The sequence below is a fragment of the Pseudochaenichthys georgianus genome, chromosome 24 (genome assembly GCF_902827115.2).
Source record: "Pseudochaenichthys georgianus chromosome 24, fPseGeo1.2, whole genome shotgun sequence".
Taxonomy (NCBI): Eukaryota; Metazoa; Chordata; class Actinopteri; order Perciformes; family Channichthyidae; genus Pseudochaenichthys; species Pseudochaenichthys georgianus.
This window is the reverse complement of record NC_047526.1, coordinates 26,958,867-27,247,224: the sequence shown is the minus strand read 5'-3', so window position 1 is coordinate 27,247,224 and position 288,358 is coordinate 26,958,867. Positions and strand designations below refer to the sequence as shown.

At 40.9% G+C, this 288,358-nt stretch overlaps 7 protein-coding genes and 5 long non-coding RNA genes across 13 annotated transcripts; 5 read left to right on the top strand and 7 right to left on the bottom strand.

The window, feature by feature from the left end:
• Positions 1-15,752: 15,752 nt before the first annotated feature.
• LOC139433077 (uncharacterized) lies at positions 15,753-19,836 on the bottom strand. Its single transcript, XR_011642634.1, has 3 exons — positions 19,632-19,836; positions 19,173-19,333; positions 15,753-17,188 (listed from the first exon to the last, which is right to left on the bottom strand). It is a non-coding gene; the product is annotated as an uncharacterized lncRNA (long non-coding RNA).
• Positions 19,837-22,622: 2,786 nt separating this feature from the next.
• LOC139433076 (THAP domain-containing protein 3-like) lies at positions 22,623-24,324 on the bottom strand. The gene is made up of 4 exons (XM_071201968.1): positions 24,246-24,324; positions 23,806-23,891; positions 23,233-23,425; positions 22,623-23,064 (listed from the first exon to the last, which is right to left on the bottom strand). The coding sequence occupies exons 2-4, from the start codon at positions 23,877-23,879 to the stop codon at positions 22,807-22,809; spliced, it is 525 nt and encodes a 174-aa protein (XP_071058069.1). The 5' UTR covers positions 23,880-23,891; positions 24,246-24,324; the 3' UTR covers positions 22,623-22,806.
• A 20,339-nt stretch (positions 24,325-44,663) lies between these two features.
• Positions 44,664-45,587, top strand: LOC139433130 (uncharacterized). The gene is made up of 3 exons (XR_011642709.1): positions 44,664-44,728; positions 44,973-45,137; positions 45,503-45,587. It is a non-coding gene; the product is annotated as an uncharacterized lncRNA (long non-coding RNA).
• A 17,905-nt stretch (positions 45,588-63,492) lies between these two features.
• Positions 63,493-64,487, bottom strand: LOC117440295 (uncharacterized). The gene is made up of 3 exons (XR_004551240.2): positions 64,400-64,487; positions 63,698-63,802; positions 63,493-63,529 (listed from the first exon to the last, which is right to left on the bottom strand). It is a non-coding gene; the product is annotated as an uncharacterized lncRNA (long non-coding RNA).
• Positions 64,488-74,329: 9,842 nt separating this feature from the next.
• Positions 74,330-75,616, top strand: LOC139433101 (uncharacterized). The gene is made up of 3 exons (XR_011642665.1): positions 74,330-74,604; positions 74,862-75,026; positions 75,400-75,616. It is a non-coding gene; the product is annotated as an uncharacterized lncRNA (long non-coding RNA).
• Positions 75,617-89,603: 13,987 nt separating this feature from the next.
• kcnk3a (potassium channel, subfamily K, member 3a) lies at positions 89,604-141,255 on the bottom strand. Its single transcript, XM_034076222.2, has 2 exons — positions 140,882-141,255; positions 89,604-91,974 (listed from the first exon to the last, which is right to left on the bottom strand). The coding sequence occupies exons 1-2, from the start codon at positions 141,162-141,164 to the stop codon at positions 91,058-91,060; spliced, it is 1,200 nt and encodes a 399-aa protein (XP_033932113.1). The 5' UTR covers positions 141,165-141,255; the 3' UTR covers positions 89,604-91,057.
• Positions 141,256-156,863: 15,608 nt separating this feature from the next.
• enpp1 (ectonucleotide pyrophosphatase/phosphodiesterase 1) lies at positions 156,864-188,822 on the top strand. Its single transcript, XM_034076042.2, has 23 exons — positions 156,864-157,118; positions 161,031-161,103; positions 164,415-164,481; positions 166,301-166,398; positions 166,472-166,551; positions 168,044-168,163; positions 170,407-170,516; positions 170,749-170,814; positions 170,900-170,972; positions 171,736-171,844; positions 173,293-173,424; positions 173,542-173,573; positions 173,711-173,838; positions 175,744-175,813; positions 178,469-178,556; positions 179,823-180,004; positions 180,575-180,614; positions 180,698-180,858; positions 182,872-183,007; positions 183,812-183,886; positions 185,850-185,982; positions 186,441-186,585; positions 187,204-188,822. The coding sequence occupies exons 1-23, from the start codon at positions 156,954-156,956 to the stop codon at positions 187,354-187,356; spliced, it is 2,436 nt and encodes an 811-aa protein (XP_033931933.1). The 5' UTR covers positions 156,864-156,953; the 3' UTR covers positions 187,357-188,822.
• Positions 188,823-188,984: 162 nt separating this feature from the next.
• On the top strand, positions 188,985-203,268 carry sytl3 (synaptotagmin-like 3). Of its 2 annotated transcripts, XM_034075371.1 has the most exons (13): positions 188,985-189,073; positions 196,210-196,475; positions 197,147-197,356; positions 198,030-198,097; positions 198,216-198,267; positions 198,383-198,455; positions 198,545-198,617; positions 199,518-199,639; positions 200,342-200,464; positions 201,153-201,325; positions 201,897-201,993; positions 202,083-202,253; positions 203,063-203,268. In XM_034075371.1, the coding sequence occupies exons 2-13, from the start codon at positions 196,351-196,353 to the stop codon at positions 203,132-203,134; spliced, it is 1,359 nt and encodes a 452-aa protein (XP_033931262.1). In that variant the 5' UTR covers positions 188,985-189,073; positions 196,210-196,350; the 3' UTR covers positions 203,135-203,268. The 2 variants fall into 2 exon arrangements, with proteins under 2 accessions (XP_033931262.1, XP_033931261.1); XM_034075370.2 differs by lacking the exon at positions 188,985-189,073 and having other exon boundaries at positions 193,939-196,475.
• A 2,475-nt stretch (positions 203,269-205,743) lies between these two features.
• Positions 205,744-242,539, bottom strand: ezrb (ezrin b). Its single transcript, XM_034075752.2, is given in 13 exon segments — positions 205,744-207,184; positions 208,500-208,754; positions 211,226-211,318; positions 213,272-213,432; positions 216,022-216,152; positions 217,851-218,014; positions 218,546-218,642; positions 222,672-222,814; positions 222,897-222,984; positions 224,034-224,308; positions 226,985-227,080; positions 234,189-234,272; positions 242,513-242,539. Coding segments are annotated over 13 exon segments (1,764 nt in total). The 5' UTR covers positions 242,525-242,539; the 3' UTR covers positions 205,744-207,019.
• On the top strand, positions 229,782-233,984 carry LOC117439733 (uncharacterized). The gene is made up of 2 exons (XR_004551183.1): positions 229,782-229,939; positions 230,745-233,984. It is a non-coding gene; the product is annotated as an uncharacterized lncRNA (long non-coding RNA).
• Positions 242,540-247,666: 5,127 nt separating the features above from the next.
• On the bottom strand, positions 247,667-256,069 carry rsph3 (radial spoke head 3). Its single transcript, XM_034076341.2, has 8 exons — positions 255,879-256,069; positions 254,679-254,760; positions 254,449-254,590; positions 254,209-254,354; positions 250,591-250,794; positions 248,873-249,035; positions 248,595-248,681; positions 247,667-247,963 (listed from the first exon to the last, which is right to left on the bottom strand). The coding sequence occupies exons 1-8, from the start codon at positions 255,986-255,988 to the stop codon at positions 247,908-247,910; spliced, it is 990 nt and encodes a 329-aa protein (XP_033932232.1). The 5' UTR covers positions 255,989-256,069; the 3' UTR covers positions 247,667-247,907.
• Positions 256,070-259,346: 3,277 nt separating this feature from the next.
• tagapb (T cell activation RhoGTPase activating protein b) lies at positions 259,347-286,259 on the bottom strand. The gene is made up of 14 exons (XM_034076083.2): positions 286,156-286,259; positions 280,077-280,162; positions 271,329-271,502; positions 268,469-268,633; positions 265,982-266,023; positions 265,240-265,318; positions 265,079-265,132; positions 264,639-264,702; positions 264,258-264,409; positions 263,704-263,865; positions 262,730-262,839; positions 262,247-262,433; positions 261,943-262,024; positions 259,347-261,192 (listed from the first exon to the last, which is right to left on the bottom strand). The coding sequence occupies exons 1-14, from the start codon at positions 286,231-286,233 to the stop codon at positions 260,093-260,095; spliced, it is 2,535 nt and encodes an 844-aa protein (XP_033931974.1). The 5' UTR covers positions 286,234-286,259; the 3' UTR covers positions 259,347-260,092.
• Between the last annotated feature and the right edge of the window lie 2,099 nt (positions 286,260-288,358).

Sequence of the window (288,358 nt, the reverse complement as noted above, 5' to 3'; positions counted from 1 at the left end):
CAGGCAGTGTCTAAGTGCATTTTATTATGAAGGGCCAAATGTGCATTCAACTGGAGTACAAGTTCTCATACCACAAGAAGCACCTGTAATGCAAGTGTTTGGTTATTACTAGGTAGTGAGTTGTACTTTAAAAGTATTTATGTTATAATCCAAGACACTGTATTTATTTAACTGGGAACTAAGCATTATGATAATCTTAGAAATATGTTTCAGTATAATCATGTTTTCACTACCATCTACAGCACAGTAAATCAAATTATTGCAATTCAAAAAAGCCAAACTTCTGCTTTAAAGACTAACTGATGTGAATTTGCATTCATGAAACACTATGTATTACTACATTCCACAGAAAAGGTACACAAATATGCATATCTATTTAGATGAAAATACAATTAATTTATTCATTTTCATTTTGAAAATGACGTGATCAAGTACATTTTAAACTTTGTGTGAACATGACTTAAAATGTCTTCCATCAGCCACATGTCTCCAATATTTTACTGCATGCTTAAGTAATACAACTGCACAATAAATACAATAAAATGAATTTAAACAAAACAAATATTCTAATGCAGAATTGGAAATACTATGTAACTGGTTTGCAGTTAATAAATTATCCCTTAATGTGGCCAAAACAAATTACATGTTATTCAATACAAAGTCTGTGAGTAGAAATGACTGTATTATACGGATTTGCAATACTGAGATAGAGAAAGTTGGTGCATGTACATTTTTAGGACTCATTGTTGATGAAAAACTCAACTGGAAGCATCATATAAATTATGTACAAACTAAACTGTCAAAAATAATAGGTATTTTGTATCGTACTAAGAACATTCTCGAGGAAAAAATACTCAGAACTCTTTATAACAGTCTATTTCTCCCTTACCTTTATTACTGCTCCGAAATATGGGGAAACACGTACGCAACAAATCTACAAAAAATAATAACATCCCAAAAAAAAGTATTACGAATAGTCTGTGGTGTTGGTAAATATGAACACACAACTCCCATATTCAAAAAACTCAATCTATTCAAATTTGTTGATATAGTAAAACTTAAAACAGTACTGATTATGCACAACATTTACCATAACAAAATGCCTACTAACATTCAAAAGCAGTTCCAAACCACAGTTAGGAAATACCCAACCAGGCATCCTAACTGGTTGTATAGCAAGCCCTGTAGAACAATCATCAAATCACACAGCTTATCCATAATCGGAGTTAGAACGTGGAATGGACTTCACTCAGACCTTTCAAGTATTACTAGTCATCAACAATTCAAAACTAAAGTAAAAACAATTATATTTGCAGATTACTCCAGCTAACAAGTATTTGATATTCCCAGTGTTGCTTATATATGCATTTACTTTTTTCTTGCCCTAACTGTTATTTTATTTTTTTTCCAGTTTTCGTTAGTTTTCTTTATTTTTTTGTACTCCTTAATTTCTATACGTTTTTGACGAAATATGTGCCATTACTATATTGATGCTAATGGTGATGCACGGGAGGGCTACTCCCCATAAGCTATGCTTCAGCCCTCCCGCTTCTACTAATTTTGTTCATTTGTGTGTATGAATTATACGTTTTTGTTTTTGTATGATTTTAGTAGAATAAATTAAAAAAAATAAATAAATAAATAATAATAACCAGGCATTTGTGAGATAACACACCTTGTCGTATTCTGCCATGATATTCCTTATTTTCTGCCCAGCGGCACCCCCTTTTTTCTGGAAAATCCTTAACAGCTTGGAGGAGTGGTGATCCAGCTGCTGCATGAACTTCGATCTCAGTGGGACAGTGGTGATGCGAGCAAACTCGGCTTCCACCTACAAACATTTAAGACAAACACAGATCAAATCATAAAATCAACACATTTTCTCGTTGGCTGCAGCACCACAGTAAAAGTTAATGGAATAATTCAGCCATGACTTTTTTTTTTAACTTCCTGATGATTTTTTGTCAAAGCATTGTAAGAATGATAAAATAATGAAAATATAGAATAATTATTTTTCTCAAAGCTATCATTTAACATGAAAGTTAGGTTACTTTCTTAGTATGATTCTGTAGTCAGGTTCCAATGACAAACATAAGTGCATGTGGCCAGACTTTGGACGCATTTGCCCTAATTTTTTCTGGCAAACTGCATCACATGTACAAGGATTCAAATTGATTTATGATAAACAATATTCACTATTGGTAAAATGTTTTTTTAAATTGAACCCCCTTGTCAAATATAATAATTAAGTTATCAACAAAATATATGACTGACCTCACGCTCAGAAAAGAGAGCCGGCCACCTTCTTTTGAATTCGGCAATGAATGGCTTGTCTTCAATCACCTCATGACGCCTATAGGCAAATGTCCTCTCCATTTTATCCTTCACCACCTGTTGGTTATTGTTCTTATGTGCCTCGGACAGTAGTGCCAGCCTCTCTTCCTCTAGGCTCTGTTTGGTTTGTCCTGTTGGATAGTCTGGATAGTAGTTAACCTCCGCTCTTTTAGGTTTCTTCACTTGATTGCGAGATGTGCGTTGATCATCCTGTTGACGCTTTAAAGAATTGACAGTCAGCTCTGAACATCCAATGTTGCACAGCTTAGTGCGGTAGTTTCCCATCTTGAATTTCAAACTGATCTTCCAACCATAAAAGCCAGTAACAGAGCCTTGCTCCCTTAAACATGGGTGCTTTTTCACAAGTGCTTCAGCTACCGAATCAAATTCAGCACTTGAGGGATATGCTTTATATTTCACAATCTGTGATGCCAAAGTTTCAAGAATATCTGACTTCATTCTTGGATTAGGACTGAAGAGGGTACCATTACTTTGAAAGTCACTATTGGCACGCTGGAGTTGGATCTCAACATCATAGACAAACTCCGGCACAGGAAAGGCGTTTGGCCATGGCGCACTTCTGAGGGATGATGTTGACGAAGAATCAGAAGATGAGGGAAGATCAGTGTCCACAGATGAGATTGAATTGATCTCATCCTGGCAGGATGTCCGTGCAGAGAAGCCAGGACTGCTTGTAGATAAAGCACTTGGGGGGTACATTACTTTGATTTTCCCCTTGTTTTGAATGTCTGAGGTGGAGGTAAGGTTTATAAACTCATCAAAATCAAGGTCCTTGTATTGCAGTCTAAAGTCTCCAAACACCTCACATTGTCTCTTAATCTCACTTTGAAGTTCCTCAACAGAGCTTGGTATTCCCAAAGGCAGGGTTACTTTTGCAGAGTCATTTTCTCCTAGGATGATGCAAAGCACTGCAGAAGTGGCCATACTTGTCAACAGGTTACTCTAAAGAAAAGACAGAAGATATATTTTTTAAACAGCAGGTAATACAATTCGAGGCAGATCCAGTCATCATCAGTAGAGGTATCATAGGCATTGAAAGCACTGGGTTAGTGTGATGGAAGTATTCTTTAAACTTTAGTAACATATTTAATTATGTGTTGTGTAAATATTTATATTTTAATGATTCTTGCACGCGTGTAGTAATAAAGCCAAAGTAAACATTAAGGCAGCATTATCATTTTTGGTAGTTCAATTAAACTGCAGACTGATTTGAATTGTCGGCAGTTTCAAATGTATATTGCAAAGGTTACAAAATGCAACTTGACTTGATTAACTAGCATGCATAGATTTAGTTAGGGTACGCCAGCATCCGTGTAGAGTTGTGTTTTATTATTTCTGTAAACCTAACCTCACTTGTTTCTGACTCCAAACCCCAGATGTTTTTAATTGATATTCTGTGTCTTATTTTACCCACAATCCCATGAAGACATTCAGTCAAAGTCAAATAAAAATTAAAGGATAATTACCTGACATGTGTATGTATCTTTTAAGGGTGACCATTCAGAGGGTTCCACACTTGTAGTCACTCAGGGGATAGTTGTCAGTCAGTTCACTTAACTCTGCCAACACAATCTCTCTGGCTGAAGATGACTGGAGCTCAAATGCTCCGTAGTGCTCCCTGTACCATGAAGACAATTTTCTGCATATAAAGATCAATGTGTTTTTCAATATACACATTTGAAGTATTTCTGCAAATTCAGGCAGTCCACCTACTGATCCATGCACAAGAAGCATTCCAATTCTATATTCAATGCCATTGCTAGAGACAATGTGTGCTAGCGTGACTGTTGTGAGGTTAGTGTATTTCTGACTTAGTTGAAGTGCTATGTCTTCTTTCATGATATCTAATGGAATTGTTGAGACGTTTGACACGTCAAAGGCTGACCTCTCATTACTCCTTGTGTGCATGTGATAGCCAATCATCAGCTGGTGCTTATTTGCCAGAGACAGTGTAATGTTCTTGAAACACTTTGTGTGTCTTACAACCTGTTTGAAATAACTGTGCTTGGCCTCAAAACGCATAGTCCAAAACATCACAATGGGGCCGAACAGCTTAATCATTTCCGGGTAATGTTCCAAAAAGTGATGTTTTGGCAAGAGTCGCTGATCTGGAAATACTTCTTGGTATCTCTGTCTGTGCTCTGAGATTTTAAACTCTAAATATGCCACAGACTCCTCACAGTGGATAGGTGCAACAACAAGCTCTACAATATGTTTCAAGTCTAGAATCACTTTCCAAGCTGGTTCGTCTTCAGGGATCAACTGCCCAATCATAAACGGCAATAACCTCAATAAACACCAATTTTCGTGCGCGTTGCCACCAATTCTTTTGTTTCGGACAAAATTAACTGGGACCAAATGAGGTCGGTTTTTTTTGTCCCCCCACTTGTATGGAACGTTTTTGATGCTCTTGTTGAGGTTTTCAAGCGTAAACAACTTTTTGGAAATAAGCACACCAAGGCACAGTGCAAGCTCTACTGGGACTATGCCCTCAAAAAGATCATGGACAACATCAGGAGGATACCCTGATGTGACACTGAAATGGGCAAGTCTTTCTGTGAAAATACACGCTTTTTTTACACCAAAAAAAGCTACCTCCTTTTGCCTGTGCAGTATTAATATGGACTTGATGAAGCTCCTTGTTTCTTGGGGTAAATGCACCCGATTTCACTTCTTTAACCTGAGTTTCAGCTCGCTGAGCTGTACAAAACCTACAGGCATATGGGCCTGAGAAACTTTCCACAATTCCAGCTATACCATGTGCTGCAAGGTTGTCTGACACTACACACTGAAGTGTCCCTTTCACAAATGTACCCAGTTGTGAGACAAAAACACCCTGCCGCTCCAATGTAACAAAGTCTTGGAGTAATGGTTAAAATACTTTGCAATAGCCAAAGGTCTTCACGTCATCACTTCTACATAAAAGAGCCAGGTATATTGAGGTCAAAGAGGAATGGCTGCCAGGAGGCAAATTTCCCAAAATCCAATAGACAGCACAGAGTTTGTGTGTTTTACGTGAAGTACCGAGTGGGTTGCAGACTTCAAAGTCATCTACGTATAGACAGATCGAGATTCTCAGTTCCCCCCCTGACAGAAAATCATTGTTCTTGAAGTACTGGCCATCTTCAAAAGATTTATAGTGAAGGTGGTCACTCACTACCTGTTGCTCTCTTCTCTTTTCAACAACCTTGCTAAGCACATCATTTTGATTAAGTAGCTGATGTAAAACCTTTAGCAAAGGGACATACTGAAAACTTCTTTTAGTCTTTGCATCAAGTATGTACTGAACTGGATCAACAATATTGAAATGATCCTTGTAGTATTGCTTCCTCTTAAAAGCAGTGGCTAAAGGTCCTTCCTTTTGTAACGCTTTTGACAGAGGGTTGGACGTACAAAGTGTACAGCCCAACTCATTAATGAGCAATTGGTCAACTTGCAAGTTATGGTTACTGAAGAAATCAGCTAGAATGTTGTTGGATACTGGCACCAGAGAAGAACTAATCAAATAGTGCAACTCGTTTAGCAGCTCATCAATGGCAGAGCCTGGTACATGGAAACAATTTTCAAGTTTTAATAAAATAAATGCCAGTTTCTGTTCTATAACTTTATGCAAGTTCTCTGACGTTTGGACCAATGCACCAACCTCAAGTTCATCATCGTGAAGTATCTCATCACTCTCTGTCAAGCATGTATCTCCCAATGTACAACTCAATGAATCTGCCCTTCCATTTCCCACAATTCCAGCTTTGAAATTGTTCAGTGTATGTGTATTGTGCTTTCTGTTCTTGTGTGATTGGTATGTTCCGTAAATATTTGTTGAAAAGGAACAACTTTCAAACACACAACAGATGGTTTCGTGCCTCTTGAGATGGTTGTTAACATGAACGAAAAACTCTCAATGAGACAATGCCACTACAAGAACAATGATGGCAGGTAAATGTTGTTACATTTACAGATTTTTGTGATGTTTGATCAAAATGTGATCGGGATAGATGACTTCGAAGGGCATTCCAAGTTTTAAATGTGCATGGGCATTTAGAATATGTGCATGGATAAGGGTGTCTGCGGCCAAAGTGGCCATGTTTTAACCTGTAGTGCTTCAATAGCTGAAATCTTGAGGTTTCCTCTGCAGCACAGTCTTTACACTTCCACATGTAACTGAAAATGAAACAAACAAAAATATTAAACAAAAAATGACAATCAGAGTATAGATATACGAGTTACCAACTTTACTGTAACCACTTTAGTGTTAATCTAAGATAAACCTTGATCCTTTTTTTAAATGTTAAACACCCATGCATTAAATAGTAAGATGACCATTGTACTTACTGCTAATGAGGAGCCATATTATGTAGAACGTCCACCATTCAATCTTTGGAATGTTTCTTCATAAGGACACCTCCTGTAATTAAAAATGTATCAGACATGGTTAAATGATTTTTTTAACTAGAAAGTAGAACAAGCACTCTTTTTGTGTATATGAAATATGAACATGGATTATAATTCAATACATGCGAACATCTGGGTTTGGTACAGGTCTGGCTACTTTCACTCAAATATTTATTAAATGGTAAAACAGCATATAGTTTTTAAAAATGTGTTACCACCAGCACATGAATTGTCAGTCAGTCTTTGCAATATATTGTCATTCACAGGAGCTAGGGTGACCAGATGTACCGCTTTGCGAGGGACTGCACAGAATTTTTTCACGACTTTAGGTGCGTCCCGCATATTTCATTTTGATTGGCTAAAACGCTTTTCTAAAATTCAGAGATCGGCCGGCTCGGTTTGCTGACTGCCGGCACCGCCCTTTATTATTATGTTTTAAACAGCATCATGTAAGTTGCGCTGACAGGCGACAGAGGTCCACATTGTCCCCCCCCCCCCCATAATGTCATCTATTACTGTCTGTCATCAGACCTCTAGGGGGCGTGTTCCCCCGGGAAGATTTTTAATTAAATATTGAAGTTAAAAGCATCAATCTGGTGCACTTTGAGAGCAAAACGAAGAGATCTATGGATACATCTTTCAACACCCATATAAAACAGAACTGTAGGCAGATTTTTCTTTTTGGATATTTTACAAATCACTCCCCTTTTAAACTCTAATCTTGTTATTTTTAACAACTTTTTTGTTACCGTCATATAGTATTTTATACCTGTTTTTCATTTAGTCTCTAATGTCTCATTAATAACTATAATGATCATATCAAGGTGTGCCTTAACCTCACTGAGCTGAGGTTATTTGAGCCTCTCATAGAGAGCTCTCTTCCACCTGGTTGTAGAAAAGCTCTTTAAATTCGTTAGCATAGCTAGCTAACCAGATGCTAATAACAACAGATCGCCACTGTGCTTACAACTAAAGACACAGCCACGCAAACACTGCGGTGTGTACGGCTCCTTATGGGTACTGCAATATTTGAAGAGCCGGAGCGGCGTTCCGGTGCTCTCCGCCAGAACTCCTTTGAGACATATACCACGTGAAGACACGTTACGCACGTGTTGTGTTTAAGGAACCTATCATTGGCCAGGAAAAACAGGAACTCGCTGGTTTAATAATTTTGCGGTCTAGATTTGATTTCTTCTTCTTTTTTGAAGTGAGAAGTTGTCCGTCAGTCGGACTGACGGACTCCAACACCCCCCCCCCCCCCCCCACACGAAAACTCTTCGGTTCTCCACAAATTACACAAGTCACCCAAATCAGTGTTAAAAAATCGACTAATTTGCATCACTGAGCCCAGCTCCCTCTCTCACTCACCCAACCACTAGCTGCTTTACCGTTAGCAAGCTAGTTCTCACACTGTAACATTAGTGGTGCATAAAATAACTGCCATCACACAGTCTGTTCTTTATCTGCAAGCTTCTGTCTTCCCCCGCCACAGGCAGCTCAGTTGCCGCCGGTTAATAGCCGGTCCTGCTCACTGACAGTCAAACACATACCCCTAAACCCGACCAACAGCCATCTTCGCGCCACTTTCACAATATTAAATAAAAATGTCACAACACACAAGTCTGAACCACTTGGGTATTCACTTCAGTCAAAACGTACTTATTTCAGTCAGTCATTTCTAATTCAATTTACAACTGTTTGGTTGCTACTGTGATCCATTCCTGCTGGCTAGCATTAAGTTAGTTAGCTAGCTTTCCAGCTAGCCAACCTTAGCTGCCATATGCTAAAATATTGCAGATATTTCTGGGAGTTACAACACTCTCAATTCCACATTCTAACCGTATGTTTATAAACCAACTTAAAATGTTGCATAGGAAAAACATACTCACTCATATTCATTTGGATGTCGCTGAGGTCTCTGCAATTGCTTCTTCAGCTTCTCCTGTCCTTCCTCCTCAACACATCCTCACTCCCAGGTCGGCCTATGTTGACGTTATGTCAAGTCCCCTGCCGGCTTTTTCCAACGCAAGGGGGGGGGGCCTTAGCGTCCATTTTCAACGCAAGGGGGGGGGGGGGCCCTTAGCATCCATTTTCAGCTTTCCGGGATGTCCATGTGCTTCTATGGACGCTCATGGAAACACGGCATTTGTTTGTGTCGACTGCCCTTAAAGGCAATGTGAGCGTCCATTCTCATTGGATAGCGGAGAATTGTACACCCGGAAGTAAATATTCCCCTTACTGACGATTGATTTTACAGTGATATCTGCACTACTCATCGACTAAAAAACACCAGATTATCCTTGTTAATTACACAACATTGATTGGTTTAAATTGTGTGCAATGCTTTTGTATTTTTCCCCTTCGATTCGGAGAAACAAATCTTTTTTCGGAGTAAAGGATGGCAGAAGACACTACACTACCCAGAATCCCCAGCTATCATTTCTCCCTGCAGAAAAAGAAAACATGGCCGAACTTCGTTTTATTCTGGGTGTAAAATGCCTATTTTAAAGTTAGTTTGGCCATTAAAATGCGTTTTGATGTCATTTGATGCGAGAAATATGAGTTGTTATTTCAGATTATGTGTGCAGTGGATGTACATGATCTTTAGTTTGCTAGTTATTACGAAGATTACTTCAGGAAATTGCGTCCAACGTTTTCATTGTTACCAAGGTGGTTGCTAGGGACGCTGCTATCGATATTATTTCTGTTATGGTGTGTAACTGTTTAATTGTGTTATCTTTATTGCTACCCCCTTCCCCGTCAATGTATAGTGTTGGTCCACAGCGCAAACATATTAGTTTAACAAAATCCGCATCTAAAGATACGTTATTTCCCCCTGTGCAATTCCAGTCTCACATCTCACAGCACATCGTCATTAACAAATACCGGAAACAGACCGAAAACATTTAAAACAAATAAAATAATACCTTATTCCGAGTGTTCTTGCTTTTCTCTTTGAAAGTCATCACATAACGGCATTGTAATACACGGTTCGGCTGCATTAAATATTACATATCTGCCGTAGTTCTGTATTTATAGAGCCCTGATGAGAAGACAAACATGAGGAACTGAAAACGTGACGTGGATCATAAATATATCAGCCATTAAACAACATCTTACATTTCTTTTCACACAATGCGTCTCCTTGCCGTATCAACACTAATTCGGCTCACTTTTATATTTGATCCAATTGGTAGATAGGCTGTATTTACACCATAAAGGTGCACAGATGATATAAAGAGACACCTGGTGGTTAAAGCATGTTATTGAATTTCATTATTTTTATTATTAGATATTAATAGGATCCCTATAAAGTATATTCATTACTCGTTATTCTCTACTAATAGTTAATTAAAGACTGTATGTAATGACTATTTTGCACATCCCGTTCAAGATTTCAAGATGTTCTAAGGTTTATTGACATATCATATAGGCCTACACAACTGTGGTGTAGTTCTGCACTGAATGAAAAACTTGGGTCGCAGGTTCCTCAACAGTGCATTACAAGACATCTATCAATATGTGTGCATACCTCCAGCAATGTTAACTATGTTGAAGCACTTATTTTAACTGATATTATACATAATGTATTATACTCTTATGATGTATGCAGATATTTCATCTCCGGCCTTGTCAGGTATTGAACAATCAATAAATAAAGAACACAGAATTGTTAAATATAAAACACAGAATTTGTGTGATTATACTAAATGATTTTCAAATAAACACCACTGCATATTTAACTGTTACACATGCTGATGTAACGCAAATGTTCCAACTTGGGATCAATAAAGTATATCTTATCTTAAGCTGATCGATGGCTACTGCCATATTTGCAAAATGTGCCTCTGAACCTTGACAAGTGCATGTTTCAGGCTTATCAATTAATGTAATGTAATGTTATCAATTAACAACAGGAGGGGTCACAAACATAAGACCAGCTGTTAAATAAAGCTCTTCTGACCTTAGCTGGCATGTGGGTATATATATTAATACTGCCCATTATGGGCACCAGCAATTTTCACCCATTTATTAATTATATGTTTTAAATGTGAGTGTTTCCTTTCCCCTAAACCTCCAGGGATGTACACAGTTTAATACTGGCAACTTCTTATTATGGGAAATACGAAAACGTCTTTTAAAACTACAACTCCCAGTAGAGACGTGCCATAGAGAACATGTTGCGAAACAGAATAGCTGTTCGAGGCTCGGTAACCCTCGGAGCACACTCTCCAATCACAGAGCTTGAGGACTATCACCAGCTATCGTTTGGACTACACCATGTGCTCGACAAACAGAGCACATGGTGTAGTCCAAACGATAGCTGGGGATTCTGGGTAGTGTAGTGTCTTCATTGCCTTTAAGGGCAGTTGACACAAACGAATGCCGTGCTTCCATGAGCGTCCATAGAAGCACATGGACATCCCGGAAAGCTGAAAATGGACGCTAAGGGCCCCCCCCTTGCGTTGAAAATGGACGCTAAGGCCCCCCCCCTTGCATTGAAAATGGACGCTAAGGCCCCCCCCCCTTGCGTTGGAAAAAGCCGGCAGGGGACTTGACATAACGTCAACATAGGCCGACCTGGGAGTGAGGATGTGTTGTCCTCCTCACCGCAAAAAAGCCCGCGCGACAATCATATATCCCTGAGGGGAGCCTCTGCGCATGCGCAGAGGCTCCCCGTGAGATGTACACAGCTGTGTTGCGTTGGAGATAATCAAGCTGCATATGTGGTTTCAACAGGTATCCATTTTAAGAAGACCATACTTAAATCAACTAGGTTTAAACAGCTAACTCAGATATATCAATTAAATTGGGTAAAGATGCATTCATTAGATTCAACAACTCACAGAGTTCACTTTTTTGAGTGTACAGACCGACGTTAACAGCAGCCCTGTCTGTGCACACGGAGACCGACTCTGTCGTCCGGTGATCTAACCGCCTTCTGGAAAAGCTTCACAAGTACGTCGGTACGCAAATGCGCTTTGTGACACAAGTGACGGTACGCATTTCAGATTACGCACATAACCTGCGTACCAGTTATGTGCACCCCTGTACCATAGCCATATTATTACTATTATATGGCTCTGCCCTGTACTACAGCAAGAGTATTCTGCGTCGGGACTTCCTGCAACAACACCACGCCGTTATCAAAGATGTTCTATTGAGAAGACGATCACTACGTGACAAAAGTTTTCAAAACCGTGGCTACTGAAATCAGTCTTACTAACTGCTGTCTGTGCAATTTACTCCGCGCGAGTTGGCAGACTTTATTTTGCTTACTTTAACATCATTTTTCATGGTGGAGCTAAGCCATTTCTTGGTATGGATGTAGCCTACCCCAGCCATACCCTGGCGCTGCCACTGGTGGCACGTATGGGGCGGGCCATTCTGCACATGCGTTAAATGCGTTAAATATTTTAACACAATTAATACAAAAAATTAATTACCGCCGTTAACGCGATAATTTTGACAGCACTAGTTTAAAGATAGGAACTTGCCATCCCACTGAAAAACAGTCCGTAGAGATTTCAATCAATCAATGTTTATTTATATAGCCCAATATCACAAATGTTACATTTGTCTCAGTGGTCTTCACAGTGTGTACAGAATATCAGTATGACAATACGACACCCTCTGTCCTTAGACCCTCACATCGTACAAGGAAAAACTTCCAGAGAAAACCCAGTTTAAAGGGAAAAATGGGAGAAACCTCAGGGAGAGCAACAGAGGAGGGATCCCTCTCCCAGGACGGACAGACGTGCAATAGATGCCGTGTGTAAATTGAAAAGATAATACATTTGCAACATAGGTAGTCCAAATGTTTGGAAATGCATGTGTGTATAATAGGAAGATGAATCCACAAGGATATCCATCCAGGACCTATGATCCAGGACCACAGCCACGACTCAAGATCCAGCGCTCGCGATCCAGGACACAGGACCGCAGGATCATCCATGACTCCGGATCCCAGCGTATATCGACACCAAAAAGAAAGACATTTGGGGAAGCTGGGTTAATCGGAACATGAGTGTACACGGGTATAGACAGAGAGAAGGAAGAAGTAAGATGTCCCCCGACAAACTAAGCCTATATCAGCAAAACTAGGGGCTGAATCTAATCAGCCCTAACTATAAGCTTTATCAAAAAGGAAGGTCTTAAGCGCACTCTTAAAAACGGATAGGGTGTCTGCCGCCCGAACACAAACTGGAAGCTGATTCCACAAATGTGGAGCTTGATAAGAAAAGGCTCTGGCTCCCATTGTACTTTTAGAGATTCTAGGAACAACCAACAACCCTGCACTCTTGGAACGCAATGCCCTAGTAGGACAGTAGGGTATAATGAGTTCTTTAAGGTAAGATGGCGCCTGCCCATTAAGGGCTTTGTAGGCGAGAAGAAGAATTTTAAATTCTATCCTGTGTTCTATAGGGAGCCAGTGTAAGGCAGCCAGAACAGGAGTAATGTGGTCCCTTTTCCTAACTCTGGTTAGTACACGAGCCGCAGCATTTTGAATCAGCTGAAGCGACTTGATTGACTTCTTGGTACTCCCTGATAATAAAGAGTTACAATAATCCAGCCTAGAAGTAACAAATGCATGGACTAGTTTCTCTGCATCGTTTTGAGGCAAGATATGCCTGATTTTTGCAATGTTACGTAGATGGAAGTAGGCGGTCCTTGAAATTGATTTTATGTGGGCGTTAAAGGATAAATCCTGATCAAATATAACACCAAGATTCCTTACAGTCTCACTGGAGGCCAAATTAATGCCATCCATAGTTAGTATGTCTTTAGATAATTTGTTTCGTAGATTCTTCGGGCCAAGTACAATAACTTCAGTTTTGGTCGTGTTTAACATCAAAAAGTTTAAGGTCATCCACGTTTTTAAGTCCTTAAGGCAGTCTTGAATTTTATTTAGATGATTAATTTCATCAGGCTTGATTGATAAATATAGTTGAGTATCATCCGCATAACAATGAAAGTTTACAGAATGATTCCTTATAATATTGCCTAACGGAAGCATATATAATGTGAACAAAATAGGTCCGAGCACTGAGCCCTGTGGCACTCCATGGCTAACTTTGGTTTGCGTGGAAGATTCATCGTTAACACGTACAAACTGAGAGCGTTCAGATAGATAGGACCTAAACCAGCCTAAAGCAGTTCGCTGTATGCCAACTAAGTGTTCTAGTCTTTGCAATAGGATATCATGGTCGATAGTATCAAATGCAGCACTGAGATCGAGCAAAACAAGAATAGAGACAAGTCCCTTGTCTGAGGCTATTAGAATATCATTTGTGACTTTAACCAGAGCTGTCTCTGTGCTATGATGTGTTCTAAAGCCAGACTGAAAATCTTCAAATAAATCATTGTTTTTTAAGTAATCACACAACTGTTTTGCGACCGCTTTCTCAAGAATTTTTGAGAGGAACGGAAGATTAGAAATAGGTCTATAGTTGGCTAAAACCTCTGGATCGAGGTTGTGCTTTTTAAGAAGCGGTTTTATCACTGCTACTTTGAATGATTGTGGAACATAGCCTGATAATAAAGACATATTCATAATATTTAATAAAGAAGTGCTAATTAATGGAAAAACTTCCTTCAACAGCTTAGTTGGAATTGGGTCTAACATGCACGTTGATGGTTTAGAAGAGAGAATCATTGAATGTAATTGTTCAAGGCTTATGGCTGAAAAGCATTCTAGTTTACTATCTAGTGTAATATTAGAACTTACGATTCCGGGAGCTGTTGATAACACTATACTGGTCGAAGGCAAGAGGTCATTAATTTTGTTTCTAAGAGTAACAATTTTATCGTTAAAAAAGCACATAAAATCATTACTACTGAGTGCTATGGGAATAGAAGGCTCAATGGAGCTGTGGCTCTCTGTCAGCCTGGCTACAGTGCTGAAAAGAAATCTTGCATTATTCTTATTCTCATCTATTAATGAAGAGTAGTAGGCTGCTCTCGCTTTACGCAATGCTTTCTTATATTCATTGAGAGTAATATGCCAAATTAAACGAGATTCTTCAAGTTTAGTGGAACGCCATATCCTTTCAAGTTGTCTAGACTTTTGCTTTATTTTGCGGGTTTCGGCATTATGCCATGGAGCTAATCTATGTTGTTTTATTTTCTTCTTTTTCAAAGGAGCAACAGAGTCTAATTTTATTCGCAGCGCATCTATAGCACTATCAACAACATGATCAATTTGGGGTGGTGTACATTTTGTATAAGTTTCCTCCCCTACATGCAGACATGCTATCGAGTTAAGTATTGGTGGAATCTCTTCCTTAAATGTGGCTATAGCACTAACAGATAGGTTTCTGCTGCAAGAGCTTTTGACTAATGCTTTGTAGTCTAGTAACAGTACTTCAAAAGTTACTAAGAAATGGTCGGATAAAGCAGGATTATGCGGTTCGACTAATAGTTGCTCAATTTCAATACCATAAGTCAGAACAAGGTCGAGAGTGTGATTATAGCAGTGTGTTGGTTTATTTACACTCTGACAGAAACCAACAGAATCTAATATAGAGTTAAATGCAACAGTAAGGCTATTTTTATCATCGTCAACATGAATATTAAAGTCACCTACGATAATTACTTTGTCTGTTTTAAGAACCAAAGTTGATAAAAACTCAGAGAATTCTGATAAGAATTCTGAATAAGGACCTGGTGCACGATACACTGTAACAAATAAGATTGGCTGCAAAGTTTTCCAGGTCGGATGCGTAAGCCTAAAAACGAGGCTTTCAAAAGAGGTATAATTACATTTTGGTTTAGTATTGATAAGTAAACTTGAGTCAAAGATTGCTGCAACTCCACCTCCTCGGCCCGTGCCTCGAGCAATATGAGTGTTGACATGGCTGGGTGGAGTGGCCTCATTTATGCTGACATATTCTTCATGTCTCAACCAAGTTTCAGTGAGACAGCATATATCAATATTATAATCTGATATTAAATCATTTACCAATATTGCTTTAGATGCTAGAGATCTTATGTTTAAGAGACCACATTTAATCTTCCTGTTTTGTTGCACTGTAGTAGTTGTTACATTTACTTTTATTAGGTTATTATGTATGACACCTCTATTAGGTTTTACCTTAAATTGTCCTTGGGCAGACACACACACCGCTAATATTGGGTATTTTATTGGGTTCGGGATTCCTATGGGTGACTGCCTAGGAGAGAGCGCAGAGAAGCGTGTAAGACTGCGACTCTGCCTCCTGGTCTCAACTCCAGTTTGTCATGGATTACGTCCACAGAGCCCTGAAATGTTTGCCGAAATGAGATCTGCACCTTTCAAAGTAGGGTGAATGCCGTCTCTCTTAATCAGACCAGGTTTTCCCCAGAAGGCTGTCCAATTATTTACGAAGCCCACATTGTTTGCTGGGCACCACCAAGACAACCAGCGCTGAAATGATGACATGCGGCTATACATGTCATCATTGATCAGATTGGGGAGGGGACCAGAGAAGATTACGGTGTCCGACATTGTTTTAGCATAACTACACACCGACTCCACATTAAGTTTGGTGCATTCTGATAAATGCGTAAACGAACATCATTACCACCGACGTGAATAACAATCCTACTGTATTTACGTTTATCTTTAGCCAGCAGTTTAAGATGCGCCTCAACGTCGCCCGCTCTGGCCCCCGGAATGCATGTGACTGTGGAGGCTTAGGTCTCTAAATTCACGTGTCTCATAATAGAGCTACCAATAACCAGAGTTGGCTTCTCAGCGGGTGTCTCGCTGAGTGGGGAATATCTGTTAGATACGTGAACGGGTTGGCGGGGACCTGCGGGTTTCGCGTTATGCCCCTTCTGAACAGTCACCCAGCCTCCCTGCTGCTCGGGAGTTGCCGGGGGACGGCTAAGAGGAGCTACCCTTTGCCGGTCCGCACATGCTAACATGGGCTTTACTTTAGCTGAGTTACTTTCTAAGATGCGGAGCCGGGCTTCTATGGCTATGATTCCCGCCTCCAACCTAACAACTATACTACATTTAACACATGTATCCTTACCAGTAAGGGAGGCCGGGAAGTAACCAAACATGAGACAGGAAGAGCAAGAAATAGCACCAGAAGGTGGGGAAAGAGCCATGGCTAGCTATCAAGCTAAAGTAGCTACCGTTAGCAAACCCGAAAAGAGTGTAGGCAACTGTGGAGTTACAGTCGCTAAGAGAAGGAGAGTTGTGAGTGCTTAAGCTGTAGTAACGTGTGATTACAACGTCAGGCAGTTGCCGTGATCAAGAGTTTTAAAACGATCGATTAAGTTTAAGTTAATAAGCTATCAGCAACAGAACAGGCACACGGGATACCCGGAGATAACAACAACAACCGGAAGTTACAACGTGCTCACCGCAATAGGTTCCTCCTTCCGCCAGATTTAAAGGCGTAGTTGTAGTTCAGTCCAACGTTTCATTTGGATTCATTTCTCCAACAGTCAACTATTTTCATAAAGAATATATATATTTTTCAAAGTCAAATTTATTGTCAATCTTACTCATTTTGTGTTTATAGACAGAGAGATCAAAAAGACGTTTCCAACAATCCCAAATACGAAAAATTAAATTATACAATTTACAGATATGTAATGTATACAAATATATATATCCTATATACACCATCATGTATAATGATGGTGTATGATGTAGAAGGAAGTGTGGTAGATAACAAGTAAATATACATACAGATCCATGTTACAGCAAAAGATGGAATAACTAAGAAGCACGCAGTATAATAATAATTACATGCAACAATTAAATAACTGCTCAGCGTCTCCACCACAATCCCAATCTGCTGTGTCCTGTTTTCCTCCCCTCTGCATAACACCCCATCACACATACGGAACACAACGCAGAGTCTGAGGGTGTTAAGAGTATGTTTATTTAAATGTCCTCCTCTCTACTGGCCAACACAGGGAGCATATGCTGGGTGTAGAATTGTTCCAGGAGGAGGAGATTTCCATGCCATGCAGGGTCTTTGGGGATGGGGATGATGATCGCCTCCTTCGTGGTCCACACAACAAAGTAGCAGAGACTTCGGTCTGTGATGTGCAGCTGCCCTTGGACTGGTGCCAGTATGGGTGATATATGACCCACCCTCCCAGGGGCGGACAGGCCATCGGGACGTTCGGGACGAATCCCGATGGGCCGGTACTGAAGTGGGCCGGTCAGACGATGTGGGCCGGTCGGTAACCGGCAGGGCTCGATATTAAATGGCCCGCTGGCCCGGAAGCACCATTTAGACACCCCGGGCCAGCATAACGTACTTTCCACTTGCCCGCTCGGGCCACTAACAATATTGCTTTAAACATTTTTTCCTGTGGTATTGGTATTTTGACTAGCAATTTAGTTAAATTGTTTCGTATATCAACGCTACAACATAGCGTTCCGTGAGTCAGTTGTCGTTGTTGGGTGAAAAGCAAACAGCTGTTTGCTGCGGAGTGCTGCGCGAGCAGGCTCCCGTGAGCGGCAGAGCGCTCTTTCACTATTTCGCCAAAACATTTTTTAATACCAGCGGTAACCGGCCAAGCGCCGGGCAAAAAACAATCTTCAAATAAAAGAAAGTCACCGGAGGAGTTAAAGGAGAGTGACAGGGATCATGAGAAGAAGAGGGAGAGAAAGTTTCAGCTTGATCGATGGAGTTGGCTTCTAGTGGTGCAGTGACGCGTCCTAAAACCCTTTTACAATCTATCGATTAGATTTATGATTCGAAAATTATAAAAGTAGGGTAGACATGTGGAGATTATCCGGCTGAACTAAACATGCATTTATCAAACAGGTTTGTTTTCCACAGACCTTATTTCCAGCTATTTTCCAAAACCCTTGTGGAGGGAACCAGCAGCTTACTTCCTGGTTTCAGGACGCGTCACTGGCTGCACATCTCAATATGATGCCAATATAAACAAGGTCTTCTGTCGGCTCTGTACATCAATGCCGACCTATGCTGACAAGTAAGTGAAGAGTAGACAATATAAAGGTATTGGCGAAATGTCCCACCAGTTTAGGATAATGAAGGTTCTAATCAAATCAATTACATATAGCCATTACATGTCTAACTCCTAATGACAGGAAGGTAGAAAGTGCATTATACAAATAATAATCTCATAATAATTGCAGACATCTTTTAACAATGACCACAATATCATTATTTGAATAAACCAAATATGAACAATTGAGGAAAATGAGGAAGAACTGATGATTCAAATGTTGTAGTACAAGTAGTAATGTAGTTAGTGCATAAATTACTATTGCAACAAATGTGTTAATTTTCTTCATTATTAATCGATTTGTTTTTGGACGAATGCTCCGGGCCAGTGGTTACAATGGTGGGGCCAGTTATAATACAAGTCCATTTTACCCTTAATGTCTACCTCTGCGGTAAGTCACTAGCACACCCCCCCGTCGACAATTTACTAGCGGTATTTACTTGCGGCACCGTGTGGGCCGGCGGTACCGAAGTGGGCCAGTCGAGAGTCCCGGGCTGATTTGAAGTCCCAGTCCGCCCCTGCACCCTCCTCACGGAGACAGAAGGATGGTAACTGGACTTCCTCCGCGATGGTCATGTTCATGTCACCAAAATCCTTGAATCTACACACAGCAAATAAACTCAAATGACACAACGAGATGTAAAAGGAGATCACACATACAGTATAGAATATCCAGTATAGTCGATATAAAACTGGCCGCTTCAATCTGAAGAGCAACTAAAACAAAACACGGGAGTGTACCTTGTTCTTGTGAACACTAATGTTATCCACAGCATACACAGAGACCACGAAGTTCTTAAGGAGAAAACTAGTTACTAAAACAAAACACGTTAGTGTACCTTGTTAGCTAATGTTAGCTAGCTGACATTAACGTTACACATTGCACTCATATTACTCACCAACATCTTGTAAAGCCGGTCCCGCTGCTCTTACAGAACCGACTAACTCCCCTTTCGTGTATGTCCAGCTCTCAACGTGTCCAGACTTGTAGTGATTTTCACCTCATTTTATACTTTTATTCTCATTCTGAAAGAAACAGGTGAAATTTGCTAACGTGACGGCCGTCTTTGTGATGGTGACGCATATTGTGCGAGACCAAGAGACCTGTAGTTCACTCAGCGGTTTCACACAAAAAAATGTGTAACTTCACAGTTTTACGACACATTTTTATTTTTTTGACTTGCAAAATATTCTTTTAAATTGACAAACATCATATGTGTCATTCGTGGCACAATTCAAACGGGATCAAAAGATAACTTTTCTCTCTCCATTGACTTCAATGTATAATTTTACGCTTCCGGGGTCCCATGGAGGCTCCCGGAAAGGGAGGGACTTCGCCTCTCTATTGGTGCTCCCTGCCTTGCTGTCCTCTGGCAGGTACTGGGAGTGTCGGCCTGTTTGTGCCAGCATAGATATATAAACACTAGATCAGGGGTCCCCAAACCCCGGGCCGCGGACCGGTACCGGTCCGTGGGTCATTTGGTACCGGGCCGCAGAGAAAAAATAAATAACTTACATTATTTCCGTTTTATTTATTATCTGAGTTTGAACAATGTTTTATTTTGAAAACTGACCGGATTCCCTCTGTTACATCCGTCAATGCCGCTAATCCGTTGCAGCTAAAATGAAACCCACAAGCTAGCAACATGAGTAAAAAACAAACATCTTTGGAAAGTTTCTTTGCGAAGGGAAAAAGGCCCAGTGAGGAGACAGAAGAAGATCCTACGACTTCCAAGAAAAAAAAGCTGCATTTAACAGACAATACCAGGAGTCCTACTTAAAATATGGATTTATCGCGACAGGTGATGCCCGCGCACCAAGCCCGCTCTGCATAATATGCGGCAACCGGCTCTCTAATGAGGCAATGAAGCCTTCAAAACTGCCACTTGGAGACCAAGCACCCTGCATTAAAAGACAAGCCTTCGGAGTATTTTGAAAGAAAAAAGCATGAACAAGAAGGACAGAAGCAATTCCTGAGGGCAATTCATTCTCCCAGATGATGATCACCTGTGTCACCTGTGTCTGCTTTTAAAAGAGTTCGAGCGCTACTTCCCAACCACAAAAGACCCACGAACTGCCAAGGAATGGATCCGCGACGCATTTGTCAACAAACCAGGTGAATCAAGCATGTCTACGCAAGAAGAAGATCAACTGCTGGAGATCGCAAATGACGGCGGCCTTAAAAGTATGTTCGAGACAACAACTCTGCCGGTGTTCTGGATTAAAGTCACGGCAGAATACCCTGAGATCGCCACAACAGCACTGAAAACCCTGTTGCCATTTCCGACGTCCTATTTGTGTGAAGCGGGATTTTCTGCAGTGACAGCAACCAAAACAAAATTACGGAGTAGACTGGACATAAGCAACACACGTCGGGTGTCATTGTCTCCCATTACCCCCAGATGGGACCGTCTCGTTGCAGAGAAACAAGCTCAGGGCTCCCACTGATTTAGCGTTATGGTGAGCTGTATTTTTCATGCACTTTATATTTGTTTTTGTGTTGTATCTTATTTTGAAGGCATGTTTAAACGTTACCATAGCGACAAGAGAGTGTTAGGAGGCAGAGAGGATGTTACTCATGTTATGTTGTTGGTGCGATGTTCCGAGGTCGCTGATAATAAAGTTGCATACGAGTACACAGTGGATTCACGTTTAATATTATATTTATGAAAATACCACAGTTTTTATGCTGGTTGTATCATTTTATTTTGTGTATTTATCCGCCACACCTTAAAGGCCGGTCCGTGAAAATATTGTCTGACATTAAAACGGTCCGTGGCGCAAAAAAGGTTGGGGACCGCTGCACTAGATGACTCGACGTTGCCACTTGGCCGCCATCTTGCTACAGGGAGTTCTCTCATTCATAACATTATGGTTTATTATTTAAATAACCATAGCTTGCTCAATTTTCAACCAATTTTCAAACGGTTTGGTTTTTTATAAACATCAAATATGTAGTTATGATACTGCATACTTATAATCATGGACTTTCATATGAAAATAACATTAATCAGATAAAGCAATAGCTATACACACACACAAGGTATTTATATTAAATATTTGCCGGTGTATATATTTCCATTTATTTTATTATATTGTTAATATTTAAAATAAATTATAAAATTAAAATACATTTATATATAAAAATCGGTCTCATGTTACCACTCTGTAAGCCAAGAGTTGTTAATTTAGCAATGCCTTAGCTTTAAGAACAGGGACACAACTAATGACAATAGCATATGTTGGTATATTATTTAGATATTCACACCTTTATCCGAAGAACCAAACCAACATAAAATGTGCTCACAGACAGGCCAGTTCTGTCTAATTTATCACAATTATTTTTGACATGAGATCTTCATATCATCCTAGTTTTCTATTTAGTTTCTAGATTTGTAAACAAATCCAGAACCTTTGAAATATGTTATTGAAAAAAGACCAAGAATAATATAAACTGTACCATGTGTCCTTTTGTGTCCTTCTGTAGTCCATTTGTGGTCTGTCTCACCCCGGCTGATATATCACAAAATCCACTGTTTAAATTGTTCCCTATATTGCCCCTATGCAATATAGGGAACAATTTAAACAAACTATCCTATGTGTCCTTGGGTGTTATGAAAGGCGGCCCCCCAAAATAAATTTATTATTATTATTAAGAAGAACAACTTGGTGTAGTGTGGAGGGGATGTAGGAAGCAGGAGCAGGTGGGAGAGAGATGGGACTTCAAGGTTATTTGTTTTAAATGTGTCTTGGAGATAAGGACCAGCTGCACACAATAAAATACAGTATAACACAAAACCAATAAGACACACGGTGACATATGGCACACCAACAATCAATCATCGTCCAGCCTCAGCTTTGGTATTCTTTCACAACCGTTATGGGTTTATTAGACTGAGCAAACATAAACATATGTGGGGAACATAGTGCTGCGTCTCATGGAACATGAAGATTTAATAAATACATAGTAGGTGGCGATATATGCTCCTAGTGGTAGCGATTCGCCATTAATATATAAATATCAAAATATACGAATATATAAATAATAGTAATATGGAAATTAATATCTTTCTTCTAATATCCCTTCTTGTGCACAGCGTCAGTGTTGATCCTCCAGTTCAGCCCATTGTCTAAGTGCACTCCCAGGTATTTGTAGTCCTCCACAACAGCCACATCCTCTCCCAGAATGCACAAGGGTAGAGGAGACGTCCTCACCCTCCTGAAATCAATGACCATCTCTCTGGTCTTGGCCACATTCAGAATACTCACAACATTAGGCTGAGGTTCATCTTCCGCTCTTCTTGAAGTGGTTGTGCTTCTTGTTGCTTCCGGCTAAAATAAACATTAAAGACATGTTGAGTGTTTAAAATGTGCTGTAATACACAACACATTATTTATTCCTAAACTTGCAGAAAGAAAAACTAAAGTGTGACATTTAATCACATATTTATATATCAATCTTATACACCTTGAATTGTTGTTGGCCAATGATACACATACCCTTTGAAGATGAGCTGGGAAGTTGAATATTGTTGGCACAACACCATCTTTAAGCCGGACAGTCTGCCCTGTCCGGTCAAATTCCTCACTCCTGAAGTGCTCACTGCAGAGCAGTGTCCTGTCACAGGAAACAAAACCGTCCCTTCTTAGGGCAAGTTCCCACTGCCTCCTCCTCTCTTTGGTTTTGGGAAACCTTAAAAACATGAGAAAGGTAGCCAGATATATAAATTATTGTCAACATGTTCCTCCCTTCTTTCCTTTAACATTAAGGGTAGGACAAAAATACACACCGAAATTATCATATTTTTGGTATGTATGCATGTATGTATAGCCTACTTTAAGAATAAGACAACCACACTAAGAGTAATAAAAAAGGTGTCCAATAGAAACATTAAATAATTGTGTAAAGAAATGGTAACAACATATTATAAAGAGGCTGGGTCAACAACAATCTTGCAATACTATTATCTCACATAGCCCCACTGATCCTGTGTAGCAGGACTTGTAATGTACATACATCCACTAAGTAATTAACGATTACCCTAATTTAGTCATAATATTGTCATATCTTACACGTGAAAGGTGATCCCACCGGTTCTTGTTTCCAGACTGCGGTGATTAGAGTAGGCTGCACAAAAGTCCGGCATAGTCAGGTACTTCTGTAAACACAAAGCCAGACAATTCCTGTATCATAATGCAAGATGTTTTTAACAAGCCAAACCACTTGGAAGAAATCATGTGTAACTTAAGTTGTGTTGAAAAGAAAGAGCAGTTCTGCCTCTCCCACTGGTGTAAAGTTGCTGGGTCAACTTTGTAATACTAGGTCTCACTGACAGCCTCTTGTTATTAGCCAGCTAATAAATACAACCACATACACAAAGAAATGCTGCAATTTCAACATGTCCAAGCATCCTGTATCATAGCCATGCTAATCATGTTTATAATAAACCAAACCGTTTGTAAATCAGTCAAGATTTCAGTGAGTTAAGAGTATTTTTGTGCAGATCACTCACCTTACAACAGCTACCATAACGCGAATCAGAGTAACTGTTAACTGTAGCAAGATGGCGGCCGGTCAGCAACGCTGGAAAATCTCCCATGAGCCATCTAGTGTTTATATATATCTCTGTGTGCCAGCCCATCTAGAGGCGGAGCCACAAGAAGGTATAAAGGTTGCCCAGCTGCAAGGATCACTCTCTGGTTCAGATCCTGGCATGCTGCAGCAACCTCAGCCTACTGCCTGTGTTAGGTTTGATGCACCCTCCAACATGCTACAACACCCTTCCATAGTGATGGCGAGATGAAGCCTTATGAAGCTTTCCAGCCAATTGGTTCGCAAAAGGGTTCATCTCATGAGGCTTCATCATGGGCTTCATTTGAACACAAACCCCCCTGTTGGTCAAAGTGTGTAAAACAGGCAGATTGGACATCTCAACAGTGTGCTCTATCTCATACCGAGTTCCCATTGAGTAAAGCCTTAGAATAACTCTAAACAACGAACATAAAATCATATGTCATATTTCATGTTAACAATATTGTATTTATTCCAGTCTAATGATTGTGATTGAAAATCCTAAGGAGGCTGGTAAACATTGCAAAGAGGGATTTGTATTCCTTAATAATATTCATAAACTTGTTGTAGCCTGAGAAAGGCTAAACCATATCAAAGAATACATTTATTAACTACATTATCTCATTTAGCTGTAGCTTTTATAAACAACAACAAATACGTATTGTTCAGTCGTTGAACCAGGGACCCTGCGGTCACGAGTCAACTGCTTTCAGGCTGAGCTACAGCACACACACTGAATCTCCTTGAAAACACTGTAAGATATGTATTCCTGTATTTATTGATGTTTTTATTCCTACATTTATTTATGCTTGTATCTATTTATAGCCTACTTATGACATGTTCCGACCTCTATATGAGTGAGGGTCTGAGCTCTCTTGATTCCATCGTGTCACCGGGCCCGGGTACAGGAGGGGTAATATGGTTCTTATTATACATCCATGGGTATTATGAGCGTTGTGGTTCAACGGTTCAACCGATCTGAAGCGCTTCCTGAAGCAGTCACGTGGTATCGACAGGCAGCGAGGCTTCGTTTGTCATCGGTGACGTCACTGGCCCAAAACGATACAAGCCTCGGTACATGCTTCACAAAAAGCTTCGGGGATTACTCGACACACGCTCCGAAGCCTCGGTGCAATACATAACATCACTACCCTTCCACACACCCACACACTGCTGACACTACTGACATTTTAATTTAAGTTAAGTATAGGGATATGTAGGTTAATAGCTTTAACCCTCCAATTGCAGTGCACACACCAAATAGAAGGCAAGTTAAGATTTGTATATGAGTTCTTCTCTTTGTTTCACTCTCCTCAGTCTCCTCTCTTCCAGACAGCAGATGAGATCAAGGAGACGCTCGCTCTGTATCTTTATGAAATGTCTCTCCTCTCAAGTAAAATCACTTAATACTTACCTTTCATAACTCTGTTCAAGTGCTGTTATGAATGCAGGAAACTGGGGCAGCCTAGTAAATTGTCTGCATGTGTGTCTCATAGAATAAGGACATATTTGTAATAAAGATACCTACATTACATTACATTACATTGCATTTAGCTGACGCTTTTATCCAAAGCGACTTACAATAAGTCCTAGAAAAACCTAGAAAGATAAAGTGCTGGATTATATAATTGCAGTAGAATATAGCAATCTTATTATTAGTTTTCATATTATTTGAGTAGATTTCAATCTGCTGGTGCTGCTCAATGAACTCCAGAGGACCTCCAAAGTCCCATCTTCAGCGGCCCATAAGGGTCCAAACAAAATGTTATGGAAATCTATTAAAACATCTAAAAAAGAAAGCAAAAGGTGTATCCTTTTGGGAACTTGAATGACTAATGGAAATGTTATGATAATGTTGACAAAGTTAACATTTTGTCCTGCAAGTGGGACAACAGAACCTAGAAAAAATGTGAAAAAAGTTTCATGTTTAAAATATACCAAAATACACACGCATTAGCTGCTTTATATTTGAAGAAAATGTATTATTTGGGGGTTTTGTCCATTACTACATACCATAGCAGATAGAAGTAAGGTATAAGGTCGAGTTTCTCCATGCCACAATGAACAAACGGCAGGTTATTTGCTAAACATCATCTTCAGTGAGCCTGTAATTCTTCAAATCCGCTCTTGAAATAGTCACAACATCTGTGGCAGCCATGAAAGAAATATGAGTGCCCAGGAGCTTCAGCATTTCACGCTGAATGGCCTGGAAATATTTGATTGACAGCCAACTTCCAGTGGTGTGAAGTTGGACCTGCGGGAGGGAAAGGTGACGGGACAGCATTTTCTGCGACACGCAGCTCATCCCAGAGCTCTGAACTGTCACATGCAGGGTCATCAGACTGAGGCGGGACACAGCTTGTTGAAAAGCTTCATGTGAGAGGTGACAACTTTTCTGACCGCAGAATTGTTCATGATCAGCGCTCAGCAATGCTCACCTGCATGCTTTAGATATCACTGATGACCCGCGTTACATAACCTGAACATCTGCAGTCTGCAGGGCAAACATTACCTGCAGACACTTCTGCCATAATCTAATTACCTTTTATTACTTCAGAGGATTGAAAGGCTTTATTTCTCAAATGCACAATAGCTACAGTTTATATTTGGCATTGCAAATCTATCAATGACAGTGGCGAGCCGTCAGGGCCCTCTAGGCCCTCTATGAGGGCCTAAGATATTCTAAAAACTAATTTTGATAACATAAAAAGAAAAATGTAGATATTATTTTTTATATTTTTTTGTTGTTACATTTTTCATTAGTTTTACCAAAATAACTTGATTTAATTGTATTTAAAATAATATTTCCAAAGAAATAAATCCTTCGAATCTGCCTGTTCAGTTTCTGTTGGAATGTGAAGGGTTAAATGCCATCTCTGCGAGTTAATAGGCTTGTTTGAGACGCGTTGCGACTCGCCTCGAAAGTAGACGAGAATAGCCGATCGCAGCCGGGGGAGGTCTCAAAAAGCTCGCCTGAAGTCGGACAGCCCGGGTTGCGTTCCAATAGTCCATTTAGCTTAGGAACCTTCCTAACCAAGTGAAATGACCCGGAAGTACGTCATTGGCAGCCATGTTAAGTGCCGTTCCAAGGCTGCTTCTCAGGTCGACTATTTTCATTTCCTCGCTCCTCGGTCCTCGGTCTCACCGGAAGTTGATTTGCCTGCGCCATCTTGAGTACCGTCCCATGGCTCTTATTTCTGCCGGAGGACCGAGGATCGAGGATCGAGGAGCGAGGAGCGATCATGGAGGAGCGATAACCGAGGAACCACCAGACCATCCTCCGATGAAATCCTCAGATACTCACCCCGCCCCCTTACTGTGTATCGCTCACTGATTGGACGAGGCAGTGCATGCACTGATCTGATGCTTCTTGACATGAGAGCAATACCCCAGCGGAGTGAAGAAAATACATGAACCTCACGTGACTCACTCCTCAGTTTATACCGTGTTTTGTTTCAATTAATGTATCATTTAGGGTACGGAGCTAGCTGATGCCAGACGAACAGCTGTGCAGCGTCATCACAAACGGACGTCGCTTCACGTGACGCTGCGGAGGAAAGGACGTCCCATTGCTCTTAAAACGACGCAAGTGAGGGAAGCAAGGATTTCATTTAATCGACCTGAGAAGCAGTCCAATTCTCCAAATGAAAGGAAAGGAGGTTTCAAACTTCCTTTATAACCTCCTTTAGCTTAGGAACCACTGGACCTCCCTTGACGAAAGGAGAGGAGAAAATGCTGCCCCACAATGCATTGCGGCCGCAGCATTTGCCGTCACTCAACAGTCGGCCGTTCACGGAAACAACCGATTATGACGGAGAAATTATATCATGAAAGTTACGGCGCTTATTAAGCATTTTAAAACGTATGTGGTAAGTTGCCAAAGTGCCTTGTTCTGAACGTTCATCAGTATTATAATCAAAAAAAGAAATATGAACGTTGGTTTTTACTGAAATGATCAAATAAAGTCAACATTTCAGTCTTTACTGAGCTGTGTGGGGTTTGTTCAACTTTTAAAAGATGTTTGAATGGTGATATACACAGTGATAGATGTTAAGGACTAACGTTTATAATAAATACATTTGTATTGATTTTAAGATATTTTCATAGTTCATACAATCATACGTATTGGGATCATTTGTATTAATGTGGACCGGAGGAAGAGGGTGATGAGCATAAGTTTCACTTTCCTTTTTTATTTCAATTCCAACTTTGGTCATGAAGAATATGTTTCTCTGTTGTCCACATTGTTAGAGATTTTGTGGGACAACTGGTCCGCATTCCAAATCTCTGCGCGTCCCTAACAAGCTGGTTATCATACAGGAAGGAATCCAGAGCATACAATTAACCGTTTAACAATAATCTACTTTAATGGTAATATGACAATGCAATACAATCAATACAGTACAAATTAAATACAGTTATCTTTGGGCTCCCACATTTACCTGATACTCACGTGAGCCAGCCAGAGGAAAGAGACTGAACACAGCCTGGTTCCTGTGTTATATCTCTCACAGGCTCCGCCCTCTACTGGACTCTATGGGTACTCTCTTACCCCGCAAGCATTCTCCCACTGAGACTTCTATAGACGTAGCCGGCCCTGTGCGGGCCTACCTGAATGCGCGCGCATCACACCCTATAAAAGGAGGCCTCGCCTCCTGACCATCATCCTTTTCTCTTCAGCAGCGGAAGTGATTCCACGAGAGACTGCAGACGTTTGAAAGAAGAAGAAAGAGTTATCATACCGCCACTGCTAGAGACCCGGGCCTGTCCTTCGTGCCCTGGTTGAAATAGCGGGCGCCGATCCCCACCACCTTGCTTCGAGTGGTTGGGGGACCAGGATATGGCTGAGGCGGTGCCATTCACGTTCGCCATTCCTTCCGGGTCTGGCGTCCATGGAAGTCCACCGCCCAGGGCTGTACTCTCCCTGGATGATGATCGTGGCGGCGGATGTGTGGGCTACTCACTTATTGCGAGAGATGCCCCCGCCTCACCAGGTCAGAGCAATTATTGGGCCGCAAGGCCGAATAAGCTTGGTCCACGGGCCTTGCCCCAGGCCCGGTTCCCCCAGGGACCGGTGCTCGGTGGCTTCACGTGATATAGGGTCGCCCCTACTTCATCACAGGCCGCCACCGCTGCCTGACGTGTGATGTCCCTGGGATATCACGCCGCGTGGCACTTTCCAAAGAGGATCGTGTTGATCTCCTGGGAGCCCCCGTGTTACGGAAGGGCTCTTTGCTCACGGGATGAGGATTAGTCGCAGCGTAGCTGCTTCTTGCCCATTCCCAGACGAAGAAACACTGTCCTACACTCCCCGCCCCTGCTGTAAACCCCAGTATAGGGAGCCAGCAGGTGGGCGTGTGCACGTGAGTGGAATAAACCGAGTGCTGTCAAAGCACTGTGCGGGTTCAAGAGACGCTATTGCCGGCGTGCTGTTGTCAGAAAACACACTTTGCCTAGTATAATGGCTCCGATTAATGCATTTCACCGTTGCAATGGGAAATACAGCGTTAATACCAAGCGGCAAACTCTGGGGAACAGCCGGGAAGCCAATACGGAAGTGCCACACACTGCAGTTCATATATTGGCCGATAGGCGATGGCTGCAGAAAGGAGCAATTTCCATAGACCCCCATGTTAAAATGCCCAACTTTACAGCAGAAAAAAACATGTTTCTGTCCCTGGCTCCATACATTTTTATTATCGATATAGTTAGATTCCACCTTCATGATTATGGATCTATGAGTGAATTGTTTTCTAACACGACCCTTTTATTTATATTAGGTCTTAAAGTTTGGGCATAAATTAGGGCGTGGTCACATTGAGTGACGGCTCTGTCAAGTGCCTGCCGCTGTTAGCTTCTTGTCTCTCTGCTAGCTGCTCCGTGAAGTTAGCTACAGGGACTCTGCCTGCTCAGCTCATCCAGGAAACACAACCTGTAGCCGGCCGTGGTTGTTTGTTCTTCATGCTTATATATCGGACTATTGTGACTCGCTCTGCGGTTAAAACAGACGGTACATGCATGCGGTTTTGCGGTAAGTAAAATTCGAGTGCTTTATTTATGTGTTAATGATTTTAATCAGCTACGTAATGAATGGTAAGGCTTGAGTTAGCATATAAGCTAGTGGTAGCTACATCGGTGCTAACGATGCTAATCGTAGCTTCCAAGTTAAAATCATAGACTGTATATATAAAGGTTAAAACGAAATAGACAAGTGTTAAGTGGGATAATACTGTTGAACAAACGGCTTCTGTTTGAGGTTATAAAATAAGGTTACATCCTTGTAACTTAGAGATATTTTATTATGTAGGAGGAACTGTATGCATCTAAGGTTAATTTAAATTGGCTATGCTCAAGTATGTAGACAAGCTAATGTCGAATTAGTGTATGTGAAATCAACCTCACAATAAGATGTGTGTATATTACAATTATTAATGTCATATTTCAAGATGATTACTTAGATATTACAATATGGTTGGTTGAGCTGGAGTTCATTATCGAGCTTACAAGTTAACGTCACAGTCATCTGAAGAACGAACCCAAACCTTGTTGTTTTTATTAATTGCATTACCAAATGGGTATTAAATAAACAGTAAGCATTGGTAACACAACTTCCAAAGTTACAGTAAAATAAAAAGGACCCTGACTCGGACAATACACTATCCAACATGTTCAACAGAAGAGAATCAGTTATATTGTTATTATTAAATAAAAGTATTGACTTGAATACATTGATATACATTCCAATAAACAATACTAAATACTAGATCACCTACACATCAGTTAAGTTGAGGGTTTATTCCATGCAAAAAGTCACATTTAGATATTTAGCAATATGACTTTGTCAGCTTTCTAATTTAATGTATTGAAGGCAAAGACATTTAACACATAGTGAGAATGCTACTATTTATCTCTCAATATTGTCTGTAGAAAACGTGGTAAAAGTTATTCTTTCAGTGAGACAACAGAGCAAGCTTCTACAGTTGCACTACGTTTTGATAACAGTTCAATATTATTTTGATAATAACATATATTTCAATGTTGATGAACTTCATACTGTTCATTCATAATCTGATTGTCTGTGTAGCTCACTGTTAAAATAAAATAAAAACATTACAATTACAAAATAATTATATCTACAGCCCCATAACACACAAACACACCGCTTTCATAAATAACACACTTGTTCTGCAATAATATGTTTTATGTTTCCTGTCATTTTTGTTAGGAAAGGACATGCCTGAAAGACACGACATGTTCTCCTTCTCTGAGGGTCAAGAAGAACATCCAAGAGGAACATTAAAAGCTGATGTTATGAGATTTTAAGACCAGTACAGGACATTCACTAAGAAACTACTTTTATTGTAAAAACAGTCAGCTGATCAAATGCAGCTATTTCCACATCTACACTCCATCCGCTGATTATTTCTATTTGCCTCACTTTCTGAGCTTCACATCACTTGTGCCTTGAACCGCAGAGTTTGCAACGTCACAAATAAATGGGGCCAATCTTCAGTCAGATGTGAATGTGTAATCTAACATTTTCAGTAAGAATAATGGACAAAAGGAAGTATTATGCTAAAAACTCAATAAATAATAAAATGCGACGGCAGCGTGCAGATGGGGAGCATGTTAGCTTAGCTTGGTAGCTTCAGCTAGCTCTGGAACTTCCAGCTATGTGGCAGCAGGTCCCGCCTCGGCTCCGCCTCTTTGCCCTTATTTGGAGCAGGCTGGAGAAGGCGGGAGTTGAACTCTGACGTCACTGTTGAGCCGTTAGTGGCCGACTCCGCCTACTAAGGGCTTCACGGCAACTCTGCAGAATCCTATGGGTGACGTCACGGACCCTACGTCCATTTATATATACAGTCTATGGTTAATACGTGGGCGCGCGGCCCTCGTGAGAGTGGCCGCGGTGCGTTCAGGAACCCCCGCAGGATAACGGTGGTTTACGTTTGTAAACTCTAGTTCTGGAGGGAGGTGTGTGTGTGTGTGGGAAAAATGCATTCAGTAAAGACTATTGCATTTATCCCAGAGTAAGAGTCATTTCTCTCCACAATTCCACTTTCCCCCATAATGTCCGGTTCAAAGAGACGGCATTGTGAAGGCGCGCGCGGCCCCCCTCCCCCGAGGGCGGGCCACGGTGCGTTCAAAGATCTCAGTAGAGAGGTGAGACGAAGGGAGAGGTGCAGGCACGGAGATCCCGTGCCCGCGGCGCCCTCCACCTCTTCGGCCCACCCCGTGGAACCGGCGTGCCGGCACTCACGGGGACGGGTTTTCCGTCTTTACGGATCTGGCTGGCGGGGGGAGAACATCTCTCCGCCCGGGACGAGGGGGCGAATCCCGCCTCCTCCCTGTATAATGCACAGATCACTACGTTTTCTAATAAGAATGAGGTTGATCTGTATCCAAATCTAAGTGTATTTTGTTTCCACAAAGGCTACACTTAGGCCTACACACAATGTTAACCGTACAAATTCCCCATTCGCTGCCCCAGCTGTAGCTCCTGTAAAGGAGGTGGCTAATGGGCGTGCGCAGAGAGGGATGAACCGCAGGGAGTGCTATCTAAAGGAGAGCGCTATGCGGGTACAGCAGTGGTGTAGTCTACTTTTTTGTAGTGGGTATACTCTAATAATTGTATTCATCCATCCTAGAGCGACGCATCGCGGAGCGACACCTGTCTCGAAACAACACCTCATGAACACCATCACACTCACTAATGCATAACTAGTCTTGAGACTGGTTATGTGTTATCAACATGTCAATGTATTATAAGCATTTGTATGTGACTTTTAACTGCCAGTGACATTAACAATAAAAAAATAAAATAATGAACAATGATGGAAAAAGCCCACTTATCTTCTAGGGTTGAACAATTAATCGACATTTTTATCAAAATCTCAATATGGCCTACTGCAATTTTCAAGTAATATACAATAAATATGGTCATGCTACAGATGTCCTGGCCCACACATCATATTCTACACTTAAAAAAACATCTTTGTTTCGCATAGATCTGCACAAATATCACACAATAATCATTTTAAACCTATTTTTCAATGCATTAATTTATTCAAACTTGTTCAGCGCTATTATCTTCCATAAATCATTGTCAAACTATGTACTGTATCAGCTTAAATGAACAAGCAAACATCCTTGAAGTGCTACAAGACAAATTAGCTTCAAACAAGAAACAAATTAACAAATAAGCTTCACCTCAATAAATGAGGGTTGAAAAAGCACTCAACATGTCCATACTGGGTTCACTGTGTTCGTCCACTCGCCCTGCAGATGTAGCCTCGTCAATGAGAACAGACAACTTGCTTGAAGATGTCACAATACTGTGAACAATTTTTTTCTGCATCTCTTTTGCTATGTGTTTTACAATTGTTGTGGAACTGTACCTTGAGTGCAGACTAGTGCCCATGTTGGCACCATTTTTTTCCTGAAGCTCAATGAGACTATCATGGTCAGTAAAAGGTCGGTTCATCTTCGCAAGATAGTATGCTGTTCTGAATACAGAATCTGTCTCTGCAAACACAGTCTCTGACACAGCTCTCACCAAATGTCCAACTAAATCCTGTCCACCCTTCTCCGTGAGCTCCTGGGCTATTATGTGTGCTCTGGAGTCTGGACGTCTCATGTCGTCTAATCTATTTACCTAACTTTCTGTCCCTCCACTCTAACCAAGGATGCCTGTTCTTAAATTCCATAGCCTGACTTTCAGTCCACAAGGCTGGCCAGGAGCTCTCATCTGTGTCCGAAACAAGGAGATAATATAAACATTGTGTTCTGACCGACCACACACACACACACACACACACACACACACACACACACACACACACACACACACACACACACACACACACACACACACACACACACACACACACACACACACACACACACACACACACACACACACACACACACACCACACACACACACACACACACACACACACACACACACACACACACACACACACACACACACACACACACACACTATCTCCCTCCCTTTCTCTTCCATTGATCCACCACACTAACGTTGATCAAGTTAGCTAGAAAGTTAGCTACAGTTACGTTAATGATATCACCTTTAGGACAGCCACCTGACATGGCTCTTCTTCTATAGTGGTAATAGGGGAAAACATTGAAATATTGTCGTCTGTTTTCGTTTCATGTTTGCTTCCTGTTTAGCGCTCCGCGAACTTGAATGGTGGACGGATCAAATTCTGATAACGTTAGAGAAACTTGGGGTTTGTCAGAGCCGTGTGTTGCTGTTGCTTAGCAACAGGCCACAGGCCACATGCGACGGAAGCTCCAGACGTCCAAAAGTATTAACGAAGAGGCGAAAGCGTGAAAGCGCAGTCACAAAATTAAGTTGTTACGTATCATCGCTCATTTTTAAGAGGGTATACGGAAATCACTGGCATTTTCTAGTGGGTATACGGCGTATACCCGCGTATCACGTAGACTACACCACTGGGGTACAGGGACATTATGGCCGGCGTATTGCTGTCAGAGAACACACTACGCCTAGAGCAAAGACTCCAATGCAGTTTACCCGTAGTGGTAAAGGCTGCATTATGGCGGAGTCCGCACTCACACAAGAGCGCGTGGCGGTGCGTTCAGGGACCTTAGTAAAACACACTACGCCTATAAAGACTCCGATTAATGCCATTTACCGTAGTGGTGAGAACAGCATTAGGGTGGAGCGCGCGCTCACACAAGAGCGCGCGGCGGTGCGTTCAGGGTCCTCAGTAAATAATCGGCCCTTTCTGTGTCAACCCTCCAGGGGAAAATCTTCCCTTCGCGGGGAGTTTTTTGCGGTGGAACGGGTCACCAGAGAGTATCACAGCTTCATAGCTGCTGCCCCACAGCTGAGGGCCTGTCCATTAACACAATGTTCTGGGGAATGGAAACTCAGCTGTGTGCTAACAAGGTGGAGGGACAGGAGGACGCAGCGTCCCACTGTACCACATATCTATACACTGTACCACTGCATCACATGGACCACTGTCTTGTGGGTGTCCCACACTCACCTCTTTTTATGGGCATGAAAGAGGTAAATGTGTACTATCAGGGTGGATGGACAGGACGCTGAAACGGGGCTATTCACTCCAGTTCTGCAGCGTCCCACCCCCTTTTGCGAGAGGTGAAGCTATCCTCTCGAGAGGGGATGAGTTTCCTCTCAGCAGAGATTCAGGCTCTGGTGCAGAAACAGGCTGTGTCTGTTGTGCACTCTCAGCACAGGGAAGAGGGTCTTTATTCCATATACTTCCTGGTTCCCAAGAAGACAGGGGAATTCAGACCTATTCTAGATCTCCGCGGCCTGAATGGCCACATTTCCCGCAGGAAATTCTGCATGCTAACTATGAAACAGTTACTGGGGCTGGTGCAGCCAGGCGATTGGTTCACCACCATCGACCTGAAAGACGCGTACTTTCATGTAGAAATTGCTCCAAAGCACAGCAAGTATCTGCGTTTTGCCTTCCAGGGAATAGCCTACGAGTACAACAGGCTGCCGTTCGGCTATTCCCTATCCCCACGCACATTCAGCAAATGTGTGGCCACAGCGCTTCAACCGCTGCGCGCACACGGCAAGAGAGTTTTCTTTTACATAGACGACCTCATAGTCATGGCTGGGTCACGGGAACAGGCAATGTTTTGCACAGCACAATTGATCACACACCTAACCAGATTAGGCTTCGCGATCGATTGGAAAAAGAGCACCCCCATACCTCACCAACGGGCGTTGTATTTGGGTGTGGTGCTCGATGCAGGCACGTTGCGCGCCACCCTGTCAGAGAGCAGACGTGCGTCCCTTCTTCAGGGGGTACGCAGACTGCGACAGGGGGCAACAGTGACAGCTTTTACTGTCATGCAGACGCTGGGTCTCATGGCGGCTGTTCACATGAGGGTCCCGTTAGGGTTACTACATATGCGCCGCCTGCAGAGGTGGTTCTCCAGCCTGCACTTGGATCCCAAGAGGCACAAGCGGCGGCTGGTGACCATACCCCCCTCAGTGAGGGGCAACCTCCGGTTTTGGGGGTCCCCGGATCACCTCCGGAGGGGGTCTCCACTGGGACGGGTGACCTCCTACATCACAGTGTTCACGGATGCATCCGGAACAGGCCCCTAATTCAAGGGAGGCATGTAATGGTCAGGAGCGACAACAGCACCACAGTGGCTTATATCAACAGGCAGAGCGGAGTCCGCTCCGCCGCCTTGTTGACCACAGCGGAGAGGCTGTGGTTATGGGCTTCAGAGGTGGTGTTATCTCTGAGAGCCCTCCATATCCCGGGACTGGAGAACGGGGGAGCCGACCTCATGTCGAGGGGCGGCCCCCTGCCAGGCGAGTGAGTGCTTCACCCGAAGGTGGTGAAGCAGATCTGGGCCCAGTTCGGGAGAGCGGAAGTGGATCTGTTCGCCAGCCGGCGAAACAGCCACTGTGCCCTGTGGTTCTCCGTGGCTCGGAGCGACGACCCACCCTTGGGGGTGGACGCGTTTGCACACGAGCCATGGCCAAGGAAGCTGCTATACGCCTTTCCACCGCTGCGTCTCATTCTCCCCCTCCTGAGGAGAGTGAGGCGAGAACGTCTGTCAGTCATCCTAGTGGCTCCGGATCGCGTTGGGGCGCCGTGGTACTCAGAGATGACACAGATGAAGGTGGGCCAGCCCTGGGCGGTTCCCCAGTTCTGGGGGGCGATGTCTCAAGAGGCAGGTGCAATCGGGGCGTTACCCACTCTCGGCCATCCTCTCCAGGTTTGGCTCCTGAGAGGGACAGGTTGAGACAGGGTGGATTGTCTGATAGTGTTATGCAGTCTATCCAGGCAGCTACAGCTGGATCCACCACAGCCTGTTACAGGCCAAAGTGGCTAGGATTCCAGCGATGGTGTGAGGAGCGGAGAATAGAGCCCCTATTTTGTGAGTTAGGCTCTATTTTATCCTTCTTACAGTTACTGGGGGACAGAGGGCTTGCGCATTCAACAGTGAAGCCATCTCGTCCTGCCATGAGGGATTTGCGGCAGGTCAGCCTTTAGTCAACCACTGATGTCGCGGTTTTTACAGGGGGTCAGGAGGCTGCGCCCAGTAGTGCACGCCTCCACCCCACAGTGGGACCTGCCCCTAGTGCTCGAGGCTCTGGCCTCGGGGCCTTTTGAGCCTCTGGAGCTCTCCTCTCTGAAAGCATTGTCGTGGAAAACAGCTTTGCTTCTTGCCTTAACGTCAGCCAAAAGAGTGTCCGAGTTAACTGCTCTGTCGGTGCACCCGAGCTGTTTACAGATTCGGGGTGACCGGAGCGGCGCGACACTCAGACCGAACCCCTCCTTTGTGCCCAAGAGCCTAAGGAGTGCGTTCAGGTCAAGGGCTATTCAGTTAGGGGGTTTTAGGCTTCCCCTCCAGGTGGGACCAGGGAAGCTAAACTGCACCTCCTCTGCCCGGTGCGTGCGCTAGCATGTTATGTAGAGCGCACGGCTGCCCTTAGACGCACCGAACAGCTGTTCGTGTGCTTCGGGGGCGGGGTGATCGGGAAAGCTCTGTCCAAGAAACGCCTGGCAGGCTGGCTCTGCGAGTGCATTGCACATGCCTACGGACAGGCAGGGAGAGCCTGCCCCACGAGGGTTCGTGCACACTCCACACGGGCTGTGGCTGCGTCAACAGCCTTATTCGACGGTGTGAGTGTGGAGTGTGGATATATGCACAGCGGCGTCTTGGTCGACGCCAGGCCCCTTCATAAGGTTTTATCTCTTGGACATGTCGGGCTCTTTCTCCTCGTCTGTACTTGCGGGGGCAACACAGGACTGGTAGGGGGGTTGTGGGTCAGTTGGCATCTGACCCCCTCCCCGGACGTAATGCGCCTTCGCTGTTCTCGGGCCCTCTGAGTGTCCCGGGATGGGCGAGGGGCGCGCTGGGCCCTTACAGGGCTGGAGGGCTGCTCTCCTCCGGCCGAGAGCAGGAGGGGGGGAGCCCTCCACACTTTAGTCCACACACTCGACACGGGGTCAGTGTTTGAGTGTGGGGCAGGGGCTCTGGCGCTCTCCCTGTTATCCTTAGGGATTCAGGGAGGCAGGCGTGTAGTTAGCCTTTTCGGGGCCGAGGGGGCTCTCCTCATTCAGGGTGGGGGGGTCCCCCGGCACTGTTTTTTGAGCACACTTTTTGCGAGGTAAGCGCAGCAGGGTGTGCTCTGTCAGCCACAGCCCAGATTTCTCCTTGGTTACAACCGGGTTAAGGGAGAAGGTGGGGCAGCAGCTGCTGACCATAATAGCCGGACAGGGGCAGTAGGGTGGAATATTGTTGGACGACAGTGCGCGTATATATCGTGGCTCCACCCACTGTACCCATAGAGTCCAGTAGAGGGCGGAGCCTGTGAGAGATATAACGTCGGGTTACGTAGTGTAACCCTTGGTATATTAGCACAGGCGGAGCCCTCTACTCGGGGCACTGTCAGTCCTATTCCGCTCGCTGAAGAGAAGTATAGGATGATGGTCAGGAGGCGAGGCCTCCTTTTATAGGGTGTGATGCGCGCGCATTCAGGTAGGCCCGCCCAGGGCCGGCTACGTCTATAGAAGTCTCAGTGGGAGAATGCTTGCGGGGTAAGAGAGTACCCATAGAGTCCAGTAGAGGGCTCCGCCTGTGCTAATATGACAAGGGTTACACTACGTAACCCGACGTTTTATACATTGCTAACAATGGGAGGAGTTATATGAGCCTCCCTTCCAGACCTCCGTGATTGGCTGCCCAAATATCACCAACACCTCACTTCTTAAGTTTCCCCAATCACAGTAGCTTAGCTTCATTATCTCCTAGATCTGAGTTCACTGTAAGTCAAACCCTCACCTTTGCTGCTCTCTTGTGGTGTAATCTGCCGTTGCTTACCCTAGCAACTCTTAGGTTAGCCTTCGGCGCGCTTTTGTTTACTTCCTTATTTGCTTTCACTCACTTCCTTATCTGGTTTCACTCACAAGACTGCCCTTGTGAACTGTTGCGCCTGCTTGGTGGGTGATTTAGTGTGAGATGTCCTCTGCATCACCCGATGGGGTCCAGAGAACCTGGGTCTCAGCCACTTGGGTCTGATTGCTTTCAGCCAGACGAACTCCGCAGTGTTCGCTTCGTGTTTCTCGGGTCCCCCTTTTGCCTCTGCAACCTGGGTGGAAAAATCTACCACCAAAATCCCTCAAGCCTACGCTCCGGGCTCTGGGGCCCTCAGCCGTTTGACCCACCACTGCGTAGGCAACTTGGAGCCTGTTGGTGGGGTGTCTTAAAACAACAGATGTCTGTGAACAGGTTTTCTAAATTACTGTGCAGCTTCAGAATCTTAATACTTGGACTGTGCCAACTAAATAAGAACCCCAACATCTTTAGGTAAACTAAATAACATATTTCAATAGCTCTGAATTTCTGACAAGCATCTGTGTTTATTTTTAAATGAAATCCCATTAAAAATCTAAATATGATTTGAACTGCTAATGTTTCTTGTAAAGAAACACACTAATGTTATGGATTCAAAAACAACCAAAATCACGATACTAACAAAGTGAATGGCTTCCTGGTGATACTGCTTCTACCCGTCAGTGCTTAGATATTATCCCGCTGAAAAAATAAATACAGAATTCCAACAAACTGTCCTCAAATGTCTTTCTATTATAAATTTAGATGAAATGTATATCCCCATAATGACCTAAACAATAAAGTCTATGGCTTTTACTTCTTTACCAGACTAGTTACATGATTGTTAAGAATGTCACGAGGCTCAGGACCCAAATGCACAACACCAGAAACAGATCAGAATTAACAAGGTCTTTTAATTAAGGTCAAACACAAAACGCTCACTTGGAGGATCAAAAACTCTAAACCAAAAAACATCTACATGACTATTAAAAATATACTTCACACGATCAAGGGATGACTGGCAGGCTTGACGAGACAAGACGAACTGACACAAGACAAAGGGAGACGCAGACTATATATACACACTAGGTAAGGGGACACAGGTGGCAACAATTAAGGGAGGGGCTGACAATCACACTGGTGGGAAAAACACACCAGGACAGGAATGCTCTGAAACGAGAGGGAAAGGTTACTACAAAATAAAACAGGAAATCACAAGACAAGGCAAAAGACAAAAGGACTGAACTAAATAAATTAACTTAACACAACTGTCTAGACACCACAGTACCCCCTCCTTTACGGACGGCTCCGGACGGCCCAGCGAGTTCAGGATGGCTTTTGTAAAAATCCTTTATCAGGTTCTGGTCCACGATGAAGCTAGACGGGATCCATTCCCGCTCTTCCGGTCCATAACCCTCCCAGTCCACTAAAAACTGCTGACCCCTTCCTCGTTTTCTGACCTTCAGCAGACGCTTGACAGTGTAGACTAGACCTCCATCAATGAGCCTGGGAGGAGGGGGGGGCTTGGAAGCGGGAACCATTTTGCTTTCCTTGACCGGCTTGAGTTTGCTTACGTGGAATGTTGGATGGACTCTGAGTGATCTAGGCAGGTGCAAACGAACAGACACAGGGTTAATACACTTTTCCACAGTGAATGGGCCTACAAATCTTGGTGCCAGCTTCCTAGAGACTACGTTCAGGGGCAAGTCTCTGTTGGATAGCCACACTTTCTGACCCGGTCTGTACACGGGTGCAGGACGGCGATGCCGATCAGCCGCTTTTTTCATGCGGGCCGAAGTCCTAAGGAGGACCCGACGTGCTGAAGCCCAAATGCCATGACAGCGCCTGACCAGTGCGTGTGCCGAGGGAACCATGACTTCTTTCTCTGTCTCTGAGAACATGGGAGGTTGGTAACCGTAGACGCACTGGAACGGGGTCAATCCGGTGGCAGAGGTAGGCAATGAGTTGTGGGCGTATTCTACCCACGTGAGGTGTTTACTCCAAGAAGCTGGGTTTTGGGACACCAGGCACCGGAGGCAGGTTTCCAGTTCTTGATTCAGTCTCTCCGTTTGTCCATTTGATTGGGGATGGTAGCCGGAAGAGAGGCTGACAGAGGCCCCGATGAGGCTGCAAAACTCCCTCCAGAAACGGGAGACAAACTGAGGACCCCGGTCTGACACGATGTCCCTGGGAAAACCGTGGAGACGACAAACATGGTGCAACAACACTTCAGCCGTTTCTTTGGCCGATGGCAGTTTAGGCAAAGCAATAAAATGTGTCATTTTAGAGAATCTATCCACCACCGTGAGGACGGTGGTGTTACCTTTGGATTCTGGCAGTCCGGTGACAAAATCCACTGAGATGTCGGACCAGGGCCGACTGGGGATAGGCAGCGGCCTGAGCAGACCCATCTGGGGCCTGGAAGAGGTCTTATTCCTGGCGCAGATGGTGCAGGCGGCCACATACTCCTTGACATCCTTCTCCATAGATGTCCACCAGAACCGTTGCTTGATGACGTACATGGTTTTTTTTACCCCAGGATGGCAGGTGAGCAGCGAGGTGTGAGCCCATTGAATGACCTTAGGACGCACAGTTTGAGGAACAAACAACCTATTTGGGGGGCAACCCCTAGGTGTCGGGCTCTCACCGTTAGCTCGTTTCACCTCTGTTTCTATTAGCCAAGTTACCGCTCCAACCACACAGTTTAGTGGAAGGATGAGCTTTGGTTCCTTTGCCGAGGGTTCAGGATCAAAAACACGAGAGAGTGCATCTGGCTTGACATTTTGTGAACCGGGTCTAAATGACAAGGAAAAGTTAAAACGAGTGAAGAACAAAGCCCATCTTGCCTGACGTGAGTTCAGTCTCTTAGCTTTTCGGATGTACTCAAGAATTTTATGATCCGTCCAGACTATGAATGGTTGCTCTGACCCCTCCAGAAAGTGTCTCCATTCCTCAAGCGCTGTTTTGACTGCCAAAAGTTCTCTGTTGCCTACATCATAGTTGCGTTCAGCAGGTGTTAACTTACGTGACAGAAAAGCACATGGGTGAAGTTTGCTGTCCTTGGCTGAACGTTGTGACAACACAGCCCCAACTCCATCATTGGAAGCATCCACCTCCACCACAAACTGCCGTAGTGAATCAGGAGTGATGAGAACAGGAGCAGAGGTAAACCGTCTTTTCAATTCCTGGAAAGCTTTGTCGGCCTGTAGAGTCCACAAAAACTGAACATGGGTTGAGGTGAGTGAGTGGAGAGGTGCAGCTATGGAGCTAAAATGTCTTATGAAACGTCTGTAGAAGTTAGCAAAACCAAGAAATTGCTGTACCTTCTTCCTGTTGGTGGGTGTGGGCCAATTTGCGACAGCACTGACCTTGCTTGGATCCATCTTGACCTGTTCCGGAGCAATGATGAAGCCCAGGAATGAGACAGTGGTCTTGTGAAATTCACATTTCTCCGCCTTCACGAATAGTTGGTTTTCCAGAAGGCCTTGGAGGACCTGGCGGACATGCTGAACATGGGACTCTTCATCAGGAGAGAATATCAATATATCATCCAGGTAGACAAACACAAAATGATTCAAATATTGTCTGAGCACGTCATTCACAAGAGCCTGAAATACAGCAGGAGCATTAGTTAGCCCAAATGGCATTACTAAGTATTCATAGTGGCCACTGGGGGTATTGAATCCAGTCTTCCATTCGTCCCCCTCCCTTATCCTGACCAAGTGATAGGCATTCCTCAAGTCAAGTTTAGTGAAGATCTTAGCTCCTTTTAACAGTTCAAAAGCAGTGGAAATGAGGGGGAGAGGGTACCTGTTTTTTACCGTTATATCATTCAGGGGAGAGTAGTCTATGCAGGGTCGGAGGGATCCGTCTTTTTTACCCACGAAGAAAAATCCGGCGCCAGCAGGAGATGACGATGGACGAATGAGGCCCGCCTTCAGAGATGAGTCAATGTAATCCGTCATAGATTGTCTTTCAGGACCAGAAATTGAGTATAGACGTCCCTTGGGAATGGGGGCACCTGGTAGTAAGTCAATTGCACAGTCATAAGGTCGATGAGGAAGCAACGTAGAGGCCCGAGTCTTACTGAAAACCTCCCTCAGGTTGTGGTAACAGGAGGGAACATTGGGCAGGTCTGGTAAGTCAGAGGCATGGTCATGAGTTACTTCCTTCGTCTCCACCTCACTACCTGAAGTAACCCTTCCTACAGACAGCCCTTCAACTTCTCCTGGTGAAACCAAACATGTATGATTACATTCTCTTCCCCACCCCTTCACCCTACCAGAACGCCAGTCAATGTGAGGGTTATGTCTTTTCAACCATGGGAAGCCTAAAATCATAGGGTGTTGTGCGGAGTCGAATAAATGGAATGTCATGAATTCTGTGTGGGTGTGATTTATGATAACCTGGACGGGTTCTGTGTGGTGAGTGACTTGAAACAATAATCTTCCATCAAGGGCGCTGGCATTTAAAGGTTGAGCTAAGGGCATGGTGACAATGTTCAAGCTTTTGGCAAAATTCCAGTCCATAAAACTTTCGTCTGCTCCTGAATCAATGAGAACCTTCTGTGTTAAGGTTTTCTTACCTAATTTTACTTGGATAGGAGTCAGCGTACGAGGAGAGTAGTCAGAAGTTAGTCGGCTCACCAGCGCCCTCCTCTTGCCTGGGGAGCCCCGTCTTTTAGTGAGCAAGCGGCCATCAGGTGTCCACGATGCCCGCAGTAGAAACACAGGCCCTGGCGGAGGCGCCGTTCCCGCTCCTCCAGTGAAAGTCTTGCTCGGCCAAGTTGCATGGGTTCCTCTGATGTGGTGGATGGCGTTGTCAAAGGAGGCTTGATCCAGACCCCTGGAAACTAATCCTCCCCCATCCGGATGCCACGAGGAGGCCCCCTGGAGCTTGGTGAACGAACTGTAGGATGTTCTCTTTCTTTTTGTCTATCCCAGAGTCTATTATCTATTCGTATAGCCAGAGCAATCACAGAGTCTAAATCTTCTGGAAGATCTAATGGGACTAATGGCGCATTTCCACTGCAGCGGGTAGCCCCGTTTAAGCGTCCTGGACCGTCCTCAAGCGGCCAGGCCAGTTTTTGGTGGCATTTCCATATAGCCTAGTAACGGCTAGCGGGTACTTTTTCTCTCTTTTTCCGGCCCCATAAAATCGTGGTTCTATCAGACCAGGCCAGGGCTGTGACGTCAACACTCGACTGCTGATTGGTCAGAGAGAATCGTCACAAGATCGCGCGCGAGATATTCCCTCGCGTCACATATATATCAAGAAGCAAGCTTGCAGCATTTTGTAAACGGAGGAGCTACAAAAATGGCAACGTCGAAGAAAAGCACACCGTGGTCGACCGAGGAGGTGACGACGTTCCTACATCTCATTGGGGATGATAAAATCCAGCGGGAGCTCGACGGAACAACGCGAAATGTGAAAGTGTTCCAGGATGTCTCTGCACAGATGTCCGAGCACGGATTTTCGAGGACTTTCCTGCGATGTAGGGAAAACGGAACGGCTTTACTGGAGTCCCTGCAAGGTACGCTCACTTCTAACAAAGAAGTCTATTTTATCCTTACATTAATGTTCGACAACCCATGCTTTTATGGAGCCTCGAAGAGCTACATAGCTAGCTAAGGCAGATAGCCTTAGCTAGAGCTATTGTTTGCTAACACCATATGTGCCATTGTTTACGTTCAGTTTTTCTTTTCTATAGTTGTTGTTGCTATTTAGTATTGTGCTGCAGTAGTTTGTGGAATTAACAAGTCATTTTGCTGTTCTAGATGATTACATTGGGACTCGTGAGGAGGAACATTCCCGAACAACGGGTGATGGCAGTGTTCCGTCCACATCGTCATCGAATCCAGAACGGACCCCAGCCGAAGAATCGACACCGACTCAACCACCAACACCGAGTGCCATCACGACACCGCAGCGTGTGGTTCTAGGTAAGAAATAGAAATGGCAAAACGACTGGAATTGTGTTTTTGTTTTTTTAAACCGTGGATCATCCATCGTCAGTAATTAAAATAAGCTATATCACTGTGTGGAAATGCTCTGTTACAAGTAAAGTCTTAGCTAGTAAGCAGCTAGTACAGTTGTGTGTGACATCCTATCATATACATATATTTATATTCATTATCAACAGGCTGGGCATAATGTAATTCACTTTCACAATCATTGTAAACATCTAGGGCCAGAACTTTCTTTAGTTCACCTTACTGTTGTTCTGTTTATACATGTTATTCTTATATCCTTGTGTGACCTGTACCTGTCCTGTGTGTTTTCCTTATTGCTAATTATTATCACCCAGGCAAGAGGAAACGAGGAGGAGAGGATCGGGCCCAGCAGGAACGGCACCATGACTGGGCAGCCGACGTGGCCCGTCTCCTCCCCGATACTTCAAAAAACCTTAATAGTTATTGTACATATTATATATCTAGTTAATTTTTAAATGCAACATTTGTACTTCCTTGTTTATTTATTTTCTTTAAAATGTTCATTTTATATTTACAATTCAATGTATATTTATGCTGGCTGCAATACAGTTTTACATTTTTTATTTGTATTGTTTAATGGCATGCCTTTTTGATACAACATTTGTATTTTTATACTGCCATCAATAAAGTACTTCTTTGACTTATCTTATCTCTTGTTGATAATGAATGGCACCCAACATAAAAAAATCATAAACATACATGAATTTATAAAGCAATAACAAACACCATCAGTTAGGAAAAAGCCCCTTACTTTTGAGTTTTCTAGCTTGAGGTCCTACTCTAAAACATTACATGTTTATTTTGTAAAGTATTAAGAATACATGATAAATACATAATACATGTAGAAATTGCTCAATTGTAATACCCTCGTTCTACTAGACTCAAACAACACATTCCTTATATATTTCAAAGACCAGAGAACAAAAGAAACCTATAACCCATTCAAGCAAGCTTTTAACATGTCTAGAAGAAAGATTGAGGTTATATTTAATATATTATTTTATGTTGTGGATACTTTAGTCTCCATCCATGTTTACAATTGTCCACACTATTTTACACTTGCATTTATGAATATAGTTTTGCTGTGTTTTACACTTTAGTATTTATGTTTATAGTTAGCTTTGATATTTGCTTAATTGATTAGAAAGATTTTCTTTTCATGATCTGATATTTCCTCAAATGTTATTATGGGGCAGTACTTACTGGTGCTTGAATTTCAAATATTCAATTCAGATAATATTTGTTTAAAACATTTGACAAACACATGTATATTGAAAAAAAAAAGGATTTATTTATGTTAAATACAATGAATACAATACAATGCTTGCTGTGATCACTTTCCTTCTTGCTGTGATAACAAGCCACACACCAAGAAACAAGTAAACGATCGCTTCCACATCCTCCATTGTTGTGTGTGTTTGTGAGTTGTGTCGCATTGAAGATGACGCCACTGCAGTTTTACCCAGCGTCGCTCCGACCAAAAAGCTGATCGCCCCGCCTACACTGCGTTGCTACCCCAGGTCCTAAACTGTAATGGAAATGCGCCCCGGCCTCGGCCGGCCAGCGAGGCAGCCCGAGGCCTGAGCGAGGACGCTTAGGGACGCTTAAACGGGGCTACCCCGTTGCAGTGGAAATGCGCCATAAGTGATCTTTGACAAGGCCTGAAAGTCCATTTACAAAGGCGTCCAGCAAGGCCAGATCATTCCAGCCACTGTCTGCTGCTATTGTCCTAAACTCTATGGCATAATCAGACACTCTTTGATTTCTTTGCTTGAGTTGGACTAGAGCTTTAGCCGCTTCTCTCCCTGGTGCTGTACGATCAAAAATCTTTTTAAAGGGAATCAGTAAACAGTCCAAGTGATCTGCAAAGGGGAGAGTCTCTAGCCCATTCTGCTGTAGCCCACGCTGCTGCTCTACCAGTCAAGTGTGTTATCATGAAGGCTATACTAGACTGGTCTGTTGGAAAAGCAGAAGGCTGATGTTGATAATGCAGGTCGCATTGGACTAAAAAAGGACGACAATCACCTGAGTCACCGGAGAATTTCTCTGGAGATGCGAGACGAGAGCATGAAGAAGGAGTAGGTCCTTGGATCACAGCCTCAGGCAGGGGTGCAGGGACACGAACAAGCTGATCTGCCAGGTGGTTTACTTGGCTGTTCACAGATGTTTGGAAGCTTTCTTGACGACCACTAAATTCTCTCACTCCCTGGTCAATTGATTTCAGCTGGTTGTCATGCTGAGACAAAAGCGTGCCTTGTGAGCGCAGAGCTGCTCTGAACCTGTCTGGGTCGGCTGGGTCCATTCTTTGGTCAGTTCGTACTGTTAAGAATGTCACGAGGCTCAGGACCCAAATGCACAACACCAGAAACAGATCAGAATTAACAAGGTCTTTTAATTAAGGTCAAACACAAAACGCTCACTTGGAGGATCAAAAACTCTAAACCAAAAAACATCTACATGACTATCAAAAATATACTTCACACGATCAAGGGATGACTGGCAGGCTTGACGAGACAAGATGAACTGACACAAGACAAAGGGAGACGCAGACTATATATACACACTAGGTAAGGGGACACAGGTGGCAACAATTAAGGGAGGGGCTGACAATCACACTGGTGGGAAAAACACACCAGGACAGGAATGCTCTGAAACGAGAGGGAAAGGTTACTACAAAATAAAACAGGAAATCACAAGACAAGGCAAAAGACAAAAGGACTGAACTAAATAAATTAACTTAACACAACTGTCTAGACACCACAATGATGTTGTTTAAATTACATTGTGTCTCATTACATTACTATGTTTTAGCTTTAACTGTAAATATGTTCTTTCTAAATTTCAAACCTCAGTTACTTTACTACCTGTTGAAACATTACTCACAGGTCAGCTTCTTCAGTATTCCATTCTGGACTTACATCTCTCCCAGCAGCCCCTTGGCCACTGATTCTTTATCTGTGTTACCTGTTATAACTCAATCAATATTAGAGACATGTCAACATTCATAAAACAGTATCTTATCCCCAGATATGGAGCAGGTCAATTCTAAAACTGTCAATCAATGGTCAGATTGAACATCCGAGTTGGGGCAGCAGGTTCCTTTCAGTCCCTAAATCAAAAATGTACATTGTGAAGTTTACACTCCCCCTTTTTTACACATTAACTCATGTGTAAACAAAATCCTGTATGGGAAGAAAACCTTCAGGTCATAATGGATTATAAGACAATACCAAACATTTTTCCCAAATGTACATCCATCATTTCCACAGTAAACACTTCAGTGAAATGAAGTGTTTCTCTCCATCTTTCAGTCCTAAAAGAAACAGAATCTTCATGTTTTAGTTTGAGTTTCACTTTCTGCAAACCGCCACCTCCTGTGGGAGTGAAATATCATCAAGCAGATTAGAAACGGGTCACATGTGGGCGGTTTCCCCTTTTGTGGAATGTTTAGGAAAACTCTCATTTCACACATTATTATCACACAAAAATAATGTGTTAGTCCAAAAACATGCTTGATTAGTCATCGTTTTAAATCATGCAGTTGCACTGATCAGATGCAGACATACACTCACTCACACTCACACTGTCAGGTTGTAAAGTTAAGTTTGGTCAGGTACACCTCAGAGTCAGTCATTGAGAGTGCCTTCCCAAGTTACCCTGTCGGTCAGGGTCAAAGGTCAGTTGGTCTCAGTCTTTTTGGCCATGTGTCGTGCTCTGCAGAGACTCCGATCTTCCAGCACAGGCCAGCATCCTCCGTCTATAAAAATCTGTATATATGGAGCGCCATCATTTATTAATTCACAATTACAACTATAATGTTAAAGATATCTCTAACTGTTCATTGGAATAGCGGTTTCCCAAATTCCCTGAAAAGTGTTAGCCAAAAAATGTCACTTCCTTATTGTACTACTACTATTACTGCAATTCATTTACACCTAATTAGTATTAAAATGACTAATAGATCTATTTCAGAAACTTGTGTACATCACTATTATCTTGTGTCAAAACATTACTAGGATCTGTAAAGCTCTGCTATGTATTCCATAACTCATTCTATCAATTTATCTTCAATTCTGGTGCACTTAAAGAACAATGTTACCCTCTTTAACAGTGCGTGGAACCCTGGGTGTCCGAACATGCAACAATTACTCCCTATTTCATCAAGGATTTAAAAACAGAAGTCATTTCGTATGTCCATCCGAAAGCCCTCCTATGGTAATAACTATGCCACAATGGTGAAACCAGTAAATCAAATTGAAATACTATATTTTGTTTAGAACCAGCCTTCAACATGACCTATATAAATAAATATTTGTCTGATCTTATAGAGCTGTTACTAAAACTCTCCCTTTGAACTGATCAATACTGTAACAAATTAAAACACTACCAAATTCACACATGAATAAAAAGTCGAGTGCATACTTCCTTCATGCCCCCCCCTTTCCTATCAGTGTGTTTTAGAATGATTTTTCACTTCACTTTAATAGTTCTCCTCTTTTCCGCTATTTTTTATTTACCAATTGACTAATTTATGGTCAATACATCTTCTTATCTTCACTTATTTATCAAGTCAATTCAAGTTCATTACAATACATTAGTAGATACCTTGTGAAGTATTCACAATAACTAATCCCCTCTAGGATATGAAATCCATTCATCTTTAAGCAGATACTATTTCCTTATTTATCTTTTGTTCATGATAACAATGGTATAACAACCACACGTTTTACCCATAGCTAGTTTCTATAACAAGATTATTATGTGTGACATAATAATCAGATGTCTTGTTTGCTAACCAAGAATATTAAACTTTAATCTTTTCAGCATTCCAGACCATCATATAAACAAGCAGCCTCCTATCTAAACACTAAGCATTAAGGTTTCTACACCACCCCCTGGGAAACTCTTGCACAATTATGCTGTAAAATCATTGCATTATTCCTCCAGAACAATCTGAGACAAGCATGTCTCAAGATCTTGTCATAATGAGCACAGTCAGTGATGCAGCTGTAGTCAGTGGCAGGGTCCCCAAAAAAGCTAGGACCGGCCCTGGTCAGTGGGCTCCAAGGAAACTCTCCCTGGCTTTGAGATGAGGGAAGGAATCACTTGGCAGACACACGTTGTCCTCTGTACGGCAGAAATCCCCCAAAACCGCAGTACCTCTTCACACCACTGTTGCCTTGACAACGAGGCACAAGCATAATGTCAATATCTCCTCAGAGATGCATTCTTTGCACACTTCTTCTGTTCGCAGTGAGCAACTCCTCACCAACACACTGATTCAGAGAACCCAAAAGGTGGTGCAGAACTATCCAATGCTGCTGTAATCACATTCAGCTACCGAAACTCAATTTAAATCCCTCTCCCAACGGGTTACAAAATAAAACGGCTGAGTGTCTATATGGTCAGGAATGCTGAAACATGTGAATGTTAAAACAAATCAATGGCAGTAGTCTACCCAAATTCTTTACTCCATTAAAAGTAGTAAAACCACATTTTAAAATCTCTTTTTGTCTAGTTGAAGTCCTGCTGACTTCATCTTTAAAATCTTCTTTAATTTGAAACCAAAAAAGGTCTTCCTTCTCCACCATGATCCTATCTCTACATCAAAGTCCATACAAACTGATGATTTATCTTTAGAAACCATGAGGAATGACAGTTCTCATAAAACACTATTCTTCCTTACTTCAGTTCTAAACCAAATGAGCCAAACAGGAAACCCCCTTTACCACTAGGCTACTACTTTTTTCATAAACTTACAAACACAATTAATGTCTACTAATGATATTACAAAAACACTATGTGGAATAATCCACTATTATGTTCAATTTGAATCAAACTTTAACCTGCTTCATATACTCAGCAAAAGCTATTATTACTTTCCCTCAACGATACTGTATGCAATAAATGCCTCTGAAATATAAGTAAACTTCTCAGTAAATGACAAATACCACGAAATTCACAATGCAATGTTTCTTATTTATTTAAATATCTACCACACATTGATCTATTAATCTTCAATGTTATTCCCTCCTTTTTCAGAGGAAAGCTGTGAAGTGGGGGCTTTCTCGAACCCACGCCTCCAGCCTGCCTCCAGCCTGACTTCGCATGTTTTTATCTGACTTTTCTCCCTTATCTTATTTAACGTGCTTCCCCCCCCCCCCCCCTTTCAGCCACTAGATGGCAGCAGCAGAGCACAAATGAGCTTCACTCTTCTGAGTGCATTGTCTGAGTTCCACAGACAATCGCTCACACAGGTATTTTAGGTAAAAATCACACAGATTTATTCCCCGTACAGTTTGTCCAGCTTGATAATGTGATGTGTATTTCAACAGACAAGCAAGACCGCGAATGATGAACCCAGGTCTTAGCGAGCCCTTTATCACACGTTAGCTTTTCAAATTAAGTTTACAGACAAAGGGAAATTGAGAGCCGGTCCCGTCACAATTTCGGTGAGGTTTGCGTTCTCTTTCCCCTCGATTCAACATATACCAGACCGCTGGCGCTTAGCTTTTAGCCTTGGTCTGCTATTTAACCCCAGTTTTAAACGGCGACCCGATCTAAAATATCGAGTTTCCAGGTTTTGTCGTGCAGGAATATAACCTCGCAACCCACAAACTGCACCGTTTCCACGCCACTCAGGAATAAGTATACCTGAGGTCCACGCCAAACTGCTCTACTTTTCGTTACGCCGGACTTTCTGTCTACCTTGCGATCAACGTTCACGTGTTTTATATAACTTTCCTAACATAGTAAAATATGCATTGTATATTCCATTTAAACTTCAAAAACACTGTGAAACGCCTACAGACAATCCTAAAGTTTTACCTTATTTGTAGTTGCAGGGCCCTGCTGATTGTCTGAGATGTCTAAAAGTGTTTGTTCCCGACCCATTCCGGTCGTCCGGATTCTTCCACAGCTCTGTTTATCAGGTACGTTGTGTCACCATTTGTTAGAGATTTTGTGGGACAACTGGTCCGCATTCCAAATCTCTGCGCGTCCCTAACAAGCTGGTTATCATACAGGAAGGAATCCAGAGCATACAATTAACCGTTTAACAATAATCTACTTTAATGGTAATATGACAATGCAATACAATCAATACAAATTAAATACAGTTATCTTTGGGATCCCACATTTACCTGATACTCACGTGAGCCAGCCAGAGGAAAGAGACTGAACACAGCCTGGTTCCTGTGTTTTATACATTGCTAACAATGGGAGGAGTTATCTGAGCCTCCCTTCCAGACCTCCGTGATTGGCTGCCCAATTATCACCAACACCTCACTTCTTAAGTTTCCCCAATCACAGTAGCTTAGCTTCATTATCTCCTAGATCTGAGTTCACTGTAAATCAAACCCTCACCTTTGCTGCTCTCTTGTGGTGTAATCTGCCGTTGCTTACCCTAGCAACTCTTAGGTTAGCCTTCGGCGCGCTTTTGTTTACTTCCTTATTTGCTTTCACTCACTTCCTTATCTGGTTTCACTCACAAGACTGCCCTTGTGAACTGTTGCGCCTGCTTGGTGGGTGATTTAGTGTGAGAACAATGAGTTCTGCAACCTTGTGGCTTATCAGTTTGGACATAACAGGATGCCTCTGTTCTTAATCTGGTTGACCCCGCGTATATTTCCACTGAGGCTCCTCAGCAGTTGGACTTTAACACCGTACTGTACTCAGACAGCTCAATGTCTTAGCTTTTCCATGATAGGCCCACTATATCTTATATTCACTGCCACATTTGCCTTATCTTTATCCTTCACCGTTCATAAAGCATAAAACAACAGCGTCAGAGCACGGTGCAGAGTCTCTAGATGAGTTTACAGTAGTCCCTCGTTCTTATTAAACATCCATGTTGTAGTCCGCTGTATAGAAAACTGTAGTTTCCATAGTTTCCCCACAGCAGCAGACGCACATTCATGACGTCCGCTGGCGCATCATAAACACGTACGATAGTGAAAGTGCATTCGGATTCTCTAAAGTACCGCAGTCTCTTCTCCTAAGTCCTTTTGAATTCTCCTATCCACTATCCCTTAACCCCCGTGACGTTTCACTCAGAGGTCAAGGAATAGGAGATAGGGTTAGAATTTAGGAGCTGATCGGTCATTTGGCGGATTGCAAACAACTTTAAGGTGCCCGGCACGTTCATGTTACGTGTCCCGACCAATCAGAGCACACTGTGCTGACAGGGAGGGTGGGGGCTGGAGCTATTGGAGCTATTGGAGCTACAACGAGCCGTTAAAGGCAGAGAGTGAAATTCAGTGAATACAATGCACGTAGTTTACAGAGATGCTGTTTGAGAAACCAATGTGAGTTGCGTTTATCTTTACCCATGGATGCACAATAAGAACGGACCCATATCGTCTTACTGCCATCCCACGGAGCTGTAATAATGGATATATTGCACATGTTTGCTATGATTCATTATCATACTACATGATGATTAAATCTTGTACCGTAAATGTTGTATTAAATAAAGTTAATATTACTTATTATTATAAGTATATATATATATATTAATGCTGTCAAAATTATCCCGTTAACGACGGTAATTCATTTTTTTAATTAATTGTGTTAAAAATATTTAACGCATTTAACGCATGTGCAGGCTGGGGTAGGCTACACCCATACCAAGAAATGGCTTAGCCCCACCATGAAAAATGATGTTAAAGTAAGCAAAATAAAGTCTGCCAACTCTCACCGAGAATTGCACAGACAGCAGTTAGTAAGATTGATTTCAGTAGCCACTTGTCTGGATATACCGAAGACCAGAAACGGTTTTGAAAACTTTTGTCACGTAGTGATCGTCTTCTCAATAGAACATCTTTGATAATGTCTTCTGGCCAATCAGAATCAAGATAACGGCGTGGTGTTGTTGCAGGAAGTCCCGACGGAGAATACTTTTGCTGTAGTACAGGGGTGCACATAACTGGTACGCAAGTTATGTGCGTAATCTGAAATGCGTACCGTCACTTGTGTCACAAAGCGCATTTGCCTACCAACGTACTTGTGAAGGTTTTCCAGAAGGCGGTTAGATCACCGGTCTCCGTGTGCACAGACAGGGCTGCTGTTAACGTCGGTCTGTACAACGGAATTGTGCCAAAATTACGCCAACCGGCTGCGGAGGGAGACTCCCGCTCTTCACTGGAGAACTGCGCTAAAACAGCTGATCACCAAATGCAGCTTCCGGTTTTGGCTACGCGTCACTCTCACTTAGGGCTGCACGGTATTGAAAATAACTGACATCGCGATTTCCCCCCCCCCTGCGGTATATATTGCGGGTTTTTTAACCTGTTAAACCCCAACGTCCCGGCGGGTAATTTACTTATTTTTTTTCACGACAGTGTCTCAGGGGATCGTAATATTTAAGAACCTATTAATGTGTTATACCAGATTAACGGAAATAATCTCAGCTAACTGACAAACCATTTTTACCAAAACAAAACACAAGTCTCATAAGAACCATCTAAATGACCCCTGAGCGAAAAATGCTAACGCACTTTGGCACAGAACTCAAGATAAAAGTACCCTTATTATTACTTATCGTAGCTGCACTTACAAGATATCCGATTAAAGCTGAGGTTCCACAGATTATTTAGGTATATAGTATCATCACTGAGTGATCTGAACTCGGACAGGGGAAGCAAACACAGGCATCACAACACGTACCTTTAAGTAGCTTCTAGGGGAGATGTCTCACCGTAGCTGTCAATCTGATCAAAAGACGTGTTCAATGGCATTAAAACGAGAAATAAAAAACGCGGCTGAATCGGTTAATCCATAGGTTTTTAACGTCTCTGTATAAAAAAATGATTTAATTTATAATCCATAATTCCATTTTTATGTAAATATCGCAGAGCAAAAATTAGCTGCTAATGGTAGCCACCAGAGTGGCTGCTGCTTCCGGTCTTGGCCATGCGGCAGTCCAGCGCAGTCTAACACACACACATTACCAAATAAGGAGTGAGAGTGACGCGTAGCTAGGGTTGGGTACCGAGAACCGGTTCCGGTTCGGAACCGGTTCCAACATTTCGATTCCAACGGTATCATTTAGAAATGTGAATTTCGGTTCCGCTTTTCGATTCCTGAGGAAATGTTTCTCGCCGCTCTCCGTAGCCTACTGCATGACTGCAGCGGGGCAGGAAATGTAGCGTTGTATCTACATTTCCTACAGTGTAACCTGAGACCAGGGCCGCCCTGTCGCACTGGCATTATAAATGTTCGCCTAGGGCGCCAGATCTGTGGAGGCGCTGCGCTGACAGCTCTGGGAGAAAAAATAAATGTTTTGACCGTTGGTGCTCATCCTAATTTTCGGCCTTGATGTAACAACATTCATAATTAAGTAAATGTAACACCCTTTTCATCCCGGTTACACTTTTCATTTGCCCTGTACGTTGGGCGCTGCAAGTGATGAAAATGGGGGATGTTGGCTTATCTGGCAACCGCAGCTCACGAGGGTGCACTGGAACCGGCGCTGTTGTTATTAGCATCTGGTGCTAGCTGCTCTTACGGAAGAAGAAGATGTTTCTACAATGATGTGGAGGGAGAGTCCTCTCCAGTCAGACTGAGAGGCTGATAACTTCAGCTCAGTGAGGTAAAGGACTCTCAGTGTTTAGATAGTTCACTTTAGTCTAAGTTATCCCAGTGGGTCTCAAACGTTTTGATCACAATTTATGTAAACACATATTTCCAAGGCACTCCTTTATAATTATTGGGATAAAACAGGTTTGAAATCATTCCAATGTATACTATAGGACAGTAAACCAGACATATCGTTTTAAACTGGAGAGATAAAAAAATATGCATAAATAAAATAGTAAAATAAGATATGAATGAACAACAAAAATAAAATGCATTACATGTAGGCTATTTGTTATTTAATTATTCAAATGTAAACCGATCTTTTTCATATGGGTGTTTGGAGTTGTACCCCCTAGATCTAGTCTCTAGTAATTCTGCGTGTGCACCAGATTGAAGCATTTTACTTCAAAATGTTCAAACATTTCTTCCCGGTATGCCTGAGAAGGCAGATATGCTTGTTTTTCTCAACAAGAACTGTTTTTAAAAATTGAACTGTTGTAGCTTCAGGGGTTCTCAGGTTAAAGTTACATAGCAGTGAATATAAACAGACTGATTAATGTGAATATTACTTTAAACTAACCTGTGTAAAAGTTTCTCGAATAAATGTAATGTTTTTGGTGGAAGAAGCATGTATCATTTTTTTACCCTGCCCCTCAAAGAATCGGAATCGAGAACCGTTAAGAACCGGAATCGAAAAGTAGAATCGGAATCGGAATCGTGGAAATTCAAACGATACCCAACCCTACGCGTAGCCAAAACCGGAAGCTGCATACACTCTGGTGGCTACCATTAGCAGCTAACTTTTGTGCTCCGATTTTTACATAAAAATGGAATTATGGATTATAAACAATTGCTTCAAAGCCACAGATACATTATCAACCTATGGATCAACCGATTCAGCCGCGTTTTTTCTTTCTCGTTTTAATGCCATTGAACACGTCTTTTGATCAGATTGACAGCTACGGTGAGACGATCTCCAGTAAAAGGTACGTAAAAGGTACATGTTGTGATGTCTGTGTTTGCTTCCCCTGTTGCGAGATCGGATCGCTTAGATACTATACTTAAATAATCTGTGGAGTCTCAGCTTTAATCGGATATATTGTATGTGAAGTTTCGATAAGTAATAAGGTTATCTTTATTTTGAATTCTGTGCTAAAGTGCGTTAGCATTTTTAAATTTTTTTAATAAAACCACACGTCCCTGCGGTGTGAATACCGCGCATGCGCATACCGCGGTTATCGCCATGACACGGTATATCGTTCAGCCCTACTGGGCATGGTCACTTACCTTTCCAGGTTCGCCCCGAAAATGTCAGAGGCAACAGCTCTACTCCGGTAACTGTTAAAGAAAAACAGTGAGTTTGTGTGGGACTCAAATCATGATGCAGCAGAGAAACCAGTCGCATACGCATCAAAGACACTGACTGAAACTGAAGAGAACTATGCTCAGATCGAAAAGGAGCTATATGCAGTGCTCTTTGGATGTAGGCGGTTTCACCAATACCTGTACGGACGACAGGTGATCGTCGAGTCAGATCATAAGCCACTTGAGTCAATCATCAGAAGAAAAAAAACATGGCCGAACTTCGTTTTATTCTCGGTGTAAAATGCCTATTTTAAAGTTAGTTTGGCCATTAAAATGCGTTTTGATGTCATTTGATGCGAGAAATATGAGTTGTTATTTCAGATTATGTGTGCAGTGAATGTACATGTTCTTTAGTTTGCTAGTTATTACGAAGATTACTTCAGGAAATTGTGTCGATACAACGTTTTCATTGTTACCGAGGTGGTTGCTAGGGACGCTGCTATCGATATTATTTCTGTTATGTTGTGTAACAGTTTAATGGTGTAATCTTTATTGCTACCCCCTTCCCCGTCAGTGTATAGTGTTGGTCCACAGCGCAAACGTATTAGTTTAACAAAATCCGCATCTAAAACTGTGGCATAGATACGTTATTTTCCCCTGTGCAATTCTCCATTTACTCAACAATAACACATAATTATCCTTGTGTTTATTTATTTGCTTGATTAATAAACACAAGTTGGAGTTCGTCAGAACCGAGGGTCGGAGCAGCTCATTTGCTTTACAGAATATTACACCCGGAAGTAAGTATTCTCTCCGCTTCGCTTGACAAACCCCGTGATAGTCCTTAAGCTCTGTGATTGGAGAGTGTGCCGAGCAGATTTTTACAAAAAAAGAACCTGAACGCATCATAATGTGTACTTTAAAGAGTCCTCTCCTGCTGATGTTCAGGTGTATATCAGTATGTAGTGTCTCTACTTTAAAGAGTCCTCTCCTGCTGATGTTCAGGTGTATATCAGTATGTAGTATCTCTACTTTAAAGAGTCCTCTCCCGCTGATGTTCAGGTGTATATCAGTTAGTGTCTCTACTTTAAAGAGTCCTCTCCTGCTGATGTTCAGGTGTATATCAGTATGTTGTGTCTCTACTTTAAACAGTCCTCTCCTGCTGATGTTCAGGTGTATATCAGTATGTAGTGTCTCTACTTTAAAGAGTCCTCTCCTGCTGATGTTTAGGTGTACATCAGTATGTTGTGTCTCTACTTTAAAGAGTCCTCTCCTGCTGATGTTCAGGTGTATATCAGTATGTAGTGTCTCTACTTTAAAGAGTCCTCTCCTGCTGATGTTCAGGTGTATATCAGTATGTAGTGTCTCTACTTTAAAGAGTCCTCTCCCGCTGATGTTCAGGTGTATATCAGTATGTAGTGTCTCTACTTTAAAGAGTCCTCTCCTGCTGATGTTCAGGTGTATATCAGTATGTAGTGTCTCTACTTTAAAGAGTCCTCTCCCGCTGATGTTCAGGTGTATATCAGTATGTTGTGCCTCTACTTTAAAGAGTCCTCTCCTGCATGAAGCCAGTGTAAAGACTTCAGAACAAAGTGATCCACTTTCTTAGTGTTAGTGAGGACTCGAGCAGCAGCGTTCTGAATCAGCTGCAGCTTTATAATATATTTTGTAGTGAGACCTGTGAAGACACCATTACAGTAGTCCAGTCTACTGAAGATAAAAGCATGGACAAGTCTTTCCAAATCCTGCTGTGACATTAGTCTTTTAATCCTAGATATGTTCTTTAGGTGATAGTAGGCTGATTTAGTAACTGTTTTAATGTGACTGTTGAAACTCAGGTCAGAGTCCATGACTACACCTAGATTTCTGGCTCTATCTGTTGTTTTGAACATTGCAGACTGAAGCTCAGCGCTAACTTTTATACGTTCTGCTTTGGCTCCAAAAACCATTACCTCAGTTTTATCTTTGTTTAATTGGAAAAAGTTCTGACACATCCAGTCAATGATTTGTTCAATGCACTTACTTACTCAGTGTTTGAATTGGAGCATAGTCTCCTGGTGAAATTGTTACGTAAATGTGTGTGTCATCTGCATAGCTATGGTAACTTATTTTGTTGTTCTTCATTATCTGAGCCAGTGGTAGCATGTTGACGTTAAAGAGAAGAGGCCCCAAGATGGAGCCTTGAGGTACCCCACATGTCATATTTGTCAACTCAGATGTGTATTTACCTATAGAAACAAAGTTGTTTCTGTCCTTTAAGTAGGATTCAAACCAATTAAGAACTTTTTCCGAAAGTCCCACCCAGTTTTCCAGTCGGTCTAGTAATATGTTGTGGTCAACAGTGTCAAACGCAGCACTGAGATCTAATAATACTAACACTGACGTTCTGCCACTGTCTGTGTTTAAGTGGATGTCATTGAAGACCTTTACAAGAGCAGTCTCAGTACACTGCGCCACACCGTCCATCTTCACGCCTCGAGGTCATCGAGGCGTTTTTACAAGTATACATTGGTATTATACATGTACTGTGGACAATACCCACAGGAGCAAATCCGGGTGAAGTGTCTTGCGGTCTTGCGGTGTCTGCTTCCAGTGCAACACATGGCCAACACGCAGGAGAACACACCGACGCAACAGCGTGAGCAGAGATAGACTGCGCAAAATATACAGATAGCAGGAGACAGAGGACAGCCACGGTCAGATAGGAAAACATTCAGGATCTGGATCAGTCTTATGCGACAATGGAAACTGAACTAAAGAGAACATTTGAAACTTTAGCAGTCTGCGTGATCTTCCTGCAGGGAGGGGCGGGCCGGCCCTGCGAGTAAAGTAACGAGTAAAGTAACGAGTAAAGTAACGAAGTAGTGTAATATATATATTTTTTTTAAGTAATATGTAATATGTAATATATTACTTTTTTTTAGTAACGTCCCCATCTCTGAGTAGAAATGGCCATGACATGGGACCTTTAAGATAAAAATACATAGTAATAGTGCAACACACATAATCGTGCAAGTAAGTTCCAGGAATAATAACATTGTATACATGAACTACAATGTAATAGATAGAATAACATACAACAGAATGTCAAATCTAATCGTTGATACTTAGAACTGATTTGAAGTCTAAAATATGTTAGATATTTTTTATTTATTGCTAAAGTGTCACATGTTTTCCGGAAAAAAGTCCTTCTCTATTTAGCAATTCAAAATAATTTCTAAACCCTAAATAGGCGATTTATAACACACTTGAATATTTAAAGGGAGGCAATCCTCATGACACGCATTTTTAAATAATTATCATCCGATTTTTTTTAATCCGATGACGTTATCAGTGATTTTAAGCTGATTCATTACAGAAATAACATCAACCCTGTGGGCGGCGCCATTTTGACGAGTCACATGACTTATTTTACGGAAGTGACGTGAACTATGCGTTTGATGTCGAGGACAAATTGACGTATGTGCTTTCTTCATGTTGTTTACTCTAGTTACTCTCACAATTCTATTGAAATATACCTCATTGTATCGCGAAACATTGCCACAATTCGGATAGGAACAATCCACGGAATGCTCGGTTCCATCTATTGCCAACGGGTAAGCATAGGAAGTACGTTCGGAGGCAGTGGCTAGCGAAATGTGCTCTGCCCGAACCGAAAGATCCACAGGCGCATGTATGCAGCGAACATTTCAAGTTTCCGGATGACTACTCTGAGAGTATGATGAAACATAAAATGGGATTTATTAATCAACCATTACTTAATGGGGATGCAGTGCACTGCCAATGCCAGCCAGCGTAAGCACATTACGCTGCAGACTTTGCTTATTGTTTACTACGTAAGGAAGCAGGAATTGCAGGACCCAGAGCGCACGGAGCACAGAGCGGACAGCAGATAACGGAATTGCAGTTTTATTGCTTATAGATTATCAGAACATTTCAAAGGGGACACAGTCACATTGGATATTAACCTATGGATTAACTACATCATCGTTTTTATCGTTGTAATGCAATTGAAGACCAGTTTAGACCAGGCAAAGACCAAGGTACACTCTTAAAACTACTGGGTTAAAAAATAACCCAATCATAACCCAGCTGCTGAGTCACTATAGGACAGAACACGCGCTGGGTTGTCTTAACCCATACGCTGGGCTGGATCATTTTAACCCATGTGCGGGGTTGTTTATTTGACCCAAGCTAGTGATTGAAATTAACTACATCACTGGGTTAAATAAATATAAACCATACATTGGGTTGTTCATTTGACCCAAGCTAGTGATTGAAATTAACTACATCACTGGGTTAAATAAATATAAACCATACATTGGGTTGTTCATTTGACCCAAGCTAGTGATTGAAATTAACTACATCACTGGGTTAAATTAATATAAACCATACATTGGGTTGTTTATTTGACCCAAGCTAGTGATTGAAATAAACTATATTGTTGGGCTAAATAGAATATAATAATAATGTATAATGAATTATCTCCAAACACACCGTATATATATAAAAATGCATTTATTGATAATTTGAACAGTTTTGGCAAATCGCCAACATTCCATTTCCACTACAAAAGAACACTGCACTTTAGCACAATACAAATTCAATATATTTAACTCTTAAATAAATAAAAAAAAACACCTTAAAAACAGTGCTAGGGACTTGAGAAATATCTGTGTGTATTTTAACCATCACTTATGAGTGAACACAATTTTCAGGAACAGTTCTGCGTATTAATTTAACACATGGACCATAAAGACCCAATACATATAAAAGTATAAAACAACATCTACGAACAGTCCTTCAACTTGAAGCTGAACCGTAACAAATCTGTCAATGAACACAACAGAACACAGATGTGTGAGTGAGATTGTTAAAGTGCAACTTTGTTGGGAGGATTAAACTGCCTAAAGCTTTTTCAGGCTCAACACCCTGGGCTTCAAGTTCCCCTCATCCAGGCCCATCAACACTTTCTGGGTGAAGTCGAAAGTGTTGACCAAGTCTTTTGGGTAGCTCAGATGCAGGGCAAAGGTCAGTGCAAAAAGCAGGATGAATGCGGCAGCCAGTGTGGGGAGTTGGATAACTCCGTTACCCTCAATGACAACAGCGATCCTCTCTGGGCAGAAGAGCGTGGTGTCTGTTGACCTTGCACCGATCATGAGAAGTCCGACCGCGATGTCCTCTGTGTCTGGATCATCAGGCTGCTCCACCTGATGACAAGAACAGATAAACGTTACCCAAATTGCCTCTCTCAGAAATGTGTTTTCTGAAAAATACATCAGCGACACATCACATCAAATAACCGTATGTTTGGTGCATAACGTGGGTTTAAGGAAACGCCTATTAGCATTGCACAACATAATGTTACAGCACCAGAAACGTCAGCCTCCAAAATAAGCAATCAGTTGACATAAATGCTTTCAACAAAAAAACATTTATAACCTTCATAAGGGTAGGATTCATTTTATCACTGTATTAGACTGTTACTATTAGCTAGTTGTACCTAATAAACTGGCAACTGAATATGTATTTACAGTATAATCTCTCCCTACTACACATACAAAAAAATATGGGGAACACTAGAAATTATTTTGTATTGAACACTGATGCTGCAGGAAAGAAATCCCTCATGATTGTGTATTTTATTAAATCACGTGAGCTAATTTTTTACACTGAAACCTAAAGAGCTTAATTTCAAATAAATCCTAAAGTAGAAATCATATTCAACATGTCCATTGTGTACCTTACAATAATTACAATTCTTATGGCAATATTCAAATCTTGGAACTAGACCCTGAACGGGATGTGAGCAACACAAGAGATAATGTTTGATTAACACCTCAGTGACAGAATCAAGCTTCGATGACACCAGGACAGTTCATACTTTTTCAAACTCAATCTATCATTTATTATAATTTTTTCACTATAAAAATTCAAATAATTGTCTTCCTGCGATAGAGCTCCTGAAACAATGTAACAAGATAAACTATATTTTTGGATGATCAGTCACATACATTGAATACAGTTATTATGCTGACTTACATGCCACAGCCTCAGAAACGTGGAGTCATCTTCATGCAGATATGCAGGCAGAGCACGGAGGACAGCAGCATGGACGTCACCTTGCTCCTTGAGTGTGAGAACATATCTTTGTTTTACTTTGGATGCTAAACAGTATAACCACACAACAATTGATATCACAAGAAAGCGTTCTTCCATGACTGCAGAGATTAACATTTTGACAAAGATAATCCACTCTAGTATGAGAATAAAACACCAAGAGGCATAACCGACTCACCTGGAGGTCATAGGAGGCAAATAGCTGATCCAGAACTTCAGTTTCCTTTCCTTGCTTCCCGCCTTCTTCCTGAACAGGCTCCTAAGATGGAGGACATGTCTATCCAACTCCGTATAGAAGTGGTTCTTCAGGTTGAGGTTTGTTATCCTGTGAAACTCTGCTAAAATATAAAATGACTATTTAATTCACAGTACAATGTATATGTGGACTGAAGGCAGCAGAGATAAACAGAAACATAACATGCTAAATCTGAGTAAACATGTCAAAGTTATCAGTGACAAAGGCACACAAAATAATTATATAGTTGTAATAAATAAAATATTTTCACCTGTGACTCCATTTTCAAGGCAGGCCAGCGTTCCAGGATCTCTCCAACAGGTAGCTCATCATTGATGATCTCATTGCGCCGCAGGGCAAAGGTAGTCTGCATTAACTTTTAAATCAAGGGAATAATAATGTTATAATGTTCAAGTAACTCTGCCCTTGTATCAAAGACAGCAGCACAAAGGTTGCATTTTTGTAACCATGTGGAATAAACATGGACGAGGGAAGGGGCTGCAGCACCCCCCAAACGCGGCGCACCTACAGTGTAACAGCCCCTACAAACCGGCGGGCATGTCTGAAGATAGACCAACAGCCAATCACATGAAAGCTATGCTTTGCTCCCACAATGCAGTTTGGCTAAGCGTGACCTCACCCCATTTAAAGTGAATGGGCAGAAGCGTCAACGCACGCCGCCGCTGTGTGTAGGGGCCGTAACTTCACTCCATTCACTTTGAATGGAGTGAAGTTACGCTATGCCAAACTGCATTGTGACAATCAAATCATATGTCAGTACAAGCTCTAGCCAATCAAACCGCATGCTTGTGTGTCCTGGGCGGGATATTCATGTGAGTGGTTGTTGGTCGAGCTTCAGACAAGCCCGCCGCCGTGTGTGTAGGGGCCGTAAGCATGGCATGTCACAGTTGCGCCGCTGCGAGGCTTCACTCGCACCCCCCCAGCGCGTCAGTTTCTTCATTGTGAGGCTTACCAGATTGAAGAAGCCATATATCTGCCAGTTGCTTCAGTTTCCTTAAGAGAAAAAACATTGAAGGTTAGCTGGGTTGCAAAGTTTTCACAAAATGATCTGAGAAACACTATTTTCGAACCTAAAATGCCGGCAGGCGGAGCGCTTTTCTTCTTTTTTGTTACAGCATGCATGTCTGTGCATGTTTTATTAACTTAGACTAGAGGCATAGCGGATTTACGTTCATTTTATCCACTAACGTTATACCATAACCGTGCGTTCTGCATGTTTGTAAAAGCAAGCTAACTTGAAACACTAGACTATTAATCTGTTAAATCCAGCAGCCGTCGGTACCGAGGGGTTCTTGTTCACGGAACTTTGTCTCAGGGCTTCTTAACATTTAAAAACCAAGATAAGATATCAGATTAAAGCTGAAATTCCACATATTATAGAATTATTAAAATCATTACTGTGCGATCGTTACCTTTGCTGAGTTACATGTATTTGAAAACGCTGGGGGGTATAAATTACCTTGTAAAATGAATAGTCTAGTGTTTCAAGTTAGCTTGCTTTTACAAACATGCAGAACGCACGGTTATGTTACATTGTATGTAGAGGATCAAATGAACGTAAGTCCTCTTAAGTTAATAAAACATGCGGTAACAAAAAGAAGAAAGAAAACGCGCCGCCTGCCGCCATTTTAGGTTCGACTTTTCCAGAAAACTATTGCAACACAAACGTTCCACTTTGAGATATAACTTAAAACAATATAAAAATACTGTCTTACACGTAAGTTAAATCATTTTTCAAGTGAGGCAGATATTAAATGTAGGCTAGCTAACAAGAACTCAAATCAAACTAACACACCATGCGACACAAAGTGCATTATATGCAGAAATGAATAACACATCATTTAAATACTGTGCAAAGGCAAGACGTAACTCACCAGAGTAGTGCGGCCTAACAAGGATCACGATTCCGGCAGTGAGAGCACGGTGGGCAAAGTATTCTTAAAAGTTTAAGCTACTTCAACAGAGGCGAAGAGTTAATGGGGCGGACTCTGGTGAAGCATGTGGTGAAGGATCTACGTCTCGGCACGTCGGGGGCGGAGCACATACGTGATGACGTCAGACCAGCGTCAGACAGATTCATTAAAAATGTTTGAGTACTATTACCAATATGTCCCAAAGTGGTTGAACACTGTACACAATAATAAATCAGTTCATAGTCATCAGAAAATTAGCGGTGAATTAACTTTTTGAAATGTTTGAGTTAAAACAATCAATTTGCTTTCAGAAGCTTGTAATGTTCGGTCTTACAGTGTGCAAGAACACTGGTGATTCTGTGAAATCACTGGCTGATTAGTGGTTTTGAAAAATCACTGTTGTGGTTGTAGTGGTTTTTCAAAATCACTTACTAGTGATTCAATAAGTTACAGAATTGTATAATTATATAAATATAGGTAAAATATAGTGATAAAATATAGGTTACATACCTTGTGTTGTGAGAAATGACAAAAAGATGGTTCCAGAATGATTCAGAAGTGGGAAAATGAATAAAGCAACCTCTGGGTTAAAAGTAACCCAGGCAGGTGTTCAACTGCAATTGAAGCCCTAATAACCCCTTTGACCCAGCATGAACAACCCACCAGTGTGTTTACAGTACCCAAATAACCCATAATTATGACCCAGCCAAATCAACCCAGCAATGTGTTTATAGAAATAACCCAGCATTTTTAAGAGTGTAAGCCATGTTAGCCTAGCGCATGTTAGTACCTAGCGCCACTTGTTTTGATGTACGTTTTTGTTGATAATGTCGCGAGTTTGTATCTTTCAGTGTTGAGGTGAGCACCGTTAGATTCTGTGTCTTTACGATCATAAACTATGTGTTGGATGTGCAGCTAGGATAAGTAATAAGGGAGCTAGGAGTGATTTTCGGTGCAGTAATAGGTTAGCATTTTTCGCTCGGGGCTAATTCAGAGGCTCACTGTTAGCATTGTGTGTTTTTTTTTAAGAAAAAAATGAAAAAGATCAGTTAAATTAGTTTTTTTCCGTTATATGGATATAAAATATTCATAGTTTATTAAATATTAAGGTTCCTTGGACGTTGTTTCCTGCAAATGACACGATTTCGGCCCCGAAACCGGGTCCGTGGGGCCTAAGAGGATAACAGTATGTTTTTAATTTTTTTTACAGTTGTATTTGGATGGAATGAATACCTATAGTGATAATTCAAAGTAATACAATGATTTTTACAGTGAAAAAGGTAAATGGAACTGATGGTTCCCAAATTACCCAGAGGTGAGTCCGCCTGGACTTTATTTTTCTAAACTTCTTCCTCGGCTGACGAGTCCGAACTCAAATATTTTAGATTTTATCGATCTGTGTGAATCTTTGCTCTACTGTTTCACGCTTACCCTGTTGCTGCTTTGTACAACTGAATTTCCCCTCGGGGATTAATAAAGGTTCATTTGATCTTATCTTATCTTACTCCGCCATGTTTTCGTCGAATGAGCTGTTCGTGTGTTTACAAAGTGAACGCATAGATGACGTCACGACCTAGTTTTTCGGATCATGTGACTACTGAAAATGGCCAAAATGGCAGCTGCCTGACGGAATATACAGGTTTTGATAAAAAAGAGCTATAAAATCATTATTTACAGGGGAATATCGCTGATTTCTTCAGGGTATGGTTTAAACATAATGTTTCACTAAATACTGAAGTTTTTCTTAACTATCTAATGACTGGAGTCTTCCTTTGAGGACTTTGATATTCATACAGATATATTACTACTGTATATGTTTGATTCCCCTCTGCATTCAACATGTTGAAGATACCACACCTTAGAGCAGTGGTTCCCAACCTTTTTCCCCAAGAGCCCCCCCAAATGACTCCTGTTGGAAGTTGCGCCCCCCCCCCTTGTGTGTGTGGGGGGGGGGGGGTCTAAATCTGATATTTGGCCTCAAATCATCTGAGGCCTGGCGCCCCCCCTGCGATCTTTGGCGCGCCCCCCAGGTTGGGAACCACTGCCTTAGAGGTTATTGAGTGTATGTAAATTGCTTAGTATTAGGGCTGCAAAATTCCGGGAATTTTCAAAGATGGAAACTTTCCATGGGAATTTACGGGAATAAACTTTCAAAATTGAAGGTTGGCTCTTCATAGGGAACTTAAATATAGTTGGGGAAAGTATATTTTAGCATAATCTTGACTAAAACAAACAAATGCCATTCAAGTACACTTGAATATCCATGCCATAGCACACTGCTTACTGCATGGCTATTGAGACCACACCCCCATACAGGCACTGTGCATTCCTCCATCACATGATGATTTCGAGAAGACTGGATCACACTTTTGAGCCCAAAGCACAAGACAAGTGAAGCCACATATTTTCATTTAACATTTTGAATGGGACTTTGTGGGGATTTTTGGATGGGGGGTGCATTTTTGTTCATTTTTTAATGAGTGGGGTTGGGGGGGATGAGTAACTCAACATTCCTGTTTTCGTTCTTCAATTAAACAAATAATTGTTCAATAAAAGAATTAAAGGTGACATGTCATGCTTTTCCGGTTATTACCCGTCCCCTTGTGTGTTATGAAGGTTTTTATGCATGTAAACGGTGTGCAGAGTCAAAACCCTCAAAGTACACCCTGTAGCGAGTAAAACTCTACCACAGAGAAGAGGCTTGTTTGAGACAAGCAAGACCTGCGCAGACCTGCGCAGTTGCGATCAACGTCTTGCTAGTGCGTTGCATGATGGTTAGTCATTTTGTCCGACTTGCTCTGGAGGCCCGCCCACATGAGACTTTGAAATATCGCGGGACAAAGACGCCCGCAGCCTTGAGAGCGAGGCGAGGCGAGTTGGCACAGTTGCTCTCCACGAGCTGCGGAAGCGAAATGCTTGATGGGAAACGGCTCGCTGGTATCTCGAGCTGAGCGCTCATTGGTGGTTTTTACCACGTGCTGCTGATGAAACTCTCCAATTGGCTGGCAAAAGTTTGTTGTTGTTTTGTGTCAGTTTTACGTCGCCACATCCATTCCCATTTTTCATCATTGTTCCACAATGTTTATCATCATGAAATTAATATCAATATATGTTATACTATACTGCTTACCGTTTTCATACTTTATATATCTTAGCATATTCATACACACTGTTCATACTGCTCACAGGCTGATATCTAGTGTATTCATACCCCACTGTTTATTCATCATTCAATTCATTCTATATGTTATTCTGTAGATTGTGTACATTACTTTTCACTTCACTGCTTGTTGCACCTGGTTAGAAGCTAAACTGCATTTCGTTCTCTCAGTACCTGTAATATGTGCAATAACAATAAAGTTTAATCTAATCTTGAGCAGGAACAAATGTATTTACTTAGTACATATCTGACATTAACGATTAAACACATTCTTTATAAATGCAAACCGAGTCAAGCCGACTCCGGAGGTGGCGGTATGCACCTTAAAGTTGTTTGCAATCCGCCAAAAAACCGAGAGAAGAAGAAGAAGAAGAGAAGAAGAAGAAGAAGAAGAAGAAGAAGAAGAAGAAGAAGAAGAAGAAGCCGACTCGGAGCTGTCCGACTTCAGGCGAGCTTTTTGACACCTCCCCCGGCTGCGATCGGCTACTCTCGTCTACTTTCGAGGCGAGCCGCAATGTGTCTCAAACAAGCCTAAGAACTCCCCAAAACGCCTCATCCATTTGATTCTTCCGGGTACATCAGGACGTCATGTTGTAACCGGAACGAAATGGACCAATCCGTGGAGCCGTTACGTTAAATCCGCGGAGCCGTTACGTTAAGCCCCCGCTGATTGGCCAATTCACGGACTTCCTCACACACACACGCAGCTGATGTCTCCTCCGGGCTGCTGCTGATAACAGACAGTTGGGATCGTGGCGAAATTCTCTCTGCAGACCCATTCATCTCACAGCGTTTATCAACCTTTTTCTTCTCAATATCAAGCCACACTTATTGTTTTTACTTCGGCTGAGACTGTGTGTGTGCTCAGGGTGAGTTTGGCTGTGTTTCGCTGTGTATCGCTAAACAAGGAAATCACACCTCCACGGAGCTCAGCGCGATTCACAACGTGAAACAATCGGACGTTGTGAATCACCCCGAGCACACACAAAGTCTCAGCCGAAGTAAAAACAATAAGTGTGGATTAATATTGAGAAGAAAAAGGTTGATAAACGCTGTGAGAATGGGTCTGCAGAGCGAATTTCGCCGCGATCGCAACTGTCTGTTATCAGCAGCAGCCCGGAGGAGACATCAGCTGAGCTGCGTGTGTGTGAGGAAGTCTGTGGATTGGTCAATCGGAGCGCACTGGGCTCACAGGGAGGGGGGCAAGAGCTCCAACGAGCCGTTTAGTGGAGAGAGTGAATACACGTAGTTTACAGAGATGCTGTATGCGAAACAATGTGAGTTTGGAAAATTGCACAGTATTTTTCTATTGTAATATCCCTCAACAATGGTATTATGATCAGTAGAAAGGACCATGACATGTGACCTTTAAAACTTGTTCTGTTCTACTTACAAAAAAAAGAAATCTGTTGAAATGTCATGTTTTTTGTTTAATTTTGCATCGAATATTTCCAAAATTCCCCAGCTTAACTTCCCATGGAAACTTTCCGGAAACTTTCTGCCCCTTTACAACCCTACTTAGGATAGTAGGAGTTAGCTTCATAATATGTAATAATGTAAATACCTAGTATTACATATGTGTACTCATAATGATACATAATCATACATTGAGTTAGGAGTGGATGTTGTTTATGGAAACATTCGTGAACATTTCAAATATCCTGATTATGGTTACAGCTCCAATATAGCATCACTTTTTAAGACTGCCACCACAACAAATCATTGTAAAATACACTTCTGAAATGTTTGCTAATGCGTTGTTGTTGTTGTTGTTGTTGTTGTTGTCATAGCTGTTGAACACATTACCGTCACCTTTATGGATTTATTGCCTCATCCCTAAACTTCTTACTGATGGCACAGTCCATAATAATTCTGTAGTGTCCCATTAGGAGGACGAGGATTGATTGACATTTTATGGGATTATTTCCATGAAAAGCCTCTTATGCCATTCAGGTAATCCATAAATAAACCCTTATGAATGAAGGCACAATCAGTTCAGTCTGTGAGGGTTTTCAGAAACCCCTTGAACTATGGAGATTTAAAACCCCTTTATATACATCAATCATTGCATTTTTAAATAGTACACCTGAAACTTCAAAGTGTAGTTACCTGTAATGTTGTTTGGTTCATTTACAGGTTTTGACACTTTGTTTTTACTTGAATGTTGTTGTTAAAATGTTAAGACTTAGTTAGATTCTTAGAGATTGTTTAACTGAAAGCAAGATGAGTTATTAAAAAGCCTTTATCATGCTAGTTAACTGTTTAATATGTTATATCTATCACCTGCAGAGTCAGTTTAATAGCTATAGCAGACTAAAACACTGCAAATAATGTCAATAAAAACAAAAGGTGACCAAAAATGCCTCTGAAATAGCTCACATGGACTTATGTTTCACAGTTCTCTCCTTGTTCATGGTGGAAATCCAGTTGTAAAGCGATGGTGGAAATGTGGATATACACAAGTTGGAATCGACGCAAACAATTTTTGAAATCAAACCACACACACACACACACACACACACACACACACACACACACACACACACACACACACACACACACACACACACACACACACACACACACACACACACACACACACACACACACACACTCATCACTCACATCCTGTGTGACGTACCTCAGGCAGGATTTGAACAAGCTGGATGGTGTTGCTCACCAGTGGACCATCTTTGGCACAATTTCCCCCTGCATATCCAAAGGTCAGATTGAAGCTGCAGAAACTTCCCCTTCATCAACTTGCAGAAGACAGACTTTAGACTGAACGACTGTGGACTTTAGACTGAACGATATTCAAATTGAAACATGTTCAACCTGACAATGTCTTACGTTTTTGTGTCTGTTATTCAAATGATTTAACAGTGCAGGGATTGGTGAGTTTAAATAGCTCAGCTGGTAAAGAGGGTGCTTCATAATTTGAGGTATCTGAGTTCAAATCCCTCCTGAACTCTTTGTGTTTTTCTCCTGTCAACCCTCGGAGGATTGTTTAATTAAGTTGACTCTTCAAGCCTTTCTTCAGTTACCCTCAAAACTCTGCCTACACACAGCTAAAGAAAGACTGAATTGACCAAAATGTCTCAGAGGGAACAAATCAGTCAAAATTGGACAAAAGGTCTAGAGGTGATATTTGCTTTTTCGTCTTTTATGATGAGGAGTAAAGCACTTTGTAAACTTTGACTCATGAAGTGACTCATATCTCAGCTGAACTGCAGAGGAGTTTAACCTGCCAGCAGCTGCCGATGATGGACTGACGTTTAGGGAAGACTTTATTTTTCAGATGTCAGAAAGATGCCTTACAAATTGGTTGGTTCAAATCCCACTGGAAGACTTCATTTCAATTCAACTATACATCAACACTCAGAGGGCCATTTTATTACGATGATTCCATTTCAAAAATAAAAAAATGAAATGCAGGTGTATGGTTGATTATTACCTTGTGACATTTTATTTTGACAGTTTAAAGATTGATAGTGGATAATTTGTGTACTGCAGGACATGATTGGAGCCTTTTACACTCAGTGATTGCACATGCCTGCTGCTGGTTGAAGAAATGAAGTGGCTGGAGGTAGCAATTAAAAAAAAAAAACGTTATAGGTAATTTTTATAATTGCAGACAATCAACACTTGGCAAAAAGTCCATAGAAAACATAAAAAACGCGTTGTGTTTTGATTTGTGCTGCTCTTAAACATCTCGATAATTTTACGGCAGCAATAAAACACATTAAAACATCACTGAATTTATCACACTGAAGAACCTGAAACTTTGACTTTAATTAAATGTAATATGTTAACAAATCTCACATAACTGTATTAAGTTGAACCTAATATTATTTCATATTATTGCTTTCAACTAACCTTATACAGTTATATAAACTATGTTGACATAAGACATTTAATTAAGGTCAATGTTTCAGTTTTTTCAGGGCATGTTGATTCTATGGTTGTTGTGTAACTTTGTAACTTTTTAATGCACATTAATGCTGGTGCAGAGGCCCAGGATAAATGTCAGATAATGGAAAATCATGCAAATCTTGTCATCTTTTAGAGCATGGGTGTCAAACTCAATTTCATCGCGGGCCACATTGGAATTATGGTGGCACTCAAAGGGCCGGTTGTAACTTTAAGACTATATACATGTTTAATGTATATAAAATTATGTATTATATTACATTATTGCCTCTGCATTGGATTATTATCGGATAGGGCAATAACTTCATAATTAACTACGTCTGAAAGCAGAACTCTACGGCAAATCAGTGCAAGTCTCTTCGGTGAGAATGTCACAAAATGATTCAAAAAGAAAAGCCAAATCCAGAAGAAAAATAGTGAAACGTTTTGAAAAACAAACATATTTTTGAAGAAGAAAATTGAAATCTGAGAAAAAGTCAAATTCTAAGAAAAAAAGGCATATTTTGAAGAAAAAAAGGCAAATTCTGAGAAAAAAAAGTAACATTTGAGATGCATTATGGGACATGTAGTTTATGGGCAATGTGCTTCTGTAAATCGGCATGTAACCGTATAATAAACATATTATATTCTTTGCAAACTCTTGTGGGCCACAGGCCCACAAGAGTCACAGGCCGGATTTGGCCCCCGGGCCTTGAGTTTGACACCCCTGTTTGAGAGGGTTAAATGAATAAAATATGTTGTGATGTAAGCTGTTCTCACATTTGAAAGACACATATGTAACATATTGTTGAAGAAATGGTTGAATCATGTTTTGATCTACAGAATATGTTGATTTTAGGAAGGATGTTTTGAGAAAAAATGACAATACAATTGTGTATTTAGTAACCTTTCCACCTTAGTACCCCACTGTTAAATAGTTCATTAGAATTAATAAGCATTTGCTTCCTCCTACTCCCTTTCGGACACATATGATTTTTTAAATTATTATTATTAATATGAAGATATTATTATTATTAATATATATATATTGTATCATGAATGTGGATAAATACTGTATTTTAACAATACGGTATTCTGTTTTTTCACATTTGTTATTTTGTATTTGTTATTTTTTTAATCTGTTCGAAATAAAGATTGAAATGAAATGAAATGAGAATGTGTACAAAGTCAAATCTGGAATTGTGTGTTTACATTCCTCCGGTGACTGCAGTATGGCCTCTCCTGTTGGAAAAAGCCACTCACCATTTCCGGCACTGTTTATATTTTGATTTACTGCATTGAAATATATTGCATACGTTTTTAATACGAGAATAAAATAAACAACAGCTACCATGAACTCTGCAGACACAAAGCAAGACTTCCAGGCAGAGCTTTTGTTTAAAGCATACTCTATGTTTAATTTTGGATCGTCTTACGTTCAACTGAAAGGTGAGACTAAGGAATGCAGGAATCAAATTAGGATTGCAAATATGTAGCCAAACCATTTATAGAAAACTCACATTTTTTAAGAAGTTTGAAACTCAAATAATTAAGATATTAATCACCATTGTTCCATGACGTAGCAGGGTCTGCAGCAACAGGAGTAAGATCAGACGTTTGAGTCCATATTTGGCCACAGTCACACAGGTCTGTCTTATGGCGCATTTCCACTGCAGCGGGTAGCCCCGTTTAAGCGTCCTGGACCGTCCTCAAGCGGCCAGGCCAGTTTTTGGTGGCATTTCCATATAGCCTAGTACCGGCTAGCGGGTACTTTTTCTCTCTTTTTCCGGCCCCATAAAATCGTGGTTCTATCAGACCAGGCCAGGGCTGTGACGTCAACACTCGACTGCTGATTGGTCAGAGAGAATCGTCACAAGATCGCGCGCGAGATCATCCCTCGCGTCACATATATATCAAGAAGCAAGCTTGCAGCATTTTGTAAACGGAGGAGCTACAAAAATGGCAACGTCGAAGAAAAGCACACCGTGGTCGACCGAGGAGGTGACGACGTTCCTACATCTCATTGGGGATGATAAAATCCAGCGGGAGCTCGACGGAACAACGCGAAATGTGAAAGTGTTCCAGGATGTCTCTGCACAGATGTCCGAGCGCGGATTTTCGAGGACTTTCCTGCGATGTAGGGAAAACGGAACGGCTTTACTGGAGTCCCTGAAGGTACGCCCACTTCTAACAAAGAAGTCTATTTTATCCTTACATTAATGTTCGACAACCCGTGCTTTTATGGAGCCCCAAAGAGCTACATAGCTAGCTAAGGCAGATAGCCTAGGCAGATAGCCTTAGCTAGAGCTATTGTTTGCTAACACCATATGTGCCATTGTTTACGTTCAGTTTTTCTTTTCTATAGTTGTTGTTGCTATTTAGTATTGTGCTGCAGTAGTTTGTGGAATTAACAAGTCATTTTGCTGTTCTAGATGATTACATTGGGACTCGTGAGGAGGAACATTCCCGAACAACGGGTGATGGCAGTGTTCCGTCCACATCGTCAGTGAATCCAGAACGGACCCCAGCCGAAGAATCGACACCGACTCAACCACCAACACCGAGTGCCATCACGACACCGCAGCGTGTGGTTCTAGGTAAGAAATAGAAAAGGCAAAACGACTGGAATTGTTTTTTTGTTTTTTTAAACCGTGGATCATCCATCGTCAGTAATTAAAATAAGCTATATCACTGTGTGGAAATGCGCTGTTACAAGTAAAGTCTTAGCTAGTAAGCAGCTAGTACAGTTGTGTGTGACATCCTATCATATACATATATTTATATTCATTATCAACAGGCTGGACATAATGTAATTCACTTTCACAATCATTGTAAACATCTAGGGCCAGAACTTTCTTTAGTTCACCTTACTGTTGTTCTGTTTATACATGTTATTCTTATATCCTTGTGTGACCTGTACCTGTACTGTGTGTTTTCCTTATTGCTAATTATTATCTTATTGTCACCCAGGCAAGAGGAAACGAGGAGGAGAGGATCGGGCCCAGCAGGAACGGCACCATGACTGGGCAGCGTCTCCTCCATGATACTTCAAAAAACCTTAATAGTTATTGTACATATTATATATTTTTTATCTAGTTAATTTTTAAATGCAACATTTGTACTTCCTTGTTTATTTATTTTCTTTAAAATGTTCATTTTATATTTACAATTCCATGTATATTTATGCTGGCTGCAATTAAGTTTTACATTTTTTATTTGTATTGTTTAATGGCATGCCTTTGATACAACATTTGTATTTTTATACTGCCATCAATAAAGTACTTCTTTGACTTATCTTATCTCTTGTTGATAATGAATGGCACCCAACATAAAAAAATCATAAACATACATGAATTTATAAAGCAATAACAAACACCATCAGTTAGGAAAAAGCCCCTTACTTTTAAGAGATTTAAAGCAAGAAATTGAGTTTGCTAGCTTGAGGTCCTCCTCTAAAACATTATTACATGTTTATTTTGTAATGGTATTAAGAATACATGATAAATACATAATACATGTAGAAATTGCTCAATTGTAATACCCTCGTTCTACTACACTCAAACACATTCCTTATATATTTTAAAGACCAAAATAAACCTATAACCCATTCAAGCAAGCTTTTAACATGTCTAGAAGAAAGATTGAGGTTATATTTAATATATTATTTTATGTTGTGGATACTTTAGTCTCCATCCATGTTTACAATTGTCCACACTATTTTACACTTGCATTTATGAATATAGTTTTGCTGTGTTTTACACTTTAGTATTTATGTTTATAGTCAGCTTTGATATTTGCTTAATTGATTAGAAAGATTTTCTTTCCATGATCTGATATTTCCTCAAATGTTATTATGGGGCAGTACTTACTGGTGCTTGAATTTCAAATATTCAATTCAGATAATATTTGTTTAAAACATTTGACAAACACATGTATATGAAAAAAAAAAAGGATTTATTTATGTTCAATACAATGAATACAATACAATGCTTGCTGTGATCACTTTCCTTCTTGCTGTGATAACAAGCCACACACCAAGAAACAAGTAAACGATCGCTTCCACATCCTCCATTGTTGTGTGTGTTTTGTGAGTTGTGTCGCATTGAAGATGACGCCACTGCAGTTTTACCCAGCGTCGCTCCGCCCAAAAAGCTGATCGCCCCGCCTACACTGCGTTGCTACCCCAGGTCCTAAAGTGTAATGGAAATGCGCCACGGCCTCGGACGGCCAGCGAGGCAGCCCGAGGCCTGAGCGAGGACGCTTAGGGACGCTTAAACGGGGCTACCCCGTTGCAGTGGAAATGCGCCATTAGTGTACTGTGAATCTGCCTGACTCCTAAAAAAACAGGTTAGATTTCAGTGGCATGGTCAAGACTCATGGTCTTTATTTAATAACAAACCTGAAAGAATAGTATATTCAATGTTGGATACAAAAATCGAATTTGTGAATGAGAATCATTTCAGGAATGGCATTTCAATCAGTTTAAAGCAAGAGAATTAATAAAATTCAGGTTTTTTTTACATAAACTGCAAGTTGAGGCCTTTTTTTCTCACATAACTTTACTGTTTGCTTTGCACAATGTTATCAAAACACACACATAATATGCTGCGTGTTATAAAATATGACGCAGACGTGCCTGACCTGCGACCCGCTGTCCCTCCTGTCCACTCGTCTCCTCTCTGAGCATTATTCCTGTATCAGCAACACACCAGCACATTTGTTCTGATTATGCATCAGACGCTGAGGGCTGTCTTTCGTTACACAATCGCTCTCTGGCGGTACTTAGTGTGCTGGTAGCAGGAACCTGGGCTCTCTGAAGAGGCCTTCAAACACACCGCGCTTTAGAGGAATTATTAAGCAGCTCGTCCCTTTGAGAGATTTCAGAAGAGCAGGCTTGAAAAGTAAAATATTCTTGAGACAGAAAAGAAAACACACCTGGGGATTCTAAGTCCGTTCTTTATTTTCAAATTTAAATAATGTAAAGACCCTAAAAGTGTATTCATACTGCATGTGATGAAGTTTGCATGAATCATATTATGATGGACATCATAATTCCTGATTATATACTGATTGTCACAATATGTGAGACAATAGCCTCACCCAGAGCCATTTAATAGAAGAGTTACGACATCTCCGTTCACTCCAATGGACCACTTTTTTACAGCAATGGCGGATCGTGGAGCCTCTCAATCGTTCCCCGGAAGTTAGCGCCAAGGCTAGCAGAGCTGTGGAGTTGCAGCATAATACACCGTTCGTGACGGACTTTTAAAGGTAAGAAGAAGTTTAAAGATTTATATTGCGGATATTATCAGTACATCTGATTCAAATGAACATGTGTATTAAAGGATGTCAGTGGATTATCCCTAAATTAGTAGATTTAGGGAACGTTTACAGATAACAGATTAAGCTAGCATACCGAAGCAAGTTAGCAACACACGTTGAACAGCCTTTCAATTGTAAATTCCGTTCTCTTAATGTCATTTCGTCCAACATGTTGAATTAGAGAAGAGGGGCTTCTAAACGGGATTGTATGCGGGGGTGGAGGGAGTTAAATATTAGATAAATATATCTTTGGTGCGTGTAAGAGTGAGTGTTTTTAGCAGAGCCATATTGTGTCCTTGTGATTCTGTTGATTATTACCTGTCTGTATAATGTTGCAGCCCAGCTCATTCTGGATTGATGGCAAAGGGAGAGGGACTTAAGTGAGAGTGAAAACACAAGGTACGTTTAATACTACTGTTTTATATAAGTAAACACGTTATCTCCCCAAGGCAATAGGTGTGCTATATAGGTGTGTATAACCCTTTCTCCTGTCTGTTACTCCCTCTCTCAGCACAAGAACCAGAGGGGGATTCAATGGAGCCTGAATACCTGCACTGAGACCCTCACCCTGCACCCTGAGTCTCAACTCTGTGTTTTTCAAGCCTTTCCCTGTTTTTTTGTATTAAACAAAACATGAAGCTTTCCCAATGGTGTGGTTTTCGTTTTGTGAAAAAGTGCAAATGCAGTGTTTGTATATAATTACATCACATATTTTGTTGCTGTTGGTCGGGAGGCAGCACAGCAAACCAGGACAACACGGAGGAAAAGGCACCGACAAACTGCATGATATGCTATTCAATGTTTATTGAATTCCATGTATTTGCAATGGATGTTCCTAAAACAACACATTTAACATCATCATCATCATCATGCTGCTGCTGCTAGTCCTTTGATAGTCACCTGTCGGTCTCCTGTCCTTTCTGAAAGCCATAAAGATGACATTAGTCATTTAGATAACTTGTGTCCTCAATTACCATGGGATTACTGAAACTACCATGAATTTAAGAAAATGGTAGAAATGAATCCAATCTGCATTTTAAAGCATTACTTTAGATCCCCTCCCTCTAAATGTATCAATAAACATTAGAAAGTGATGCTCCTGACTACCATACCAGTTTAAGAATATAATATTGGTTTGAATGAATTCAAAGCTATAAATAAACAGCAACAGGCTCTTTAACCAAGGCACTGTTAGCCTAACATGTAAACTAGTTGTTCACACTAATCCTAATATTATCACTTAATATCAGCAAATTCGATTTTATTTTTTAAAACATATTGATGTAAATACATACACATATCGATTTGTTGTATAAATATTGCAAATCCAAACCTTTATTCACTAATGATTACCAAAAATCGTAGTTCTATCTCCTGTTATCATTGTATTCACATTGCCCGCCATGAACTTCCGGGGAACGATCCTCGTCTACATGAACCACGTGACGATAACCGTTTTTGGCCTTCCGTTGTCGTAACTCTTCTATCTACAGTATATGGCGCTGGCCTCACCTACTGTATAAGAGCAAGACACACTGACTATAGTTTTTACCGGTGTTTTGTGTTGCTTAATCATCATTTTGTGTCTCTTTGTATCTGTTTTGAATCTCTTTGAAGTCGTTGTCTTACATTTCTTTGTGGTGTTTTGAGTCTCTGTCTAATTGATTTGTGTCTCTTCATGGTTATTTTGCCCCATGTCTTAGTTGTTGTTGAGTCTTTTCATATTTGGTACATGTCTCTTTTAGTGAAATGTAAAGGCCACCATGCCAAGTTTGTTAATTTTGCCTCATCCTCATGTTCTGTTGAATTTTTTAGTTACTAGGTGCATATTATATGTTTCATGTTTAGTTTAGAGTCTATGTTTAGATGTGCCTACTTGTTTAGTCATCTCTCGTTGTTCACGTGTAAAGTTACAGACACTTATGACCTTGTCTCGTCATGCACTGTCATTTCACGTCCGGTTTTATTTTGTACTTCCTGCCATTGTGTGTTTTCCCGCCAGTGAGATTGTCAGCCGCACCCTTGATTTCCATTATATCCCATATACATATCCTTTTCTCCTTTTGTCCAGTGCTAATCCGTCTTGCCTTGTCAATAGAGCCAGTGTTTTCCAAGCCAAGAACTTTAATTTATACCTAGAGCAACATTAATTTAGTCTTGTATTTGTTGCCTTTTCTTAGTTTTATCCTCTTGAAGATTGATTTTTTGAAGTACTTCATTTCTTAAAAAACAAGTTAAGATTTTTGTTTTACTTTTGTACCAAGTCGTTGCATTTGAATCGCAGTCTTTTCGCCACATTTCTGACAATTGTAAATTAATATTTAAAAACAAACTTGAGACCCTGACTGTCTGAATATGTCTTTAATATTTAATTATTGCTGAATAGATGTTTGTGATTTCGAGTGAAATCAAAAGAGGGTTATCAGTAGTGTTAATTTCATAATTAATACCTCTAAATTTCACTGTACAGAATGTCCTGTTGCCTGTTGCGTATGGATTTCACAACAATCACTTCAGGTCATATCTGGGCTGATTATCTAACCGTCGAGGAGCTTCGCGACTTTGCCGGGGTGTGCGGGGGTACTGAGGGAACTGGCAAATGTTCCTGCTGATCTACTTGGAGGACACCTAATCACAAGTGACACGGGAGCAGCGCTGCAGATTTGATGGTAATCCATGCTGAAGTCAGAAGGCATTTCCAAGGCTCTCAGCGGTTCTTTCTAGATAAAAGGGTACGATTGAAATTGTGCCATGAAGGCTGTGATGTGATACCTATTTCAATCATTCACACACACCTTCGGCTAGGAGTATAAGGAGTAAAATACTGGACTATAAGCATCCAAGAAATACACTGTGAAGCTTTAAGATCTGCACCAACACTCGGTGGCTTTTATCTGTTGATGTACTTGGCCTTGAATATATGCTTTTTCTCTTACTACATCAATGCACAATGTAAAGTGTTATGATGAATATTTGGTCTGTTTCCTTACCTTAATCTAGTAGTCCATATACACAATTTGAATTGTTATGAATGTGTTCAATGTATGTATGTATGCATGCAAGTGTGGTCCAAGTATGAATACAGTACAGTAAGCTATAGGTATACCATAAAAGCTAGACAAGTAGCAAAGATGTATAAAAGAAAAACAAAATTCAAGGTGGAAATATAAGAGCCTTCCTGAAGCTTTGCTTTGTTGCTTAAAAGACGTTGCTTTTTCCCTGTTTGAACTAAATCCACTCTCATGTTCAAGGAAGAAAAAGCCTCTAAATGAATAGGAAGAACATTAAATATGTTGGAGAGATGAAAAAAAAAAAGACATTTAATGATGTAAAAGATGAGGAACCACTTGAACTTTTTCTCAATAATGGAGATATTGAATTATTGTACGGCTTCTGAAGTCTGCTTTACTCTGAGATTGTGTTAGTGCAGGACGTGCGTGTTTTTGATGTCTGATGGCTTTCTTTTGATGGTCCCTCTGAGTGCAGCTCTATCAAATCAACCTGACAGACCTGCCCATTAGTCATGTATTACACCTCACAACACACTAATGATCTAACACCAGATACTCTAATGAGCAAAGGATTCACATGAAGACGTGTACCTTTATTTTTACACAGATTATGTATCCACCAGGCTGGGTCTGTTGAGACAGAGGATGATTTACTTGGCAGCACATTTACAGACATAGTTTATATAACGCCATGAATAAAATATTTTGAACAAGGAGAAAAAAGTATAGTAGCACGCGCTTATTCAACAGTTGAATTGGCTGTTCCCTCGTGTGTAAACATGTTTAGTCTTTTAAGATATGTGAATGATTTGCAGTTGCTGAATAACGGGGGGTAACCGATTACATGTAATATGACAAGGTAATCAGGATACAAAAGCAGGTAACTTTATTCCCTTACAGTTACATTAAAATGACTCTCAGGCTTACAATGTGATGAAAAGCGCATATCGTGGTCCTTGTAAAAGGATCGGATTTTCTGTAGATTAATACTTTAATTGTGAATCTACTACTGCCTGAATTTGTTTTATGGTTCTCACTTGCTATTAGCTTTTATTTTTAATGTGTTTCATTGTTGGTGTATACTGTAGGCTACTTCCTGAATATATAACCTGCTTGCTTTACTACGGAAAGTAATCAGGTTACATTTCTTTTAGGCCCCGGCCACACGAAGACGAAAACGGCAAAACGCATAGGATTAACGCAAACGCAATCACAAACAAGCTTCCGTCCACACGCAATATTCACCGGATAGTGTCTGTCCACACGAGACCGCTCCGTTTAGCTCCAACCGCTGGAGAAGCTGCAGTACATATGCAGGAGCCTGTACGTGGCGCTGTAACTTCCTCCACAAAAGCAGCGAAGAAGCATGGTTGTCATGGTTGCCCTTCTGTTTATTCTCCGCGGTGGGGGCCGAGGGAACCGGGCAGAGTTTTTCGCCAGTCAACGTGTATTAAAGTTTAAATCTTCCGGACAAAATTATAAAAGTGCCGGTCAAAGGTCTTCTTTGTTATTTATTGAGCTTTAAAACAAATGAATAACGACTCTATATAATATAATAATAAAATACACGGGGCCTCTCTTTTTCCTCCCTCTTTTTGGACAGCGCCAGTGTCTGTCTCATGCAGCAGCTGGTCCAGTAATGACTGAGTGACCCGGCCGACAGTAAAAATAAACATATTTATAACTAGTTTAGGTAGTTTGAGAGGTGTCTCCGTCCTGTCAGATTAGACTTCACTCGCGTTTAGGTCCATATCGAGAGAAAGATAAATAATCTGAATTCAGTGTGCAGTTTACTTTGACGCGGGGGTGAGCAGCAGAGGTGGGGAGAGGCGGGGCTATTGCCTCATCATTATCAGAAAATGATCGTATAGGGCGTACACACGGAGCCGTTTGACCCCCCAGAGCGTTGCGTATGCCGTTCTATCCACCTTGGGACCCGTTATCATTTCCGCAGTCGTTTAGTGCCGTATTCGGTCGTCCTCGTGTGGCCGAACGGTCTATATGACACTAAACAGTAACGCAAACGACCGTTTTCATCCTCGTGTGGCCGGGGGCTTAGATACTAAAATGTAATCTTGAAAGCCTGTACTTCTTCTTCGTATCAAACTCACTGTCACGTCAAATCAAGGCTCTGGATGCTAACTCAGTTTTCTTTGTCAATACAAGACGCACTGAGGAATTATTACGTCAATTATCGACTACATTGACCATCAACACTGATTGGACATCCACTTGACATTCTCCCTTTAAGACCAGTGCATGTCACAAATGTTTGTATCTTTAAAAAAAATACATGGGAAGGTCTCCTTTTGGGCCATTCTGTATATTCAGTAGAGAGTATATGAGATGCATTAGAGCAGTGGAAAAAAAACGTCTTAAACTTTGACCTTCAGCATGTTTATTGCTTGTTTTACTAACTCTATGTGTTACTAAAACTGTCTATGTTTCCATAGACATGTCCAGCCTTTGCTCACCTGTTCTGTTTAGTGTCCTTTATGAACCAATCCTTGTGTGTCTCTACTTAAGCGAGAGCCTGCCTACTCCAGCTGTGTCTTGTTTTTGTAATAGGTTCTCTGTATAATACACGGGTGAATTTCCATTCACTCTGCGTTTCCTGGTATTAACAATTGTCATGTTGGCTCCTTGTGTCATAAGGTTGCTATTTATTTTATCAGTTTCTTTTACAATCTTGTCGCTTTTTTGCATTTGGGTCCACCTGCCTGCATTCCTTTGATTACATTTGATTTAAAATAAAAAATAGTAATATAAAATGATCCTCTGTCAAAGGATTTTTTATTTATAAATTGAAGGTGGGGTAGGTAAGTTTGAGAAACCGGCTTGAGATACACTTTTTGTTATATTCCATGGAATGCTCTTAACATCCCGATAGCAATGAATATCTTAAATGCTTTGACAACAAATCCATAGAAAAACGTCATCTGTAGAAGCCGTGGTGCTGTAAAAAGCACAACCAATCATCTGAGCCGGCCCGGCTAAAATAACTGGATGGCCTACCTGCCTGTCAGCCTTCCTTCTGTGCACAAACTTATCTCGTGCCCTCATTGGTCATGTGCGCCTTCGTGTGTGTTGGAGGAGGGGCTCTGTAAGGAAGTGGCAGATTTTCTCCGGCTGTGTATTTTCAAATTCTAAAGTTACTGTATTTCTGCAGCACATGATGTGATTGCAGTGAAATCAGTACCATGGTCAGATTCGACTTCCCGCCTGATCTCGAGTCAGCTGACGGCATCAACGGATCAGAAGAACATCTCACCAAGTGCCAACAGCTTGTTTGGCCACAAAGATGGGTTCATATCTGAAGCCATGTGAGCAGAATGATCACAGAGGAGGAGGGGAGGAGGAGGGGGAGGAGGAGGGGCGGCTGCAGAGCCGGGGGTCACAGTTATGTAACACCACTAATGTCAGACCATCACATAAGATGAGAAACTCCCCAGCATCCCTGTTGCTGGATGCCATTTTCTCTCAACATCAGTTAAAATAATCACATTACAGCTGAAGCCAGGCGATTCAGACCCGGGTGTCCAGTTGATTCAGGTGTAAAATGAAGATGGAACAGGGTCAATGTGTTTTGACTTCTGAAGAAATGTTTTATTATTTTTATAGTCTGCCATTAGGTTATCTCTATCATCTCTGCAGCTCCTATATGTCTGATTCATTTGAACAGCTAACGCTTCTGTGACGGCTAAACAATGTAGAATAAACTGCTCAGAAACCGTTCAACATTGAGGAAAACGTGCCTATTCTTGCCCAGAGTTTGAACTCAATACCACTTGAACATATATACAATAAATATGAAGCAAGCTGCTGATTAGCTTATAACATAAATTGGGAGAAACAGCTAGCCTGGTTGTTATATATTGAACAGACGTGAAAGTAGCATCAAAATAAATTCCAAGGGGCCCTATTATGCTCATGTTCAGGTTTTGTATTTTGTGTCTCTAGTGTGAAATGTTTACATGCTTTAATGCTGCAGCACCTCTTTTAGCATAATATGTGTTGGAGCGCTAGCCAATAGAAGTTTGAAAAATGCAAAAGCAGAATAGGTCCCCTTTAATATGAAGCAAAATGCTGATTAGCTTAGCATAAAAACTAGGTGAAGCAGCTAGCCTGGTTGATATACTGGGTGTTTCTCAATCTTGAGTAAAGCTGCTCCAGAGCCACTATTTCAAGCATACTACGTCATCGAGTGCCGCCGAAGTACTGTTCCAATGTCCAGCATACTTGGAATTCTACCGAGCCCGGCGTACTTCATTTGGAGAAATTTCGAGGCTGCACATGTGTAGACTCCGCGGTCTTAAAATCCCCACAATGCTTTGCGCACGGACCAATTTCCCCAAATCTGTGGCGGAAAATGTAAGGCGGGGCCTCTCATATGACGCACACCTGCACACTTGCTAGCCTGTACCACTTTTTTTTTTCTAATGCCAGGAAGTATTGGTGCCTCGCTTCTGAAGCAAGACGCTCTGAAGACATGTGAGCAAGCGTACTCGAGATTGAGAAACACCCACTGTATATTGAACAGACAGACATGAAAGTAGCATCAAAATCAACTCAAACTCAATTATTGTATAACTTAACAACAAGGCTTAATTTCTGTTTGTGCTTCTCAAGTCCATCGCCTTTCTTCACAATGGAATCTCTCGGTTGTCATGGAGATCATAAGATCTATGACCTATGGTATTTTCTTTAAGCTGCTTTTTCGAAGGTCACAGGATGTATCTTCAAGCTAGATAAATAAATAAATAAACCTTCTTCCTTCTTGGAGCAGGGCCTGTGGTCGAAACATGTTCACAACGATATTTCAATACTGTACGTTGGCGCTCTAAAGGCATTGGCTGCTTTCATAGTGTGCCACTTTTTCTACTTTACAACTGATTCAAGCAACATCTGAAACATTGTTATAATGTTTATGTTGTAAATAAAAGAAAGGGCATTCATTCAACACCTTACCTCTGAAGTGAAATGATAAAAAGACAGAAGGACAGGGGGAGAGATGAACTCCCCTTTTACAGATTGGGATTGACGTTTCTTGACAGGGGACAGCTTGTGGATTTCTTTCTTTCATGAGTGGCAGAAATTAGTGTGTGACATTTACTTTAAGTGCTTTTTTGTTTGCTGTCAATCTCAAGAAAGCACTATGAGAAAGCATGCATTTGGCAGTTAGTAACTGCACTCACCATCTTGCTTGATCAGGAGAGAAGGTTTTCAGCACATAAAAAGGCATTTCCTCTCTAAATAATAACAGCAGAGAGCAGGGCAGGCCATTCATGTCTATCTTGGCTTTTTTTTCAGCTTTCAGTAGAAAGACGTGTTTGCTTAATGCAATGCAATGGAACTTGGGTGTGAGATAAACTGAATACTGGACATTCATAGGTGGAGGCTATGGAACAATTCAACCCATCACTCACTAAAAAACCCTCTTTTTCCACTCCAATTTTATTTCTTCCTGGGAATATGCTCTGCTGAAAAGTACTTGTCTCTATTCTTGTCTTGCTCGATCTCGGTGCTGCATTTGATACTATCGACCATGATATCCTATTGCAAAGACTAGATCACTTAGTTGGCATAAAGGGAACTGCTTTAAGTCCTATCTGCGATAGAACTATTAACAAAGCACTTATATACTAATAAAGGGCTGGCTTATCTAAAGCCAGTTGAGTAGCACTTGAAATGTTTTTGCTCTATGAAGCCTGATGTACTTATATGATTCTGTTTTCTTCAAGTTTGTATTTTGTTGGTTGAACGCACTTATTGTAAGTCGCTTTGGATAAAAGCGTCAGCTAAATGTAATGTAATATAATGTAATCTGTCTGAACGGTATCAGTTTGTGTTTGTCAACGATGAATCTTCCATGCAAACCAAAGTGAGCCATGGAGTACCACAGGGCTCAGTGCTTGGACCTATTTTGTTTGCATTATTATGCTTCCGTTAGGCAATATCATAAGGAATCATTGTGTACATTTCCATTGTTATGCGGATGATACTCAACTATATTTATCCATCAAGCCTGATGAATCCAATCATCTAAATAAAATGTAGTGTACTAACCAGAGTTCGGAAAAGGGACCACATTATTCCTGTTCTGGCTGCCTTACACTGGCTCCCTATAGAACACAGGATAGAATTTAAAATTATTCTTCTCGCCTACAAAGCCCTTAATGGGCAGGCACCATCTTACCTTAAATAACTCATTATACCCTACTGTCCTACTAGGGCATTGCGTTCCAAGAATGCAGTAGTTTCTTGGTCGTGGATAAACTTTTGAAGTGTGATTAGCAACCATACTGCGGCTGAGAGTGCTCCATATACTGTTGCTGTGTAATTACACTGGAAAACATTTAGTCTACATGAGGCCTTGCATATTATCTTTCCACTCAAATGTTACCTCTGAGAATCTTTATCTGAAGTCATGAAAAAAATGTACATGACGGGCATACACGTCTACAGATTTGTCATTAACCTTCTCTGGGGTTTTTGCACGTTTAAAGTGCAGCAGAACGTAAGCATCACTTCAGATTTTTCCCTCTGCTCATTTTGTAATGCTTGACCGTCCAAGCATGAAGAACTGTGGCCTGTCAGATGTCATTTGTGTCCTCAATCCATGTACTTTCTGTACTTTGCTCAGATACACACAGCTCTGAAGGAGTGCTCATCAGTGGCTTTTAACTATGACAGAGAGCAACATTTGGATGGCATTGCAATATATGAATAAATAGTTCAAAACCAAAGGACCAAATGCATTAGAGATCAAATAAACGGACCAAAACAGGCTTATTATCATGGCTGTCGATGCAGAGGACAGAATGTTCCCTGTAATGTGTCCAGAAAATGTGAGAAGGAGTAACTCACATTGAATTACACACAAACTACAACTTTGTCTGTTTACTTTCTTACTCCTTAAAACACTGCCCATTTATTTAGTGTATTAATGAGGATGGCCGGGTTTCATCGGAGGCTCCCTGCTCCTCGGCTGTCTGAAGGACCGAGGCCGTTTGGAGGTGTGGGACCCGGGCGACAGAGAGGCTCCTGTGCCACCCTTTTTTTTGGTACACACTGATTTCGACAGGTGATGTTAAGATAAAGAAGAGCGGAGGAGATCTGTCTCTATGTCACGCCTTGCAGGGTGAAGGATGAAAAGTAATGTCCTACTTTGAAAAGTGACAGATATATGATAAATATCATAAGAGAGATGAGTAAACCTAAAGTCACTTTGTCCTTACTTTGGTTATGTAACCGTGGAAAACTCAGCGAGCAGCCTCTTTCTGCTGAGGAGACTGAGGTCTTTCGGGGTACAGGGGGCACTCCTTCAGACATTTTTACGACTCTGTTGTGGCATCAGCCATTTTCTATGGTGTGGCCGGCTTGGGGCAGCAGCATCTCGGCTGCTGCCAGGAAGAGACTGAACAGACTGGTAAGGAAGGCCAGCTCTGTCCTGGGGAGTCCTCTGGACACTGTGGAGGTGGTGGGAGACAGGAGAATGGCAGCCAAGCTGTCCTCCCTGCTGGACAATGTGTCCCACCCCCTCCAGGACACCCTGTCCTCACTGTAAAGCTCCTTCAGCGATAGGCTGCTGCACCCCCGCTGTCTCACGGAGAGATACCGCAGGTCTTTCCTTCCTGCAGCGGTCAGACTATACAACCAGCACAGCCCCTAGTTGACCCCCCTCCCACCCACACACACACACACACACACACACACACACACACACACACACACACACACACACACACACACACACACACACACACACACACACACACACACACACACACACCACACACACACACACACACACAACACACACACACACACACACACACACACACACACACACACACACACACACACACCACAACACAGACTATATCACCCCTTGCTGCTAAATATCAACAAACTATGTGCAATGTGTGCAATATATATAGATGCTGTTAATAACTGTGTAATATATGGCTGCTAAATCCTAAGAACTGTTACAGGATGTGCATTTTTTTTAATTATGTAACTTTTTATTTTTTATTATATATTTTTTTAATTATATCATAACTTAGTACTTTTTTTTTTAATGTATGTCACATATTTAACATATGTAACATTAAGCTGTCTGTGGCTCTTTTCCCCTCCGTGGGACTAATAAAGGTATTCTGATTCTGATATGATGAAAGCGGTGGTGACACAGTCAGCAGGGATTTGCTGCAACAGCCCAGGCCACATGGAGGTAGGGTTTTACTTTACTTAACAAGACGGATTCCCCCCCAGACAAGCTTCATTTATAATGCATGTCATGTAAATAAAAAATAAACTATTTGTTGTGTTTTACAAAATGGTTTGAAAATAAGCAGGAGCAGAAATGTGTCTGGCTGAAAAAAAAGAAGATAGAGAAAAATATGAGAATAAAAAAAGTATGATGCAATTGATGCAAGTGATACAAAATACATTTCTATAAAGCAGTTCAGCAATTTAGCATCTGGGCATTGAAATGAAGACCATCTTTCTTTGGTCTGTGAAACGGGCTCCAGCTTTCAGTTGAATTCATGTTTGCTCTTTAATTGTTGAAGAAAGATCTCTATGCGTTTAATATTCATTCGCTGAAGGTCCAAATGGCTACAGATGTTCATTTCACCTGCATTGAGCGTCATAGTGATAGTAAGTAATACTAAACCACAGAGCAAAGACTAACAGGTCAAATGAAATGTATGAATATTTTACCAATAATAACAGCAACATGAGCAGACCATTGGACACTGAAATGAAATAAACTTTTGTTTTAAATTAAATCATACTTTATTATGATAGAAGAAAAAAAACATAGTATGTATAGCCACACAAAGCTCCAGTCCCTCTTTCAGTTCATGTGAGAGGCTAAACTACGTTAATAAGAATTTTCCAGTAGAAAAGATAAAAGTGAAAATGTGACTGAAATGAAAGTTATTTGTCTAAAAGATTTAGATATTTTTAAGTATAAAACAATGATTATGTAAGAAAAAAATAATAAAACAAGAACACAAATGAACACTGCACAAAGACCTCAGTTAATGGAGTTTGTTTATGTGGAGCGAAGACCCCCCAAAGGGCATGAGGTGCAAACTCAGATCTTCATAAGTGAGGTGGACTGCTATTATTCCCAACCATTAACAACGCAGAGTATCGAGTCAAACCTCTCGGACTGATAACAAATGAAACAATTAATTAGAGCGTGGCATTTACATAACAAAACATGAAGTGATTGGATTAAATAAAAAAATAAAATAGTGCACAGAATGCCCTAAAGTCTTCTTAGGTGCAGCAGTGAACAAGATATCATTCTATATATACTATGCACAATGTGAGCTTACACGGTCAAACTATCAGAATATAGTTGTGCTATATGAAAACATATGATGAGCAACAGGTACATCAAATAGTTTGATGTACAGGAAGAACTATGAACGATAGATTCATAGTGGTGAGGTCTGAAAGAGTCGGCAGGGAGGCCTTTAGTAGTCAGAGACAGAGCTACATGTGTCCCGTCTATTAACAAAACATTTAAAGCTGAACCTGCTCGATCATTCTCTATCGTCGTTTAAATTCTGTCGACATGGAAGGAAAAAACATGAAACAGACAGAAAAGCTTGGCTTGAACCTGAACTTCAGTAACAGACACACAGGAGAAGACACTGAGAACATTTTGGAAATCTTTCACTGAAAAAATAAGCTTTTCCTCCATAATACCTACAAGTGAAGTGCCCAAATATATACATATTTTCATTTCACTGCAGTTATTAGAATACCTACAACCAAAGATTCCCTTCTTGGAAAAAGTGGATTTAAAATATTTCTTCATAGCGGAGAATTATATATACAATCCCTCTTAAAAAGGTGCCTCACAGTGTACTTTGTCCCTTTTCATACTAGAAAAGTAAATTATGTCGCCTGAACAAAGAAAATAATGAATTCAATATTATTTTAATATAAGAATTCACGAGTGAAGAGAGCTGCACACGTTTCCCCCCTGTCTTCACGCAGCAACAGTTTCTGAGTGTGTGTGTTGAGAATGCTTCTTAAACAACCATTAGCATTATTTCTCCGTGACATCAACAATGATGTTAGTGCTCGATGGTTTGTGCTTAGCTAATGGAAGTCAGAAACATGGAGTCTGGAGGCTTCTCAGTGCCAGAAAGAAGCAAACATCAGGACTTCTGCGTCCATGGAGGACTGGAGTATTCCTCGGATGTCCTCGGCTAATGTTAGCAGTTTCCTCCTCAAGGACTTAACCTCAGAAAAACATAAAGTCCACGAGGTTAGATGGAGCTTCTGCGTTTATTGAGTCTTCTGTAAGTGTTGATGCTGTGCAGACCAGTGGAAACTGAGCTGATGCCTGAGTGGCGCTGCAGGCTGCACACACAGCCGTTAGAGTGCAGCGGGTTGGAGAACGCCTCGCCATGCTCCATGTAGGTGTCCGAGGTGGAGAGGTCACGCGGTATGATCATGGGCATGGAGTATTGAAGCTTCTCTCTGCTTTTGTACCAAAGGCAGGAGCACATGGATTGGAAGTGGAGCACTTCAGCGTAAACATTACGTAGACCCCGGCCCGCCGCCCCTCCACCACTTCCTCCAACCCCGCTCCCTCCACAGCCCGAGGGCGTGGAGGAGTCGGAGGCCTGGTCTACAGAGCAGTGTATGTGTCCGCCTGCCTGACCGTTATGAGCGAGGAGAGCCCTCTGCTCGGCATCCCTCTTCTCGTCCTCTGCGTTCATGGTCATGAAGCGCAGCACGGCTAAGTTGAGGAAGGCTCCGATCACAGCCAGGCCCGTCAGAATGTAGATGAAGCTGAAGGCTACGTACTCCGGCTTGGTCTGCAGCGCATGCTCGTTCTGCAGCGCCACGTAGTCCCCGAAGCCTATGGTGGTGAGCGTGATGAAGCAGTAGTAGAAAGCATGAAAGAAGCTCCATCCTTCAAAGTGCGAGAAGGCCAGCGCCCCCACACACAGAGTGCATGTGCAGGATATGAAGCCGATGGTCACCATGTTGACCATGGACACCTCGGTGTGCCTCATGCCGATGCACTTCTTCAGGCGGTGCAGCAGGAACCTGACGAAGGTGTTGATCCGTTCACCTACGCTCTGGAACATCACCAAGGTGAGAGGGATGCCCAGGAGGGCGTAGAGCATGCAGAACACCTTCCCTCCATCTGTGCTGGGGGCTGCATGTCCATATCCTGAGGGGGAGAAGGAGAAAGGAGCAGGGTTACTAGGGCAGAACTAATTACATCTACAGTGCAGAGGACAGGGGTCTGAGAAAAGAAGGCTGCAGGCTGGGAAAGATAGTCAAACCCAGAGAAGACACATATAAATGATTTGTATTCTTTACTTCTTATACATTCAAAGACTGTTCATCTCACAGCGGAAGAATGCAATTGAAGATGAGAATGCACAGCCATGCGGCGGGACCGTCCGAGCATTGATGTGAGAGACAGCCTGAATTATTCATTGACGATAGGTCTCTGTGAGTGACCCCAGCTAATGAATACATTCTCACATAATTAGTCCTCTACATTTTTCCAAATCAAATAAACTTGACAGAGCAGAATACGTGCACATATTAGTCCTTATTTGGTTTATGAAATCACTCTTTGTCCTGCAGTCCTTTTGAATGTTAGGATTACAAGAGCCCGGTAGCAGAATACAATACGTCGGCAGTGTGGGTTTGCGTGTGCTTCGTTGAGTCTTCTGAACAGTGACACAGCTGCCTCCTCCCAAAAAAGAACATAACTTTTCCACAGAGCAGCTTAATGGCACAGAACATGTAATGTCAACGTTTGAACAAGAAGCATTTTAGTAGCTTAGTTCCCATAAAACTGAGAAGAACCAATGAACCATTTACCACAGACAGATTAAAAATATATATGGAAATGAGGAAGAGGAATACGCAAATACTGGTATTGTTGTTATTGGTTTACTTTTTCGAGTTATTGCTTCTTTCGACTCCACCCACTCCCCCCTTCTTCGTCTTCTTCCTTTTTATTCATTGATATGTATTTGTATTTACTTTTCTTTATGGACTTTCATCGCTGGGAGGTTCAGAAGGGTTGCTGCTTGAAGTGGACATATAATGCTAATTTCCAGGTTCATATTAGTGTTTTCTGCCTCGTCTGCTTCATGTTTCCAGGTATTACTGTTCAAAGGGTCTTTATTTGTCTCATACTGCCTGTTCTGCAGCACCTTTTTTTTTTTAAATTACCTATCTCAATTAGTCACTAACCAGTGTAAAACTCCTGCCTGTGTTCATCTGTACAAACTCTATCATTCTACTATCCCTTTAAGAAATTATAAACCCATTCTAAATATTATTCTATGTGTCACCATGACATATATTTGTTTCTATTCAAATGATCTAAATAAAGTATATTCATTTCAGTATTGTATTGTCAAGGACTGAAATGGCTGTGTGGAGAATAGCAGCGAGCGCTCTCCAGCAGCCAATTGCATATGAGTATGACTCAGACTGACTCTGACTTGTTCTGTATTCATTCACACTGCGGAGCTCATGGGTTTGAGCCTCCTTCTGGCACATTTTAGGTTAAGCGCCAACCTTTTGTCACGTAACGTCATCCTCTCACTCCTATTGTACAGCGCAGGAAATGCAACATCATTACAGAGTGAGAGATGTTCCCCACATGTGGACCTGTTGCACACAGGAGCCGAGATGATGTCTCTGATAACAATGGGATCAGCAAATGGAAAAGATTGACCAACAGTTTGAATTTAATTACTCTGAGGGTTGATTTAATTCTCTGGGCTCTGGTGTTCTTGTCACACTGATCCGTATGGTTGATCCATCTGTCTGTCTAGTGCCAAATCTGTTTAAAGCTTTCCCAGTTGGGCGAGGGAAAATGAGAGCCATAACAAGTGATATATATATATATATCTTTGTGGAGGGAAAAACCTGAAGAACATATATATATTTTAACCTGGATTACATTTTTTTTTCAAAACAATTTATCTCAATTTTAACCATTTCTCCATAACTTTAAATAGCTTGAAATGTTTTCTTTAAGCTATTTTAACTTAATTCATAAGTACTGAAAAAAGAAAAATGGAAGCACAAGCGGAGGACGGTTATAGAGTTACATAATGAAAACTGACTGAAAAATGGAAAACCCAAGCTACCATACGCTACTGGTCATACCAGACTGAGTGAGGTCGCACGGTCAAAAACCCTGAGTGTATTAAACTGAGCATGAGTGAGTTGTGTTGCCTATGATTTGAACTTGCTAAAAGAAAGAGTGTGTTATTTCCAGGGCCGTCCCTCCCTACAGGCCGATCATCCAGACTGCGTGGGGCCTCACCTTGCGGAGGGGGCCTCACCTTGCGGAGGGGGCCTCACCTTGCGGAGGGGGCCTCACCTTGCGGAGGGGGACTCATCCTGCGGAGGGTGACTCAACTGAGCCGAAAATGAGACGCACCTATGCAGCACGGTTTCGCCGCTGCAAGGCTCCACTAGCGGTGCCCCCACCCACCCCCGTCGACGCTCGCGAAACAGAGGGCCTCATCAAAACTTTGCGTGGGGCCTCATATTGGCCAGTGACGGCCCTGGTTATTTCCTATTTAGAGGGGACTCTCTTTCAGTCTCATTCAAGGAAGTATATTCTGCTGGTAAGTAAATCCACTTAGTGGCCGTTGATCACAGAAAGAGCAGGGCAGTGTGTTCAGGTGAGCACAGTGTGAGCTGCAGGCCTGCCAGAATCTGTCAGCAGAGGATCGGGACACGGGGAGGACCGGAGTGACAGCGGTGCGTGTCAAAAGCAGACGCAGGAACTGGAGGCGACAAGGCCAGCAGACCCACCGTGAGAGAGAGAGAGAGAGAGAGAGAGAGAGAGAGAGAGAGAGAGACCCGCTCCTCCTTTCCCTGCTCCCCGACTAAAGTGACAAAGTTATCATAGACAGGACGTCTCCACGGCGTGTCCCGGCACGCAGAAAAAAGCCACCAGGGCCACTGCCTCTGTTTACATGAATAGCAGTCACTGCACAGGAAGAGGAACAAGTGCTGCCTCACCGCTCTGAAAGGTGAACAAAACAACGGTCCAAAGAGGTTTGAATGACATCTGAATAACCCCAGACCTTTGCACCAGCTGAAGCTTCAATACCGAACACTTGGCTGCAGCTATTTGCACATACTTCATGCATAGACTGGAAAAGTGAAAAGAGACATGTGGGAAATGACAGGCCATCAGGTCTTTCTGAAGGAAACAGTGATTCCCGCTCAAAGTAGCTCAGTTTCTCAATTTGTGTAATGATTGTTGCAACATATAAAAGGAAAATCAAAGACTTTGCTGCAACCCGGGGCCGATCGTCTCATAATCTAATTTCTGTAATTATCATGTGAAAGAAAATGTGAAAATTGCATAATGAGGAAATGCGATAAGAGCTTTTAAACGACTTGTTACGCAAAACTAACAAGCAGGGGAGGCTTGGGTTTATAAATGTCAACGGGGCACAGGTGCAGCATACTCTAAAGCTCATTCCCCCCTCGCTGCTGCCTCTCATTACTGAGGCGTAATTTACAGCCAATCATTTACGTTGAGACCTCTGGCAACAAGCTCATTTACATTCTTCAAAACAAATCATTTTTCAGAGAGGAGAATATTCCCTTATGATATCCTTGCCGTTCTAAAATACTGCTCGTACAATTTGGAGATTGAATGTAAAGCCGTGAAAAAATTCATATTCACAATTTCGAATCCAATTATTCATCCAATCAGATGGTCCCACGTCTTTATTCACTGCTATGCCATGTTACACCTTAATCATATTTTCTAATTTCATGGTTTCTTCCAATTGTAGTCATCTCTACCAATGCAAATAACATAATTGATTCTGGCTGCTGTTACACCTTTTGATTGTGAGTTTCCCTCCAAAGAGGACGGCTCAGCATGTACAGTTCTGTCCTGGTGGTATCTGTCTCTAAAACACAACACCACCCACTGCATCCAAAGCCTTCATTAGACTGATTCATTAGGCAGGGATATAAACAGGCTTTGAAAAAACATCAAAGAATGGCATAATGTGCCTGTTAGGGCTCCGCTTCTCTGTCAGTCAATTACATGTCCATTGATTACCAGGCATAATTTGTTCTCGCCAACCAGATGAGGAGCACCACCTATTCCTCAGGTCCGCAGCTCAGCTAATGGGGCGGGATGCTCACAGAGGCGGCACATTTATCAGGGGCTAATTTATCAGGAATTTGTAAAAAAGCGGAAGGAACCAATGTGTAAATAATATATATGCCCACAACATGCAAACAAAAGACCACAGTGGTGTAATTTCACATATAAAATGAAAGATATGTGCACACCAGTGGGACAGGCTTAACAAAGTGTGTAATGCAACATGCCATGGTTTACACACATACATAATGTGTTTCAAACAGAAGACAACGTCTCTGGAGAGGAGACTTCAGGATGTGTAACAGAAATGCTGCTGGCAGGCTCTCCGGGGTGACTGATAATGTGCTCAGACGTCTCTGCACCCAGGGCCACACTGTATAAAACACACATCAGTGTGTGTGTGTGTGTGTGTGTGTGTGTGTGTGTGTGTGTGTGTGTGTGTGTGTGTGTGTGTGTGTGTGTGTGTGTGTGTGTGTGTGTGCGTGCGTGCGTGTGTGTGTGTGCGTGCGTGCGTGCATGCGTGTGTGTGTGGGGCAGGGTTTCACTCCAGACCGAGAGGCAAAGGTGAAAACAGAAGACGGCTGGATCAATGTCTTTGCGTAAATGTGTAATGAAAGGAAGCTTCTCATGTGGTTAATTACTTTCGGAAGAATTCCAAATGAGGTTTAGTCGTTTATAAAAGCCTCTAAATAAATAGTTAAACTAAATCAATTAGTGTATGTGCATCGTTCTCATATAGATGATCTTTTAACAATTGTAAAAAAAAGTGTAAATTGTACTTTTATTCTTCTGCTTTTGATAACAATGTATTACATGTTCAGACTGAAACTGCATCTTCCAACGAAGCAGAAGGAGAAACTGTGCATTTCAAATAATATCAGATATTGAGATTAAATCGTTTGCTATGTTGTTGATTATTGTGAGTGCAGGCCGGGTGCTAAATGAAGGTGACTCAGACATTTTGATTAATTGTAAAAGCTTCTGTCATTTGGATTATGGCATGGTTATATACTGTGAGGATTGAGGAAACAGTTTAAAGAGGTTTAAGGGAGAAAATCAGGGGGGAGTTTGTGGGAGAGAAACTCCCTGTGGAGGGAACTTTGGGATGTTAGCTTTAGAAGACCATTTACATGAACAAAAACCACATTATAGGAAAGGGAAAACCCCTAAAAAGCATAAAAGGGCCCCTTTGGAAAAAAACACCGAAAATGTGAAAAAGACACACAAAAAAACATCTCCTTTAGAAGCCGTGAAACTGGAGTAGTTCTGATGATTTACAGCTCTACTAACAGCTGACTGTCCGTACGAGTATCTCTGCACTGGTCTGTAAACAAACTCTTTCTGCAAAGCTGACATGTGCTCCAAGGTGTTACACAGAATCCCAATATGTATCCGTATATGGCCGGCCTAATTCTTCACCATACAGGTGGCCCGAGCAGTCAGCTTCGAGGGACGTCACTCTTTTACACCATCCAGAAAAGACTGCGCAGATAGAGGAATGTTCTGAACAACCATGCAGATAAACAGCGACTATGTCATCTGTTTGGTACACACTGTATTTGAGCAGCAGCCCACTCTGCTTCCCAGCGTGCCTCCTTCTTTCATCTCCAGCTGCGTCTGGCCAAAGGTAAAGTGTAGCTCTTGTCCACTTGTAAGCATTTCCGCAGATATCACCCAACGATGATCTATCACAAAATGACATTGAGCAGCCGTATCCCACACATTATGTCCCATTTCTAACTTAAACTCACATCCGTACTCTGTCACAGACACCTCGAACTCCAGATGACCCCTGAGTGTTTATGCAGTCCCTCAAACACAAGCCCTGCTCCTCCCGCCCTCACTCCTTTACTTCGTCCGGCTTTTGACCCACAGGGCTTTGCTGACAGCTGCTGTGTAATGTCCCTGTGTGTGAAAGCCAAGAATTCTAGGAGTACATTTTATTGGAAGAAAAAACAATATCAATATTTAAAGTCAATGAGTTCAATCATGAATCTAAGAAGCATGGTTGCCTCATTCATTTCTAATGAGTAATGGATTAGAGGGAAAGCATATTTTGCTGTTTCAATCATTTCAGTGCAGTATTACTCATTAGGGCAGCAGAGGTGCAAAGCTGGATGCCAATATATTTTAGTGCCATCAGTTAATAAAGCTAAAAACTATGTCAGTGCCCCTATACTTCATTAAGCTTCATACAGTATACCCTATAACATCGGTTTTTAAGTATTTGAAGGGATGGCGAATCGATTTCCACTTGTCTATTGTCGTTTCAAATAAAGCTCGTCTTATCAGGCAGTCGAACCACTTGGTATTGGTGGAAAGTAACATTTACTCAAGTACTGTACTTAAGTACTATTTTGTTGTACTTTATTTGAGTATTTTCCATTTATTCTACTTTTTACTCCACTATCTTTATTTAACCATACTGTAGGTACCAGCATACTGTTTACATATAAAACGTAATTTAATGTACTTTAAAATGATATTTAGCTGACATTACTACATTTCTACTACTACTTTCTAATTGAGGACTTTCACTTGTAATGGAGTATTTTCTGACCGGATTATTTCTACTTTTACTTAAGGATCTAAGTACTTATTCCAACAAAATATTGAGGTTGTAGATCTGGGAGAACGAATCCTTTGACCTGACGTTTGAAAGTTAAAATGTGCACGTATTTGGAATTAAAACAATTTGTTTTACTGTTTTTCTTCAGCACTAAACGATATCCTGCTGCTTATGCCCTTGCTACTGACGAACATATTTCATCATCATTTCAGCAAACGTCCCCGTCGATTCTCACCATCAATCATGTTGGTTTCTATATAAAATGTTTCTATATGTTTGGCTTTTTGATTTTAATTGATAGAACAGCCACACAGTTAGGAGAGAGTGGATGACATGAAGAACACCAGTGCCCATCAGATTTTTATCTTGGTTTGGATTTGATCCTGGGTCACTTCGGAGACGAATAAGCCTCAGTATATGGGTCACCCAGTGCAGGTGAGCTATCCAGGTGCCCATACTAAGATGTTTTTTTAGCTAAAACCAAACCCAAGCCTCTCTGATGGAAAAACACATATATGTTTTATATATAGTTACTCTTGTACTTTGTGAATAATATTTATAATAAGTTATAAATCACAGAAATTGGAACATATTTTGTCCTGCAGGCTGGATTGCATTTAATGTCAAAATACATTTCCACAGTTAAAATTGAGATGGTATAATAAAGAATGTATGTAATGATGGGTTTGAGGGCTAGCCAAAGTCAGCAGGTATAAGGTCTTCTGCTAAGTGCAGCATTGGGGCTTAAATCTCTGTTTCGTCCTGTATGTAATGTGACAGTGTCCTTGAGGATGACACCAAACCCTGTTGCTTTAAAGTTGGACCTGTCCCAAAGCCAAGATACTTTAATCACTGGTCCATCCTTTAAATGCCAAGACACTTTTTGGCTCTTAATGTATGTTGGCTTTTCAACCTGGATCAGAATATTTGGAACAATGCTCTTTTTATTATTTAGTACTTGTAATGATGTCTGCTGTTTTGACTTTACTCTGTTGTTGCAGCAAGAATAATCTCTCCAATCAAACTTTCATTATAAGCTCCGGCAGGGAGCAGAAGACAGAGAGAGAGAAAGTGGTATACGGGATGTATTCATCACAAGCAATCATGCTGTAACGCCAGAGGAGACAGCACATTGGCAAAGTGTCTGTCTGGGTTCACTTTAACTCGGTTACCTCTCTGTGGGCTCCAAATCTGGCCTGGGAGCGTGTGCTCTCGTCCAGCACACAGCTGGGGCCCAAACAATAAAGGCATCACCAACCTGAATCTATCCCTGAATGTACCTGTGTTGTTGTGAATTCCTTTCATCATCTCACGCAATACAGCATTCACATGTTTTCTGTGCTTCCATCAAAAGCAGAAATCTGTGTATGTGTGTGTTCGACCGTCCTGGTTTTATGTTTGGCTTTCACTGTGAACAAAAAAATCCCTATCAGGGTCTATTTCCAAAAGGAGTCCTAAGGTTCCTTTTTAGGGGATATGAGAGGAAACCTTGGCAGGCCGTGGTTTTCCATGAGGTCAGTAAGCAAGGCATTCCAGGCAGAGTGTGAGATCTCAGGGAGGGTTTAGCTAATTAAATAAATCACGTGATTTATGTACCTGATATACAGTTGATATGGACTTGTTTTAAAACTCACAACACAGCTGGACTAAAATGGGGTTCAGATACACAGATACTGTACACAACGGTGAGGGAGGGCTGGAGAAGAGAGTAGGAGAGGACAGGAAATATAGTGGGATGAAAGGGTAAGAAATAAAGATGAAGGGAAACAGATTTTGAATACATAACTCATGATCTCACCTGTAGTAAATTTAAAAAAGACCCATTAAGGGAGTTACGTGTAAAGCTTTAAAACTTAATTCAGATGGTAGGAAGTCTTTAATTTGTAGTCATTGCTAATGTAGGATTTCTTTCCAGGCTCGAAGGAGGTCAACTCAAATAACAGAGGTATCCGTTTCAAGTGCTCCATTTGGGTTATCTGCTTTAAAAGTGTGTCTGTGTTGGCAGGAAGAGAGAAAGAGTGAAGAGAAAGTGAGAACATGGTGTGTAATATGATCCTGGAATTTGAAATAGTTTCTTTAGGGAATAGATGCTGAAATCCTGTGGTAACCAGCTGCCAAGAGCGCTAAACACTTTCCTTTTGCTGCCAAGAATGATAACAAATTAAGGGGAAAAGAAGATACTCAGAATGATGACGTAATTGCTCAGCCAACGTGCTCCATTTTCTGACCTCTTTCTCCGTCAACAGCTATGACAAGTAATTCCCAAACAGGGGTACGTGGAAAGATTGTGGAGATGCTCAAATATAAAAAAATAATATTAATATTATGATTGAAATTAAAATCCACATGTTGAAAACACATGATGCAAGAGAGAGGTTACTGGTAATGCATTTTGTATTGGTAAATTGACAGCTTAAAGCAACAGATACATAATTTAAATAAATAAGTAATAATAATAATAATAATAATAATTCCTTATATTTATTATAGCGCTTTTCCAGATGCTCAAAGCGCTTCACAAATACACATTACACATACATGCAATGGTCATGTACTGTGGACAATACCCACAGGAGCAAGTTCAGTAATGATACAACTTTGAAATAGCTGATCATTTGGTTAACTAAAAGTAATCGTGGCTTTTGGTGGCTAAAAAATATGACTACTTCCTACGACTAGCTACTTCCAGCTCGGAAGTAGTTTGTCAAAAGTATTGTATAAACAGTTGTTATATTTGTTAGCTAAAAATAATTGTAGCTATGGTCAAAATTACGTAAATTATTTAATAAGCATTTAAAATTAACCAATATAAACACGATTGAATGCAAACAGTGTGGTAAACATGCCTTTAGTTTAAGCTACTTTGTTTTTGATTGGTTGCCGTGGGTCTCAGTTTGTGACACCTGTGCAGGGCCGGCCCTGACCAATTTGCCACCCTAGGCAAGATTTTAGCTGGCGCGGCCGCTTACACAGTAAATTCCAATGTTAATAAAAGCACCGAAAAGCACACAGAAGCTGTGTACGTTTTTTGGGAGTTTGATTTATTTTAAATGAATACAAATACAAAATTAAAACCTATAATTGCATTCTAAAACCATTATTTCAAAAAAAGAACAATTTCACATAAACCTCTGGTTTTTACTGGGACTGGGGCAGTTCAACTTGATTTTGGGGGGGGGGGGGGGGGGGTGTGCCATAGTTTATGGGCGCTGTACGCAACATATACGTAGTTCTGTTAGTATAAGATAATAAGATGTACTTTGTTGATCCAAAATCGGGAAATTGTGTTGTTATGAAATAAAAATCTTTTTTTTTTTTTCTATTTCTAACTTCTTCTTTTTTTTTTTTTTGGCGCCCTCTATGGGTTGATGCGCCCTTAGCATTCGCCTATACTGCCTATGCCGAGGGCCGGCCCTGCACCTGTGGTAATTGTTCACATTTCAGAAAGAGGGCGGGAGAAAGTGAAGAGACAGTAGGCTTGTTTGAGACAAGCGAGACCTGCGCAGTTGCGATCAACGTCTTGCTAGTGCATTGCATGATGGTTAGTAATTTTGTCCGACTTGCTCTGGAGGCTCGCCCACATGAGACGTTGAAATCTCGCGGGACAAAGACGCCCGCAGCCTTGAGAGCGAGGCGCGGCGAGGCGGCGCAGTTCCTCTCCACGAGCTGCGGAAGCGAAATACTTGATGGGAAACGGCTCGCTGGTATCTCGAGCTGAGCGCTCATTGGTGGTTTTTACCACGTGCTGCTGACGAAACTCTCCAATTTGCTCGGCAAAAGTTTGTTGTTGTTTTGTGTCAGTTTTACGTCGCCACATCCATTCATATTTTTCATTATTGTTCCACAATGTTTATCATCATGAAATGAATATCTATATATTTTATACTATACTTGCACTGCTTACCGTTTTCATACTTTATATATCTTAGCATATTCATACACACTGTTCATACTGCTCACAGGCTGATATCTAGTGTATTCATACCCCACTGTTTATTCATCATTCAATTCATTCTATATGTTATTCTGTCTATTGTGTACATTACTTTTCACTTCACTGCTTGTTGCACCTGGTTAGAAGCTAAAGTGCATGTTGCTGTCTCAGTACCTGTAATATGTGCAATAACAATCAAGTTGAATCTAATCCTGAGCAGGAACAAATGTATTTACTTAGTACATATCTGACATTAACGATTAAACACATGTGCATTCTTTAGAAATGCAAACCGAGTCAAGCCGAGGGGGATATTTGTGTTACTTGTTATTGGATAATGTATTTCCACTTCATAGAGTAAAGGCTAATTGTACATTGTTACAAAACAGTCAGTCAACAATTGTTCAGTTTACTCCAACTCCTTGTTTTGGGTCAGATATTAAAAATAGAGCGTAGTAAACTGGATTAGGTCTGATGTTAAGTATGCCAATTTCCCTATTTAATTGTATGGTATTACCATTCGCCCTAGAGGTAGCTTTAGGCAGAGAGAAAACAAACTCAAACACCCCCTCATTCCAGTCAAATTAAATGGTATGGATGTGGCTAATAGTTATAGCTATCGCGAAACAGAAGAGAGGGGGGGGGGTGGAGCTCCAACAAGCCGTTTAGGACAGAGAGGGAATACCTGGTGAAACATACTATACAGAGATGCTGTGAGAAACCAATGTGAGTTTGGAAAATTGCACAATATAAATGTATTCTAGTAGACCTCAGCAATATAATTATGATCAGTATAAATGGCCATGACATGGGACCTTTAAGTGATGTTACAAATACTTATTTTAAGCTAAACCAAGGTGTTTTACTAAGTTACCATTTGTTTATGTTTCATTGTTGATTGTTGAAACGTTAACCACAACTTTAAAATGGCTATCATCCGAAAAACAAACGTTCTCTTGATTCTTTATCAAGAAGTTGTATTGGAAAATCATTTTCAGGAGGAAGGGTTGACAAATGAGCGATCAATAGTTTGATATCCACTTTTAATAATAGATAGTTGTAAATATAATTCAAAAAAGCAATGCAAAGAAAATAAATGACAGATATATTAACTTCAGTGTTGATGAAGGAGTTATGTGACAGGGCCGAGGGCACATCATGGACGGCGGCTGGGAAGAACTCGCCCAGACTACAGTTTGCATAATTAGTCACAGATGTCACAGCAGATGATGGGACTGAGGATGATGAAGATAATTGTTGGTGGAATATAAAAAGAGCAGTGACACACTTACATCTAGGCTAGGAATAGGGCCAAGTGTGAATCAGCAGACAATTGTTAAAAATGCACACACTATTAACTGCCTTTGATCCATCTGCACCCGAAACAAGTGTTTAGTCTCTGACGCATGTGACGTGCAGAGACAGCTGATACTGATGAGCGTAAACAATATTTCATGGTTGTTAGTCCTGACACACTGGAGGGGCTCCCTGCGGTCCAGCAAATTAAACATTGCATGAGAAAATAGTGCAGCTTGATGTCATTTAAAAACAAAACATACGTGACAAGCCAGTTCAAGTTTGACATGATTATTTTGCGCCTGCCTTGTGATTCTGGTCATTTGGAAGCAGCCGGATAATGTTTTATTCAGTTGGATGCTCTTTTTAAAAATAGCTTCTGCTTGTCTTGCTGACTTATTTTACCCTCCGACACATTTATTTTCATCCCTGTTTTTGACTTCCCACCCTCCTCTCAGTATATATTTCACCGCCCCGCCAGTGTCTAACTCAAAGAGGTGCATTTGCTCTCTATTTGCAGCCTCTGCAGCACAGTCACCTGTCTCTGTCACCTGATTCTTCTGATATACTCCAACACGCTCTGGCCTCAGTTCAGCTCGTTCAGCTGCTCTCAGAGAACAGATGCTGTCCTAAACTGACATGTGCTGGCAAAAAGAGGTGAAACGCACAACACAAACACAGCTCAATTTACACAGCAAAGCGAAAACAATATGGAAAAACTCTGGATGTAATGAGAAGAGCACACATACAGTAGGGACAATGACAAACATCAGTGCCGGGTTACACAAAAAGATTAATTGAAAAATGCAAAGTACATCCTGTACTGAACATATTGCCGAGTACTATCCTTTGTGTCTTTATGTTGTTGTAGTTGTGGTTTTTGTTGTACTACTTTTAACCAATGTTTGGGACTATACATCTTTTAGGACTAGAGTGTAATTTCGTATGGAAACAAGTAATCAAACAACAGCAATACAAAATAAAAGGTTCTTGGTTTGCTCACCAGACATCTTTATTATATAATATTATTTATTAGATACATAGCAGGGATCCTTTTAAGTTGTGATGTGTTCACATAAAAAAAATTGGTATAAATGTGGTTATATTTCTAAAAACAACAACTTCACTTTAAAGGAATTTTCATTTTGGGAAATTGGTTTGGAGTTACAGTAGATGACTTCATCAATACCACTTTTGTGTCATGTTTACGGTATTTGAATTATGTTTTAGCTTAGTAATGAGTGAGTTCAATTTTTTTAATAATAATTTTAAGTCACAGAGAAGAATGCTCCTAACTAGGTGCCCGAACCACCTCAACTGGCTCCTTTCGACGCGAAGGAGGAGCGGTTAAACTCCGAGCCCCTCCCGGATGACCGAACTTCTCACCTTATCCCTAAGGGAGACACCAGAAAACCCATCTCGGCCGCTTGTACCCGCGATCTCGTTCTTTCAGGCACCTAGTTAGGATGCCACCTGGGCGCCTAGGGAGGTGTTCCAGGCACGTCCAGCTGGGAAGAGACTAAGGGGTAGACCTAGGACCAGGTGGAGGGATTATATCTCTTCGCTGGCCTGGGAGCGCCTTGGGACCCCCCAGTCAGAGCTGGTTGATGTCGCCAGGGAAAGGACATTTTGGGGCTCTCTGCTGGAACTGCTACCCCCGCGACCCGACCACGGATAAGCGGGAGAAGATGGATGGATGGAGAGAAGAATGCTGATATTAAAGGCTAACTGACGACATGAATCACACACCCTAGCATGCATACAACACATATAAGACAACGTGTTTGAACACTCACAATGAGTGTGTGCGGTCCTTTGACAACAGCTTTCTACTGGAGACATGAGTCCCCAAACAGGTCCTTGCTGAGCCGTGTGCCTGGGCTCATCGCCACATTGTAAAGCTATCATATGTCATGTGATGAGTCTAATACTGGCACCTGGCTTAGCGAACAAATGCAATTAAATCAGGTAATGGATCTTATTAAGGTGTTATATGAACCCTCTGACTGTAATGTCTGCTTCTCCCGATCGTCCTCTGTGCTGAACAAAATATATGTGTGTTGTGTGTCATTGTGTTCATTTTTGTTGTGCTAAAAAAAAGAACTAGAAATAACAAACAACTGAATCTATTTGACATAAAAATGCCGATTGACATCATTTTACTGGTAACACTTTACGGTAAGGGTACATGAATCATCATGAATTCAGGCATGAAAAAGCATGAATTCATTCATGTAGTACTCATGAACTATCAGTCGTGTACAGGTATTAATAGTATCTCAAGCATGACTTAATGCAGGAACAATACCTTAATTAATGCATCAACATCAACTGTATCTCAATCATCATGACTTCTGAGTTATTAATGATGTTCATGTCTTCTTCAGATCTTCAATCTGGATAGCTGAAGTAACCTTGAAGCCTGCTTGCTGTTTATATTGCCTTTGAGCAAAAAACCGATACATTCCATGCAAACCTGTCTTTGTACGCATGACTAACTCCTAATTAAACTAATTATAGTCATAACTTCATCCAAACTTTGACTGAAGGAAAATCCAGTATTAACTTTGAGGTAAAACTTTCACCTTGGTGAGGTAACCTGCCTCGGGCTGCCCATATGGCGGGAGCAGACAGACATGGTAGCATCCGCTCCACCGCCCCTCAATCTGCAGATTCCTCATCAGACCTGGGTCACACAGTATATGCAAATGCACCCGTTATATTTGTTTTAACCTACTTGAAGAAGTGTATGGACGAGGTTTATTGCACCATCGACATTGTGATTTTGTTACATTTTGCTTGTGTTATTGTTAAGAAAATATCACTCGTCACCGGCTTGATCTTCAATATCAGGATACATGTATGTATTATCCTTGCAAGAATGGAAGTAGTCATCACATACAAAGCTGCATGGGACGAATAGTTCCCCCAATAGTGTCCTTCACATGCCTTAAATACAAGAGAGTGTTACAGACACAAGATACCGGTTCAAAGCAGTATTCAATGTTCAGATTAGCTAAGGCCTGCGTAAGCAATAAACATGACAGTCATATGTATATCTCCATAGAGGCTGAATCATCATGTTATTCATTGTCACATAGCTATCATATGCCTAAAACAGTCCTGATGTTCTTCTAGGTAATCATACATCCTGTTACGTACACAGCTACGTAGGGCCTTTGTTATCATGTGCTACTCTGATATTAGAAGAGTACATTCAGTATTTTCCCAACAGTTATTGTATGACATAATACCATTTATTATCCTGAATCTTGTCCATACAGTAGTGTCTGGAAAGTGTGTTTAATTGGCTTCTTTTGTCTCAAAGGTTGTCTTGACTTTCTCTTATTAGGTGGTATATCTTATGTGGCACACTCAGACAGTCTGGAGGATAAAGCGACTATAATAAGGACACGCAAATGTCACATCACTAAAGTTTATGTTCCCGCCTGATATTCATTAGGAGCCCGAACAGCCAGACGGCTCACTGATTCATTAGATCATGACACGGTCACATTGTGTCTTCTAATAATCCAACAAAAGATAGCGGTGGAACTCTTCTTGTGGCACACAGCAGTTATTTGCAGTTTTCCTTTTCTGTGAGGCAAAACCATGAGCACACGAGCAGATTAAATGTCCAAAGACAAGGCATTAGCAGCTTTTCTTTCTGAAACTAAAGTGTGTCAAAACAGTTTTGTTTTCTTTCTAAGGGCTGACACGGAGCACAGTAACCAAAGACCATAAATATCAATAGCCATTACTTTTTAATGCTGGAATAATAGCCGGTCGGTTGAGTGGCAAGCCAGTGTAAATGTATTTTTGTTCGAGGACCAAAGAATCAGTTCAAATGCCCCCTACTTTGTGTTTGGATCAATCCGAAGCGGGAGGTGTTGCCTTATTAGTGTCATGCCATGAAGACAAATACATAGGTTTGCTTAGAGGCTTTATCAATTGAATTTAACTGAAATTGTGCTTGGGGAAAAAAATATCCTTTGTTTGTTTGTTTGTAGCCTTTATTTAACCAGGTGAAGCCCCTTGAGATCAAAAGATCTCTTTTTCAAGGGTGACCTGCAGGACATTAGTTACACATGTAACATAAAAACAACAGAACAACAATAAGGATGACATACAACATAATGTACAGGGTACAGTTTACAAAACTCTATTTACAGTGACAGGTACCATGAGTATCAAACAGCATGTCACCCAGCCGAGTTTTAAAATGATGCAGGGGAACCAAAGTGCTCAGTTTTAAACAGGTTTGCAGACTGTTCCAAGTTAGTGGAGCTGCACATCTAAAAGCTTTCTTCCCTAAGACAGTCCTAGCACTTGGCACATTTAATAAAACAACATCATGAGATCTCAGGCAATACGTACTTTCAATTTGTCGAGAGATCAGAGAGCAGATATAAAAAGGTAGTTAACCCAACATGGCTTTATAAATGAACATGTACCAATGACTGAGCCTCCGTACAGTAAGTGAAAGCAGACCTGCCTTGGCATACAGGGTACAGTGATGAGTAAGTGCTTTACAGTTAGTAACAAATCTCAGAGCACTGTGATACGCAGCATCTAACTTTTCCAGGCAATGGGCAGGTGCATTCATATAGACCAGATCCCCATAGTCCAGCACAGGTAAAAAGGTCACAGTGACTAGCCTTTTCCTGGCTTCAAATGAGAAACAGGACTTGTTCCTGTAGAAGAAACCTAGCCTAACCTAAGCTTTTTAAGCAGATTAGTGACCTGAAGTTTAAAAGTAAGACAATCATCAAGCCAGATACCAAGGTATTTGTAACAGGCAACAACTTCAAGTTTTGTTCCTTGCGTAGTTACAATATCAAAAACAGGCTCTGGTGTCTTTTTTGCTTTTGAAAAGAGCATTACCTTGGTTTTATCCACATTTAAAAGAAGCTTTAATTCAGAGAGCTGAGTCTGAATAGTGTTAAAAACAGCCTGTAATTTAACAACAGCCTCTTTAATGGAGGCACCTGCACAATACATTACAGTATCATCCGCATACAAATGTAAAGTAGCTTCATCCACATTATCACCTAAACTGTTGATATATATGGAGAATAAAAGTGGTCCTAAAACAGAACCTTGTGGTACACCATTAGAAACTCTTATGATTGTTTTTTACAGTCAAATAAGTCCATTAAGTAGCTGCAGTTTACAGAAACAGACATAGTAAACAAATGCTGGTCAGAGATGAGACAACTTTCTGTACCCAAGAAAATAGAATTTAAAATAATAATTTCACTAATAATAATAATAATGGTCCCTCGCTGTTAGGTTACTTGAAACCCTATCACCAGAGAAGAACGTGGATATTAAGATGGCTCCGAACCCTGAATTATATTCAACAATTTGATGAACTAGACCTCTGCCAAGTTTCCATAAGTAAGAAAATGATCCGTATTTACCACATGATTCAGATCTGCTACAAGATCACATGGGGTTAGCCTCGGTTCATTCTACACCCTTTCTGGAAGTGTCGTAAAAATAGGGCTTTTTTTACGTTATCCTGCTGAAAAACTGACCAACAAACCGAATCGGAAACAAAAGCTTTTACAATTATGACAATGAATTGAACTTATAATAAAATGATTGCTATTCAGTCAAAAGAGAGACAATAACAAATAACTTTATAAAAGCTATTTTTTATTTAAAAATGTATTTCCTGCCATCGTGGTAGTCATCATTTAATAACCAGGAAACGTTATACAGGCACTTGTAATGTCATCATTGACAACATTGAAAATCACATATTTACCATTTTAAGTGAAGAAATAAAAGGAACCAAGGCAAGTCTTTCGCATCAAGTCACAAGTCTTTACTATTCTAGTTGAAGTCTCAAATCATTTATTTTCTGTTAAGTTGAAAATGTTTTTTTAAACAGTGCACACTAATTCTTTCATTGGCACCATATATTGCCTGAATTGAAAGGTCCAATGTAGACAACTTTGCAAAGTCTACATAGCAGCTATAGTGTCATAAATGGTCAACACAGTGATGTCATACTTCTAATGCATCTTTCACCAATCCAACTGCATCATTAGCCATTAGAGCTAATAGCCATACACAATAAGTACTCTATCACTGTTTCCACCAACACACAACCAGCATAATGACTGTTGTGATATGAGGATTATTCAACCGGAAACAGGTTAGCAGCCTGTTGGTTTAGCCCAAGGTGTCACAGGGTGCCGGTTTGTTTGTTTTTTGTGTATGGATATTAAACATGAACTCATAAGCTCTTACTCCCGTAGCAGTCCTCGGGGGTAAACACAACCCACCTATCATAGTTATTGTTATTATCATTAGGCCCCCCTGTGTGTGACAGTCCACTTCATCCAGGTGGCTTGTTGAGAGATAAAGCAGATGCTGGAAATAAATTGGAAAACAAATTCCCCTGGGAGAAGGTATATATGCCAGACGAGAGCCGGTCGCTTGGCGCTGTCTGACCGAATCATTGCAGCGCTCTGAGCCAGTAGAGTAGCGTAAAGCTAATGCAACACCTGGGCTACCAAAGCATTCAACACAAGGAGAACTTTTGGAGCTGTCAGCAGCCAGTGACTTCTGAGAAAATCACTTCAGGTTGTTATGATAAGGACGGCAATGAAAGCGCTCCGTTTTATTTGTGAACCGTAACATACAGTATTAGCTTCTCACTTCAGTGGCACATGTCTGTATCGAGGCAGAAAGGCTACTGAGGCTTCGCCACCAACTCTGGGCGCTGCATGGGGAGACAGCTCGTTGCTTTCGGCAAATAAGCAACCGGCGGTATAAACACCCTCGCATCTGAGGGAAATGTGTGTGAGAGCTTCGTTTCATGACATTGCGAGTTCCTCAGGAGAAGTTTCTCTGGTGCGGCTGTGTGACTAGCTGTGTATCAGCTTTTATAGCAGCAGAGTTTAGCTTTTTGTTCTCCAGCAATAAAGCTTCAACTGGTGTTTTTGATTACATTTTTAATTTGAAGCAGAAACAATATAATCATTTGTCAGGCGATCAATTTTCAGATCTTGATTCTCAAAACTTGGCTTTGGTACACCGAGCTGTTTGTGTGTGTCGTGCTGTGGGGTTATGTATACCACATCCCTACAGTGGCTCTGTGCTGATGCTTGACTGGTTGTTCAAGGGGCAGAAGGAGTTCAATTGCAGTAAAACATAGGACACACAGATACACAACGCATGCATTGTACACATAATGAGCTTGTCGGTTCAAATTACCCATCAGCATTAAGACATTTCTCGAAGAAATAAACACAGACAATTTGCCGCTCAGTGTGGGCTACAATGTCGTGTCTCTTAAGAATTGTCTAGGAGCATCTAAATGATTTTGTCGGAGCCATTACCAACATTTCTGCATTATTTGCCAAACGCAAAGCACATTCTTTCAGTCAGTTCACAAGATATGGCTTGCATTGATTGGCTTTTCTTTTTTATATTGCTTCCATAGCTTATCAAATGCAGCCGTGTGAATTAAATACGTTTCCTATCTGAAAGAATAAATATCTAGGGAGACATAATTTGAGTGTCATAAGTGTGAATTTGATTAGGGACTTGTCAGTATTGTGAGATTTCACTGAACAAATCCCAATCAGAGCCTCAAACACACCCAACTCTCAAAACAGTGTTTTTTCTTCAGGCCTGCAATCGGGTATAATGATATTTTGGTGAATTAACAAAAAGAATTGTCGTCGTGTTATTTGGAAGTGTTACTAGCACGATTGCTGTGGACACTTACATAAAGGAGTTTATTCAGACTTAATATCTCAAAATGAAATTAAAGAAAAGGGTGAGTGTCTGAAGAGAGTTTAATTACAGTAGTAAAAGGGCCAATCAAAAGAATGAAGCCTAATTTCATTGGCAGAAAACCTTCACAAAAGTATTCCAAATTATCAAAAGCAGCCAAATCAAATAAAACCTTTTACGTTTTGATGGAAAAAACGTCCACTTTTGAAACACGAACTGTAAAAACAGTTTTGTATTCTTGTTGAACTCTCCCTGTGAAGTCTTTCTCTCTGCGATGGACAAAAGTAGAGAACCACGACAGCCGCGACCTTGTTAGAAGTTTTGTTTCCAGGAATCACATCTTAGCTGAACTGTCTGAACACGTTTCCAATACCTTTCCTTTTCAGGTCAAGAGAGAAGAACCACAGTGACAGTCCTACTTAAGAGCAGTGTGGAAGAAGTATATAGTCAAAGTAGCAATACCTGACCGCAGACACACAAGTGAAAGACCTCAGCAAACATTCTAACCAGGGTAAAAGTATTCAAGTATTGGCATCAAAATAAACAAAATGTGCTTATGCAGAGTGGCCTGTTTTATAATATAACTATAATTAAATAGATTCATGGACACTACATAACATTGCAGCTTACATTGTGAAATTCATTTTAAAGAGGCAATACACAACAATCATTGATTCAGTCAAAGCCTGCACAAGAATGTCTTCATGGAGAAGGTTGAGCAGCTGGCAGTGCTCACAGCGGACAACATGCACAAACATGCATGCAAGTTAATAAAGTAGAAGTCTAAAACAACATACAATGGGGGAAAATGCTGAAGTAAAGTAAAAGTATCTCAAAATTGTACCTAAGTACAGTTATTGAGTAAATGTACTTACTTGTCAGCACTGCTCAAGAGACAGCACATGAGCCAATGTGCACACTGATGATCTTTGTTAATGATCAAATAAAAATTTAGATGGAGCTTATGGGTTTACAAACAATACTTAAAGCATAATGCACACAAAGATACCATATAGATACTCAAAAACATTCCAGCATGCAATATTATTAATCACAGGATCAGTTCAGTCAACGCTTTATCTTATTCTGTTCCAAGCACTATCACAATCATGTCAAATCTTCCTATAAACATGAACGCTGTTCTTTATTTGGAGTTAATACTAGATACACCATGCTGCTTCAGTAAATATTCACTTGAGAACCAAATGTGTGTTAATCTGCTGAAAATAGTCCCCAAACAAAAGCATGATTTCCTACAGTTAAAACACCACAGTGCGCAGCAGTTTGACACAGTCCTTAGCTTCTCTGATATCTACAGGAAGATAACTATGTTAGGTAGGGAAGTACCATTTTTAAATATAAACTGAGGCAGTATATTTGTTCTTTTTTCTTGATGGAATTGTAACACCTATTTATAGGCTTCAGTCGTGAGACACATCTCAGTTTATCTCAGATATCCAACAGAAAGATGTAATACATTAGCCGAGCAGCTGTGTGCAGCGCTCGCTAAAAGCTTTGGGTTGTAAAAAACCACATGATATAATATTCAAGGACATGAGGTTATTGGCATCTTCCATTCAGAGGAAAGAGAGTCTTGATTTCCAGTCAGACTAACCTCACCGGAGTCAGTTTGCCATGGTGTAGCAGAGAGCTAACGTCATGCAGTGTATGTTTACACTCTGGAACATAATCATAGGAAATTAAAGTGATAGAGCGTCAGATCTCACTACTGTGTACTATTTTATTTGGTTAAACTCCAGTTAGGCCCCGCTGGATTATGAAGTCTAATAATACAAAGTCGTGTTTTTTTTAGAGAGTCAGGCCAGCACTCAACTTTCCATCCAGGCAGCGGAGCATAAAGCAGACGTACAATAGGTAAACATTGGCTGGTCATGTGAACGGAGCAGCCGCAGCAATGAGAGTCACTTCTGTCAACTTTCTCAGACTTACTGCCTCAGATCCAGAACAGCAACAAGCTCTCTCAGCCAATGATAATGTTTCAACATTTCTCTCCATGTGCTCACTTTGTACCCACAGCTCAGGGAAATTAGGGCCTTTAAAGCTGAAATCTAATCATTATTTTGAAGTCGCTTTTAATTAAAGACTGAATGTTATTGGAAAAAGCATGAGAAATCCATGAAACCCTTTGAGAGGCAGGGACTGGTTTGCTTTGTGTCTAATTATGTATACAATTGCTGACTTGTACAGCTGTTGGTGTTTTACTTTCCTCGGTGGCTTTGTAATATTTACCCTCTTTAATAACTTCAGTTGAAAAATTACGATTACAAAACAAAGATCCCATTTAAATCCATGTTATTGTAGCACTGCAGTCTTCATTAAAGTTTGGAGAACTCTTGCACCTATGCCTCCTATTTGTGCATGTTATGTTCGGTTACATTTACTTTCACTGCGGTACATTTCGTAATTTCTCAGTAATCCTTTATCCAGGCCTGCCAGCATGTCAACTCACTCAGAGCTGTTTACAATTACTTGTGAAGAGGATCAATATCTGCCTCCCTGACCTCCTTCTCCAACAGCGGTCAGTGTTTCGTACTCCGCTGCTCACATATAGTTGTCTCTGTTTTGAAGTTGGCGATTTATTTTGTACCCTCAGTGACACAGACACTAAGAGGGCAAATCAAACAAAGAGTCAGTCAAACGTGAGTCATCCTTTCAGCTCTTTAACTTTTCAGTGATGGCCCTGAGCCGGCACTGACTCAAAGACTGTCCTATGTCCACTATGCTTTCTTAATTAACGCTTTTTATCTATCATGCACATATATGTTATGCTTGGTTTGTCCCATGACCTTTGGGAACATCAGACATGTTTAAGGTCTGTTGGGTAATATCAGAGATTACAATAGTCATACTTTCTTTCCTTTTCCCCCGTGCTAATTCAATTCTTTGCTAAAGGTGCTATGGTTTGTTACATCTGAGTGTGTCTGCGTGGTTAGCGAGGAAGGCAGCGGCTCAGTGAGGAGAATTGGGTTTTACAAGGTAACTTTAGAGCCTATTTATGCAAACACCAGGAACAGTTACAGTTACCTTATCTCCCAAATCACTAAAAACCCTGTTGCTTCACAGTAAGGCCAGGATCAACTCCCCAAGTGTAATTAAACTGAATCGGCTCTGGTTGATCATGCACCCCTTAATACTCATAGGCTGCGTGAAGCATTTAAAACCATTTCTGAGCAATTTAGATCTCGCAGAGGTGTCGTCAACACTGTCGATTTTTAAAGTAGTTCCATAAAAAAAAAGCTATCATTCAAAACCCTTTACAGTATTTCTTCAAATGAACATATTAATCCCATTTCGTAGCAAAGCTCCAGTCTTCATCATTTAGAGCAGGGGTGTCAAACTCAATTTCATCACGGGCCACATCAGCCATCAAAGGGCCGGTTGTAACTTCAAGACTATATAAATACATTATAAATATATAATATGTAAAATAATATATATATATACATGATTGCCTCTGCATTGGATTATTATCGGATAGGGTAATAACTTCATAATTAACTACGTCTGAAAGCAGAAGTCTAGGGCAAATAATTGCAAGTGTCTTCAGTGCGAATGTCACAAAATGATTTAAAAAGAAAAGCCCAATTCTGAAGAAAAAAGTCTAATTTGAGATGCATTGTGGGACATGTAGTTTATGGGCAATGTGCTTCTGTAAAGCGGCGTGTAACTGTATAATAAACATATGATATTCTTTGCAAGCTCTTGTGGGGCCGCATGAAATGAAGTCGCGTGCCGGACTTGAGTTTGACACCCCTGATTGAGAGCAACAAGTCAAGTAAACAAGAAAAAAGTCTGAAATTGTGTTAGTAAATATGTGGATGTATTCAGGTTCAGTGATAAGAGAATGTGTACCATTCCTATGTTATTTGCCAAATTATTAGGACAAAACCTAAAGGAAAATTGTTAACATTGGTTTTGCAGGTATTTAGCCATAAACAAAACTATTGGACAACTATTGGAGAGCTATGGATGACCCAAATTACATGGAAAACACATCTAGTTGAAGCATACATTTGATCCTGGCGATGGATAAAAAAATCTAACGGATACAGACTAACGGTCAGGAAGATTGATATCAAATAAAAGCCTTTGATGACTGTTTGGCTTCTTCATGCAGTAACCAAACAGAAGAAGCATCTGGTCTCACTACTAATGCCAAAAGATGACTGAGTGCAACACAACTGTTTATTTATTTGTATTGTCACCTTGCCGACGCTCCACAGCTCTCCTCTGAGAAACAGCTGAAGCATCCGTCTCCCTCCGTCTGTCGGCAGATGATAGGAGCCCGTGTGGAATAAGCTGGTAAGAGTTATATTCTCTGTGCACTCAACCACTTACTGCACTAACCTCTTAAGCAGACTGAATAATAATGATGATACTAATGTAAGTAATTACCATTAATATTTCAGCATCTGACCTCAAATTATGCAACGGCAGAAAATGGATGCACGCCTGGTGCCAAATCAAAGTCCACATCAGAGATGGAAATAGAAAGAATGATCAGATATTTTATTCATTGTGAGTCCACATATAGAAACATTAGATGCACTGACCCACACAGGATGCACTGCTCTTTCTCAGCGCCAGCCTGCTTTACATTCACACACTAATGTGCTTCCACACTTGGTAGCTTCCCAGTGCATCAACAACTGATGCACTGCTGGTCACGGAGCAACTAAACCAGAGCTGGAAGGGCTTCAGCTCTCTGATCCGAGCCACTTCTGATCTGAGGGATGAGTGTTGCCTGCAAACCAACCAGGCTTCAACACTGACTGGAGTATAGAAACGCGTTCAGATCGCATGCCCCGAATGCATTTGAATTTCTTCTCTCCAGACACAGATGAAAATCTAACACTGACCTCATGTCTACTGAATCTGTAGGAGGAGAACAGCCAAGTGATCAAAAAGCATTTTACAAGAGGTGATTCACAACAATAAACATCCAAAAGGAATGGTTTTCTAACTGAAACAATATGGGGACTTTAAAGGGTCCTTTTCAAAAAACTAGAAGTGTATTTATGAGCCAATAGGAATGTTAGTGACTTAAGAAAGTAGATATTAGCCAGAGGGTGAGATGTCAAGTTGTTTTCTTTTCTAATATTACATTCCCACAACTTAACCAGTTAAGCCCCGAGCCTGTTTTTCAGGCCTCAGGCTCCAAAATGACATTCCCAGAACAAATGACTATCTTCACTTCTTAAAGGGGTACATTCATAATCTTTTTTCTCAAAGCAATGATAAACCTGTGAGTAGGATGTAGAAAAGTCAGAATCAATATAGATTTTTTTTTATTTTAAAGTAAATTCAGATTAAAAATAGTAAGAAATGTAAATTATAGTGTCCGTCCAAAGAAAAAACCATTACTTATAGTGAAAACCACCTTTGAATGATGGGATCGGAGACTAAAAGCTTTAGGAATCCAAACTATAACATATAATAAGTACCCTGTATCAATTGATGCAAAACAAGTGACATTTGACCTTTTTAGGTTTAGCAAAATAAAACCACTTCTGGGGTCATTTGGGTGGATTTTCCATATCTCTGGCCCCCCTCGGTCGATTTTGATGATTGACATCTCCTTTTAACCGTTAGAGCCAATAGAATTGAGGGGAAGTTCCTAAAATCCATCTAAACATTACCCATTGGTGAATGAGTGATGCGTAGCCAGAATGCCCAAAACCAGTTGTGTCTACAGAAGGTCCAGTTGTGATAGACACGGTTCGCCACTGCGTTTTGCCCCCTGTACCGGGAGCATGGGGCTTAACTGGTGAGAACTAGGTCAGCTACTTCTTAAAGGGACAATTCAACCAAATTAAAAAATAAACGTTTTACTTACTCCTAGTTTCTAACTCGTCTAACCCAGGTTTGTGACATGTAACTCTGCATTTCTGGCTGCAACCCAATTTGAATATTAACGTGTTTCCCTAAACAGTTTCCTTATTAATCTGGAGAATCTACAGAATTCATTTAAGGGACTTAACATTTGAAATCAAAGATGCTGATTTACATACGTTTTGTGTGTGTGATTGGAATAATTCAGCTTGTGTAAATACACTGAAATAGCATATTGTGTGTTACACAAAGACTTCTGCCTGTCAACATGTGATTTAAAGAAACAAACAAGGCAGCTGCCGGAGAAGCACAGCACGACATGTTCCCGCCCCGATCATATGTCATGTAGCACGAACAATAACACGCAGAGGATATGAGCCGTGTCATATTTGTAAGACATTGTTTTCATGTTGTGTGTTTGTCCTCTACGCAGCCTGTGTGACCTTGAACTGCAGCCTGGACGCTGAGTGCTGCGGTCACATATACTGGCGTGGCACTGACAACATGTACATCCCTGGGGAGTGGGTGACTGTTTGTACCCATGAGAAGACCCCCCTCCTGAGGCCCAGCCTGTATCCACTCCCACCATCTTGAGAGCGCTTTCTCACTCAAAGCTAATTTATTTTCCCCTCGTTGTGTTTCTCACGTCGCCTCAGCCTTTCCCCCCACACTGGCTGAGTAAATGGACACCCCTGCCCTCTGCCTCCCCTGTCCTCAGTGGAAAGTAATGACTGATTACTGATTGTGGCCTCCCTTCTTCACTTATGTTAAATTAGTAGAGCATAGTCGGGCCAGATCTTGTCATGTGTGTTAGCCGGTTTCCACTGGCGGTTGTACAGTTTAAACGTATGAACATTGCTTATTTATTCATAGCTTCCCATAAAACATTGTGTTATCATATAATTGACGGCATATGTGTTATGGATTTTGAATTTCAAAACAGTCCTTAGCCTCTTTCCTCTGATTTTTCATCTGAATGTCCTCAGGCCTCCTCATTCCTAAATAGAATTTTTGACTTATTTAAACGAAAATGAAGGGAAGAATTAGGTCTTTCCTTATGCTGTCCTTTGGTCGGTAACATAAACAGACTTTTTTAATGAATTGCAGCTTTTGCTCAGATTTATTATATATATTTTAGCCGTGTATTGTGGCACAGCATTTGGACTGTCAGTTTAGCTGCATGTATAGTGTGTGCAGCAAAGTATCTACAACGTTACTGTTGTGTGCCAGGAGGCCAGTGGAACAGCGAGGGTCTGGTGTTGTCATTAATACTTTATGGCAGGCTGAAACGCCAATCACTGTGTTCATAGCAGCCGTGGGGCTCACATTTACAGAATGCTGTTACAGACACCCAGGGTTGGGTTAGTGTACAATTAGCCGGCTGCATCTGATAGGGTTACAAGTCAAAGGTCACTCCTGACAACTGCCAGAGTCACCAAACACAGGTGGAAGTTCAGAGAGGAGATGGCGATAAAGAAGGCCTCTTAAGAGGTGAATAGAAGACGTCAAAAACAACTCAGTGACTTTTACAAGAATAGAAAAGACGATCTCCCACTTACAAATGAAAGGTTGACATTTCTCAATTGAATGCACACTCAAGTGTTTTGGAACTACAGCCATGCTTGGTCCGGTGTGACCATTAGCTCATGGAGGCTAATGTTAGCTTAGGTTGTCAATTGTATACATAATGAGCAAAATAAATGAAAGCAAATTCAGTGTCACAGTGTTCGCTGCTATGCAAGAGTTACAAAGTGTTGCTTTAACCCTCATCGTAGATCGCATTAAACATACTATAAGACAACTGACCAAAAATATACAACTTTAAGAAACAACCTTCGAAGCAAAAATTAGCACCCATTAGGGCTCATTGCACACATGAACTTGGTAAACATTTATTAAAACTACTTAGGTTGGATCGGTTGTTTTTGAGTGGGGTCTCCCATTCAGGACACCTACTGTATACATTTTTTTTAAAGAACACAAATATTTATGTCATTAGAAACAAATTGATAAAGTCATGAAAACAGGAAAAATGTACTAAAGCACCTCTGAGATATGACAACAATGTGCTTTATAAATGTAATTCTAAGGTAAAAGTCTTAAAGGACCAGTGTGTAGGATTGAATGGCATCTAGTGGTCAGGCTTCAGATTGCAACCAACTGAACTGGCCATCAAGTATGAAAAAACATTAAAGATGCCTCTCTCGAGCCAGAGTTTGGTTTTTCAGTTATGAGCTACTGAAGAAGAAATGGACCCGATCCATATGTAAATTAAAAGGCACATTTTGGGCGAAAAACACAAAAATTCTCAAGCTGACTTTTGGCTCTGCACTGTCTTCGAAGACTAGCGGAAGCGTTACCATCAACGCCACGTACCATTAACTAAATTGTCGCCAAGGGCTGTGCTCACAGTTAAAATGGTTCAACTTTAATCTGGTTTGCTGCTGACCTTTTTGACGAGCAACCAATTAGATGTTAGCTGTGCTAAGCAGGCAAGCCAGCCGGGAAATAAGCATAGAAACCAAGTTTAACTGTTTTCATTGCAAGTCCGCGCCAACCTCACAATGATGGCGGTGGTGGTGAAGTCCATAGGGACTTGGCTTGGCAACTGGAAGGTCACCAGTTCAAGTCCCGGAAAGACCAAGTGCTACCGAGGTGTCCCTGAGCAAGGCACTGCTCCTAACACTAGATGGGTCAAATGCAGAGGAACCGTTTCGTTACATAGTACCTGTAATGACAATAAGTTGAATCTTCAATCTTCTCCAATGAGCAATTGCTTATTATGCAGGTGTCAGGTGATCATAGTCAAATCAAAGTTATGAATATTGCTCAATTTGGGCATGAATCCTAAATCCTGCACTGGCCCTCATACATTCTGAGACAAGGTAAACAAGCCATCCTTTTCTTTTCTTTTGATGTTTATTTTCCAATGTTTTAAGATGTCTGACTAAGTTTAGCTAGCAGTTGTGTTATGCAAAGAGCTGAGGAAGTTTAAATGAAAGAACAAACATGCTCATTCTGAAGACTGTTGTGTGATAAAGTGGGCAAAGAGCTTGAAGGCTTGTGTTGTTGCAGGGCCTTTTGGAGGAGGAATAATGTAAGAGCACCAGAGAAGAGGCAAATGAATGTCTCATAACCAACGTCTCCTGGAGCATCACCTCTAAAAACAACCTCTAGTTATGAGCACACGCTCATTGGTGGTTTTTACCACGTGCTGCTGACGAAACTCTCCAATTTGCTCGGCAAAAGTTTGTTGTTGTTTTGTGTCAGTTTTACGTCGCCACATCCATTCATATTTTTCATTATTGTTCCACAATGTTTATCATCATGAAATGAATATCTATATATTTTATACTACTTGCACTGCTTACCGTTTTCATACTTTATATATCTTAGCATATTCATACACACTGTTCATACTGCTCACAGGCTGATATCTAGTGTATTCATACCCCACTGTTTATTCATCATTCAATTCATTCTATATGTTATTCTGTCTATTGTGTACATTACTTTTCACTTCACTGCTTGTTGCACCTGGTTAGAAGCTAAAGTGCATGTTGCTGTCTCAGTACCTGTAATATGTGCAATAACAATCAAGTTGAATCTAATCCTGAGCAGGAACAAATGTATTTACTTAGTACATATCTGACATTAACGATTAAACACATGTGCATTCTTTAGAAATGCAAACCGAGTCAAGCCGAGGGGGATATTTGTGTTACTTGTTATTGGATAATGTATTTCCACTTCATAGAGTAAAGGCTAATTGTACATTGTTACAAAACAGTCAGTCAACAATTGTTCAGTTTACTCCAACTCCTTGTTTTGGGTCAGATATTAAAAATAGAGCGTAGTAAACTGGATTAGGTCTGATGTTAAGTATGCCAATTTCCCTATTTAATTGTATGGTATTACCATTCGCCCTAGAGGTAGCTTTAGGCAGAGAGAAAACAAACTCAAACACCCCTCATTCCAGTCAAATTAAATGGTATGGATGTGGCTAATAGTTATAGCTATCGCGAAACAGAAGAGAGGGGGGGGTGGAGCTCCAACAAGCCGTTTAGGACAGAGAGGGAATACCTGGTGAAACATACTATACAGAGATGCTGTGAGAAACCAATGTGAGTTTGGAAAATTGCACAATATAAATGTATTCTAGTAGACCTCAGCAATATAATTATGATCAGTATAAATGGCCATGACATGGGACCTTTAAGTGATGTTACAAATACTTATTTTAAGCTAAACCAAGGTGTTTTACTAAGTTACCATTTGTTTATGTTTCATTGTTGATTGTTGAAACGTTAACCACAACTTTAAAATGGCTATCATCCGAAAAACAAACGTTCTCTTGATTCTTTATCAAGAAGTTGTATTGGAAAATCATTTTCAGGAGGAAGGGTTGACAAATGAGCGATCAATAGTTTGATATCCACTTTTAATAATAGATAGTTGTAAATATAATTCAAAAAAGCAATGCAAAGAAAATAAATGACAGATATATTAACTTCAGTGTTGATGAAGGAGTTATGTGACAGGGCCGAGGGCACATCATGGACGGCGGCTGGGAAGAACTCGCCCAGACTACAGTTTGCATAATTAGTCACAGATGTCACAGCAGATGATGGGACTGAGGATGATGAAGATAATTGTTGGTGGAATATAAAAAGAGCAGTGACACACTTACATCTAGGCTAGGAATAGGGCCAAGTGTGAATCAGCAGACAATTGTTAAAAATGCACACACTATTAACTGCCTTTGATCCATCTGCACCCGAAACAAGTGTTTAGTCTCTGACGCATGTGACGTGCAGAGACAGCTGATACTGATGAGCGTAAACAATATTTCATGGTTGTTAGTCCTGACACACTGGAGGGGCTCCCTGCGGTCCAGCAAATTAAACATTGCATGAGAAAATAGTGCAGCTTGATGTCATTTAAAAACAAAACATACGTGACAAGCCAGTTCAAGTTTGACATGATTATTTTGCGCCTGCCTTGTGATTCTGGTCATTTGGAAGCAGCCGGATAATGTTTTATTCAGTTGGATGCTCTTTTTAAAAATAGCTTCTGCTTGTCTTGCTGACTTATTTTACCCTCCGACACATTTATTTTCATCCCTGTTTTTGACTTCCCACCCTCCTCTCAGTATATATTTCACCGCCCCGCCAGTGTCTAACTCAAAGAGGTGCATTTGCTCTCTATTTGCAGCCTCTGCAGCACAGTCACCTGTCTCTGTCACCTGATTCTTCTGATATACTCCAACACGCTCTGGCCTCAGTTCAGCTCGTTCAGCTGCTCTCAGAGAACAGATGCTGTCCTAAACTGACATGTGCTGGCAAAAAGAGGTGAAACGCACAACACAAACACAGCTCAATTTACACAGCAAAGCGAAAACAATATGGAAAACTCTGGATGTAATGAGAAGAGCACACATACAGTAGGGACAATGACAAACATCAGTGCCGGGTTACACAAAAAGATTAATTGAAAAATGCAAAGTACATCCTGTACTGAACATATTGCCGAGTACTATCCTTTGTGTCTTTATGTTGTTGTAGTTGTGGTTTTTGTTGTACTACTTTTAACCAATGTTTGGGACTATACATCTTTTAGGACTAGAGTGTAATTTCGTATGGAAACAAGTAATCAAACAACAGCAATACAAAATAAAAGGTTCTTGGTTTGCTCACCAGACATCTTTATTATATAATATTATTTATTAGATACATAGCAGGGATCCTTTTAAGTTGTGATGTGTTCACATAAAAAAAATTGGTATAAATGTGGTTATATTTCTAAAAACAACAACTTCACTTTAAAGGAATTTTCATTTTGGGAAATTGGTTTGGAGTTACAGTAGATGACTTCATCAATACCACTTTTGTGTCATGTTTACGGTATTTGAATTATGTTTTAGCTTAGTAATGAGTGAGTTCAATTTTTTTAATAATAATTTTAAGTCACAGAGAAGAATGCTCCTAACTAGGTGCCCGAACCACCTCAACTGGCTCCTTTCGACGCGAAGGAGGAGCGGTTAAACTCCGAGCCCCTCCCGGATGACCGAACTTCTCACCTTATCCCTAAGGGAGACACCAGAAAACCCATCTCGGCCGCTTGTACCCGCGATCTCGTTCTTTCAGGCACCTAGTTAGGATGCCACCTGGGCGCCTAGGGAGGTGTTCCAGGCACGTCCAGCTGGGAAGAGACTAAGGGGTAGACCTAGGACCAGGTGGAGGGATTATATCTCTTCGCTGGCCTGGGAGCGCCTTGGGACCCCCCAGTCAGAGCTGGTTGATGTCGCCAGGGAAAGGACATTTTGGGGCTCTCTGCTGGAACTGCTACCCCCGCGACCCGACCACGGATAAGCGGGAGAAGATGGATGGATGGAGAGAAGAATGCTGATATTAAAGGCTAACTGACGACATGAATCACACCCCTAGCATGCATACAACACATATAAGACAACGTGTTTGAACACTCACAATGAGTGTGTGCGGTCCTTTGACAACAGCTTTCTACTGGAGACATGAGTCCCCAAACAGGTCCTTGCTGAGCCGTGTGCCTGGGCTCATCGCCACATTGTAAAGCTATCATATGTCATGTGATGAGTCTAATACTGGCACCTGGCTTAGCGAACAAATGCAATTAAATCAGGTAATGGATCTTATTAAGGTGTTATATGAACCCTCTGACTGTAATGTCTGCTTCTCCCGATCGTCCTCTGTGCTGAACAAAATATGTGTGTTGTGTGTCATTGTGTTCATTTTTGTTGTGCTAAAAAAAAGAACTAGAAATAACAAACAACTGAATCTATTTGACATAAAAATGCCGATTGACATCATTTTACTGGTAACACTTTACGGTAAGGGTACATGAATCATCATGAATTCAGGCATGAAAAAGCATGAATTCATTCATGTAGTACTCATGAACTATCAGTCGTGTACAGGTATTAATAGTATCTCAAGCATGACTTAATGCAGGAACAATACCTTAATTAATGCATCAACATCAACTGTATCTCAATCATCATGACTTCTGAGTTATTAATGATGTTCATGTCTTCTTCAGATCTTCAATCTGGATAGCTGAAGTAACCTTGAAGCCTGCTTGCTGTTTATATTGCCTTTGAGCAAAAAACCGATACATTCCATGCAAACCTGTCTTTGTACGCATGACTAACTCCTAATTAAACTATTATGTCATAACTTCATCCAAAACTTTGACTGAAGGAAAATCCAGTATTAACTTTGAGGTAAAACTTCACCTTGGTGAGGGAACCTGCTCGGGCTGCCCATATGGCGGGAGCAGACGACCTGGTAGCATCCGCTCCACCTCCCCTCAATCTGCAGATTCCTCATCAGACCTGGGTCACACAGTATATGCAAATGCAACCGTTATATTTGTTTTAACCTACTTGAAGAAGTGTATGGACGAGGTTTATTGCACCATCGACATTTTGATTTGTTACATTTTTGCTTGTGTTATTGTTAAGAAAATATCACTCGTCACCGGCCTTGATCTTCAATATCAGGATACATGTATGTATTATCCTTGCAAGAATGGAAGTAGTCATCACATACAAAGCTGCATGGGACGAATAGTTCCCCCAATAGTGTCCTTCACATGCCTTAAATACAAGAGAGTGTTACAGACCAGATAACCGGTTTCAAAGCAGTATTCAATGTTCAGATTAGCTAAGGCCTGCGTAATCAATAAACATGGACAGTCATATGTATATCTCCATAGAGGCTGAATCATCATGTTATTCATTGTCACATAGCTATCATATGCCTAAAACAGTCCTGATGTTCTTCTAGGTAATCATACATCCTGTTACGTACACAGCTACGTAGGGCCTTTGTTATCATGTGCTACTCTGATATTAGAAGAGTACATTCAGTATTTTCCCAACAGTTATTGTATGACATAATACCATTTATTATCCTGAATCTTGTCCATACAGTAGTGTCTGGAAAGTGTGTTTAATTGGCTTCTTTTGTCTCAAAGGTTGTCTTGACTTTCTCTTATTAGGTGGTATATCTTATGTGGCACCACTCAGACAGTCTGGGGATAAAGCGACTATAATAAGGACACGCAAATGTCACCTCACTAAAGTTTATGTTTCCCGCCTGATATTCATTAGGAGCCCGAACAGCCAGACGGCTCACTGATTTCATTAGATCATGACACGGTCCACATTGTGTCTTCTAATATCCAACAAAAGATAGCGGTGGAACTCTTCTTGTGGCACACAGCAGTTATTTGCAGTTTTCCTTTTCTGTGAGGCAAAACCATGAGCACACGAGCAGATTAAATGTCCAAAGACAAGGCATTAGCAGCTTTTCTTTCTGAAACTAAAGTGTGTCAAAACAGTTTTGTTTTCTTTCTAAGGCTGACACGGAGCACAGTAACCAAAGACCATAAATATCAATAGCCATTACTTTTTATGCGGAATAATAGCCGGTCGGTTGAGTGGCAAGCCAGTGTAAATGTATTTTTGTTCGAGGACCAAAGAATCAGTTCAAATGCCCCCTACTTTGTGTTTGGATCAATCCGAAGCGGGAGGTGTTGCCTTATTAGTGTCATGCCATGAAGACAAATACATAGGTTTGCTTAGAGGCTTTATCAATTGAATTTAACTGAAATTGTGCTTGGGGAAAAAAATATCCTTTGTTTGTTTGTTTGTAGCCTTTATTTAACCAGGTGAAAGCCCGTGAGATCAAAAGATCTCTTTTTCAAGGGTGACCTGCAGGAACATTAGTTACACATGTAACATAAAAACAACAGAACAACAATAAGGATGACATACAACATAATGTACAGGGTACAGTTTACAAAACTCTATTACAGTGACAGGTACCATGAGTATCAAACAACGCATGTCACCCAGCCGAGTTTTAAAATGATGCAGGGGAACCAAAGTGCTCAGTTTTAAACAGGTTTGCAGACTGTTCCAAGTTAGTGGAGCTGCACATCTAAAAGCTTTCTTCCCTAAGACAGTCCTAGCACTTGGCACATTTAATAAAACAACATCATGAGATCTCAGGCAATACGTACTTTCAATTTGTCGAGAGATCAGAGAGCAGATATAAAAAGGTAGTTAACCCAACATGGCTTTATAAATGAACATGTACCAATGACTGAGCCTCCGTACAGTAAGTGAAAGCAGACCTGCCTTGGCATACAGGGTACAGTGATGAGTAAGTGCTTTACAGTTAGTAACAAATCTCAGAGCACTGTGATACGCAGCATCTAACTTTTCCAGGCAATGGGCAGGTGCATTCATATAGACCAGATCCCCATAGTCCAGCACAGGTAAAAAGGTCACAGTGACTAGCCTTTTCCTGGCTTCAAATGAGAAACAGGACTTGTTCCTGTAGAAGAAACCTAGCCTAACCTAAGCTTTTTAAGCAGATTAGTGACCTGAAGTTTAAAAGTAAGACAATCATCAAGCCAGATACCAAGGTATTTGTAACAGGCAACAACTTCAAGTTTTGTTCCTTGCGTAGTTACAATATCAAAAACAGGCTCTGGTGTCTTTTTTGCTTTTGAAAAGAGCATTACCTTGGTTTTATCCACATTTAAAAGAAGCTTTAATTCAGAGAGCTGAGTCTGAATAGTGTTAAAAACAGCCTGTAATTTAACAACAGCCTCTTTAATGGAGGCACCTGCACAATACATTACAGTATCATCCGCATACAAATGTAAAGTAGCTTCATCCACATTATCACCTAAACTGTTGATATATATGGAGAATAAAAGTGGTCCTAAAACAGAACCTTGTGGTACACCATTAGAAACTCTTATGATTGTTTTTTACAGTCAAATAAGTCCATTAAGTAGCTGCAGTTTACAGAAACAGACATAGTAAACAAATGCTGGTCAGAGATGAGACAACTTTCTGTACCCAAGAAAATAGAATTTAAAATAATAATTTCACTAATAATAATAATAATGGTCCCTCGCTGTTAGGTTACTTGAAACCCTATCACCAGAGAAGAACGTGGATATTAAGATGGCTCCGAACCCTGAATTATATTCAACAATTTGATGAACTAGACCTCTGCCAAGTTTCCATAAGTAAGAAAATGATCCGTATTTACCACATGATTCAGATCTGCTACAAGATCACATGGGGTTAGCCTCGGTTCATTCTACACCCTTTCTGGAAGTGTCGTAAAAATAGGGCTTTTTTTACGTTATCCTGCTGAAAAACTGACCAACAAACCGAATCGGAAACAAAAGCTTTTACAATTATGACAATGAATTGAACTTATAATAAAATGATTGCTATTCAGTCAAAAGAGAGACAATAACAAATAACTTTATAAAAGCTATTTTTTATTTAAAAAATGTATTTCCTGCCATCGTGGTAGTCATCATTTAATAACCAGGAAACGTTATACAGGCACTTGTAATGTCATCATTGACAACATTGAAAATCACATATTTACCATTTTAAGTGAAGAAATAAAAGGAACCAAGGCAAGTCTTTCGCATCAAGTCACAAGTCTTTACTATTCTAGTTGAAGTCTCAAATCATTTATTTTCTGTTAAGTTGAAAATGTTTTTTTAAACAGTGCACACTAATTCTTTCATTGGCACCATATATTGCCTGAATTGAAAGGTCCAATGTAGACAACTTTGCAAAGTCTACATAGCAGCTATAGTGTCATAAATGGTCAACACAGTGATGTCATACTTCTAATGCATCTTTCACCAATCCAACTGCATCATTAGCCATTAGAGCTAATAGCCATACACAATAAGTACTCTATCACTGTTTCCACCAACACACAACCAGCATAATGACTGTTGTGATATGAGGATTATTCAACCGGAAACAGGTTAGCAGCCTGTTGGTTTAGCCCAAGGTTGTCACAGGGTGCCGGTTTGTTTGTTTTTTGTGTATGGATATTAAACATGAACTCATAAGCTCTTACTCCCGTAGCAGTCCTCGGGGGTAAACACAACCCACCTATCATAGTTATTGTTATTATCATTAGGCCCCCCTGTGTGTGACAGTCCACTTCATCCAGGTTGGCTTGTTGAGAGATAAAGCAGATGCTGGAAATAAATTGGAAAACAAATTCCCCTGGGAGAAGGTATATATGCCAGACGAGAGCCGGTCGCTTGGCGCTGTCTGACCGAATCATTGCAGCGCTCTGAGCCAGTAGAGTAGCGTAAAGCTAATGCAACACCTGGGCTACCAAAGCATTCAACACAAGGAGAACTTTTGGAGCTGTCAGCAGCCAGTGACTTCTGAGAAAATCACTTCAGGTTGTTATGATAAGGACGGCAATGAAAGCGCTCCGTTTTATTTGTGAACCGTAAACATACAGTATTAGCTTCTCACTTCAGTGGCACATGTCTGTATCGAGGCAGAAAAGGCTACTGAGGCTTCGCCACCAACTCTGGGCGCTGCATGGGGAGACAGCTCGTTGCTTTCGGCAAATAAGCAACCGGCTGGTATAAACACCCTCGCATCTGAGGGAAATGTGTGTGAGAGCTTCGTTTCATGACATTGCGAGTTCCTCAGGGAGAGTTTCTCTGGTGCGGCTGTGTGACTAGCTGTGTATCAGCTTTTTATAGCAGCAGAGTTTAGCTTTTTGTTCTCCAGCAATAAAGCTTCAACTGGTGTTTTTGATTACATTTTTAATTTGAAGCAGAAACAATATAATCATTTGTCAGGCGATCAATTTTCAGATCTTGATTCTCAAAACTTGGCTTTGGTACACCGAGCTGTTTGTGTGTGTCGTGCTGTGGGGTTATGTATACCACATCCCTACAGTGGCTCTGTGCTGATGCTTGACTGGTTGTTCAAGGGGGCAGAAGGAGTTCAATTGCAGTAAAACATAGGACACACAGATACACAACGCATGCATTGTACACATAATGAGCTTGTCGGTTCAAATTACCCATCAGCATTAAGACATTTCTCGAAGAAATAAACACAGACAATTTGCCGCTCAGTGTGGGCTACAATGTCGTGTCTCTTAAGAATTGTCTAGGAGAACATCTAAATGATTTTGTCGGAGCCATTACCAACATTTCTGCATTATTTGCCAAACGCAAAGCACATTCTTTCAGTCAGTTCACAAGATATGGCTTGCATTGATTGGCTTTTCTTTTTTATATTGCTTCCATAGCTTATCAAATGCAGCCGTGTGAATTAAATACGTTTCCTATCTGAAAGAATAAATATCTAGGGAGACATAATTTGAGTGTCATAAGTGTGAATTTGATTAGGGACTTGTCAGGCAGTATTGTGAGATTTCACTGAACAAATCCCAATCAGAGCCTCAAACACACCCAACTCTCAAAACAGTGTTTTTTCTTCAGGCCTGCAATCGGGTATAATGATATTTTGGTGAATTAACAAATAAGAATTGTCGTCGTGTTATTTGGAAGTGTTACTAGCACGATTGCTGTGGACACTTACATAAAGGAGTTTATTCAGACTTAATATCTCAAAATGAAATTAAAGAAAAGGGTGAGTGTCTGAAGAGAGTTTAATTACAGTAGTAAAAGGGCCAATCAAAAGAATGAAGCCTAATTTCATTGGCAGAAAACCTTCACAAAAGTATTCCAAATTATCAAAAGCAGCCAAATCAAATAAAACCTTTTACGTTTTGATGGAAAAAACGTCCACTTTTGAAACACGAACTGTAAAAACAGTTTTGTATTCTTGTTGAACTCTCCCTGTGAAGTCTTTCTCTCTGCGATGGACAAAAGTAGAGAACCACGACAGCCGCGACCTTGTTAGAAGTTTTGTTTCCAGGAATCACATCTTAGCTGAACTGTCTGAACACGTTTCCAATACCTTTCCTTTTCAGGTCAAGAGAGAAGAACCACAGTGACAGTCCTACTTAAGAGCAGTGTGGAAGAAGTATATAGTCAAAGTAGCAATACCTGACCGCAGACACACAAGTGAAAGACCTCAGCAAACATTCTAACCAGGGTAAAAGTATTCAAGTATTGGCATCAAAATAAACAAAATGTGCTTATGCAGAGTGGCCTGTTTTATAATAACTATAATTATAAATAGATTCATGGACACTACATAACATTGCAGCTTACATTGTGAAATTCATTTTAAAGAGGCAATACACAACAATCATTGATTCAGTCAAAGCCTGCACAAGAATGTCTTCATGGAGAAGGTTGAGCAGCTGGCAGTGCTCACAGCGGACAACATGCACAAACATGCATGCAAGTTAATAAAGTAGAAGTCTAAAACAACATACAATGGGGGAAAATGCTGAAGTAAAGTAAAAGTATCTCAAAATTGTACCTAAGTACAGTTATTGAGTAAATGTACTTACTTGTCAGCACTGCTCAAGAGACAGCCACATGAGCCAATGTGCACACTGATGATCTTTGTTAATGATCAAATAAAAAGATTTAGATGGAGCTTATGGGTTTACAAACAATACTTAAAGCATAATGCACACAAAGATACCATATAGATACTCAAAAACATTCCAGCATGCAATATTATTAATCACAGGATCAGTTCAGTCAACGCTTTATCTTATTCTGTTCCAAGCACTATCACAATCATGTCAAATCTTCCTATAAACATGAACGCTGTTCTTTATTTGGAGTTAATACTAGATACACCATGCTGCTTCAGTAAATATTCACTTGAGAACCAAATGTGTGTTAATCTGCTGAAAATAGTCCCCAAACAAAAGCATGATTTCCTACAGTTAAAACACCACAGTGCGCAGCAGTTTGACACAGTCCTTAGCTTCTCTGATATCTACAGGAAGATAACTATGTTAGGTAGGGAAGTACCATTTTTAAATATAAACTGAGGCAGTATATTTGTTCTTTTTTCTTGATGGAATTGTAACACCTATTTATAGGCTTCAGTCGTGAGACACATCTCAGTTTATCTCAGATATCCAACAGAAAGATGTAATACATTAGCCGAGCAGCTGTGTGCAGCGCTCGCTAAAAGCTTTGGGTTGTAAAAAACCACATGATATAATATTCAAGGACATGAGGTTATTGGCATCTTCCATTCAGAGGAAAAGAGAGTCTTGATTTCCAGTCAGACTAACCTCACCGGAGTCAGTTTGCCATGGTGTAGCAGAGAGCTAACGTCATGCAGTGTATGTTTACACTCTGGAACATAATCATAGGAAATTAAAGTGATAGAGCGTCAGATCTCACTACTGTGTACTATTTTATTTGGTTAAACTCCAGTTAGGCCCCGCTGGATTATGAAGTCTAATAAATACAAAGTCGTGTTTTTTTTAGAGAGTCAGGCCAGCACTCAACTTTCCATCCAGGCAGCGGAGCATAAAGCAGACGTACAATAGGTAAACATTGGCTGGTCATGTGAACGGAGCAGCCGCAGCAATGAGAGTCACTTCTGTCAACTTTCTCAGACTTACTGCCTCAGATCCAGAACAGCAACAAGCTCTCTCAGCCAATGATAATGTTTCAACATTTCTCTCCATGTGCTCACTTTGTACCCACAGCTCAGGGAAATTAGGGCCTTTAAAGCTGAAATCTAATCATTATTTTGAAGTCGCTTTTAATTAAAGAGACTGAATGTTATTGGAAAAAGCATGAGAAATCCATGAAACCCTTTGAGAGGCAGGGACTGGTTTGCTTTGTGTCTAATTATGTATACAATTGCTGACTTGTACAGCTGTTGGTGTTTTACTTTCCTCGGTGGCTTTGTAATATTTACCCTCTTTAATAACTTCAGTTGAAAAATTACGATTACAAAACAAAGATCCCATTTAAATCCATGTTATTGTAGCACTGCAGTCTTCATTAAAGTTTGGAGAACTCTTGCACCTATGCCTCCTATTTGTGCATGTTATGTTCGGTTACATTTACTTTCACTGCGGTACATTTCGTAATTTCTCAGTAATCCTTTATCCAGGCCTGCCAGCATGTCAACTCACTCAGAGCTGTTTACAATTACTTGTGAAGAGGATCAATATCTGCCTCCCTGACCTCCTTCTCCAACAGCGGTCAGTGTTTCGTACTCCGCTGCTCACATATAGTTGTCTCTGTTTTGAAGTTGGCGATTTATTTTGTACCCTCAGTGACACAGACACTAAGAGGGCAAATCAAACAAAGAGTCAGTCAAACGTGAGTCATCCTTTCAGCTCTTTAACTTTTCAGTGATGGCCCTGAGCCGGCACTGACTCAAAGACTGTCCTATGTCCACTATGCTTTCTTAATTAACGCTTTTTATCTATCATGCACATATATGTTATGCTTGGTTTGTCCCATGACCTTTGGGAACATCAGACATGTTTAAGGTCTGTTGGGTAATATCAGAGATTACAATAGTCATACTTTCTTTCCTTTTCCCCCGTGCTAATTCAATTCTTTGCTAAAGGTGCTATGGTTTGTTACATCTGAGTGTGTCTGCGTGGTTAGCGAGGAAGGCAGCGGCTCAGTGAGGAGAATTGGGTTTTACAAGGTAACTTTAGAGCCTATTTATGCAAACACCAGGAACAGTTACAGTTACCTTATCTCCCAAATCACTAAAAACCCTGTTGCTTCACAGTAAGGCCAGGATCAACTCCCCAAGTGTAATTAAACTGAATCGGCTCTGGTTGATCATGCACCCCTTAATACTCATAGGCTGCGTGAAGCATTTAAAACCATTTCTGAGCAATTTAGATCTCGCAGAGGTGTCGTCAACACTGTCGATTTTTAAAGTAGTTCCATAAAAGAAAAAGCTATCATTCAAAACCCTTTACAGTATTTCTTCAAATGAACATATTAATCCCATTTCGTAGCAAAGCTCCAGTCTTCATCATTTAGAGCAGGGGTGTCAAACTCAATTTCATCACGGGCCACATCAGCCATCAAAGGGCCGGTTGTAACTTCAAGACTATATAAATACACATATATAAATATATAATATATGTAAAATAATGTATTATATACATGATTGCCTCTGCATTGGATTATTATCGGATAGGGTAATAACTTCATAATTAACTACGTCTGAAAGCAGAAGTCTAGGGCAAATAATTGCAAGTGTCTTCAGTGCGAATGTCACAAAATGATTTAAAAAGAAAAGCCCAATTCTGAAGAAAAAAGTCTAATTTGAGATGCATTGTGGGACATGTAGTTTATGGGCAATGTGCTTCTGTAAAGCGGCGTGTAACTGTATAATAAACATATGATATTCTTTGCAAGCTCTTGTGGGGCCGCATGAAATGAAGTCGCGTGCCGGATTTGGCCCCCGGGCCTTGAGTTTGACACCCCTGATTGAGAGCAACAAGTCAAGTAAACAAGAAAAAAGTCTGAAATTGTGTTAGTAAATATGTGGATGTATTCAGGTTCAGTGATAAGAGAATGTGTACCATTCCTATGTTATTTGCCAAATTATTAGGACAAAACCTAAAGGAAAATTGTTAACATTGGTTTTGCAGGTATTTAGCCATAAACAAAACTATTGGACAACTATTGGAGAGCTATGGATGACCCAAATTACATGGAAAACACATCTAGTTGAAGCATACATTTGATCCTGGCGATGGATAAAAAAATCTAACGGATACAGACTAACGGTCAGGAAGATTGATATCAAATAAAAGCCTTTGATGACTGTTTGGCTTCTTCATGCAGTAACCAAACAGAAGAAGCATCTGGTCTCACTACTAATGCCAAAAGATGACTGAGTGCAACACAACTGTTTATTTATTTGTATTGTCACCTTGCCGACGCTCCACAGCTCTCCTCTGAGAAACAGCTGAAGCATCCGTCTCCCTCCATCTGTCGGCAGATGATAGGAGCCCGTGTGGAATAAGCTGGTAAGAGTTATATTCTCTGTGCACTCAACCACTTACTGCACTAACCTCTTAAGCAGACTGAATAATAATGATGATACTAATGTAAGTAATTACCATTAATATTTCAGCATCTGACCTCAAATTATGCAACGGCAGAAAATGGATGCACGCCTGGTGCCAAATCAAAGTCCACATCAGAGATGGAAATAGAAAGAATGATCAGATATTTTATTCATTGTGAGTCCACATATAGAAACATTAGATGCACTGACCCACACAGGATGCACTGCTCTTTCTCAGCGCCAGCCTGCTTTACATTCACACACTAATGTGCTTCCACACTTGGTAGCTTCCCAGTGCATCAACAACTGATGCACTGCTGGTCACGGAGCAACTAAACCAGAGCTGGAAGGGCTTCAGCTCTCTGATCCGAGCCACTTCTGATCTGAGGGATGAGTGTTGCCTGCAAACCAACCAGGCTTCAACACTGACTGGAGTATAGAAACGCGTTCAGATCGCATGCCCCGAATGCATTTGAATTTCTTCTCTCCAGACACAGATGAAAATCTAACACTGACCTCATGTCTACTGAATCTGTAGGAGGAGAACAGCCAAGTGATCAAAAAGCATTTTACAAGAGGTGATTCACAACAATAAACATCCAAAAGGAATGGTTTTCTAACTGAAACAATATGGGGACTTTAAAGGGTCCTTTTCAAAAAACTAGAAGTGTATTTATGAGCCAATAGGAATGTTAGTGACTTAAGAAAGTAGATATTAGCCAGAGGGTGAGATGTCAAGTTGTTTTCTTTTCTAATATTACATTCCCACAACTTAACCAGTTAAGCCCCGAGCCTGTTTTTCAGGCCTCAGGCTCCAAAATGACATTCCCAGAACAAATGACTATCTTCACTTCTTAAAGGGGTACATTCATAATCTTTTTTCTCAAAGCAATGATAAACCTGTGAGTAGGATGTAGAAAAGTCAGAATCAATATAGATTTTTTTTATTTTAAAGTAAATTCAGATTAAAAATAGTAAGAAATGTAAATTATAGTGTCCGTCCAAAGAAAAAACCATTACTTATAGTGAAAACCACCTTTGAATGATGGGATCGGAGACTAAAAGCTTTAGGAATCCAAACTATAACATATAATAAGTACCCTGTATCAAGATTGATGCAAAACAAGTGACATTTGACCTTTTTAGGTTTAGCAAAATAAAACCACTTCTGGGGTCATTTGGGTGGATTTTCCATATCTCTGGCCCCCCTCGGTCGATTTTGATGATTGACATCTCCTTTTAACCGTTAGAGCCAATAGAATTGAGGGGAAGTTCCTAAAATCCATCTAAACATTACCCATTGGTGAATGAGTGATGCGTAGCCAGAATGCCCAAAACCAGTTGTGTCTACAGAAGGTCCAGTTGTGATAGACACGGTTCGCCACTGCGTTTTGCCCCCTGTACCGGGAGCATGGGGCTTAACTGGTGAGAACTAGGTCAGCTACTTCTTAAAGGGACAATTCAACCAAATTAAAAAAATAAACGTTTTACTTACTCCTAGTTTCTAACTCGTCTAACCCAGGTTTTGTGACATGTAACTCTGCATTTCTGGCTGCAACCCAATTTGAATATTAACGTGTTTCCCTAAACAGTTTCCTTATTAATCTGGAGAATCTACAGAATTCATTTAAGGGACTTAACATTTGAAATCAAAGATGCTGATTTACATACGTTTTGTGTGTGTGATTGGAATAATTCAGCTTGTGTAAATACACTGAAATAGCATATTGTGTGTTACACAAAGACTTCTGCCTGTCAACATGTGATTTAAAGAAAACAAACAAGGCAGCTGCCGGAGAAGCACAGCACGACATGTTCCCGCCCCGATCATATGTCATGTAGCACGAACAATAACACGCAGAGGATATGAGCCGTGTCATATTTGTAAGACATTGTTTTCATGTTGTGTGTTTGTCCTCTACGCAGCCTGTGTGACCTTGAACTGCAGCCTGGACGCTGAGTGCTGCGGTCACATATACTGGCGTGGCACTGACAACATGTACATCCCTGGGGAGTGGGTGACTGTTTGTACCCATGAGAAGACCCCCCTCCTGAGGCCCAGCCTGTATCCACTCCCACCATCTTGAGAGCGCTTTCTCACTCAAAGCTAATTTATTTTCCCCTCGTTGTGTTTCTCACGTCGCCTCAGCCTTTCCCCCCACACTGGCTGAGTAAATGGACACCCCTGCCCTCTGCCTCCCCTGTCCTCAGTGGAAAGTAATGACTGATTACTGATTGTGGCCTCCCTTCTTCACTTATGTTAAATTATTAGTAGAGCATAGTCGGGCCAGATCTTGTCATGTGTGTTAGCCGGTTTCCACTGGCGGTTGTACAGTTTAAACGTATGAACATTGCTTATTTATTCATAGCTTCCCATAAAAACATTGTGTTATCATATAATTGACGGCATATGTGTTATGGATTTTATGAATTTCAAAACAGTCCTTAGCCTCTTTCCTCTGATTTTTCATCTGAATGTCCTCAGGCCTCCTCATTCCTAAATAGAATTTTTGACTTATTTAAACGAAAATGAAGGGAAGAATTAGGTCTTTCCTTATGCTGTCCTTTGGTCGGTAACATAAACAGACTTTTTTTAATGAATTGCAGCTTTTGCTCAGATTTATTAATATATATTTTAGCCGTGTATTGTGGCACAGCATTTGGACTGTCAGTTTAGCTGCATGTATAGTGTGTGCAGCAAAGTATCTACAACGTTACTGTTGTGTGCCAGGAGGCCAGTGGAACAGCGAGGGTCTGGTGTTGTCATTAATACTTTATGGCAGGCTGAAACGCCAATCACTGTGTTCATAGCAGCCGTGGGGCTCACATTTACAGAATGCTGTTACAGACACCCAGGGTTGGGTTAGTGTACAATTAGCCGGCTGCATCTGATAGGGTTACAAGTCAAAGGTCACTCCTGACAACTGCCAGAGTCACCAAACACAGGTGGAAGTTCAGAGAGGAGATGGCGATAAAGAAGGCCTCTTAAGAGGTGAATAGAAGACGTCAAAACAACTCAGTGACTTTTACAAGAATAGAAAAGACGATCTCCCACTTACAAATGAAAGGTTGACATTTCTCAATTGAATGCACACTCAAGTGTTTTGGAACTACAGCCATGCTTGGTCCGGTGTGACCATTAGCTCATGGAGGCTAATGTTAGCTTAGGTTGTCAATTGTATACATAATGAGCAAAATAAATGAAAGCAAATTCAGTGTCACAGTGTTCGCTGCTATGCAAGAGTTACAAAGTGTTGCTTTAACCCTCATCGTAGATCGCATTAAACATACTATAAGACAACTGACCAAAAATATACAACTTTAAGAAACAACCTTCGAAGCAAAAATTAGCACCCATTAGGGCTCATTGCACACATGAACTTGGTAAACATTTATTAAAACTACTTAGGTTGGATCGGTTGTTTTTGAGTGGGGTCTCCCATTCAGGACACCTACTGTATACATTTTTTTTAAAGAACACAAAATATTTATGTCATTAGAAACAAATTGATAAAGTCATGAAAACAGGAAAAATGTACTAAAGCACCTCTGAGATATGACAACAATGTGCTTTATAAATGTAATTCTAAGGTAAAAGTCTTAAAGGACCAGTGTGTAGGATTGAATGGCATCTAGTGGTCAGGCTTCAGATTGCAACCAACTGAACTGGCCATCAAGTATGAAAAAACATTAAAGATGCCTCTCTCGAGCCAGAGTTTGGTTTTTCAGTTATGAGCTACTGAAGAAGAAATGGACCCGATCCATATGTAAATTAAAAGGCACATTTTGGGCGAAAAACACAAAAATTCTCAAGCTGACTTTTGGCTCTGCACTGTCTTCGAAGACTAGCGGAAGCGTTACCATCAACGCCACGTACCATTAACTAAATTGTCGCCAAGGGCTGTGCTCACAGTTAAAAATGGTTCAACTTTAATCTGGTTTGCTGCTGACCTTTTTGACGAGCAACCAATTAGATGTTAGCTGTGCTAAGCAGGCAAGCCAGCCGGGAAATAAGCATAGAAACCAAGTTTAACTGTTTTCATTGCAAGTCCGCGCCAACCTCACAATGATGGCGGTGGTGGTGAAGTCCATAGGGACTTGGCTTGGCAACTGGAAGGTCACCAGTTCAAGTCCCGGAAAGACCAAGTGCTACCGAGGTGTCCCTGAGCAAGGCACTGCTCCTAACACTAGGATGGGTCAAATGCAGAGGAACCGTTTCGTTACATAGTACCTGTAATGACAATAAGTTGAATCTTCAATCTTCTCCAATGAGCAAATTGCTTATTATGCAGGTGTCAGGTGATCATAGTCAAATCAAAGTTATGAATATTGCTCAATTTGGGCATGAATCCTAAATCCTGCACTGGCCCTCATACATTCTGAGACAAAGGTAAACAAGCCATCCTTTTCTTTTCTTTTGATGTTTATTTTCCAATGTTTTAAGATGTCTGACTAAGTTTAGCTAGCAGTTGTGTTATGCAAAGAGCTGAGGGAAGTTTAAATGAAAGAACAAACATGCTCATTCTGAAGACTGTTGTGTGATAAAGTGGGCAAAGAGCTTGAAGGCTTGTGTTGTTGCAGGGCCTTTTGGAGGAGGAATAATGAGTAAGAGCACCAGAGAAGAGGCAAATGAATGTCTCATAACCAACGTCTCCTGGAGCATCACCTCTAAAAACAACCTCTAGTTATGAGCAGCAGAATTTCACATTTGCTAAGATTCTCCCACATTGCTGCTGCTGATTTGACTTCGAAGCGACCCTCTTTAAAATGCTGCAATCCAATGAAATGCTCAATTAAAAGGCTCTGATGACAACCTGTTTGTCTGCTCAGTCTGTGTGAAGCAATTCACACGATGTTAACACTGCAGTAGTGGGGCTTCAAGCTGCCAGAAACACCTTACGCTGAAAAACGTGTCAGTGCTGTTCAATATTCAGGTTATATAAGATGATCTCATTTAGGATATTTTTAACCTTCTCTGCTTTCACAATAATAATAATCATATCATTTTAAGATGTTAATAGTATTTTATATATATATATATATATATATATATATATATATTATATGTATAAGTATATACATTTGATTGCACTTTATCCATCTCTGACATCATGACCATATTGTGTTTCCAACTGTGTCAGCATGTTTTATATGTCTTCGGTAAGTATCTGAGTGTCTTACTCTTTTTTATTTGAATACTTTCATTTCATTTACTTTCATTTGTACATTTGTAACACATTAACCTCACAGCTACAGGTGTTACTTTTTCTGCAGATTCAGATTTACTTAAAAGCAAAACCCTATGATGGTTTTTATGTTTTTGATGCTTTCCTATAGATTAAACAACCCAATTAGTGGACAATACGTTTATAAAACGGACAAGTCAAATCAAGCAATCTGATTGGTTCTTAGCCGTGATATAATGAGCGACGCGTAGAATAACATTTTAGTTACTTTTCACAAGTCAGTATACCTCCGCGTCTGAGAAAAAGCTACAACCGTTACAACTTGGCTACATTACGTCCGTTACGAAACTAACTAACTAACTAACTAACTAACTAACTAACTAACTAACTAACTAACTAACTAACTAACTAACTAATAAAGCTTAACATGGAAACATGTAAGGTTAACTTCGACCTCCGGGGTGGCCTTACTATGGAGGAGTGGATTGAGCAGTGCCTATCTCCAGAAAAAAAACGACGACATGCAGAGCTACGTGAAGAGCAGGTAGACCAACTGACCGGAGAAAGTGGAGCAATATTCTCGCCACACCAAGCAACAGCCGATACTACCTCAGCCTATAGTACAAGTAACCTCGTAAGCCATTCTACTGATGCTGGACAGTTTTTCAGTGGGTGCACAATAAACGGCAACATACAAATTAATGTAAATAAATAGCCAAATAATCGATCAAAGCTGTCTGTCTAATATGGTTGCTAGCTGTTAGTGTTGTTGCATAGCAACCACCTCGCACTATGTTTTGTGCAGAAGGCAACGGAGGGACTATTTTATTTTGAACATCATTATTTAAGAATACAAACTATTTAAATTGGAGTGTGTATTTTTCTTTCATATTGCCATAGGCCTACTTGGTAACCGTTTATAAAAGCAATAGCTCACTTCAGGCCGTTATATATGGTCATTATATCACGGCCTGTCGTGAGCTATACATGTAAAGTAGCATTCAAACTAAATCATATATACTGTGATAATAAAAACAACCACATTACAATCTGATACTTTCATTTTTTAAACATTGAACTTGCTTTTAAATGCAGTAGCCTACTTTCACTTGTAATGGATACTTTTATATTGAAGTAATTTGAGGTGTGAGTGGACATCTATTAATCAGAGAAGTATGACACATTGGGTAGCAGGCTATGTCACTTTTCACCTGTTGTAGCCTACTAGCTGAGTTCATGCATATTCTCAATCTGTGATATTACCTATATATACCAGACTAATGTTACTATAAATATTGGTACGAAATGTTTTTGATATTTGCTATAATATTCCCTATGATCTACGGTCTTGCTGTGAGGTCATTGTCTTTCCAAACACCATGCTTAGCCTATAAGTTGTTTAATATGAGTATACAGTCAGATATAGCCTCATATTAAACCGAAACCGACATTCAACCCAATATATCAACTTTTTCCCAAAGCCCAAAAATAACTTCCCACACAATATGCTTCCTTACCTATGGTGGTGATCACAGTGATGGCGAAATAAAAGGATCCGGCGAATTTCCACTGCACCCCGGCTTTGTGCGGCTTCAGCTCCAGCACCACTTTCTCCAGCTCGTCAAAGTCCTCCACGGACAGGTTGAAAGTCCTCAGCAGATCCACTTTCCTCCGGACCTGCTCCCCCATCTGGGACGTCTCCTTCCGGGACTCCAGCGCGTCGAAGATCGCGGCTCCGACTATCAGGTAGGTGAAGGTGCAGATGATGAGGGCGAGGGTCCTCACGTTTTGCCTCTTCATGGTGCTGTGGCGCGTGTCAGGGGGTCGGGCGGTGAGTGCTCGCGGGTCTGGAGGACGGGGAGCTCGGCTGGCTCATGGCTGTGCTGCTCTGAGGAGCGGAGACTCTCTCTGACCACTTTATGAGCCGAGGAGCTGTTCGTTCAGCACCACGCCTCCCTCCCACTGCAGGAATCCTCCCCCTACACCCCTCTGTCTGCACCTCTCCCTTTATCTCAGGGGTAATATTGTGTGAATCCCAGTGTAACCTTTATTACAATAAACACAGTGTGGGCTGTTGGTACTCAAGTGGCCTATACTGAAGTAGGCCTACTTTTACTTGAATATGTCAAATATTTCTCAAAGTTATTGAAGTGACTGTTATTTTGATTGTTGTGCTTTTATTCATGTCTAAATGTGTGCACGTATCTGTCTGTTGATTGTGTATAGGTAATTAGGTATGTATATTTTTATATATCTTTGTTTTCGGGATTGTGGGAAACGTTATTTCGATCTCTCTGTCACCGGTCAGTGCACACAAACTGAAACATTGACAATAAAGTTGACTTTGACTTTAACTAAAGTTTTCTCAACTTTTAATTGATGTGTCACCAATCACGCAGCCACAAATTCTTCACACAGATTAAAACATTACACAAAACCAAAAACACACTGACTGAAAGACTTGAAGTGGTCCTATTGTGCTTTTTAGGTGAGACCCAAATGTCTGACCGTATAAAAATGTCTATCTTGCGGGCTGCAACAATTAGTTGATTAATCAATTCATCTGCAGCTATGTTGATAATCAATTAATTATTGTATTTTTATTTTTGCAAAAGTTTCTCCTGTTTAATTTTGTTTGTGTTTTATATAATGTCAATGCAGATATATCTTATATATCAGGATAAACAAGTATCAATCTGTGCTTAAAGGTAAGGTAGGTAAGAAGAATGGAGAAATCAGCTCGAGTGCGCTAGAATTTGAAACGCAGCCGAAAAAATCTGCCCCTTCCTTCAGACTTCCTTACAGAGCCCCTCCTCCAACACACACGAACGCGCACATAACCAATGAGGGCACGAGATAAGTTTGTGCAGGAGATGGAAGACTGACAGGCAGGTAGGCCATCCAGTTATTTTCGGCGGGCCGGTGAAAATGATTGGTCGTGCTTTTTACAGCGCCACGGCTTCCACCGATGACGTTATTTTATGTATTTATTGTCAAAGCATTTAAAGGTGGGGTAAGTTTCAGAAACCGGCTCGAGATACATTTTTTGTTATATTCCATTGAATGCTCTTAACATCCCGATAGCAATGAATATCTTAAGTGCTTTGACAAAATATCCATACAAAATGTCATCTGTGGAAGCCGTAGGCTACTCAAGATTGACTACTCAAGATGGCGCATGACGAATCAACTTCCGGTGAGACCGAGACCGAGGGCCCTTCTCACTTCTCTTATTTTTCATTTCCTCACTCCTCGGTCTCGGTCTCACCGGAAGTTGATTTGTCTGCGCCATCTTGAGTAGCGTCCCAATGGCCTCATTTCTGCCGGAGGATCGAGGAGCGAGTAGCGATAATGGAGGAGCTATAACCGAGGAACCACCAGACCATCCTTCGATGAAATCCTCAGACACTCGCCCCGCCCCCTTACTGTGTATCGCTCACTGATTGGACGATGCAGTGCATGCACTGATCTGATGCTTCTTGACATGAGAGCAGTTTCCCAGCGGAGTGAAGAAAACACATGAACCTCACGGGAGTCACTCCTCAGTTTATACCGTGTTTTGTTTCAATTCATGTATCATTTAGTTACAAATATGTGATATATCTGAACAACAAAGTGGTCAAAAATCATTTTATTCATTTTTTGGAAACATTTTCATGATCGCTTTATTCGTTTTACATTTTTATTTATTGTCATTTCCATTCAGTCAGTCATCATTAATTGCTATTAAAATGTTAATGTGCTACATATCCAAACAAACACACAAAGTGTGCAATCCAATGAATGTTAATCTAATGTTTTGAAAGATAACATATCTCTTTTTCTTCTCTCAATTATTTTATTTCTATGCACTCTAATCAATATGAATCAAACTATTGTTCGTTTATACATTTTAAGAATGGCGTTTATCTTTTTTGAGAATGAGTTCTTATTTGATTGAATGTATTTGGGTCTACAACAGATGATACAAATGTTTGTGTCAGTAAATATGTACTAACAGAGGCGGGGGTGTTTGTGAACACAACGGGGACAGAGCTGGCTGCTGTCAGACGATCAGCTGTGCGGCGTCATGACAAACGGACGTCGCTTCACGTGACGCCCCGAAGGAAAGGACGTCCCATTGCTCTTAAAACTCATTTCCCTGCTTCTCGTGGTTTCCGCGTCTCTCCATGCTTCCCTGGTGGGAGGGACCATAGATATATATAAACACTAGATGACTCACCCGCGCTGCTGGCCAATGGAGACCGACGTTGCCACTTGGCCGCCATCTTGCTACAGGCAGTTCTCTCATTCATAACATTATGGTTTACTATTTAAATAACCATAGCTTGCTCAATTTTCAACCAATTTTCAAACGGTTTGGTTTTTTATAAACATCAAATATGTAGTTATGATACTGCATACTTATAATCATGGACTTTCATATGAAAATAACATTAATCAGATAAAGCAATAGCTATACACACACACAAGGTATTTATATTAAATATTTGCCGGTGTATATATTTCCATTTATTTTATTATATTGTTAATATTTAAAATAAATTATAGATAAATTATAAAATTAAAATACATTTATATTTTATATATAAAAATCGGTCTCATGTTACCACTCTGTAAAGCCAAGAGTTGTTAATTTAGCAATGCCTTAGCTTGAAGAACAGGGACACAACTAATGACAATAGCATATGTTGGTATATTATTTAGATATTCACACCTTTATCAGAAGAACCAAACCAACATAAAATGTGCTCACAGACAGGCCAGTTCTGTCTAATTTATCACAATTATTTTTGACATGAGATCTTCATATCATCCTAGTTTTGTATTTAGTTTCTAGATTTGTAAACAAATCCAGAACCTTTGAAATATGTTATTGAAAAAAGACCAAGAATAGTATAAACTGTACCATATGTCCTTCTGTAGTCCATTTGTGGTTTGTCTTGTCTCACCCCAGCTGATATCACAAAATCCACTGTTTAAATTGTTCCCTATATTGCCCCTATGCCCCTGTAAGGTGTCCTTGGGTGTTATGAAAGGCGGCCCCCCAACATAAATGTATTATTATATTATTAAGAAGAACAACTTGGTGTGGTGTGGAGGGGATGTAGGAAGCAGGAGCAGGTGGGGAGAGATGGGGCTTCAAGGTTCAAGGTTATTTGTTTTAAATGTGTCTTGGAGATAAGGACCAGCTGCACACAATAAAATACAGTAAAACACAAAACCAATAAGACACACGGTGACACATGGCACACCAACAATCAATCAATCATTGTCCAGCCTCAGCTTTGGTATTCTTTCACAACCATGTTATGGGTTTATTAGACTGAGCAAACATAAACATATGTGGTGATCCCACGGGTTCTTGTTTGCAGACAGCGGCGATTGGAGCATCCGTAGGCTGCACAAAAGTCCGGCATAGTCAGGTACTTCTGTAAACACAAAGCCAGCAAATTCCAGTATCATAATGCAAGATGTTTTTAACAAGCCAAACCACTTTGAAGAAATCATGTGTAACTTAAGTTATGTTGAAAAAAAAGAGCAGTGCTGCCTCTCCCACTGGTGTAAAGTTGCTGGGTCAACTTTGTAATACTAGGTCTCACTCACAACCTCTTGTTATTAGCCAGCTAATAAATACAACCACATACACAAAGAAAAGCAGCAATTTCAACATGTCCAAGCATCCTGTATCATAGCCATGCTAATAATGTTTGTAATAAACCAAACCGTTTGTAAATCAGTCAAGATTTCAGCGAGTTAAGAGTTTTTTTTTGTGCAGATCACTCACTTTACAACAGCTACCATAACGCGAATCAGAGTAACTGTTGACTGTAGCAAGATGGCGGCCGGTCAGCTACGCTGGAAAATCTCCCATGAGCCATCTAGTGTTTATATATATCTATGGGAGGGACTACTCGCAGGGAAACGACGCAAGTGAGTGACGAAAGGAATCCATTTAACTGAAATGAGAAGGATCCTGAGGAGCGAGGAAATGAAAAATAAGAGAAGTGAGAAGAGCCCAGTCACTACCCGATCTGCAGTGCGCATGTGCAAGATGGTCCTCCATATTGGACAACTCCGGACGGCAACCCAAGTATAGGACAACATTGACACAGTGACTTTTGGCAAAGCTCAAAAGGAAAACTTGAGAGAGAGATGAGTTATTGTTATTACAACGTGACTTCACTATTATTTAACAACTCTTTTTATTGGGTTCTTTTATTTGGGGTTAAGTACATTGTCAGAATAAGTGAGAAATGAATTTAACTTCTGTTAGACAGCCATATGCCATACATTTTTGCATACATTCACAGTAAATATTTATTCAGTATGATAGCTGTCTAACAGAAGTTAAATCCATTTCTCACTTATTCTGACAATGTACTTAACCCTAAATAAAAGAACCCAATAAAAAGAGTTGTTAAATAATAGTGAAGTCACGTTGTAATAAAAATAACTCATCTCTCTCTCGAGTTTTCTTTTTGAGCTTTGCTAAAAGCCACTGTGTCAAGTGTCCTACTTGGGTTGCCGTCCGGAGTTGTCCAATATGGCGGACCATCTTGCACATGCGCAGTACCGATCGGGCAGGGGGACGGATCAGGTAGTGACAGTGGAAACGGATTGGTTGTACTTTTTACAGTACTACGGCTTCCACAGATGACATTTTTGTATGGATATTTTGTCAAAACACTTAAGATATTCATTGCTATCGGGATGTTAAGAGCATTCCATGGAATATAACAAAATGTGTATCTCGAGCCGGTTTCTGAAACGTACCTACCCCACCTTTAAGGACATGTTGTCGTGTTATCTAAATGATTGTGACAATGTGATTTATTCTTGATGGATAAAGTGTATATCTTCTCAAAACGTTATTGATCAATCTCTTCCAAACATATCACAGTGAAAATTAAATAGGAATAGAAAGAGGAACGTGTCTGAAAACTAATGTATTCCAACTTTGGGCAACAGTGTATTTTTTCTACCAAATGAAAGTCCATGAAACTTGGCCAAAAAAGTATAACACAAAGGTCACTTTTCAGAAGCTATAACACAAACTTCTTTACTTTTATTGGAGTCTTGGACATTCCTATGAGGCTATGTGGGACTGCTGTGGCCTTGTTTTTTGTTTGTGTTTTTACCACTGAGCTGCTTGAGCAGAGCAGCTGGGGGTAGAAAGCCCTGATATTTATTCACATTCACTGCTGTGAGGAGGTTTCTATGTTTGAAAGGAAACTCTTTGAGTGATGCTCCACCGAATCCAGCTGTTACTTTGGCTACACAAAACTCTTAAAGGTCATTTTTGTTGACCTTATCATTCCCCTGTGCATCCAGGCAATACCAGAAAATAACATTTCAAACTTGAGAAGAAAAAACAGCTAAAATGAAAGTTTCAAACCTTGTTAAAATAATGCTTGTTTATGATATGTGTGGAACAGTTAATGGTTTGACTCGGAGAGACAAGATGTCAAGTGAAAGTCTGACTTGGGCCAAATTGGATGGCCTTCGGTGTCATTGGTTTCCAGTCGGTGGTTCCCTGTTGCGTTGCACGTCAGTGGGAGACACTTTTTGGCTGGGATGCTTTGAAAAGAGGTCAACACTATCCACATCAGATGTCATTGCTTTTCATTCCTCAAGTATTGCTGATTTCTCCTGCCAAACAAATACTTTCTTATCCAGAAAAATAAAACAAGGGGTCATCAACATTCATTTCATAAACTGCAACACCAGAGAGTTATTTCTTGCTTTTAAGTGACAACAAATACTTTTTTCTCTAGAGTTTCACACATCCTTATACCTTAAAACATATTTATAACAGTATAGTTTGAGCAAACTGTGAAAGACGACGCCATCTTTTCTGCACCTGCTCCTTTGAGTGATATCCTGGCCGATCCCTCGATCGTTCCCCACTGTAAGCCAGGCCAAAAATAGCTCTTGCTTCAATAACCAGGTCAGTCAAGTCATCTGTGACAGAGCCTGAATAAATCCTCCTTTCACTAACTGGAGTGGAGCAAGCCAACGCCTGATCAATACGTCAATTCATCCATAACCGTTCATGAGACGCTCTTTGGAAGGTATAGACTAAGGACATTATACTGTATTTAACTTCTCATGTCTGCAAAGGTCATTTCAGTATGAGCATTATGTACTTAAAGAATCATATGTTCAATCAATAAAAGCTCCAACAAGAAATACATAACTGTATCATAATTAAATGACATGCTGACGATGTTTTGCTCTACATTACTAAACCAGATGAGTCACTTATAATTGTTTAAGTACTTAGAAAAAACAAAAATGAATAATTTAATATCTGTGAAGGACTACTTTCAGCAGCGCAATAATACACATTAAGTGCCAAAACTAATTAATTTTTTTTAATAAACTACAGTTCCAATCCAAGGTTCATCATATTGAGAAAAACCTTGTATCCCAGTGCAACAATGTGGCTCATTTTTGTGTGTTTTCGTTATTGTTTCTTTTGATAATAGTGAAGCTCTAAGGCACAGAGGAATACAACATCAAGCTTTAGCTGCACAGACAATACGCGACGGTACAATCTATTGTAAGTAATACATATTTTATTGGATGACAGTCAGAAAAATATACATGTAAAAATGTCAACCGGACCCTTTATATGTATACAGTTACAATCTGTGGTGATGCTAAACTGCATTATGAGAAACAAGGAAGCCGGCAATGCCAAGGTGGTCAAACACAAAGGAGAAACCAGTTAACCTGAAACATTTTTTTAATTTGGTCTGTGTTTTGTGTGTTCCTCAGGTTGCTCCTGGGTCTTAAATCAAAGTGTTGGTCTCAGCTGTAGAGTCATGCAGTCCTGCAGGGCTTCAGCTGCAGGCCCGTCACTTCTCTGCGAATCCTCCTCTGAGTAATCACCAATACATCCTCACGAGCGCGGGCACTTCCTGCGGGCACCGACACATCAGACCAAATGTAACCGTGGTGGTCTGAGCCCGGCCCCTCATTACTGCGGTGTGCAGAGGCTGCAAAGGCCACACTGAAGTCAGAGCTTTGATGTACTTTGAAACCTGCAGGTGTTCAGATTGGATATATCCAAAAAGCAAACCACTGCAGTCCCAATGGTGATTATCCACTGAGGGGAAATTATAAATAAGAATGTGAGATATTGATTGTGGTGTTGTTTTTATTCATGCTCTGGTGCTGTAAATGAGTGTCTGAAAACTAAACATCCATTTTTAACACCTCAGTTGAGAGGATGTCTCGAGAGTGCACACTGTGATCAGGTGCTCCTGCACAACAGTGTTTGCTAATTGTAAAAGAAGATTCCTTTGCAATATTTCTTTGATTTATTAGACGCTTTTATTTGTAACTAAACAAGTCAATACAACAGGGAAACATGGCAGACATAATAAGTGTCACAGTGTATATTGTGCATCTCCAAACTGTGGTTTCAGCTGTGATTCATCGCCTCTCACATGAGCAGGCATTCGGTTTGATGACGTACTCCACTGAAATGTGTCCTCTGTGATATGCAAGGTAATAAAGCACTGAGCGCAATTTTTTTTCCCGAGGAAACGGATACAGGCAGGTCACAGTAACAAAGCTGTAGTAAAAAGAGAGCATACCCAGATGTGTCGTCCACAAATACTAAGTACAAAACTAGTTTTCTCCTGCAGAAGAATTCAGCGTCCTTGAAACAGTCTGTGACGACAGATCATCATCCTGATTTTCCCGCTAACAAATTCCCAGTTTGCTATCGTAGCTTCTCAAACTGAAAATCTCAGAGGTATACCTCCTGTGGAAATAACACACATTGATTTTAAGACCATCGAGGCAAAAATAACTCTACAACCAACACATTTCCACACATATATTATGCATTTAAATTACACACACACACACACACACACACACACACACACACACACACACACACACACACACACACACACACACACACACACACACACACACACACACACACACACACACACACACACACACACACACACACACACACACACACACACACACACACACACACACACACACACACACACACACACACACACACAGTTTCATGTTGAGTCTTGTACTATTTGCTCAGGGTCTGTGAGGCTGACTAACTATTAGTGGAGAGCATATTACATAATGCCATGATATGAGAACATCATTAAGGCAATGCCAGTGAGACAGGAGCCATCCCAAAGCCCCCCCGGTCTGCACCCCCGCCTCTTCCCTACCAGCAAAGCATCCTGCGAGGGGAGCCCTTCAGCTGCCTACATCTCATTACATGAGGGTGAACGTGGCCTGCAGATTCCCGCTGACATTCAATTAAAGCCTTTCATTTTCCCATCATTTGCTCCACGTCCCTGACTCTGACATGGCTCCAGCTGTCATCTGATAATTATTCCAAACGGCCCTACAATTAGAGGCAAATCTATTGTTGTGTTTCCGCACCCGGTGAGTGTGACTCACCTGTGAGTGACATACAGTAATGTTCATAATACTGGGAAAGTCGGAGGGCAGAAAGAGAGCTAACCTGACTGGTGAGAAGCTTCTGGTTACGTAATGTGTCTTCACTTCTAACCTCAAACTCTTTGGATATGTTCTCGTGGTTGAGTCGTGCCTCTGCGCCATGTCTTCTGGTTCAAACCCAAAATCACGATGCATGAAATTGGCTAAATTCAGAATTGATTGGCTTATCTGAGAGGCTGCATATACTTATATATACTGTCCATGAAGGAAAATATGGATGCTTAACATCGCCGTATCACATTTGCAGATTCACTATAACAGAACTTAATTTATTTATAAATACTGATCTCTCTATTTTAGCAGGTAATATACCAAAGAGTTGTCTAATATCAATGTACTTATACTAGGATATGTTCATGGATAGATGTCCAGTGAGCTGTCGACAAATAAACCATTTTCAAATTTGGTCCACCAATTTCAACCAGACTTTTTAAACGAGTTGATTATCAAAATGGTTGCTGATTAAATCTCATCATGTTCCACGACTCATGTCTTTTCACATGTAGTTAGAAAAATACATCCACCTTTGACCTCAGTCTGTCTCAGTGTCCGTCTTTCTTTCCTAACAAGTCATCCCTGCTGCCCCATCAACTCTAATGAACACTGTCACATGGCCGATGTGATATTACATAACACTCGTCTCTCTATATGAATATTTCAGCAATGATTATCCGCCCCGTCTCCGGCTTTTTCTCCTCATAGATCTGTAAACATTGACAGCATGACCCTCATTAAGCCCAAAGAGACAAAGGTCACGTATTGGCTCAGGAGTTATTGATCCAGCTTGACACGGATCAATGGTGCATAATACCAGGGATACATTTATAGATCAAGAGCAAATAAGGACAACTCCAGGAGGCAGAAAAATAAAAGCATGTGGGTGGTAGGAAATGTCTAAATGTGTAACACTGTCATTATGCAATTAGATATAATTGATGCCAATGCAAATTAGAAGGAGGGCGATAACTTCCTTACCTATGATATAATTTAAAGGGAAATGCAATATATGCATATACATGTATATAGTATTTCTATATTCTAATATAGCTCAAATTGATAAGAAAACCGTTTCACCATCTTATAAGGTACATATTTGGACTGGTGGCCCTTCTGTAATATTGATGCATGTTAACGGTAGGGAGTACATTTGGGGTTCTTGCTGCAGTTCTCACAGTTCTCACTGTGTCTGTCTGACACACAGTAATGATACGGTTAACATTAGCTTAGAATACCAGCCTGCCTGCCTGCCTGCCTGCCTGCCTGCCTGCCTGCCTGCCTGCCTGCCTGCCTGCCTGCCTGCCTGCCTGCCTGCCTGCCTGCCTGCCTGCCTGCCTGCCTGCCTTTCTGTCTGTCCATTGGTCTATCCGTCCGTCCGTCTGTCCGTCTGTCCGTCCTTCTGTCTGCATGTCTGTCTGTCTGCCTGCCTGCCTGTCCCCGACCAGACCTAAACATTGACTGCTACTTGGAGAGGTCCCAGTTCACCTCCTGCCCTGCCGTGGTGCCCTTGAGCAAGGCACTGGACACCCCCCTTCTCCCCTCACTCCCATTGCTCCCCGGGCGCTGTACAATAGCTGCCCACTGCTCCTAGTACTAGACTCCTGGTACTAGGATGGGTTAAATGCAGAGGCCACATGTCACTGTGTGCTGTGTGCTCTGCATGTGTGACCATTAAAGAGGGTTTCATCCCTCCCAATATTAATATTATTAATTAAATTGAGTAGGAGGAAGTGTTGCATTAAACCTACTGGGTGGTGTAGAAAAAAACAAAACAAGGATGTGTTGTCTGTTAAGTTAAAAAACACATGGAAAACTAACTAAAGTAGAACCTGATGAGTAGCTCTGTAATATCTGCTTAAATCTGGAAGTTACATTTTTAAAGAGGTAGGATTTATTGTACTGCTCTGACAGTCTGTCCAGCTTGTTCTTTAAAGTCCCACGCACCAGTCATGAGGGACTGTACGAGTGACTCACATTTGATTGCTTTCTTCAATTGATTGCACCTCTGTCCTGTTACCCCCTCATGGCAAACAAGTTCAACACGTTGCTTTTTTGAAAGCCATCACCAAATGTGTGGCGGTCACACCACTTTATTTCAGCAATAACGCTGAAGCCGCACAGTCAGGCTTGTTCCTTGTTCCTGGCAGTTACATCCTCATGTGACCTGAAGGCCACTGCTGCTTTCACAAAAGCTGATGGCGTGGAAGAAGTTGCCCTTAACCCAGATGCAGGTTCACAAGAAGGAAACCTGAAGGAGCAGTATAAAGAAACATAACACTGAGTGTGACTGCAAGGTGTAAAAAAAACAAAGGTTACATGCTACCCCTGATGAGGGTTGGCAGACCGCATGATTGAATTTAATCCTGAAAATGTTTGCAGCTGCAGCGGTGACCAGAACTCCTCCGCAGACACATCCATGTGTGGAGAGATGTGTCATTGCACTGTAGGGAAGAGGTGTCCTGCTGTTCCCTCTGCACCGGGGTGCTTGTCCTGAAATAGAAAGATAAATAAATAAATATAGTTATTTTCCCCAATGGACAAGAGTTTTATTTTAATTGGTTATAAAGCAGTGTATACTGTATGTAATATACTTACTATATGAAAAATACACACTATATGCAGCACAAAAAACAGATAATAGTTATAAAATTATGAATATTAATAGCAATAATAATACACTTTATTTGTTTATACCATTGTTTATACATGGAACTCAGCAATTGAACTGTCAATTATTTAGTTTAGAACAAGGTAAAATAGACATAAAACAAATAGGATGGAATAACGAGGTTATGCGGAAAAAGATGGCACTACATTAATGAGGATGATGATAATAATAATACAAATTCTGAATAATAATAACGGAAATATAACTACACAGAATAGCAAGTAGGCAGAGTTTTAGAGGACATCTGGTGAATTCTCACAGTTATAAAAAGATCAACTTTGGCAACATCCACAGCCTGTCAAATGCCACCTCAGCATATTCACGGCATCGTTAGCAGGAAGAAAGTTTTATTGTGAAGCTGTAAACTGCACCAGATTTCACTCCCCCGTCATGTTCTTGAACAGACTAATGCAGGCGTGAAAAAGCTTTTTTGGGACTGTGTTTCCCATTATACAGAACAGAATCTGTGTGAAATATATTTATAAAACATACAGGTCAGAGAAGTGATTATCTTAAATATAACAGATCTAAAACAACTTTTCACATGTACTGTCACATGCTGTGAATAGATATATCAAGAGCTCACTAAGTGTCAAAAACAGTGAAAACAATTAATTTATATATATCCAAAGTCAGTAGGTGGGCAGAGCTAGTTTATGTTCCAGTTGTGGGTGAGTGCATATGAAACTTTTTGAAAGGTGCTCATTATTTCTGGACAAAAACAACAGCAGACAGAGCAAAGACTTTCGGCTAAACCCTGGTTAACAGGTGACAGATATGTCTGAGAAAGACAGAAGCTTTCAATGTTCTGTGCTGAGGATTGTGTCATGATGAATGAATAATTCATGGGAAATGTGCAAGCGCCTACAGTCAGCTGGTAAATTCTTTAAGCATACCTGCTGCCCTTCCTCAATGTGTTATTCATAAAGCCTGTTATTCATAAAGCCTGGCTTAGTCTGTACTTCACTTCATGTGTTGAAGATGAGAATTGTTCCAACAGCGATGCCTAGTTGATTTTACATTACTTGTCTCAGACAGAAGAACATAAAACTGCTTTTTAAAAAAGCTGCATCACTTGTTGCTGTGACTTGTTGCCGAGATATAAGAAATGTTCAACATTGTTATTCATCTCTCGTTGTATTCTTCCTAAATTATGTTCTTCTTTTGATCCCTTTCTTTTATTGTTTTATTTATTGTTTTGAATCCTTAGTACAGGGGAGCTCAATGTGTGTCCTCTTGACCTCTCCGACACATTTCTTATTTTTTCTTGATTTATTATATCATATTATTGTGTGCAGATACATTACAAAAAATGATACAGCACAAACCTGTGAATCTTTATTGTTTTAAAATGTTCCAACATATAATCAATACAATAATCTCCAAGAACAAATATAATGTTTAGCTTAAAATTGTTCAATGCCATATCTTAAACTAGATTTAAGGTACTTGCAAGGACAACATGTCTCCTTGCATACACATTTTGCAAGGCTTTACACATTGTTTAATGCAGAAATGCAACCATTAAAGTTGCATTATTATAGGATATGTGTTATGTGTTTGTGCCCTGATCAGGCGCTCCTGGTGTGATATGTCATGTCTAGCTGTAGTTTCCTGTTATGGTTTTGTAGTCCTTATCGTTTCCCCTCCAGGTGTACCCATTTGTAATTAACCCAGGTGTGTCTTGTCTCGTCATTACCTCATGTATAAGTATTCTGCTTTCTGGGGCTGATCCTGTCTGTGCAGTACGTGTTCTTGTCTGTCATTACTTTATATGTCCTTTGTTCAACCATGGTGGTAAGTATTAATTAAATTCTTTTTTTGATTATTTCGGCTACCGTCTCCTTTATTATGTTGCCTTGACTCGACATTGAGCCTGCTAACAGTCAATGGTAACGTAATACTATGCATGGGATCATGATGTACTAGCTTACATGGAGTGGTGGAACAAGCAGATGCAGAATATGATGTATGTGTATGACATGGTTCCTTAAGGGGAAAATGTGTAGGGGCAACCAGAGGTCAAGGCAAATACAGCTGTATGTTGATTTGACTTGGAAACTAAAAAACCTGAAAACCTGAAAATTGATTTTTTTTATTCTGTGTCAGGATTTTCACTACATTTTAATGTTAACTTCTGTAGGTCTGACATATTTATGATTTTGAAGCTCAACATGCTTTTGGTGCATTTGGCAATGTTTCCAGGCCATGGATTAGTGACACACTCATTCTTCCCAAGAAGACTTTAAGAAGTCAGGACAGTAAGTGCTACATGTGTAAGGTCACCAATAAAGGTCATATTGTGAAGTCCAGCTGGGTTGGGAACAGCTGTAGGGAGACACTCTGCTGAGAGATATGCAGTTCACTGAGCAGGACACACACACACAAATACACACACAAGCACTGTGTCCCGCAGTCACTGCATCCACAACCAGACACGCACAGACATGCACAAATCCTTGATGATTGAAACACGAAACCAGGTTTATTTTCATATCTGGGCATGCAAACAAACAGACAGTATGATATACATACATACATACACACACACACACACACACACACACACACACACACACACACACACACACACACACACACACCCTCGGCTGTTTATGAGTTCAGAGGTCAGGAGCTCCAGCCACATGTGATCTCCATTATCACACTACATGACACAACTGCATCCAAAGGGGACCTGGACCTCCCAGAGCTGAAATATGTCTGTGTTAAAGCTGTCAGGGATCAGGAGAAGTGTTATATAATTATTTCTACTACAGGGAAGGAACTCTAGTGTTACTTTAAAGGTGTTGCAGCACCATCTTGTGGAGGCTTTTAGACAGTATACTTTTATACTACTTTATACCAAATGAACAGATTTTAAATGTGTGAATTAACCGGAAGGCTATCTTTTACAATAATGCATTTTTTCTGATTGATGCAGATGATTGAATAGATACATACAAAATATAAGTATTCAGATACAATACTTAAATGCTCTATTACAAGTGAAGTTCCAGGCCTACTCAAAAATCATAGAAAAATCACAAAAGTAACATCAAAAAAGTAGTGCTAGATGAAAGATGACCAGTTACAGAATCACATGTATAGTTCTGAATTATTAGTGATAACATGTTCATACCTAATATTTTTGTATTAATCTTATTCTTCAGAGTAGCCTATGACTAGTGCAAAAATAGTAAGGAGCCACCACAGCTACCATTACATGTAGTGAAGTAAAAAGCACGATATTCAATACAATAGGAGACGGTTTAGAATGTTATTATGTGGTAGTTATATAGCATTGTTGATAACATTTCCTAAATGTTTTTGGTTCTGGGGAAAGTTCGTCAGGCTAACAAAAGAAAAGGTGGCAAGCAGAGTTTCTGTTCCCCAGCATTATGTGCTCGCCTGTCAGTGGTCATGTTTTATAACTGTTTTATACTAAGACTGATTTAAAAAATTGACAGGCACTTAGGAGAAAACCTTTTAACCTTTTTGTCACAGAGTTTGATAAGAAGATAGATACCACTCTTGTTGAGCTAAGCTGGCTTCAACTTTAGCCCTAGCATTTGTTATAACTGTCACTGTGAAACCAGCCAAAACGCTTATCCTACTGTGAACATTCTCTGTTGAAGACTTATACGGTTAAATCTGTAAATTCCAACAGTTAAAATGTAAACATCAGAGCCATCTCAGATTGGGTTTTATTCGTATTTTCTTGACAAACTGTCAAACTGTAATGGCAGCGCAACGCTCCGTTTCTGCCACATGATGGCGGCAGCAGCGCTCATTCATTTCACAGGACGTTTTTAAAGGAGTTCCTCAACAGCTGTTTGACTCAAGCCACTGCTAAGAAATTAGACGTGAAATTTGAGTAGCGTATACAAATCTATATATCTTTAAGAAGTTTATCTATGTTTTTGCATTTATAACAGTTATTTTCTAGAAGCTGCCAGGCATCAGCATAGCCGTGGAGACATGTTTCAAATGGGGGGTGCTGTGGGGATGACACGTGGACCGGTTCTGACCAATTTGCTGCCCTAGGCAAGATTTTAGCTGGCAATGAAAAACCTCTACAAAAGACCAATACACTACAAAAAGATACACTTATTGACATGGTGGACAGCTTATATAAAAAGGCTTCAAATGTATTTATCAGCTTTACCAGTGAACAGACCTCGCTGGAAAATGACACTTGAGCCAAAACAACCGTCTGCTGTGGTCAGCCCTGCTTCCTTTAATCAGAACCACAGCCTCCAACCCTCGATCAATCACATGCTGCTTTGTAAACTTGGCAGACGTCAAGAAACAAGGCGGTGCTCGTACTCCACTTCAGGAGAGAGGGGTCATATCCCACAAAACAGCAGCATTACCTCCTCCACCAGGGTGAAGCTCTGCCCGCCATGTACACTGCAGTTTGCGCGATCAGCAGCATGGAGGTAACCAAAAGAGAGGACCGCTTCGCCGAGCATGCTGTCTCTTTGACTGGGGCACCAGAGCTGGAGAGTCAAGGGAGAAACAATGAACGGAGAAGGGAGAGGAATTACCACTGTAAAGTTATTTCTGGGGTACGTTCAAAAGAGTTAACCTGCCTACTTCCATGTCTGACTTACTCTTCTCGTACTCTACACTTCAAACAATAACTGAATGCAAATTTGATTTACTTTCACACTGTCTTTACATTGGATGTTTTCAAAAAGTGCTTAAAATAACATTGAAACTTTTTTATTTCGACAATAGTACAGTGCATCTTTGTGCTACTCATTACACTTTATATAGACTCCAAAATAAAATGTAATCCACTGTTTCAGATGGATCAATATAGGTACTTTAGGTCCCAAAACGGCCATTACGAATGTGTAAATGTTTACACTTCAGTGCAAAAGGACAGTGGCCAGGAAAGTCTCTGCAGGTGGAGAGTTGGCTATTGAGCAGGACCAGACGTTAAAGTCCACAGGGCTGATTGTGATCCAAAAGAGAAAATAAATCAATTAAATTAGAGAAAGGAATGTACGGAACTTTTACAGATAGTCTGGATGTATAATAATTATTTGAATGGTCAACTAATCTATTGATTTATTGCTTTATCGTTTAGTTTATAAAAGGCCAACACAATGAAAAATGGCTTTCCATATTTTAGAGCACAAGGTTTTACTGTAGTCTCAAACCGCTTTTTGTGCAAGCATCAGTTCAAAACCCTAAACATATTCTATTTGATATCATCCAAGATCAAGAAACTGTTTTACCGATACACTGAAACTGCTGCTTTTATATTAAAATCAGCTGAAAGTCAAATCTTTATATATCTTATAACCAGGAATGGAACCTGCTTGGACATTAGTCTGACTATTTTGTTTGTCTTACCAAGAATTGTATTCTTGTCAGAGAGGAAAAGCCTCAGAAACAACAGCAGCCTTTATCGTCCACAGCTCCTTAAGGCATTGAGACACACCACACAAATTATACAGAGAATCTAAATCTGGAATACATTTGGGGATTTACTTGAAGACTAAACCATAATTGAAGGAATTGCAAAGACTAACGTAACTTTATGTTTAAGATACTGCCTTTATGTAGCTTTGGTCTGGAAACAAAATGCTTTTACGCTAAAATAATAACATACTTTAATATAAAAAGGCCATATTTTAAGTGTATTGCTGTATGCTGCTTTATAATCTACCTCATCACTGAAATATAACCGACAGTCAATAATCATCTGACAGTAAACACACCTTTGAAACATTTTACTAGCAAAGCAACTAAACCCAGTGTTTGTAGCTGCTGTCTGCCTGGTTTAATTAAATACACATGTGGCTGAGTCTTGACAATAATATACTCCGTCCTGTCATACATCCGCCTCTGTACAGCTGTGGGTGATTGTGATATAGTTACACTGAAGTGCCATTTAAGGTCTTGTTGCAGGATGATTGCAACATCTTGATATGAGCATTTCAAAATAGTTTTCAGACTTAAAGGGACATTTTTTAAACTTGTGTCCTAATGTGGACTTTTTGCAGTTTGATTTTGACTCCCAAAAGTCTTTTCAGGTATTTTACTGGGTCGACAAAAGTGAGGGTAGTTGTGTATTTCTGTGTCAGCCAAGTTTGTTTCCACCAGACAGACTGTTTACTTTTACAGCCCACAGAGACCACGTCTAATCCAGGTTCCTTCTCTTTCTCCCACTCCATTCACCGATACAGTAGCTGGAGAAAACAAGTGCACACCAGACATGGCAGCATATTTTCATACCCGGCGTCTAGGAATGCTTGTGTGTGTGAATTACACAAAATGGATTACTCATGGGTGATGATTCCCCCAATCCTGCTTTTACTACGCACTAGTACAGTTTTAAGAATGATTCAATTAAATGGCATGAGTGCAGCATTCAAATGTATTATGTAGTGTTGATTTAGAGGGTTTTACACACAGTGCACATATTGGTTTTAAATGTAAACCATTGTCTTACAATTGAGCTTCTCTTCCATGTATGTTTTTTATTATAGCTTTATTTCAGTTTAAAACAAAACAGATAAAGTTTGGCTGCTTTGGAAATAAGGGGATTTATATTCCCCCCCCTTCACATTTTTAAACGCTTTTCAAGGAAAACAGATATATTTCGACAGAGGTGATAAGATAAGGACAGAAAAGATCAATACACTTAAAAACACTTGACTTGAATGATCCCCGTGACATTGAAATACAATTAGATAAGATTAACATGTTATTACTACCGTGAGAAAAGGTTCTCTAAGAAAATAAATAATGCAATCGTTTTTTTTGCCAAGTAAGTTCTTAGCTTTGTGAAGAGTGAGATGAGAGAAGGGCAATGTCATGTGACGCAGCAACAGGTATTGTTCTGAGAGTAGCCCCCAGCTGTCCGGCCCCTAGATCAATCTGAGAGGTCACTAGATGGTTAAAGGGATAAAGACTCAGACCAAGGACATTTTGTTATTTTTTTATATTGACATTTACATTTTAAGATATCACACAACACAAGCCAAAACATTTAATCCACTGATTCACAGTACAGGATGAAAGAGATGTTTACAACTGGCTGGGTACTTCTGTTAAAAACGTGCTTTTAGACACTAATTACACAACACTCACTACAGGCGTGTCGGGGGTGTTGCAGGGCTTCAAAATAAGCAGCGTTGATAAGACTGGTGTAATTACCAACTATCTAAATCTACTATCTTAATAAACCGGTTTACACTACTTTGAAATGCCCCTCTTATCACAAACGCCTCTCCCTATCCAACTCTGGGCAGATATGAGCCGAGCAGCTGACACAAAAGCAGCTTTGCCGACACTCTCCTTTTGAGTTTTCAATTACAGACGGCCAAGACCAACATTTGGACAGTTGGAGACGGTGTATGAGGGAGGGCGGAGATGATAGAGTTACACTGGGCAGGGTTACATAAATAAATAACAGCCCACCTTCCCTCAGCACTGCAAGACCTTTATCCCATTTTGTATAAAGATTGAAGAGCCTCAAAGAAAAACAAATACAGCTATAAATGAATCAAAGACTGGACAAATAAACTAAAGATAAGACTAAAGGTTGACAGCTTCAGTGGTGCTTTGAGCTAAATGCTAATGTCAGCATGCTAAGCTGCTCATAATGCCAATGCTAACATGGGGATGCTGAGCAATACAATGATTGGAATCACATTAGCTTTTTGGTATTTTGTCAAAAAGAAAATGAAATGACTTGATGGATCTCGAGGACAAAAACATTTTTCTAAAAAAGATCAAAATCTAGCACAAAGACACAATAATATCTCGCATAAATCGCATGGCAATCTGTCCAATAGTTGTGTACCCATTTAGCGTAAAGACCAAATTGTCTGGCTCATTGAGAGGAGGGTCAGCAGGAGTCATCCTATGGAGAAAATGAGTGTCAGTACACATTTCATAGCAGTCTGTGCAACATTTGTTGAGATATTTCAGTCAGGACCAGACAGTGGTGGACCCAACAAGCAACTTCCATTTCTAGAGCCAACACTGCTAGCGTGGATAACAAATCACTCTGTTTTTGTTTATAATTCTTCACAACGTCCTGATTTATGGCTTCCCTCGCGGGGCCAGAAGATGGTTAAAGTGTGTTTTTATATTCTGGTCACAAGGCATGTAGCTGACACGAGAGCGTGTCTACGATTCCAGAAGCTTTTAACCAGGGCAACTCTAGCCACAGCATTATTCATAATAATGTGTTTTCACCTGCATTGAGTTTATTTTAGCCAAAAGCCATCGGGTAAAATGGTGGTCAGTCATCGCTGTAAAAATAGCAAATAATTTGAAAAATATTGTTGATCATTATTCAATACAGGGTGTTTGAATGTGTTGTTTTTTACCTCTTTTACCTTCCACTCACCAAAACCAAGAGGAGGTCAATCTAAACATCCTCCGTCATGTGATTTATGACCTGTACTCTTCAGTAAGGTCACCAAACATCCTGACATGTGTTCTCTGTATTGAAGGTTCTGCTGCTGTGCTTACTGGTGGTCATCCTGGCCGTGGCGTTGTCTCTGAGGAAGAGCAGTGATGCCAAAGGTAGGCGATGATGACCGTTTCTCCGTGTTGTTGAATGCGGTTTCAGTAAAAGCTAAGTTGAGGAACTGCAAGCCATCGAGGTTTCCATAAACATGGAATGGTTAAGCGAATGTGCTTACAAGTTAAGAAACAATTCACCTTTTTTGTGGATCTCAAGGACACACAAAAATATGTTTGGTTGGAAATACTAAAGAGAGCTATTCTTTACTACAACAAAACAAGAAAAAAACATTGCAGCTTCTACATTTTAAAGGAAATGATCACATTAAGACACTATGTTTTGAAGTCAAGTTCTCTAAATGAATGTCCCCTGTATCATTTTGAAGGCATTGTGTAACTTACATTTAGTTGTGTTTAATCCCCAGTTGTTTTGGATACTATTGTGGAGCTCTGTATTTTTAAAAGTCTGTTGTTGACAGAGAAGGAATTTCCGGAAGGGATGATAAACAAAGCAAAATGAAACTGGATCTGATCAGGGGGAAACTAAAATACACTTTTCCATTGGGATCATCTTTGTTTTTTCAAGACAAAAGCATATGACATCAACATAATAGGAAACAGTCACTAAAAGCTACAAATATGGTTTTTGATTTGAAAAATATGTGCACTTTTTCGAGGAAATGGGAAACGCACAGTTGAACCAATGCCAATGTATTCCTTTTTTTTAAAATGCTACTCGATTTCAGACCAAAATGTCAGATCTGCTATACTTTCACTCATGTAAATATCCCTGATGTCATATTGTACTTTCTGAATGAGCTTACTGTGAACTATGGGCTATACAACGCAGAGACGGGATGAAGATACGCTGGCTGCAAACAGACAGAAATAACCATCTCAAGCTATATTTTGAAGCACTGTCGGCGCCTCAGAAACTCTAAGGCTCAGGTTACGCACCAGCCAGACACAGACAGAGAAGGATATTTGTCTGTCAGGGTGGTGCGATCCAACCTTTTCGCCTGCTGTTACCAAACACGTCGTAAACACACATTTAAGTGAGACAGGAATGTGCACTGGAGGTTGGCATGTTTTCTGACGCCGTAGATTCCCTCTGGTTAGACGTGGGCAGAGGCGTCAGTATGCTCTTTGTTGCAAACCGCTGTGCCAAAACACTCCTCTTCCATTTCAGGGCAGCCGTGGTGACTGTGAGTCCCCAGCCCTGGGCGGGGTGCTCTCTCTGCTGTGGCATTTTCTTTTAACTTATATTGCCCACCCAGTTTACATGAAAGCCATATGAGAAGAATACATCTTTGCACTCACTTTATTTAATTTGTACATGCAGCTTTGTTGGATGCTTTACATCTTCTGTAATGCTGCTTGGTAAGGCCTTTGGAAACAGATTAAAAGAAATAAAAATAACCCAGGACTCCACTTCTTCTGGGATGTAGTATGAAGTGCTGAGAGCCGGGTTTTCCCGTAGATTACAGACCGCAGAAACTTGTCTTCTGAGGCAGAGCATCACGGTCCAAACCACAGCGCTGGCCTCGAGACTCATGAGGGGGGGGGGGCGGGGCGGGGCGGGGCTTTCTCACCGACATGCTAAGACTCCTCTGTCATGTGTCCAGTCAACAGCAGCACACTTGACAGATTGTTTCGGGAGGACAGTTGCCTGAAAGGTGAACGAGTTGGCCAAAGGTTTCCTGCTCAGAGTCTCCATGTCCGTGGGAATGCCCTTCAGCAAGTTCAATTGTTTCCAAATGCTCTGGAGTAAACAAAAGAGGATACGTTGGATTTCTCCTAGGTTTGATTTACAAGGGCTTGACAAACTCTTGAGGATTAACTTAAAGGTGGGGTAGGTACGTTTGAGAAACCGGCTCGAGATCGCTAGAATTTGAAAATACACAACCGGAGAAAATCTGCATCTTCCTTACAGAGCCCCTCCTGCAACACACACGAACGCGCACATGACCAATGAGGGCACGAGATAAGTTTGTGCCCCGATGAAAGGCTGACAGGCAGGTAGGCCACTTGTACCTTTTACAGTATTACGGCTTCTACAGATGACATTTTTTTATGGATTTTTTGTCAAAGCACTTCAGATATTTATTGCTATCGGGATGTTAAGAGCATTCCATGGAATATAACAAAAAGTGTATCTCGAGCCGGTTTCTCAAACTTACCTACCCCACCTTTAAATCACATTGTATTGCAAAACCAAAATGAGACACACTTCTTCCGGCCTTGTATGTATGGGACTCTTGGCTCAGCATTTTCCTCTGTGGTCATCACATCTTTTTTGTAAACGTAACTGTACATGTTGTGGTTGCATGAGTTCCCTTGTTAAATGTTGTAAGATTGTCTATGGCTGAAATATCTATCGTTGCATGAGCATGTGTGACCTCAAATGTTATACATTTCGTTTGGTCATTAATTGAATGATCACATCTCTTTCAGAAAAAGAAAAGTGTTTCCTCTCTGTTTTGTTTCCATGACAACAAAGTCCAGATGTTTTCTATGGTACACGAGGAGAACATATCCTGTCCAGCACAACATCTGATAACAGTTTTTGTTGATGAAGCGTTTGCTTTGTTCATGGAGTCTCTGCTGTTCTCCATTTGTGCTTTATACAACATATTCATGTGGTTCACGAAGTGGTGCTCTCCGCTAGCTCCCAAACACTTTGGAAAGACTGAAAGAAGGACAAAGGGAATGATAATGCAACATTTCTGCACTTTCACTTCCACTTTCACTTCCTCTGGTTATGCTCACCTGTGTACAGTATTTTTCACAGCTTCTTCTTGTTTGCTTCAGTTGGTTAAATGTCTCTCCAAATGACTTAAACCACACCCACGCATGGTGTCATGGTGGATGAGATGAAACTGATTAGATGATTGAATGAAGGGATGTTAGTTATCTTGAAAGAGGAACAACACACTCATGTAATATGTGGAGTTAAGGCAGAAGCACATTATGGGTAAAAAAACATATATACGATAACAACGGCTTTTTAACTAATAAAATAGACGTAAACCTCACACACTCTGTGAACAAGCCGGGCACAGTAAGCATCCGTAGAAAAATAACATTGTTCATGAAGAGATTGTTTGCCTTTGCAAGGGATTGTTATATAATATTGCCATATTCAGTCATGAATATTAAATGGTACAACTATATATTTAAGAAGTCAAAGTAGTTTCCAGGTGCTTACAAAATGGGTGTCTTTGCGCAGCTATCATTCAGTAGTTATATATTCTTATTATTGGTGTCTGGTGATTATTGGAATAAGTGTTTTCTTTTACTGTGTCGGACATAATATACTGTATGCATTTTGAAACATGCTTTCTTTTGCTGACATCATTCCTCTTTTCCAGCTGAAAATGAGTTCTGGCTGTCCACCCCCCTGGAACAAGGCGTCCAAGAGCCAAAGTGTCCCCCTGGGTAACGATACACTCTTGTTCTGTTGCTGTAATGAGAGAACTGATGTGAATTCAATAGAAAACAAAACCTCAAATTTCAGATGGCCTAGTTTGAGTAACAGTGGCTCCTCCTGTCCTCTCTACGATATGAGCTCCCCATTGACATCAGGACAGCAGATAGCCTGCACATCTTCCGGCGCAGACTGAACACTAATCTCTTTCGACTCCACTTCGAGCGATAGAATTACTAACAAAGAACTGCTAACAGAGCACTTATATACTAATAAAGGACTGGCTTATCTAAAGCCAGTTGAGTAGCACTTGAAATGATTGGCTCTATGAAACCTGATGTACTTATATGACTCCGTTTTCTTCAAGGTTGTGTCTTCCTGGTCGAATGTACTTATTGTAAGTCGCTTTGGATAAAAGCGTCAGTTAAATGTAATGTAATCTTTCTGCATGTTTTGGTGCTGAGAATGAAGTTTCTCAGCTGGAACTCCTACAGTTTTCCTGAAGGCAGTGTTTTGTTCCCAGTTGGCAGTTCTGTAGTGGAAACTGAACTGTGGCCACAGAAAGATAGGAAGGCTTTTCAGTCACTGTCAGTTACAGTTTGTTTATGTGTTAATAACCCAAACACATCATTCTTGATTTTTATGATTGTGTTGAATTTGCGGAAAAAAGTATCGGTCTCTATAGGAACTAATGTCTTTGAGTAACCAGGCGTGTGTTGATGAGAGGTGTTAGTGTGCGTGCATGAGTGTGTGTGGTCACGTGTGTGTGTTTCTGCTTTGGAAAGGGAGTAACCCCCAGACAGAGCATGGAAAATTAAAAACCTGTGTCTCCAAATGAAGCTATTTTCGCTTTGGAAATAACTTCAATTCAATAACAAATGAATGTTGTCTGTATTTTTAAAATGAGAGTCCCTTATTCTCTTGGGTTTGTTTGTTTCTGTTGGCAAACCACACTTTCATTTTAATGTGTGGTTTAGACTTTACACGAGAAGAGGAAGCGCTTCTGGTAAGAGCTGATTGCATGGCAACGTTTTTAAGTGGTCAAGAAAATGGAAATTAGTAAGCCAATTTCTGATTAAAACTTAAAACAATTAAATTATCATTTTATCACTACATTTTCAATTTTCAATTTAAATTCAATTATTTAAGTGTTTAATAATCTATATTTTTAAATTACGTATTTTTTCCATGTCATTTTTTGTGTTTTTCTTTTCTTCAGTTTCTCCAATTTATTTGCTTTATTTTTATTACAACATTTATTCATATATGCCATTAATTATTCCTTGTTTTTGAGAGAAACTCCCTCTGGAGGGATTATAGCCATTGCAGACCACATTTTACAAACACTTATATAACCCACTACAGGAAATGGAAAAGCAAAACAGCGTAGTAAGGCCCCTTTAATATCTGTAAACTAAACACAAGTAATGACGGAATAATCTGTAACTTATTCCAATAATAAAATAAATGCTGTTAAGCTGTCTGTGGCTCTTTCCTGCTGTAACGATGCGAATGTCCCCTCTGCGGGACTAATAAAGGGATTCTGATTCTGACAAAGGAACAAAGGATACAGACCAACAGAAGTCGTTTAGTCTTTGATTTATCAACTCTTGAGTCACCTTTCTCTTCCTGTTCTGCTATTCGCTCTGTGATTTCTCTCTCTTTTCTCCTCTTGCTCAGTCAAAGAGCTTCATTGTACTCCCTCCACACAGACCTACTGTACAGCATTGCTGCTGCCAAAGGATACACTTGTCTCCTGCTGAGTAATTATTCCATTTCCCCTTCACAAACCCATTTAGCATCTTACGTCCTCTCTGTCTTCCCACGCAGCTTCTCCCGGCCTCCTCTCATCCTGTTGTCCTTGGACGGGTTCAGGGCAGAGTACCTGAAAGATCACGGCAGCCACCTTCCTGTCATCAACAAGTTACGTAAGTCACCATGTGGACTGCACAGCGCTTCATGGTTCACTCTGCATTGTGTGACTGCATCCTTCTGTTGCAGGAAACAGCGGGACGACACCTCCCTACATGAGGCCTGTTTATCCCACAAAGACCTTCCCCAACCACTACAGCATCGTGACTGTGAGTCCCTCCTGGTCCACAGGATCATTTATTGGATAGATTGTTTTCTCAGTGGTAGTAGAATAATTCATAAAAGTAATGCATTCAAACAAGTGGTGAAAGAAGTAAACAAAACAACAATACTACAGTGAGGAAATACGCTGATACAAGTCCGAGTCCTACATGTCATACTCGGGTAAAAGCACAAATATATAAGCGTCAAAATACTCAAGTTAATTACAAGTGCCCTAAAATTGTACTTGAATAGGATACCAAAGTACATTTATTTATCCCATCTCCGTCCAAAACGGAAGCATGTTTAATTGTACTCAAAGCTAAGTATCAGAGATATCCTTTTTTAATTTATATGATTATATATTACATTATTAGATTGATATTTTGTATTTCTAATATCCAAAAGTCTTTGTACGGTGCAGCTCATTCAAAAACGTTATGAGTTTTATATCCGTGAATCTTAAACAATTATTTAAACGAAACCATCTGAGAAGTTTGGAGAAGTTTACTAACGACTCATAGATAAGAGATCCAGAGTGAACACTGTTTATTTGTAAAGGGTCAAACTGTTTGTAAACCAATAGTAAAGAAAATATGAACCAAAGAAATTCCTAGTAACAAGTTTCCCTTTGAGAAATGCATCAAAGCAAATCTCCTAACTTACTTTCTATCACTGCTGTTGGCAGGGCCGGCCCTGACCAATTTGCCGCCCTAGGCAAGATTTTAGTTGGCGCCCCCCCCCCCAAATACAGACACTCACTATGATTTGCGCGTGCACGGTTGTGGCATGACCACCAACACAGAAATATATTGACACAAGATGTGTGCAACTGTATTTAGTTTCCTATCCATTTGAACATGATTTAAGTGGGGGGGGGACCTCACCTCCTCTAGGGGGCATGCACCCCTGGGAAGACTTTCTTTATGGATATTTTACAAATCACTCCTTTCAAACTGTATTCTTGTTTATTAATAACAAATGTTTTGTACTGTCAGTATTTTATACCTGTTTTTCACCTATTCTCTTATTTTTTTATAACTATAATGATCATATAAAGGTGTGCCTTTACCTCACTGAGCTGAGGTTATCAGAGCCTCTCAGTCTTTCAGGAGAGAGCTCTCTAAAGCTCTCCCCCCGCGGCCGCTTACAATGTAAATTCAAATGTTAATAAAAGCAACGAAAAGCACACAGAAGCTGTGTACGTTTTTTGGGAGTTTTGATTTATTTTAAATGAATACAAATACAGTGTCTCTTCACAGACGTATAGAGTTACCATGGAGGCTTAATGTCTTACATGTGCTTGTTGAGAGGAGCAGCAGCAGGAGAGCGGCTTACAGAGTGGCCTTCACCTCTTTTATTTACAGACCCTGTAATTAAAATAAACTGCTTTGGTGACCAGTAATATTTAAGTTAGAAAGAAAAACCACAAAAGGTCATGAAAACCCCTTCAGCCACATCCTCCAAACAGCTCACCCTGACTGTATGTTTCACCTGCAGGGTCTTTATCCCGAGTCCCATGGGATAGTGGACAACAAGATGTACGATGTGAAACTGGATGCTTTCTTCAGCTTGAAAACTGACGAGAAACTCAACCCAAAATGGTACCAAGGAGAGCCAGTAAGTGAATCTCAGCAACCATGATATTGTGTACAACGGTGTAAATTCATTTTTCAGTAAAGACTGGGATCTAAAAACAACCATGTGAGGAGATTTCGTTTTCCTTGAGTGCAGGACAGCTCTGAGCTTTTGTAATTTCCTTCTCACATAGTCTGAGTCAGACACTGTTCTGTAACATGTGAAAGTGAACACGCCCTGACTTTTGGGAAATCCAGAAACAGATCGAGCATCAGCACATGTCTTTTGAGAAGTATGAATCATTGTGTTTTCCGAACAGCCTGTCGTTTGCTCAGAATCAGCTGCCCTGTAATGAGCTCCTTGACGAGATACGAGATGACATCTGATTTAAGGATGTGAGTTCAGCTTGTTTGTGGTTCCTGTTGAAAACGCACGTCTCTTAAATCTCGTTCCTTAACAGTGTGACAGGCTGCTCCTCGTGAAAAAGCACCTTGCAGCAGCCGTATCACTTTCCAGGAGCGAAGGGGAAATACATTAACGATGACTCCTGGAATAAATCATATTGTAATGAGCCAATCTCATTTTAGAGCATCGGCCAGAACATGCTTACAAGCCTGCTGCACTACTATAACAGAATGTCCAGCTGCACATCAGTGTAATAGGTAATGATTTAACATGAAGAACATGCAGTTAGATGTCCATCAGTCGTCTGGGCTGTGAGGGATTACACTTTCACCCTAACGGACTAAACCCTGCTGCTGTGAGATACTGATATTAATGAATGAGTCTAATACAGCTTAGGTCCCGGCCACACGAGGACGAAAACGGCTAAACGCATAGGATTAACGCAAACGCATTCGCAAAAAAGCTTCCGTCCACACGCCACCGGATAGTGTCTGTCCACACGAGACAGCTCCGTTTAGCTCCAACCGCCGGAGAAGCTGCAGTACATATGCAGGAGCCTGTACGTGGCGCTGTAACTTCATCCACAAAAGCAACGAAGAAGCATGGTTGTCATGGTTGCCCTTCTGTTTATTCTCCGTGGTGGGGGCCGAGGGAACCGGGCAGAGTTTTTAGCCAGTCAACGTGTATTAAAGTTTAAATCTTCCGGACAAAATGATAAAAGTGCCGGTCAAAGGTCTTCTTTGTTATTTATTGAGCTTTAAAACAAATGAATAACGAATCTATATAATATAATAATAAAATATATGGAGCCTCTCTTTTTCCTCCCCCTCTTCGGACAGCGTCAGTGTCTGTCTCATGCAGCAGCTGATCCAGTAATGAGTGACCCGGCCGACAGTAAAAATAAACATATTTATAACTAGTTTAGGTAGTTTGAGAGGTGTCTCCGTCCTGTCAGATTAGACTTCACTCGCGTTTATGTCCATATCGAGAGAAAGATAAATAATTTGAATTCAGTGTGCAGTTTACTTTGACGCGGGGGTGAGCAGCAGAGGTGGGGAGATGCGGGGCTATTGCCTCATCATTATCAGAAAATGATCGTATAGGGCGTACACACGGAGCCGTTGGACCCCCCAGAGCGTTGCGTATGCATTTCTATCCACCTTGGGACCCGTTATCGTTTCCGCAGTCGTTTGGTGCCGTATTCGGTCGTCTTCGTGTGGCCGAACGGTCTATATGACACTAAACAGTAACGCAAACGACCGTTTTTGTCCTCGTGTGGCCGGGGCCTTCGTGTGTCAAAATGAATCTAGATGACACTCTCATTTTGTCTCCTTCTCTCACCTTTCGCCTCCTTTCCTCTCCTTCTGTTTCCTCTTCTCCCCGCTCTCCTTTTCTCTCTCTCTCTCACGTCTCCTCTCCCCTAATTTCATTATTTCCTTTCCTTTCATCCTCTCTCATCTACTTACTTCTCTTAATTTCCTCTCATCTTTTTCCATGCCCTGATCTCCTCTTCTTTCAACTCCACCTTTTATATTTTCCTTATCTCATGTGTTTTGTACTATGTCTATACTACATCTACTTTCTTCTCCTCTAATCCCCTTTTTTCATTCTTCTTTTTATGTACTTTTCTTTCTTTGTTTTTATCTTCTATTTTTCTTGTGTCTCCATTCCATTCCTTACCTCTTCTCACCTTTCCTATTTCCTCTCCTCGCCTCCCAAAAACTCTCCTCCTCTCCTTGCCTCCCTTCTCCTCCTCTCCTTGCCTCCCTTCTCCTCCTCTCCTTGCCTCCCTTCTCCTCCTCTCCTTGCCTCCCCTCTCCTCCTCTCCTTGCCTCCCTTCTCCTCCTCTCCTCCTCTCCTTGCCTCCCCTCTCCTCTCAGGTCTGGATCACTGCCATGCGTCAGAAGTTAAAAGCAGGCACCTTCTTCTGGCCTGGCTCAGATGTAAAAATAAATGGCACCTACCCAAACTTGTACAAGTCCTATGATAAGTAAGAGTTACATGATATTCTTTTGAATTAATGAAGAACGTTAATGGTATATTATGGGGCTGAATTAATGAAGAACGTTAATGGTATATTATGGGGCTGAATTAATGAAGGACATTAATGGTATATTATGGGGCTGAATTAATTAAGAACATTAATGGTATATTATGGGGCTGAATTAATGAAGAAAGTTAATGGTATATTATGGGGCTGAATTAATGCATTTTCTACCCAGGAGAATTACATTCGAGCAGAGAGTGTCAACACTGTTTGAATGGCTCAGTTTACCTGAAGGGGACAGGTATTACTTTCTCTTTTATATCATTCAAAACATGTTGTGAGGGAACACAGAGCATCACACTGACCTGCTGGCTTACTGCTTTCAGACCTGACTTCTACACTTTGTATCTGGATGAGCCTGACTCGGCTGGACATCGATACGGGCCAGGGAGCAGCGAGGTTAGTCTGTCACTAAAAATAAACCTTAAAATATAAGCTGGTTGCTGATTACCTAAAAAAAGAACAGACCAGTGCAAATAATGAGGAACTTTGTTCTCGACCCCTGGGGGATCCTGGGTCATGTGATGGTCTTGTTGTACATGTGAGGGAAGGGTGGTGGAAAGACTCCACCCACTGAAGAATACCATGAGATCGGTCGAAAGCTCTGAAACAAAAATGCTTGGGGTTTTGGAGCTGTTTGACTAGGGGTGCAATACATTATTGATTAGTCAAAAAAGAGTCAGAAAATTTTAAAATGGCTTGTTGTATAATAAAGTATTTTAGAGGTTGCAATTTCGACAATTTGCTGGCATTTCTGCTTGAAACATTCGTTACATTTATTATCAGAATGATTGCTAATTAATGTTCTTCTTTTGAAATTATAGATTAAGCTATTAAATAGTTCCACGTGCATATAACGTATAGTATCTAACAATTAAAACTAAGTCTAACCTATTGTGTAATCTGTAAAAAATCATATGAATAATATGTAAAATATTGGGTTTAAAATTATAATTATTATCTAAAATGTAACCTTGTCAGTAAAAATAATGAACACATTTTCCATTACAGATGTTTAACTAAACTCCATTTAATAAAGCCCATGCTGACAGCTTCATTGTAGCCATTATTGTTAATCATTTCTTTGCTGAATCAAGTTGTCCTTGAAGTGTCCACACTTAACTACACGTTAACTAAAGCTTTTTGTTTTGTTTCCCTTCAGGTTGTTCAGGCCTTGAAAAATGTGGACAGGATTGTGGGGCTGATGATGGACGGCCTGTTACAGAAAAACCTGCACCACTGTGCCAACATTATAATCGTGTCAGACCACGGTGAGAGAACTACACAGCGCCGTGTCATTCACACCACCGTTAAACTGGACAGTGTGATTGAGAATTTAAAGCAATTCAGAGGAAATCAAGTTTTTAGTCCTTTTTTTTATCTTTTATTGAAAGCTGTGCATCTGCTTACAGATCAAATCAAGTTTTATTTATATAGCACATTTATAAACGATTTTTGGTCCAGCCAAAGTGCTGTACATATAATAAAAATAGCCTACAGTAGAGACACTTTACAGCAAATACAACAGCACAGATTGTTCAGAATATCAGTATGAGGAATACGACACCCTCTGTCCTTAGATCCTCTGTCCTTAGATCCTCTGTCCTTAGACCCTCTGTCCTTAGACCCTCACATCGTACAAGGAAACACTTCCAGAGAAAACCTACAGTTTAAAGGGAACATGGGAGAAACCTCAGGGAGAGCAACAGAGGAGGGATCCCTCTCCAGGACGGACAGACGTGCAATAGATGCCGTGTGTAAATCGAAGAGATAATACATTTTACCGATAAACGTGGTCCATAGTGATGAAGGGAACTTCGTCACTATGGACTGACGGCTTCAGGCCGGGTAATAGGGCACTTTATTAGCGTGATTGCACAGTATATGTTGTCTGTGGCTGATGACGGTGTGCACCTGGTGTCCTGTGTTGTCTCCTCCCCCCTCACCTGTGTCTGGTTATGCTGATTGGAGTGTGTGTATTTAGGCTTGGTTTCTCTGTCTGTTGAGGGGGCTGGGTGTGTGTGAGATCCTTGTGGCTGCAGGATGTGGACAAAGGGAACAGCAGGATTGATTGAGGCTGTGAACTTTGTGCCCATGTTTTTAATAAATGCCCACGTCGGGTTATATTTTTGGACGTTCTGCCTCTGCCTCCTTGCTTGGTCTGGGCCGCTCAACGGTCAGCTTCACACCATCCCTCCTTAATCTGTGCCGTTTAACTGTCCCATCGTTTTAGAGCCTGTGTGCCACTGAGCTGGGCTTTAGAGGCTTATTGACACTTTATCTGTTAAAGGAGAAAATCCAGCTCCATGTTTGGAAGAAATCTGAAGAACAATGAGTCTGTAATCTGGGAGAAAACTGGGAAAAACTCTCAGCAATATGTTTTATGGCGAGAATGTTCCTTTGCATCTGGAAACCATCTGTTCAGTCTTGCAATTAGGTATATTAGAGATCAATGTGTGGGAGTCACTGTGGCTGCCCAGCTATCTTCATCAAAGACACCATTTCAAAGAGAAGATCTTCATGTTAGCGAGCTGAGCGAGTGATCCGTCAAGGACCAGAGAACATGTTGTTCATATGTCACACAAACATAAATCTTCAAATGTCTAACAGCGCACAAACTTCCATGCAATCACAGCTACATTCGTCAATAATTCAAACACCCATCTTTACATTTTATAAACAAAAACTGAAGACAGATTGATATTTCCCTTTGTTTCAGGAATGGAGGAGGCTTCGTGTGAAAAGGCATTCTATGTGTCAAACTACCTGGACAATACAGAGGACTTTTCTGTCATCCAAGGCCCTGCTGCTCGCATCAGACCCACGCGCCTGCCAGAGGATTTCCTTATCTGTGAGTTCCTGCTGAAAACACCCAAACAATCCCCTTGTTCCCCGCCTCTCCGTATCACTCAGTGTCCGTTTGTTTGTGCGTAATGTCGCTGACCTTGTCCTCTGCTTCTCTCCTCAGTCGACTATGAGAGCGTGATGACGAACCTGTCGGTATGCCAAGTATTCCAAATGTGACTTTTGTGTTGATATGAAGAATGAAAGATTATCTGCATGCTTGGTTTCACGTCAAACAAAGCCATTCTCCCAGCGCTGCGTGCTGATTCTCCTCTGCCGTGTCTGTTCTGAAGTGCAGGACCGATGACCAGCCAATGAGGCCCTTCCTCAAAGAAAACCTCCCCAAGAGGATGCACTTTGCCAAAAACGCACGCATCGAGAGAGGACACCTCTACATGGAGCAAGGGTGGCAGGCTGCGCTGTAGGTCTCCGATCAGGCCACTGATTGAGGTCATTAAACTGTGTTGAGAAGGGAGGTCAGAAGCTTGATGAAGAACCACTTATTGAGAGCAGCTGTGTTGGGGAGAAAACGTAAACAAGGCATTGATAAACCCAACTTTACATTTGAATTAAACACCCTGGCAATCAAACTCCAATGTTTTTTAAACCACTAAACACTTAGTTTGAGATTCAAACTGTTATCTTGACCTTTTATGAGCTTGTTGATATGTAAAACCTGTTTGACCCAAAGTTACACGCTTAGGACGTCAAAGTCTCCTCAAACCTAGAATTAGGAAAGAACATTTAGTCACGCAGCTCCAAAATCTCAACAATGCTTCGTGCAGCCCTCCTTCATGCAAGCTGAGCGTGTGATCTAACGCCTGGCAGGAGGCCAGTTAGATAAGGGAGATAAACATTGATGTTGCACAAGTTGTATCAACAAGTTTTAAATGAAACAGCCACACCAATCTCTACAAACAACAATTGTGTATTTTCGCCTACTCACAGCCTGGAAAAGCATGTTTTAGCCACGAGCAATCTCTCTAGAGAGGAAGAAGGTTAGTGGTGGTTAACATTATTTATATAAATGATCCATTTAGTCTTAGATTGTTTTGTACGATGCAGACTGGTTGCCTTCTTTCACTTTTAAACGATCGATAAAAGACAAACTTCAAACTGCTAACTTTGGCATAAAATGACTGATCCAGCTTATAAAAAAACTATTACTTTACTACTTTCTAAAAACAAATTACTGCACTGAAAAAGAAAACTAAATTAGCCACTTTTGGGATTTTCCTCTGATCAAACTGTGGCAAAAAGCAATTACCGTACTTTTCGGACTATAAGCCGCGACTTTTTTCCCCATTTTTGTACAGCTAACGGCCACTAGGGAACCTCCTAAATCTATGGATTTTACAGGTAACATTAACCACCTTTAACCCTATGGGCTCTATGACCGGTCCGCGCCCGCCACCTTTAAGCAGCGGGGGCTCCAGCAGGAAAAGCTGGAGGCCGGAAAAGAGTGAGACAGGTAGCGCGCCAAAGTAAAAGTGGAACCGAGAGACAGAACGAGAGCAAGACAGACGGACAATTTAGCTGCTGCGGCTTATACGCAGGTGCGCTTTATAGTCCGAAAAGTACGGTAATTGAATTATAGTGAAGCAAATTATTTGAACTAAGTGTTTATTTTGTGTTCCATGATTTGAATTGAGTGGAGAATTGGAAGTGCAGCAGCGTTATAAACCCATCTGCATTGCCCATTTAATCTCGAAATGTAAGGACAAAGTTAGAAAACAAATTATAACCTGAAAATGTCTTCCGTTGGTTTGATTATAGACTAAAAGGTTCTCAAATGTTGACCGTATATAACCAGAGTACCACATGTTTTCCGGTGATGACAGTCACAATAGCAATTCCACGGATAGAGAATAATTAAGATGTAGTTTCTACGCAGCGGAATATACTAGAGATCTTACAGTGATTGGTGTTGGCCAGTCTTACTGTGTGTAAATTATAGTTCAGTCAAACCAAAGTGAATGTCTGGTGATAAATACAAATGTTTATTTTGGCCACACAGAAGTGAAAGCACTTAAAGTAATCTGTGTTAGCAGCCATTTAATGAATAAGGCTTGGTATGCTCGAGAGAAGCTGTACAACTTCTTTGAAGGAAGGCAACCATGTAATCACGGGAAATTGTTTCAGGCTGAAGAATGTAAGCTTTAATGTAGTTGCAGTGTGCAGTAAATCACTCTTAAGGGAATGTAGACTTACTGTGAACTTGCCTGACCCTGGGTTTGAGATTGAAAGTCAGATGAAAACTGTTTCTTTCGCATGACTTCCATCCTTAATTCCCCTCATTGTGGTTATTTTTACTCTGTCTTGACAGTAATCGCAAGGAGCTGAAGTACTGCTCCGGTGGATTCCACGGCTCAGACAACATCTTCACCAACATGCAGGTCAGAGGAAAGAACGATGTGTGATGGTACACTAGATAAATGTTTAACACGGTATCCTGTTTAGGTTTCTTTTAAACAGGAAGTGTGATAACTCATTGACACATTGAGAGAGAAAAGAAGTCGGGGGCCTGATAACGACTGAAGGGTTACGGGAAAATCCTAATGGCCTCCCGAAAACAGAGATACATTAAAGAGTGTGAATATAATTTTATCAACAATTAGTGTCCGCTTACTTTCGAGTTAGATTAGAGGAAGAAGTAGTAGTTACGTCCCCAAACAAATCTGTGATTGGACAAAATCTGTCTTCATATAAATCAATCAAAATCAAAACTCTCCTCTTCAGATCTGCTTTTCATTTTTAATTCATTGTATGCATTTGGTTGTGTTATTTTTACAATTTATTTAAGATTGTTATCTATCTGTAAAGTGACTTTGAGTCCCTTTTCAAAGCACACTATACATCTAATGTAATATTAAGTACATGACAGACAGCTTTCAAAACGATATGTATTTCTCCAAAAATACCATATTCAAAAGGATTGAGCGCTTAACATTTTCAGGATGTTGTAAAAGTGAGTAGTTCATAAATTGGCCGCTTTTGTAAGCAGTTAATGTTTGGGTCTCAATGCAAGTTACAGCTCTGTATGTGATGTTTTATTTCTGTAAATCAAACTCAAGGAAAATGGCTAAGATACAAACGCAACAGTACTGTGGATCTCTAAAACTTGAGCACAGTGATGACGCCATGTCGTCAAAAGTTGCTCCCCACCTGCTCATTCTGTGCCTCGTGTTTAATTAATTTAATTGTGTGACTAGTTGTAAAATTAGCTTACAAAGTTGATGACTTGTCCAATAGACCGCTGTGAGTTGTGAAAAGTCACATATTCCACAAATAGAGTTTACTCACCTTCAAATATCCACAAACCCCACACAAACGATGTCTTTCCTAGAATTTAAATATCTAGGATTCATTTGTAAGGTTATGTAAGGTCAATTCAAAGCATCAGTCCATTTCAAATATTCACACTGTCCCGAAATGGACACCAGATGGACACACGATAAAGGAAATGTTCAAATTCGGCTCTGATCGTAGCAACATCGGACCTTTCGTGAGGGCATCTAAGCCATCGTATGACCGCCGGTGGAGTTTCTTAGGCTCCGGCAGCAACTTTGTGAGCGGTGGCAAAATCTTGCAGAAAGACCGTTCGAAGGTTCATTTTCGTGTTGAATTCGTGTGTCCATTTTGCCCTTCGTAAGGCACTCGTGAGGGCATCTTGTCAAATCGTGTCATCTTCGTCTGATCATCGGTGGCATCGGGCATTTTTCGCCTCACGAAGACAATACGAAGGAAACAAGAAGCTGCCCGATTGTCTTAGGAAGGCAACACGACTACGTGAATGCCGTCGTGTAGCCATCGTATTATAGTACGAACACATCGAGATGGGACCACGGTGTGCAATGTTTCCTTGCAGATCGCTTCTCTGGTTGTTTTATTGCACAACAAAATCATGTAAACATATTATGTAAATAACCCAATTTGTGTTCTGTGAACCTGAAAAGGATATTACATTGCTTTTGTTACTGTACTTTCGTTGCAGTTGTATGTCTTCAATGTAATTTAGGTTAACTTCCTGTTAAAATGTCTCTTCTTCAATACTTAAAACTTTTAATAGTTAAAACATGCATCATTTTTTTATTAAACGGCTTCAACGGACCACAACAAAGGTAACCGAGCACAAGACACGATAACATCAAAAATAGCTGTATAACACCTAATGTAAGAAAAAAAGGCTTTTGCCTAAACCAGCATCTGTAGCACTCTACTCACTGTTGTACTAAAGAAAATCATCATAGTCAGTCAGTTTGCTGCTTCCTCTGAAACATCTGAAGAATTGTTATTTCCTTTTTTCATTATTCTCACCAAAACATAATGGCAAGGTCATACACATTTATTAAGGGGGGAATATCGTATATTCACTCAGTACACACCAACCATGTGGTCTACACAAAGAAACTGTAGGCACTTTAGAGCACGAGCTGCAACTATGTGGACATAAAGACAAACAAACAAAATCTATATATACAACATAAATATGTACGTGTAAGATCATAAATATAGCCTAAAATTCTGTGTTTTTCAAAATAAGTTTCCAGTGAATTTGTAACTCTCCACACCATTTTATGTAAAAGTAATGTTAGCAAGCTCCAAGGTATAGTTTCTTGTATATTTTCATTAATGTTGGTGAATTAATATCCGTAAAAACAGTCAAACATAACTGTAAACCAAACAAATAATGCTTTACTTCAAATAAGAAGTTGCAACGTTGAGTCATGTTTTCCACCTTTTACTGTACATGCACGTGAGGATAAAAACCCATTTAAATGCATTGAAAGTCAAAAAGCCCAACTCGAAGCCTGATTCTTTAAGGCAACACTAATAAACGGCGTTTTTGTTCCCACCGTAATTCTAACTGTTGGTGCGGTTCAGCGTTTACAGAAAGTGTCTTGCTCAACATTGGGGTGTCGGTCGAAGAGTTCATCAATGCGTTGATTGCTGGTAAATGTTCTTGCGCAGTCACGATGACTTGACATCTGGTACGATCTTCATCCCCCTTCCCAAACGTCATTATATTAACGTGTATCTATTTTATCCAGGCGATCTTCATTGGCTACGGTCCAGGATTCAAAGAAAACGCTGTTGTGCCCCCCTTTGAAAACATTGAGTTGTATAACCTCATGTGTGGTAAGTGTCCTTTATTTAACTCTCCTGAACTGCAGCTATACTGTCGCATTACTTTATTAGTTTTTAAAAGAGTTATTTTATATTTTGGGACATATGCTTATTGAATTTCTTGACTAAAGTTTGACAAACTTAACATTTTGAGATCATGTTGAAATGACCGTGAAAACATTCTGTATTTGATTCCATTCTTCTTTTTTAAGAGGTCTAAATAAGTATTATATTTAACCTGTTGAAAGTGCAGAACCCGGCTCCTGTAGATTTCATTTCTCTTAGTTTACTTTACTCAGCAGGTCCATTGTAAAAGATGCAGTAACACAGTGTGACACAGCTCAGAGGAAACGGGTGCACTTCTCAACCGAATTTAGAGGAAGTAAATAATGAGCAGCTACATCAAGCACATTTCGGGGAAAAGGGAACTTAAACAAACAGATAACGACCCCCACCTGGCTTGGCTGTGATAGACACTTGTTTAAGACATGCATGACATTAGTATTGCAGTGGAAAATTAAATCTGCTCACTATTAAAGGAAGTATGGTACTCTGGGTCAAGAAGATCCATACACAGCAAATCAACAGAATCTATCCAATAGCACATATTATTCACAGACAGTTTTCACCTCTCTACTTCCAAGTTATGGTCGGAGCAATGTGATTTAAATATGGACTGTGACTTACTTACTCCTGCTTAAAACTTCAGGTAGGAGACAATCCCATGAAAGCTTGGGGCCGTTTTAATGCATTCCAGACCCGGTGAAAGCTTTATTATTAGGTGCAGCTTAACTACATCACACACTGTTCACTCTTTCACTGCGAGGCACCAGCCTGTCAGGTAGAATTCAATATGTGTAACTTGCTGGGCAGGAATTTTTAAATTATTATTTGTTTGGTTAATACGTTCCTATTGTATACTCATGCTCATCAGCACTGTAGTTTTTTTTTGTTTAAAAATCGATGAAAGATTTGTATGTTGAATAAAAACGCCTTTTATATACCGGTAGATTACATTTGTCAAAAACTTTTTTGCTTAAATACAGTACTTTAAAACCTGTGTCACCCTTATGTTACATTATAGGGATGTCACTGAGTCCTTCTGTATGGTACCTCATTGTATAAGATGTGTTTTGACTGTCCGTATTGATGGCTGAATTAACTAAATAATAGTTAAAAAACATGTATTTTCTTATTTCAATATATACCAGTTGTGACCCTGCTGTGTTACATCCAGTCTGTGTGATACAGATTTACACTTTTTCTCTTCCTCCTCAGACCTCCTGGGTATTCGTCCCTCTCCGAACAACGGGACTCACGGCAGCCTGAACCACCTTCTGAAGCATCCCGTCCACCTGCTGGTCCACCCAGCGCAGCTCTCACACGACACCCCCTGTGAGACCTCTGACCCCGCCCCCACCGACCTGCAGTGCTCCTGTGCGTCCCAAGACACGGCCACGGTACGTGAGAACCATAGAGTTAATATATAAGGTGCTAACAAGTTCTTGAGGTCATGGTATCGTCTGTCTGTCGGTTAGTCCACCACTTTAGTCATGGTTGAAATATCGGACGGATAACCAGGCAATATGTTGCAGACATTCATGTTCGCAGAGGATAAATGCCACTGACTTTGGTGATCCTATAAAGGTCCATCTTTTCCCTCATGCATTTTCATACCAATGAATCATTTAAGGCTTGGGTATTTAAGAGAGGGAAAAGGAGGATATCAGATTGGTATCGGCATCAACTGATACTCATCATTTCGGTATAGGATAGGAAATGAAAGTGGTTTTGAACTATCCCTACAAATTAGCAAATGTTAGCATGTTGACGTGTTGAACTAAGATATTGAATATGGTTAACATGGCCTTCTTAACATCATCATGTTAGAAATGTATTTCTGAGCATGTTAGCTGACGTTAGCATTTAGCTCAAAACCCAGAGTGCCGATACAGCCTACATGACTGTGGAATTGTTAACTTGGATATCATTTATTAAACACAAGCATACTAAAAATACTTGATTTATAGGAGACGGACCTCAACAGAAATCTCATGGCAACTAATTCCAGTGAGTATTATTTAATTTTTCTTTGCATTTTAATTGTTCTTGAAGGAAAGCACGATGCGACTTGTATACATCTTGCCTTCTAGGTGTTAAAGCCATCTTACGCCACCTCCACCATCCCTTTGGCATCCCCAGTGTCGTCCAATCAGGCGCCAGCTTTTGTCTCCTCCACCAATCCAACTACCTCAGTGGATACAGCAGAGACCGCCTGATGCCCCTGTGGGTGTCGTACACGCTCCAGCCTCTGGTGAGTCGTCTTTTATCTCCAAACATAGCCCGTGCAGTCGAGGGGACCCGGCTGTTTTTCTGCTGCGGTTGGGGCACGGCAGGAGAGGTTGTTTAGTGTCTCGAATCCCTTCTCCAAGCAGCTGTTACTCATCTTCTGTGCTCATGTTAGCTCAAACTCTTCTTGTCTTTCTCATTATGCTCTTGAGGTTAAGTGTAAATCATGACTTCAGGCAGAGTGATGCATTCCCGGGAGAGTTTACACTCTTGTACAATTCTGTCTGCATGATGGAGCGTGTGAGGGTTTGTTTTCATTCCGGCGTTATCCAAATACAGTGAAGGCTGAGTATGGTTGTACTCTATCCTCTCTTCATGTTGCCCTGGATACAAATCATGGTTTAGTAATGTATTTGTTATAAAATATGCTATTATAATCAACCAAGAGAAAACTTCCAATTCCACAGCTTGTCAAAGTTAACAACTCCATATGAAGCTTAACATATTTAAACACATGTTTCTTGTACTGTAAATGGCTATAAGAAGAACTGGTACTTATATATAGGAAATAGGATTGTATTATAATACATATATCAATCCATCCATCCATCCATCTTCTCCCGCTTATCCGTGGTCGGGTCGCGGGGGTAGCAGTTCCAGCAGAGAGCCCCACACTTTCTTTTCCCTGGCGACATCAACCAGCTCTGACTGGGGGGTCCCAAGGCGCTCCCAGGCCAGCGAAGAGATATAATCCCTCCACCTGGTCCCAGGTCTACCCCTCGGTCTCTTCCCAGCTGGACGTGCCTGGAACACCTCCCTAGGGAGGCGCCCAGGTGGCATCCTAACTAGGTGCTCGAACCACCTCAACTGGCTCCTTTCGACGCGACGGAGGAGCGGTTCAACTCCGAGTCCCTCCCTGATGACCGAACTTCTCACCTTATCCCTAAGGGAGACACCAGCCACCCGGCGGAGAAAACCCATCTCGGCCGCTTGTATCCGCGATCTCGTTCTTTCGGTCATGACCCATCCTTCATGACCATAGGTGAGGGTAGGAACAAAATGGCCCGGTAGACAGAGAGCTTTGCCTTCCGGCTCAGCTCCCTTTTCGTCACAACGGTGCGGTAAAGCGACTGCAGTACCGCTCCCGCTGCTCCGATTCTCCGGCCCATCTCACGCTCCATTGATCCCTCACTCGAGAACAAGACGGCAGATGGCCCTGAGTAGAGACCCCCTCACCCCATACTCCCGCAGCACCTCCCACAGTAACTCCCTGGGAACTCGGTCATACGCCTTCTCCAAGTCTACACATATAGACCGGATAAGCGTACTCCCAGGCCCCCTCCAGGATCCTTGCGAGAGTAAAAAGCTGATCCGTCGTTCCACGACAATCGGCCTGACCCTCCTTTCGAGTACCTTAGCGTAAACTTTCCCTATAATACACATAATATGTAAATATTCATTCATTAATCAACAAATTCCACTGACACAGACTCTTATCCTCTCTACAGACTGTTTCACATTAATGTATCATGTGAGAAAAACTTGTTAATTTAAATGAATTTTAGTGAAATGTGCACATTCCTCTGTATATGTATTACATTTGTGTACAATGCTACCTCCTTTTAAAAACAACTTTTCATCTCTAAACTTTAAATTCTGGTATACTAGACATATTTTAGTAATTTCTTTCAGAGTAAATTATTTTCATTGTACTTTCAATATTGATATTTCTTGTAAACATTTCCCCTTTTTGATGTAATACAATAGGTCTACAGTATAATTGTCCCTCCTGTGTGCAGCATTATACTCCAAAGCTAATGCCTTGAATCCCTCTGTCCTCGGAGTCTGATTTAGATATGTATGATTGCTTGCCCATTTTATCCATACTAGCAGTGTGGCTCAATCAATGGTTATATTCGTATAGTCGTCTGCTTACTGCAGAAACGTTGCAGTGCCCTCTGTGACTCTCTCAGGCGGAGCAGAGTCACAGAGAACGATCTTACACAACACACACTCACACTGACCGCTCCTCTCTCAGACCACAGTCCGACCCCTGAGCCCAGAGTTCGAGGAGTGTGTTCGTGCTGACGTCCGCACCCCTCCAGCCGCCAGCCAGCTGTGTCCGCGCCACAGAAACAACCCAAGCCTGTCCTTCGGCCTGCTGCATCCCCCCAGTGAGTGTGTGTGTGTGTGTGTGTGTGTGTGTGTGGGTCATAACACGGCGTCCCCAGCCACGTGTGGAATTCAAGTTGACGTGTTTCAGAGCCACAATCTCATGTAAAAATGCTCCCATGCTTTTGGTTTGCAACACTAAAGAGACTCCCACCCCCCTCCTTTTATTCAGACGCTGCAGATTCAGTGTCTGCCAATGAAATGCAGGTTTCAAGTAGACCCTCAAAAGAAAAGGACAGAGTGAAAGAGAGAAGTTAAATCTCCTCAACAGCTGTGCGAAAGCTGTACTCACTCAAATTGGACATTTTATTTTCCGGTCATAATTTGTCCTGCAGGCTTAGATTTGTGCAGTTTCGTGATTTTACATCTGCAACAATTGTGCATTTATTTATTTGCATAATTTTAAGCATTTATTTGAACAGTTAAATAATAGTTTAAGCCTTTTTTAAAGCAAAGTTGCCAAAGGTTTGCTCCATGCAGCCTCTCTGTTGTAAATATTTTTAGATTTTCAAAATGTTAAATGATTGTAAATTACATTTCTTTGTGGTTTGTCAAACCAGACATTTGGTAAAATGAACTAGAATATTTTTAAATGTTTTGCGCATTTATGAGGCAAAATGATTAATAGATTTTTAAAAAGTTATGAAGGCAGTATGATTAATAATGAAAGCAGCAGTTGGTTGCTGCCATACATCACTAGACTAAGACAGGACACACATCAGACTTTTACAACATGCAGTTAATGTTTTAAATCCAAACCCAATCTGCAAACACATACATTTTTCTCACTCATTTTCTCTCTATAGATCTGGGTGCCAACGGAGCAGAGACAGACTCTCTAATCACGAGCAACATGGCACCAATGTTCCCTGCATTCAAAGGTGAGTCAGTCTTCAAAATATGTATCGACTCCTGGTTTCCTAGCTGCACCTAAACGTGGAATCAATCAATCAATGTTTATTTATATAGCCCTGAGACATATTACATTTGTCTCAGTGGTCTTCACAGTGTGTACAGAATATCAGTATGACAATACGACACCCTCTGTCCTTAGACCCTCTGTCCTTAGACCCTCACATCGTACAAGGAAACACTTCCAGAGAAAACCCACAGTTTAAAGGGGAACATGGGAGAAACCTCAGGGAGAGCAGCAGAGGAGGGATCCCTCTCCCAGGACGGACAGACGTGCAATAGATGCCGTGTGTAAATCGAAGAGATAATACATTTACAGCGTAGGTAGTCCAAATGTTAGGAAATGCATGTGTCTATAATAAGAAGATGAATCCACGAGGATTTCAACAATCCTGTGGGAGCCTTCAGGGAAGTAGTATGATGAGAGTCAGGCAGGACCGCAGTGATAGGTTCAGCCACGACTCGAAATCCAGGACTCAGGATCCAGGACTCAGGATCCAGGACTCAGGATCCAGGACTCAGGATCCAGGACTCAAGATCCAGGACTCAAGATCCAGGACTCAGGATCCAGGATCCAGGACTCAGGATCCAGGACTCAAGATCCAGGACCACAGCCACAGGATCAGCCACGACTCAGGATCCCGGCGTAGATGGACACCAAAAATAAATTTGGGGGAAACTGAGTTATTCGGAGCATGACAGTACACAGGTACAGACAGACAGAGAGAAGAAGAAGTAAGGTGTCCCCCGACAGTCTAAGCCTATAGCAGCAAAACTAGGGGCTGAATGGAAATGGGATTCGTGGTGATGCACGAGTTAAAAATGTAATTTCAGAAATGTCAGATAGGGTTCATTTGCACACTGAGTGAGAGCTGAACTATTTAATTAACCTGTGAACTGAAGAGACACCGGATCACAACTAGTCATTATGTCATGCTCTGTTTTCTGTGTTAAACAATATTGTCTCTATATTTTTCTAAAACAGGCTATACTTTTGGTTCTCAAATACACATATAATAAGAGCCCAACATCTAACTGCTGTGATTACACAGGCTTACTGTACTTGCATTTAGTCAAGCTCTTTCTGTAAAGCACAATTAAAGGTTTGGTAAGATGTTCCAGTGAATCCTCCTGCCATCCTCCTGCAGACCAGAGTTTATCTCACGATAAGATTCACTTTAAGGTGGTCATTATTCACCATGTGCTCACCAATGACAGAAAACATGACTACACAGGAAATGATTCCTTGTGTTGCAAATTATACAAGAGATAGTATGAGTGTGTGTCTTGATTTATAGTATTGCTCACAAAAGCTTGTTGCTTAATTCTGCTGAAGAGTAAGTCTGTGCCTGCCCTCACATTTCCACTGTACACAACTACCTGTGAAATATGTGATATCCTGTTAGGGTACAGAAAGATGTTATGACGCAACACTGCTATGTGCTCAGAAGCACTGATGAGTTGAAACGTGTTACCTTTTGTTAGCTGATATATCAAATTAAGCGTTTCAGAGGACTCGGCTCTCGTCTGTTTCCACTGGGCCACCCACACTATGATGGAAACTCTGGCTCAGTAGCATGAGGTCTAATTGGAAGGAAACCACCTTCTCCGTGCTTCAGTGTGTGCATGCTAGAGGCTTTCAAACTAATCCGCTAGCAGATGCTGCCCCCTGCTGGCACATTGCTGTATGTACACTGTCAAATTGTGAGTTTATCAACTTAAATCTGAAACTAAAACAAAAAGCTCCACACGCTATATCCTGTTTAACTATTTATATATAATAAACAAACAACATATTGTTGATTAGTGAACTTTAGAGGTTATGGTAGGTTCATTATTCCTTTAAAGATTGTACTTGTAATTATGTTATCACTTTCTTTAAAAATAATTTAAATGTAAAAAGGTGTTGGTGTGTCTTCTCGCTTATTGCAGATGTTTGGACCCATCTCCATGATGTCCTGCTTCCAAAATATTCCAAAGAGCTGAACGGAGTCAACGTCATGAGCGGGCCGATATTTGATGAAGACTACGATGGAAACGTTGATGCGCTCAAAGCCATCTCAGGGTAAATCAGCAAGGCACACTCCACCAGATTCACATGGGCTGAAAATTTTTTATTATGTGAGCAAATAATGCGCCTAATATTCCTACTGTGATTTGCTGTCACACATTATATCCTCAGAGCCCAAAGTGACATTTTGATTTAGCTTATAATTCATTGTTATTATATATGACAACATTAAGCTGGAGGAGCGTGTGGGAGAGAAACCCCCCTTTGGAGGGAACTTTGGGATGTAAGCCTTTTCAGACCATTTACATGCACTCAAACCTACACACTGAAAGAAAGGGAAATCCCCCAAAAGCCTCATAGGTCCTCTAAGTAACTATTTAGTATGAAAGGATTGAACATTACCAGCTTGTATAGTATGTAGTTATTTTTCCTGCTCAAATGATTGATTAAAAGAGGCTTTCTATCGAGTGGTGCATCAGTTTCTTGAACCCTGTGATCTCGTGTCTCTCCAGGAATGAGGCTCCCGTCCCGACGCATTTCTTCGTGATCCTGACCAGCTGCAGGAACTCGACCTTCAGCCCTATTGGCTGCAAGGGTCCTCTGAGGGTCAAGTCCTTCATCCTGCCCCACAGACCTGACCACACGGAGAGCTGCGCTGTGAGTAGCACCGCTCACTCCTTTCTGCACCTCACCTCAGTGGAAACAAACTGATCAAACGCCTTAAAGGTCACCTATTGTGCAAAATCCACTTTTTCCTGTCTTTTACACATAAACGTGTCTCCTCTGTGTAAAGAGGTTCTGAACGTCTCAGGAATAAAGATTTGCTTACTTGTTGTCCTGAAAAAAATAAACCTGTCTGAAAATGAGCTGATCAGATTTTGGCCACTTTATGATGTCATAACAATGTTTTTGGCTTGTGTAACCATTAGCCAATCAGCAACCAAGGTACCCCCCCCCCCCCCCAACCTTATCTCACCTGAATCTCACCATTGTGTTCTTTTTAACCAAATATCTCTCAGAGGGGCGTGGAAAGTGGCTCCTTATTTTCATCTAAAGTAACAGACACAGAATCAGCACTTTTGAAACAGGGCTGAAACAGAGGGGATTATGGGTAATGCTGCAATGATCTGTTTGGTGTTTCGAGCCAAACACTTCAGAAACATGTTTTATATATATCTGAGAGCGATAATATATTGATGAAAAACAGTATAATAGGAGACCTTTAATACATTTTCTTTGCTCCTCTTTTCCCTTTCCTTTCTGCTCCGCCCTCAGAACGGGTCAGACTTGTCGTGGGCGGAGGATTGGCTGCAGTTTCACACGGCGAGAGTCCGAGACATCGAGATGCTGGCCGGACTCAGCTTCTACCACGACAGGTTATCAGTGGAGGAGACGCTTCAGCTGAAAACGTTGCTACAGACTTCTTAAAATCTGAGACTTTATCAAAATTAAGATTTAATTTCCAAAGAAGCCATATTGTTCTGCACACCAGGCCTCGGTCCACATGGACACAGTTAACGGGTGCATTCGTGTTCTGTGTTAAAACCAAGTTGATCTGAAAGCTCCATCCAGGTTTTCTTTCATACGTTTGATTTCAATGTAAACATTTCAGAAAAGTCCATGTGTGGAAATTGTATTTTGTTTTTGATAATGTTTTTATAAAATGAACCAAAAAGCTCTGAACCAAAGACGCCGTCACATCTGCTGAGTGGCTCCAAAGTATTGCCTCGTATGGGAACAAAATGAAAGGTAAACGTTGATTGATGAAAGAAGAATTTATTTATAGACCACTTGCTTTTATTGGCAGGGGCTCTTCAGGAAACACACGACAATCTGGAAACTATTTATGTCTGCTTCCACACATCTGGAGAGCTGCCTGCAGACAGAAAACAACAAACATGAAGTTTTACTGTTGAAAGAAAACTAAATATGTTGCCTGCCAGATGTTGCCATTGTTTGTTCATGCTTGTTATTTTTCTATTTTCTTCATTCTTCATACATACATTCAGGGGCGCCGTAAGGGGGTGAAAAGTTAGGACCATTCTAAGGGCCCGTGACTGACAGGGGCCCAAACTATTTTAGTACATTAAGAAAAAAATGTGTAAGTAACCAATGTGATATATTTTCAAGGGGCCCAAAATCCCTGGCGGCGCCCCTGCATACATTGCTGTTTTTTGTTTTTTGCCAAATTGTGTGTGTGTGTGTGTGTGGATAATGAGACACATTTCCCCTTTTTGTTTGTCTTTGTGGTTAATTTACATTTTTTTTAAGTTATTTTTGCCTTTGTAGTAGTTTTCAAATCATTTTTGTGTAGCTATTTATGTTTTTCTGTTCATGTTGTGTCTTCATTGCAATGATGTGTCTCTTTGATATAAGTTTTGCATCTCTTCATAGTTGTTTTGCCTCTTGTTGTTTTGCGTCTCTATACTTTGCATCTCCTGATCATTTGTACTTTCGAATCATTTCCGTTTAGTTTTTTATCTGGTAATTGTGCATCTCTTCATGGTCATTTTGCTTTTATTGACATTCTGCAGGTAAACCATAACTGTCGGATGTGGCTGTTGGTTGAGAAACTTTAGCTGAACTCAGTATTTAGTTTACGCTTGACATGAGAAGCTTTCTGCTTTTTCATTTGTGTACACAAAAACAGAATGAGAACTTGAATTTACAGCAGTACTAAAGTGTGTGTGTGTGTGTGTGTGTTTGTACACACACACGTGCGTGTTTGCGCTTGTAGCTGAAATAATTTCCTGGGATCAACACACTTTCTGTCTAGTCTTATATTTGCTCTTCCCAGTGACTGTCTGGAAGTTATTGTTTGTAAGAAAAAAACAAGGTTCAACAGATGTTTCCATCATCTATAGCAGCTCATATAAAAACTCTTCTACACTGAATTTGTCACTTGTATATTTTTTTCTTCGCCCATGACACCTTGAGATCAGGGCTGCAGAGAAACACTTTCTGCACACATGCATCATATCCGAAACAGAAAGCGTGATAAAACCACCCAGCCGTTTCTCTATTGGCAGTCTCAAGATTGCAAAAGTCTGATCTCACAAAGAAAGGAAACAGCTCTGTATGTTTCCCTCGGTGTATACAAGACCTGCCACTTCCTCAGGCTGACCACTCTGCAGCAAGACTGAAGGTAAGATGTTGCCGCTCTTTGCTCTGCAATGCTGTGACCCAGTTATCATTTCAAAAACCTGAGTGTGGTTTCCTTTTGAGGTTGTACTTGTCAAAGCGATATCAAGATGAGAATTAGCAAAAAAGAGCTGGTGTTGAGTATCTGTTTTGTAATCGAAGCTAACAATTGAGTAATCATAAAAGCAGAAAGGACTGAAATGAAGTGATTGTTGCTTTTAGTTGTATAACATGTCTGTGACTGCTCTATAAGTGGAGGTCTCCTGTTCTCTGTGCAGTGACGCAGTATCTTGTCTCCTGGCTGCATGCTGTGTATTGATTATGCCTTCTTGAGTCACATGTTGACAAAGCCATGTACAAATCTGCATTTTTTTTTTTTTTTTTTTTTTAAATGTGCAACGCTTTCCTCTAGCCCTGAAGCCTGATTTACATGTTGGAGTGCTGCATACGTGTCTGTCAGCACATCAGTGAAAAGGAAATACAGAAATGTTCTATTTTGGTAACAAGTGCTTTTCCTTTTACCTTGTAACTATGCTTATTTTTAGCAACTTTCGTGACTGTGAAGAACTGCAGAAAAAATATTTAAACCAGTGCATGGTTTTGTAAATACTTGTATGTCGACACCATGCAGCTTGTGAGGTATTTTGAGATATTTTCATTCGGGTTTGTGTGACTTCTTCACGTTTTGGACACTGTCAGAGCTCATGGCGTGTGAGCGTGACCATGACAGAAGTTTTGATTTGGAATCGGATTGTGGTGATGAGTCTTAGTGCAGAGCTGCCAGAGCTGACTCGAGGTATGCATCTTGTGGGAAACTGAACTGAGTCCTCGTGACCGGTTCAGTCTTTCTCACAGCATTCAGACTCTGTATTTGGGACCCAGTGTAACCAGTCAGGTGTCCCTTCCTATCAGAGCTGTGGGCTGATGTGAGTTCCCACCATAGACTGTAGGTTCCCACCCTCTCTTCTCGGATGTGAACTCAGACCACCAAACCACAGCCTGAATCATTATGGTCCTTTGCATAGTAGAGGCGAGTTCTGAAATGACTTGCATACACATGATGATCATCATACTAAAAGCCTCCTGTCAAAGTGAGAGCACTTGTTTCGACAAATAAGGAATCCAAATATAGTGGGGCATGGAGAAATGTCTGTTGCATCACAAACTTCCTCTAGAAGCCACAACATGCATTTCAGTTCTTTTTTTTTAACAAATAAGACATAGCCTACTGTGGTATGTTATCACAGTTAAAGGTGTTTGTTGATCTTGTTGCCTGAGGACAGAGCCAGGGGGTGTAACAATATACAACACGTTCTCACTCCCAACCAAGAGTTTGTAACGGCACGTCCATTAATTCCACAACCACATGGATTAACATCGATTGAATACATTAATGTAGCCTTTGTTTCTGCTAAAAGAGGTGTCGACCAGCTGGGGCAACGAAAAAAATCGGCGAAATCGGGGGTGACTATTAAAAAATAAATAATTATTATATTATTATTGACAATAACAACCGACCGTCGGGGAGCGTTCTCATGGCGTCTATTATCAACGCTATGGGAGGTCTATGGGACGCCCTGCCCGTTGAAAACTGACTCTCAAGGGGTACCCTCCGTAATAGAGTGACGGGGAGGGGCCCTGACCGTCCGTCAACATGTGACGGGTCACTAATAAAGGCTGTAACTAACAATCATTTTCATTTTCGATTAATCTGCCAATCATTCTCCATCCATCCATCCATCTTCTCCCGCTTATCCGTGGTCGGGTCGCGGGGGTAGCAGTTCCAGCAGAGAGCCCCAAACTTTCTTTTCCCTGGCGACATCAACCAGCTCTGACTGGGGGATCCCAAGGCGCTCCCAGGCCAGCGAAGAGATATAATCCCTCCACCTGGTCCTAGGTCTACCCCTTGGTCTCTTCCCAGCTGGACGTGCCTGGAACACCTCCCTAGGGAGGCGCCCAGGTGGCATCCTAACTAGGTGCCCGAACCACCTCAACTGGCTTCTTTCGACGCGAAGGAGGAGCGGCTCAACTCCGAGTCCCTCCCTGATGACCGAACTTCTCACCTTATCTCTAAGGGAGACACCAGCCACCCGGCGGAGGAAACCCATCTCGGCCGCTTGTATCCGCGATCTCGTTCTTTCGGTCATGACCCATCCTTCATGACCATAGGTGAGGGTAGGAACGAAAATGGCCCGGTAGACAGAGAGCTTTGCCTTCCGGCTCAGCTCCCTTTTCGTCACAACGGTGCGGTAAAGCGACTGCAATACCGCTCCCGCTGCTCCGATTCTCCGGCCCATCTCACGCTCCATTGATTCCCTCACTCGAGAACAAGACCCCGAGATACTTGAACTCCTTCACTTGGGGTAAGGACTCATTCCCTACTTGGAGTGGACAGTCCATCGGTTTCCTGCTGAGAACCATGGCCTCAGATTTGGAGGTGCTGATCCTCATCCCAGCCGCTTCACACTCGGTTGCGAACCGATCCAGTGAGTGCTGAAGGTCGCAGACCGATGAAGCCATCAGAACCACATCATCTGCAAAAAGCAGTGGTGCAATCCTTAGTCCACCGAACTGCAGACCCCCCCCCCCCCACGACTACGCCTCGAAATCCGATCCATGTATATTACAAACAGGATTGGTGACAAAGCGCAGCCCTGGCGGAGGCCAACCCTCACCGGAAATGGGTCCGACTTACTGCCGAGGACCCGGACACAGCTCTCGCTTTGGGAGTACAGAGATTGGATGGCCCTGAGTAGAGACCCCCTCACCCCATACTCCCGCAGCACCTCCCACAGTAACTCCCTGGGAACCCGGTCATACGCCTTCTCCAAGTCTACAAAACACATGTAGACCGGATAAGCGTACTCCCAGGCCCCCTCCAGGATCCTTGCGAGAGTAAAAAGCTGATCCGTCGTTCCACGACCAGGACGGAATCCGCATTGTTCCTCCTCAATCTGAGGTTCGACAATCGGCCTGACCCTCCTTTCGAGTACCTTGGAGTAAACTTTCCCGGGGAGGCTGAGTAGTGTGATGCCTCTGTAATTGGCACACACCCTCTGATCCCCCTTTTTGAAAAGGGGGACCACCACCCCGGTCTGCCACTCCTTCGGTACCGTTTCCGACTTCCACGCAACGTTGATGAGACGTGTCAACCATGACAGTCCCTCAACACCCAGAGCCTTCAGCATTTCCGGGCGGATCTCATCCACCCCCGGGGCTTTGCCACTGTGGAGTTGTTTGACGACCTCAGTGACCTCCCCCCGGGAGATTGGCGTTGATCCCCCGTCATACTCCAGCTCTGCCTCTAACATAGAGGGCGGAGTTGTCGGGTTCAGGAGTTCCTCAAAGTGTTCCTTCCAACGTCCCAACACTCCATCAGTTGAGGTCAACAACGTCCCATCCTTACTGTACACAGCTTGGATGGTTCCCTGCTTCCCCCTCCTGAGGTGTCGGACAGTTTTCCAGAACAACTTTGGTGCCGCCCGAAAGTCCTTCTCCATGTCTTCTCCGAACTTCTCCCACACCCGCTGCTTTGCCTCGGCCACGGATGAGGCTGCTGCCCTTCGGGCCTGTCGGTACCTTGCAACTGCTTCGGGAGTCCCCCGGGATAACAAATCCCTGAAGGCCTCCTTCTTCAGTCGGACGGCTTCCCTGACCACCGGTGTCCACCAGGAGGTTCGAGGGTTACCGCCCCTTGAGGCACCTAAGACCTTGAGACCACAGCTCCCCACCGCGGCTTCGGCAATAGAGGCTTTGAACACCGACCACTCTGGTTCAATGTCCCCAACCTCCACAGGAATGCCCGAAAAGCTCCGACGGAGGTGTGAGTTGAAGGCCTCCTGAACTTGGGCCTCCTCCAGACGTTCCCAGTTCACCCGAACTACACGTTTGGGCTTACCAGGTCTATCCAGAGGCTTCCCCCGCCACTCGACCCAACTCACCACCAGATGGTGATCAGTTGACAACTCCGCCCCTCTCTTTACCCGAGTGTCCAAAACATACGGCCTCAGGTCCGATGATACGATAACGAAATCGATCATGGACCTTCTGCCTAGGGTGCTCTGGTACCACGTACACTTATGAGCATCCTTATGTTCGAACATGGTGTTTGTTATGGCCAATCCATGACTAGCACAGAAGTCCAGTAACAAACCACCACTCCGGTTCAGATCAGGGGCGTCTCCATCATTGCCCACATGTGCGTTGAAGTCTCCCAGCAAGACTAAGGAGTCCCCTTCAGGAGCCCCATACAGGACTCTTTCCAGGGTCTCCAAGAAGGCCGAATACTCTGAACTGCTGTTGGGTGCATAAGCACACACAACAGTCAGAGTTTTCCCCCCCATAACCCGCAGGCGTAGGGAGGCGACCCTCTCGTCCACTGGGGTAAACTCCAACAACGAAGCACCTAACCGGGGACTTGTGAGTATCCCCACACCCGCCCGGCGCCTCACACCTTGAGCAACTCCGGAGAAGAATAGAGTCCAACCCCTATCCAGAAGTAAGGTTCCAGAGCCGACGCTGTGCGTAGAGGTGAGCCCAACCAGATCCAACTGGTACCGCTCCACCTCCCGCACAAGCTCCGGCTCCTTCCCCCCCAGAGAGGTGACGTTCCACGTCCCCAAAGCCAGCTTCTGTCGCCCGGGTCTGGTCCGTCGAGACCCTCCGCTTTCACTGCCACCCGTCTGGCAGCGCACCCGACCCCATCGATGTTTCCCGTAGGTGGTGGGCCCGCGGGACAGAGAAGCGGAGGTGTTGCCCACGTTGCCTTTTCGGGCTGGGCCCGGCCGGGCTCCGTGGCAAGCCCGGCCACCAGACGCTCGCCGACGAGTCCTCCTTCTGGGCCTGGCTCCAGAAGGGGACCCCGGGCTTCCTCACTTCTTGTTTTTCCTTTCATGAGGTCTTTTGAACCAATCTTAGTCTGGCCCCTTGCCTGAGACCAATTTGCCATGGGAGACCCTACCAGGAACACAAGGTTCCAGACAACACAGCCCCCAGGTTCATCAGGGCACACAAACCTCTCTACCACGGTAAGGTGCTGGTTCTTCAGAGAGGACAAATTACAGGTGAGCATGGAGAAATGTCTGTTGCATCACAAACCCACATTTTCTTTTAAATGAAAGTTCTTGTACGAATTTAACACATAAGACTTAGCGTGTTATTTTGCTAGCTTTCAAAGTGTGTTTTTATCTTGTTACCTTAATCAATACATAGGCAAGCTGTTTCCCTCTGCTTCCATTCTTTATGCTAAGCTAAGCTAAGGCTGCAACGAATAATACATTTCATTATCAATTCACCTGTCGATTAGATGAAGCCATTAACATTAACAAATTACAAGCATGGAGAAATGTTTGCTGCACCACAACCTTTCTTGCAGCACATTTCCCCATCTTGCCTCATTTATATTTACAACATGAGAGAATCCCTGTGGCCGGTGCACGTCAGCAGAGGACAGATAGCAGCTGTGTGTCTCTGTGAGACGTGAGGCCTGATTACAGCCGACGCTGATGTTTTCTACAGCTTCCTGGCCGCTCTGGACAGTAACAAGCACAGGCTCTTATCTCCCAACACAGGCTGGCATCAGGCTATTACTCTCTCACCATGCTTCACTTGTCTCCTAGAGTAAAGTGGTTATGTTCCAGATTGAAATGTCTTTAAATGAGACCCTCTTATGAGATGAATAAGAGCTGAAATAAATCATTTGACATGTGGCCGTTTATTCATTATTTTGTTAAGAGCTAGAGAATTGATACCATTTGGTTTTGTAGATTAAACTTGATGCTAAAGCCATGAGATTAGTTTACGTCTGAAAACAAAAACAGTCTCTCTTGGACTGGTGTGCTACTTACTAGCTTGCTTGCTAGTCTGGGACATAAGCTAACCCCAAAACAACATTTCTTTTTAAAACTTCAGTTTTACTAAAGATTATACAACCACACGCTAACATTGTTTAGTGAGATTTAAAGGTGCTATCCGATTTGTCTACCTTCAGACAAAGCCTTTGTGTTTGCTTCCAATCTTTATGCTAAACTAAGCTAACAAGCTCTTCATCTCCATTATAGATGTATCTGTCTGTCAAGAATAGGGAAATATGTCCATCCAAGAGGATGTCTTTTAATGTGATGTTTTGTCAGTCCAAAATCCAAAGACTTAATATGATGAAAAGCAGAGACATAGCACTAGATGGACTAGTGGATAAGCTGATTGATAATTACAGCAAAGCTATCATTTGACCAATCCAACAATGGTAAGAAAGCACATGAGCCTATTTCCCAAAGTATCAAACTCTAAAATAAAGCATTTAAGTCTGAATTGACATTATACAAACAATTACCTCTAATATTTATTAACAATATGTTAAGCTTCAAGTCATGATATTGAAGTAAGATTGAAATAAGTCTACTGGTCCGCAAAAAAAAAATCTAGTACACAGACGCACGTCAATCATCAATAATGCAAAGGTTGGCATTTGGTTTGTTTTGCAGCTCTGACATCAGTGAAGCCTCACTGCTCTTCCTGCACTTGAGGAAGCTTTTGGTTTGCCAGGAGACGGCTTTAATAGATACAAGATAGTTACTGACCTAATTATCATTGCCTTGCAACCTTTATACAGTCTATGCTTGCAACAGAGTTGGTGGTAATTGTTTGATATAGCTTTGTAACTCAGTTCCAGTGCAAAGAAAAAGCAAGTAGACGGCATTGACCACAGACCAGAAGGAAATTCAAGGAGGTGAAAATATGTATAGTGAAATTAAATGAAATGTACGGATCAGTGGGGTGATGCTTTGTAATGCTGATAGGAAGGGAAGATGAAGACATGAGCTGTCTAACACAATGTAGGATTTTGCTCAAATGTAGTCTGTTGTTACATCAGATCCTGTGTGGTAGAGGTTACCCTATACTAACCCTCTGCGTCATCAGGTCGCAGACTTGTACTCATTCACTTTTCATGAGAACAATTATATTAAAATAGGGTTATCCACAGTTAAATCATCCAAGTGGAAACAAACCCTCTGCTCAGGAGGTCCAGATATATCTGGCTCTGACGTGGACGGGGACACTGTGGAGATGACAATCAGGAGAAGGGGCATCTTACCGGAACGTACTAGAATAACCTTTACTCTCTCACTTTTACTCCTTCAGCTGTGGGGACTGAAGAGGAGGTCTGCGTTCAGTAAAGAGGGAGGGTTCAAGAGAAGGAGAAGGAGGAGGAGGAGGAGGAAACAGGAACAAAAAGAAGCCAGTGAAGCAGAGAGCGACAGAGAGAAGGCAGTAGTGATACAGATGATCACAGACTGCTGCTGTTTAAAGATGGATTTAACTTTTCTTCAAACTCTGGAGAGAGAAAGAGTCCTGGAGGTTCTTCGGAGAGACCAACAGCTGCGTACTATTGAAGAGGACAGGATAAGGTGAGTCATTTTGACTACTTTCATAATTACTACTGCATGGGAAATACTTCTTAATGATGCTGAAGGAGGCTGTACTACCATCTCTCATTAATCATCATGAGACCAGCAACAAACAGTCATAATGGAAATAAGATTTTGTGGGTTTGTTGTGACAAGAAGCTTATAAAGAATTGATGTTTGTCATTCACATTTATGTTTGCATTTGCTGACAGAAGATAATTCTTCTTTGTCTCACAGCTTAAATACTGTATCTTCAAAATGAACAGTTGTATATCAATTACTCAATTGAATTAATGAATTATTGCTGGAAACGTTTTTCATATTAATCCATAGAGAACAAAGAATACAATTAAAATAAAGTCTTGATGAATTTATTTTAATAAGGGCCCAATTTAAAAAGAGCAAAACTACATCAACACATCAGTTTACAAACTCTTACCCTGTCACCCAACCCATTAATTATATCCAGTCTTATGTTAAATACCTCCTAAACACATGATGCTATGATATTGAATCCTTAGCTGGTGAAAAATCCTGTTAACCCCTTTTGTTGACTATCTTTCCTTTAACAATTCAAGGTAACACCAGTTGAGTATAAGTGATATGTAAATGGTCATTTTGTGGGTGGAGTATTCATTTAAAGTTTGTGTTTTCCTCCATCTTCATCTCAGGAGGATGAAACATGACCTCCAGGAGCTTCGGAGGAGAGGTGCGAAGAGTTTCTCCCGGCAGTACGGTGAGCGGACCTGCGCTCGCTGCCAGAGGCCTCTGGGAAAACTGTGGAACTCCGGAGCGGTGTGCCGCGGCTGCAGCCACCGCATCTGCAGCCGGTGCCGCGTGGGAGCGGAGGACTGGAAGTGCACGGTCTGCCACGCCTACAGGTGCACATGCTTACTACAACTATTAAAGGGGACCTATCATGCAAAATGCACTTGTTCATGTCTTTTATACATAAATATGTGTCCCCGGTGTGTCGAGGAACTCACAAAGTGTCAGAAACAAAACCATCTTTTCCTCTGTGCCTAAATCTCTAAAAACGGGGGTACAACGGAGCTGATCCAGATTTGCTGCTAATATGACGTAATATCGGAAATGTGGGCTGGCTTTACACCCACGACCCTATCAGAAAGTTGCTATCAGAAACAATGCCCGACTGTTTTGGACATAATAGCCTACAGTCTTTGTTTACATTAGCAAGCATCGCTAACACTCAGAGCTAAGCTGTAGAGTATAAGAAGCAGGATATACTGTAAAAGGAACTCACCTTGTGGTAAACCGGCAAGAGAAAAAGCCTTTGAGCTGCATACTGTTTAAGAAATAATCCTTGATGTGGTTTGATACTGAGTTGCAACTCAGCTCAAGTAAGTTTCTAACCGCTTTTACCTTGTTTTTCTCCACATTTAGCAGTTTTCTTTGGCGATAAAAACATTTAAATCCCACTTTACAGCAACTGCTCATTTCCAAATAGACAGACATGGATGAGAGACTCTAGTACGTTAATAAGTACGTGTGAGTGCTAATAATGTGATTTTGTTTTGTTTTTATTCCTCACAGAGATGTCAAGTTCAGGTCTGGAGAGTGGTTCTTAGAGGAGAGGGCTAAGAAGTTTCCTTGCACCACAGGTGTGTTTACAATACTCATTCATATTTATAACCTGAATAAAATGCTCACATTTGTATTAAGTGTCACTGTCCTCTTTTAATAGGGTGTAAATGTTTCTCTTTTTGTCGATCCTTACAGCCAAATATGAGATGGTTGGAGACAAACTATTAACGACCTACAGTGTGTTCAGGTACGAGGAGTTCTAACATATGTGTTCTTGAACATTATATGATTATATATATTTTATGAGAAACTTGAAAATAAAAGCCAAAGTAACATGTTTTTTGTTCTGATATTTTTTACAGTCACATATCAGTAGTGCCTCCGACTCCTCCGCCCTACTTATTATCAGATTATGCGTTTCTGAGCAGACATGGGGTAAAACACTGACAAATTACCATCTTTATTCCACACTTATCAAGTGTGTATGGACTGAGTGCCAATTAACGATGTGTTTTGATCTGCAGGATTTAAAAAACTCAAAACCTTTTACCAAATCTATGGAGGATCTGATGGATTCCTTCACCAGTCATATTAAAAGTAAGTTTATGCATCTTTGAAACACTTCCTCTCATCGGTTTAATGGTCAACATTGATGAGCAATTCTTTATGCAACACCAAAAAAAGTCAAGTATTTCCAGTGAGCATGGTGAGAACTTTTCAGAATTGGCAGCATCACTTCCTCTGGATGTTATTGCATATTAATCTGATGAGCAATGATTACCACAAAGGAAGTGTGCCATGAATAATATGATGCAAACACAATCCTGAGTTAATCAACTGCAGCAGAAGTTGCATAAAATAACGGTCACAGAAAGTAACGACATAATGTATTGCATTGTTAAAAGAAAAAAGCAGTTTGAAATGTGTATCTGGCTTTAAATAGTTTTAGTTTTTCTCTGCAAGTTAACATTTATTCAGTTATTTCCTGAGATTTGAAGAGTCTAACTCAGAGGTGTGCAAACTACGGCCCGGGGGCCAAATGCGGCACGCGGACCATTTTGAATCGGCCCTCAACAAATTAAAAAAGTATAATGAAATATGGCCCACAAATCAAACTTGTGCTTGTCTTATATTGTACTTATTAAATATAAGTGTACAAATATATTACACAGTAGTATTCATGTGTTAAGTCAATTAAACGTGGAAACATTTTCTAACATATCTTAGTTGATAAGAAAAAAGCCCACTGACTTGAAATACACCCTTCCTATTTCTCATTATTATAATCAATCTGAGGCTTCTGTTTTAAGGGATGAGCTGCCAACACTCATAAGCATCCTTTACCTACATTTGATTGATTTTGCTAACTTATAACTGAACTTATGAGGCAATATACCTCTAGTGAGTGGCCCAGCCCTTCGTATCTTTTTTTCTATATGTGGCCCTCGGTGAGAAAAGTTTGGACACCATGGTCTAACTTCTTGTTTCTCGATGCAGAGATTTCCACCTCTCAGAACGATGTGCGAGGAGACCTGCTGAGTGTGGACAACGACCGGAGAGGCTCCAAATTGAGCACCCAGAAGAGCCTCTCTGAAACTGACATCAGCAAATCTAGCAGGGTACGTGAGCTGCAACAAATCCACACATTCAGCTTTAGTGCCTTAAAATGCCAGTACACCTATACTGGCTTTATGGGCTTTTCCCTTTTCCTGTACTGTGTTGTACCGTATAGGTTTTTGAGCATGTAAATAGTCTGCAAAGTTTTATTCCACAGACTATAAAAATGTTAAATACCTGAACTTTTGAAAGGACATACTGTACATACAGTAACATTCATCTGTTTGCAACTCACATATATCATATATATATATATCAATATTCCAATTACCGTATATAGACTATTCTGCACAGTTTCTATCATATTCTGTTTCTATTATATTCTACTTTACTTTATTTACTTGTACTATTTTATCTGTTGTATTGTGTTGCACTGTTGGAGGAGCCTGTGACCTAAGATGTTCATTGTCATAACACACATGACAATAAAAGCCTTGAAACTTGAAACAAATGCTAAAATCCCAAAGTTCATTCCAGAGGCCTGAAACGCCTCGATCTGACTTTTTGTTTACTGCTGTTACACGGTGACATCACTATGTAACACTCCAATTGGCTATCAAATGTACAAAATGATTTGGATCAGTATATAGGCCTACTTAAAATACCAAAAGTGAAAGTCAACTCAATGTCAGAATCATCTTATCTTGCTAAGAAGGAATAACTGTTATTAAATATTAAATAAATGACCCTGCGTCTTTCTCCAGCTCTTTAAAGGCCCCAGTCTTCCAAACCTGTTCAAGAAAAGCAAAGACAGCGACCAGGAGGGCTCGTCCACCGGGGCGGAGGAAGAGACTTCCTGTGGTTCTGAGTACTCCGGAGGAAAGAGAGTAAGTAGAAACTGATAATCAGTGACATCCTGTGACGTTAGAAATATCACACTCTTATGATTTCAGCCCTCTAGCTCATATACAAAATACTCTTATTGGCCTGTTCTCTAGTCTCAATTAGTACAACTAGACATGTCTTATATATTTTGTTGAGTTGGTCATTTACATTATCCAAAATGTTTCTTTCAATTATTTAAACCTGGAGAAATCTGTCATTATTGTCTGTAATCTTCATGCCATGTATTCGCTTTGAGCATGTGTCTGCTTTGTAGTTGTTTACCAGAAGCAGAATAACGATTCCAAAGTAAAAAGTAATTCCCACGTATTGATTGCCTTGTTTCATTAAACAGGTTGCTGTTTCCTGAAGCCAGAAGCTGTCAGTAATTAAATGTTCTAACTGAACAAAGTGGACATTTTATCAGATTAACAAGTTGAGCAAACACAAATGCCAACTCCAATCACAGCCCTTCCTGGACGTTCATTTTCAGTCAAGCTACTAAGCAACCAGAAAACACAGATTTTGTAACATGAAACTGCTATATTCAGTGTATCATGAAGTCCGGAGACCCTCAGTGGCAGAATACTACATGTTGTGTATTTAAATGTTCTCAGTGGCAGAATACTACATGTTGTGTTTTGAATGTTCTCAGTGGCAGAATACTACATGTTGTGTTTTGAATGTTCTCAGGGCAGCAGCTGCAGCATCCTCAGCACAGACTGCGGCCTGTTGGAGAGCGTCAGCATGGACGGAGAGCTGGAGCTGGCTCTGTCCTACAGCAGCGAATCGTCCTGTCTGGAGATCACCGTCGGGTGCTGCAGAAATCTCTCCCACGGAGACGCCAAGAAAAAGAAGTGCCACCCGTAAGAATAATAAATATCATTCTCACTACAAAAACTTGAAATCTTGCCATGTATATTTGTCTAATATCTACTCAGAATGTGTCTTTACACTTGATATAAGACACAATAACTTCAGAAATTAACACTGCAGTGAGATATCAGGTCTTGTTTTTAGACAATGCATCATCTTATTAAGACAATAAATTATTTTTATTTTGAGTTGTATCTCAGATGAAACACATTCTGTTTTTACATATTTATTAGAAAATCACCAAGTAATATCAGAAAACAGAAAACTTTGAGCATTTGCGGCTTTTATTTTAACACAACATTTCCTGATTCTGGTCAAATATAGTTCAATTTTTTTCGTCCAGCTAATTACAAGATCTGATTTATCTAAATATCCCTTCTCATTTCAAGAAATCTTACCAAGCAAATTTTTACTTGACAGATTTTTGTACTTATTTCAAGTGAAAAAAGCATGTTTTCAATATTGTTTAACTTGTTTTTGGAGCAGCATTTTTTCCAGTAATTCATGTTTAGGCCTTATTTCATATCGGGTTAGTCAGCATCTTGATATTTATTTGTGTAGGTACGTCAAACTCTGCATGCTGCCGGGAAAGAGCGGCAAAATGAAGACGACAGTCAAGAGAAACACGACGAATCCGGTTTATAATGAAGTATTCAAGGTACAAACATGATTTTACCTCAGTTGTCTGGACAATAAATGTGCCACTTATCTCAAATTAAACAAAGTTCTTGGTCTGGTGTTTGACAGTTTCCCATAGAGCGCCACCTGCTGCTTGGAAAGAGACTGCAGGCCTCTGTGTGGCATTCAAGGACCCTGAGAAGGAAAGTGTTTCTCGGTGAGGCCCTCTTCCCGCTGGATGGCTGGAGGTTTGAGGACAAGACTTCTCAGAGCTTCAACTGGTACCCACTTTGTCACAAGGTAAAACTGAAAGGCACTGTGTTCAATATTAAATGATGAGTACATCCCCAAATGCTAGTTGTTCACACTTTGTAAGGTTATAATCTTACAAGAGATATTGATCTAACAATATAGCTTTAGATTTGGTTTTGGTAGGTGAATTTTATTACATTTTGGACTGAGACAAGAAGTTTCCCCCAGTTTCCAATTGTTATGCTAAGCTAAGCTAATTGACTGTTGGCTGTAGCATACAGTAGTTCTGAGGCGCTGTTTACACGGGAACGAAACGGGTTGTATCTGCATCTCTTTCGTATAGTCCGTTCGTTCACATGAGGCCGTAACGGAACCGCGGAAACGGACCCCTCAAACGATAACGGGTCCCAAGGTGGATAGATCTGCGGACGGAACGCTCTGGGGGGCCAAACGGCTCCGTCTGTACGTCCTAAACGATCATTTCCTGATAACGATGAACAAAAAACGTAACAAAAAAAGCATATTTTCTGAAATGCCTTACTATCCAAAAAAAACATTTGAAAGAAACATTTGAACATAAATAATAGTATGACTAATACAGAAAAAAAACCTGCTCATCTATGAAAAATATATTAATATTTTATCCTTCCTCTTATCTCAGAATTTATTGCAGGCCGCTTATATTTTATTCTGGTAGTTTTTATATGAAAAAAGTTATTTATCACAGATTTGGTTTTCCATTTGAACTCAATAATTTTAAACATTTCTGAATAATGCAGTTCTTCATCACATATTCTGGGATTGTTTTTGAGGCTGCATGTGAGTTTATTCCCTCTCCTTCTTGTGTTTCTGCGCAGGCTTCAGAGCAAAGCGCTGTGGAGCGACACGGAGGAGAAGTGCTGCTCAGCGTCAAGTTCTCCTCCTCCTAGCAGAGGGAGGTCATGCAGCTCAGCTCCTTCAAGAGTCTGCAGAAGAAAGACACACGTCGGCAGATAATATAACATGTGATCATAGTTTAATAATAACATATATCCACTTGATTAAAGCCTTAAATCTTGAAAAAGGATGATATTGCAGTTGTCCGTTTTGCCCAAAAGTTGTTTAACTTCCATTTTTGTTAATTTATTAATTAATTTATTGTTCTTTTTTTATTTATTTCGTCCCTTACTTTCTGAAACCACAGAACGCATTGTACATCTTTTTGTAATGTTTGTGATATTGGGCTTAATAAATTAACTTCATTAAAGCTGACTTGATTTAACACCAGCAACGTCATTTTTTATTTTAATGTCATGAATTATTTTATATTATGTATTAATATTATATTAGAATATTTATCCATCATACACCTATTTATATAAATAAAGGAATTTTCTGTCATGAATTCTACAGCTAATAATACATATTTAAATATAAGTATACTGTTTCTGATATGATTACATGACTTATACATCCCAAATCATGCAGTAGATTATAATGTGTTTTCTGATGTAGTAGTTATCATGTGATTTCATTTATTAAATTAAACAATTCAATACTCCCAAACTTTTTAGAAAGAAAAATAGAGAAAACAATTAAGCACATTTTCAGCATTACTTTACAGTACATTAATGAAGATGTAAAAGTAACAACACTGCCCTGCAAAAACAATAACTCTGTTACAAGTCCTACATTCAAAATGACATGTTATAAAAGTAAACAGCAAAAGTACTTAAGTAAGTAAGTATTGAAGTAAAAGTAACTTCTGGGTTTGGAGTTATCCTAATCGGAATATAATTACTGATTACCGTACATTTTGACTACTTCCTATACATTTTGGAATAGTTTATTCTAAAGATCCATTGTAGTATCATATTTGATAAAGTGATCAAGTGTTTTGTCTTTTCGTCATCTGAAAAACAACTCGGACTTTCAGATACATGCAGAGAAGACAAAGGTATAACGCAGGATACAAATGTAACACTTGTTTGTGTGTGGAATAATTTAGTTTAAGGGGAATAAAATGCCCAGGTTCCATCACTAGAGGTCAGAAGAGCGCATCCTTCAGACTCCATCACTTCCTGCAGACTGAGTTTTAACTCTGCGCCACATGGCCATGGCCTTATCAGAGGTGCCTAACACCTTACCTTTTATGCAAACACAGAGCAGAACACATGCGTCAGAGTGTAAGCACACCTCATTGTGGCCTTGCATGTCTCTTTGTGCGTGCGTGCGTGCGCGTAGGCCTTTGATGTGTGTTGTGTGTGTTCTGGTGTGTGTGTTTATGAATGCATCAAAGAGTGCAAGTGTATAATAAGCGTGAGGGTGTGTTTGTAGATATGTGTGTTTGTGTGTGTGTCTGACGGGTGAGACCAGAAAGGAAACCTATTGTTAAATGCCATTCAGATTCCAAGACACTATGGTGTGATCCCTTCTAAAGATTGTTTGTGTTTGTTTATTGTCTGTACACATGTATTAAAGGAATAATTCAACCTTTTGGGAAATATGATTAAACCCAACAGTGAGCAGTTAGCCGCTAACTGTTAGCGTGATATCCATCTTATTATCTGGTTCTTGTCAAGTGTTCCCCAGAAGATCAAAATGTTCATCTATGATAAAAGGCACAATATTAACAAAAGTGGTGTTAAAGTGTGCTAGAAGCTTCTTTGCAGCATTACAGGCATCGTTCAAATTCTATTTCCTCCTGAAAGTGATGTTCAGCTAAACATCCATGCAATGAAATCACTGGAAATGAAACTGATCTGATTTTCCTAAACTAAACTCTCTCTTCACAGGAAGTGGTTTGACTCTGGACAATGAAGCCTTTCTTGTCTGGGTCTGTGTGCAAGACATTCTCTGGTTTCATTAGAAGAAGAAGAAGAAGAAGAAGAAGAAGAAGAAGAAGAAGAAGAAGAAGAAGAAGAAGAAGAAGAAGAAGAAGAAGAAGAAGAAGAAGAAGAAGAAATGATGTCACCGGGCTGGAATTCTCTGTAAACCCGGTCGGTGTCACCATGGCAACAGTTGTTAGGACGCCAAACAGGTTGAGTGATGTAACCGTCCCTGTCACTCGGCAACGTCAGGCAGGCAAACATGATGTCATTCAGAAACACACTCGGCACTATAACATGGTCACAGTGTGTTATTACTATAAGAGAGTCACCATGGCAACAGTTAATGAGCGCTGTGCCTTCCTTAATTGGCATTTAGCCCTCATAACTTTGAGAGTTTTTTGTATTGTATGCCAGTTTAGTATTTTAAAGGGCTTAAAATAGCATGCCAATATAAAATGCTATAACAATTGCTTTAAAAAAAAAAAGTAGTTCAAATACAATTTTATTTATGAAAATTCATAATACAGTATGTGATAACATGTGTAAAAAGTTGTAGTATATAAACAAAAAGTAATAATATAGTTTCTAAAAGAATAAGTCTGTAGTATAGTACGTTAGTAAGAAGTCAGTCGTATGTCGAAAAAAAGTGCTCTTCATAAGTTCATGTGTGTGTGCATAAAGACAGGGACGTTTTGGTCAAAAAGTGTACAAACAAAGAAACGCTGATGTGTAATCATAGATTTTTCTTTATTGCCAATATGTTGAACACCTCATTATAAAATCCTGTTCATATACAAAGGAGTGTTTTCTTACAGTGGAGGCTACTCTGGTCCAGAGAGAGATGTTCACTGTCTGTCCATAGTGTCCTGTGAAATGAAAACTCTTTGTAACGTTCACCTCAACCCTCATTAGGGTTAACACTAAAATAACTAACGTGTGTGTGACTGAGCACCTTGGCTACGAAGTGAGGGCCGACCGTCTGTCACTGACCCTGCAGAGGGAAGGCCAGAGAAGGCCACATCGAGGGGGAGAGCACAACACATGCTCGTCTCTCACTCAACAGCAACATGACGCAGAACAGAGAAATAAAATACATCAAACCTAAAGTGTCCCAGTCCACGCAGCGCCGCGAGGATAAAGACATTCCTCTGCATGCTGCCAACTGCACGGCAACAAACAAATCAAAAGTACCTCGATAGATAGCATTGTCCTTTACTGATTTAATGGCATGCAGCTGGATATTTCCTACAGTAAAAAATAATAATAACTTACAGTTAAATCTCTTTAATTTATTGATCTGAAGGAAAACGTATGGAACATAAGACTATTTTGGTCAATATATAAAACATAATAAATGTTTTCATTGACATTCGTAGATAGCAAAAATATACAAACCAAGATGAAATACCCTTTTTAATGTCCCATATACAGTATAAATATCAAGCTAGGGATGATTTTAAACTACTGTATAGCAATATTAAACATAAATGGAAGCGTTCAAATATAAAGGAAAATAAAAACGAACATTTTCCTGCTTATACTTTCCCCTTTCTGAGCGGTCGCTTTCAACGACGAGCTGTCCTTTTCTTCCAACATGAAAAAGAAGCGAGGCTTTGATTACATATCATATGTGCACATCATGAAACAATTAGAAATTTGGCTAGTCCCACTACTTCATCACACCGCTGGATTAAAACAATAATGATTAGGTCTGAAGTCGAACCAATTACACACAATCAAATACAAGGTCTGAGACACTAGGAGGAGGAACGGATTTGGCACTAAGTTTTCTTCTGAGGGTTTGCAAAGCTCTGCACACTCCCAACAGGAGTGTGTCTCTCTGTTTATACTGCTCCAGGTTAGTCAGCGACTGGTGTGTGTGTGTGTGTGTGTGTGTGTGTGTGTGTGTGTGTGTGTGTGTGTGTGTGTGTGTGTGTGTGTGTGTGTGTCCATGTGCCGAGACGTAGGGACCAATCAGAAAGGGCGAGGGGCCGAGGGACCTTTCTATAAGGCCTCGAACTCGTCGATCCTCTGCTTGGTGTTGCCCGATCGGATCTGTCTCAGCGTCTTGTATTTGTCTCGGCCGGCCCGGACGTTCTCGCTGTGAAGAAGGTCGTTCGTGGTGTTCTTGGACTCGTCACGCGCCTGAGCGAGCTCTGAGGTCAGGGCCTGGGGGGGAGGGGGGAGGAGGGGTGAGAAACAAATCCAACAACTTACAATATGCAACCACTGATGTGCAATCTATTAACGCAACACTGATCTGTAAATATATCACTTTACTACTCAACCAGTCTTCATTCTATAATGTTGCACTTATTTTATTTATAAATACTGCTGCTACTTACTTATCTACCTGAATGTGTACTTCTGTAAATTGCAAATATTTTAACTATATAATGTGGATGCCTTTGTCTAAGAGGGTTTTATTTTTGTAATGTATACTTTGCTGTAACAATGTAATGCCCCCCCCCCTCACCGGGTCGAATAAAGGAATTTTTTATTTAGATTATTCTGTAGAGAGGTACATGTACTCAGAGTGTCGTACTTAAGAGCAATTTGTAACTACTCGTTTTTTCCGTTTTATGCTACTTTATACTCATACGGCACTACAGTACATTTTGGAAGCCAATGTTGAACTTCTATCTCCACTAAATGTGTCCGACTGCTTTAGTAACTTTAAAGATTTGGATGATTTGCTACAATTAAATATAAATCAACTAATAAATAAACATTGATATATAATTATGGGTTGAGATATTCAGCAGCAGTATATCAAGTAATTTAAAGTAGCTCGTCCAAGTACTTTTACTCTTGGTACTTACAATATTTTGATGTCAATACTTTTGTACATTTACTCAATTCAGGATTTGTAAAAGCTCATTTTGACAATTTAATATTTGTTCTTTGACTGTTCAGGTAATGCCCACTTCCTGTATCACTGACACTCAGTACTTGATAGTAAGGAACTACTCCTGGACACTTTTATCGTTGAAGATATATAATCCTTTTGCATCATCACGTTGTTATTACAGGAAGTCGTGCACATTAAATTGCAACAGCACTTCACTGGAAGATACTTTTTTATTTTCAGATCTATAGAAAAGCTGTCACTGTATTTGTTTGTTTTGAATGAGTATTTGTTGTTTGCGTTTCTTGTCAGCGATGTTGTTTGTTACTGTGGATTCACTAATAACTCAATGATGTTCTGTGTCTATATGTGTTTACACTCACCGATGTTGTAGGGACTTTTTATTGTGTACTATTTATATCAGTCTTTATCTCTTCCTTTCCCTTTATCTCTTATCTAGTCATTTCATTTGCTTTTATTTATATATCATATTTTCTCTTGTAGTGTGTTCACTCCCTATGTGCTTGGTTTGTCTACAATTCTACATTGCATCATCTTAATACCAAATTACAAAAATAAAGAAACAGTTGTTGTCATAATAACATGAAATAAATACTATTGACAGCGTTTGTTTACCCTCAGCTGTTTCTGCACGCGCTCGTTCTTCTCGGCCTCCGTCAGGCGGTCCTCCTCGTAGCGGTGGTCGTTGATGCCGTCGTTCTGCAGGTCGGCGCTGTTCGTGCTGACGTTCCCCTCGCTGACGTTCTCCTCGCTGTCGCTGTTGTCGTCCATGTTATCGAACATGGGGGGGGGAGGCGGTGGGGGGGGCGCCGTCATCACCATGTGCAGCTCCTCCCGGGTCTTTATCAGGTCGTCCTGCGCCTCCTGGGCCTGAGAGGAGAAGCGATAAAACACAGAGTCAGTTTCAACTCTATGTGGAGGGGGAAATCTTTGTTTTCAAGTTTCAAAGTCAAATGAAAGTCAACAGTCTGATAGAAGCTGCCTCCCTGGCCCAATCACAAAATATATATATATAAGATAAGGTAAGATGGAGCTTCATTGTTTGTTTGTTTGTTTGTTCACCATGTAAAGCCGCCTTGGGTCCCTTGAAAGGCGCGACACACATTTCCTCTATTATTATTATTATTATTGTTATTATTGTTATTGATCCCCGTGTTAGAGCAGCAACAGAATAAAACAGGAACACAGATACTACACATGGGATGATAAGAATACAAATAAAATGGCACATAATAATAAACATGAAGTAATAGTATGAATAGAATATATTATATTTATCATTTTGATTTGGTTTGGATTTAAGATCACAAGCTTTCAGGTTCAGCTTTTATATTTGAACTCGTAGGTAGATCTTGTTTGCAGAGAAAAAGACAAGGGATCCATCCTGACACTAAGAACAAACATCTCTAATAAAAGGACTAGTAAAAGTACAAGTATACCCTGCTCAACCAAATCTCTAAATCTTTCAGAAACATTTTAAGAAGGAAAACACTAGTACAAACATGGACATTCAAAATGCATAATTCAATAAATACAAATATGCATCTGTGTGACGCTCCTATGATGTGTTAAAGTGTGCAACAGCTGCTGGGATAAAACTGTTTTCATACCGCTTCGTTCTACTCTTTGGGACAAGTAACCGGCCGAAGGAAGACGCTTGAATTCTAAGTGCAGAGGGTGGGAGCATTACTCTTTAACAATTCTGTGGAATAACTGTAATGATGCACTGACTTATTGTACAAGTCTATCTAAACTGAAAGTATTATTTAGGAGCCAAATCATTAATGGTTATGAACAGGACCTGTAAAATCCCATTTGTTATTTATTGTAATTGTAAAAGTAATTTCTTTCTGATTGTTTTGTAAAAAAGCAGACAAACATGTCGCTGATGACGATGACCTAATATTTTATTTATAAGAAAAATGTATGCTAGAGGGGGGAGGACTAGAAAAGTTTTCTTTAAGCTTCTTCTTGCCCCTGTTGAACATGACGGAGACTATTTGAGAATTCTTCTTTTTTTTTAATTATTTTATTTTTGTACTTTGTTATAATTATTATTTTGAGTGAGAACAAAAAAAAAAAGAGAATATATAGATATTATTATTATTGTTGTATGTTTTGTTTCTGACATGTTCAATAAATTGACTAAAAAAATGTTAAAAAAAATGAATCACAACTGCCTCGTTTCTTGAACAGTTTTGTCTCGAGTAGAGAGAGAATGTATAATCGCAGAGAAAGAGCCTAAACCAGGAGTCTCCAACCTTTTTAGGTGAGAGCTACTTTCAAAAAAATAAAACAAGTCAGGGGATACTTTTACTCCTCTTTTTTTTGCAGCGTATATATTTAGCACATTTTAACATTATTATATGCTACCTTTAACCTTTGTGTGCTGTTTGGGTCTGTGGGACCCGCTTTCAGTGTTTACTAAAATAACATTTATTCAATTCAATTATTTGAACCTGCTTTATTTGGGGGTGGACCTCACATCCTCTAGGGCAAGATTTTTGAAAGTGAAAAGCATCAATCTGGCGCACTTTGAGCACAACATGAATTGATGGATACAGCTCTCAACACTCCGATGAAAGGGAGCTGTATACTTTTCAATAATCCAAATATCTTTAGAATATCATCACAACCAATAACAAATCATTTCAACCTGTTTATTCTTATCTTATGTTTCCTAGTTAGCATTGTTTCTTTTTCTTTATGCATATTTTACTAATCACTCCCCTTTTAAACTGGTTTTTTTGGTGGAAATTACGCCATGTGTGTGTGTGCGTCAAGTTCAATAAATAAATATGCAAGTGACAACACACACAGTAAAACTCTGGCCCTCGTGTGCTGCATAGGCCGGCCTGATAGGCTGTTCAACGGGGCTGATGTGTTGTGTAGATTCTGCCAGAAGGAAAATCAGCGGGGAGGAGCCACATTGCTTTTCTTCCCGACTACAACGCTCGTCCCGCAAATCAAGCAAGAACGTGATTGGTCGATATTCATTGTGGGGGGAGGGGGGAGGAGGGGTGTTAGATAGATATAGGGTTGTAGTAAGTAAATAGAGTTCGCTATGATTGAGGTTTTGTTTATACATAGGGCCGATTCTTTTAATTACATTTCCTTTTTTGTTTTGTGTATTTTATACATTTTGGATTTGCTTGGCGAGCTATTTTTAGAACATGCCGGGTGGGCGACTCACGTTGCCCCTGCGGGCGACTAAGTGCCTGCGGGCACCGTGTTGGCTACCCCTGCTCTAAACTAATTGAATCTAACATACTGTAATTGCCTGCTGTAAATGGCAGGAGTGTCTGCATGAGCCTCAGTGTGCTCTCAGGTAAAGCTCTCACCCTGAGCTGCCAGGAGTTGGCCTCCTCCTCTTTGCGCCTCTTGGCGTCCTCCAGCAGGCTGATCTTAGCAGTGTGCTCTGCCAGCTCTGCAGCCTGTGAAGAAAACAATAAGAGAAACACTTATTAAAGAGTCCAGGTTTAATACATGTAGCTGGATCATGGAATAACACGTTTATTTAATCAGGTGGTCCCATCGAGAGAGCAGCAAAAAGAATAAACAAAGCTGTCCTTGAAGACACAGAAGGACTGACGCACTAAAAGTAGGTCAAGGTTTGAACACTAGTTTATTCATGTTATTCAAAAGCATTCGGAGTCTCAGTCCTATCAAAACGAAGCCTGAGCGTCCTGATGAAACGTGACCAGTCAGTGGGACATTCCTCCGGACCCCCGAACAATGTGAGCAGCTCGTCTTTCACCAGCCTCACTAACCGGAGGCTGAGTATTACACGGGACACCTGCTTCGGTTGTAAAGTCACTGAACCAACTCTGGGGCCGTGAAACTGTTGATTTAAAAAGGTGTTCAGCCCTCAGTGAAAACACGGGGAACAAAGTGAACTATTAATGCATTCTGTGCTTTGACTCAACAGCTCCAGATTGCCTTCTCAGCGGCATTCAGCGCACGGACACTAAATCCTTTGCAGAAGCTTCTTAATAAGGTTTAAGTATAAAGGTCTCGTCGCAGCAGGTGTCTGTGTGATTGTGGGAAAAGGAACCACAGCTTTACTGTCCGGACTGTTAAAGTGAGAGGCAGCAGCAGGTCCTGTGGGTGGTCTGCAGAGAGGGTGGGGGGGGTAATGGGGTGTGGTCCAGCTGGACGCTACAAAGTTGTTTTGTCTGGAGCTACTGTAGCCAGGCACTGCTGCATACTCCCCCCGCTATGTGCCTGGTACAGAGGTGGACAAAGTCTGCGCTGAATGTGGAGAGCAAAGACTTTGATTTGTCTTATCTCGCCAACATGCAGCCAAACTTTTTTTGTTGTTGTCCAGTTTGGCTCAACCTTTTTTAATCTTGGTGTATTTGCCAATTTACTGACACAATGACTTGGTTTTGGAGCATGAATGAGGTAGTTTCAAAGCAAACATGCAATAGAGGTGTGATGCGTTATTGTTATTATTATTATTATTATTATTATTATTATGATGCGCCGCTTTCCACCTTCTTCTCCAGTAGGACTTAGATGAGGGTGTTGCACTTTTCCTTTTCCTTATACATGTGATGTTGTAGTTTTGTTTCTTTCCGTTAACCGTTAAGTGGGAAATAAGTATTTTTTGTGTTTCTCTTAGTATCCTAAGACCAGAGGTTGCGCTAGACTTTTTCACTGCCCGTCAGTTTGACGGACAGGATCTTAAAATTTCCGTCAAAATTCAGTATTACCCATCGGCCTTCACACTCGGGGGGGGGGGGGGGAGAGAGAACTGTCAACGGGGGGCGGGGCGCCCGCTTGTGAACTGTTAGCGCCGTGTTATGCATGCCCACTGCACCTCAAGCCAACACTCAGACATTTCAATGATCTGTTTGGAAACGGTATCATTTCCTTTTTGGCAGACATGCTTAACACCGGAGCCTCGCTGCGGGGAAACTTTGGCGCTGTTCCGAGTTTGTTCTAATCCGTCAAAACGACGGACTGCTTTCAGATTTTTCCGTCATTGTTAAAAAAAATCCGTCATAGACGGAAAATATTCGGTTAAGGCGACCTCTGCCTAAAACACTGTTTTGGAAGTGAAAAAAAGAAAATGTATTATGAAGGGAAGACCATCTATTTCTATTTATTTTGTTGTTTTTTTAGAAAGGGGCACGTCATATAAGATTTGTTTCTTCTCCCTGCTCCTTTTCGCTCAATGGTGTGTTGTAGAGACATGTTTTGTTGGTAATTATTGTACATTGAGTTTTGCGTACCATGAATAAAAATGAAATGAAATGTCAGATGAAACGGATGCTAGTTAACCGGAGTGTCTCTTTTGTATATCTGTTGTTCAACAAACTATACAGATAACCAGAGAGGATTGGAAACCTGGTTGAAGGTTAATAAAGAGTTGCAGCACTGACCAGCTGCTCCTGGCTCTTCAGCTGGTCCTCAGCTTGGCGGGCCAGCTCCTCTTTGGCCAGCAGGGCGGCCTGGCGCTCCGTCTCCAGACGGGCCGCATCCTCCTCGGCTCTCCTCCGCTCCTGCTCCAGGATCATGGCTCTCTGCATCTGTTCCTGCATGTCTACGATGCAGAAAGGTAAGCAGCATTAATAAAAACAAGCCCATGAAAAGAAAGATTGCTGACAAGTTAAATCAGAACCAGTTTGACCTTTTGAAGGACAAAGCTGGCATTTTTCAATATCTCTCTAGATCATGCTTTTCAATATGAATTTGCTCATTGCCTTCTACTTTAATAAGAGGCTAAGTGATTTCCTATACAGGGTATAAGCAGGAATCCTGAAGTCAGATGTAATTCCTTTTAAGACCTTTTTTAAGACCCTTTCCATACATTTTAAGACCTCGTCGCCACTTTGAGTTTTAACCGGTTGCATTGGCGACACACTTCACCTCACATTGACTATATACAGTATTGATTGTCCTTCCTCCTTATCTTCCAACCATTTGGACGCAGACTTGCATTTCCCCATAACGATGTTGTTTAACAACCGGCGTAAACGGACCTTCGCGCGCTATCAAGCAGTGAGCGCGCGATGTCCTGTTCAGATGACGTCATAATCCAACGGGATGCCATCAATAAACTACACAGAATCACACTACACACCTACGCCATGATTACATTCAGGCAGACTGTAGAACACAACCTCTTGGACCATTTATATACTTATTGAAAACAAGATACAAAATGTGATACCTTGGAAAATGTCGTTTAATACTTTTTAATAGCCTTAATTTTCGCTAAATTGATTTATCAACTTTTAATACTTGTAAGACCCCCGCGGACACCCTGCTATAGCATCTGAGTACGGCATGTTTAGCACACTTGTATAATTGCAGTTGATCATTAATACACATTAATGCCTATAAAGAGTAGCATAGAGCAGTGGTTCTCAAATGGGGGTACGCGGACCCCTAGGGGTACGTTGGAGTACGTGAGATTTATTTTATGTTAATGAAAAAAAAAACGTAATTAATTCATTTAAACAAACTACTAATAGTAGATTAACTACTTTCTTCAAAAGTGTACAGTAATTCTGGATAATAAAATGTGAACAATAAACGGGGTGCTCTCTTTTCCTCTCCCTCTCCTGCAGCTCACTGAACCTGTAATAAGTGACCCGACAGTAAAGAATAAATATATGTATAACTAGTTTAGCTAGTTCCATAGATGAAATAGCTAAGTGTGTTAGGTCTAACTCTTAGTGTATTTGCTCCACTCAACGGTCCGTCACAGCGGACGGAGCTGTGATCATGCAGAGCTGCGTGTTCTCCGTCAGCAGCAGCTGATCTGATCTCTCTCTCGCGTCCGGTTAGACTTCACTCACGTTTATGTCCAAATCTATCAGATCTAGCTAGTTCTAGTTAATGATATGACTGCCTGCTTATCAAAGGACCTAAACATTAAGCGTTGCTTGGCAACGGCGTATATGTTTATATGAGGGGTCAAAATCCCATATTCATAACATGCTCATGCTCATTCTTTTCTCTTCATTACCCGCACCCCAAAATAAATAAATAAATATACCAATTTTAGGAAAAGTAACGAAGTTTGAGCAGTGTGGGTTTTATATTAAGCAGAGTTACACATATTTCAAAACGCGAAGTGTAATAGCTGCAGTTGCCTCGCTGTCAGAATGACAAAGATCCTCAGTGAAGCACACGCCCATGTTTCACTACATTAAGTACAACTTATTAAAAAGATCAGTTCAATGCAACTAATGTCGTCTAAGTGTTATTGCATGATGTTAAAATTGGTTTGCCATGAATTAGTGATGGATTCTAAACATTTTAAATGTAGCATTTAAGTGTTTCTCAGTTACAAGGTTGTTGTTTTAATAAATCAGACACCGATGGTGCAGCGCTGTGCTGTACCTCTTTATATACGCATGTTTTCCCTCACAATTTGTTTTGCGCTGATCAGGGGTACTTGGCTGAATCTTTTTTTCAAAGGGGTACATGATTGAAAAAAGTTTGAGAACCACTGGCATAGAGGATAGACACAAAGATGTAGTTATCACAAAAGCACTGGGCACCCAGACTCTTTCCCATGACGGTGTCAACTTGTGTGTTTCCAGCCGTGAAACCACAGTCAGCTGGAATTTAAAACAAACACTTCAAATCATCTGGAACTAATTTATGAGCTTGTTAAAGTGTTAATCATTACTATGAGGAAACCCGGAGTCACTTTAAAGACTGTCACAAAAATAAACAGGTTTCTGATTTGGACACTAAACAAAGTCAAATCAAAACACAAAGAGAAAGGAACCAGAACGCTTCACACTGTAAACACAGATCACATCAGTGCTCGAGTCAATAGCAGATGCTTCAACTGTTTCTGCTTCACTCGTCACAAACGTTGTTGATAAACAAACCTGCTTACATAACCTCACGTTTCCCTCCCCACCTCACACAACAGGCTAACTATGGACACAAACACACACACACACACACACACACACACACACACACAACTACACACAAACACACACACACACCACACACACACAACACACACACACACACACACACACACACACACACACACACAACACACACACACACACACACACACACACACACACACACACACACACACACACACACACACTCAATGCCTCACAAAGGGTGATTTATAAGCCCCCACCCGCCTCACCTTTCTCTGCCTTCTTGGTCTTCTCCTCAAACTGGTACAGCCTCATCATCAGTTCCTGCTTCTCTTGCTCCATCTGCTCCTTCTCCTTCTCGATGACCTCCCTCTTCTTCTTCTCGTTATCCAGCTGGGCCCTGCAGATAACACACAGCCGCCGTGAGCTGACATTGCTGGACGCATAGTAACGGCTGACAAACGACAGGGTCTGCCCCCCCCCCCACACGCACATAAGCCCCACAGTGTGATTGCACAAGCTGCTCCATCACTGCTGTTACTGCTACATCAGGCATGGTCACATACAGTATGCAACGTGTAAATAGTGTTCTCTCCCCTTGGAAACAGCTGCTCGAGAGCTGAAGGATGTCAGAGTACAGTAGTCGTCAGTAACAGGAATTATTTAATGGTTTTACATTAGGGCTGCGTCTAACATTCTTAATAACAAAAGATTATTTGACTCATTGTTTAGTAGTCCATCAAATGTCTGGAAACAGAGAGAAATACCTGCCAAAATCCCCTTAGGCCCAACTTCAAATCTCAAACAGATTGATTAAAAAACTAACAAAACCAAAACCAGGAAGTAATCCCATTTGAGAAAAAACTTTCAAGGAATATTTGGCATTTTTGCTTAAATTACTACAACTATCATAATGGTAGCAGCAATGTTTTCAGCTGAGGAGAAAAGCTGCATATTCTTAAATGTTAACTAAGATAATTAAGAGTGTTTTTTTGCCAATAAACGACTTAGATATAAGTGGATTATCAAACTTTTTACTTTAAAGCATCAAAGCCTATTCAGAAGTAAAAGTAGAAGCTGCAGCAAGTTACTGATGAGTCATTCACTCTTCAATTAGCATTGTATTTACATTGATATCTACAGTGGATCTAAAAATGTAAAGATTTAAACATATATGAAAAACTTCAACGGGTTAATAATTGTTATATGAGAGCTGGATTGTTCCTTTTAGTACTTTTTGTCCTTCAGCTTTGTTGTTAATTATTGCATAACTTTTGCTGCAGCAACAACCTGAGATCTCCCTCAGGGGGTCAATTATGATTACATTGGACACCTTAAGGGACTTGCAACAAACCATCTAGAAACAGTTTTTAGGACACCATGTGTTGTGTGTGTGGTGTGGTGTGTGGTGTGTTGTGTGTGTGTGTGTGTGTGTGTGTGTGTGTGTGTGTTGTGTGTGGTGTGTGTGTGGTGTGTGTGTGTGTGTGTGTGGTGTGTGTGTGTGTGTGTGTGTGTGTGTGTGTGTGTGTGTGTGTGTGTGTGTGGTGTGTGTGTGTGTGTGTGTGTTGTGTGTGTCCTAACTGTCTGCTGGGGATGTAATGGTCCACTCGCTGGTATTTACGGTGTTGTCTGCTCCGTGTACATCACTGTGTGTGAACAGCTGTACGAGGCAGACGGTGAGCAGAGACTCCATTCACTTTCCCTTCAGCCAATCCAAGCTGATACTTGAGAAGGAATGCTGCTTCATTGCCCAGTGAATGGACGTCTCCATTTAGCATGGATTGAAAGTGTCTGGGAGAATGACATCTGCAAGAGGTGGGATCATCTCACGGGTATGTTTCAAATGTTTGCACTCAAATCCTCAACAAGTCATACTGACCTCTAATATATTAAGTAATATATAATATTAATGAAGTGTCCTTTTTGACCCCCGGGTTTTGCATATGGCAACATGTCAGTTTGTTTTGTATTGCCACTCGTAAAGCTGGTTCAGAAAGAGGTTAAACTTTCAAGGCATTCGTTACGCAAAAGATGACAAACATTTGCAAGTCCCAGCTTCTCAAATGTTCCCTCTACACGCTTCAGGGCGTTTGCGTACTTCTCCATCTGTTTGTGCTGCTTCTCCTCTCGGGCCTGGGCCTTCATCTGCTGCACCTCGATGGTGTCGGGCTTGCGGCGGCGCATGTACAGCTCGTGGTTCCCCATGCACAGCTGCAGGATGCGCTTGTTGATGCGCAGCCTCGGCGCGTAGAACACAAAGTCCTGACATTCAGAGAAGCAGAAGCAGACAGGAGGAGGAGGAGGAGGAGGAGGAGGGAGAGGGAGATCAACAGTTAAACAGCTGCCTGATGAAAGACTGAAGTAGAAACTCGGAGAGGTTTAGGGAAACGTTAAAACAGATTCCTGCTACTAACAGTAAAGACTGCTTCACTTATTAAGGGAGTGAGCTACACAGGTAAGGTATAGACTTTAGTGTGCTGGGGTCCATCACTAATAGCATTGCCTGTAAGCAGCCGTGGCTTTTCTGTATGCTAGATCCCTCTGAAGATATGTTCTCTCCTCGCTACAGAGGACACACGATGCTTCAGGTAAAACAAGCTTAAGTAGAAGCATATACGCAACGTAATAGGCTCTAAAAGTTGGTTATATCTAAAGAGAAACAAGAACTTTTAAATTGGAGAAGATAGTAAAGGAGAAGAGAGATTTTAAAAGAAGGATTTTAGGATTAGAAATGTCAGCATGCTTGAGATCTGAGGTCGGCTGATACTGTACTCACTGGAGATTTTTACTCACTGGAGATTTCTTATCAATGGGTTTGATGATGAACTTCTTATCGTTGAAGGAAATGTTCCTGATCTCACTCCAGGGGAAGCCGATCTTTGGGGTCAGTCTGAGGAAGAGAGCACATGAACGCAACCGTTAAACTCTAATACTATACTAAGGGCAAACGGAGGGTTTATTTATTGATTGTGATTCTAAAAAGAGACAAAATATACATACATTCATTTTAAAAAAGGCCAAAAGCTTTGGTGTCTTTACAGACCAATGTTGGACCAAATTAAAAACATTCTGATCCAAGCCATGTATTTATGCTTTGGCTTCTTATCTCTGGACTTTTATTCTTCAATAAAAATACAAAAAAAGTCAAATATTCTCTGGTTTTCGCTTCTCAAATGAGAGGATTTTGTCTTCTCTGTCATATATGTCAGCTAATTTAATATCTTTGGGTTTGCACAATAAAAACAATGCCCAGGTTAATTATAATGATATGAATTACATGTTGCAGCCTTATTTATTACAGTAACACAGATAGTTCAAGTGTAATGTAGACATAACCAGACACAAAGTAAATCCTTTATTTTGATCAATGCTGCATACTGACATTTTAAAATAAATCTCTCGCTTGATTTCTGAATCCACAGTTTGAGTACGAGCGACGAATCTGGGGTGTGGCTCTCTCTCTATTGCGCCAGACAAGGTGAACAGATGGCCAATCTCGCACTGTAAATGTGTTGTAATCCAGAAAGGATCGCAGCGAAACTCAGCTGTGAAACCGCACCGCCTGGACAGGAATTTCTCTCAATTACTTCCTGACACAAACAATATGGAAGTTATTTCAGCGAGTGATGTAATTCTATAAGAATTTGGTGTTTATTCACGCTATACAGTATATATATATATATATATATATATATATCTATATATCTCTATAATTGTAATATGTATACAAAAATATGCCAATAAATTACCACCAACTATTTTCACAAGTGATTTATATTTTGAAATTTGGCAAAATGGATTTTTATATCATAAAAGTGGATATCTTTTGGCTGTTGACTTACAAAACAAGACGTTTGAATGCATAAACATAATTTTACTATTTTCTCACTTTTTATAGACCGAACAAGACAGTAAACTGAGATTTATCAATAATTGAGTTGTTGTCTTAATGAATCCATCGGTCGGTTGGTCTAGTATATTTTCATAAATAGTGGGAAACGTCTCTAATAAATGTAAAAAATCCAAATATATTAAGTTAATTATAAAAAAACAAACATTTGAAAATCTGAAACCTATGAGTGTTTGCCTTTTTTTAATTGTCAAAAAACCGTATATCTGGCACGTTTTGGGAGCTCGACACCAAAGTTACTTAAAAGTAAAAATATTGTTTCTATTATTTCCATTTCAGATCAAAACAAACAGTTTTTTAAATGGCAAATCCAAAATCAGAACAAGTGACTCTTCCCCCTATGCCACAAATCAAACATCGACACTTTTTTTCTTTCAACTATTTATGTCTTTTCCTTTATGCTAAGTAAGTTGAATGTTGGAGGAGCTTGAGACTCAAGATTTCCATTGCAAAAACCTATGCTGTAGCAATTGTGCATTTAACAAATAAAGTGTTTAAATCCTTTAAAAAGCAGATAAATAAAAGAAGGAATAAGTGATTCTGATGTCTGGCATTGACAGTGAATTCAATTGAGAAGAAAGCGTGTCCTCTGAAGTGCGCAGCGCGGTGTGTAGCAGAGCAGGAGCGCCTAAGGAGTTAAACCGGCAGCAGACTCGGCTGCACTGTTGTATTGTGGGCCGGCCGCTCTCCGGTGTAGGTTAGCCTCACATTCTTAAGTGCGGCACAGCTTGAAAAACCAGTCGGCGTAGCCATGGTTACGGCAGAGGGCACTGTGGAGGAGAGGCCTTTCTTTGCTGATCCCAGGGAGCACATGAAGAGACAGACTCCCACAGATCGCTTTGTTTAAAGGGGTTTCTAGCTCTTAAACCCACAGCGAAGATATAATGAGGCTAAATGAGAGACTGGATGAACTTTAAGACAATAGAAATTACAGTTATTAAATCATTCAGACTTCTGAAGCTCATACACGGAAAGAATAAAAGGTTCAAATAAAGGTTAAGCAACTTCATCTTTCATTTCTCCCACTAACAAAGTAGACCACACCGCTTTCAATAGACACTGGGTGTTTCTCTATGTGGAAGAAGGCTGCTCCAGAGCCACTATTTCAAGGATACTACGTCATCGAGTGCCGCCGAAGGACTGTTCCAATGTCCAGGATCCTTGGAATTCTACCGAGGCCGGCGTACTTCGTTGCGGGAAATTTCGAGGCTGCACATGTTGTAGACTCCGCGGTCTTAAAATCCCCACAATGCTTTGCGCACGGACCAATTTCCAAAATCTTTGGCGGGAAATTCGCGTTCCATTTAAGGCGGGGCCTCGCATATGACGCACACCTGCACGTCTGTTAGCCTGGTTAGCCTGTTAGCCTGTTCCACCATTCTTCCTTTTCCGAGTCAATGAGTCACTTTTTTTTTTCATTTCCTCGCTCCTCGGGCTCGGTATCACCGGAAGTTGATTTGTCTGCGCCATCTTGAGTAGTGTCCCAGTGGCCTTATTTGTGCCGGAGTACCGAGGATCGAGGAGCGATAACGGAGGAGCGATAATCGAGGAACTACCCAGACCATGGTGAAATCCTCAGACACTCGCCCCCGCACCCCCCTTACTGTGTATCGCTCACTGATTGGACGATGCAGCGCATGCACTGATCTGGCTGCTGTCAGATGATCAGCTGTGCGGTTTCCTTGCGTCTCTCCATGCTTCCCTGGTGGGAGGGACTAGTCGCAGGGAAACAACGCAAGTGAGGGACGCAAGGAATCCATTTAACCGAAGTGAGATGCAGCTTAGGAAGGATTCTTGCCTCGCTTCTGAAGCATCTGACTCTGAGGTACATGTGCTACCAAGCAAGCCTCCTCGACATTGAGAAACAGCCACAGAGCAGCCAGTTGAACATGGGAGAAGCCACAATCTGGTGGTGAACAATAAACCCAGCCAGAGCAGAACGGCTGGATGGATTTCCAGCTCAGGGTTAGTGCACCTGGATGAAGTGCTCCTTTAACACACTTCACTGCAGTGACCCTCCTGGCCTCAGATAAGGCCAGGACCCGGGAGACTCACTTCGCCACAAAGACGGTGATTACCTCCCAAACTGACTTGCCCTACATACAAAGTGGCAATCACAACCAAGCACAGGCTGGATGGCACATGTCACAAGAAATGGGTTTCCAATCATGAAAACTACCAAAGAGAAATGTTTTCCTTTCATACGGCCTGTGGACGGACAGGAGAAGAACACTTAAGTACAGACATGGACAAGTCTGAGGTTCAAGCCACCATGTACTCGGGTGGGAAATAAAACAGCACACCTAAGACAAAATAGGAAAAATAAGGTCAGCAAGTGTACAGCGGGGATTTTATGTAAATAATCTTTAGTATAAATGGCACACAAACGTATACTCTGTGCTCCAGGGGTACATGTACCTTTATAAGTAGAGGAGTGTGAACAAAAGACCTATTTATACGATGTAATTACATGAAACGGTGACACGTGCACGATTATATGCAGCAACGGCAAAAATTGGATATCCCATATATGAATACGTAACTGGAAAAACTGCTCAAAGGTGGAATCAGCTTGAAAAAGGCCTTAGTTATACATGTTGTTGTCATTTCTAAAACAGTTTAAGCTTCTATTAAACAATGTTTTTCATATAAATGTTTCTGCTTTAACCCCTTTGAATTGTTGAACTGCTTATTAGGGAAGCTTTGCTCTGAATGGATTTCCCCTTATTAAATAGAGGTCATCTATATCTCTACTTCACAACTTTAAGATAAAAAGAGGTCATCTCAGCTGCAATCTGCAAACGAACAGACAATGAAGAGACAGTGATTTGTCCGTGTCTTTGGAGATACTCCTCCCTTAGACTCTATTCCTTTGGCTCTCATTGCTATTCATGTCATGCTGTCTGCAGAGGAACAGGAATAGTGATTACGCTCAGACAGTTTAGCTCCGTGTCACAGCGACTGCAGGAGGAACAGACACCAACAGCAGAGGTTCAAACAAGGCGCTACTTGTCGTCCTTCTCGTAAATGTTGAGTCCCAGAGCGTCCACTCCCAGCCACAGCTCGGTTCCCTTCTTGTTCTTGATGTCAAAGTAGTTGACTCCATACATCTCCAGGTCCTGGGCGATCTTCAGGTACTCCATTATAGCGTCCTCCCTGCGAGGATACACAGCTTTCAGTTATCATCATTTAAATCCATACTTATTGACTCCGTGAGATCACATAAAAACACACCTCACTTCAGCATGCCGGGTGCTCCTCGTGCCACACCTGAATCCGCTCCTCCCATTGTTCTCTGGAGAGTTTGTGCTGCTCCTGGACTCTGAAGGAAGACAGCAAGGTCAGCTACATCACTAAACAGAGATCTACTATCTCTGGCTTTTGTTTAAAGAGGCCCTATTCATCTTTTGTGGATGTTCTCTTCCTGTAGTTGATCATAAAGTCGTTTGTACCTGTAAAGGCTAAAATCCCAATCCTCCCTGAAACGCCTCCATTGGACTCCTTGGTTTACCTCCATAACATAGTGACATCACTATGTTACACTCTCACTTCTATTGGCTAGCGCTTCAACACATTGTACGTAATAGGCTAAGGGGCGGGACATCTCTAAGCGGTTAACCAATCACAACAGAGCCGGCCAGCTAACCAATCAGAGCAGACGAGGCTCTGGTTTCAAACAGGTTGCGAAAAGAAAGAGGTGCAGCACAGGCAGTATGAGAAAGAGCTTTTTGAAAACAAATACTAACCTGTAAAATAGCATAATAGGGCCCCTTTAATAAGTAACATAAGTGCTCTATTGTCATGCAAGAATCGCAACGAGCAAATTCCGGGTTGAGCGAAGGTGCAAAAGGGTGTGTGTGTGCTGCTGGCATTCCAGCCGCTTTAAGTAAAGACTGACACCTACATAACCACATAACCACATTTTTAACCACAGTTAACTTTCTTCGTTATGCGTTCTTAAATTAGCATGTTTTTACTTTGATGATGGAAATAATCTTAGCAATGCAGACGTAATGTTAATATCTGATTTTAAAAAAAGCATTGTGTAACCATGACAGATACAATAAAACTATCTGAAGGCGTTGGAAAGTCTGTGTTTCCTACAGTTTTCTTTTTTTTGCAGCAACAATGCAGGAGATTGCGACAACCTCAGGACCGTCGCAATACACAGTGGATAACAGAAATACCTCTAGAAACTCAACATGTCAAGATACAGGAGATAAAAACAAACATCATGCACTTGACAGCATATTTGAGCTGCGGTTTGTTCCAGTGCCAAAGCTCATAACATCAGTATAATGAAATGTTTCACTGCATTACATCTTCCCTTGTGATGCGGGTGTTAACACAGCAGCAGAGCTTCTCTCTCACCTGTGTGGCAGCAGGCGCTCGGACAGCAGGTATCCGGGCTGGTGGACCTCTTTGTTGTAGTCTCCAAACTTGGCCTGAACGGAGTACGAGGCGAGCAGCACGGCCGTCTCCGGGGGACAGTACACCTCGTCGCTCAGGATGCCCTCCTTCACCTGCAGGAAGAACAGCTTCTGCGTGATGTCCTGGATCAGCTCCTCGGACACGTCCTCCGGGAAGAATTTGGCCCGAAACTTAAACTGCAGCGGGTTCTCCTTCTTCACGTCCTGGGACGACACCTGGGGAGGAATAACAACATATTTTAGGAACATCCAGTAACAAAACGATACAAAAAACACAGGAAATAAAACAATTAATTCCCCATGTTGCAGGCTGTTTTTTGCCAGGGTATTTATTGGCTAGATGTTAGGACAGCAAAAATAGAATTGTATTACAGATAACATTATAAAACCCTCACAAGACGTTGATTCTGGTGGTTTTCCATACGCAGGTTCACGTGGATATACGCACATGAGACTCTTACATTTGCTAACATGGTAAAGAAGTATATTAAAAATCATGTAGGATTTATTCATCCTGAAATAATTGAGTGGCCTTTTGGTGAATATTTAATTGAAAGTGATTTTGATACATTTAAAAAAATTGATTTTACATTATTTTGTAGTGCTATGTTAAGAGCTGTATGCTTATGTTGATGATCATCTGAATAATACAGTCAACTGTGATTATGTTTGCCAAGATAATCCTGTCATGAAATGTCCATATCCTCTCATGCCGAGCTGAGAGATGTCACTTTCAGTGTCCATTGGTTGCTTTGCAGCTGGTTCAAACTTTAATAGCATAAATGTCTTTGTATACATGTGACTTTTGAACCCGTTTTTGCGACAAAATAATAAAAACCAAGGACACAATTAAGCAATTGGCTGTCTCACTGTTAATAAATATGGAAACAGCTTCCAGTTCCGCAGTTGAATGGCTGCTCTGCACTAACTGAAGGGGATCTACCACAATCGGTTAGTGGAAATACACTTTAATTACTCTGGGCTACAGTAAGTGTTCACACGATGTGCCTCTTCCTCTCATTTGAAAACAGGAACCGAGCGGTCTTGATGGAGAGAATGGGGGCTGGGAATATTCCAGTTTGAGAGGCATTGTGCCGCCGCGCAGCGTCAGCACTCGGTGAACAGTTTACTGCAGCTGACTGAGGCTTCACCCTCTCTCAATTACCCTCGTTTATTGTTATAAAGCGGAAATAGACGACTTTTGAAGTGTGTTTTCCAACATTTGTTTAATTTAGGAAATCATTATTAGATTAGAAACAGTCTTTATCTTATCCCTGTATGTTTAATAGTCTGTGTGGTCAATGCTGCACTGTGAAGCATCTGAGCCAGGAGAGTCTGGTTTGTATTTGTAGGACTCCACGTGGTTTGTTTTTATGTTGACCTTACATTTCGGTCTCAGGTGGTTATTGTAGTCATGTTTCTGTGGTCGTCATTTTTACTTTTGTTCTTACGAGTGAAGCACTTTGTGAATTCTATTCTGTGAATGTTGCTATAATAAATTAAAGGTGGGGTAGGTAAGTTTCAGAGACCGGCTCGAGATACACTTTTTGTTATATTCCATGGAATTCTCTTAAACATCCCGATAGCAATGAATATCTGAAGTGCTTTGACAAAAAATCCATAAAAAAATGTCATCTGTAGAAGCCGTGGTACTGTAAAAAAGTACAACCAATCACTTTAGCCGGGCCGGCTAAACGGATTGGATGGCCTCCCTGCCTGTCAGCCTTCCATCGGGGCACAAACTTATCTCGTGCCCTCATTGGTCATGTGCACGTTCGTGTGTGTTGGAGGAGGGGCTCTGTAAGGAAGTGGCAGATTTTCTCCGGTTGTGTATTTTCAAATTCTAGCGCACTCGAGCCGGTTTCTCAAACTTACCTACCCCACCTTTAACTTATTATTATTATTATTATTATTATTATTATTATTATTATTATTATTATTATTATTATTTTGTACTCCAACAATTAAGAATCTCACTCTTATAACATTGTCGAACACACAATGCAAAATTAAATCCATAACTTCTGACACTAAATCTAAATTGATGCATCAGAACCAACCCATGTCGACTCAGGTGACATCACTTGAGGTAGTTGATCAGTTCCCACAACTCCCTCTGAAGCCAAAACTTGTATTTTTATTTGACCATACAGTAGGAAGTACGACTCTTTAAGATCTGAAAACATTCCAGAACATTCTAAATGCAGAACCAAAAGGTCTAAAATGCTGCAAGGGTTTGGACGTCTTTTAGAAACTGTGATACAAAAATGGCAATTGTGCTCGTTTGCAGTCCTAACGTCATTGCTCTGGCCGATTTCCTTTTTGCACGACGTATTAAACACGTCTGGGATCAGCTTCATGACCAACAGCCAGTGAAGGTACTGTGACCTCTGTTTACTCAAGAGACAGCAGAGAGGAGCCTGGTTCAAAAAGAGCTTGCTCTCTTGTCAAATAATAAATAAACCCTCCGGCTCATGAATCTTGTGGACACAGAAAACCACGAAAGCTACAGTATGTTGTAGTTGGACAAATGTAAACACATTATAATACTGGGGCTAATGATTGACTGGTAAACAAACCGCAGAGCTCAGCGCTTTGTTATTTAACCGGGGAGCATAACCATAACCCAGATGGTATCGTCATAGGAAACAAATTATTCAACCTATGTTGTTTAATAAATGGCTTGAGAGCATGAATAACATTGTGCGGTCAAATTCTTCCCAGTATTTACAATTATAATGATTAATGACTAAATGAAGTCTTATATCACGCTGGACTTGTTTCCCTCCTACCCTAATGACACTAATATAATAACGTGAGCATTCAAAAGATAGACGGATTGTTATGACACACAATTAAAACAAAAAATATATTTTTAGAGATAGATCTTACCTTTTTGTCCAGTTTTAGCCAAGTGTAGTAACCTTTGCTATCCATGTACTGAAGTCCGAAGTACCAGACCTCACGCAGGCCGATGGTTTTCACCACCTGAACAGAGGAAAGATTATTTGTATGTATAGTAGTGGTTTGGAAAACAACCAATAATCCCACCAACAATCACAACTTCTCAGATCCCAAGTTGACATCTCCAAATGTACCGTACTTTTCGGACTATAAACCGCGACTTTTTTCCCCATTTCTTTTGTACAGCTAACGGCCACTAGGGAACCTCCTAAATCTATGGATTTTACAGGTAAAATTAACCACCTTTAACCCTATGGGCTCTATGACCGGTCCGCGCCCGCCACCTCTAAGGGGCGGGCTCCAGCAGGAAAAGCTGGAGGCCGGAAAAGAGTGAGACATGTCGCGCGCCAAAGTAAAAGTGGAACCGAGAGACAGAACGAGAGCAAGACAGACGGACAATTTAGCTGCTGCGGCTTATATGCAGGTGCGCTTTATAGTCCGAACAGTACGGTACTCAGTTTATTTAGACAAAAGAAAATGTAATATATAAACCCCTTTTGCAACACATCTGCTTGAAAAAAGACTCAAACAATGAATTGATGTTTAAAATTGTTTTTGATTGTTTTTCTGTCAATCGTATCTGCTCTAAACAGACACTGTGAACACCTTAATGTCAGTTGGCCACATCATCCTACCTAAATGTCAGTTGCAAAAGTCAATCAGCATACTCAAGAAATTATTCTCCATGATCTTAGATATATAAAAGGACATTTTCTTCTCAGAGTTAACCAAGCATTAACGGCTCTTATAGGAAAAGGGACTTTGAGATAACGCGTAGTAGTCGACACTTCGAGATCACACCTCAAAACTCAATGAGGGGGTTCAATGTTTCCAATACATGTGAATGAATCGCTACCAGTTTCATCCCAGTGTCGCAGGGAGTTGTGAAACGATCTTTGAAAGATTGACAGACGTAGGCAAGTCCTGAAGGATCAACCGTAAGGGACATACTCGGTACCTGCTCACTTCCCTCATAGTGTTACACGTGCACAGGCCTGAGGGTGGACGTGGCTACAGTAATGATTTCAACGGTAAACTATGCCAAAACAAATAAAATTACACTCTTAAAAAGCACCACACGATTGTTCTCCTCAGCACTTAAGTATTTTTCCAGACAGCCAGATTGTTTGGATGGTTACCACCGTCACTGCGGGTGTTCTCAGACCTCTGTGTTGTTTGCTTTGTTTGGACTCATTTGATATAATTGTTGCATTTACTCCTTGATTGCCGTTTAGGAGTTGTCAACAAGTCCATGGGCAAACAAGCAAGCTGTCCTCTCATTGGTCAGAAATATCACAGTGGAATTCATCTCAAAACGTTCCTCCTCTTCCTTTTTGTCATTGCATTTATGTAGTTAATACACAATCACTTATTACATAAACTAAATATCCAGTTCTAGCCGGCTATAGACTTTGACTCAAACAAGGTCTCGATGCATCTTATCAAGAGTCCACGATGGATCCTCAAATCAAATCAAGTTGTATTTATATAGCACATTTCTAAACGATTTTTGCATCGAGCCAAAGTGCTGTACATATAATACAAAGAGCCTACAGTATCCTTAGAAGGCAAATCAGATAAGACTACGCTTATTTATCAAAGTCAGCTGTTTTTTATCCATCATTTCAATATTATATTCAAATTGCTTGAGTCATCCGGCCAACATCTACAATCCCAATTATATTTGGTTTTATTTCATTCATGTGAAGGAGTATTAACAATGCTATGTCAAATAGTCCCAGATTGGAGGCCTTGGTTTAAGATGAAGAGTTACATAAAGCTAAGCTAATGAGCACAAATGTAACTTTGGGTAAGATTTGTTAATAAAACTGCTACTTTAAGACTCTTTTCTGTACTTGAAGTCACACTTGCTCACATCTCTTTCTGTTGCACACAAGCCAACGGGGGCTGGTCTTCAACAGAGTGGCCCTATTGTTTGACCGCTGAGTGATACTGTATGAGGAGGGCGTGCTGCATGACCAGCATCCTGTCTCTGACTCAAGGAACAGACCGAGAGGGAGGGGGGGGCGGGGGGGCTGCTGTTACTTTCTGGCAACAACTGCAACGCCAGAACTGCTGCTCATTATTAACGTCTGAAGGACAGATTATGAGCCGGGTTTAATTTCAACTGCACTGGAAACACTTTTTAAGATCAGCGAGATGTGAAGACTTTTGCAGCCCTTTTCTGACGGTGCAGCCGAGGCAACAAGTCAAAAACGTACTTCTGAAATAATCACTTATGCAGCAGAAGGACTTTCCACTGGGTTTCAGAGGGAAAACCTCAACGACCAGATTCTCTTCATGGCCTTCAGAGAGGCCGAGCGATGTTTCCAACGGCAGCATCATCTCACGTGTTTGTGAGTGTGCTGTTAAATGCCACAATATCTGAGCCGGGTCCTTTTTGAACCAATCACTGCTAAATTCCCCACCCAGGCGCCAGTGAGGTGTTCGGCTGCCTGGAAAAAGTATGAATCAACTAAATGGCACTCAAGCCAAGCAAATTCCCAATGGCAAACTCCATCGAGGGTTAAAACTAAAATCAAACTGCCCCCGCTTCTCGTGGCCAATGCACGGCAGGCTGACCTGTGGGAGTGAACATGAATGGTTTTGATTTAGGGGACTTTTCTGATGGATTGTTTTTGGTGCGACAACAACAAGCACTGGAGGAGGGGGAGGAGGGGGGGGGCGGGGGGAAACGAGAGTGCACGTCAGGCTGCATCTCACCTGTAATGAACTCATAAGGACTCAGAAGACAACCAGCCCTTTCATGGGGGTTTCGCTTCGGGGGCTACAGAGGGATACGTAGAAAAACAGAGTGGGCTACCATTCAGATAAATGCAGCATTTTCTCAGGGGTGCAGCTGCTGAACATTCTGACAAGGAGGTAACTATTTAACCTTTAGCAACATTGTAGTTCATTTCATTTAACTCGTTTTTAATAACATGCTGTACATGGTATGAGCAAAGGCTGGCAAAGGATACTGAAAATAGTACAGTTCATTAGAGGAGGATTACATCTGAATGTGGGGACGCAGGTTTAGTAAACTATCGCAGCAGGTTGCTTTGGCATGCTGCCTTGACTTTAATGTGTTGCTATGACGAGCTGATGTACACTGATGCTAAAAGCTACGAACAACTGAGACATGCATTCAAAGTAAGATTAACTCAACAGAAAACCCAAATAAAAAGGTGGGTTTCAGCAGGGTCACGTCAAGTTAAAGAGTAATAAAGAAATGTATCATATCACATAAGAAACTATTTAATCAGTATCAATGATTGCGAGTATGATTGTCAGATATACAGAATAAGGAACAATAAAGCCTAAAGAATACACCGTATGTGAATCGGAGTTCAAAGCGAGATCCGTCTGGCAACTTTTACCTGCGAGTGTTAGAAATATGTACTAAAGGTTAGATTAATTAGCGGAAGGTATGAAGGTTAGTCACTTTATGACAAACTGTGCTTTGATGTCAAGTAGAAAACAAGTACCGGCACATTTTCCGAATTTTGACATTCTTGTGACATCCTTAATAGATATGAAATCTAGGTGCAAAACTCATTCGACAAGCTCCTATAAGCAAAAGCAGAAGTCTAATTCATTCTGGCAATCATTATCAAATCTGTGTAACTCAGTTAAACATATGTAGTCATATCAAAGCATCTAAACCTCCCTCTACCCGCCTCTTCAGACTCGCTTCAGGTGGGAGTAGCACCAGTTGCAGCGCCACATGGGAAGAGTGTGCAGGACGAAGTCTGCAGCGTTACAGCGATCTGAAAGAGTGAGACTTTCTCCTCGCTCGGGCTCTGTGGTGAAAGTGAGGAATGCCACTGGGCTGAAGGAGCAGTATTCACTACATCCTCTGGGCTGGATAACGTGGAGTACTCCAGCGACTCAGGACAGGAGCCAGCACAAAGGTTTTGAGGGGGCAACTGGCCCAAAGAAAAAGCGTGTATTACTGTCAGACCACACATTATTGCGTGTGAACAGTAAAAAAGGAGTTCGACAAAGATTGTAACATTCAAAAACAGTTCTGCTCCACTACTCCAGCACAGAATGATGCAATATGTTCCCTCTTTGGTTGAGCAGGCAGATTGTGAATGTGGCTTTGACATGTGGGGTTGGGTTTATAAGAACTAGTTTCATAGTTTGCTTCTGGCACCTGTCAACCAGATTATTCATGTTTTCAGACGTCAGCCATCGACCCTTTTCCTGTTGTGAGCGGATCTCAACCGGTCCGAGGCTGACAGCCTTTGTAACCACATTATCTTCGGAGAGATCGCCAAAACAGACGGACAGAACTAACCAGAACATCGACTGTAAGCGACACCTGTAATGGCGGCTGAAGTCAAAATGAAACCAGCAGCAGTGGAGTGTCTTATGGAAGTGAAACTGTGCGAGGGTGTGTCGGGGAACGGCAGGAGTTGTTCTTTAAGAGCAGCATCACAGGGACGAGGGTTACGATCAGACCGCACAGGCCTCTGGAAATGAGCTCAGTGCTGTTACTCAGCATTTCCACTTAAGCTGTCAAAAAAGTGTGCTTGCGTCTTTGCAGCTGATTACTGCCAAAGCAACCGTTTAAAACTAAATCAGGATGCTGACAGACACGACTGAAAAATGTCAGTTGAATTCAAAATGCAGACGCTGAACAGCTGCTCAGATTTCATATATCGATCTTTCATTTAACTGGGAAATCTAAAAGCAGTCTGAAAAGTGAAGCCGATGCTAAAGTGCTTTTCACTTCCAGGAGGAGGCGACTTCACTAGTTGAAAAAATGAATGAAGTCACGTTGTCTTATTTGAATTATTACATCCATAAAACATTTTTTAACCCAAATGCTAGTTTCATGTTATCCTCAATATACGATGATGGTAATTTCGTAAATTGTGGCTTTATCTCGAGTAAAATATCCAATTTAGCAGCTAACTTGTGATTGACAGGTCATTACCCTGGCGTTATTTGGTCTGTGCGATCTCCATGTTTCCTTTTCTAATATGCTTTTAGTTGAATGTAAAATGTTGGTCGTCTAAAAATGTCTTTAGGTTGCAAAACAACAAGATGGCGGAGGCCGAACTGTCATACTGAAGGCTTCCAAACCCTTGTCCAAAACGTTGAATATTATTTACAATATACCGTAGCAAAGGAAAAATAAATCCAAGGCACAGAGTAAGTAAGTATTCAAGTAATGAAAGATTAAGGCAATTCATCTACTAAAACAAGAACATGTTTACAGAATGAAATACAATTCTGAACTAAGGATTGAAGTGGAGAAAGCTTTAGATTGTGTTGTATTTGTCATTCCATGTTCTCATCGGGTGGGAAGTTTCCTGTGCCCCTAATTAGTCAATTGTATCTTGTTTGAACTCAAATAGCACTGAACTGTCCCTGGCACTATCGCAGGGAGAGAGTGATCATCTGTGGCACGCCCTACTGAGAGCCATTCTAACAAGTAGGCGGGGGAATTCACCATCCTCTATAAATAGGGGGATGTCAAAGGCGAAATCTGGGTCATCCGCAGCTACTCCTTTCTAAAAACTAATCAGCAGCTTTAACTGTCAACAAAACTAAGTATTCAAAGTGCTGATCTGTTCAAAACTAACCAAAGGGCATCCATTCACACCGGTGGCATCAATATCTCAAACAATACAAACCATTTTGAATGAAGAGGTTTCTATTTATGGGATATTGTTCATGGCTATATTCAGATGTTTTTACCTGAAATGTTCCCGACACAAAGGCCGAAGCCCTCGACATGCGCGCACAATACACATAGTTGTCTTCACTTGCTATTGAAAAACGAGTTGTACAGGAAGTGGCTTAAACAATGTGTTTCCTCCCCCGATGCTGACATGCAGCCTCAGAGGAGCACACGCTAATTACATGTCATACATTTGGATTTCAGCGACGGAAACGAGCACACTTAAAGTCCTCAATTGAAGTATTAACGAGCTGATTGACAGGAGCCACACTTTTAGATATTGCATACCCACATCCTCAACACACACCTAATCAAAGAGCTAGCTATCGGTGTGAGCTCAAATGAGAGTGGGATAATTGGTAGATAAAAATAAGCAAGTTAAAAACACTTCTATTCTACAATATCAAATATGTTTCAACCTTTGATTTGATAACTTTATATCATGTGGTATATGAGTGACCTTGCCTAAAAAAGGTGACAGGTACCATCTATAATTGTTTTATTTCCATTATATTGTGGCCACACCTTTTTATGCCATTCATATTTAGTTTAATAAATGTCTGAAGTTATCTTTGTTCACTTTTGTTAAGCTGCAATTTTTCCTTACAGGAGGAAGCCATTTATACTAACCCCTGAACCTCAGTGTGAACAAAGAGACTGATAAGGACACTTGAAGCAGAAAGCTCCTGTAATCTCTGCCTGTAGGAGATAACTGTTCAGACCTGGATGTAATGAATGGAAAGAGCTTTGGAGGGATGATAACGAGAGCAGACACTTGCTCCTTTCCTACTGCTCGGATAAAACAACCAACATTCGTTAAAGGGAGTGATAGATACCGCTCTAATGTGTGTGCGTTAACTACTCAGCTGGTGCCAGATATTGGTTAGCTTAGGTTAGCATAAGGACGGGGTCTTTTCTACCCAAGAGGGGAACAATCCACTGTCAACCAGCACCTCACTGATTCACACAATACACTTTGTTTGAATAACCTACAGAAAACTATTCATTCTCTCTCATTTTGAAATAATCCTTTCTTGTATAAATATTGTTTATTTTTTGTTTTATATTCTTAAACTTTTTAAATGTTTAACGCTATTTTATTTCTATTTCTGAAATATTTTGGACTGTTCATTTCTTGTGTCTTAATTTCTCTTATGTACGTTGCCTTGTGTTTTTTATGCTGCTGCAATGCAAACATTTCACAAACTGGAATCAATAAAGTACCTATCTATCTATCTATCTATCTATCTATCTATCAACCCATACCACTGGAACTCAATGGGCTTACTTGCATTGGTATTTTTTATAAAAAATTGATCCATTAAAAAAAACTGTTGGAATAAATGTTTTTTTTTTTTTTTTTAAACCCTATTGATAACATATTTAGAGGTCAACAGTGGCTTGAGGACGGTCAACACAGAGCTGGTGGGACTGTACCTGGTCGAACAGCTGCTTGCCGGTGGTGCTGGGCTGGATGGCAAACTCCAGCTCAGCGTCCATGGTGGTGACGCGAACATTGAGCTGCGGAGAAAGATGAGAGAGAGAGAGTTGAGAAGCTAACCCAGAGCAACAGAGAGGTTCTCACAGGTAAAGGGCCCATATGAGGTAACCCAGAATACAGAACACTGCTGTGCTGTGTGGTGTGTGTGTGTGTGTGTGTGTGTGTGTGTGTGTGTGTGTGTGTGTGTGTGTGTGTGTTGTGTGTGTGTGTGTGTGTGTGTGTTGTGTGTGTGTGTGTGTGTGTGTGTGTGTGTGTGTGTGTGTGTGTGTGTGTGTGTGTAAGGGGGGTGTATTTGCACAGTAAACACACAGGGCTCTGTGTTTATCTCTGCTCTCTCAGAGTCAGACGGGCCCATTGAAGGGAATTCTGCTGCCAAATCTGAGGTGTTCTTAGTACAAATATTCAGTGCCAACTTTTACATTTGAAAGAACATACAAGATTTAAGAAGTGGCCACCTCCCATTGTAATTACTGAACAAAGAACAGGTACTATAGATGTTATTCTGGATGACTAAACTGAAGAGAGGAGGGATAAAATAAGTCAGCTACTTCACTCCCAGTCACGGGAAAATCTCTTCCAGTTCTCAAGTTAATGTTTGATCAGAGTGGCCTGCACATACACAAAGAGGAGGTCCATCTGAAACCTGCTGCAAGAGGAGAGAATTGAATATCCACTTACTCAAACACAACCCAGTGATTAATATCCAATTGAAAACCATTACAAAAAGCATGAGTGAATAATGACAACTGACGTGCCACGATGGAGGTTAACAATATTCTGCTTTGTAAGTTTAATTCGTTAGTAATCAGCCAATGGCATCTGCGTTGCACACACAGGCCATGCGACAGTGTACACATATTTACAATAGCTGCTTTGAAGTAATGCACATACTGACTCTCTTCTCTGTGGGGATAATGTCAAATGTGTCTGGTATTTGCGGGGGTTATGAAAAGACCCTCAAAGTATTGACTGAACTTATTAATGCTCAGTGAAAAGGACACAAAGAGGCTGTAGGACACGGGGTGAAGAGAGAGGAGTCGCGCTAACAGAGACCTCCAGTGACATCCTTCCTCTCCGGCCCATTGTGAGCGGGCGCTGGACAAATTCAAAGACGCCCACTGGAAAAGGGATGTCTGAGCAGCGGCGGTGACTCGTGTGGTGATTCAGAGCTCCACTGATTCCGATGAAGCCACACAGGATGAGCAACTAACTGACAGGCTTAAATCCTGCAGAGCGGGCAAATCCAATCAGCGTCGGGTGGAAAGAGCGTCAGCACAGCGGTGTCCAGGATACTGTAAGAACAGGGTAGTCTAGACGGCGGGTTTTCAAGGAAGCCTTATTATTTGTCCTCCATGTGTCTGTGCTCACAGTTAGCACAATCACAAACCAAGATCTGTGGCAGAGCTTCATTCACAAAGACTCCACATAAGAGTTTGTAGCTATGACTAAAGTATGAATACATATATTAAGGATCTGTCAGCATGTGTTGCTTTAGAAACACTTACAAAGGAAAGCTGGCAGTTTTTGAAAATATCTGGGGAAGCTTCGTGGAGTTTTTGAAAAAGAATGTTGGTGATGATCAATAAAGCCAAAGACGGGGCGTGGAGGGGGGCAACGGGAATAATATTATAAAATGTAGGAGCCCACGTCATATTCTTTAAGATGTCTGTACTTTGTTATCCATGTATCATCTGTATACTGACCTGTGTTTATTTACATGCCTATTCATTTGATTGTACACTGCATCTGCCACCTGGACTGACCGTGTTATGTATGTGTAATGTTCGTTATAGTTGAAAACTTCAATACAAATATTGTAAAAAGAAAAAAGCTCCGTCCCAAAGTACCACAAGTGTGTACAATTTGAAAACTGAGTCCAAAAAGGGCAGCTTATACTAGCTTCAAGTCACGGCTTAAAAGCAGAGGAAGGAGGGGAAGCACTGCATTTAGTTTACACGGCCAAACAAAGGTCCCCTTTCAGCTGCGGAGCACCAACAGCCCCACGCGTCCATCATCTACACCCTAGGGGAGCCAGATTACCAAAAACGACCACGTAATTGCTGCAGAAGTGATCAGAAACTGCCCTAATAAGCGATATTTTCGAACTTGCCTTGTTTATAAATAATTATATATGATCTGGTCGCAGCGGCTCTGACACATATGGGGTGCTTCTCTCAACATCACAGTCTATATACAGCCGTTACAGTTGGAGAACCTAGAATAACACACCCTAACCGTCAGAGTGGAACATGTGAATATGTGGAGCAGACGAGCCAGCAGCGTGAGTGATATCTGATCGCAAAGTAAGTCCATCAACGGTAACTCACAATAAACCGAGGCCATTCAGAGCGGTAAAGAAAATATGACACACAGGCTAAAAATATAACGGGCAAGGACCCAGAGTTCCACAATGAGCAACTTGGTCAGAGGAAAGTACAGACGCTCATATTAACCGTGTAAACCCCTGCTCCACGAGACATAACAGTTACAACTTTTTAAGCTACGGGAGCAGTGGTTCCCAAAGCAAAGCTATACACATGTTCACCCTCTTGGTGCCAGATATAACACTGTGGTAGCCAAGAAAGAATAACAAGTAACACAAGCTTGATGGAATCACAACGGTTCTTAATTCTTTCATCGAGAAACACTTGTTTTGCTAAATAAGCTTATTCGCCAATAGTCAGACCTAAAGATTGATACCGGTCTATTTGCTAAATACTGCATGTCGCTAACACCAGAAGCTGTTTTGCTGAGCTTAGCATAAAGGCTAAACAACATCTAACTTGTCTCTGTACATTCGTAAGAAGAATCCACCTACAATAAGGTGACCAGATTTACAAAATTAAAACCGGGGACATTTTGAATTTTGCGATATTTCATTAACATATCCAATTTTCTTCACTGTTAAAGAAAAAAGGGGGACAATTCTGGTTCAATGTAATTCGAACATTTGAACTGTTGGATACAAACAGAAGGACGATAGCTCATAATGAGACTTCAGGTCTTTTATTTTGAAACTGTACATCAGATTCTCTCTGAGTGATTAGATGGGGTGTCCTGCTATCACCCTGAAGTGAAATAAGTCTTGTTATAAGTAATGGTATTTTAGGAGTGTTGTGAGATGGTGTCAACATCAATTGAAATTAGTCACCCAGTGGAAATGCCAGATATGTCTTCATAACTGTTATTACATTTTGCATTCACTCAGTTATAATGTGGTAGTTATACATAGTTTGTTTTACATTATTATTGATCACATTATATAGTACATATTTCTTAATTTAAGCTCCAGTATATATGAATATGTTTGGTGTGTTTTTTAGGTATATTTTATTGACCGAGTAAACGCTTTTATTTTGAAGGCAGTTTATACAGGCCTCTACCGTAATGCATAGGATATTCGCGCACCGCAATACAACGTGCGGGCTGGCTTGAGTGTGTTTTCCGAAGTGGGGGCTGGCTTGACCGCAGTCTGTTTACCCAGTGTTTCCTGACATGAAACGTTTTATTTCACCTTGCTATGTGTTTTCAACGTATATTAAAAAACGGGGACATTTCCGGGGACAGTTTCAACCGGGGACAGGCCAATACAAACGGGGACTGTCCCCGGAAAACGGGGACGTCTGGTCACCCCAGAGGTTGCGCTAGACTTTTTCGCTGCCCGTCATTTTGACGGACAGGATCGTAAAACTTCCGTCAAAATCCAGAATGACTTTACACAACTCTGACGGGGGGGAAGCATGCTCGTGAACTGTCAACGGGGCCGTGTTATGCATGGCTGCTGCACCTCGCGGGAGCGTGCAGTGTAAAGCCAAAACTCAGACATTTCAATGATTTGTACAGCACGGTTAGGTTTGGAAACGGTATAATTTCCTTTTTGGAGGGCATGCATAACACGGCATAACACCGGAGCCTTGCTGCGGGGAAACTTTGGCGCTGTTTTCCGAGTTTGTTCTAATCTGTCAAAATGACGGACTGCTTTCAGATTTGTCCGTCATTGTTAAAAAAGATCCGTCATAGACGGAAAATATTCGGTTAACGCGACCTCTGGGTCACCCTAACCTACAAGGACATTTAAAGCTCAATAATGACCGTGTTTATCTCTCGTTTCATTTGTGCAAAGACGTGCAAAGATGACACTTTGTCCTGTAAGGAGGGATTATATGTAATGTGTCAAATAGTAAGCTTTAGAGCTCACCTTGCTGAAGCTAAGCTAACGGTCTCGTGGCAATAGCATTCATTTGTGAGTGGAATCAATCTTTATAATGCTAGAAAAACAAGATCACAGAATCCCATTCAAAAGATAATAGTCTATCATGTTAAACCTTTTGCCTTAAATATCAAGGTCCGACATTACATTGTAATATATATCCAAGATCTACAGCGCTGAGATCATCCATTAGCAACTACAGCGGTAACGTTGAGCTCACAGCCAGAGCTGATACCATACATCAATTCCCAACTCAATGCACTGCTAAAGGCACTGTTCTGTAAATGAATCAATCAAGTCATTCCTCAAGAATGTCAAATATTCTCTCGATCCAGCTCGGCCTTCACATGTGATGCTAACCTGTAACCCATTCCTTCAGACTTCTCAATGGGGAGGTTAAGGAGCTTCTCCGGGTCACGTTAAAGAAATGAGGCGGTCAAAAAGTGTGAATAGGTTGCACTGCATTCTTCAGTGAAGACCATTCAATATTTAACCCTCTGCATAGTTTGCATGGCTGTGCGTGCCTCTTGCAATGAGTCACCATGGGGACTCGTCTGAAATGGCCTGAGAGTAATATAACCATTAACGACGGCTGTTATTGAGAGGGAACAAGCGCACTGTGTCCTTCATTTAGGTCTTAGGAAGTGACATATCGTGTACTTCCGCAGGAGAATGAGAGCTCAAGGACTCGTAAGCACTTTTGGATTTGTGAATCAGGTCTCCAGGGCGTTCCAGACAGGATTGAGTTATAAATGATTTAAAAAAGGAACGGATACTAACAATAGGGAATGGACGTGAAAAAGGAAACACCCATCCATGTTGATCATGACCGCGCCTTGTGTGTGTGTGACTGGGCTGTGACCGTGAGGAAACAGGATTCTGGGAGAGCCAAGGAGCGCGATCCTTTACTTCTGATGAAGTGAAACATGAGTCACGCAGGTAGAAATACAGGAGCCTCAACTGCTCCTCCACCCTGGTCAAACGTCTTGCCGCTGGCCCGCTCTCGGTCATAAATGTTTCCCTTATTAAAAAAATGTTGGAATGTTTGATTTCATGCCAGGTATCCGAGCTGTAATAATCAGACTGCCGGGAGGTTTCTGTGCCAGTCTGCTTCAAACTGCTTGATATTTGCTTTTCATGGCCTGCAGCTTCTCGACAAACTAATACAAATACCTTCACTTGGTAATAACCTTTTATTGGTTTTCAAGAAGTCATTTGATGTACGGCAAACATTATGACCATGAAATGATTACAGATAGTCTTGGAAGCTAAAAAGTACATTTATGTATTTAACATCTCCATTTCACAAATGCATATTTAATGTTTGAAATTATACTATAGATATAGGTAGGGAATTAAACTAAGGGTTCAATTTGAGTTATTGGTTAACTTATTGGATAATCAATGTATCTCTTTTGGTTTGTTTTAAACCAAAATGCCAAACAAATTAAGAATATGCTTATTTTTATTGTAATAAAAGACAGTCAATTTAATATCTAGAAAAAATCAAGTACATTTAAGGCATTGCTGTGCGCTTGGAGAAATTGCAAATGCAAAATATATTCAAACAATGTAAAGATTAAACGAGTAATGGAGTCATCGAGGAAATGATCAGCAGATTAAATCAATATTAAAGTACTCCCAAAACGCGGCTCCAAAGTACCACAAGGTGTATCTGACTGTAGTTTGGGGTTTCTTTTCACCATCATGGCACCATCCCCTGCCTCCCACACCAACATGTCTCAGCTACAGCCTGGAGCCACTAAAGCTGGTTAGACTAGTAATCCAATTTAACACTTCTCACAGAACTCAAAATATGAACCCGTATGTACAACCAGGCTCAAAGTGAAACTCAGCATTTGCTGGATTACTTTGAGAGGAAGCTTTCGGGTGGAAACCAGATCAAAGGAGCAACTTTCATTAAAACAGACTTAGTGTCCTATTGATATTACGTTGCAAAAGCTGCTTCAGTCATGAGGTCACATATTGAACACTCAGAGGGTAAGATTTAAAAAGCAAGGCCTGTAGTCTTCTCTGGATATCATGGAAATGGAAACGGTGTTGAAAAAGACGGCTATTTTGTGGTAGCTGCACCCGGCCGCTATCCTGATGCTATGATGTAATTTCCACGGCAACGCTCATGACAACCATGAGGCCTTTTCTAAACAAACCGACAACACACTTTATGACACTGACCGACCGGTGCTTGAGTTTATGTCACCACAAAGATGCTGCTTCTTTCTGTGATGGTCTGAGCCGTGTTCAAGCAGCTATTCATGCTTCTGGTTTTAGTGTTTTCACTAAAATGTCTCCCATTGTAATTCTCTCTGACATGTTTTACTGAGCAACTGTCTGTTTAAGTCCATTTTTGTCTCATGCAGCAGCACCTCTTTTCACCCTGTCTGAAACCAGAGCCCAGTCTGCTCTGATTGGTTAGCTGGCCGGCTCTGTTGCGATTGGCCAACCGCTTAGAGATGTCCCGCCCCTTAGCCCATCACGTACAATGTGTTGGAGCGCTAGCCAATAGAAGCCTGAGTGTGACATAGTGATGTCACGTTGTGAGTGTGTGGGAGAGAAACCCCAAAAAGCATAATCTCTGTATTCTAGTTTTTAAATAAAGAAGGATAGAGATTTGTACTTTTAAGGCAGTACATTTTATTCATATCCAATTATAACACATTTGTCTCATATTTTCCTCAATACTGTGGAACACATCGGCTGCTATTCTAGAAATGTCCACACAGCGAGCTGACTGAGTGACATGCTGCACGTGTGACAGAAAGTATGTCATAATCCCAGGGGTGGGGCAAAACGAGTCCGGAATAATTGAGGGCCAAAAACCTGTTCAAATAAAACAGTTTCTTCAAATAACATCTCCTCTTGTTTTGCTTTTGTACAAAGATGAAACTCATTGATACCGTGAACTGGAAGTCAATGTTTTTCCAAGTTTCCAAGATTTCAAGTTGACTATGTGACCACAACATTTAAGTGAGGAGTAACCTCAAATTTCAGCCTAGAAAATAACTTCAAGAGACGAAGGGAGAACCCGGTATTCATCACGAACTCTTGAGGATATAAACATGACATTTTCCACCCCCGCTGTTTATCATGTTGTACATCATTACAGAGAAGGAGGTCAAAGATACAGATCCTGTGATTATGATCGCCTACAGTGTTTAACATTGAAACAGTGCTTAACTGTCCATGTCTAGATTATACATTTCACAATCACTGTGCCTAGCACAAGTGGATGATGTGCACTGAAACATATGGGACACCCCCAGGATATAACAAGCATGTGATTTGAGTTTCGCCCTCAGACCCTACTTATATACATTTCTAAGAAAAATAATGCACATGAAGACCAGGAAAAATGACATGTTTCTGGTTTTCATATAGCCCCAATACATATTCATGTTAAATGTAAAGCCTGTACTTTGTTTCTGGCTTTAGACTTTAAAAGCAGTGACAAGGTAAATACATGACTAATGCTTCACAGTGATTATTATTCAGCGTGAAACTACTCTGAGAGCATCACTTTTACATCTGTCACTCCCAGGAAGTGATTTATGATATATTTTTCCCCAAATAAGACAAAAGGTTTATAACCAAACATACATAGGCTTTGACCTTTCAGACCTGAACAAATGAATCCTGATTCAATGACTCACTCATTTCATACTAAATAGAATATTCTTCATCAGGATCAATATGCTGCCATTGACTGTTTCACATTACCAAAACCTAAGTTGTCTTACAATAAGTTAAATTAGTCAGAGGGAGAAATACTCAGAAGTAGAGTAGAGGAATACTCTGTTACAAGTAAAAGTACAGAAGTATTAGCATTAAAATATATATTTAAATTACCAAAAGTAGCCTACAAGTGCTCATACAAATTGGCCAATTTCTAAATATATCCCATGTTACAAATCCTACCGCAAACAGAATATTTTAGGAAAGTTTCATCACCTGTCAAGTTTCAGTTAAGCATAAAAGGCAGCGATGCGAAGGGCATTGAGTGAAACATCAATAATGAAAAGTGTAACTCACCGCTTTAGGCATTTTTCTGTCTTTTTCCTCGCTCTGTTAAATAAAAAAGTGTTTCCAAAGGAGAGACCAGAGCTCCGTGTGCCTTCCTGAAAAGAGAGAAAGAAGAGAAACGAGTTTGAGTCTCTTCGGCGATACTTAAACCCGGCTGAGAGTGGCACTCCTGCGGCGACAGTCATCAGATGAATCACCGACAACACCGGAAGCGCACCCGACTGAACTTCAAAATAAGAGCTGGTAACTTCTGATAAATCTCTAATTCGTTCACTTTAAAAATTCTGAGATTATTTGTCCAATTTTGACTACATCAAACTTGATCTAATCCTATTCTTGTATTACAACCATAAACATTGTTTTACTTGATCAGGACTTTGAAATCACTTTTTTTGAAATCCACTTTTTTAAGAATAGTTTTTATGTAGTTTGTTTTACTCTGTGATTTATAATGTGTTGTGTTTTTTTTAAATAATTTCATTCATTATTCTTTGTGTTTATGTATCTGTTCTAGTGTTCTTATGAAAACCCTTTGTAACTCTGTTTGATAGGTATTATATGAATACTTTTTAGTGAATGCAATTTAGTATAAGCCTACTATTGATGTTAACTGTTGTTGATTGAGCCCCATTTGTTATAATGACAAATAAAAATGTGTTTACAGCTGCAACATCAGTTGTACCGGCATCAAGAAGCCCCATTTGAAGAGACAACAAAATATGCTAAGAAGAACTTCAGGCTATTTCAGTTTGTTTTTCTATTCTCTGCCTCTGGGTAACCATGATCTATAACACATCTTCCTTGTTCTCCTCACATGCATTGAAAACTAACTCAGTTTCCAGTAAAATGGCGTACCGAAATAGACATTTTTCAAACCAGAGTATACGACCAAAGAAAACCAGCAGAGGAAGGCAGAGGATTCAATAGCTGTACAAGAGAATATGTTCGGCAGAGATCCTGGGCCTCAGCAGCTTGGACGCAATGCATGCTGGTACATGTAGGGAACTGCTTGTCGATCAATAGAAAATGCATTAGGGAATTAACAACTTGAAGTGACTTCATTTAACACGAACACTGATTGGACATCCACACAAAAATTAGAAATGTTACCTTTAACAACTTCAATGCTATAAAAGAAATGTGGTCAGGTACTTCAAATACCAGAAATATAGGGCTGAAAGGGTGTTTAAAATATGTATTCATATCTCAATTATCTCTTCATTAAATCCTTTGATCATGAACTGTGCCACATTGTAAAGAAATACATAACAAGAGACGTTTTCAAAGTCCTTGTCCAAAACTAAGTTTGATTTAAGATCACATTTAATGTATACTATTTAATGTGCATTGACATACACATTAAACAATATTTTTGTAATTGTTTGCAGTCATTTAAGACTTATTCTATATATCAAACATCATCTAATTCATAGTGTTAATTCCAGCCCAACACTTTATTCTGAAATATAACACCGGAAGTGCTGATGTTGTGTTCTACCTTGACACTGTTGAATCATCTACGGCAGGTTAAATGTGGTACTCAAAGTGCCTCACCCACTAGATATATGATAACGTTATTTCCCCACCCTGCCCGCTTTTAATCCTTTAATTTGACGCTTTGGGTTGTTGACAAACCCACAACCCAATTATCCGAGAGTTACACCTCTGTTTCGAGTACAACAATCGCTTTAAGAGTAACAAATAAACAATGTTCCTACACGAAAGATAACATTAACGGTAGGTGCTTCTGTCCTAGTCACAAATAACCTTTTGAGGTGATAATAATTCCCATAAATATAATAATGTGATGATTTTCAGGGCATTTTTCCACGGTAAAGTGACGTCTATGTTGTGGGTACACACCCACAGCGACAGGGAAACGAGTAATTCCAGCTCTTTGATCTGTGCATAGACGACATATGTTTGACAATAAAAAACTAATCGCAAAACTGTTCACAGATTCATTGTGTTTAATGTCAGACTGTAATAGTTATATTGCTCTTTGTGTGGGAGTTTCCTCAACGATGCAGTCATCCTTACTGTAATCCCACAGACACCTGTTGTGAGATTTAGGCTACAGTATGTCTTTGTGCAGAGCCAGCAGAAAGTGCGCCGGGAAAATAGTGTGTGGAGTGTATTTGTGCACAGCTTTTGCCTCGCTTTTCTGCATGCTGCAGTCAGGAACAGAGATGGGATACCCAAAGTCTTACCGGAGCTGGTGAGGTGTGGAGAGGAGATGATTGTCCGAAACTCACAGGCAGATTTCCCCTTCCTCAGTGCAACCCGGCGCAATATGGCGCTCATCATCGCGCTGCAGTTCCTGCTGGCACCGGCAGGCTGAGCAGCTCCGGTACCTGAGGGGGACCTGCAGGGGGCTATTTTTTGAAAAAATACATATTATATTGCTCCAGTCTAATTTGTGACAGTCGTAATTTTGCAGCTGGTAAAGGTGGATTTTATCTTTAATTGTTATACTCCCAGGTCTACTCAATTAAAGTATGAATACCTCCAAAATCTACTCAATTATGCAGTAGCCTACTTGACTAAATGTAGGCTACTTAATTAATTTCCACCCATGCTTTTTAACAGGGATTTCCCCCGTATAGTGCAGGGGATTTTGTGGATTTAAATATAGATCATAAATCAGTCAGTTATGTTTGGGGTCCTGCTGTCATGGAAACTGAAAAGATGTCATCATTAAAATCCCAAAGATTGCAACCTAAATTGTGAACCCTGGTATAAGACACAACGGCAATAAAGTGTTTGGCTCTCTTAGGCCGTAAATGTGCACTCTTAATTGTGAAATTGTTTTTTTACATCAATAATAATTACAAGATCCATTGATTCCCTCATTGTAACGTTAATGACCAACATATGTGCCAATCATATCAATCATGTACTTTTACTGTGTATAAATCCCATACTAACTGATACACTGCTATATTACAATTTATGTTTCCTTTATTTGTTTTTTAAGCCTTTCGAGATATCATTGTTTGAACCAAGTTTATTTTCTTTAAACATATTTTCAAACTCTTCAGAGACATATTGTAGATTAGTATGTCATTTTCCTCCAAGTCATATCATACAGTATTATATGTGTGTATGAATCACTGAGTTAAACTTGAATTGTTGACAGGATCAGGGAGTCTATTGCTCAATAAGAAACATGGCTCTTATCTGTGTAAATCAAGATAGCTGAGATAACTACATTAATAAGAAAACAATTATGTGAGTAATAACTATAAATACCATCTATGACTCTGGATAAATAAATGAAAACCTCGTGTGTCTGCTATGTATAGATAGGGGTGTCACCTCCTATCCTGCACGCTGATGCATTACGGCTCAAACTTTTTTTAGTTGAGCACATGAGGGAAGCGCGCGTCTGAGCGAGTGACGTCATTGGTGTGCCGCCCAATCAGGTGACGGGATTAAAATAGAGCCGTATATATCAGAGGTTGTACCTACTTCTCACCATAATACGAAACCAGAGAGATGTGAAAGTCCTGCCTACCACTTTGTACTACTTAACCGGCCATTGTCAACATAACTTCTCCTTAGCCACTGTTGGAGCTTATTGAATAAGAAGTACAAAAGTACCTAATGTCACTATATGAATTTAAAAGAGAGGAAGGGAGAAGAGAAAAACAAGGAAGTAGAAGGAAGGGAAACCAAACTGATTTGAACAAGTGTGTTTTCTGTTCTTACATTGCATGTTACCTGTGCTTTAAGATGATTAGTTTTAAAACATTTAAGGGATGTTATAGTGTTTAGTCTAAGTTCACTTTATTGTCTTTTTAATTTAGGACTGGTATGGTTATTTTATGTTGTGTTAATTTGAAGGAGTGTTGTTCTGTTTGTTGTTTTTTCACACAATATTCCAGCACTGATCAGTAGCACATTTTGATGACAACTTACTTGTTTACCCAAAATGTAGTTGACAAGAAGTTGTGATGGATTCCTCCAATATTTACTTCTTTGTTCCCCTTTTCCTGTTCTACATTTTTTACATGGCTATGCTGTAAGGAATGTTGCACTGCTTTGGACTGGTGACACGTGTTTAGATAAAAAGACAAATGGTATTGTTCTGTGTGTAGTTATTTCACATAACTAGGACAGAAGTGTAGAAAATAGGTTTGCTTTGTTTGTTTTTGCTGGTGAGCTAAATGAATAAGCAGTCTTTCTGAGCAATGCAAAACAGTGCTGATTTGCCTTACGGCACCAGAATGAGCCGCTGTTTGCAGAGTGATGCCAGATGCAAAATAGATACAATTCACAGGAAGGCACTTTGAATGGTTTACTAAAAATGTGGAGTTCCTTTTTTTAACCCGTCCCTCTCCTCCTCAGGGACCTTTTTCTTCTTCTTTTATTAATAGTAATACTCACATTATTTGTCTGATCTGCTGTGTTTGGTGTTTGCAGAACATTTCTTCTGATAAGTGACATGGAAAAATACACAGCCTGGTTGTTATGACTGAAAGAAAAATGACGTCAGTGACGTCAGATGTTCATCCTGAGTCCTGGACTTCGAGTCGTGGCTGAACCAGTCTCTGCGGTCCTGCCTGACTCTCACCGTACTACTTCGCTGAAGGCTCCCACAGGATTGCTGACATCCTCGTGGATTCATCTTCTTATTATAGACACATGCATTTCCAAACATTTGGACTACCTATGCTGTAAAATGTATTATCTCTTCGATTTACACACGGCATCTATTGCCCGTCTGTCCGTCCTGGGAGAGGGATCCCTCCTCTGTTGCTCTCCCTGAGGTTTCTCCCATGTTCCCTTTAACCTGTGGGTTTTCTCTGGAAGTGTTTCCTTGTACGATGTGAGGGTCTAGGGACAGAGGGTGTCGTATTGTCATACTGATATTCTGTACACACTGTGAAGTCCACTGAGACAAATGTAACATTTGTGATATTGGGCTATATAAATAAACATTGATTGATTCTCTGTAAGAATGACAATATGTTTCCACCTGCCTGGCCACAGTATTGACACACAGACAAAACTATTTTGCACCTGACATTAGTGTTACTGATGATTTATAACAACCTTTTGGATTACAAAATATTCAAATCCTTAAACAGGTTAAGAACCAACTAAATTATTTTTTGTATCATTATTTTTCAAAAATAACCCAACTTCAAACACTGATGGTCAACGTTTAAAGAAAAGTTTATTCTTTAAAGTTTATACTGTAATATGCAGCAATAAGTCCAAAGATTTTTAAAAAGAATAATAAAATACAGCATTGGGATATTTCACTATTTCACAACAACGTCCCTACTACAACTACAATTATAATATTGTTAACAAATGCCTCGTGGAAGTTTAGTCAAAGAAAAAACATTTTATTTTTGAGAATGCACTCATGCCCTTGACCTTTCTCAGTTAGATATCACTGTGTGTCCTTGAACGCCTCCTGTCTCTTCTGAGCGACATCATCGATGATTGCTGAAAGAGAGAGAGAGAGAGAGAGAGAGAGAGAGAGAGAGAGAGAGAGAGAGAGAGAGAGAGAGAATGAAGTCATTTATGTGGAAATATGTTTGACACGAATTACCTGTAATGTTTAATAACAGCCACTAGATGGCGCTGCAACAGTGAATATGCACAGGTGACCCCTGGAGGAGAACCTGTGAACATTAATACATCATCTGTTAAATTCGTAAAGAAATGTGAAATAGTGAGAAATACCATAACAGTTCATCAGTGTCCAAAGTGACACCTTTATAAATGTTCATTTATCAAAACCAATAGTTCAAACATCAACATTATTGCAAATAAATGAAAAAAAGTCAAAAGAAAATCATGGAAGGTTTTACATGAAGAATGTATTAAATATTCATAAAAAAATGTACGAAATAATTTAGCCAAAAGATGAAACCTGGAAAATTCAAACATCCTAAAATATTCATGAAACATTGAGACAGCAGGTTTGAACTAGAGCAGAGAGAAGTCTTCTGCACAACAGGAAAATAGATAGTGTATTGTTGTTATTGTCTTTGCTTTTGTTTGCTTTGTACAGCCTTTGAGGCATCTTTGGGGCTATAATACATTTTGATTAGATTTGTTAATATTTCCTTACTGTCCAGCAGCGCCCTTGCCGTGTATCTCTTCTCCAAACTGTTGTTCACCTCAGCCATCAGCCAGGGGAAGAAATTAGTTTCAATATCTAGAAAATCAAGCACAAATATGGTAAAAAATTAGATCATCACAGTGATCTCATCTGCTGCTGGTCACAGATCAGCCTGCAGGTTTTAACAGATGCTGCTGTGTGCAGGGCGGTGCGCTGGCGCCCTCATGTGTCAAAAGGGTAGAATGGTTGGTTTTAATGGAAGCATGTGATGGAGAAGAAAGACGGACCATTCTCCACGGGGTCATAAAAGTAGCCGTGGCTTCTCAGCGAGGTGAAGACAGCGGGGAGGAGGTCAGCCAGGTACTGCTGGGTGAACGCCCGCGCAGCAATCTTCTCTGCAACCTCTCTCTCTTTCCTCAGCATCTCCTTCTGCTGGGCCACTCTCCGCTCCTGAGGCCAGACGGAAAAACAAGCACAAATAATATGTCAACGTTTATCCTAGCTCCCTCATCTGCTGTCCCAATCCTTTGATGTATGTTCCTTCGGGTGGAAAAAGCACACAGCCTCAGATGTTTTCTGGAACTATGGAAACATGATCTTTGCTTGAAATAATTAAAATAACTGGGTCGTATTTTCTCACAGACAAAGAAGACACCAAAACATACAGAAACTCAAATTAGAAAGACACACTCAGTTATAGTATGGTCACACTAATTGATTGACAATTGGAAACGTTCTGCTCCATAGAGAGTGTGCTGGCATATTGCCTAACCACGTGGTGTGCAGCTGCTCAGAAAAGCCCTTCGGAGGGTCATCAACACAGCCCAGAAGGTCATCGGCTGCTCACTGCCTTCTCTGGAGGAACTCTTCAGCCAACCTCAACAGAGCAGGCAAAATAATTGTAAACTCTTCACACCCTGGACACTTCCTGTTTGCTCTTCTGCCCTCGGATAGACGCTACAGGTCAATTCAATCAAGGACAAACCGAGTGAAAAACAGTTTCTACCCCAGAGCCATGCCAGGGAGGGCCAGGCCCTCCCATTTGACATTCCTGCCCTCCCCCAATAAACATGTTTTTTATTATTTATAACATTTAAAAAAAAAAAATGTATAAACTAAAAAAAATGATAAATAAACTGTGAACTTTTATGCTACGATGTGATGTCAGATAGTAAACAAAATAAAAAATCGCATGCTACATCAAATAAATGCATGTGTCTGTTGTGATTTGTGATTCGTCCACATTTAGACCAATCACAGCGTCACACTCTGCCGCCTATTCTGGATTTGTTTATTGTGCATTCTGTAGACTCACATTTCTGTTTGAATTTCAAAATGGACATCAGAAATTGGCTTAAAAGGTCTAAGGATTTATTAAAACGAAATAGCGATGAAAGAACTGCAGCCGATGGTGCTGCTGGCGACTCTGCACCTGCCGTTGCAGCAGCACGCATTTCTCCAAAATGTTCCGAATCAGTCCATAAAGGGCACTCTATATTATTATATATTATCACTCTAATATCATTTTACTGAGTAAAAGCACCCAACAAATAGTTAAACTAAGTATTTTTTGAAACTAATTGTGTCTAATAATTTAATTTGGAGTTAGGAAAGTTATAAACAATAACAGTTTAACAGAAAAAAAAAGTAGTCATTTGCTTCATCTGGCTGTAAGGTTATGGTTTGATCAGATTTGACTGACAGCGTTCCCATGGCAACATTACCAAACAGGAAGTCAGATTCTCAAATAGTGATTGTTGCACCGGATATTACCTTTCTGCAACACCAACCCCAGAATATTGTTGGGGAAACGATTTACTGTAGACATCTCTCTTGTGAAAGCTGACTCTGCTGCGGCCGCATTGACTGTAGTTTAAATGAAAGGAAATAGCCCGACTCCATCTGAATGTTCCGGACATGAGTCCCTGGTTTCTCCTGATATTCAAGCTTTGGGATAGACTTCCTCCTATTTAATGATTTCAAAAGTGAATTTCCATTGCCATACCTTCTCTTTACTGCGGCGCTTCTCCTGCTCCTTGAGCCGCAGCACCTCCTCCAGCTCGTTGTTCCTCAGCTCTCTGAAGGCCCTCTGCTGTGCCCTCAGACAGGCCAGCTCCTCCTCCTCCATCACCTCCTCCAGGGACTGCTCCACCGTCTTCCCCACCAGCACCTCCAGCAGCGCCGTCACCTCCCTGTCGAAGTCAAACAACTGCAGAGAATACTCTGAATAAGTGATTAGACATTTTGAAACACAAGGGTTATTTGTTATCCTGCATGCATTTCATTTTAAATATTGTCTGAAATGTGTTGTTCTAGAACAGGGGTGGGGAACCTTTTTCCTCTCAAGGGCCAGTTCAATTTTTCCAACATCCTCCGAGGGCCGTACAAATGATTGACCTCTGCTTAAAAAAACTAAAATCAAAGCCCATTCATTCGGCCTTTCTTTCATGCTGTGCAAAGAAAAAGCAACCTCTTAATCCAGATATCTTACCATGACTCGTGCATGCACGTGCACGGTGTGGCGTGACCACCAGCACAGAAAGATATGAACACAAGATGTGTGCAAAATGCAAATGTATTTAGTTTCCTATCCATGTGAACATGATTTAAGTGTGTGTGTGTGGGGGGAGGGGGGGGGCTAACCTCCTCTAGGGGGGTGTTCTCCCCCGGGAAGATGTGTTTTTAAATGTTGAGGTTAAAAGCATCAATCTGGTGCACTTTGAGAGCAACATTAGGAGATCTATGGAAACATCTCAACACCAGATGAAACAGAACTGTAAACAGATTTTCTTTTTCTTTATGGATATTTTACAAATCACTCTCCTTTCAAACTGTATTCTTAATAACACATTTGTTTTACTGTCATATAGTATTTTATACCCGTTTACTTTATTCTCTTATTTTTTTATAACTATAATGATCATATAAAGATGTGCCTTTACCTCACTGGTTGTAGAAAAAGCTTCTTATATTCGTTAGCATAGCTAGCTAACCAGATGCTAATAACAACAAAGTTATTGACTGTATGATCAGAATGACAGATGACTGCTCAAGAAGCTGGATATCACCCGCAGGGCCAGATGGACAGAGGTCATTGAATCAATCGACTTCACCCATTCTAGTCGCAAGGCATGGCAGACCATCAACCAGCTCACAGGCAGAAATACAACACCCCACAGCTGCCCAGTCACAGCAAACGCCATCGCATCCCAGCTCATGAAGAACGGCCGCTTCCCGGATGCTGACAAAGCCTTTGCCCGACTGACATCGCGTGAGGTGTCTTGCATCTCGGGAGCGGCCAGTGTCGATTCCAACCTCTCGGGAGAATTCACAGCAGAGGAACTCAGTGAGGCCATGAGCAAGCTCAAGCCAGGCAAATCCCCTGGCCGTGACAACATCCACCCGGAGTTCGTCATCCACCAGAGCTCAACAACATCTGGCTGGCTCTGTGCTTTCTACACATCATGCTACCAGAGATTAAAGCTCCCAAAGACTTGGCGCCGTGCCTCTGTCATAGCTCTGCCAAAGCCAAATAAATCTGCAGAAGACCCCAAGTCATACAGACCAATCTCGTTGCTCTGTGTCCCATTTAAGATCTTGGAGAGGATGATCCATAGCCGCATCGAGCCAGTGGTGGACTCCCAGCTCCCACGGGAACAAGCTGGTTTCCGTCGTGGAAGATCAACAGCAGACCAGGTAACACTACTCTGCCAGGACATCGAGGACAGCTTCCAGGCCAATGAGAAAGCTGGGGTAGTGTATTTGGATCTGACTGCTGCATATGACACTGTGTGGCTCCGGAGACTCCACCTGAAGCTGCTGAGGACAATACCGGACCGCCACATGGTGAAGTTCATCATGGAGACTCTTTCCAACCGTAGCTTTATCCTCCAGACCAGCAATGGCCAGTGCAGTAGGCTCAGAAGACTGAAGAACGGGGTACCGCAGGGGTCTGTTCTCTCGCCGACGCTGTTCAATATTTACATCCACGACCTACCTGATACAACATCCAGAAAGTATGGCTACGCAGTATGCTGAGCCGACCAACGTGGAAGGCGATGGAAGAGGGTCTTAACGAAGACATGGGCACACTAGTAGCATACCTCCGAAGGTGGCGCCTACAGCTCAGCGTCGGGAAAACAGTCGCAGCGGCATACCACCTTAGCACCAGAGAAGCCAAGAGGGAACTTGAGGTGCGCGTTGACAACAAATGTCTGGAGGTCCAGCAAGCCCCGAAGTATCTTGGAGTGCGTCTGGATCGGACATTGTCCTTTAATAAACACCTGGAAGAAGTCAAGGCCAAGGTGACATCCAGGGTCGCGCTGATCCGCCGCCTCGCTGGAACAACCTGGGGAGCCTCCGCTAAGACACTGCGAATATCCACTCAAGCCCTGGTCTTCTCTGCAGCGGAATACTGCGCCCCAGTCTGGAGCAGAAGCCCTCATGCGAAAAAGGTCGACGTGGCTATCAATACCTCCCTCAGAATAATAACTGGATGCTTAAAGCCTACCCCTGTGTCCCTCTTGCCAGTCCTCGCGGGAATAGCACCGGCCGGCCTCCGACGGGAGGCTGCCACCCTCGCCCTGGCCAGGAAGGCACAAAAGTATGACTGGCACATCCTGCACCACACCACAATAACTCCAGCACCTCCAAACAGACTCAAGTCCCGCCACCCCTACAACATAGCAGCTCAAGAGATGCTCAACTCCACCTCTGAGGACATCTCCAGAGATGCATGGTTGGCAGCAGCTTGGAAGCAGGAGTGGGTGTCAGCCGGGCCCTCCCGAATCCACCGTTACATCTGGGACCCAGGAGATGGCACCATTGGAGGAGACGACCTACCGCGCCGGCAGTGGACCACTCTAAACCGTCTACGAACTGGGGCCGGTCGCTTTAAAACCTCGATGAAGACGTGGGGCTTGGCGGACAGTGCGGCATTCGAGTGCGGTGACCCTGAGCAGACCGCTGTCCATATAATCACCATCTGCCCCTTATATAGACCACCCTCGGAAGCCAGCCTCTTCGACCTAGGACCAGAGATGCGGGCATGGCTACACGATACCGAGTTGGACATATAACGTTATACGAAAGAAGATGACAGATGAGCAGATCGTTACTGGGCTTTCAGCTAGAGACACAGCCACGCAGAAACTGCAGCATGTGTACGGGGGTACTGCAATTTGTGGAAGTGGCGGAGCGGCGTTCCGGTGCTCTCCGTCAGAACTGCACCCCTACAGACGAGACATATACCACGTGATGACACGTTAGGCTCGTGATGTGTTCAAGGACCCTGACCTTGGCCAGGAAAAACAGGCACTCGCTTGTTTATTTTTTTTGCGGTCTAGATTTCTTTAATTTTTTTCTTTTTTGCGTATGTTTATAAATTACCTCGAGGGCCGTAGCAAATGGTCTCGCGGGCCGTATACGGCCCGGGGGCCGGAGGTTCCCCACCCCTGTTCTAGAACTATGAAGTGTCTATGGAGTGATTGTGAAGATGAAACACCAGATTATGCTGACACGTTCATTTTTATTCAAGCAATTTCCAAACCTTGAACAATTTAGGGCAATGTGTTTTCCAAACTTTCAAGACTTTTCTGAATCCCGTTGTAAAGCTATTTCCTACCTCTCCCTCCTCTATCTGGGTTTCAACATCTTTTCCAGATTTGGCAGGTATGAACAGCGGGGTGGCTGGTTTGTCCAGGAAAGCATCAGTCTGGCACTCGATATCTGAAGCCACTATAACATCACTTAATTCTTCCAGATAAAGGTCTAAAGGGCAAGAGAATTACAAAACAACTTTCAAACAGCACGTTTGAGAAACTCATAATGAATAAATGATAGTAGGAATGTTTTGAAGCCTTGCCTGTTTGAACGTCGATGTGTTTTCTGCCCTGCAACGCTTCAGGAGTCCTGGTTCTGCACTGCTCCCTGGCTCGCTTTGCGGCAACGGTTCTCCTCCGGATCTCCTGTTGTCTCTGAACTTCGACAGGGTCTGGCAGAGCTGTCTGTCACAGGGGGAAGATAATGCACATGATTTAGATATAATGTCAGAAAGAGGGGTCATGCTCAATGATATGAGTGTTTCATACTTACAGTTGGTATGATTTTCTTGGCGTAAGTGTTTCCTCTGACAACTCGGCGGTCATACATAATGTTCCCATAATTGCTCTGGGTCCTACATCATCAGGAAAAACACAGTGCAGTCATGTAGTCAGATTATTAGTGGCTGACCTTTACATGTGAAAAGGGTGATTTCCTGATCCATGTTAAGCTGGTATTTTCCAACCAGCATTAGATATCAATTATTTAGGGGTTTCTTTCTGTGGTAAATGAAGTATTGAATACTTAAAGGATTACTTCAATAAAATGACTTTATTTTGTATACCAAATCTTCCTCCTGTGTTACCTTGATTTCTCGACTGCCTCAAATTGTGTTTTACAAGCACAATTCTGTGTATTGTAAAACACTGCAATAATTCTAGTTTGTTCACAATGGATGCATGCCGGAAAAACAACGTTTACCTCGAGAATACAATGTAACTTGGGCTGGGTACTAGATAAGCAAAAGTTCATTTTGGGGACTGAGTATTCCTTTAAGTAAAAAAGTTGATACTACAGCATTAAATGCAAAATTAGTAAAAGTCCTGTACATAAAAATCCTAAAGTCTTCAGCTAAATGTATACAAAAGTAGAAGTAGTTATTCAGAAGAATTGACGTTTTCATTAAGTATTACATCATTATATGTTATATTCAGGAACTCCATGTATTTTGTAACAAATAAAACGCATTTTCGCATTTTCGTTTAACATTACTATGACAAATAATGTACATGTTTTAATTACAGAGTTACTATGTGTTTTCTTGGTATTTTGGTCCATCCAAAGAGCAAACTCCATTTGAGTCGATGAAGCATTCTTACAGAAATATTACACTTTATCATAGTTCTTGTGAGTATGTCGTGTTGTTAAGGTCAAACCTAATTATTCTGAATTCGCAATGTACTGATTAGTAGTATCCACTCAATGCATCATATTTTACAAGCTGATTTGATATTTCTGTTTTTTTTAATCTTATTCAGTGGATAAGAATCTAGAAACTAACTAAAGCTGTCGATTGAGTGTAGTGTAAACAAAATAGTACAATATTTGCCTCTGAACTGTAGTTTGTGAAAGTCAGTGAATATTATGATGTGTTAGCTACAGTATGCTAGCTAGTTCCAACTGCCTTAATTCAATGCTAGCGCTGAAGCAACGTTAGCACCTAGCTTAGCACAAATCAATCAACTAACTCACTGTTCGGACGGAGGCTCTCTGTACTTGGACCTGTCCTCCACAGGTCTGGGCCGGCTGGAGAAAGTGTAACTTCCGTTTTGATCCCTCTTGGTGGGTGAAACAAAAGCCATTATCTGTCAGAAACTAGTAGACAAAACTTCAGGTAACGTTAAGTGGTAGAGTGACAGTTGGCAACGAACTGTTGTAGCAACCGTCTCCAGGAAGTCTAGTAGAACGGCCCTTACGTCACTTCCTTTATAATTAGGCGGTAAAAAAGTTTGTCATGGTTTTAAACCATTTTTATATTGATTTAATTCAATATTAAAATACAAAAACAATAAAATAAAATAAACACAACGTTTTATTAGAATATTGCAGGAGTTTGCACTGTTATGGAAGTATAGATGTGTTGTTTATTATATTGTTATATTGAGCTCTCTTTACTTAATTATTGAAAAGCTTACTGACTTTGGAATAGTTAGGTACAATCAAAAGCAACATGGACCTTTTATCCTTTTGTTAGAATGAACTTCCAATCTAAAAGACTAAATCAATATCATACAAGCAACCTTTTTCCAACTAAAACCAAATTAGAGGGTCAACAGATGCACTATTTCGTTGCGTTCAGGCAACCTTAGTGACTTTTCATGTTATGTTTCAACACTTTTCAGTTCTTAGTATGAGTCAGTGACGTAAGGCCCATTTCCTGTACAGAAGTCAATAGGTGACAAACAAAGTAAATGCTATACTAAACCTATTTATTAACTTTATAGAAGGGTTAAAACCAATGTCCTGTATATTTTTCTGCTAATATCACAGAGAACGTATTTAAATGTTTAAACTGTGCCCTTGAAAACTGACTTGTTATGCTCATGACACTGTAATGTGAGCATCACATAGGCATTTGGGAGAGGAAAGCAGAAACTCTGCTCAACAAGTTCTTAACCACAGAGAGCATTTTCAGCTGTACAAAATGTCTGAAAGTTTCAGAACAAAATAGGGCACCGCAATACAACCCTAATCTGTATTTGTGAGTACAAAGGTTGAGAGCTCTGCGGTTAGAGTGACGACTGAACGGCACATTTGCTTTCCATATCAGAGATTTCATGATCGTGCCCCAGTTCTTGCAAGTATGATTAGTTACATAACACACGACAATAGATCACAAAGAATCATTACAATTTTATTCACAACAAAACAATCAAACATGCTGAGTACTTCTTATGACTTCTTAGAATTTGAGTTATATCTTAAGAAACAATTGGGAAAACGGTATGTAAATAACAAAACAAAGGGGCATTACATAACATTTCCACAAAAACGATACTGTATTCACAACACAGCCAAATATAGCAGCTGCTGGAGGAGAAGACTACTTTGGACCTACATCATGTGTTTATAATAATTATGTTCATTATATTATAAATAATGAACGTCTGTTCAAACGAGTGAATTGTAAAGGACTGGGATTTGCTGTCCCCTGCATGTTATATTGTTTATGTTGGTCTGTCACAAATCATGAAGCGTAATTAAAGGGTAGACTGTTGGGCTCTTCTCATTAGTGTTGACTGTAAACCATGAGATTACGCAACCAGGGCACACACTCATTTCTATTCAGTGCAGTAATGTATTCACAACATCATTCTTTGATGTAAAAAAAGACAACGTTTTTCCAGAATGGATTAAACCTTTTAATTAAATCCAGAAACATAAAATAACAATAGAACAATTGTATTTCAAACAGTAGGTGATGACTCAAGTCCCCGGGAATCTGGGTGTTTATTAAAGATACTTGGCATCCAAGTGGAGGAAGGATCTATTAGTGAGTATACTGCACAGTGTGGACAGGAGGTCAACATGTGTTAGTGGGAGCAGTTTGGAGCAGTGAGGTTAGAAGAGAGGCAATAACTGAACGCTAAGTGATATTTTTAAATGCACAATGTGAATGGGCTGAACATATGCAGCGACAATGTAAAGCAGTCCAATGCTTTACGACGAAAAATAATACTTGTGTGAAAGATTTGTTCAATTTAAGTCTATGATTGTGCAATGTGTGGTGAGTGGTGCATTGAGAGCACGTAGACTGCTGCAGGTTTATTCCCATGTGTGATGGTTTTCAGGGCTGAAAGCAGCCTGAAAGTAATACCCTCAAGAGTAAATTACAGCTAACATTCTCCTCTCAGATGCCTCAACGTAAATCATATATATAAATATAAAAAAGTACAGAGCTGTAAAAAAGCAAACATATTATTATCTATCATCTCTGTTGCGGAAATTAACATATTCTTTAGAATGGTAAGGTAAATATACAGCAAATATTTCCTTTTGTATGATCTATTCCATCATTACTTCTGTTACAAATGCGATGCTTTGTGCCGCTCCGCCTTTCATATGCAATGAGCATCACATTGAGCTAAGCATTAACAATGTTCACTGATGAGGGGCACATTAGGTTTATTGTGAAAATCAGAGTGAAAGAGCAGCTTGAAATGAACTCTTATTGTAAGGCGTATAGGTACTTAAATGGGAGTTATTTCGCAATTGTTTGACCGATGCATGGGATTGATTGTTTATCATAAGCTCTGAAGTGTTTATTACAAGTCAGTTTGTAGCCTAATTAAACTTGTGTTGCGTCTGTTTTTAGTTCAGCTATGAAGTTACCTGCAACACAACCACTGTATTTCAGCAAAGGTATTTCAACAGATACCTGAAGACTCAAGTTCCCTCACTGGCTTTTAGTTTTTTTTGCATTAAATAAGATCAGCTTGCAGCTTAAGATGAGCCGTCTTCAACCAGAAGTGGAATCAGAGCAGACAAATTCTGCTGCCTTGCTGGCAATTCACAATATCACTTATTACATTTTCTTTTATGTGACAACATCAATGAGACATGATCAAATAAATATGTCAAAGAAAACAAAATTGAACAAGCAGTAAAAGTACTTTTAAAGATCTTTGGCTGATTGTGGCTTGTAATGTTGTTGGGCTGCATTATGTTACAAGAGCTTCCTGTTTTTTAATCCCCACACAAATCAAAAAACCTAATGTAGAATAACAGAAATTCCCATTTGATTCAGGTGTAATAACTTCACATATTAACGTGGATTTCGGGAAGTTGCTCTGACTTGTGTAACTCACTGTTTAAACTTAGGTATGAATTGTATCAGCTAGTCGAGGAAGGAAACAGAGTGTTAGACAACCTAAGAAAGGAAGGAAGAAAGGTTGCATCAAATCAGTCAAGAGACAAGAACTGCAATTCAGAGAAAAACCAAATCCGCCCATGTGACCTCATCTGGTTTCCTTCTGTGTTAGCGCATGTGCCTGAACATGCCGTTCTCTCAATGAGGCATGTTTGCTTCTTTTATGAAACACATCAGGCAAACAAAGTGAGACGAATGTGTCTCTGTGGTCCATTGTATCATAAAAGGCTGCTGGGCCTCTATTTCTAGCATGAACCTTTTATAAAGTCTCACAGAAACAGAGAAGGACATTTTTTCTTTTGTTATTTTCTTTTATTGCGTTATCTTCTTCCATTAGAGCTCAAAGCATCTGGAAAACCGCTTGACAAAGATTACATCTATCTTATTTTATTTACAATTTAGCATACAAAGCATAGTCTATCACAAGAAAAAGTGCTTTAGTGTAGTGGAAGAAAAATACAATGCATTAGAAGAGGATTTACAAAAAGCCAAAATATCATTAGCAATACTGTACACATCACAACTACAACATAGAACATGAAAACTCATAGCATATTTGATCCACGGTCAACTGTGTTTTCATAGCTTCATCGTGATAGACTACCTGTCATACGTATAATACATCTCTTTTAAGTGTGTACTCTTAATGGTACTACTGAGAAAGTGCAACCACAGAGGCGGCACATATGACATTCATTTAAAGTGAAACAGTGATAAAAGAAAGATTGGAATATCTGGACATATACAAGCAATTCTCTAACACAGAGCTGCTCAGTGGGCAGAGCCTTAAGTCACATGTCCTCTGTCTCAACAACCCAAGAACAGTGAAAAGGGGAGTAGGGAGCTGCTATGAAGCAAAGTACTCACAATATTATGTTCTCTAAATCAGCAAAGATCACAAATGCTTTTCTCTGAATGAGTTAAAAATAAAATAAGTTTGCACGGTTGCTGTAGTGAAGTTTGAAAACCAGATCTTCGGCTATGCCCACTGATAAATGTTTGTATATATCTAAAATTCCAATCTGTGTAAAATCATTCAAACATAAGACTCCTTGGCGTAACAAAATTCCTCAAACACAGGCTGGCTGCATCTCCGGGACACGGCCTCTCGGCGACCTGCGGACACGGACTCCGACATCGCTCTCTGACGGAAAGGCTGCCGCTGCTGCACGTTGGCGTTGTCCCGCGCCTCCTGAGGGAAAGAGTCTCTGTACTGACAGACTGAGCTGGTGCCTGGGAAGTCATAATTTACAGAGGAAGGCCGGGACCTTCTCCCCTGCTCGATGGCGTCGTGTACAGTCATCGATCCGTACCGTGGAGGAGGACCGGCGTTCTGCACCGCCTGCACGTACGACGGGGGTCTGCAGGGGATCTTGCTGTCCACCTGCTTGAACACTTCAAAGGCGGACAAAGGGCGAGGTTTGGGCTCAGCCGGTGGATCTGCTTCACTCTGAGAGTCCTCCTGCAGAGTTTCACAGGGGAAGGAGTTTTCCTTCTGAGAGTCCTTCTTCAAGCTGCTCCTGCTGAAGGCTCCTACGCTCCTGTTCCTCATGAGGACTTTACTGGCAACTCTCATGGACTTTGAACGTTTTTTCTCATCTGGAATCGGCCTTGGAATGTCCTGCTCAATGGTTTTGTTTTCCCTCCGGGTGCAGACTGGCGACCCCACGGGAGAGCTGGTGAAAACAGAGCCTTCTGACTGATTAGAGGCGGCGCTCTCCAGAGAGGAGCAGGAGCAGTTCGCTGCCATGTAGGGCAGGTGATCCATGTTGGAGCTGCTGCTCAGTTTTGGAAAGGACAACACCTGTTTTGCTCCACCTCGTTCTCTGAGCAGGAAGGAGTCGTCTGAGATCTGCTTTCTGAGTGGCTGCTCCTCAAAGTGCGTCGTCTCCAGCGAGCAGTCGTCGTGGCTCCTGGAGTGGCTGCAGTGGCTCTGCAGGTCGGCTGAGAGCAGGATGATGGGCTCGGAGCAGCGGCGGCTGAATGGTGGTTTTGAGTTGAACTCGGCCTCAGCGGGCCAGGAGGAGGTGGTGGAGATGGGACGACCCTCCCTGGAGGAGGACGACCCGCTCTCTGCATCTCCATCCAGGTCAGTGCTGTCGTACGCTGAGTCGTGGTGCTGGGAGCACAGCGAGTCTGCAGAGCAAGAGCAGGAGGACATGGTTAGGATCTCAATATGTGTTACTAAGTGTGTATGCAATTCAATTTCACTTGAGTTATGGACTGTACGAAAATGTTTAGGGTGAAGGTGGGGTCAGTAAAGATATGGAGGGTTATTTTTTTAGCTATTTAAAAAGCGAGGTTGGTAAAACATTTTTGAGAGCCAGAACAATTACTAAATATTCTAAATTCCAACATTTATATATTTTCTTAATCAATTTCTTGCATGATTCATTCAAAAGAGAGATTGAATGGTGAATAGTTCAGCCTTTTGTGTGTGTCCTGCATCATAGAGGGCAACAATCTTACCTCAGTAAATTATGTTTGTGTTTTAGTTTAGTCAATTTATTGAACATGTCAGAAACAAAAAAATATAACAATAATATATATATTCTCTTTTTTTCTGTTGCTACTGTCGTGGAGCAATATCTAAGCTTTGATGAACCTTGAATGTTTAAAGAGTGCACATCTTCTGTCAATAGCCACAGCTACTTTATTCAATTTAAATCAAAGTGCAATGCACCATTTGTTATCGCCGAGTTTTTGTAATTTCCCTCCAAGTGCAGCATGTACAAATTATTATTTCCTAAATATATGAATGTTCAAATCTGAGTTAAATTGAGAATTAGGGGTGAGGGCATAACTAAACTTGTTTTCTTTTCAAAATAACAGAAAGGTACAGTCCCTAAGAGTAATAAACAAAGCATTGATTGAGGTGTAATGTACCTTCATCAGTGTCCAGCAGATTTGGGATATTCTCCCCAACGATCTCACAATGCTCAATCAGGTACTTGGTTAGCTTTGTGACCTGCAACAAATAAGAATAAGCAACAATTAGCAAAGTTACCAGAAATCAGACAAAAACAAACAGTTTGTTTAGGTAAGATAAGCGGAACTAAACAAACAGCTTCCAAAACTCTGTGCAAGAGTCATCTTATCTTATGAAACCTTTTGAGGTTTTCTGCACCAAGAAACCACGAAGCTTCAAAGCACCAAAAGGAGAAAGTACAGTCATAACAGTTCTCTTTACTTTTTCGGTTTTTTCCTTCTGCTCTTCCAGCGGGGGGCCGTCCAGCTGCAGCAGCGTCGGGCCGATACACACCGCCAGGTTGTGGGCGTCCATCTTGTTGGAGTCAGCGTTCTCCAGGATGTGATGGAGGACGCAGAGCAGATACTGCAGGAGGAGTTTGTTGGACCCCGGGATCTCATCTACCACCCTGTGGGCGGGTAGCAGAAAGGGGGAAGGAAGAGGAACAAAGAGAACACGAAGACAACATTAGCTTGGCGCTCTTTTAAAAAAAAAAAAAAAAGTTTCTTCCTTTTTTAAATCTAGACAGACTTAAAAAGAAGAAGTGGTTTGTGTCAGTCTATATATGGTGGACATTGGGAATGTTCTGCAAAATTCCACTCAAAAAACCCTCATGTATAAATGTAATGTATAATTACACACTGAGGGGTGCATCTGCAGTTAAAGGACAGTGTCTGTCTCGACTCATGAACATTCATCTCTTACTTTTTTGTTTCCAGAGCTTTCTGCTGGCTGTCTTCAATGTCCAGAGCCGCCATCCACTTGTCATACAGAGCAGACACTAGCAGGCTGCCAGGAAGCTCCTTCAGAAAACTCTGCAAGCATCAAGAGAGGGACGGTGGTAAGACACGGTGATCACCAATACAAAATATCTGATGCTTCTAAAATTCAATCTGTAGGATTGTGTGAGTAGGAACAAAAGCATAAAAGGTATCGCATATTGTTCTGACTGAAATGATGATAAATATCGTAGGAGTAGTAGTACTGGTGGAGAATAACCAAGTGCTGTACTTACACTATGTGACATTTTGAGTCATGTTACCTGAATATTTCCATCTATGCTTTTAATCAACATTTTACTCCACTATGCCTTTGGTTGTATAAAGCCTTTGGTATTTTCATTTGTATCCGAGTACTTCTCCCCCCACTGTGGTAGTAGTAATAGTATCATTGATATATTTGAGTAATTGTGGTCATGGTGGTAATGGTCACATACAGAAGCAACAGGTGAAATAGTAGTTAGATGAATGCTAAATGTGTATCCAGGCCTTTATTGGTAATAGGTATATAAATATATAGGAGTAAGATTCACAGTGAATTGTATAGTGGTAGCGAAGTCATCATTTCAACTTGAAGGCCAAATAACTCACAATAATGATTTTATGATGATATCTATAGAAAATATATGTTTTGCATTTAGTTTCGGCAAATTATTAGAGAGAGTATTTAACCATGACTGTACAAAACCGTACAACAACAAAAACAAAAAATGACACTAGCTAATAGTAAAAATGCAACGAACATCTGCCATAAAAACAAAAGGGAAATCATTTAAGAGGCGCTACATTACTTACACAATATTACTACCATGATATTAATATTGAATATGACGGTTATTGTCAATACCCGTAGACACTCCTAGTGGTATAATATAAAATGGGATGAGGGCGGGAACGTACTTTGAGAAGCCCGACGAGCAGGACGACCGGCTGGCTCTCCATGTCCACCTCCATGCCGCTGTTGAGCTGCTCCCTGATGTCCACCATCTTCTTGTTGTTGCACGTTTTCCGAAACACTCCCTCTGTGGACGGCCCTCTCTTCCTCAGCCACACCAGCAGCTCCTGGTGAAAGGAAGGGGACAGAAAGAGGTGAACACAAGGTAACAAAGCATGGCATTTTGTGATGACACTAATTAACGTGCAGAACAAGCACTCGCTTGGTCAGCACACACACATTTATCGAGGAAGAGTGTGCTATACAAAGTGCCACACATTCACACACATGTTGGCCACACCATGTAGGCAAATTGAGGTGTAAAGCTAATGACACTTTCACTGTGTTGACTGCAGTTGCTTATAGTGAGCATTCAGTGGTCATTCCTTACAATAATAGGAAAAGCAGTGACATGAGAAATAGTTTTGGGACTAAGCCATCAAGCTCTTTTTCTTCCGCCTGATAGGAAACTTGACTGGCAAGAGGAAGTGATGAGATCTGACATTTGAGGTTAACTTACTGCGACTGGTTTAGGAAGTGAGCATTCATCAGGGCATATTTTGCAGAGGGGCCGTCCAAAGAGCTGATTCTTTCTCTCGGTTTCTGATCGTCTCGCTTTGTTGATGAAACTGGAGCCGAGTCTGAGCCGCCGCGCCAGCTTCCACTTGGTTTCTGAGGGGAGCACAAACGTCTTTATTAAATATTGTATACTTCCTCCTGATTTAAAATGAGTACAACAACACAAGATCTGCAATATTATAGGCCATAGTGCCAATGTGTTAAAAAAAAATGTCACTCCTTCACTCCTATCAGTAGATTTCCCCTTTTCTGTCTCTGTGGTCAAACCGCTTCACAATTAACCAGCCCCACCCTCATTCAAAACTGCCGTTTTCAAACTCACCAATGGGAGTCTTGTCCTCATGGTTAACCAACTGCTTTGACACTGCGGAGATCTTTGCATCGCCCTGGCAACAAAATAAAGAAAAAGTCATGTGGTGAAGTGTGAAACAGGAACAATGAGCAAGGCAAGAGGACGGAAGGGACGGGGGGTGTGTTTTTTTAACGCACCACACACACACTCACCATTCATGACTACTGACATGTGAATGAGTTGAAATAAGTCAATCAGATGCAGCATTATTATCATCTTCAAATATAAAACCTTTTTTGAATTGTGGTGTAACTGTGTTTTTGCAGCTACAGTAAATACACGTTCAGAGGCATCTTGCACATATGTCCTCCTTTCAGCATGAGGGGAAGGTGCAGGTGTTTTTCACAAACAGCTTTTTCGCTTGAATACCTTTTATATCAAGAAGCCAGTGAAATGAGGTTTTTACTTACGTCAAGTGGAAAGTCGATGAATTGTTCCATGCCACCTCCTGTTAGAGTTTTAGTCTGAAAGAAACATGAGAGATGGGGATGGATATTATTTAGTAAAAGCTCTTTCTGAGTATAAATATGTTGTGGTTCCTATTGGACAGCAGGCACAGTGAGAGACTAACCGTGATGCTGCCACTCAAAACCTTCATGAGGACGTCTGGAGGGGAAGAAGCACAACCAGCCTTTGCGTCTTTAATTTTCCTGGAGTGAGGAATAAACATATTATACATTCATTATTTGTCCTTCAACTCTTTTGCAAACTCTGCCTGAGTATTCACACGCTGTTGGCTCTGCCTTTTAGATCAAACACAACCGCACAAAAAGTCTGGTATTTCACACTTTTGTCTATCATGTATTTTTTCTTTGAATGTTTATTTTATTATCTTTTATTTTTAATGACTGTTTTTAAATGCCATTTCCTTAATGTCTTTCATTTTTTGTAAAGCACTTTGAATGGCCTTGTGTTGAAAGGTGCTATATAAATAAACTTGCCTTGCCCATCAACTTTACAACAGATCAATATCACAATGAATGTACTTATTTAGTCATATTTATTTATTATTAGTGACGGAATGAACACTGTTCTTAATTATCCTTACATGCCATACTGCTGTTAGTGACATCATGTTCACAAAAATGTATATTTGAAAGAACTGTTTCTAAATACGATTTAAACAGACTTTTAGTGATATTAATTGACTCTCGCTGATGATTGAGTACTCCCTGAAGCAATACTGTGTGGTCAACATTGATCAAAATGGTTTAACAATGCAGCTCGAGTACTATTAATCTCGCTATTATGATAATGTAAAGATATTATGATAACATTTCCATTTATGAAAGGAAAATAAAGTTGTTTCTTACCTGTGAAGAGTATCTAACCAGCGTTCTTTCACCTCAGGCGAACTGTGGGCGAGATAACAGCATGGTTTGAGTTACTAATCCACAGAGAGAATCAAACAGACCTGATGCAGTGGGACGACTGAGACAACGTGCGCACCCACGGTCTCTTTTAACAACTCTGGAAACTGTAACACAGTCATGGGAACAGGAAGCAGCGTCACGGCGATCCCCAACAAGCGTCTTCCACTTCCTCCTTGCATAGTTTGCTGCGGCTCGGCGTCCACTGGTGGAAACATGGTGACGAAACAGAAACGTGTGCCTGCAACTGAAGAGCTTCACCATGTGATAAGAGTTCTTTCAGCGTGGCAGCACTAATGCCAGCCATATCGCAGTATCTAATGTCAACAAGTGTGCACAATGATTCTCGTCTATGGCCACCCCGTGTGAGTGAGAAGGAAACTTTCACACACTGAATCATCACCAGACACAAGCCATCACAGACTGAGTATAACTGGCAACATTTTAAATCCCACCTGGGGAATCATCAACTTCTAGGAAAACGCATTGAGTCAAAAACAAAAGCATTTTCTGCTTTGTGAGAAATGTGGGAGTCAGTGAATTAGAGAAATGACTCTCCACTTGTGCTATTAGGTGACTTTGATGAGTTGTATATAACAAATCATTTCAGTTGATTACACGGTCGAGACAGCAGACGGAGAGCCTTTCTCCTGCCCTTCATCGTTATTGTAAAAGCCAGTATTTCTAGATAAAGTCATGGGGTGTTGATCCCCTGCCGATTGTGTAACCTCTTGTCTTGTGATTCTTTCTGCTGTGACTTTCTCTTTGTTACTTCCCTGTTTTCATGAAGGCCACAAATAATAAGCAATTTCCTACAAGTGACTATTACATGACAGATTTCTAATAACTTTGAAAAAAAGGGAAATAAGTAACAGAAGGGCTGTGCTTGTGTGCTTTTCTAACACATTTGGAAAACAGTTGACCTAAAGGCCCTTTTGGAAAGAAAATAAAGAGTTTGATGATTTGATGGCAATATCTGACCTAAAGCTACGAGCAGCAGCCAGTTAGCTTAAAGGTCACCTATTGTGCAAAATCCACTTGTTCACATGTTTTCTACATCAACATGTGTCCCCTCTGTGTTAAAAGATTCTGATCGTTTCAGGAAAAAAGATTCTCTCTCTTTTTGTCCTGATCCATTTACACTGAACAAAAATATAAACGCAACACTTTTGTTTTTGCTCCCATTTTTCATGAGATGAACTCAAAGATCTAAAACATTTTCTATATACACAAAATAACCATTTATCTCAAATATTGTTCAAAAATCTGAAAAAATCTGTGATAGTGAGCACTTCTCCTTTGCCGAGATAATCCATCCCACCTCACCGGTGTGGCATATCAAGATGCTGATTAGACAGCATGATTATTGCACAGGTGTGCCTTAGGCTGGCCACAATAAAAGGCCACTCTGAAACGTGCAGTTTTGCTTTATTGGGGGGGTCCGAAAACCAGGCAGTATCTGGTGTGAGGGGTAGGGGTAGGGTTACGGCCCGTCCACACAGCGGCGTGCGTTGAAAGCTTCACCATTCACTTTGAATGGGGTGACGTCACTTTTAGCCAAAATGCATCGTGGGAAGCGACGCGGAGCGTAGCTGGCGTGGCTCGCTGCAAAAGATGAGCAATGTTCAACTTTTGACGCCTCGGCAGAAGCGTCAGCCAATCGAATCATATGCCAGTACAAGCTCTAGCCAATCAAACCGCTGCTTGTGTGTCAGGGGCGGGAGATTCATGTGATTGGTTGTTGGTCGAGTTTCAGACACGTCCGCCGGCAAGCGTCAACGCACGCCGCTGTGTGGGCGGGCCGTTAGGGTTAAGGTTAGGGTTAGGGTTAGGGTAATGTTGTGAATCGAGTGGCCCATGGTGGTGGTGGGGTTATGGTATGGACAGGCGTATGTAATGGACGACGAACACAGGCCACTTTTCGTACCCCCCCAAACCCCCCCAATAAAGCAAAACATATAGAGTGAGGAAGTGACATCTGATCACAAGTGTGATCACATGCTTGTATGTTACAGTACAGAGCAGTCACTCTTACAACAACAGTAGAAGCACTCAGATCCCCCACCCGAGCCAAAGCAGAAGCACTCAGACCAAAACTGAAAACTGAAAACATGTCATTTCCTCACGTTTAAGTCTTGCTGCGTTTTGTAGGGAAGAAAATGATTAAACTCATAAATTCTTCAACAAAGAAAATTGTGATTCTATTTGCAGCCCTAATTACAAGCCCAATTTTAAAATGTCACAGAGCTGTTAAGTAAATCCTCCTCCGCATCAGAGGTTAATTCATATTTTAGGGTCAAGGATCCAGTTAAAAGCAGGATTAGAGTGTAAGAGGAAGCATGACAATAAAGTGAAGATGCTCACAGACACACATGTGTACATTCATGCTTGCATGTGTGTATTCAGGCACGGAAGTGTTCTGCTGCTCACCAAAAACACACCACACAAAACGTGAGGTGCCAGGCGAGGACGACGGTCACTCTGAGATCAATATCCCCCATTTGTCCCTCCTCTTCCTCCAGTTCATCTTCGAACCCGTAAATCCAGACGTCCTCCAGACCCACTCTGTGCTTCAGACAGTAGCTGGCAGCCGACCTGTTCAAGTAGAAGCAGAAAAAAAGGCGATCGCCATCTAATTATTTATGTTTGTTTCCAATTCTCACAGCCTTTCAGTTTCCAGATTGGATCAGGGTCGAGTTCCATTAATCTGTCTCAGTTATGAATTGTCCTTCTATAGGTTGGTTTACACCGAGTGATTAAAAGAGATTAGGTTTCTTCAACATGACAACAACTATTAACAAAAGTTGGAGGTATAAAAATAACAAGGTGACATTTGTAATGTGAAAGCCTTCAAACCTTAAAATAGTTCCATGTACAAGGAGCATGACTGTACAATGCCGTCTTAAATCCTAATGGAAAATGGATTTCTGTACATACAAAGAAATGCGAGGAACTTGCTTCACATATGGATTGTATCAATTAATTATAATTGCTCTTGTGTTGCTCTTGGGAGACGTTTTCTTTAGTGCAACAAGGTCTCTACAAGCTAGCATGCTTGTCACATTTCTAAATGAAAGATCCTTAGTATCTTTTGAAAAGGGGGAAGCATGACGTTGAATACCCTGAGCTTTACCGTACGCTCTTTGCTAATATAATGGTTGGCCTGCATTCAGGAAGGAACGTTATATATGGCTGCACTCGTTTTTTGTACTGTGATGTGAGCATGAAGAGGCATGAATGCCTGAAGTGGATCAAAAACAGCTTTCACAAAAGGTCAGAGGGCACTTATTCATCACAGCAACAGCAAATCAAATCAAGTTGTATTTATAGAGCACTTTTATAAACGATTTTTGGTCGAGCCAAAGTGCTGTACATAAAATAAAAATAGCCTACAGTAGAGACACTTTACAGCAAATACAACAGCACAGATTGTTCAGAATATCAGTATGAGAAAAACGACACCCTCTGTCCTTAGACCCTCTGTCCTTAGACCCTCTGTCCTTAGACCCTCACATCGTACAAGGAAACACTTCCAGAGAAAACCCACAGTTTAAGGGGAACATGGGAGAAACCTCAGGGAGAGCAGGTCTCCACACACTGCAACACACTGAGACTGCAGCAGAATAGTCAGAGAGGGTTGCAGACAAAGGAGGTGAGGTGAAACACTCAGAGGCTTTACAGTATAGAACTAGAGAGAGACATGTCCCGTGCCACTGAGGAAATATGGAAAGGCTGCGAGGAACAAAAATGGACAGATGAAAACACGAGTTATGAGTTGAGGGCCCAGACTGTGAACCACTGTGCGTTGTTTATGTACTAAGCAGCTTTGTTACATTTCCCAACACTCGAGTCCTGGAACACTGCCGAATCAATTGTGGTGGTTAATGAATTGATTAAGAATTACCATCAGCATAATTGAAAATGAAACCAATAAGTATGACTATATTTCAGGCTGAACATTGTATTTTAGTTGTTTTTTGTAAGTAGGCTACAGGGCCATACTAAGGATGTAATTATCCAAGCTACAGAGTAGGGCTGGTTAAAGAATACACCTACCAACCTGCTCTACAATGATCTGTACTGCAGAGTTAAAGGATGAGTTTGAGGATCAACACCACTGTTATCTAGTAGTTCCTGAACTGGGAAACAATTTGAGTATTTACATTTACACGTTATAGAACATGTCTAAAGAGATGCCCTAAAATGAGAAGCAAGACAGTTTTCTTTACTTTCTTTTTTGTTTAACAGAGATAAACTTTCCCTATAGATGTCACCATCTTCAGTATAGACTTTGATTTCTTGTATAGTTTACTTAAAATTAATATCAAGTGGTTTTTTGTGGCCTCTGGAAGCCTGGTTGATCATTCGTCCTTGGGAAAATATATATAAAAAATGGCTGTAAAAAGCTCCCTCCAGAGCCTGAACATACATTATTCTTTCAAGAGATCTTGATGTGAAAACATGTGGACGTACTTTCAATGAACTGCCATAGGATTATTTAGAGAATGCATGAGGTATATAGTGTATACACTGCAGACTCTGTTTTCTCATCATACTGTAGTACTAACTGTGCTACTGGAACAGTGGGCAGGTTGTGGTACACAGATGAGAGCAACTGTCCTCCCACTCAAGATAAAACTTCCACTGGCTTTGAGAAACATCTCAGATCTGACTAAGATTAGCAGCCATCTAAAGCCTCTTACTAATAAGTGTTCTGTTTTAGTATGTTGGGTAGAGATATGGAAGATAATGCTATTTTCATCCAGTGTTTTCATTGTAAATGTCAAAATAATAATAACGAAGAAGTGATTAAAATTGAATTTAGGTATGTGTTGTAATATGGCTTATTTCTAAGGCTTATTTAAGATGTTAAATATTGTAACTTGTGACACTAATAAAGCAGCATTTAGAACTTAAAGTACGCCCTGTTTTGTTTGTTTCAATGTCGAAAGCGCACAGAGGGAATCACCGTGTTTTCTTCTGTTATTTACATAAAGTCAGAGTGACTAAACGAAAACGCTTTTTGTTTGCTTGGAGATTCCCCAACAGTCCGAGTGTGCGGCCTAAAAATACACGTTTTGGTTTTACTTCCTCTTTCACTCTCCCATTCCAACTGTACAACTGTGTGACGTTTTGTAAGCAAAACACATTTCAAACATCACCTCAGCTGTATTTCTCTTCTCCTTTTTATTGTCTGCCAGTTGCTTCAGAGGTTTCCATGTGGAGATTTTTAGATTTCTTCAAGTTTTAACTGATGACCACAATGTATGTTAATATCTCCGTTTCTTACTTGAGTTTGGCGAAGACAATGACATCACTGAAGAGGAACAGGTGTCTCTCGTGGGTCTTGGAGCCCTCGATGACCTGAACACACTCGTCCATTAGCAGCTCTCCGTTCTCACTGCTGAGGCCGAGCACAAATGGACTCTGCTCCACCGAGACAACACAGCAAGAAGCCTCCTCCCTGAGAGGAAAAGCACATTTATTGAGCGGAAGAGACGACCAACAGCCAGTCCAGGGTAATGTAAGCAATTATGTTATTGGATGTCATGCATGCTGTTTTAATGGGTTTGCAATATTTTCAACCTCTCTGAGCCGTGATCCTGTGTCAGACGCACTTTGGAGTTGATCGTTTAAACAACGTTGACATTTTGGTGTAACAGTTAAATGGCGTTTAAAGGAAAGCAATGATACAAAACCAGTACCTTAACACATATTGCAACACTGCTTTGTTGACAGTAGAGGGATTTTAAGAACCAACGTTTTAAACAGTGTAAATTAAGAGATTTTAAGGAACACTGCTTTCGTGTCTAGAGTTAGATGTTAAGGTCGATTGCACTCGTGTCAATATGTAACAGGAGCCATGAAACCATTTGAAATATTATGTACAATTAGTGTTTTTTGACCTAATACTATGTCGAATTTGAATTAACCAGATATATACTCGATAAGCAAATATTCTTGAGTATGTGAGCTTACTTTAAATTCTCCACTGTCCCAATAACACTACAACTTTTCAGATTGTCTAATGGTGGACTGCGAGGAAGAAGGTTGAAATAATTAACCCTTAAAAAAAACACAACCGTTGGAGAAAATAATTAGTTTGTAATGCAAGTATTTTTTATTTAACCAGATAAAAGCATTGAGATAAAATCTCATACAATGCTGACCAAGAAGGCAGCAACGTTACACATTCTTACACATAACACGGACATATAAAATACAGAGAACACACATTTGGGAAAGTAAGAAAGGTACACTACTTATTACTGCAAGAGCAGCTGATGGTAAGGACCTCAGACCACTTCAATTTAAAAACAGGCTATTGGGACAAGTGCCATCATTTTGAGGCGTGATTGAAGGTCATTCCAAGACCAAGGACCATAATAAAAAAGACAAATTTTTCCGGTGTCAGTCCGCACGGCAGGAACCTGGAACCGTATCCAGGCACTGGATCTGAGTTTGTAAGAGTCACAAGTATACCGTGCCATTTAAGTGTGTAGGATTTTGCGACATCAAGCCTTTCTTTTATCCATTGATTTTTAACCAACTGAGTCCCTCTCTCTTTTCAAGACTGCCATGAAGAGCACCTGAGTGCAACACTGTGGTGATGTTGAGGTATATTTCAGTACGTAACACTTCATTACCATGGACATGCCTACAGGAGCAATTGGGGGTCAAGTGTCTTTCCTAAGGAGACTTCGACATGCTGACTGCCCTTCGGTATTCACTCCTCTTCACTCTAAATCCCTGCTTTCTGGTAAGCTTAGCTATCATTAACAACCATCTTTTGGCTTTAGCTTAATATTGACCATGCCTATTTGCACCAGGGTGAGAAATCTATGATGAAATGTATCTTTTGCTTGTCTAAGGATTGTAAACACAATGAGGCGACTGAAAACCATAAATGATAGGTGTATATGACGTATGTGCTTACATGTTAACAACACCAGCAGTTTCTTCCATGTAAAAATGAATATGAACTATATCCTGAAATGTCTTTGCAACGTTTCATACATATTTAACACATTGCATAAGTTTAATCTGAAAGCCTTATGAAAACAGAATAAGAACTGAATTGGTATTCATCAAACTGCCTTCTAGCTTCTATAAACTGGACAGTATCGACACTTTGTTCTTAAATGTATTTTACAAAAGAGGAAAGAAATGTACTTTTCTTTCATAACTCAGACATTCCCTTTTGCCTCAGCGGCTTGTAATGCTTTAATGGAATGAAAGGCTCCAACATATAACCCCTTTTTCCATTCAGAATATGAATCGTTTTCTCCAGCGAGAGGCAGGAAGACATCGTCCTGAGCAAATAAACAAAGCGTGCCACCTTACATTTATTCACAATAAAGCTATGAGATACTCAGCATGGAGGCAGCTAGGACTGGATGGATACATTCTTAATATAAACAACCTGGTGTAGCGGTCATTCTATCAATTTAACAATCATCTTTTCTACCGCATACGATACCTTATAACAAAACACTCCCAAAGGCCCTGAAACAGATCCTCTTTCTCTTCTACTCACTTGATATTTGTCTAGCATTTTATTGCTATAATAATGTAATTTGAGTGAAGTGAATCTGTACACAAATTGTATTACTTATAGCCAGGGTTGGGTTGTAACGGAATACATGTAACGGCGTTACGTAATCAGAATACAAAAATCAAGTAACTGTATTCAGCTCGCGTTACATTTGAAAAACGAGTAATCTGATTACAGTTACTTTCGTAAACCTGAAGTGAATACATTTTGGATTACTTATTGGAATTATTGGTGGAAAGATTTCCTCACAACATTTAATATTCATTACTAAAGGTACAGCGGAATCATCACAGCGCACAAAACCTATTACCACCGCAGATGGGCCAAAAAAGCGTTTGAAAAAAAATCGCGGGTCTGCTCGCTCTGAAACAATAACAACGAAACATGGAGGAACAAAAGTCTGCGTTTAAATCGCGTGTGTGTATATAGAGGTGTGTGTGGTTAAAACACATCAGCCTGCGGTCGCTCTTTAGCCTTACTAATGATTATTTCTGAAGGTAAACACAGTGAAGGCGGTGCGAAAGGCGGTGCGAGCTCGTCTTCTCAGAGGCTGAGTTAACCCTCCCGCTGCCTCCTGGCGCTGCAGAGATGTCATGAAGTGAAGCAGGTTTTCCTTCTATAAAACAGCTGTGGGCAGCAGATACCGTGAGAGTCACAGACAGGAATTCATAGATCAAGGCAGACTGGTGCACACACTCTCCTCTCCTGTTTTGCCGATCAGGTGCTTAAACAAATATAGCTCTACACCCAGGGGCGGACTGGGACTACAAATCAGCCCGGGACTCTCGACCGCAAGTAAATACCGCTAGTAAATTGTCGGGGGGGGGGGGGGGGGGGGTGCTAGTGACTTACCGCAGAGGTAGACATTAAGGGTAAAATGCCACTGGCCCTCTGTTCATATTTGGTTTATTAAAATAATGATATTGTGGTCATTGTTAAAAAATGTCTGCTATTTTTAAGAGTATTATTATTTGTATAATGCGCTTTCTGCCTTCCTGTCATTAGGAGTTAGACATGTAATGGCTATGTAATTGATTTGATTAGAACCTTCATTATCCTAAACTGGTGGAACATTTCGCCAATACCTTTATATTGTCTACTCTTCACTTACTTGTCAGCATAGGTCGGCATTGATGTACAGAGCCGACAGAAGACCTTGTTTATATTGGCATCATATTGAGAGGTGACGCGTCCTAAAACCAGGAAGTAGCTGCGTGTTCCCTCGACAAAAAGCAATGGGATTTCTCCACAGGGTTTTGGAAAATAGCTGGAAATAAGGTCTGTGGAAAACAAACCTATTTGATAAATGCACGTTTTGTTCAGCCGGATAATCTCCACGTCTACCCTACTTTTATAATTTCCGAATCATAAATCTAATCGATAGATTATAAAAGGGTTTTAGGACGCGTGACCGCACCACTAGAAGCCAACTCCATCGATCAAGCTGAAACTTTCTCTCCCTCTTCTTCTCATGCTCCCTGTCACTCTCCTTTAACTCCTCCGGTGACTTTCTTTTATTTGAAGATTGTTTTTTGCCCGGCGCTTGGCCGGTTACCGCTGGTATTCAAAACATTTTGGCGAATGGTTAGGTGGTGCGATAGTCTTTAGTGAAGGAGCACGCTCACAGGAGCCTGCTCGCGCTGCGCTCCGCAGCAAACAGCAGTTTGCTTTTCACCCAACAACGACAACCGACTCACGGAACGCTATGTTGTAGCGTTGATAAACGAAACAATTTAACTAAATTGCTAGTCAAAATACCAATACCACAGGACAATTTTTTTAAGGCAATATTTTTAGTGGCCCGAGCGCGGGCAAGTGGAAAGTACGTTATGCTGGCCTGGGGTGTCTTAATAGTGCTTCAGGGCCAACGGGCCATTTAATGTCGAGCCCTGCCGGTTACCGGCCGGCCCACATCGTCCGACCGGCCCACTTCAATACCGGCCCATCGGGATTCGTCCCGAACGTCCCGATGGCCAGTCCGCCCCTGTCTACACCCCTGGCCGAAATGTCCTTAAAATGAAGTCCGAGTTCGACATTTTAATTCATGTCCTGCCAACACTGGCAGGACAGAAGGCGACACGCCCTTTCTAAGCCGTGTCCCTCACTCACTCCTCACATCCCAAGCTGCATCCCCAACAAGTGTATTATGTTGTTAAATCATTTCAGATGTGATGTTTCAGTTGTGCTCTTGATAAGCCATTAAAACAGTAAAAACACGTTCAGTTTCCTTTTGCTTTTTGTGTCTCCTGTTCACCAAAACATACCCATTTTAGATGGAAAAAGAAAGTAATCCAAAAGTAATCTAAAAGTAATCTGATTACGTTACTTTTTAAAGACACGTAACTGTAACTGTATTCGGATTACTTTCAGAGCCATGTAATCAGTAATCAGTAACTGATTACATTTACAAAGTAACCCTCCCAACCCTGCTTATAGCAGAACATTGTTTTTCTTTCATTCTCTCCTATTAATCATCAATCCATTAGTTTTGTCCTTGTTTTGACCTATGACCTTATTCCGATCAATGCTTTCCAACCTTTTGCTAATTCAATCTGGACCATCCAGGTTCATGATTGATTATAATGGAACAAGATAGAATTAAATTGTGCAGAACACAACTAGACATTTTCTAGTCTTGTGAAAGATTTGTTTTTCTCATTTGTAGCTTCTTAAACATATTAACATTTAAATAAATTGTAAAATTATCTGAAAAGGACACACCCCTTTTAGGCTAATCCTAAACTCCTGCGTTTAAGAGTCAAAAAGTATTTCCCCCACATGTTAAACAGATGTATCACTGTTCCTTTATTTATAGATTAATCATAACTTGGTCCATGAAGCTTTTTGGGCCACTTTTTATCTAGCTATTCAGGGTTTCCATTGAGTTTGTGTTAGTGGCCGCTTTGACAAAAATTAGGACAATCTCAAGGGGTTGATCTCAAGATAATACATTTCTGATTTTAAAAGGCTATTGGATCAGACACTGACTGAAGACTGCTGTTGAGTTTAGTTGTCTGAAAATAAACCCCGTTTTTTCATTTGTTTTAAAAATAGATATGTTCACGTACTAATCGATAGCTAGTGATCCTTCCCCGTAACCATTGAGAGCCTTGTGTTATGTTTTATTTGAAGGAAAATGTCAAATCCATACGTAGGGGTATCACTTCCCCTCACAGATCAATATCATGTAATCTTATATGTTCCTAGAACACACTGGTATTACTTCTCTGACTGGGTCATGCGTGTTTAGCTGAAAGGAGAAGACACTCAGAGTAGAAGAATGTGCATCAAATCAACACATGGCAATACATACTCAAGAAGTAAGTATTGTTTGTCCTACATGAATATGAAACCAATTTTGGTCAGCGTTCTTCCCACTTACTGAGTTCAGGGCAGATATTCAAATAGTTTCAGCAGGGGTACTTTCCCTGTTACCCTTCTGGCCCGCCCACTGAAGATGACACATAAAATACTGGCATATAGAAACAGTGGGAGAACTATAAACTCAAACTGGTGGTTATCAGTGTGTGTAAACAACAAAAATCAACTTTAAAAAAGGGGTTATAATAACATGAATTACTGCTGCGTGAGCCTAATCCAATGAGAAGGCGTTTAAAAACAGCTTTAACGAGATTAACCAAGTGTTTAAAATGGCAAATGTGTGTGACGTGTTGTGAAGGAGAATGGTGCATTTAATAACACACAAAATTTCCTTAAAAATGGCATTATATTATACGCCTTACAGTGAGATTACTATAATGTATAAGATTCATTTAGACCATGTTGAAAACAATCAGTCTTCAAGAGGTGTTTTTGCTACACTTCATCATTGATATGAATATTTCATTAAAAGATAGTATGTTGTTGTGGAATGATGATACTACATGATATGCCCGTATAACTGTGTGTGAAACGGTTACATTACACTTTGGGTTGTTGGTGTTCTGTGTAGATAAAGAATGTAATTAAAATGGCACTGCTTCCAATTATTTTTAATATCGGTTGTAGTAGCCGTATATGTTTGTAGTATCTGTGTTGTTTGGTTAAATGATATGCTTTAATTTTCTAATAAAGCTCATATAGCGAATTATCTTTAGCATCTATTTTTTGACGATGAGATACCATCTACATCAGTGGCAGTCCCCCTTTAGTGAAACTGCCACCCACCAAGTCCCCCCGCCTCAAGGAAATGCCCAGAGTGTGTGTTTGGGCGCCATACGTAAGATTTAAGAGTAGGAAGTGTGTGTCTGACATTTCTTTAATTTGCCATCCTCGCCCACTGGATGCTCTGGTGGTCTTTGTGTGAATATTGCACTAACAGCTCTAAAAGGTTAAAGAGTTAAAAAAAACAGATATTGAAGAGGAGGTGAGAGCCAACGCGGAAAAGAATCTGATCACAGACATAACAGACTTTACGTGTGTCATGAGGTTAGGACGGCAGACGATCAAACCAAATAAAGGGTGAGGAGAGGCGATATAAGTTTCTTTCAAACACGAAAGAAACACTTTAAATTAGGATTATTTTCAAGGTCATGATTTTAAGTCTCCTTCACCTTAGGATCCCACAGCTAAAATAACAGTTTTAGACCATACATCATAATATACAGTATGTTGTTTTTTTAACAGATACTTTCACTTCTAAATATCCCTCAAATGACAGGGTCTGAAATATGTCTCATGTTAGAGGACTAAACGTACAAATCCAGACTGCTCAGTCTATTGAACTTTTTAAATCTAAAAACGCACCTCTTTGCACTGGCTTTTAACACTAGTTGACAATAACATTTTTACAGTTGTATGTGTTTTTATAGGTTTCTAGTTGTTGTGCTTTTAATCATTGTTTTATTATTTTACTCCCATTGTGTTATTTTATATTTTATTTATTCCCTGTGAAGCACTTGTTTTTTTTTTTAAATGTGCTATATAAATAAATGAAGATTGAGATTGAGGTGTTTGGAGATAACGATTTAAAGTAGAAGACAGATAAATGTCAGCCTGGTCCTCAGAGAGGTTGTGACTGAGGTTTAAAGAGTTTGAGCTCATCGCGCAATGGCGTTTCAAAACCCTGCTCTGAAAATCCCCCGCAAGGACATCTGTGTTTGTGGCCTGGGGTGATATGGAGTTGACATCAGGAGTGTTTCTGCTCAGCACGTGGTGGCAGCGTGATGCGAGGGGGAAATCAGTTTCCTTATACATGTTGAATCAAGTGCTCATCTGTGACAACAACAGAGGTGATAGAGTTTGAATTCCCATGTGCTGCAGCATTTCATTTCATCTCATTTCAAACCTTTATTTATACAGATAAATCCCATTGAGATCATTGATCTCTTTTTCAAGGGAGACCTGCTCAATTAGTTCCACATGAAACATAAAAACATAAACAGAACAACAAAAGGACATCATACAGCATCATTTACATAATTATCCACATAAACAGGTACCAATAGCTTCCGATTGAGTAGCATCCAACCGAGCTTTAAAAACATTTAGTGGCACCAGATTGTTCAGTTTCCATTTAATTTGCAGACTATTCCAAGACAGAGGAGCTGTGCATCTAAAAGCTGTCTTCCCTAAGACAGTCCTAGCAGTTGGCGCATTCAATAAAACCACAGCATGCGATCTCAGGCAGTAGCCACTTACAATTCTCCGTGAGATCAGGGAGCAGATATAAGATGGAAGTTTCCCTAGCATGGCTTTGTATATAAAAATGTACCAGTGACTGAGCCTCCATACAGTTAGTGAAAGCAAACCAGCCCTTGCATACAGGGTGCAGTGATGGGTTAATGCTTTACAGTTTGTCACACATCTTAGTGTGCTGTGATACGCAGCATCTAACTTGACCAGGCAAAAGCATGAAAAAAATGCTGTATGCAAAGGAGCAATCCCATTTATTTATATAAACCCTTTCTTGTTTTTTTAAATGCACTGTCAAATAAAGGGCATTTCCTAAATATAATGCAGTGAAACGCAGGGTGAACCTGGGGCTATATTTAAGAGCACTTGAGGTAAAGTGGGATTTTCAAATGTCTTGGATAATTATTTCTAATATGCCTGCAGAGATAAAACTACTTGACATTTTTAAGGCACCCACATTCATCCAGGCTTAAAAAAAACTGAATTTAAGCTACAAACGTTTCTACATTTAGATTAGTAATTATCTGATCAAATATATAGTATCTAATGAAGACATACCAAAACAATTCAGTACTTTTTTAACATATTTAAATCGTAATTGCGGCTGATTTAAGCGAAATACCTCATGACTGATTCTTGTGAACAGCTGCTTGATTATTATCTTTTTGATGATTTGCATTTGCCATCTATGTCAACACCTCACAATTAAAAGGTGAAAATTGCATAGCACGTCTTTTAAAGATTGTGATTTGACTCAAAGCTCGCTGTGAGGATTGTTCATTTTGAATAATAGGCATACACAGTATGTTCAGTAATTGTTCAGCAGATGGGAAATAATGATGTACACACCTGATAGAAGGCCATGGCACCCCCAGCGCCTTCCCAAAGACCAGAGATGGAGCCGAGCGTCGCCTGTGAGCCAATTGCTTGAGGTGCTGTTAGAACACAGAGGACTTGTTATGGTGAAACAATACTTCTTTATGTATCTCTGTTTCTATCTATTTATAGGATATTTTATATCATATTAATGTGATGTCCAAACACTAGCACTCCTTACAACAAGTACCATAGTGGCATTTTTACACCCTAAATAGCTGTAAATTACAAGCTGCAAGGCTTTTCACACGTTATCTTTCCACCCTCTTCTCACCAGATGTCTGGGAGTGCATGTACAGTGGGGCAAAAAAGTATTTAGTCAGCCACCAATTGTGCAAGTTCTCCCACTTAAAAAGAAGAGAGAGGCCTGTAATTTTCATCCTAGGTACACTTCAACTATGAGAGACAGAATGAGAAAAAAAATCCAGAAAATCACATTGTCTGATTTTTAAAGAATTTATTTGCAAATTATGGTGGAAAATAAGTATTTGGTCAATAACAAAAGTTCATCTCAATACTTTGTTGGCAATGACAGAGGTCAAACGTATTCTGTAAGTCTTCACAAGGTTTTCACACACTGTTGCTGGTATTTTGGCCCATTCCTCCATGCAGATCTCCTCTAGAGCAGTGATGTTTTGGGGCTGTCGCTGGGCAACACGGACTTTCAACTCCCTCTAAAGATTTTCTATGGGGTTGAGATCTGGAGACTGGCTAGGCCACTCTAGGACCTTGAAATGCTTCTTACGAAGCCACTCCTTCGTTGCCCGGGTGGTGTGTTTGGGATCATTGTCATGATGAAAGACCCAGCCACGTTTCATCTTCAATGCCCTTGGTGATGGAAGGAGGTTGTCACTCAAAATCTCACGATACATGGCTCCATTCATTCTTTCCTTTACACGGATCAGTCGTCCTGGTCCCTTTGCAGAAAAACAGCCCCAAAGCATGATGTTTCCACCCCCATGTTTCACAGTTGGTATGGTGTTCTTTGGATGCAACTCAGCATTCTTTCTCCTCCAAACACGTCTAGTTGAGTTTTTACCAAAAAGTTCTATTTTGGTTTCATCTGACCATATGACATTCTCCCAATTCTCTTCTGGATCATCTAAATGCTCTCTAGCAAACTTCAGACGGGCCTGGACATGTACTGGCTTAAGCAGGGGGACACGTCTGGCACTGCAGGATTTGAGTCCCTGGCGGCGTCGTGTGTTACTGATGGTAGCCTTTGTTACTTTGGTCCCAGCTCTCGGTCCCAGCTCTCGGACTCGGTCCCCCCGTGTGGTTCTGGGATGTTTGCTCACCGTTCTTGTGATCATTTTGACCCCACGGGGTGAGATCTTGCGTGGAGCCCCAGATCGAGGGAGATTATCAGTGGTCTTGTATGTCTTCCATTTTCTAATAATTGCTCCCACAGTTGATTTCTTCACACCAAGCTGCTTACCTATTGAAGATTCAGTCTTCCCAGCCTGGTGCAGGTCTACCATTCTGTTTCTGGTGTCCTTTGACAGCTCTTTGGTCTTGGCCATAGTGGAGTTTGGAGTGTGACTGTTTGAGGTTGTGGACAGGTGTCTTTTATACTGATAACGAGTTCAAACAAGTGCCATTAATACAGTTAACAAGTGGAGGACAGAGGAGGCTCTTAAAGAAGAAGTTACAGGTCTGTGAGAGCCAGAAATCTTGTTTGTTTGTAGGTGACCAAATACTTATTTTACCAAGGAATTTACCAATTAATTCATTAAAAATCCTACAATGTGATTTCCTGGATTCTTTCCCCCCATTCTGTCTCTCATAGTTGAAGTGTACCTAGGATAAAAATTACAGGCCTCTCTCATCTTTTTAAGTGGGAGAACTTGCACAATTGGTGGCTGACTAAATACTTTTTTGCCCCACTATATGTAGACACGTTAGTTTAGCTGCTATAGGCTTGGACTGTTGAGGGGGGCACCTTACTCCGTCTTTCTGGCTGTTTGTACCTGTGTACTCTCATGTTCCGATTAACCCAGTTTTCACCAAATCTCTTTTTTGTGTCCATATATACGCCGGGATCCTGAGTCGAGGCTAATCCTGTTGCTGTGGTCGTGTGTCCTGGATCCTCTATCCTGAGCACTGGATCTAAGTCCTGGACTTCGGGTCGTGGCTGAACCAGTCTCTGCGGTCCTGCCTGACTCTCACTACTTCACTCATGGCTCCCACAGGATTGCTGACATCCTCGTGGATTCATCTTCTTATTATAGACACATGCATTTCCAAACATCTGGACTACCTATGTTGTAAATGTATTATCTTTTCGATTTACACACGGCATCTATTGCACGTCTGTCCGTCCTGGGAGAGGGATCCCTCCTCTGTTGCTCTTCCTGAGGTTTCTCCCATGTTCCCTTTAAACTGTGGGTTTTCTCTGGAAGTGTTTCCTTGTACGATGTGAGGGTCTAAGGATAGAGCGTATCGTATTGTCATACTGATATTCTGTACAAACTGTGAAGTCCACTGAGACAAATGTAACATTTGTGATATTGGGCTATATAAATAAACATTGATTGATTGATTGATTGATGTCTCCAAAGGTTACGTGTGAAACATACTCTCCATGTTGTCCCACAGATCTGCACATCTCATCTTTACTGAATGAAAGAAAGTATCTTGTAAAAGTGAAGGACAGAATCATAAAACTTTACAATCTTAAACGTTTCAAAGACATAAGACTTTCTCTTATGTACATTGCCTTGTTTTTTATGCTGCTGCAACGCAAACATTCCCCAAATTGTGATCAATAAAGTACTTTCTATCTATCTAACAGGCTGCACGCTCAATATTCATCGTGAAAACATCAGTCCAGCCGCTTCACAAAGGGACAGTTCAAGTGAGCAACGATACGATGATAGCACACTGGGCTGCAACTAAAAACCATTTGTATTTATTGATTTTTTGGGCAAATACAGAGCTTCGAAAAATGTATTAAATCAGATAATCACTTTTTAAAATATGAGAACGTGATTACCTTTCACATAAAATAATTGGTTACGTTCAGGAAAAATATCACGGTGTGGGTTGAAATGATTAATCTGTTAAAGCTATTTTCTTTGATTGCTGTCAATGTTAAAATATACCAATGTTCATATTTGTAAGAAACAGAATAGGAACAGGTGTCTTCTGTAGACCAGAGTGTATTGACCTGTTGTTTACAGTCAATTAAGGGGCTTCTCACAGTGTTTGATCTTTCCTTGTATTCTTTTGTCTGGAAACAGCCATATAGGAACTCAACAACAACACAACAGGCTTTCTGAAGCAACAGAAAGTCTGTTGGGTTATTGTTTTAACAGCAAAGATGAGGAAATTAAAAATAGAAGGGACCATAATTGTAGGTACATACACAATTAAAAATACTGCTTGAAAAATACATAAAGCATCAAATTCAAGCGTGGATTCAGACTCTAGTGACCACCAAAGTCAACGCTGGAAACAGATAAGAAGGTCCATCTGACAACTATTCCCTACGGTCCTCCATCAAACCCAATTGAGTTTAAAAAACATCTATCGCGGAAGAATGGAAGAAGGTTTGGCGACAATGCCTTTTTCCACGAGTAATAACCGATTCAACCTGAGCACAACCTCTCAGCTATTTATGGTCACTCTGTTGAGAGGACTCCATCACAGTGAACATTTTTGAATCTCACTGAAGCCACTCACCCATGAAAATCACATATGGAGTCCCAGCATCATGGGATTATAAATTCCCACTTGGTAGGCTAGAGGCCGGTTATCGCATGTCGAGAAGCAGAAGTGATTGACTGCTGCACACATGTCACCTAGCAACAGCATCCAGGGCTCCACACTTCAGATAAGATCAGAGATTTAAATGAAGCCCTAGAGAAAGGTTTTAATCAAAAAAGGCTTTAGGAATACAGTAAGAGCTCTGTTTAAGGCCAAGTTGAGCGTACGACGTGTGAGACTACAAATAGAGGTATTTTTGAAATGTCGTGTGGTTTGAAAGAGTGTATCTGAGTTTGTAAAAGCACTTACTCAAAAAACATCACCATTTTGCTACATCTTTTTTAAAATGTTGTCCAGTTATATCAATCAATAGGAAATGGAAACAAACAGCTAACAAGGCTTTAAAGTTTCCATAAGAAGTAACAGAAAGACTTCTTATCGAACAGAAGACATCTAGAAGCAGTGCTCTTTCTACAGCTTCCCTCATAGCACACAAAAGCACTTAACGTACGCATCAAACCGTCTGAACTCATGCTTCACTCCCTTCCATGAACAGATCAAATCCTCTCATCTGTAAAAAAAAAAAGCACACTTCAAAGCCTTTTTGCTGTCACCGTCACTGCTCCTCACTAAACTGTAGTAATAACACTCAATGGATCTTTTGTTGTTGTTGGGGCTGTAAGGAGTTATAGTGCTTTTTTCCCGCTGTTCCTTAATTGTTATATGTGAAAAGGCTGTATACTAATTTCGTCAAACAGAGGTGAATATATTATTAAAAGATCTGATAAAATATAAAAGAACAATGTTGAGATACTGTATCATAATTATGAAAAACTGCAGTATATCATATTAATGAATGAAATACTGACATTTAAATATCACATAGTTAGATTAAATAAATACGACAACAAAGTATTGCTTTTTGTATTTTGTTTTTACCTGATAATGAAGCTCCATGAAAGAGGTACGCAAAAGTGAATGCAATTTATCACGAGGGGAAATTAATGTGTTGACAAAGATTTGTGATAATCCATCTGATCATTGTTGAGATATCTCAGTCTGATCAATACAGATTGAATTGCTAAAACCGAACCTTTTTATTTATCAAACCTAACCTTTAATTCACCTTTTTATTTTCCCAGCTGTTAAACATAGGTAACATATTTGCTATCCTGTTGTGGCCGCTCTAATTGCTTGAGAAACTTGAGAATTCAGGTCAAGCCGAACTAAAGACAGAAAGGAAAAAGAGCAAAACAAAATGAACAAAAGCAGGAATACAGGACAAAGCACCTCTCTCGGGCCTCTGCAACATGTTTCTATGCTTCCTCAGGACAAAGAAGACCAGAGTGACCATTCAGTCCAGAGTGCACACATGTACTTAAATGTGATGCTCGTTGAACACAGTAGACAAACTGTACCATCCTCCACCTTCTTTATGATAAACCAAGGGCCAAGCGAACACTTTTCTTTGACAGGATAATTATTTCCATTCACTACAGTTTGAAGGCCAACTAGAGCTAAGAGATAATGAGATGTAAAGGAGGGACGGCCAGACGAAAGTGCTGTTCAGTTAGCAGCACACATAGACCCTTTCCTATGCCATCTTCTGGAAATCACTGTACTCATAATGTGTTTTTTGCTTTGGAGATATCTCGTCAATTTTCGTCAAGACACCAGAAACAACCTGTAAACAAACGACTGACATATATTCACATTTAAAGGTTATACTCATAAGCTTAGGAGCAACTTGCTGCTGGATCAGTCCTTACAATCTGGCTTTGAGTGTGTTGCATTTTAGTGCCAAGACTTCAGAAACATCCCGAAACACAGCAAAAAAAAGGAAAGAAGGTAGATACAGTTTAAGGTAAAGAGGGACTCTTATTTGTATGGGCCTATTTAAGTGATTCGAAGTAGGAACTGCGGGTGTAATGTCCTGGTAATAACTGGCCATTTAATTTAAAAAAGCAGAATACTCACTGACATATTTTTCCTTAATAAATAAACAAAGGATTGGTTTTCTGGTCTTAGAATATAGAGAGTACTGTGTATGTTCATTGTAATGTTTTGTACCTGCACTCAGAGACCATAACTCTGCCATAATGACCATCTCTGGCCCTGGGTTGAAAGGACGCTATCACTTAAAAGGAACTCCATTTAGGAGTTGAATTGCCATCAGCCATTTCAGACCTCCAGTTTTTCTTGTCTTTGTGCAGCACTGACCTTTTCTAAACCCTCATACGTACAGAAACGTATGAACAACAATACAGTGATGGTTGTGTCATATTCAAGGGGCGCTGCATTTCACTATTTCACCTTTGCCTTTAGATGGTGGATCCATACTCACAGGATGTAGAGAAGCTGCTGCAGCATCATCATAGCTTCCTCTCCTCATTGCTACAACTCCATCATCTGGAGAATCCATGGTGGTTTATTCAAGCAAGACTTCAGCCGCCTGATTTCCTTTGCTGTTCGTTTATCCGACTGCAAGTGGAGGAGAAGCAGTTTGAGGTCTCTGATGTGAATGAAAACCTGGGGAGCTGTTGCAGAGTGTCCAGCAGAACAGCTTCTCCTGACGTGCTAATGAGAGTTACAACAATGGAGGCCCGGCTGGCACAAGAAATAGTGCCTGACCTAGACTCACAGTGCCACTCTGATGCGAGCCCCACAGACCTATACCCCTCCATGGCCCCCACACCCTGTCCTGTTATGCTCCAGTGGGGCGGATTCCTTCCATAAAGAGATCGCCGTGCGTTCCACCAGGGCCGCCGCAAAGTCCCCATTTCCAGGCTAACGAGGGTGAGATGACGTGACTGCCAGTGGCCCCCGAATAACAAGGTTGCAAACTCAACACGAGTCTATCTTGAGCTAAGCTGATGGGACACTCAGCTGTGCAACAGTGATGGGGTTTGCTTATAGCCGATTCCATTAGATTTTTACTCATGCCAATTTCCTTCATGCTTCAATCTTAAAGTGACGTTTGATTGAAGGACCCCTTGTGATGCTAACTTTCTGGTTTTAGACCCAAACCCAAACCCAACATTTGACCAAAAAGAAAAAAAATACTTTCGCCTAACCTCTAATGTGCTTGAGGTTGTCCCTTCTAAACCATAAGGGACAAATACAGTGCATTAATTACAACAATTCTTTTTTTCAATAACCATAATCAAGGCAGCAGATTAATTAAATATGTGGGTGGAGATAAAAAACAGAGCATAAAGCACAGGTAAGGTAAAGTAATAACATCGGTGTTGTGTTTACCGTTTCACTGATGCCAAGCTGGAAAAAAACTAAGAATTATAATAACTTTGTTCATGATGTCAAGATCTCACATTAACCTAATATTTTGACCTTTCTGCAATTTGCAATTTGCAATACTGCCAAACTCATCTCCTTACTACTCCATACATAAATATGTGTCCCCGGTGTGTCATACCCAAATCTCCAAAAACAGGGGTACAACGGAGCTGATCCAGATTTGTGTCCGATATCACATAATATCAGAAAGTTGCTATCGGAAACAATGCCCGATTGTTTTGAACCTAATATGGTCGGTGTTCACATTAGCATCGCTAGCACTCAGAGCTAACCTGTACTGGAGAGCATGTGTGTGAAGAAGCTGAATATAAAAAGGAACTCACCTTGTGGTATAACCGGCAAGAGAGAAAGCCTTTGAGCTCCATACTGTTTCAGAAAGAATCCTTGATAATCCATGATATGGCGTTTCATCACTGCAGTATTTAGTTTAGACAGTAGCTGCCGGGTCCCTCATGAGCTCAGCCTCCTCCTTTTTTTAAAGCTTTATGCCCAAATTCAGCACTTTTGAAACAGGAAGTTAAATAGAGGAATATGAGGCATGGCCGTGGATGTATAATAAGAACTGTATACTAGTGATGTGTAGGTCGCGAACGAGCCGGCCCTTTTAAGTGAATGACGGGAGTCGGCTCGCGCCCGCGAACCAGCCGTTTTTTATTTTTTAAAGTAATACAAGACGGAATGATATGATGATCTCCGCGCTACAGCTTCTCCGTGCATGCATGCATGCAGTGACATGGATATTAGAGACTGTTGGATGCTGCTGTTTTGAGCATCGCAATACATTTATTTTTATTATGTTTTGTTATGATTAGAGACGGTTGGATGCTGCTGTACTGAGCATTGCAATATATTTATTTTCACTATGTTATTTATTTATGATTATCCTTAGGCTCAGCAAAGATTTGATGTCAGCTGTTACTGTCTTTTTTTCTATAGTTAATAGTTACTGAAATAGAGCCCTGCTGTTTTGTCAGGGCCTTTTCTTTAAATATAATTTGAAAATGTCGATACAGTAGCCCTTTTTTTTTTTTAAATGTCTATGCTTACGTTTTTATAGGTGTTGCTACCTGCTTTGTCTAGCGTGGTTCTACAAGCAAGTCAGTGCATTCTTTGGGTGGTATCAGAGAGTTACACGGGTCTGTAAATGCAATGAAAACATTTGGCCACAGCAAATCATTGATATTAAACATGTCATTTTTACTTTTGAATACTTCAGTGCAAATGATGTATTG

Excerpts from the sequence above, each read along its gene's own strand:
- LOC139433076 (XM_071201968.1), bottom strand. The coding sequence starts at position 23,879 with ATGCCGGACTTTTGTGCAGCCTACTCTAATCACCGCAGTCTGGAAACA. Across the intron at positions 23,426-23,805 it reads GGTGGGATCACCTTTCACGT|GTTTCCCAAAACCAAAGAGA; the intron begins GTAAGATATGAC and ends CATGTTTTTAAG. Across the intron at positions 23,065-23,232 it reads TCCCAGCTCATCTTCAAAGG|CCGGAAGCAACAAGAAGCAC; the intron begins GTATGTGTATCA and ends TGTTTATTTTAG.
- kcnk3a (XM_034076222.2), bottom strand. The coding sequence starts at position 141,164 with ATGAAGAGGCAAAACGTGAGGACCCTCGCCCTCATCATCTGCACCTTC. Across the intron at positions 91,975-140,881 it reads CACTGTGATCACCACCATAG|GATATGGACATGCAGCCCCC; the intron begins GTAAGGAAGCAT and ends TCTCCCCCTCAG.
- enpp1 (XM_034076042.2), top strand. The coding sequence starts at position 156,954 with ATGTACACTGCAGTTTGCGCGATCAGCAGCATGGAGGTAACCAAAAGA. Across the intron at positions 178,557-179,822 it reads GTTGTATAACCTCATGTGTG|ACCTCCTGGGTATTCGTCCC; the intron begins GTAAGTGTCCTT and ends CTTCCTCCTCAG. Across the intron at positions 183,887-185,849 it reads AATGTTCCCTGCATTCAAAG|ATGTTTGGACCCATCTCCAT; the intron begins GTGAGTCAGTCT and ends CGCTTATTGCAG.
- sytl3 (XM_034075370.2), top strand. The coding sequence starts at position 196,135 with ATGACAATCAGGAGAAGGGGCATCTTACCGGAACGTACTAGAATAACC. Across the intron at positions 197,357-198,029 it reads ACGGTCTGCCACGCCTACAG|AGATGTCAAGTTCAGGTCTG; the intron begins GTGCACATGCTT and ends TATTCCTCACAG. Across the intron at positions 198,618-199,517 it reads CTTCACCAGTCATATTAAAA|AGATTTCCACCTCTCAGAAC; the intron begins GTAAGTTTATGC and ends TTCTCGATGCAG.
- rsph3 (XM_034076341.2), bottom strand. The coding sequence starts at position 255,988 with ATGGCTTTTGTTTCACCCACCAAGAGGGATCAAAACGGAAGTTACACT. Across the intron at positions 254,591-254,678 it reads CCAAGAAAATCATACCAACT|ACAGCTCTGCCAGACCCTGT; the intron begins GTAAGTATGAAA and ends CCCCTGTGACAG. Across the intron at positions 247,964-248,594 it reads GGCAAGGGCGCTGCTGGACA|CAATCATCGATGATGTCGCT; the intron begins GTAAGGAAATAT and ends TCTCTCTTTCAG.
- tagapb (XM_034076083.2), bottom strand. The coding sequence starts at position 286,233 with ATGGATTCTCCAGATGATGGAGTTGTAGCAATGAGGAGAGGAAGCTAT. Across the intron at positions 262,840-263,703 it reads TGCTCGTCGGGCTTCTCAAA|AGTTTTCTGAAGGAGCTTCC; the intron begins GTACGTTCCCGC and ends TGATGCTTGCAG. Across the intron at positions 262,025-262,246 it reads AGAAGGAAAAAACCGAAAAA|GTCACAAAGCTAACCAAGTA; the intron begins GTAAAGAGAACT and ends TATTTGTTGCAG.